A 288,358-nucleotide genomic window follows, 5' to 3' on the forward strand; every position below is an offset into this window, starting at 1 on the left:
CTCAGCGACCTGCCTCATGTGACATTGTTTATCTCGACCGGTCGGAGCCAGAACGACCTGGATGGAAGCCCAGGTACTCACCTGCCATACAAGCATTGCTAAACAACCGTGGGGACTTGTGTATATGCGTGGCATCACACAAGCTCGGCGGAAGTGTGCCGGAATCACAGGAGCAACGCTCGCCAAAGGGCTTTCAATCCACGGTGATAAAGGCAACCCGCAGGCCAGACAGTTACAAAGTACAGCTGGGCAACTTTGTCTATGATAAATGGGCAATTAAAGGTCTAATAACATCTACAAGGTTGCAGATACAGAAGAGCTCTACATCTCCACTGTGATGTATTGGGAGGGCAGGGAGGGAAATGTATAACGGTGCAGGTTATATAGAGTGCAGTGACACAGCAAAACTGCAGACAAACCTGGAACATTAGAAGCAAAACAGACAGCTAATACCTGTAAATATTTACTGGAATGCCAACACACTAGGCCTCATAGCAATATGCTTTATGAAAAATTGTCTAATTTCCTCTACTACTGCACCAGAAACCACCACTGAGCCCCCACCCAAAGGAGACGTCATCAGAACCCTGAATATATGCTTATTACACCTACATCCTTTCTTCATCACCGTGGTAACGAGCCACCGCCTTCCCCCTAACCTTCGGTTGAAGCTGGTTAGTTAGTGTCTCATTGAATGGCATGTAGTACTAAGGTAAATATACATGTAAATATTTAACACGGATTTGGATACACCATTTGTTCCCAACAACATACACATGCTATATAATAGTTTAGTAGTATAATAGTTTGCATTTCGCCCATGATGGTAAGGATTTTGTCAGCTGCCAGGAACATAATGACAGTTAAAATTCACTTTTCCTACGACTTAATCGTGGCACGAGCGCTCAGCTTAACTTTGTCCTGGATAAAAGGAAATACTAATAAGCATGAGGTTATAAGGTGGGCAAGTGCCACAGGATTAAGGTGCAGGACAAAGGGGATGAAACAAGCAGAGGTTTATTAAACAATAATAAAACACAAAATTAAGGGACCCTCTTCAAAGACATACCAAGGCCTTTAAAGTCTTTGAATACAGATTTAACACAGCTGCTGCAATGTTCCTGTCTCCCCTTCATCCACCCTGCTGACCCTCTATAAACCCAACAGTGGTTACCAGGCACCGAATGCCACTTATTTATTGTGGCAACACACGAGGTAATTCTGCCTCCTTTCGGCTCCGACGTGCTGTGCCACTACCATTCTACCATTATTTAATTGTGCAGTTTTCTTATTGGTCATCCATTCATGCAAAATTGCAGTAGACATCCCACAATTATAGCATCAATAAGAATAACCCGTCTGATGACATCAATGCTGAGCACAAGGCAGCTGTGAAAACTGGCACTTGTTCGTTTTGTGGATTATTGCAGGAGTTACACTGCCCTTGCAGGTGAAGCCACACTTCACCTTGTGTCTTGTCATTAGCTCTTTAACCCTCCTTCGCCTCCACCAATAGAAATCTGTCATCCACGTGTTGCATTTGTCCTAGGCTTGTGTGAGCAATGCAGAAAGCTTCACTGGAATTAGCTGGATACTATGCTGTACTTTAAGAGCGTCTGGACTTTCACATCACAACGACTCGTGCCCATTTGTCACTCGCTGATGTGTACATATGCAGGTGCATGTTTGTGATGTATTATCTGTTTAAATTCCATCGCCTTGGATGACAATATCAACTAAATAAATACATGTAAATGTAGATAGCACACACTGCTTTGTTAGCATTAGCATTTGCCTGCCACAACAAAAAATATTATGTAATAGACAAAAAAAAATGATCATCTGTCGACTGTGTACAACCTTTCTAGTCGGCTTTTTCCTGCTCAGGGTTGCCTGAGGACAAAATTCAGCCTGTGTCTGCCTCTGTAGAAGACGTAGGAGCCTGAAACTGGGTCAGGCCCAGGCTAAAGGGCAGGGAGGAGACATCGACTTCGTTAATGTCTTCAGATATCAACACGACCTTCTCGAACAAATTTCTACAGCAGGTATTTACAGTGAAACTACGTACCACTCCGCAGTTTTAAGGATGAAACTGCGGATGTGGCCCCCACGAAATGCCCTGCTACTGATGTCGATCTCCTTTTACCTAAAAATCTGCTGGTCACATCCTGTCATATCTGTCGCATTGTTACATCTGTTGTATTTATTATTTCTACGGTCACCACTGTATCTGTTATATCGTGTGGGTACCCTTAGCTCCCCTAGGTGTGTATATTTTTATTCTTTATTTTTATTTATTAGCTATTATTCTCCTTTCCCCCATGGGTTGCATGTGTCTTGTTTACATTCTCTGTACTTTGTGTATATATACCTCACTGTGGTCCTGGGGAATATTATTATGTGCCACTGCTTTCTGTGGATTGTAAATACATGGAATGACAATAAAGGCACACTTGACTTGACGTGATTCAGAATAATGTCCTCATAGAGGCCATCCTCATAGAATGATCGCAGACCCATTTTTTCTTGGTATTTGTTCCCAAGGCCTGAAAAACAGTTTTAATACCTTCCCTCTGGAATGCGAATTCCCTTAAGCACGTTGCTCACATGAAGCTAAGCTCTCTATCAGGTCAGTAGGAGCAGAGGGTGAACTGGGGAGGGGGGGGTGTTGTCGTTCTGCATGATCAAACAGCCGCACAATGAAATACTGGGGGGGGGGGGGGGCACCAATAATAATCAATACATTGCACGTATCTGTAATTGGATTTGCTGAATGGAGACGTTCTCATAGCAACGCACCAACAGCCACAGCCAACCCTCATACACTGGTACCTCAAAACATTCACTTTTTGACTGTAGTGTCTTAAAGAAAAGTCACAAAAACCAAAGTCCTTTCTAAAAAAAACAAACAAACAAATCGTTTGTTTCTCTTTCAGGGACATTATCCCTGTTGGAGCATGTTTCGCATTGATTTGGGGAAGAGACTGTAATCGACGTAAGACTAAAAATTGCGACAGAATCGCTACTGTAATATAGTCAACTTCCTACAAAATAAAACAAACACAGGAAATCACCCGCCAACAATGCACAATAAAGAAATGCTCTGTATAAACAAGGAAGCGAGGATTTAAAGGAGCAGCACCGGTCCCAGACCTGCTCGCAGGTCGCATCACTGGGAAAAAGCGGCCAAGGATCAGACCAGCAGCGATGGGGCTTTATGACGCTGAAACGACACTGGGGGTTAAAGCAGGATCCGGCTCTGCGAAGGAGGAGTGAAGCACTTCGTTTTCAGTCTGCAGAGGTCCAATTGGGGACCTTCCTCTTCCTCCTCTTCCTCCACCCTGTCATCTTTGGGCAGACCAGCTGATTGCCCACATTGTGTTAATCGTGAGTTCTTAGACACCAGAGCGTGGTGCTGCCTTGCCTATTCCACGATTTCAGTTCATATCAATGTGTGCCAGTGGTGTGTGTGTGTGTAGATTAGGTTTATATTACATTGTGGGGACCAAATGTATTAACCATTTACCAGGTCCCCACAAAGATCTTTTAATGCAATCAAAAAAGTAAAAATTTGATTACTTATGGTTAAGGTTAGGGCTGGGTAAGGGATAAGGTCATCATGATGGGATTAGACTTTAGACTTTTTTCCACAGAAATGAACTGAGAGTCCTCACAAAGATATAATTACAAACTGGTGTGTGTGTGTGTGCGTGCTTGCGTGTGTTCAGCCCCCTCACTTTATTTACTTAATTTTCACAACATCATATCTCATCAAACGTTTCTTGGGATCCGTCAAAATATTTTCTTTATGACCTTATAAACTTGACGGTGCGTACTGAGAATTTCGACTTTCTACTGTCTAGGTGGCTCTTTGCACTACAAAAGCAATGATTATACGGGATTATGGCCCCAATTAAGTTTAAGTGTACAGTTTTCCGCGTGAATCAGTCTGCACTCTGGCCAATGCCTAATATGGGAATCTCAGATTCTGCTAATTTGTTCAGCGAAAAAACTTTCCTGAGAAGCAGCTGCATGACGTTCTCTTGCTCTGACTCAGCCGCACTTGACTACTCATGCTACGTGACAGAGCTGTAGTTACATATGGCCTGTGTGCGCTGGTCCCCCTAGTGGAAGATTTCGGTTATGTGCTTTAATGGAGTAAAAATAATGAAGTCTCACTGGCGTAGCTCTTAGATAGTGCACTTAAATGGAAATTCCGGGGAAAAAAAGCTGATTCCACATAAGTAATAAACAGCATACATTAGTGAACTCTGTCAAGCCTTTTTGTGCTGACAACAATTAAATATTCATATAGGTATATGTCATGGGGTGACATATACAAATGACCTACAGCAGTACACACTGACTTTTGAATGCAGCTGAATGTTTCTACCCTTTACATTTTCAGCCCATAACTGTAAATAACCTTTTGTGAACAGGGACTGGCTCTATAATCGTATGTATATACAGCTTTACCAACAGAAAGGTGCTTAGGAGGATTCCAGTAGCCTGGCAACTCCCACCAACAGTTGCAGAAATGAGTTTCATCCCCGGTTAGCAAATGAATTCTCTCTCATTCTCATTTATTGTGTCGGAGGGTGTTCCACGTCTTCAACTCGGATTCCAGGGTGATGCAGTGAGATTCGGGTAACTTTCAGAACTGGCCGTTGTGGTTCACTGTGTGCGTTAAGACGGTGTCCGATGCCCGTGACGCCCAACTGACTTTCAGAAGCCTGATCACTTGAGCACAGGTCTCAAAGTTACCGGCATGCGGGATCATTTTTTTCAGCCTGCGATGTGTTTTTTAGTCATTATTAAATGTGCCCCTTAATGCCTACTGTTTAGCAGATTCTTTGTGTGTGTGTGTGTGTGTGTGTGTGTGTGTGTGTGTGCATGTATAGATCAATAGATATGATGCAAAAGCTGAACAGACAGGAAACAGGTAGTGTCAAGGGGTGAGATATAAACACCACAGATTCTTCTGTATTATGATATTGTGCAGAAATTCAGAAAGAAAAAAAGATTCCTTCCAACAATCAATTGTAAATGAATCACCTTTACTACCTAGTAAGCAATTAAATACATGTAAATAAATTATATATGTAATATTCTTCAAAAATATCTTAATTTTTTAAATTTATGTATCTATTGCTGTTCTCTTTGAGTGTTTTTAATGCATCTTGCAGGGCGGAACCATAGAAATTTTGAAAATAGTCGATTTCCAATGGTCTTAAAGCACCATTAAAACAGTCCTTCAATTGCATTCGTTTTTGCTGAATCAGCACCTTTTTGGGCGAATCACACTGGTGTCTCATCCTCAGGTGGAAAGTTCAGGTCCAGAAAGTACAAAGCCAGACCAAGGTGGATTTGTACTTTCTGGACCTGAACTTTCCACCTCTGGCCTCACTACGCCTTCCTTGGCTCCCCTCCAATGAAGCTCTATCGTTCCTTCTGTTGTTCACCCCAGCAGTGAGGGCTTCACATCCAAGATGTGGGAAAGTATGTCTGTATGGACGTGTCTATTCTGGTGCACTCAGCCCTTGCAGCTGTGCTCTCTGACTTTTGCCTCTATGGTCCCATACAGAGCAGAATGGGTCAAAACTGAGGATCTAAATTCTTCCCTAAACATTTACATTTGTTTACCCCCAACAGGAGGCTAAAGAGAGTTGAGGATTTTGTGAAGAAGTGACAGTTCAACCCCGGTTTTGCTCAGTCTTGGGGAGTCCAGGTCTAAGTGAAGGTCATCATGTGAGCTACTTTCCTCCAGCAAACATACACTGACAGAATAACATCTCTCCTTTTTGTGTATTCAAAATTTTTTAATCTCCTGGGAACAAAATTCAATAAGCAACTCCCTGAGTGATAAACAAAGAAAGGAGCAGAGAGTAATATATAAAATATACTATGTATACACACAAATGTGAATATATTGAACATATTTGAAGCATAAATAAATTATATTTTTATGTATTATAGTGGTATAACACAATAATAAAGTATAAAGTGACAGTAGCTTTCAGGTATGAAAAACAATATTGGACCGCATCTATGCCATGTCTATAGTAAAACGCTGATGACAATATTACTATAATAATAGTAATAATACAATAATGGCTTGTATAGTAAGTCACAATAATTATAAAAACAGAAAGACGATACTGAGAATGACAGAATGGTTAGAGGAGTGCAGGCATCAATGGTGCATCAGCGTCTTTCCAATGGCAGCCGGGCAAAGAGACGGTGGCAGGGGTGTGATAGGGGTGTGATAGGGGTGTGACGGGCCCCCGGGGGTGTTACGGCCCTCCTCAGCCAGCGGGTGCTGCGTATGTAGCTGGATTCCTATGATTTTCTGGGCGTTGCTGATGCCTTTCTGTAGTACTTATTTTGTCTGGATTAGCTAGCATACCAGAGTACGTCAATACGCTCTCAATAGACCAGTTGCTAGAAGGTCACCAGTAGCTCCAAGTCCTCCAAGCTTCCAAAGTGTCCTCAGGAAGTATATCCATGTCCATGGGTTTCCTCTGAGATGTCAGTTTGACTGTGGAAACCCTCTCCACCAAATCACCATGCATGTAGAGCTCCTTGGTCTTAATGCTGTTGAGTGTCACTCTAAGCATCGTGTCAATAGGTGTGGAGTTTCAATGCTTCTCCATGTGTTTCCTCCAAAGACATGCAGTCAGGCTAACTGAACTGTCCATAGTTTGAAACAGGTTCCCTGGAATGGCATCCCATTCGAGGCAAACCGTTACCTTGTCTGCTATGCTGCCCACAGCACCCCAGACCCGGGTAAGTGATCGGAAGATGAATGGATATTTTGCAAGACACATAATTCCCACAGCAACCCCCCTCTAACACCACCACTACCAGCATCCAATCCGTGCACCACATTTTTGGATAAACTTTAATTCACATGAAATACATCTCTCGCTCGTTAAGTTTCCTACATTAGCAGAACACACACCTGTTTAGACTGCAGGCAAGCTTCGCTTGAGTCATGCTTTTCAACAGAAGAGTCAGCCAACACATTGTGATTGCCTTAACAAACACCCACTATTCAGAGGTCCTTTATGTGAACACACCTCTGATGAAATATACATTTTGAATAAATGTTATTGAACCCTGTTCAATAATCATTTCAAAATCATCTGCGAACCCTTTACAGAAGATAATCCCTTTTGAAATGTTTTTCATATCCCAACGCCCATTATTTTTGAGAGAATTTTAAAATGTGCTTTAGATTGAATATTCAGACAGTCTCTCTAACATAGTTATCCATTAGTAAAGAAAACAACACAGTCAAATGTGCTCCTACAATGAAAACAGCTACGCAGAATGTAGGCCGCAGACAATGAAGCATCATTTTCCAGTTTTTGTTTCCTCACCGCTGATCCAAATACGCCTCTGGTGGAATAGGCACCTATTTAAGTTGAAGTGTAAGACTTGGAACAGCAGCTCCCTGTTCGCAAATGATTTAGTGACACTGCCACGCAAAATCAGTTGTTTCTTCAACCCAGCTGATACACACACATAGTTATTTACTGAATGTTGATACACAAGATGGGCAGTATGGTGGCACCTCACAGCGAGAAGGTCCTGGGTTCGGACCCCGGGGTCCTTTCTGTGTGGAGTTTGAACGCTCTCCGCCTTTTGTTTGCGTGGGTTTTCGCCGGGGGCGAAATTCTCTATTTTCTTCTCTGTGTTAAACAACCCTGTGGTCATTTTCCCTGGATCTCTGGCACCCCCCTGCCCCCCAAACTTCCCCGTTCTACCTTGCCACTTACTCCTGGCTGCTGTTCTATTGCCTGCAACCCTCAACCTCACCAGCAGGGGGAAATGTTGGTGCAGTCCCTGACCTACATTGTGAACCAGGCTACGATCCTCTTATGGCAGAACGCAATCTGACAGCTTCCTGTCGCTAAAGGCCTTTCAGTTTGAATGACATGCATATATATGCTTTTGTTGGGTGTGATGTTTAATTTGTATGAAATAGCTATTACATGCATAAAAAAAAATATTTTCATTAATATGCGAACACAGCAGTTAGTCTTACATTAGTTAGTCTTGCATCCCAGGGCATAACTTTACAATGTAAGCATTTTCATAACTTCCTGATAACATTTCTTCAAAGTGCTTTTCTCCATGATGGTTACGGACTTTTCAAAGGCGCGTGCTCCGTGTGACCAATTCAGGACACATGAGAACATGGGAGGGACATTTCACTCCAACATTTCCCCTCATTCAGCAACTGAAGGCATGAATTCTGCTTCCATTTCCCTGCTGCCAGGTCATGTGACTTTCTCTTTACATTTACCCACATTTCTTGTTCCTCCTCCTATGGCCAGTCTGTGCTTCAAAGGTGCACTTAGAGCCCCAAACCAAATCATGTCCCTCCCATCATTCTGCCCAGTAACAGCCGCATGTCACATCCTGACATAACTCAGTACCATCTCCATCAATTAACTGCAACACAAAGCACGACATCATCATTAAACACAGAGAGCCGTGTGGCGGGGAACGGCGAGACCGTATCAAGCTTGTGCCTGTAATTAAAGCATTCCCTAACCCAGCAGTCTGGAAGGAGTAGCTTACCTCTCTACTCCATCCTAGAGACTACAGGTATCTCTAAAGATGGCAGTGGCAGAGCCCTAGGATCATACAATGAAAAAATTCTGGATTGCTGTCATGTTCGTATAGTTTATCCTGTACGCCGTGCGGACGAAAGCAGTGGGAAGTGTCATTAATATTTCAGAACGACTGCCGTTAATAATGCAAGATCTATTTTCACAAAACTTAGAGGAAGCGCCGATCTGTGGGCTCAGCATTAAGCAGGCGGCAGTGTCTGAGCAGCGCATGCAGCCCCAAAGCAGGTAGCTGAGGCTGGCTGCTGGCCTATCAGAAGGTATCGGTGTGCGCTCATGGAGACACTGAGAGGACGGCAGCTGCTCACTGGGACCCTGGGAGCGTCTAATCACCTGCCAGATTATCCTAGTGATTCAGACGAGCTGCAGATGAATAAGGCACTGCGTGACAGACACTGCACTGGCACCACTGTATATGCACTGGAAGGGGGCGTGGCTGTTCATGCGTATACTTCTGGATTAAATGCTGCAGCCGTGGGCACACAAGCGTGAGACTATTTATTTATTACTTTAAATTAATCGTGTAATAATTTCTGTAAGCACATGGGAAAACCGCAGTCACCTTTTAAAGGAAACATGGCTATGAGACTTGTCTGTTGAGCCTGGACGGCACAGCTAATTACCTGCGTAAGCACCGTGTCTTTGAACCAACAGTGCTCTCTGGCCCAGATCCCCAAGTTCACCTGGGTGCACATCCATCTTTCCATTTCATCTTTCCCCAGGAGTATGATGTTCCTCTTCCTGTCACTGCGCCACTGTTTGAACGCCTCTGGCATGACATGTAGTTTAAGGCGAAATTGCTTCAAACAATGACAAAAACACGATATCCTGGCATTAACACACAAATGCACCGTTACTGTCATGTGATGTTGGTGGACGCCATTTGATATCAAGAGCTGGACAAGAAACTTCCGTTCTTCTCAATGGGTTTCACCTCAGCTTCCCCCAATCTTAAGTCTCCCCCTCCCCCCTCCCCCAAACCCCTGCTGCTTAAGCAAGGCGGTCATTGAAACTACAGAACGCTCATCTTGGCCTGGTGTCTTCTCCAGGTCAAATTGAGTGATGTAATCATGTGCAGGTTTTAAGACCCCAGGTAGCACAGATGAAACAAGTGGGGGGGGGGCTCCTGTGTCCTTAAGGACTGAGCAGGCTGAGTAATGCCGTGGTGGGGGGTCATTTCTGGGCGAGCTGTAACTGCAGGCAGGGGGGTGTGTGCATGTACACATGTGTTTCTGTGTATGTGGGGACAAGGGCTTCCCATTTGTGACATCAGTGATGTTGGTAGCATGGTAACATCATTGCATCATCTACACAGCTTACGCTGATCACAGAGCATCAAAATGGTGGGTGTTTTGCTCAACATCTCATATATTTATCTGATGCCATTATAACAAAGAAAGCCAGCTCTCTCTCCTTCGTGCTCTAATCCATCAACTTGAGTACCAGGGAATCATTAGACGTGTCAGACCTGTTGGTAGCACACCCATACAATGGCACCCCACCCCATTTACCCCAGAATAAGACCTCTCTTGTGTTTCTGCACCGCGTTCACCTTTGGAATGGAACCGGGGGGCTTTAGGACCGTGCTGACCAAAATGATCCAGGCCTCTCTGCTGTTTACGTAGAATTTTTTGGGTAATAGCTTTCCGTTACATTGTATGAGCGAAAAGGCTGTTGCGTATAACCGCTTATGTAAATATCGCCATCAAAATGGAAATGCCAACCGCCATTGTAATTTCCAACAACACAGGGAAGAGGCTACTAGTCATATAAAACATAGCAGTCATGTAAAACCAGCACAGTATTACCGTCTGGAATATCATGCCAGAGTCTCAGAAATTGTCAGTGTTCTGCAAATGTGATGCATTTTATTGTAGCTGTCGTGCTTCTGTTGTGTTTTCTGTAACCTCAGCCCTCGTCTCTGTCTGCATCTATAGTGTTGTACACGTATAGATGTGGTATTAATAGACAAATAGACAAATCGATGACAGTGTTGGAAATGTCTTTGCTTTTTCTGAATTCCTCATTGGTTTGCATAAAAGGCAACCCTAACATCCAATTTAAGCAACCAGTTAAGTGTACTGTCTGATAGTGTCGTAAAACAAGAGTTGTAACCTGTGTTTGAGAATATGTTCAGGCGTTGAAGCACTCCTGAATTGGGACAGCATGCATGTGTGAGTGTCTAATATCGGTTCCATGAGACCTTGAGTGGAGCAGGGCTCAAACAGATACCCAAAGACACGTCACAGTCATGGTGAATCATCTGACGTGGGCAGTCAGGCAGGGTGCATTTTTCTGCTTCTTCAACAGCATTATTTTTTTTTACACAAGGTCCTCTTCAGAGTGCTATGCCCAAAACAGCACAGTGTCTCTGAATCTCCATTCATGACTCCTTATCCAGACAGCCTGTGCTCTCTCTCCAAGGAACGCCGGTACATTTCCATCAGGGATGTGCAGAATTTATGAATTGTGCCCCATTCCATTCACGAACTGGACTTTGAATTGAATTGGCCGCACGGCGCAGGATGTTGAATTGGAATGAATGAATTGGAATGACAAGAAGAGTAATTAATTCATTTCAGTTCAGAGAAATTCAATGCAATCACATAACACATATCATTTAATCTAGCAAAATATAAAGAATTATATATTTACTTTCTCTATGGTAGGCATATATACTGAATATGTATAGTATAGCCTATATACAAGTGGATAAAGTGTACTTTATATTTGCATGATTGTAAGAGAAAAATTATGCATAACTTCTATCAATATACAGTACATTTGGTTTCTGTCAGCCCTCTAAGTCCTTTTCCATAGGCATATATTTATATACTTATATATTTTTTCTTTATATGTAATTGTATATGTGGTAGAGGTAGCTGGGGAGAGGAAGGTCTGGGTGCCTCTCCTGAAGCTGCTGCCCCCGCGACCCGAACCCCGGACAAGCGGCAGATGATGGATGGATGGATGGATGTAATTGTTTAGGTGTATTCGCATTTTCAAAGAATCTGCAGTAGCTTTTTAGTGTCCATGGATAGCATGGTGTACGACTGTAATCAAGAGTCAAATGTCTACCCAAAGTGGTCCAAGGAAGAGCAACCGGTGAACTTGCAATGGGGTCATGGGTGGCCAAGGCTCATTGATACACATAGAGAATGAAGGCTAACCTGTCTGGTCTGATCCCACAGGACAGCTACTGTAGCACAAATTGCTGAAATAGTTAATGCTGGCTATGATAGACGGGATAGAAAAGACAAGCCAGTGGAGGCAGTGTGATTTCTGTTCTGCTGGGAAACCTTGGGTCCTAGCATTCACGTGGACGTTACTTTGGCATGTACCACCTACCTAGACATTGTTGCAGACCAAGTACACCCCTTCATTGCAATGGTATTCCCCGATGGCGGTGGCCTCTTTCAGCTAAATAATGGATCCTGCCACATTACGAAAATTGTTCAGGAATAGATTGTGGAACTTAAAAAAGAGCTCAAGGTGTTAACTTTGGCCTCCAAATTCCTCAGATCTCAATCCAATCAAGCATCTGTGGAATGTCTTAGGCAAACAAGTCTGATCCATGTAGGTCCCACCTTGCAACTTACAGGACTTAAAGAATCTGTTGCTAATGTCTTGGTGCCAGATACCACAGGACACCTTCAGAGGTCTTGTGGAGTCCATGCCTCAGCGGGTCAGAGCTGTTTTGGTGGCACGAGGAGGACCTACATAATATTAGGCAGGTGGTTTTAATGTTATGGCTGATCTGTGACATCATGTGAAGCTTTGGCCACAAGTGAGTTTGACTTTCCATGTTGCAATAGAGTTTGGGATGCTTGGTTGGGCACTTATATCATTATAGCCAGAACTGCGATTTGGCGGGAGACACAGCTGGCCATGGTACACAAAATGACAGTTACTTATTCTACAGGCGCATTCTTTCATTGTGAATAACACACAGTTTTACAAAGATGATACAGTATATGCCATGTATAGAAACATATGTCATTCATATTGAAATATTAAGCTGTAGTGTTAAAAGCTGCATTCATGCTAGGTATGTGACTATATTTGAATTCAATTCCATTTTAATGCTACTTCCTTAAATTCAAATTTGAATTGCAGTTCTGCAATTCAGTTCAAATTCACAAACTGAATTGGAATTCCAGAGCCACTCTCAATTCACTTCTGAATGGTGCACTACCTTGACTTCTATGGGCGGCATTTGACTTTAGTGATCTAAAGCTCTTCACCAGCCCATGTGTGTATTTCACCTCATTGGGCAAAATGGAATTCTGGGTAAGTTGACTTCAGAAGCAGCCACCTGGGAATGGTTTCTCGAGCTTTTCTGGGTCAAGCATCGCTCTTTTCCCCCCAGACTGTGCCACCTGGTAGCCCACTTTCAGCACTTATCTCCTCCTGATATTCAAAACCATGACCAGCCCGTTACCTGAGCTGATTTTAAAAGCCCAGTTTCATCCTACTATGTGGACTGCTTAATCAACTCCTCAATGCTTCAAGTGCTCTCAGACTCATGTCTCCATTTGACTGATGATCAGGATCGATTTGGGCCGCCGTGCTGCTATGAAAGATCACATATAGCAGGTTCCTGTCTGGGCAAGGGCCACTGGCTTGTAGCCGTGATAAGAAACAATATGCAAATTAAATATGCAAATTATGCATAAACCCTGTGCTCAGCATAAACATGCTTTAATGTAATCAATTATTGTTGGGCTGCTTTTAAATACTCTTTTTTTCTTTGTTTATATTCAGGGATACATATATAAATGGTAAAGAAGTACGCGTTCAACTTTAACAGCGTTACACTGTCAATCCACAGTACTTATCTTATTGTGCATTTTAACTTTTATATGTTAATTTGTACTTCATCTGCGGTATAAAGGTAAAAATGCACAGTAATTTCTTGTCATAGCAACGCAAATGCACATAGAATACATACGCATTTGCGCTGTTACAACAATCGATTGCCGTGTATATCATTTGTAAAGGTGAAAGCGTACTTGCGTACCTGTTTACAGTTATACAAGTATAGCGTCCATTTTAATCTGTGCATGAAACGAGCGATAGCCGGCATGGTTTTGCGATCAAAGGGCTAAATGACGCTGAGCAAATGCTTGAGATTCAGGGTTAACCCCAGCCCAGCCTGGTCCAGTCCGGTCCACAGCGGCATGGTCTCCTAATGAATCAGAGAGTAGGCAGGCACCAGGCGCAGAACACCACCGTCCCTGCCTCACATTAATAAGCCTCCATACCACGCAATTTGAATAAATTTGCATATATTTTTAAGTAACCCCCTCCCTTCGCTCTCCATCCCCATCAGGATCAGATATGCAGTCTGGAATGCATTGTTATAATTTGTCTCCCTAATGATGGTCACCTAGCAACTGGGAATGACAGATATTAATAAGCACACATGTTCCTATGGGCGATACATTCAGTTTAATTAGCTGTTGTTCCTGATCATAATAGCAGTTATAGTAACATAGCATGGGTTCTGAGAAAAAGGTCATATTCACATCAGATGAATATATGAGGTGTTGAGCAAAACACTCACCATTTTTATGCTCTGTGATCAGTGTAAGCTGTGTAGATGATGCAATAATAGCACACTATAGTGAACTTAACCCTTTCACGATGGCATGTCCCTCACTTCCATTCCTCCTACTTTGTCTCAAGTGTGGCATCCCGGACACCTTTTAACAAAAGTACAATAACCGACAGATGCAGTCGATCATGTTTAATCCATTTTTTGCACATGGGATGGCCTCCCTCCGGTCGCAGGGCGATTCGGATGAGTGGCAGAGCTCGACTTTCACGCATTGTCTTATATCTCAAGCCCCACGTCGCTCCGCTGAGGCGTAAAGACTCACCTGAAGAGGCACCCAGCATGGGGCCAAGGCGGGATGTGGTGCTGAATTGGCACGCCGCAGCCTGGCACCATCCTTTGTGACTACAATAATAATGGCGGCCCTCCCGAGCTACAGACCCCCCCATCCATGAATAGCGACAAGGCTTCCCCCCTCAGTACAAGTGAAGCTAATGACCCGTGCTTGTGACAATTAAGGTTGTCATTCTGCCATATCTTTCCTTTCCTGTTCTGCAGCAGCCATTTCTGACAAGCATATTTTTTGACCATGAGCGGATCGTTTTTCGCATCTGGGTTTTTAATTATTTTCTCCTATGAATAATTCTGACCCCTGCCGTGTCTTTCCCTGATCTGCTTTTTCCTCTTTTTTTTTGTTCCCATCTCCCTCACTGGAGGGCAACGTTCCAGTTTCAAGGCAGATGTCATAAAATGCCAAGCAAGGGTTAAATCCCTCAGTGTTGCCATGGAGACAACGACAGGCCTTCTGTACTACTGACCTGACAGGAGACTATGAAGGGGGAGGAGAGTTTGGAGGGGGAAGGGGAGTGCCGGAGACGCAATCTCTCTCTCTATTGGCTGGAGAAAGTCACATGTTCCATTTTGGAATGCTAATGCTCTGTTTTTTTCCCTCTCTCTTCCACACCTCCTCTCCGCTTGGTCTATTCTGAGACTGTCGGATATAACGAGCCTCAGAAATGGTGTAGGATAACAGGAAAGGCGCAAGAAACCGAAACCAAGGAGATAGACAAGGCCTAGGCGAAAGGTAGGGAATTGAGAATTGTGTCTTTGTAAAGGGGGCATTAGGTCTCTGGCCTGTGTAGTCTTGTTGCTGCACGTCTGCCTGTGTTTGTATGCGTCTCTGTGTGTGTGTATATGCGAGCGTGTTAGCCTGGATGTGCTCTGGAGCTCTATAAACCTTCAGCATCTGCCTGACCAAATCGAGACCCCCCCCTCCACCCCTGCCCCAGTCATATGGCACACATGAGACACCCCTGAATGACCCCCTGGGAGCACACGGGACATATTTCCAAACTCTCAAAGGGTGGTGGGGAGGCAGCGGGAGGTGAGGAGCCGGAGCGATGGGGGACGGGGGGGTGGGGGGGGGTTGTGTTTGCTTGCCTGGTGCCTTAATTCATTTGCAAGCCAGTGAACTTCAGCCAATGCAGAAATTCTTCTGTTAGCGAGAGTGCATGCCGTTCACTCTGGGGGATGCGTTACCCTAGGAGACCTACAGGGGAAGGACTTTATGGGGGGGGGGGGGTGTCTTCAAGGAGGAAGCTTCAGACTTTACTCCCACAACCAGGAACCTCACTCCCCTAGGTATGAGTGCTGAGCATACTTAATGTGCTCATCAGAGACAGACTTCCCCCCCCCCTCCCCCCCCACAGGCGCCTCCACAAACTCCGATGAGATCAGAGAGCATGAAACAGATATAATGCTCTCCCAAAAATCTTCCCTTCCTGCTTGTCTCTGAGAACAGATCCTGAAACAGGGTGGTTGACCGGTACGAGGCATTGTAGAATGCCAGCAGAGCTATACACCCCCCCACCCCACCCCCCCATCTCGCTAACCCTCGGCCCAAAGGAGTCCGTTTTATGCCTTTTGTAACTTTATACTTCCTGGGGCCTCTTGCTCACGAGAGGCAGAAAGAAAAATGGAGAGACAGATTCATATAGTCATCTGCCAATAGTCCTTAAGTATCAAATTAGCTTAGCTTTCAATTTTCATATCTCTTTTGCTCTGGAAAGAGCATCCAATCTGGGGCTCCAGTACCAATTTCTTTAATAAATTCTTAAAAGAAACTGTCTAAACTGGATGCTACATCATACATTTGTTGATGTTTACCCTGCTGTTAACCCTTACCTGACCACAGTGGGATCCGACCCGGCCGATGGCAAGACAATGGCAAGAGTTTTGTTCTGCTGCACTTGTCTTTCCTGGTGTGAGAGACCCACTAAGAACGGAAGAGGCTCACCCCTGCCCCTGGGGTCACAGAGGGAGTCAATCAAAAATGTGTGTGTGGTCGTGTTAGGGTGGGGGCATCCAGCCCCTAATTCCTTTCTGGGGTGCAAACACGGTCCTGAAGTGTGGGTCTTTTAGGGTCAAAGCGTGCTTTGTCTTTTTTCATGTTTGCACAAGGCGTGCTTTTCCTGTCTAGCCGGGATGCGGCGCTTCACTATCCAGAGCTGAATGAAGCTGACTGAAGCCGTAAAATGTCATTTTTGAAATCAATATTGGGTACTTCAACTGCTGCTTGGTGTTTAGAGAAAAATCAGAGACCCTTTAGCCGTTCGTAATATGGCAAAATTGTCTTGCTGTCAAGTACTCGACTTCGTTATGGCAAGGTTGAAGCATTTTTCCATACTGTAAAAGCAATGGCAAGAAGGTCGAGATCTAGGAGAAGGTGGAGATGTGTTCATAACTAACCCCTGGTGGCCAGTGACTTTCTGTCATGGAGATCCCTAGTCATCTTCATGCAAATTCAGAGGGGCTGCCCAGTTTCTTTGGGTGGGGGGGACTGTTTTAATCTATACCCTCCCACAGAGGGTACCCGTCTTGTCCGTGCCACGCTCCATCCTGTGTTGAGTGGGAGTTGTGACGTTTTCCGGCTGCATGAACTTTCCGCAGATCTAGCTTGGAGTACAGTCATGCCGTTTCGATTCAGGCTTTGGCAGAATTGACATTTCTTGCAAGACAGCGCATCAGACCAGTGTGTGAATCACGCCTATTCATCCATATAGGCACTGGGTTTCCTGAGGAACAACTAAAAATGTCCATAACCATTGCAAGAACCATTACAAATGTATTTTTCTGTGTTTATTTGCTGACAAAGTGCTGTAGTAATGCTAGCTGTGCTGTGACTGTGGTGGCGACTTCCATAGGCTGATTTTAATCTCTGGACTCATGGTCAGGGCTGAATCTTCTGTGCTGTGACGTGAGTATGTTGTGATAATGACGTGTGAAGGTATGTGGCAGAGATTTCATTCTGTGGGGCTGGAGATGGTGGAGATGCTGTGGTAACACTTTCTGAGGCCTTATCAGAGACAATCAGAACTGCATCTCGCAGAAGATTGCATCCTTTGGAACAACATTGTTTTTTCCTCCTGCCATTCGGGCTTATAAGAATTCAGTAACTCCCCACAGGATCAAAATTGAAAAGAATTAAAAAGCTACTGTCGATACAGCGCTAGCAGCTTGAAATCAACAACAGATCTCAGTCTTGATGAACCAAGGGCTTGCGGTTCCATGGGCTAAGATTGAAGAGCTCTCAGCTGGACCTTCAGCCTTTGTACCTTTGTAACACCGTAATTTGGAGGAAAGCAATGTCCATCAGGATGAGGTCAAAGGAGCAGAGGTCAGTTGCTTTGTGGGGAGAAGCGTCAGACAGACATGGGTAACAGGAAAGGAATCATGGAATCAGATCTTGTGTAAGGTTAAACTCTGGGCCTCTTGTGAGTGTGTCGGGGGGGGGGGGGGGCTTGTAATTGTAGCATTTAGAGATTAAATCAAACCCTGTAATCCCACTTTAGTGCTACATCTGCATAATAACTCCCTAGGCTGAGTGCCACTTGAGTTACAAAGAACCGAAAAATGCTGCACATAAGCAGGGATTTCTGGGTTAGTGCTGTGTGTGGAGTAAAAGGTTCCGTGTACAAAAAAACCCCCATTGATTTACTACAAACAGAACCTGACACCGTGTAAGGTGGCCAAGGCTATTTGATTCGACCTGTGAAAAGCAGAAAATGTATGGTGCTGCGGACTGAATTAAGGAACTGTGCTGAGTCGCACCGCTTGGGATTCTGGGCATCGTATTCTGGACCAATAATCCAATCAATCTTTATTTATATAGCACTTTTAGCTATAAGGTTTACAATATGCTTTTCAGACATTTTAAAAGAGGAAAGACACTAGAAGAAAACACAAGAAATCAAAATCAGCACAAAAGAAATAAAATACGTGCGTGAAACAAATGAAATAACTGATTATCATAGCTTATTAAGCGCAATGTGGAAAGATGTGTTTTAGCCTGGTTTTTGAAAATACTAAGGCATTCAGTAGCTCTCAGGTTTCCTGGGAGGGAGTTACAGAGTTTGGGACCGTGGCTAAAAGCTGACCCCTCCCTCCTCAGCTGCGTTTTAGGAATAACCAGTAGATTACTGTCGGATGATCTGAGAGATCTGTCTGCGACATACTTTACAATCATTTCACTGAGGTAAGGCAGAGCAAGACCTTGTAAACATTGAAAAATTAACAAAAGAACTCAAGAAATCAATCCTGAAAGCTACAGGAAACCAGTGAATGGATGATGTTTGTGGCACAAGAGCTATGGAGGATCATGGCTGCAGAGCATTATTCTTGTGGGTTCCATTTCTAACCACCTCCGAAACGTCCTACCCTCTTCTTCCGATTCCCATCTCCTACCCATTGCTGGTCGAGCTGCATCCACTAGATGTAGCTCCAGTTGAGGTGCCTACCCAGGGGTTTAGGGGAACACAGAGGAAGGAGAGGAAGGAGATTAATCTCAGGGCCAATAGTAGTAGTAGTACTTTATTGATCCCGAAGGAAATTCCAAATACCTTCAGGGGTGCTGCTGTCTGACTTACATATATCCTCTCTTTAGTCTTTTCCCTCTTGTCTTCCTAAGACTCCATGTTCCCATTCTTCATGTTGCCTGCTGTTAGGCAGAAAGGGCCCAGAAGCTGGAATGAGAAACCCAGCCCTCTATGCAAGTATTGACATGCAACTTCAAGTGTTGATCCTGGGCAGCCTAATTAGGCAGAAGCCCAGAAAACTGAAATGAAATGCTTTTGGGCCATCACTGTTACCAGCTTATCATGGAGCTGAGACTGCAGCTGAGGCTTTTAGGTATGCCAAAATACCAAGTTAGAAAGAATAATGGTTTACTTAAAGCAGTCATATAAATGCATTATGCATACCTTCATAATGCATTATGAAGCATTCATAAAGTATTATAAACACGATTGTAAATATACTCTCCACTATAGAAACCTTCAGAATGCATTATAATGGTTGGTATAAGAATTAAGAATGCTTTGTACTGCATTATGTAGGTATTTATAGTGCATTGCGGATGAGAGCTTCATAGAGCATTCATAATGCATAATAAACATGGCTACAATGTATTATGCCTTTTATAAATAGTTATAGCCATGCTTATAATACTTTAAGAATGCGTTATTGTGCATTATGAAGGTATGTATAATGCAATATAATGACTGCTTTAAGTAAAGTGTTACCAGAATAACCTACTTTTTATCCATATTTCAATTTAAATCTAGCTGGCCAAGAGTCTATTAGGATATAAGAGCTATGAGGATGAAATGGGATCTAGTGGTTCATGCATGTTAGCTACCTCAAAGCAGGCAGGACCAGACTACAGAGATGGGCTGTTTGGAACTGCTCTGAAGTAACGATGGCAGCATAGCCATGAACACGTGTATCTGCTGGTCGCATGCAGGTCAGAATCCACAGGAAGCCTGTTTTTTGAGCACCCAAAGTTCAGAGTGTACAATGCAATCTGTCCAACATCTGTCTTCCATCCAGCTCACGCTGTTCAGGACTCAATGTGTCTTGGTCTTTGCTTGGCACTTGACCAAAATTTATAATAGGAGAAATGTGTTTGAAATGCAGCCATAGATTTCTGAGACTATGTAGCTGCTTTGAGACTGACTTATGTCCATTTATTTGCATTTCAACAACTGTTTCTGTACTTGGTCATTGCCCTGTTTCTATGCTGGTCCAGATTAGAGGGGCCCATTCTGTGGGTTTTATTCACCCTAATGTGACAGAACTTCAGACCAAACTGGAGAAAAGATGTTCAGGTTATTCTGGCAACTAGAACAGGGGGTCTTCCAGTTGCCAGAAAGGCGACGTCAGTGTAAGAACGTTCAATAAACTGGTAAAAACGGCAAATTCAAATGGGCGGCCCTGTAGCCAGATCTGTGGAAGTTCAGGGAAGTTCAAAACAGCAGGATCCTGTGGAACTAGGGGGGGGGGGGGGGGGTGACCACAGCTATTCCTTATCTGTTTGCTTTTTCATGCTAACTTGGGGTGTCTCCTGTGAGAGGTAGCCGTTTGTGTATGCGAGCATGTGTGGGTGGGGGAAGGGAGGAGAGGGGGCGGGACTGGGGGGGGCATTATTGTGGCAGGCGTGCGTCCCACTCCCACTGGCACTCTCGGGGCGGGGAAACGCCACAGGAGAAGGAATAGTCCTGGATGGTAGCCAGATATCCCCCGAAGCCCTGCATGATCCTCTTTGTGCTGGCCCACTGGACCGCTCCAGACAAGTCTATTAGACCACTGTCAGGCGGCTCAATTACATCCAAAAAGCGGATGGACACCAGATCAGAGGAAAGGTTTTTTTTTTTCCGTCTTGGCACAATGAGACACACACAGTCCCCCTAATGGAACAGATTTACCGGGGATTACTGCTGTAGATCGTTTGCCACCCAACACTGTGGAAGTTCACAGACCAGGTGAGAGCTGAAATTGTTAAAACTGCCAGTATGTGCCATCCATTTCATTAACTGAGGAGTAGCATGACAGCGGCAGAATGTTTTTGGGGGAAATCTACTAAAATGCCATAATATGAAACGGCTCTCATAAAGGTTTTTGGAAAATGTATGTCACCTTTATATTCTTAGGTAGAACCCTGTCAGACTGTTTCAGAATTCAGGAGAGTATTTTCCAGGATGTGATCATTCAGATAGGTTTGTAAGTAAATCTACGGCTAACAAAGATGTCAATCTATATTTTTATATCCCTTTAAACTGAAGTTTTATTGTTACACAACAGGAATGTATCACAATAGGCTGAGTATTCATCCGAGCATCCACAAAGGCTTCCTAACCGCATGTTGCATTGTGGGTAATCTCGCTCACCAGTTATGAACTGAGGATCCTGCCTAACGCAGAGCCCTCAGATACACGTGTTCTTGGACAAGCTGGAATAATTCTCTTGTATGTTCATGCATTTCTTGCAAAACTGATGCTATCTCCTTTTTTGGGGGGGGGGGGGGTCTTGAGACATGAGAGGTCTTGAGAGTTCACCCGCTGTTTTGAAACAGACTTCCCCCCTTGCTCAGACATATCGATTAAAGCCTTTCTGTGTAACTTAAGAAGCCAGCACGAGATAACCTGCCTGTTCTTTCACTTCTGAGCCATTAAGTGAGTGGGATATTTTTGCTTCTCTAAATGACAGAATGTCATTCTAGTGACAGCATCACACATGTAGTGTGACAAGACACCACTGGGGTTAATCCGGAGCCATTTTTGACATCTTTCCTATTTTACACAACTATACTGCCCTGGTGTATGTTACCATTAACAGGAATAAAACATTGCCGGAATATGACGTGAACGTAATCTCTCCAACACTGAATAATTTACCATCATTCTCGTCAACAGTTTACAAAAACCATATCTATTCAAATCTGTTTCGCAAACCCAGTCGTATAATGATTTCTTTTGTTTTAAATGTCCCTATTACACCGTCTTTCTCTAATGAATTGTTTTGCAAATGTCTCAGAACTATATAACATGTGCAGCATCTCACAGGCTGTTTATGTCAAGAGAACGAGACAGTTGTAGATCATCCTCGGAAAATTTCCAAACACGGGCGCTATCGCGTGCTGCGTAACACACACAGACGGACAGCCAGGTCACATGGCCCGGCACAAGCACGGGATTGCAGCTGAAGCTGGGTCCTGTGCTTCCTTGCTCTGCTTTTTGTCTCACCTGTCATAGAAACTCCTCTCTGCTTCCCCTGCGCTAAGAGAATGATGCAGATGCATGCCACAGCTTCACCTGCATCTATTTCCCCGCCTCTACCCTCCCCCCCCCATCCCATCTTGTCTTCCTCTGGAACACGCGACTCTCTTCTCTACCACTGGAAGCACCTCATCTATATGCTAATGTGTAGATTACAATCAATGCGCTTCATGCTCGCCTGACCCAAATCAATACAATATCAAGCCAGGAGACAGGTTGAAAATTATTTATTACACTCAGCTACTCAGAATAGCAATGAGGGCGGCCATTAAAGTCTGAGAGATAAGTGCCTTTGTTCAGAAGCTCTGCCATTTTCCTCTGATTAATTCTCCATTACAGTGGTGAATTCCGATTACCCACGATGCTGTTCGGTCTCTGTTGTTAGTGCAGGCTCCGCCCCCTCCCTTGTCTCCAAGTACACCCTTTCAGTGATGTCGCCGGCTCTATCAGAGAAGATCTGGCTCTTTGATTTTGCAGGCACAAGCTACGGCCACCCCGTGTTTTTCGCAACAAGGCTGATATTCTTCCTCTGAGCCTCCCTGCCTTCCACAGCTGGCAGGTCACATTTAGCCTGTTTCACTGCTGCACACAAATTCAGTTTTTTTTTTCCTGACGTCAATGCAAATGTGACTTAAATTATTTGCTTATTTCACATTCTGCTTAATCCAGTAGAGAGCCTGTGTGGAGGAAGGGGAGGCTGGCTATGATGCAGTAATGTAGTCTGCTCATATTTAGCCTCTTGGGTTTTCCTCCCAAGCTGAAATTATCTGTTTTGATGCAGTTCTGGGCTTGCAGGCATTTCTGTCCTTAATGAACTAAATGTCTCCTTGGACTCTTCTGCTCCAGAACCCATTCAGAGCATCTTATAAATAAACAAATTCTATCGTATTTCTATGGTAGCCTCCCATGACATAGATGATCGCAATCCTTTGCCATAGGACACCTGGCCTCTCTCTATTTCCCTGCCCTGCTCAGATTTTATGCTTTATTTGTAAATGATACAGACTAAACTCTGGAGAAACACATCAGTGTGGAGTGCACAGAAATATTAACAAAAAAAGTTCTTGCTTAAACAAATCAGCAAATGGTAATATACAATAGAAGATGAAATGCCTAATAATATGATGAATAAAAAATATTTTCTGTTGCCACACTGTGTATTTTCCAACAGTTGACAGATTTTTTTGTTGACTTTGCAATTTTTTTGTATCTGCCTCTGCCTCATTTCTTTGATATTTTGATCTTTTTCCCTGGGTCAGTAAGAAAAAGTCAAATTTGCATCTTTGGTTAAAATTACTTTCCATGATACCCAACAGAATGCACAATCATTAATACTTGGCATTGTGTCAGACAAACCAAATTTTTGTTCCTTTTTAATGTTCATAACTTGCCCCTGAAAATGTTTTCCTCAGAATTTACCATGCAGGTCATTCTCTTGGGAGAACGTCGCATTTAATCCCTCCCCACATTCCATTCCTTATAAGAGTAACTGGCTCTAAATTGAATATTTATTCTGTAAAATCTCCTTTTACATGCAAAGAAGGGCCTGATTTCCATTTCTGTCCCTCAAATGCAGAGCAGTCAATAATGAGATAGACATTTAAAAATGCCTGCTCGTAATGAATACAAAAAAATGACAATAACTAAAATAAGTAAAGTCACCTTGGTACAGCATTTCTGTAAAAGGACAGTCCTTGTGGACAGTTTTCTGGTCAGGTGATCTGCATGATGTCCTTCTCCTAAGTTCTGTTTCCGGTAGCTGTACGGTTTTCCTGGATTTCATCTCCTGTTCCTCAGATAATTAATATTTTATTACCATGTATATAGCCACTGGATATCCACCCTTCCAGACATCCCATTTTCAATAATGAAGTATTGAACTGGAACCATGGAGAGGCTCCCTCCTGGAAGCCTGTGGAGCAGACGTGGGAATACTCCGCATGTGGATAAACAGCTTCTGGGCTGCTGCGTAGCAGGCCGAGCATTCTCCGGAAGTCACCTGTACCGAGGGTGAGCGTGGATATCGGCCTTGAGGTCACATGGTCAAAGGGAGCGTGATGCGGGTGGGGGGGGGGGGGGGGGGGTTGTAGTGTGATGCGTTATGTGGTGCAGCATGGGTTTGCGAAATAAGGAATGCATCCTTTTTGTGTCAGGCAGCGAAACCTGACAGCATGTGCAAGTCTGGGCACGGGAATAAAAAAACATCATTTCTTCTGAGGACTTCTTGGGTATCAGTTGACATAACGCATATTTGTTGGGGTGGTTGTGAGAGCCCAATATTCATGACTCATGGAATGGCCGGTGGTCGTACTCTGTGCTTTATGGGCAGATGTGCTTCTGACAAAGAGAACAATGTCCCCAGGGGGAGTCCCTGTCATACAGCCAATCAAGGAGGGGGTGGGGCAATCAAGGGGCTTGACATTGTGTTGCGGCTGTTTGACTATAGATTATACTGTTCCTGTGAAGACCTTCTCCTCCTCGCTTGTTAATCATTTGCTGAAAATGCGTTTCACTTCCTGACCAGCGTTTGAATTATTTTGTAATACGGCATGCTCAAAAACAGAGATTCCTGCTTTTTCGATGCCATGGAAAATACTGGAAAATGTGTGAGTTTTTCCTTCTAAATTAACTCTGAAATACCCGCGTCTGTCTTTTTTTTTCTCTCTCTCAGCACAACATTATTTATTTATTTAATGCCTTGCGCTGAGATCTAGGGCCCCGCAGTACTACAGGGGGAAAAAATGAAGTCATTAAATGAAGTTAATGAAGTCCCCAGATAAAAGTAAAAAAATGCAAAGCGAGACACTATTGTGAAGTCACCCCAATGCCGTGCGAAGGCCAGGAGACCCAGAATTCCATTAATCTTCAAAGAAATTGCCTTTTCGAATGACAATCAAGTGACAGTTACCTTTTCCAGTTAGAAGCTGCAGGAAGCAAACCACCGTGTAGATGTACGAGTGAGAAGAAAATCCAAGTAGAAGAGGAATAACACTGATTGATTTAGGGCCTTTGTTGACACAGTGCTTCTCAGTTTCGCGTTTATACACTCACTCACCTGGAAAGCAATATCGTTTTCATTTCGGATTGTGCAACTGCCCATCTTCCCAATACAACGTGCCCCCGCAGTCAAGAGGAATGCGTGCCAACCATGTGTGGTGGCATCTGTTGGCCTTTTAAGAGGCTGTAATTAAAGTTATGAAGCCTCTTTGCAGGCCAATTTGAGATGCTTCCGGGCAAACACTCAAGTCAAACTCATTACCCCAAAAATGCCATGCTTTGTCACAGATGTAGCAGGGGGTCATTGCCACTATTTAATCCCAATCTCCTTGCAAGTGCACTGTTTCCCGAACCTCAGTGCCATTTCCCGCCGATGCCGTGTATGCCCAGATGACGCTGGTTCACGTTTTTTGAGGAAGCATGTCTCATTTTTTCCGCTCTTCCCCCACTCAGTAGAGTGACGCATGCTAATCCTGTTTTTTTCCCCTGTAGCTCTTGGGCTGCTGTGGTTTTCTGGGTGTGTTACACATTTTTTTGCACGAGAATATAAAGTTAAGATGCGACTGTTTTTAATTATATTGCATTAGTGATATCGCTCTCACCGCACACACATACTTTTGAGAATTTTTCATAAAATAAGCAGATGTTTTCCACTTCTGAGTGGAAGAAAGAACTTTAAAATATAGCAAAGTGAAATATAGATGGAAATTGTCGCATCCTAAGGCAAGTGAAGGTAGGAGGAACTCCAGAACGCAGCGTCAATGGAGGAAACCTCCCCATGAAGGGGACCTTATTTATAATATAAGGAGTTGGGGAGATGACAGGGCACAGTGACACAACTGGGGGAGACAAGTCTGGGAAGCGCGTATATACCAGACTAACGAGGAACTGATATGATTCAGGTGTTAATGTTTATCACATAAGATTGGGGATCACAAACACCAGAAGTGACCCCTGCTGGTCATACCGGGGAATGGACTGGACTGGTCATGACAGAAATAAGATGTTTGGGAGACTTGTATGCTGGGTCATGGCGTCCCTGTGCAGTCACACTACTTTTGTGTTTCCCATAATGCATCACTGCTTAGATCACCTTAAAGACGGATAAGGCCACCATAGGTGTCACGTCTGTCACCAAGGTCAAATCTTATGATTGGATTAAAGGTAAAGGAAATTATCTTTTCTTCTTCTATACTGTACTTAATACAAAAATGTAGCCGATCGAATACAAAAAAAGTATAGTCATGCATTTAAAGGCTTTTTGTCATTTTGAAAATATATAGCATGTTTGTTCCGATGGAGGCCCTCAGGAAATGTCAGTACAGCACGGGGGGTGTGGACAGCCCAGGTCAGGTGATGACCCCTCCATTCAGATGTTCCTCATTACCGATAATATAAAACTGATATTGTTTTGTCTGTCAACCCCAGACCAGACTCCCAGACCCCAATATATTTCGTTGTCCACTGTGTGCTGCCTTGTGCCGTCGCCCAAACAGCTGCTTTTGGTTTCCGCTCTTCCCCGTCGTACCCGTTCCGTCCTTGGATCACGCGGCTCTCTTTGCCTGCTGCAAAGCTTTGCAGGCACCAGATCAATATGTGAACCTTTCACCTGTCTGATGTACGGTATGTTAAAATCACTCTACCTGCATTTTAAAAAGAAAAGCTATAAAAAGCAAGATGGGGAAAGACTTACCTGTGATGGTCTGCATCAAATACTGACACTTTTGTGGGGAAAAATGCAGACAGGACAGTTTTTCTCTATGGAAGTAGCTGTGCCATTGACACCATCGGTAAGCTGGACTGGAAGGAATGCTCTCGTTAATGACTTCCTGTTCGCTCCTTCTCAGCACAGAGACCTACTCCTCTTTAAAGCCTGGTCCTGTCTCTGCTAGTTTTCGTTATTCTTTGCGGGAGCGAGTTGCTATAACTGGAAACAGGTTTTCTTGTCTCCTTTTTGCTGAACACGCATCCATTTTTAAGCATGTAGCCCTTTCTCAGAGGTGGAAATTTCAGATCCAGAAAGTATAAATCCAGACCAAGGTTTTGTTTCAACCAACCGGTTCAGTACTTTGTGACTGTGACTCTTTATACTCACCTGGTTGATTGAATAAAAATTTTGGCCTGGATTTTTACTTTCTGGATCTGAAATTTCCACCTTAGCCCTTTCTAAATACCCTAACCCCGCCTCCCATCCTTCAGCCCCCTCCCACTGGCTTAACTCAGCTTCTGCTCACTGAGGAATGATCCAGGCTTCCGGAGAGACTGCTCATTGGCTGCATCAGACCCTTCTTTTCGGTAATGGGCGGAGCCATTGTATTCCCTGGGGAGATTATTCAGGGGTTATCTGTCATCTGGGATTAAAATATGTCTTTTTAATACAAAATTGTACTTTATAATTTGCATTGTATAAAAAATACATTTCTTTCAGTATTTTTGTGTTTTGAAAATATAAGAAATACTTTGCCCATAATGTATGCGTGATGATGACATGTATGCAAAACATTTCTGCAAAAACAAGGAAGAAATTTAGTTTTTCCATACATTTTGATGAATGGTCATTAGAGCCAATAGTTGATTTGTGTTGAACCAAAAGACTCACAAGTTCCATTCAAGCCTATTTGTGTTTAAAGTTTTTTTCATATTCTTGAGTAAAGCCCTTAAATTTTGTTTGTCATTTTTCATTTATAACTTTGTTGTTTTGAGTTATTTGCATCTGTCGTAAATAAATTACAAAAAAAGCCTCTTTCTGAATCTGTTATTATTACTTTACCATTAGAATGACGTACCATTATCTGAGTGTCACATGAGAAGTTGGGATATATTTAAGACACTTCAGGATATTTGATCTTTTGTTGGTTTCACATTTGTATTGTGTCTCATTAAACAGTAAAAAAAACTCATACTTGGCTATTTAAGTCAGTGTGCTTGTGAAAGCTGGTATAGAACAGACGTATGTGAAATGTATTTTTGTATTTTTAAAATACAAAATACTGTAGTTTATATAGATACAAAATGGGTATTTTGTATTTTGTGTCAAAATGCTTTTTGATGCATTATTAACAAGATACCAGGCCGTTGCCTGCAACATCACCCAAAAAGGTCTTTTTAGTGTTTTTCCAGATTGTCACAAGCACATTTTCAGACATCACAGCATTCAAGCACAGGGACAGACATTAAGCATATCTTAAAAATGTTGCCAAACATGTGAAATGTGTTAAGTGTTTTATCAGTACTCTGTAAGCAGTTGCTGACCAAAATCAGATAAACGTTATGATTTTGGTTAACCTGGTTGTGTGACTCTGTTAGGTGAAATTGCTGCTCTGTGGTGGCCTGCCAGAGCATTGAATGTTTCTCAAAGCACCATTACGTCATGGAAATATTACTATCATTTTATCCCAAAATATTATTCTGCAATTTAGAATTGGGTTAAATACAGGGCAAACAATTTGCTATTGCCTGTTGAATGCAGTACTTTTGTGCATCTCGCAAAATTATTCTCACTAAGCAAAAAGCTGTTTATGTTTGTATGAAGGCCTTAATATTTGAATGTTGAATGTGATCTTTATGATTGGCCTCGTGAGTCTGCTGTCTGGGACACGCTCCAGGCTCACTGGACCTACATTTACGTTTCAAAGATAGGTGGATGGATGATGGATGGAGGAATGTTTTCTTTGGAGAACATCTGTGTAAGATCTGAGACCAAATCGTCTTATAAACACTTGAGATGCAAATCTGTCATAGGCCAGATATTGACTGTATTGATATTTTATGTAAATATATATTAATTTATTCCTGTCTGGAATGAGTTATGCTGCAAGAAATTGAATTTGGTTGCACTGGTTAAGTATCCACAGAAGGCAGGTCGGATTTGTTTAGAAATGGCCCGATCTATTCTGCACAGATCAAAGGGGATGAGATGGAAACATTCTAGTCTTTTTCTTAAGGAACACGTGTGATACTGATTGGATCTGATTGGTCCCTGGAGCCTACTTGTTTTCTAACTACTTACTCCCAAAAATATCAGGAAAGAAGCTGGTTTGATGCACGCTAATAGGAAATCATCTGCCCCAGAGAGAGCTTCAGAATACAAGCCAATTCTGAAAGGCTTCATTAGCAGACTGGCAAAGCTTCATCTCTGGAGCCAACTAAAGTGTGACATCCTGCCTGCTATAAAAATCCAGCTACAGCTTCAGCATTGGTGAGACCAGTAATCCCTAAGGGATTAGTATGAGTCTAAGGTGGAAATTCCAGGTCCAGAAAGTAAAAATCCAGGCCAAGATTTATTTTCAACCAACCAGTTCAGTATAAAGAGTCACAGTCACAAAGTACTCAACTGGTTGGTTGAAACAAAACCTTGGTCAGGATTTTTACTTTCTGGACCTGGAATTTCCACCTCTGGTGTGAGGTCAGTGACCTGCAGTCACTGTGTGTTGGACAGTCAGGTAGCTGGGCTTGTAGCTTAACCTCACGTACCATTAGTGTAACGTGCCATATGACCTTAGGTGACCTTAGCCTCATCAATCAAGGGCCTGTGCTTAGCTTCCAGGCCCAGTGAGAAACCCTCCTCTCTTTATGGGAGACTGGGCAGGTTTGCCATACAAATAAATATAACACAATGATTATAATTTCACAAGGCAGTACAACACATGTTCATGTTACTGCAAGGCAAATTTAGATAAAATTTTTATTATATATCATTATAGAGAGGTATTTTACTAAAAGTTATTCAGCTGCTTTTCTTCTTACTTTCTTCCATGAGCTGATCAAGAGTAATGTAGGTGTTGGGGGGGGGGGGGTGTTACAATTTGCCATGACAGTGATGTCACCCTTTGGCAAAGAGATAGGATCTTGATTGGTTTTTCATGTTCAGAATTATGTTTACCTGAGGGATTTAAACAAATCTCTTCTCCCAGGCTGTGCATGTTGTGATTTTTGAAGAATATGTGTTGAACATAAGTGTCAGGGGAAAAAAAAAAAAGTAGCGTACTCCAGAAGTAATTCGACTAATGTTATTTTTGGACGCCATCTTTTCAAACATAGTTGGCCCCAAGCGTATAACAAAGTCTGAGCATTAACAGCATCTTAAGATAGACAATGCAGCAGTTATAGTCAAATAATAAAAAAAACAACTGATCAAATATAAGGTGGATAAAAGCCAGAAGGAAAGATGGTGGGAGGGGGCAGCTAGGAATAAGAGTGTTAGTGTTGTTTAGTTAGTGTTAGTGTTAATGTTAGTGTTAGTGTTCATGTTAGTGTTAGTGTTAATGTTAGTGTTAGTGTTCATGTTAGTGTTAGGGTTAATGTTAGTGTTAGTGTTAATGTTAGTGTTAGGGTTAGTGTTTGGGTAGGCTTGCCTGTGGACACAGCAGAGTTGTTTTTTTTAGGGCACGGCAATGGCAATCCTACCGGGTGTTCAGTCCATTGCAGGTAATGGAGTCAGGTCACGGTCACAGAACCTGAATACCCATTTGGTCGGGGTGATCCAGGACTTTTTTTTATACCTGTTTGAACGATTGCTTCAGTCTACACATCTTCCAGCTTTGCGCAGCACTCACTCACTCAACAGCTACGGTATGCGCTGGTAGCCTTGGCGAAGTGCGCATGCAGGAACATGACCCAGGGGGTGGGGACACCAGCTGAATTGTGCCATGGGGGACACGGGTGACTCAGATCCTTCCTCTGCCAAAGACTGAGGACGTCTCCGGTGCTAATGAAAGATGAGAGTCACTTGCACATAATGGCCGTCATGTGTAGGGTACAGCGGTGGGTGGGTCCTCTGAACGCAGGTAAACCAGTCTTGGGTTTCCTGACAGCCAGTTTCTTCGTAACCTGAGTTTGGCTTCTTATGATTAGTAGGCAGGCTCGAGAAACAGGATAGTAATTCAGGGAGGGCTGTTTATAAATGTGTGGTGTTCTGTGTAGAGAAAACGCTAACAGCAAGAGCTGTGTTCCGGGAAAACCCAGAGAATTGTGGGATCTATAGTCACCAACATTAGGGTTAAAACTTCTGTAGAAAAATATTACACTACCCAGTTGAGCACATCTGTTGACCATGACCAACTCTTATTTGATGTTGAGTGAATTGCATATTTGGTGTGTTAATGTTAGTGTCAGGTAACAGCATTGTTTTTTGATCATATTATTGGGAGAATAATTGGCATAATATGTTAAAATTCTAAAAAGTCACTGCGTTCCAATTGAATAATCTTCTCATGTTCCAGTTGGTTCTCTCACCTGATACAAAGGTCTTCTCAGGTGACTTGGTGACTCCATATTGCCTCTGCCCTATGACACTATTTGTGTGTGTGTCTGTGTGTGTGTGTGTGTATTATGTATATATATTATGTTGTGGGGACCACCTGTCCACAAAATTTGATAAAAACTTGTTATTTTGACATTGTGTATTGCATTTTTTTGGTCCCTACAACGGGAAACTCAATTTTATAAAAATCTGTCACGACAATCAAAAAACTAAAAACGCCAAAATATACAATAAAATACAATAGGGTCCTTCAAATCCTTGTTGAGTGTGCTATTTTATTAAATTGACCTTTCAGTAAATATTTGTTTCTGAACAATTTACAGTCTTTGCACATTGCAATGTGCAATCTTACGATACTGAACCTGGTGTCCGTGACATACCTATTTTCCAGTTGGCTGAAAGGAAAAACCAGTGTCAGTAAGAAACTGGGAAACAACATTAATTCAGAGTTTTGGAGATGCCTGTCTGTGGACACCTTCAGCGCAAACAGACATTCTCCCAATATAAGCATTTGGTTTAAATGACAATGACTACGTTTCATTTTGGTGTCACAACATTTTCATTAATAGAGCTATTTGTTTGCAAAAATGCTTTGTTTTGATGAAATTGTGTAAGATGGCATTTTGCAAAGTGCTGACTCGCCACTCTTCTCTCTCCGCCAGGTTGAGGAGAGCTTGTCAAGAGGTTGTCTCGTGCCTCCCGAGGAAGGGGGGGGGGCAAACCAGGCCATCATGGAGAATGAACAGGGACCCCCAGCCTCCAGCGCCAGCAGCAGCACAGGAACCACTAGCGCCACCACCAGTACCCCCAGTGCCACCACCAGTACCACCAGTACAAGTGCTGGGAGGCAGGCTGTGCCTCAAATCTCCGTCTACAGCGGCATCCCAGACAGACAGACAGTCCAGGTATGAACACCAAGAAGAGAAAAAAACTCTCAGTCAAAGGTTCCATACTGAACACAGCTTAAGCAAAGGCTCAGGAGTGAAAAACAGCATGTTCAGTACTGTATACTAAACACAGGCTGAGATATACATTCAGCAAAACAATGCATGTTCAGGAGTAAAATCACCAGGCTCAGACAGCACATGTGGATGCAAAACCAGGACCGCTGGCACACAGCCTTGATAAGTAAAACCAACAGAAACTTGAAATTAATTCAGCATTTTTAGTGTGCAGACATTGATAGAAACATCTTAAAGACTTAAAGACAGCACACAACAGCCATGTAGACTGAGATAGCCAGGCTCAAGCACCACATCTTCAGAAGAACCAGGAGTCTTCTGCAAAAAGCCGTGAACTCCAATGCCTGGATCAGTGAATACATCCGGGTCCTGGGCTGGACTGGCTATCCGGGGTACCCAGTATTTTCCCAGTGGGCTCTCTGAGACCCCCCCAGTCAACAACGTTTTGTTGTGGGAACCCCCCTACCTCAGCAAAAGACCAGAGCGGATTTTTAATCACAATCCAACCCGGTCCAAGTTACAGATATATTAATTATCACTGCCATGAAGCTTAAGATGGTTACGCACATGAAGCATGTGCTTCCAGGGAATGATTTTCCTGTACAGCATTTGCTTTCAGTTTTCCGGTTATATAACCTAATGCACCAAAATACTCCTCTGCCCCCCCCCCCCCAGCTCTGGCAATTCAGGTTACCTGAAACTAGCACTTCACTCACACAGAATCACGAGAGCACTCTGACCTCACACAATCATGCCAGACACTTGTCACATACACAAACATACACTGTGTGTGTAATGAAATGCTTTTTCCACCCACTCCATGGATTTGCGCACAAAACAATTTCCTTTGGGAAAATAAAAGTTTTCTGATTCTGACAAATGAAAGGCCTAATAGAAAAATGACATAAAAATAAATCAAATTAAAATAAAAAATAAATAAGATTAAACAATAAAATAAAATATTAAGCCGTAATATAAATTTCTGTATTTATATAAGGCAGTATAAGTCAGAAGGATGTGAAAAGAGAAATAGCTGAAAGAGCATGGTGACTGTATGGAGCTGTTCAGAGTCCTCATTTCGCGTACGGACGACCCGAGTCAAGTCAGGTCACTTCATTGTCATTTGACAAACAGCTGCGCCCTGCGATGGGCTGGCACCCTGTCCTGGGGGGTTCCCGGCCTTGCGCCCGCAGCCTCCATAGGCTCGAGAACCCCCACAACCCAGAATAGGACAAGCAGGTACAGAAAATGGATTAATGGACAAACCGCTACATTCTGCGGAAAATCGGACAGATTCACACAGAATCTGACAAACTGATAGCCGAACAATAAATACTGGATTTAAAAAATGATACAATAATAAAAGAAAACATTTGATGCAGAACAAGGCCTGTAGCAAGTAGACAGTGCAAGATAACATTATAGTGCAAATATGCAGGTGGAGACCGTTTCCATCAGCGTTCGTGAGGTAGGTGAGAGCTGAGAAGGCTGTGGTAGGACCTCCCTGACCACAGCAGAGAGAACAGGCCGTTGTTGGGGTGGATTGGATCTTTCATTATCTTCTTTATTTGCCTCTGCACCATCTTCTGTAGGTGTGCTGCAGGTGGGGAGCACACAGCCAATGGTTCAGCTGAACACAGCACCCTGCACAGGGCAGTGTCGTCCTTCTTCTGCAGCTACTAAACCAGGTGGTTTGGGCAGTGTTTCTCAACAGTGCAGGTGTAGGATGGACTTAAGTATCTCTGAACTGACAGCCCCTTTGATTGTGAGGGGGCTGTACGGCCTCAACTGTCTCCTCCTCAAATCCACAATCAGCTCTTTTGTCTTGCTGATTTTAAGGAGCATATTGTTTTCTTAACTTCAGCTTACCGAGTTCTCAACGTCCTTCTGGTAGGTTCTCCCACCATTGTTGAAGACCACACTTACCACAACAACAAACTTAACAATGTTACTGGTGTTAAATGTGGCCGCACAATCATACATGTATGGGGAATCCAGCAGGGGGGCGGGGGGGGGGGGGTTCCGAACTCAACCTTGGGGAGTTTCTGTCTTAAGACTGAGGCGTTATGAAGTGCAGTCGTCCACTCACACAACCTGGGGTCTGCCCATCAGAAAATGTGGTTACATAGGATGACGTTCGGCTTCAAGTCCTTCAGCTCACCGATGACCTTGATGAGGATCAGGAGCATGACTCAGGGGCCCAACACTGGGCAGGGGGGCTTGAATAAGTAAAATTAGTGTTTAATTTGTTCCTGATCCTGCCGGAACGTGTTCGGGGACCTTTCTGTTTTTGGCTGTCTATGTTCTGGCACCAATTTTCATGCAATTTCAAGTATTATTAATTAATTGTGAATTAATTAGATTACAATTATTCTTAAAATACACAGCATGTTTTCGGCACCACGTCTTCCAGGACCGGCACCCGTCTCGTTACCCCTCCGCTCACATATGCCCTTCCAGGACCTTCTGATTTCCAAATTAAACACTGCATAAAATTATACATGCAATTGGGCAGGGGGGGCTGAAGTGGCATTTTGTCAGTAGGCCTAGAATTTCTAGGTACACCCCTGGCAAGGATTATTGTGTTACTGTTATTGTGTTACTTATTGTGTGACTGATACTAGAACACTATTCTCCCAGTTTTCAAAAATTCTCTCCAGTAATTGTTCAAGGAGATACATAAAAAAAACAGTAACTCCGGTATCAATTGGCTTCATGGACCAACTTTACTTCTTACTTGACCACTTGGGAAATAATCTCCTGCCACCTGGTGGTCAGATTTACAATGACGATAACCTCCAATAACCTAAGGGAATCGGTCACTTGTTTCCACCGTTAACTTACATCCATTTGTTTAACCTTCCCATTTGTTTTTTCAGTATATCTTAATCATTAACATTATTGGCGTGCAGAAACAGTACTCTACGGAATATCGTTATAATAGGAGTCGATTGAACAAGCGGTCAGAAGATGGATAATTATTAAACACTTCGAGCGTTTAAACATTTTGTTAGGATTTTGAAAGTCGGGTATATCTCAGCAGTCTGAAAGCTTGGTATTTCTGCTAGTTGAACCACTTGAACGTAATGTAGTTTATTGAAAAGATGATGGAATTCTCAGTAATACGTGCTATTGCTGCCCTCTACTGGCATGATTCGGTTATTTGATTTATTTTGTTTGGCGCATTGCACGAAGTATTTCAAACTTAAACATACAACCCTGTTTAGACCTATACATTTAACACGTGCATTTAGCAGTTTTGTTACCTAAATTAAAAAATACAAGCAATGCAAAAACGACCCTAAAATGGGTTGATGTAATATAGATCAATAAAAAAATATGAAGTCTGTGGTACAGATCAAGAAGTAATTAATAAAGGTCGGAAGAATGGGCTTGTCTGGGGGTAAAGTGGGTTTTAGCCCCGCTGAGGGCAAACGTAATTCATCACGCTCGTCGTCTTGTAAGTTGTCGTCCAATATTGATGACCAGCGATCGGTAGTCATGGCAGCTGAGCTTTTGCGCTCCGTCTGCAGTTAATGTCTCTTGACCCATATTGACCCCGCCTCCAAAAAAAATCTACGGTAAGGCGATACTTTGCAATGTAGAGTAACTTTGTGAATGCGTGTCGACAAAAAATAACATCTTTTCTATACTGTCGTTTGTTATCATTCAGCTTTTCTGTGTTGGTCTAGCTGTGATTATTTCGTAAAGGTTCGATTGATAGCGAACGCACGCGTCTGTGTGTAAACTGCTGTAAAATCCACTAATTTCTTAAATATTTTGGTAACATTTGTGTCTAATACTTTTTTTGACTAATCGGCCAACGAGTTTCATATTATTTTAATTAGAAACGTCAGCGATGATACCATACAGTCATCCTGTGCAGAGGACGGTACACCTTTGGATATAAGTCGGATGCAGCGTCTCCTAGGCAACTGAACCTCGGACACAGACAGCAGGTCACCTCCCATTTTGCGCCGTTGCCTGGCAACCGCAAAGAGGCTGCCAGTCAGTTTGGACCAAAAAAAAAAAATCCTCAGTCCAATAACAAAAAAAGAAAATGAGGGGGTGGTCCTGGGGATGAATGGAACCGTCACTGGCCGACGGGGAAAAAAGGCTCCGGCGATTCCAAAGTATCATCCCGCATCCAAAAATCAGAAACAGACATTTTTCACTAATCTATAGAGGCACTTTATTTATGCACACTCCAGAGTCTATTTAAAGCCAACCAAGACAACGCCTTCTGGATGCAATGCTTTTTTGCAAATTCCTGGGTACGGAAAACAGTATCGTTATCCGTTCTTCAGGTCTCTGTAGAGCTGAATTTCATATTCAAAAACTTTTTCCTGATACTTCGTACATTCGCGAAGCTGTTCTCAGATTGAAGGACAAGTTCTGGTATGTGACCTATTATATTCTTACGTCTTTCTTTGAGGATCTCTGTACATATAAATTAGTATGACACTGCTGCGTTTTTTTAGATGAAGGGGAAATAAAAGGGGAAATCATCATTTTGTTCGAATAATAATGCATGTTACTAAATGATAATTATACTCTGTTTAAAGCCGTTATAGCTAAATGTGCGTTTTAATACAGATTACATAAGTTAAATCCATCCGTTGTAGGCTATATACCCACTTCGTTGTTAGCAATTAGAACGCTGATACTGTACAAGTTGATATGTTTTCATCTCTGTCATTTTGTTCTTGGGGGGGGGGGGTCTCTTAATCCAGCTCATGCAAGGTCACTCTTTCTGCAGATTTTAAGTATTTAGTTAATGGAATTGATTTACCAATGACCTCCTTGCAACCAGCACTCTGCTAGTTGAGCTGCTGTGGTCTGCCCAGTCTGTTTTTATCATAAGTGTAATCTAGCTCTGGAAATGTGGAAAAACACTGCTCAGTGCATCTGAGAACACACTAAACCCTATTCCTCCTGCTATTTCTGAAGTATCTTTTTTTACACATTAGACACAGGTTCCACCTCTGCTACATGCCAGATAAAGGTATTTACTTTCTATATCCCAGCCAGAGGTGTCATCCCTGCTCAGTTATGAGATCTACATTCATTCAGCAGATGCTTGTACCTAAAGCAATATACAGTCCCTGGAGGATAAGAGAATCACTCGAGGGGCCAGTGGTGAAACGACTCTGCTCTCCAAGGGATTTGAACCAACAGCCATCTTAATCTGCTGAGCCACACACAACCTTAAACAGAAGTGGCCTCCTCTTATATATTATACGGCATCCTGTTCCTACGCAGTACGCTCACAAATTACCTTCGCATGCTAGACACAGGTATTTTCTCTGCAGCATGCTAACCCTGTTAGGATTTCTGTTACATGCCATGTCCACCTGCTCTCTAGCTACATTATAGATGTTCTCTCTGCCAGCAGCATCTCTAACTGTTGACAAGATCAGGCGCTAAGTCAAGTTAACCTGGGGCTTGGCTTATTTTTTTTAAGGAAGGTTAGCATCGGGGCTAAATTCTCGACGCTATGCTTAAAAATACTCGACGCTAAGCTTAAAATACTTGTGGCTAGGCTTAAAATACTCGGGGCTATAGCCTAACGACACCCATGCTCTTCATATCGTTTCAGGTTTCCTCTTCTCTACTTCGCACACGGCGGTGATCTCCCTGATGATGCTCGGCAAATGTATTTCATGTTCTATCCCTCCCAGGTCATCCAGCAGGCCCTGCACCGGCAGCCCAGCACAGCTGCGCAGTACCTGCAGCAGATGTACGCAGCCCAGCAACAGCACCTCATGCTGCAGACCGCCGCCCTGCAGCAGCAGCAGCTGAGCAGTGCGCAGTTGCAGAGCCTGGCAGCTGTGCAGCAGGTATAACAGACGCAGCCACTTTGCATGCAGACACAGCGGGTAATTAGAGGCACCCTTTGGGTGACGGGTTATGACACTAATATGACAGGTGCAAACAAAACATGTTTTCGTGGCAGAAGCATGACTGGGAGAGTTCAGAAACCATTACTTCACATGCAAACTTATTTTCCTTGTATGATTTGCTGTTTAGTAGAAAAGCAAAGAATGCTTTTGAGATATGCAAAAAAAAACACGCCACTTTATTTCACAGCACAGCGCTTCAGGGTAACAAGTTGTAAAGCAGCATGACACGTTCCTTGCATCAAGGTGCATGTAAAACAGAATTGTTACTAATTTGGGCTTTTTAGTACTTGTAAGACTCGTTCAGGGTAACATTTAGCCTGTGCTCATGGGATACAGACATTTCTTTCTCTCTATGAAAAGGGAATGTCTCTCTTATCCATGTTACTCTCACTTTCATACACCCATTTGCATGTCTTGAATTAAAATGAAGTGCGCAGTGGGACGGATCATAAATGTCACTGCTGGGGAGCATCTCAGCCATCATACGATAAAGGAGCTCATTCTGTGCCAGCCTCCAATGAAACGTAGGAGGACACATTTTTGGGAGTTTCTGGGAGCCTCCCATACTTCTCACTTCTTTATAACAAAGCCTTCAGATTGCTGTTCACTCTGCTGATCTATCATTGCCCATTTGAAACATTCCATTAGTGTTTACTTCTACTTTGGGCATCAATGTTGTTAATGTGTCAATAATGTGTGAATATTGTTGGTGAGACCATAAAGCCCCACTTGACTTGATTCGACTCGACTCGACTCGACTCGACTTGATGGGATCTCATCCATTGCAGTATGAGTTGTTTGACTGAGTCAACGTGCCTCAACTTAGCAGAGGGGTAGGCAACACTGTTCCTGGAGTGCAGTATCCTGCAAGTTTCCTATCCTCCCTGATGGGTTACTATCTGCCTGAGATCAGGTGTGGTCCATCAGGTAGGATGGAAAACCTGCTGGATCAGGGTTACTTACCCCTGATTTAGTATGTTCCAGCTTTGAAATGTAATGAGGTAATTTAGAAGAAAATACGACAACAGAGAGATCAATCTCATCAGACAAATCCAGACTGAACTAAGTAAAATTTGACCAAAGAGAACCTGAGAAAACAGCAGGTCTGATATTTCAGTCAGTCTGTAAATCTATATATTTCATATATGTCTTTCAACTATGAATTGATTCTAAAGGTGATGATACGCAGGGCAACTTTTCAAGCAATGTTGCCGGGCAACTGCGAGCCAGGGCAGCTCAGACAAAGGGCAACTCATCTGGATCTGGATGATTGCGAAAAGTTTCCCACAGCTGAGCAAAGTTTCTCTAATTGAATTTTGTTGCCTAATATCAATGGGAAAGTGCCTGAGCGACATTGTTCAAAAAGTTGCCCCGCGTATCATCACCCGTAGTGTGTTTGAATGTGCTTTATGCAATAAAGAATCCAAACAAGAAATAGTCAACATTGAGGTACAGTCCAGTGGTGGGGTTTCCTGAGCCCCTGAAGCAAGTTGAGTGGGTGGGAGGGGGCATGGGGAGTGTGCTTACATGCTGGAGTTCTAAACTGGCCCTGCATTGTCTGTGATTAATGCCTGGTGTCCATGTGCATGTTCCCCCTTCGAACCCGGACCCCCGGATCTTGCCTCCCCTCTGTCTTTCCCCTACAGGCCACCATAGCTGCGGGGAGACAGGGGTCCAACCAGAATGGCACCACATCCCAGCATGCGGGGTCCACTCAGACCACCGTGAGTCTCACACACCCCTCTCTCCATCTACAGGAGAGAGCCAATTCCTAAAATGCCGTGTTTGGACCTCCTGGCTTTCCGTAGGCAGACACAGTACTTCCTGCTCGCTCTCCAAGATGGCAGCCCCACCTTTAATCAGTGGTTATAAATATAAATACAGCAGCAAAGTCGTAAATACAGCAGCAATGTCTGACAGAAACATGCAGACGCCAAATGGCAAATGAGTCACAGTGACACTACACACAGTGGTGAAGCAACTTAGTGTTTTCTTTGAATTCGTGTTTGTGTTCTTTATTTTGTGCGTGCATTCTGCACTTAAATACTCCTTTTCTTTGTCTAAATTCCGGAATGCTTAAATACCATTTTTAGGCTTTCCTTAGAGACAGGAGTTAAACTTCAGAGTGACAGAGGTGTGTGCGTGGACACCCGAGACTATATGAAGTATCTGACGAGTTTTGATCCCTTGACAGCAAAGCTAAGAGGCTTCCTCTTCCTGTCCAGATTAACCTGACCACCTCTCCGGCGGCTGCCCACCTGATAAGCCGGGCCCAAAACGTCAGCTCCGCCCCCTCCGCAATCTCCCAGCAGGCTGTGCTGCTGGGCAATGCATCCAGCCCCGCCCTCACCGCCAGCCAGGCACAGATGTACCTGCGTGCCCAGATGGTAAGTGTGGGCATGAGCGTGTGTGTGCGTGTGAGTGCGTGCGTGTGTGTGCGCATGCGTGCTCTGTGTGCCACGTTTGCCTGCATCTGTATGTCCGTGTGACGGCGGCAGCCACGGCGATGCTGGTTGTCACGGTGTAGTAGTGAGAAATATTCGTAGTGCCTCTGCTTTTCTGCATGAACGCATAGAGAGTAGATTCTGTGGTGTTGGCCTTTGTTTTCCCATTGATGAGAAAAATGCCCGACAGCATTCACACGTTAACGGTGAAATGATTCCAGATTATGATAATGCCATCTGTCTTTTCCCAGAATCATTCCACTCTTATAGCTGGAAGAACAGCAAAAGAGCCCAACTATTTCACATGTTAAACAATTACATCTCTGTCAATACCGGTCTCCATGGAGATCTTCCACCTTCACTGAAAAATACTCATTATGCTTGAAGTACATAGTTTTTATGATGGCAGATATTTTGCAGGCATAGTTTTTGCTTGAGATCATATATATGGTCAAAAATTATTTACAGATCTCGTACAAAGTAGTAAAGGTTGCCAGGTCAAAGAAAAATGCTACATTTATTAATTATAAATTAAAATAATGCAGGGAAATTCATAATTCATTAATAGTAAAACAAAGTTCTGGACAGAGGCTGATTGCAGGTGTTTGTAACTGTTGCTGTCCGCTTCTGCATCTATGATAGTTAGTACTTGTATTTGTTGTGTCTTTTTTTATTTCCTGTCGTCCTCCCACCCTGCCCCCCTGCAGACACCGGGAAGGGAGGGGGGCTCTGTCTGGTACTGTCTGTCCAGTACCAAGTCCACACAGTGGTGCTGAATGTTTCCTCTTTGTGTCATCAGATGAAATGCACATCAGTCCTGGAGCATGCCTCCCCCCCCCACCACCAAACCACCATCACTACCTTTCTCTCAGGCCCTGGCAGCCTGGGCCATTTTGGGACAGTTTGCCTTCCTCCCCCCCAGTACTAGATAGTTTGTGAATCACCCTTACCCTCCCCCACTAACCTCACTTCTCCTGGGGTCATTCTGACCCCCAGTTCCCTCTGTCGCCACCCTGCAAGTTCCACCTGAATCAATCCCTCTCTGAGTGGTTAAAGTTTCTGGAGAGATGGCTACAATTAACGTTCTGCCTTGTGGTGTGACCGGGCATTAGAATGCAGCAAGGGCTGGAATGGAATTAGACAATGAAGTGATCACACCCTAAATACTTCCGGAGCCCCTTACACCAGTGTTTCCCAACCCGGTCCTCTGCCATGCCCAGGCAGTCCACGTTTTCCATCCGTCCCAGCTCCCAGCCAAAACAGGGAGCTGACAGGGAGCTGAGAGGGAGCGAAAACGTGGATTGTCTGGGGGTTCCTGAGGACCGGGTTGGGAAACACTGCCTCACACAGCCAACCTTCTAATGGTGCTTTTCCACTGCCACCAAGAACCAAGCCGCATCCGACCCGCAAAGAGACCGTTTTCCATTGTAAAACATGCGAGCTGTACTCGATCCCTACCTGTGCTGAGATGGGCCTGCTTACCAGCAGGGCCAAAAGTGTGACTAAACCATGCTGGTTGCATCACCACCTTCTGACTGGTAAAATGCACAGAGACAAGAGAGAACCATTGATCTGTGGTGATGTACTATGGTACGGCAGAACAGAATGGATTTGTAATGCAAATTTATGCAAGCTAATGCTAATTCTGCTAGCATTTGATGCTAATATGACACAGCAATTCTCACAGATTTGCTCGTGGAAAATAGCTTATAGTAAGTCATGATTAGACCGTGTTAACGGTAAGTAAGCATCTCTTTGGTCACTGTCGCTCTCCAAACTCTGCAACGCTTTTACCGAGTTGAACCTTCTGCAGTGGAAAACTGAAGCGAACTGGAACCATGCTGTAACTAGTGTCTGTTCGTGGTACGGCTCCGGTATGGGTCGGTTCCTGTATGCCAGTGGAAAAGCACCATAACTCAGTGAACCAGGGTACCAGCCCTGAGACACACACACACACATACATTCACCCCAGCCACATAGACTCCTATGCTTACTGGCCGCACACATACACTACAGCCACTTGATGGCACCTTTTAATCTAAAATGAAACAAAGATGCCCCCTTTAAGGTAACACATACAGGAAATGCTCCATTTAACTGAATGTCTGCAAAACAGGCCTGTACCCTGGATGCTCCTATTGTGACCCAAGCGTTTGGCTTCTGCCAAATGATTTGCAGCCCAAGTTCATGCTTGCTGGGTCTTTGGAAAGCAGCAGACAGGGAAGAGTGATTGTGGGAGCTGTGGGCGTGGGGGTAGAATTAATGAGGGGAAGCCCATCAGACAAAATAGGCAGAGTATGATCATATATGCAAGGCTGACAAAACTGTACAGAAAGATGTTATTTAAATAATTTAAATCTGTATAATATGTGAATGTATACAAGCAATTTTATATGTGTATATACTGAAGGATAAAGCATAAAAAATGGGGAAAATATTATGTATTATATCAATATTCGAGTACTGGTATGTTTTATATTTTAGTATGATATTTGTGTATAGTTGCTGTGCATGTTTCTCTACTAAATATATCACAATGTATCCTGCATTCTCATGTGTCAGAGCTGTTTTTACCTAGATGCAAATTTTCGTTTTACAGGGTGGTTTGGGAAAACGCATTTATATTCATGAGATGAGCGCTATCTGATTGGCCAAGTTATTAATATTCATGAGAGAAGCACTACCTGATTGCCCCATGAACATGCTCCCATCAACATGTGCTACCAGTTTTTTTGCTGTCAAAAGTTTGCCTGATGGTCACTGGCCAATCAGGTAGCACTCCTCTCATGAATATTAATGAGTTTTCCTGAACAACCCCGTAGAACGAAAATTTGCTACCCGGACAGGTGGGATTTGCACCTGTGTTGCTGTTGGATGTGTATCCCTGGCTGGGCCAGTAGGGGGCAGTGATTAAGAGCCGCTGTATTCTGATGTGTGATTTCCAGGCACAGCAAAGTAACCTTGTGCAAGTAGCTAGGAGCCTAGGCCGTGCTGTTCCTTTGTCCCCCCAGCTCATTTTCACGCCGACCGCCACCGTGACCGCGGTCCAGCCAGACGCCACCACACAGTCCGCCGGGCAGCAGTCCGCAACCGCGCAGGTATTGGGGATGTGTGATATAGCCCACACTCACTGCCTCCCTCTTCAAAGACAAATTGGTGTCACTACTGGGCCAAGCCTGAGAGCTACAGGCCTCGTGATGGAGGAGAACCAAAACTGCTGCTTATTTTAAAATACTGCTCTCCCTGTTTCTTAGAAAATGAATATTTTTATTATAAATGAGGTAGAGGAATCAGACTACAGACAAACTTCTTACATAAATTTGACTTAAGTAAATCCGGACATACACATAATTAACAGATAGCAGTCATACAAGGCATCTGAAGTACGTTGAGCACAAGTTGGCCTAGACTGAGAGGCAGAGAGCTGCATCTTCCCAATTATCGTGTGTCGTGTGCCGTGAATATATCTATTCCAATTAGTGTGCTGATTTATACAAAGATGAGAATTAACTTCAGCGCCGGGCCCTAGGGGGGGGGGCATGGTGGTTCAGTGGGGAGCGCTGTTGCCTCCCACCTGTGGGACCAGGGTTTGTGTTTCTGCCATGGCTCCATGTGTGTAGAATTAGCATATCCCCCCCCCCCCCCCCCAGGTTGTCATGGGGTTATTCCCTGCCTTGTGCTCATAGTCTCCAAACCCTCTGCACCCTTGTGTCACAAGGCATGATGTAAAACTGTTTCCAGGGCTGAACAGTCCAAAAACCCCACCCTTTGACTCAGACATATTATTCACTACAGCTTCTGTCTTTCGCAAGGCATCATTAAGGATGAACAGGGAGCGTAACTTCATTTCATTCAAGCTAAAATAAAGGGGAGGGCAAGAAACAGGTGAAAGGGAGTTTAAATTCCTTTCATTCATGGTGAGTGTAGCTGTTCTGCCAGAAGGATTTATAGGTACACAAAATTAAACGAATGAACACTTTTCTTGACAGGTTCAGAACCTAAATTCCAAAAAAAAAGAGTTCATTTTGGCTGTGGGTTTGCTGCAGCTAATCCAAGTCATCATCGGTGGTTTGGGGACGTTTATATTTCCTAATAAATTACACCAACATTGGAGAGAGAGCAGTTGATAAAACCAAGGTTGTCTTCGGATATGTTGCTGGAAAGACACAAGAGGACATCATCTGAGTGTGTGTACAACCAGGACTGGAACACGCCAGTTTCTGCATGTTAGTTTCTCCCTGGCCTTTAAGCAAATTCAGCTACAGATAGGCAACTGTATTCGGTAACAGAGAACCCTGGACTTAGTTCATTGTGATTGTTATGGTATTTTTGATTTAAAAATTTATTTTACACATTTTATACAATGTGCAAATAAGCGTGTCTTGTTATCCCGACACGTCGACAGACAAACTGCCTCTGGTTTACAACTGTCCCTGATTGTTTGTGAGGTTTTAGTAAATAAAATGTCTGTTTTCCCTGCTGTACCGAAATTGCACCAAACTGTGAAGCCAAAATCGGGGTTCGTACTAAATCAGGAAATTTCTGTAACATTACATTGCAATATCAAGCACGAAAAATTGCGAAAATGGCTGGTTAGTTTAAACAGCCACTTCCTCCTCTCTCTCATCACGTGGAATGTGGTAGAAGGAGAATTCTTTTGTTTTTCTTTTTGCTTGAGATCGATTAAAACACTGAGGCACACAACACTGCGGTATATTGGCATGTACTCAGGTTGGCCACGAAACAGTATTGTCAGTATTATCATGATTCAAACATCATGACTTAAGTGGACAGGACAAGTGGTTACAGGAAATGGATGGATGACTAGACAGTATTTAATATGAGTAGGGTCTATTTGCATAAGTCAAGGAGTGTCTGAATTCATTTGTATAATTTAAATCTGATAAAAAAATCCTGTTCATTTGTAAAAATTTGTTGTCACAGGTTTGTGTTTGGTGTGCCCATCTTTTTGCCCCAATAGGTGCAGAACTTGGCTATCCGCAGCCAGCAGGGGGCAGCATCGTCCTCCCCCTCCCAGGCACAACTGCAAGGCCTGAGCCTCAAGCAAAGCCCCCTTTCTGTCCAGCCCACGAGCCAAGCCAAGGGCCCCGCCCAGGCGAGCCAGGGCTCCGGGGCAAAAGGTGGTGCCACTGAGGGCTCGGTGGAGACAGGGAGGAAGGGGGAGGGGCTGGAGACCCACCTGGTGAACATGAGCCGCAACGGTCCCTCTGTGAGCAGCCATCCCCTCATCGCTCCAGGTGGGGAGACGTGCTGACCAACACTCCCATGATGCATTGCTGTGGCTTCTCTTACCAAGGTCGAAATTCCTTTATATCTGCAGCTGGTTACTTATGCTTGTGATTGGTTAATTTAAATAGTTAACAGGCATTTTGTCTTTAGAAGACCTTGTAATGCTATGTTTCGCATTTGCTGGGATAGCTCAGCATACCTAGCACATAACTCCAGTGTACAGCACAAGTTCTCTTACTGGGATTTCCCCCAGCAACATCTTTGTCTCCCAGTTCCTTGGCAATATTGTCCACTATTGTCCTCAGGTTTTCAGTGGCTAGTAGTATCTTGTTATAGGACTGGATTGTCTGGAAGGAATAGTGTTTCTTGGCTTGTTCGGCCTCCATGTGTTGGTATCCATGGTACGGTCACGCCCCCCTTTGGGGAAACCCAGAGAATTGGATATCGTCTTTCATCTCTGAATGCTGATTGGCTAACATGCCACATGATCACAATGAGTCTGACTGATTGTCTGAATTAGAACAACTGTGTGTTTGTGTATTTCATCCATGAAAAACATCGTTATTTACAATTATTAATGAAAAAAATGACCTTTTGGTGCCCTGCAGGGGCAACCATGAGACAACCATGTGTTTCTGTTTCTTATGTTAAAACTTCCCAAAACATATAATTTTGTACCAGATTTTATTTGTTTTTAAATCATGTCATTCGTTTATTGCATTAAAAAGGAGGTATTCCCTGTGGTGTCAGAGTCCAAGCTGCACCCGCGCATGCGTATGGGAAATCCCATTTCTCTGCACTGTGTTGTAATATTGAGCTTACAGTAAAAATCACGGACACGCCTACCAAAGATGATTTGAAGGGGGTGTTATGGTCACCCCCAGAGCACACAAGCACACTCACACACCAGGGATGTCACAATCATACCAGGAAGAAGGAAATCACGCATGCAGATAATGAAACTGATAAAGAATAAAGAAATTGAGGCGTGACGAGTCCTAGAAGGTTCTAAGGGCAAAGAGTCGCCTTTGTGAAGCAGTATTTGGTCACTCTTGTGCAGTAATAATCAAACAAACAATCAAACCGTCAATGATTCAGTCAATCGTTTTGACTTTCTGTACAAGAATGTTTGTTCCAAAGTGCTTCACAGAGAGTAACTGGTAACACTTTACTTGAGGGGACACAAATAATGTAGTATTATGCTATTACTTATGTATTAATTAACCACAAAATAAGTGTTGGTTACAAACTATTCAGTAGTGAGTTGTCTCATTTTATCTCAAGCAAGTACAGACGCTCCTCTACTTACGAACTTTCAACTTACGAACTTTCAGACATACGAACGAAGAGGACTGTAAGTCCAAATTGTATCCCTTGGGCTCCCGTTTCCTGTCTGCAACATCAATTTTTTTTCCTGCGCACCTATTCCGCCTGGTACGACTTCTGGCCCCTACTCCCGCCGCGCAGCAGCGTAGCGTGCGTACTCCCAGCATACTAGTTCCTTGTACTTGTGTATACCCTAAAAAGAATGTTGAATAAGAACTTACGAACATTTCAAGTTACTAATGGCCGTTAGGAATGTAACTCATTCATAAGTAGAGGAGCGTCTGTACTATATTTACTATATCTGTTAATTATGAACTACTGAAGGAACAACTAATTAATAGCACATGTAAAATACTGATCTCATGTTTGTTCATCGTTAATGAGTTGCAATACATCATTTATCCCAAGCAGTTACCATGTTAATTACTATATCTGTTAGCTCTGTAAATCATTGTGAACTACTGAAGGAACAATCATGAATAACACAAGTGAAACACTGATGTCACGTTTGTTCATCCTTAAAGAATCGTGATGTATGTTTTATCTTAAGTAAGCTATACTGTATTTGTTCATGATTTGTAATTCAGTAGTAACTGAGTTACTAACTATTTGTCTCCCTTAAAGTTTTACAGAGTAATTTTATACAGGAAATTAGAAAAACAGATACCGAACACCCACACATTTCCTTTTAATGGCTGTAACCATGCCATCCAAGAACTACTCTTAGCCTTATTAGGCATATGTTGTGAAAAAGAGCCCAGTCTTCGCTCTCAGGAAATCACGCACCAGCCGACCGACAAAATAAATATATATTTATAGAATGTAATTGATTATAATAATGAAGTAAATAAAAAGATCATGCAAAGATTTCTTGTACAAAGAGTAAACGATATAAGTATGCCAGGAGGGTAAAAGCTTGCATACTGGAATTATGACACCCATGTTAAACCCTGTGGGTTTCCCAGTTAACACACTGGAGGCATGACTGAGACTGACTGTGTGGCCAGTGATCAATCTGCCAGAACATGAGCCTGTGCCTGGTCTGGCCCCTTTAAACAGGCACAAAACGGCAGGTGTCTGAGGGGATTACGGAGAGAAACTGCTGCATTGTTCACTGTAGGGTCAGAGCGTGGTAAATGGACCAAGTGCCTTAATGCCCCAGTATGTTTCTTGTATTTCTACCCAGAGCTTGTAAACTAAGAATTGTATTTAGATGCTTTATGACAGTGTTTCCCAGCCCGGTCCCCGGCGACCCACTGGCAGTGCATGTTTTTGCTCCCTTCCAGCTCCCGGAGAGAGCAAAAATGTGCACTGTCTGGAGGTCCCAGAGGACTGGGTTGGGAAACACTCTGTGTGACATCGACGCTCAGCATTCCGTCAGGTTTAGTCAAGGGGGGGCATAATTCAGTGCATGTTGCAGTTGTTATTCCCCACATGAGTGGGAAGCAGAGCGCGGTCCCTGCCCCCATCATTCCCGGCCAGATCATCTGGACACGACCGGATCCCACTGGCTTCTGAGAATGGGGATTTTCCAAAGTTGTGTGTCTGTTCAGCCACAGCCAACCTGGAGCAGTTCATAGGACAGGTCTGACTCATCTGAATTTGGGAAAGAAACCCCCCCAGCCCCAACATCAGAACCACCCCCACCATTTCCTCTACCTCCTCTCCACCCTCCAAGCCCTTCACTGTTTCCCATTAAACCCTTCCGAAAGCCTTTGGCAGAAACTGGGAGTACTCTTTTATCTGGTTCTGAGTCAGAAGGACTGCTTTATACACTTCCCCTCCCAATTCCACATCCCCTAAAACTAAGAATAAGTTTTTCTTGAAAAAGTGAACCATTTCAGGTTCACCATGTCCCTTTGGTGGTCAATGGTTAAAGTAGCACCACTGTCACCCATCACAGGAGCCTTTTGTACTTCTGGTCGTTCCCTGAACGTTCCGGAACTCGGCGAGAACATTTGCAGCTCAAATATGATACCTTATTCATTTAAATGAAGCCTGTGTGCACGCTTCCTAAGATAACATTATTTTGTTTTATAGTTGCTCATCTTCTAGAACTTCAAAAATACTGAGCTGTGAGGCACCAGAGACTACCAAATTAGACTGTGCGCTTTGTGTCGCGTGTCCTACTCTATAGCGATTGCTATCCCAACGCAATGTCACTCCTCAGTACGATAGCTAGCAAAACAGCTATGCCATGAGAGCTAAAGAATGTAAAAAGTAGTGCTGTCAAACGATTAAAATTTTTAATCAGGTTAATCACAGGGTTGCTGTGGATTAATTTAGATTAATCACGATTAAATATCATTCATTTTTAATCTATATTAATCACAATTCATTTTGCATGAGCAAACTCGAGAAAAAAGGCAATATATATGCACTTAACATGTGTATTGAACATCTTGAACATGAGTCGGATGCATTCCATCTGCCACAGATGTGCAATACCATGGACCCATATCAAAAAGCAAGATTTTTTGCTTAGCCGGACAACTTGTCGCATTTAAGGTACCTCAGTTTAAATGGTCTTTATCTTCGTTCACTTACAATTAGCCCGAACTACCGTAAATCCGATATATAATCCGACTAATCATGAAATCCAATTCTAGCCAGGTTAATTGCCATATTGTTAGCAATATCAGTTGATAACACATTACGCGCGGTGCTTTATGTATAAAACTCCATAGCAACACGTCCACAGATAAGTAGGACGGTATAGTGTGTGCGACCGATTTAATGAGCCACAAATGAGAAGTAGTGCTTAAACAGTATAAAACTACAACTTTCTCTTCTGTTGATAAAAGGCGCAGCCATCTTGGATTCTGAACTCGGGATCCTCTGTGCTGCTCCGAGATATTTCTCGGATCTCCGAGAAACGGGAGCGCACATGTTGTTACTTCCGGCTTCAAAACTCGGAATTCCGACTCGGAATACGAGTTCCCAGGGCAAATGGAACGCACCAAAACTGCCCGAAATGGGTTGACAGAGACATTTCAGGGATTTTGAGTCATTCTGCGCTGCAGATGGGTTAATTGCGTTAAAAATTTTAATCCGATTAATCATGATGATGGATTAATCCGCGTTAACCAGTTAATTTTGACAGCCCTAGTAAAAAGACAATCAAACTAAATCTATAGTCAAATTTGGGAGCTAAACCCTCTTTGGGACACTCTCTTGGTTACAAGTCTGCTACTGAAAACAAAGGGTTTATTATTAGGCATAAAACAGGGCCAGGGAGCCTGAACTGTGTTCAGGATAAATATGTGGGACACTCTTGGGGACGGAGGGAGTTTTGGGCCCAGATTCATACCGTTAAGCTTCCAGGAACGTGGGCCTGTGAGATTCCTTTAGCCCACCTTATATACCCTTGATCCCGATGGTGAGGATGGTTCACATTTCCGGAGTCTTCACCGTGGGCTGGTAGGATGCTCTGGATCACATGGTTTCTGAAACAGTTCCTACTTTGTTATGTGTAGCTTCATATAGAAGGTACACTTCCCGTGTTGTATGCAAACAAATAGATGTAGTTCCTGTTTGGAGGATGCCTAGGTCATTATATAAATTTGCTTGCATAGTATGAATGAATGAATGAATGAATGAATGTTACACTTATACAACATTTTTCAAGACATCCAAAGTGCTTCACAGAACCAATGGGGATCCACTTCAACTGCCCCCACTTTGTAGCCCCCACCTGGATGACGAGACGGCAGCCATTCTGCGCCAGTACGCCCCCCACAAAGTAGCTATGGTGTTGAAGGGGCGGGAGAGAATTCACCTGTTAGATATAGGGGATGATATAGGAGGCCAGGTTTGATAGGACCACAGAGGCCTGTTTTTTTAGTATTTCATGGATATCTGGATCACAAGGATTTGTTTATAGTAGTATAGTTGTGGGGTTTTAGACTTGATTGTAAGGAAATTGTGTTTGATGCATATATGGATTTTTATGGATTTGTTTGTGTGTTAGTTTGTTCTTGAGGAATAATTGGATCATTAGGGATTTGTGTGCTTGGTCAGGGATGACTGACAGTCATCTGTATTGTTAGGGATGTGTATGATTGTTTTGGGGTGTGTATGATTGTTTTGGGGTGTGTATGATAGCTTTGGGGTGTGTATGATAGCTTTGGGGTGTGTATGATAGCTTTGGGATGTGTATGATAGCTTTGGGGTGTGTATGATCGCTTTGGGATGTGTATGATTGTTTTGGGGTGTGTATGATAGCTTTGGGGTGTGTATGATCGCTTTGGGATGTGTATGATTGTTTTGGGGTGTGTATGATAGCTTTGGGGTGTGTATGATTGTTTTGGGGTGTGTATGATAGCTTTGGAGTGTGTATGATCGCTTTGGGATGTGTATGATAGCTTTGGGATGTGTATGATCGCTTTGGGGTGTGTATGATCGCTTTGGGGTGTGTATGATCGCTTTGGGGTGTGTATGATCGCTTTGGGATGTGTATGATCGCTTTGGGATGTGTATAATCGCTTTGGGGTGTGTATAATCGCTTTGGGATGTGTATGATAGCTTTGGGATGTGTATGATCGCTTTGGGATGTGTATGATCGCTTTGGGGTATGTATGATCGCTTTGGGATGTGTATGATCGCTTTGAGATGTATATGATAGCTTTGAGATGTATATGATCGCTTTGGGATGTGTATGATCGCTTTGGGATGTGTATGATCGCTTTGGGATGTGTATGATCGCTTTGGGATGTGTATGATGGCTTTGGGGTGTGTATGATCGCTTTGGGGTGTGTATGATAGCTTTGAGATGTATATGATCGCTTTGGGATGTGTATGATCGCTTTGGGATGTGTATGATCGCTTTGGGGTGTGTATGATCGCTTTGGGATGTGTATGATCGCTTTGGGATGTGTATGATCGCTTTGGGATGTGTATGATAGCTTTGGGATGTGTATGATAGCTTTGGGGTGTGTATGATAGCTTTGGGGTGTGTATGATCGCTTTGGGATGTGTATGATAGCTTTGGGATGTGTATGATCGCTTTGGGATGTGTATGATAGCTTTGGGATGTGTATGATCGCTTTGGGATGTGTATGATCGCTTTGGGGTATGTATGATAGCTTTGGGGTGTGTATGATTGTTTTGGGGTGTGTATGATAGCTTTGGGATGTGTATGATCGCTTTGGGATGTGTATGATAGCTTTGGGATGTGTATGATAGCTTTGGGATGTGTATGATCGCTTTGGGGTGTGTATGATCGCTTTGGGATGTGTATGATCGCTTTGGGGTGTGTATGATCGCTTTGGGGTGTGTATAATCGCTTTGGGATGTGTATGATAGCTTTGGGATGTGTATGATTGCTTTGGGATGTGTATGATAGCTTTGAGATGTGTATGATAGCTTGTGCTTGATGTTATCTGACCGGTACGTGTGGCTCTTTTCCAGCATACGCACAGATACAGCCTCACCAGCTGGTGCAGCAGCACAAACAGCAGCAGCACTTTGTGATACAGCAGCAGACTCAGGTGTCCCAGCGGCCGTCGGCCCAGTTGCTGCAGACCGCATCCGTCCAGCCCCACCTCCAGGCCCAGGCCGTTCAGCCTGTCCCCGTCCCGGTGCTGCCCAGGCCCCCAGCGCCGCGCCAGCAGGCCACCATATTTCACTCCACCGTCAGCCCCCAGGCACTGGGGCACCCACCTGCCTCGCCCAGCCAGCCCAAGGCCGCCCCCGTGCAGCTGACGGCGATCAACCTCCAGATCCAGCCAGCGCCCGGCCCAGTAAGAGCCACACAGCAAAACCACTGGTCTGACGATTTTACACAGGATGCATGTAGATGTCAACCTGCCGCTCTTCTCAGGGTGCACAGCTTACCCAGGATGCCAGCAAGGAAAAGCCAACCTCGCTGGTCGTCAGGGAGACAAACCCCGCGCCTGTTTCCCTTCAGCCCACCCCCACCCCCACCCCCACCCAGGAGGCGCCTGGCACAGATCAGTCCAGGTCCGACTCCACCGGGCCCTCCGCCCCAGCTGAAGGTACGCTTCTGTCCGCTGGCCTTTTCAATGCCACAGCCATTAAATTCCAGACACCGCCGCTCGGTGATTCCAGCTGCCCCCCAGCCCTCACAGACCCACAGGCACAGACACAAAAACCACACATGTCGATTTCACACTGAGCAGTATTAACCCTGAATTAGGCCTACAGCCCCCGCCCATGGAAAAGTGGTGTCTGTCTCAGGACCCTGGTCTGTCAAGTGGTCAATGCTACCATCTGTGACCGAGCCACAAAAAGCATCCCCCCCCCCCCCCCCCCATCCCAACCCCTCCCCTAAAGCGGAAATCTGTCATGCCCCGGCGTCCACTCGAAAGCCCCCTCGGCTCATGGGAACGTGGCAGCTTTGCTTTTAATGACCCCTGGGGGGCACGACTTAGTAATTCTCCCCATGAAGACGCTGGAGCCTACATAGGTACACACTGACTCTCTCCCTGGTGTGCTGCTGTCCTGGTGAATGTGGCCATGCCGATTTCCCTGCCGCTTCAGAATATCGACATTTACCTATCTCTTTTTAATATTTTTACTTTAGCTAAGGATCTGAAACACTGTTTTAATTTCCCTGGATACAAAAATATAAAGAATACAGATAAAATACACACTTTTCTTTAACCTGACCTGGCTACCCCCGATTAAATTAACATCCAATACATGAATATTTTTAAGCAAAAGATCTGAATAAGGTTTAAGATTTAAGTCTCAAACACAGCGATGTGGGGGGAGAAAAACAAGGCATGTCCGGACTTCAGGGTTGAAAGATGTAACCCAGGTGCCTTTAAACGAGAACCATTCCTGATCCCTGCACTCGGAACAAGGCCGGCCAGTCTGTCGGCATATGGTTCGTAAAATTAGTATCACCTCTAAATATAACCATTCGTAGTGCTGCCATCTGCCGAGGAACAAAAATAAATAAATAAGCAAACAAACAAATAAATAATAAGAGCGCTCGGGTGGCTCTCTGCGCTTGCCGCTAACACAAAGGAGGCGCATGAAGTGCGTGAAAATGCGATTTTCGGGGCAGCTGTGACACAGCGATATCTCGCTCATTGAGGGGAAGGGATTAGGCGCAGGTCTGTTTCCCAACCTCTGGTCCCTGGGGCAGGGCATGGCAACCAGACTGCTCATACACAGTTACCAGCGCCTTACTCTCGAGAGCCAGCCCGTGATTTAGACACAGTATGCAGTAAAGAACAGAATACATTTACGCCTTATACATGTTAGACCCGTAACTAAACGCAATAACCCGAAGAACAGGTTCAGAGGTTAAGCCTTCCACATTTCAAATACAAATTTTCAAACTTCAATAGGTTTCAATAGGTTTTCCCAACTTTTAATCAAAATGCACATACTCTCGATTCAACTTTGTTATTTTGAGCGTTATAATGCAGCCTACCTCGTTTCATTATGTATACATTATAATGTATGCCTAATAATGTTTAGATCGGCCGACCAGTGACAAAACGTAGGACCAGAATTAAGACGTGCAGAAAATCTGTTGCAGTTCAAATGTTATATACTGTTATATAGCGCAGACTGCTGAGTAAAATCTTATTTTGTTCTAAGGAGTGTTCATATTTAAATGAGCGTGGGCTTCAGTGTGCCTACGCTGCAAGAGAGGGGGGGGAGTGAAAGAGAGAGAAAGAGAGAGAGGGGGGAAGAGAAAAGCACTCTCCGCTTATTCAGAGCTCCAGGGTCGCCTCCTCCGTCCCCGATCCCAGCGGCGGCCGTCAGCAAACCAGCATCAGCGACTGGAACTGCCACAGATCTCCGTATCTCCTTTAAGTTCTTTTTTTAACGCCGTTTGGGACGATTTGGAGATAATTTAAATCAAATAATAAAAAGTTTTGGTAAGGTCACAATTCCCTTTAGCCTTTTATTTAAAACCGATTGCACAACTTGGCTTTTTGGCCGGTGAAGACGGAGTTCGGGGCAAAGAATCGTCGGATAGGAAAGGATTAGGGTTTTTAAAGGGATTTGAAAAGTAAAAGAAACAAAGGCGTCCGCTGTCGGCGCCGTGTATCTATCGACCGCTTCTCGTTCGAGCAAAGCGCTGGAGTTTCAGCTTTCAGAGGTTCGGCTGCATCAGCCGGCTGCCCCCGACGCCGGGACGGGGAGGACCACGTTCGGGCTCCTTGTCTCCGGGACGCGGCAGGAAAATGGCATTGAAATGCGCCCATATAGCGCTGATATCGGGAGCATTTGGTGCCGATGCGGTTCGGCGAATACGTGGTGTCGTTTTGCGGTGAAATCCATGAGCCCACAGCCGGAATGCATGCACCATGTTCGGGCTTTTTCGGCTCGGTCCAGCGGAGTGCGGATGGCTGTGGATCACTAAAGCAAGAACGTAACTTAATGCTTTATGGTACTGAGTTCGCGTGCATGATGTTTGCAGCACGAACACGCGCTCGTCAGGGCGCGGGGTCCCTGCATGCGTGTGTGTGTGTGTCTGCCTGCCTCTCTTACCATGCACCCCAATTTTGTTGGCCTCCAGGTGCTGCCGAGGGGGCCGGCGCCAAACCAGAAGCGTGTCCCCCGCCAGCCATGACCTCGGGGAACGAGGAGGACGCCCCCAGCGTGGCCGGCAGCGCTCCTCAGAACGGCGAGAACAAACCCCCCCAGGCCATCGTGAAGCCGCAGGTCCTCACGCACGTCATCGAGGGCTTCGTCATCCAGGAGGGAGCCGAGCCCTTCCCTGTAAGTAACAACCTCCCCCAGACAGCAAACAGACGCTGGCTGACACGGTGATCAAACGGGCATCCCAAGGGCAGTGCAAATTACCCAAATTAAATATTATAAATCAAACCTTTTTATTTTCACATAAACTATAGTGAAATATGTAACGTATAGAGCCATATTAAAGGAAATGTTATTTACTCTGAAGTTTATTCCTTGGATCATTCTTATCCTGTTGTATGCTGATATTTACTTTCATCCTAAATCTTTTTAGGTAAAAGAGGATGAGTTACACGCACAACTGTGATATGCACAAATACGTCATAAAGCAAAAATGATGTAGTCATATCATTTAATATTTCCAGGTGGCGTGTTTCTTGCTGTTAGGAACCTTTGGAGTAGTCTCCATACTGTTAGGTGCTTATTTTGGTTCACCCGCAAACTGTATTTATAATTAATCAGGCGTAGATTAGACAGCGACTGGTTCTGAAGGTCCTGTTCGCCCTGGAAGGCTTTGCCATTGACATCCAGGTGCTGCTTCACAATCGCGGGTTTTTAACGTCTGTGATTTGTGTTTCACTGTAACAGGGATTGACTTGAACACAAATTTATAGATAAAAGAAAAACCAGAGTATTTTATATATATGCTTTGTGAGTAACAGTAACTATTTTATGTCTGTTGTGAATTTAATAATCCCTTTATAAGGCTGGAGTTGTTTATCACGCTTAACCCCTGCAGCCTCCCACCGGGGCCCCCAGAATGGCCCCCAGGGGTGGATCATGCGGCTTTGCCTTGCTCACTCATCAGTAATAAATCATTAGTATCCAGAGCTGGGGGTGCCCCTGTATTTATGAATAATGTAATTTTGCCCTTTGGGGGGGAAAAAAGACAGACAAAGTAGGACTGAGGACACAGGTATTGACGGAAATTAAATTATGGAGGTGAAACTGGCGGTGGATAGGCTCAGGGGCCGGTCTGATTAGAGCCGGGATCATATAGTCACATGCTGGTCTGGCTGTTATAAAAGGTAAAACATTTGCCATCCTTTTGGTTCGGGCACAGCCTGCTACACATCTCCCAGGCTGGCACCTGTTCTGAAATACTACTGCATAGTGTAAGCCAGTAGCCTTTCAATTACCCAGCTGTGTCTAAAAAAACAGAATAAAATGGATTTAACCATGTTTTGGACACTGCCCCCTGGTGGACATTATGTTTCTCAATCTGCTCACAGTTGAATTAATCCTATCAGACTTTTTGTGATAATTCAAGGGTTCTTTTGTGTGGCTAATTGTTAAATGTAGGTTGCTCCGTATACGTGTACAGTATATACATATGTAAGTTGTGTGTGTGTGTGTGTGCGTGTGTTTACACATACATGCTGGGTGGAAGTGCCCTGCTCACCAAACTGTCCCCCCCGCCCCCCAGGTGGAGCGTGCCTCACATTTGGTGGACAACCTGAAGAAGCCCAGCCAGCCACTCCCTTTGGACTCGGAAAAGACCCACCAGAGCAGCCCCCCCGCCGCCACCGACTCCGAGATGGAGGATCTGACCCAGCAAGGTTGGCCCAGCCTGGCTGGCCGGTCTTCTCCTCTCCAAACGCTACCCCCCCCCCCCCCCGCCTTTCCTAGCTAACCAAGCCAGACTTTCCCTCACTCTCTCTCGGTCTCGTCACCTTCGTGCAGAGCTCGGGGATCAGGAGGATGCAAATGAGCCACGTCTGCAGTGTGAGCTCTGCGGCTGGGTCGACCTGGCGCACAAGTTCAAGGGCTCCAAGCGCTTCTGCTCGGTGGTGTGTGCGAAGAGGTACGCTGTGGGCCGAGCCTGCGCCGCGCTTCCTGACGTCAGAGCCGCGCGCTAACGTTCTCGTTAGCTTGCGGGGAGCTATGTTAAGAGCCGGAATTTAACGGAATTTTGCTACATGAACATTGTGCTTGTGGCCCAGTGGTAGCACTGTGGCCTCATGCCTGCAGGGTCGTGCTTTCAAGTTCCACCTCCGGATCTCGGTTTGTGGCATTTGCATGATATTTTGTGTCAATTCTTTTCTGGGTACTCTGGTTCCCTCCATGGCCAAAATACATGCAGTTAGGTGGACAGGGTTCTCTAAATTGCTCGTAACGTGTGTGTGTCTGTATGCCCTGTGTCGGCCTGTACTTTCTGGAATAGACGTAAAATCATCCCTGCATCCCTCTACTGCTAAAGTAGTTATGATGACATGATTTTTGGCTAAATTATCATGTGCATGTTTAATAAACTATCAGAAGTATTTTTAAAGGTCTTTTAAGGGCTCTGTATCTGGGTTAAACGTCATGCGCGTGTGTTTACAATGAGTGCCCCTCGTAACTGATCACCTTTTCGCACTTCTGTGGACAGGTACAACGTCGGCTGTACGAAACGCATGGGTCTCTTCAACCCAGACCGCAGCAAAACGACGAACCGCTGGCGGCGGAAATCACGCAGCGGCAGCCGCCAGGGCATAGAGGCCAAAAAGCAGGTGAGGAGTCAAGCCCCGTGTCTGCCCACACATCTGCGCACGCATCTGCGCACGCCCTTGCCCCATTTACCTACTGCAAACCCACTGACTGAGCTGTTTGCAAACGGTCACATGAGTGGAACTTTAAAATAAAAGCCTAACAGTGACAAAGAGACACAAACGTTCAGATCTCTTTCTGTAATGAACATGATCAGCACCTTCTGCCCTTGCTTAACCCTCTGCTCTTGTAATTGCGTCTGGTCTGTTAGTCTCTTTTTCTGTCCCCGTTCCCTAACTTTTATCTTTATTCCCGTGTGGCCCCCTTTCCCACCTGTCCGTCTGGTCCCACGTCTCACGTTTTCCTGCGTCGCTCTTCCAGAGGCTCAGCACCCCCCCACAGCAACTAGGTGGCTCCGTCTCCTCCGCCTTGCCCCCCTTGCCCAGCCAGGGCGAGTCCAGCCCGTGCTCAGAGGTATCCAGCTACGAGGGGCCCCCGTCACCCTTGTCAGCGGCCAGTTCGGGTGCCCAGGGGGCCCCGGGAGAGCGAGCCTCGGACCCTGAGGGCGGAGTCAGGGAGCTGCCCCTCCTCACGCAGCACTTCCTGCCCAGTGACCCCACCCAGTGGAATGTGGAGGAAGTGTACGAGTTCATTCGCTCCTTGCCAGGTCAGTGTTGCCGAGAGATTATGGGAAACTACTGTATTTTAATTGATGTTAATGGATTTTTCTGCACACATGACCTTTTTGAATAGTATCTGAATCTCTTTAGATGAGAAACATCACTGTTCTCTCTGCCTCCTTCGTTTTCAAGAGTCTCAGTTCTAAAAGTATCTCACTGAAATGGACCTGCAGCTTCATGACCCCCGAAACACCTTTCTCATGTCGTGGCCCGTGTGCTGCACCCCCCCCCCCCCCCCCCCACAGGCTGTCAGGAGATTGCAGATGAGTTCCGCTCGCAGGAGATCGACGGACAGGCCCTGCTTCTGCTGAAGGAGGACCATCTAATGAGCACCATGAACATCAAGCTGGGCCCCGCACTGAAGATCTACGCTCGGATCAGCATGCTGAAGGACTCGTAGCTCTCCATGTTACCCCCCCTCCCCCATGATCCGCCAAGGCAGAGCCTTGACTAGTTCTGCACTATGACCTCACATCTGTGGGTGTCTCCCCTGCCCCCCGCCCATATACAGGTGCTACATCTGTTCTCTTGTACCCTGCAGACTGAGTGGTGCACTTCCCCGCGCTGGCCCTCCTAGAGGTAACTCTGAAATGACTGTTACTGACCATTAGGGGGCGCTCTCTCTCCATAACCTTATAGGATGAACACCAACACCATGAAGAAGATCTGACCTGAAACAGATCAGACTAATTTATTTTTGTGGGGATCCACTTGTGCGATTTTAAATTACATCCAGACATTTAAAATAAATATATACAATTGTAATATATTTAGGTTTTGAGATACTGTCTATGTTTGATTTATGTTTGTTTTTGTTGCTGGAACAGGTATGTATAAACTGGTGCTAGTTCAACGTCTGGGTTTTAAGATCTTGGTCATCTTGGGCAGTACATCCCTGTGGTACTTTGGACCAAGTTCAGCCTTGGTTTGCAGTCACAATGGCTCGCCTTAAAAACAACAGCGCCTCCCTCAGTCTACGGAGGGAGCCTACAGTGTACGCATTTCATTTTTAATTTCTTTGCAACCCCTCCATCTGCCCCCATTGACAAAGCTTGAGGAAATGCCAGCAAAGAATATCTGTGGGAAATGCAAGAGAAAAAAATGTCCTTTGTCTGCATGTCCAATTCGTTTGCATATTTTCTTTCGTTCGATGAAAATATGAATGTGGTAGTTATGGTCACAGCATGTTGAGAAAGGCCAGACTGTGACTGAAAATGTGTGAGTAGGGGCTCTAAATGCAGGTACCCCCCCAAAGTAATTCTTCCAAAGACGCACAGCTCGACCCCCCCCCGCCGCCCCCCGCCCATTACTATGGCACTTAGACAGATGGTCTGATTCTGTTTTTATGAGGTGTTACTGTGCTGGTGTTCTCTTCTAGCAATTCACTGTTTGGTAGAAATCTGTCGGAGGTGTAAACAGCGTGTTCTCCTAATCTTCCTATTTTTTTACTTTTAATTTTTTTGGAGTTAACTATGTATGTTGGAATGTTATTTATGAGCATTCAATCCAAGCACTCACGCTTAACTCTGTTCCGAAACGCGGACTATTGGTTACATTGTGTGTTACTGTGAAGAGACTGTGTGTGTCTGTCGTTAAATTTGTTAGCCTCATGGAGAATGTTTGTGTCAGAATAATGCTTTGTCGAAATGGTCATATTTATTGAGAAAATGGGTTTGTACATTTTTTTTTATTCTTAAATACATTTTTTTTTATGTATTTAACTGGCCTTTTTGGGGGGAGGGGGAATGAGTGAGTATTGAGATCTGAAAATTCACTGAACCCTACAGATTTAATTAGTTAGTTTCGCACATTCTCATCTTTCCGTAGCTGCTTCATCTGCCCCAGTACGAACCCAGTAAGAGGACTGGCCGTGAAGTTTGTGTGTCATCCCAAATGTGTTGTTTGTCTTTGACATACTATAACAACTTAAAAAGACACGATACATCATGTACCCCGGCTTGGCTGCACTGGGGTGTGGGGATGGTGCTAGATATGAATTCGAACACTACTCAGGTCAAGAATCTCAGGCAAAGTCCCCCCCCCCACAAGATTAGCTTTTTTGCCAGAACCGGTTATTAAGAGTAACAGACTAATATGTGGCTGCCATTTTCATAATAAGTATAACATAAAAATCCAGCCTAGCGCAGCATACAAGCTGGTAACCATAACGATTACTGTAATCAAACGGTGCTACAAAACCGGCTTATTATTTAATAACCGTCTCTGAAACAATTTGAAAACAAGCCAAGGCATTTCCAGATACAGGGAATCGATTAAAAATGTGATATTAAATTGCTAATGTCCTTCGGTTTCTGTTGTTCATTAATATGATTCATTAAGACTCGTTCATGGTGAATTTCATAATGTTTTGTATAGTATATAGCATGTAAACTGGAAGGTGTATAAGTCATAACCAGATTTTTGCATTTTTAATATTAGCCAACTGGGCTGCCATGTTAAATTTTTCTTACTGGCCAGCAGGCTAGTGGTTTTTTTTTTAAATATTCGCCTAAATTCGTCTAATTACTCGCCTCAGTTGAATAGAGGAGCTTATACTTCATGCCAGACAGAACTGGAGAATGATCCCACACTTCCTGGTGCTGGGCTGAACTCCCCGCTGAGGATTATGGGAAGACTTCATCACGGTTTCACTCAGTGGGCGGCATTCGGAGCTTAGCTTCCGTCGCGAGGGACGTGCGTTCGGCTTTTCTTGCGCTTCACCCTGCTGTTGAGCTGTGCGGTGTCCAATCCCAGGGACTCCAGGCGGAAAGGGCGTGATGGCAGAGACTGGGCAGGCTGGGCAGGGACGACGAGGGATGTCCCGTCGCTGAGTGGCGCTGAGTGGGTGGCTGCAGAGATGCTGATGGTCATCACATTGAACAGGAGGGAGAGACGTGCATCCAATTGGTGCGAAAACCAGTGTGAGATTTTTGTGTCCTCACTGGTCTGTGGCTATGTTCCCAGAAACATCACACTGTTAAGCTAAAAACCTACACTGCAAAGTCAGCCACTGGCTGGGTGTTTGCTTTGAATTTGAGTTAAATTTAAAAAAAAAGTATTTAATCCAGTGATCAAGAACACATCTCTCTGTTTTTTTCTCCCCAAACACACACAGCTGTCACACATTCACATATGCTTAGGCATGTGGGAAAATCTAAAAAAAATCTGCAGTGTCCCCAATCTGGATGAATGATCTTCCAACAGTTGTCAGAATTCTGTTTTGCTACAGACAAAATTCTTCTGCCTCTAAGATGCAACTTACAATCCCGTGTCAAAAGCAGTCTGCATTTTACATTTGATTTAGTGATGCCCGATTCGCCTGGATAAAACTGTCAGCTAAACAAACCAAACGGCTGACTGACACACAAAGGGGACCCGGAAAGTGAGTGGAGGGTCTGATTCAGTGCATGCTGCTACACAGCCCCCCCATTCAGAAGCCAGCCAGCTAAGCACCTCTGCAGCGGTTCCCACGGAAACCCCAGAAGCTCATGATCTTACCGACGCTCTTCATGGGGTCTGTGGCGAGCAGCTCACTGGCCCTCCGGCACTTAAAATAGTTGCTGGCGATGTTCTCGCTATTGCTTCGACTCAACAGCTCCTTATAGCGGTCCTCTTCCTGTGCAGACCAGGGACAGCAGCTGAATGCTTAATGGAAATTGCCATCACATGTGACTTTAGCAACGACGGGTCCCCAGTGATACATTTCGGCGACTCACAAACCCATGGAACCACTGGGAAAATGCCGGTATACCAGACAGCCAGTCCAGGACTGCCACCCCACGTCATCCACCCCCTACAGCAGTGTTTCCCAACCTGCTCCTTGGGGACCCCCAGACCGGCCAGCTCCCTGCCAGACAGTCCACATTTTTGCTCCCGGCCAGCTCCCTGCCAGACACTCCACATTTTTGCTTCCCCCCAGCTCCCCACCAGACACTCCACATTTTTGCTTCCTCCCAGCTCCCCCCCAGATAGTCCACATTTTTGCTCCCTCCCAGCTCCCTGCCAGACAGTCCACATTTTTGGGAGCAAAAACATGGACTGTCTGGGGGTTCCCAAGGACTGTGTTGGAAAACACTGCCGCACTATCGGTACCAATATTCTCGCAAGATAATTCTTTTAAGTACATACTGGTGCAAATGGTTCCCCACTGTCTGCAATGGTAGTCCTGAAAGCTGGTAGTCGGCTTTGGCTGCCGGTTGTTTGTGCTGTGGGCACTATGATGAAAAGGAAGGAAGGGGAAGTCAAGCATTTGCAGACACAGGTGGACTCACCTGAAGAGTCACCAGCACAAATGATTCTATCTTTGTGAGATCACTAACTTGACGGGAGGACTGTTTTCTGCACCACCACCTCCGGCAACCTCCAGGTGGCGCTGTCCTCATCCCACACGGCCTCCTTGCGGAGTCGATCGACACAGCTGTAGTTGCAGTCGCGCCGGACCAGGGGGAGCACACGCTCCAGGATTCCCTGCAGCAGCTGGGCCTCGCGCTCCAGCCTGCGGATGTTGGCCAGGTAGTCATCACGCTCCAGCTCAAACTCCCTCTGTAGGTCGCGGATCTCCAGGCGCTCTGCCTTTAGCTGAACGGGTGGCAATGGGAAGCGACACTCAGAGCCAGGAAATGTACACATTTTATTGGGTTAGAATGCAAACTATCCAAAGGAACACACATGGCCCAAGGACAGAAATAATTCAACACTTTATGCTTACATCTGTATCACAATACTGAGTATGATACTGGAAAAGGACACTAATCTTCTTTTTTTATACTGTTAAACTGTCCATACGTTACATCGTACTATACGACATTTTAACGATAGTTTCAATAGTAATGCTATTCTGTTATCTTGGCAGGGGTGTCTCCCACGATAAAATTGGGGGGGGGGTTGCCAATAATACATTTCAGCAAACAAAAACTCCACAGTACACTGTGTTATTGCAATACCAGTTCTACACCTGTCCAATGTGTCTGCAACGTTTGAAAAGATCTGTCAAATACTTATCGAGTTATCATGATAATGAGAAAGAGTCTGCAGTAGCAACGGACTGGTCCCAAAATCATACGTAGTCCATGTCTGGGGAGGGCAATTACTAGCACAGAGGGACATCAGTGTTACCACCTAGTTTTAGCATCATTCTCAGAGTCTGTTGCATAAGAACAACAGATGCTGTAGCCAAAATAGCTGAGAAAAATCAAAATATGCCATGAAGTTCTGTCACGCACCATCAGCGCATATCCAAGCCGGTGCACCTACCTTTCCCTGCGTCTCCTCCAGCAGCCGGCTCTTGGCATGCACCTCCTCCTGGATGGAGTCATAGACGCGGAGCAGCACGCCATCGGTGTCCTCCGTGCCCTCGGCCATCGCCTCAGCCAGCTGCTTCTTCCTCTGGTCAGCCAGACGCTTCCTCTGCCGGTGCCTCAGCTGAAGGTCTTCGTTCCGGGCCTCTTCTCCGCCCACGAACTCCTGCTCCAGCTGTTGGAGCCTGAGATGGAAACACACCAAGGACCGTGGAACCGCTGTGGACTGCCAAACATGCACACGCACTTTTCCAGGTTGTAGTGGGTTTGAGGACACACTACCATGCATTGGCTCAGCATGTTCCTACCTCTTCAGGGCGTGTTTCTGCTCGAGTGCACCAGGGGTGCTGACAGGAGAGGCCCCCCTGTGTGCCTTGCCCTCTGGGTCCTCCCGGAGGCTACTAGCCTGATGAGCCACTTCAGATTGGGACACCTGGAAGCAAGATCGAGATCATGGCAGAGGCACCAGTCAGAGAGAAACATCTCAGCTGTCATTTGTTCTGCATCATTTAATTTCACTACAATAACTGATGTTCTGTGTGCAACAAAGCAGGATAGAGCAGAATTTTTACAGCCCATCTGGCAATTGAAAGGAAATAACTTATCAAGAGCCATTTCTTCCCAGAATCAGTCGCTTTATGTTCTCATTTAGCAGTGACCATAATCCCCTCTGCCCCCAACCCACTAATTTCTTCTGGATGCCTACTTGAGCTAAGGAATGCTCCATAGCCGTGACGGCCTGAGGGACAGCTGTTCCGGGTTGGCGCTCCTCCTCTTCAGTGGACACACTGCTACCAGCCTTCCCTGGCACAACAACAGAAACACAGTCCACTTGTTTTTGGGAAAACAGAGCCTTGTACCATCTGGAAAGCCCCAATAGAGGAACCTAGGTTTTCCAGACAAAATACTTGTCACCCCCCAGCTACGAGCTTTAAAGACCATAGCAAATGACCTTTGCCAATGTTAACGGCTTTCATCATGCCGAGCTTCTCCAGGCCTGACAGCCTGGCCTCATAAGAGGTGCGGAGCGTGACAATGTCCTCCTGAAGTTTGGCGTTGGACTCCTGCTCCGCGTGGTATTCTGCCTGCAGCCTGGCCAGCTTCTCTTCGTAGTCCTGTGTGCAAGTGTGGCTACATCAGCATCCACCCAACACCATCCGCCGGAGGCACGAGATGGCAAGAGATCATCGTCACCTGCTTCATCTTCTCCTTCTCTGCTTCACTCTTGGTGGAAGGAGGGCCTTCAGACTTCGTGTCAGCCAGCGATGCTACCAAGAGGACAAACCAAGGCTGGAAAACGCTAAGCGAAATGGAAATAGGAGAAGAGGGAGTGGATACTCACACGGGATGTTTGTCCCCCCTAGCTGCCCCGAAAGGAGGGTGCGCAGATACTTGATTTCGTCCTGGTATTCTCTAAGCAGGGCATCCTTGGGGTCCTCGTTGACACGTGGCCGGTTCTGGATGCTCTTAGCACGGTGGGCGTAGCGCAGGGTGCTAAGGCTCTCCTCGTAGTTGTTGTCAGCAGGTGACAGACAGGCCACCATGAGGGTGCGAGTGTTGCCACCAAGTGAATCCTGCAGCAGGCGTGTCAGCTTGGAGTCCCGGTAGGGCACGTGACGGGAGCGGCCGTCCACCAGGGCCGAGATGACGTTGCCCAGTGCCGACAGAGACAGGTTGATCTTAGTGGCCTCACGCAGCCGCTCTCCCATGGCGCCGGTCTTGGACAGCCTCTCGCTGCCCGCCAGGTCCACCAGATTGAGCTTCCCAGCTCTCAGCCTGCCTTCACCAGCCGCATCTGTGCATGTGACCACCAGGGGGAGACAAATTACCCTACCAAGGTTGATTGAGTTTCTTAGCTTGACACCTTGAGGCACTTTCAATATTTCTAAATTTAAACTGAAGCAATTATATTTGGGGCTACAGTATGAGGGCAGAACCAACATTCTTGCTTAATGCAACACCAGATATCCGTGATATGCTAATATTTTCAAGTTTAATTCCATTCATTTCTCCCCTGCCTGCCAGTGTGTTGAGAAGGTATAATTTACTTTAGATATGGAAGTCCATATTTGGTAGGAGAACCACATGCTGTGAGATAAAACTATGCAGATACTGCCAGTTCAAAGTAATCACAATTACTCCTCATTTCACCACATTGGAGAAGATCGATAAGATACTCCTGGCTGCTATGAATCAGTAAAGACACACGATCACTTACTGGCAGAGGTGGACGTTTCAGGTCCAGAAAGTAAAAATCCAGACCAAGATTTTGTTTTAACCAACCAATTAAGTATAAAGAGTCACAGTCACAGAGTACCCAAGTGGCTGGTTGAAACAGATCTAGGTCTGAATTTCTACATCCTGGCCCTGATATGCCCATCCCTGCTTACTGGTTATCCACTGACCTCTTAGCAAATAATTGTAATCATGGCAGCTTACATGCCATTCACTTTAATGTTTAATATGTAGGGGTTCAGAGTGCTGATGTCTGGAAGCTCATGAGTTTAAATCCCATGGCTAGTGGAAAAATCATATCGCAGATGGACTGTAAGGTCTTTAAACCCCAAATGCTTCAGGAACACTGGCGGACCCTGATCCTCACTTGTATGTCACTTTCAAATAAGGCATCTACTAAATAAATGAAAATATATCCATTCTCTGTGGCCAAATATATTTTGTTGACATTCCCTAGGCAAACACCATGGCCAGTATTTTAAGATCTATGGTCGACAAAGGGTTATGGCAGAGTGAAAGCGGGGGTTGAGGATCTCCAAGGTCTGACCGGTGCTGCAGATCTCCATGTGGATTGTGAAGATGGAGTGAGAGCGGGAGGAGTCCTTGTTCATCAGGGTGCAGCCCACGGAGCGATTGCGCCAGCCCTGCTCCATCAGCCGCTCGCACTCCGTGACACTGTGCACGGTCCGCATGGACAGGTTCCGGACATAGACGCCATGCTCTGGGTGCTCCTTCAGCTACCAGAGACACAGACACAGACATAGACTGATGCTTTCACTGAAACACTTGCAGACAGTGGCATCCTGTCATGTTTGGTCCAGAATAACAATAATCATAATAATAGGGCCTATTTTTGTCTGAAACGTGGACGTCCAGTCTCACAGGACCTGACAACACATTAAGACTGCTCTGTTTACACTGAAGAGCCATTCAGATAAACTTCCAGGAGGCTAGCAAGTGTTATATTTTCCGCAAGCTAACTCAGGTGGGAAAATGTCTGTACCACAGAGGTCAACAGTCCCTTACCAGCCCAGCCCTCCTCGGAAGAACATATTGGATCAACTATTTATTGGGTCTCTGTTCCGTGTCACCAAGGCAACAGCTATTGTTCCTTCACCCGTGCACTCCCAAATTAACAACAGGCGGTTACTGGGGTAACCAGTCCTATAGGCATCCCATTTAAGAGCCAGGAGAGAACATACAGTGACAAGAGAGCAAATGAATAATTGCTCCCTTTTCCTCCTGAGAACTCACTCGAGTTTCTGCCTCTTACCTCCATGTTCTGTTTGGTGTCATTGCCTAGGAGGTCCCTGATTTCCTCGTTGTATATTTCCAGATAAGAAGTTCTCACGAGGAACTTTGTATTCTCCGCGCACTTTACGAAGAGGAGATAAAACAGACTATGGATTAGATCGGTGCTGGAAAAAAGTTCAAGTAATCGATACTTTGTGCTTTTTTTTCAAAAAATTAAAAATCCCACACATTCTGTAGCCGGGGGGGGGGGGGTCAATGCTAGTTGAAATTCGTTCCCTTTATAGTCAATATTATTATGGCAACAGAATAACGCGCGATAAACTTTATTCTGACGCCTAAATGAACATTACTGATGCATATGTTGACAGTTAAAAGGTACTGTGATACCTGTATAGTCTCGAAGATGTGTTCAAAGGCTCGGGGAATCACGCCCCTGTATGCGGCCAGCTCAGCGACACCCTGCATGGTGAAGGACTTGCCGCTGCCCGTCTGTCCGTAGGCAAATATGGTCCCGTTGTAACCTTCCGTCACCCCCTGATGGAAGGGAACTCTCCAATGAACAAGCCGGATTACAGGAAGGTTTCCCGTAACTTTTCTAGTCCCGACACATTGGGTAGTCATCAACAGAAATTATTTATATAAATAACGCAAAGGAGACATTTTAATAGGCCTATAAAATAAGTCATCCTTATGAATAAGCGAAATACTACAACACAGAATACAGTGTCCCTAAAACGATGAAGTGTACAGAATATCATAGGGAAAGCGTTTTAGTTTAAAGTAAGCACACAAATTATATAGATCAAGGTAACTCATAAGGTTTTTAAGTTTGTCATTTCTATGATATACGCTTGTGCTCTGCATGTACATTTTTAATTTAAAATTGAGTCCATGGTTAACAAGTGGTGTAACTTGTGACCCCTGTGTCACAGGGCCCTGTAATGGGCGAGTTATAAAACATTCATCGTGCCGACAGCATGAATTTGCTCCGCTTTCTGCAGTTACCTCCACCAGCGGGTAGGCGACCTCGTTGTACATCTGCTCGGTGGTGTGCTGGGTGCAGTAGGCTCCGTCGAAGGTGAACTGCTTGGGCGGCTCCTCCGCCGCTCCGGGCTTCTCTATGAAGCACTGGCCCCGGTCGGAATCCAGCGACACCACCGCCTTACAGTTCAGCGCCCTTTCCCTGTCATTCATGGGTCGGCACCTGACCACCACCTTAACCGACTCGGAAGCCATCAGTGTCTTTTGTTGCCGAAGTGCAGATGTAAAATGCAATGTAAAAAGTAATTTAGATGCCTTTCAGTCGTGATAAAAGCATAGTTAACTATCTTTGTGCGTCAATGTTATAATTTAAGTCATCACTGAAGTGATCCCCGTCCTTGCTGGATAATACATTTTTTTACAGGAAACGTCCCCTTCGATACAGAAGTTTTTATTCTTTCGTAACGCACCAATGCCACGCATAGCGAGCGCACAGAGACAAACTTGCCAGCGCGGTCCTACAGCAGCGTCCAAAGCAGTGCGCTTGTCCGCCCCGGCAGACCCTCCCGTTGCCCGCTGTCGTAGCCCGTAAAGCATCACTGGGGGGACACATCGGCAGCGCCATCCAGTGCCATGGAAACACAGCCCAGAGGTACCCGGAGAGTCGCCACCACTGGCGGTCCTACAAAAATAAACGCTGGAATTCTCCTACCGCGGCGTCCCCTGTTGCTGAGTTACCGCAAACTTCCACGGAAACGCGATTGACAGTTTTAGGGACCGTCGTCAAATAAGTGCGTGTAATAAAAAAACTTCACTTCTTGTAAAGGCTAGCCTACAACTGGGTCCTAAATCTCACTTTTTTCATCATCATTTAACAGGAGGTTTTAGAAAATAATGATCTATTTCGGAGTTTGCATGCTGTATAAGTACTGACGATTTCCCCTCATAGCCGAAAGCAAGTGAATGTGATAAAGATAGAGGTGGGAGAGCGTTACGGGAATACATCAAATTATCTAAATAACACGACTTGATCAACATTTTGCATTAGAATCAGTAAGCACTTTATACGAAGCTAAAGTGAAAGGCAGATTTTTCTACCCCAGATTCTCAAAAGCTATGCTCCCAAAACGGATAACAGCGCCCTCCCGTGGCAGTGCGAGAAGCCGCAGTTCCTCCCCTACTTCTACCCAATGCGTGATCAGACACGTTACTACGAGACATTTCAAGACAATAAAAAAATCACAATCTTGAAATAAAAAGATTCAAGAAAACATCGTGCATATTTTAAATGTAATTTATGAGTTGGTGTACACTACCTCAATGTCACAACAATCCAAGTTTATTATGGACTTCACACAACGGACAAAAAAAAGTGAAGGGATATATACAGGTGACCATAAACATAAACGATCATGGTGTCCATCCACTGATTTTTGTCAGTGGTATTCAGGAGAGCTCTAGGTGCAGTCTTACTTTTCCAAAGTGTTAACTATGGTATAAGAAGCATGGAGAGGTGATGGACATGAATGATATTAACGTTGTGCTTTCATACATGCTATTGACATTCACCCGGCCATGGTCAGTACGTAGATTAACCTCCACAACATTCCAGCCCCTCAGGGAATATGTCCACCAGCATAAACTCAGGAGAGTCATCTGCTCTTGATCAGACTTGCCTTCAGGTATCTATTCATCTCAAATGCAAACACATGAGCAAGCATGACAAAGGGAACCAAGAATGTTTTCCCCAGAAGAGCAAGCATACATCACAGGTTGATAATTTGTTCATCTGAAGTACATACGCTTTGGGTACTAGTCCAGAATGTTCCTCAGGTTCTAGGCCACCAGTCAGGCAGGCAAACGAGATGGACGGTGAAAAGAAAAGGGAAGTACAGTGAATTCAACTATTTCCATATGATCTTCCACACATTGGCCTCACTCCCGTCTTCTCTCTTTGGCACAAGCCTAGGCTGAGGTGCGGGACGGCCACCCCCCAGCCTGGTGACCCATGTTAGTGCTGACAGCTGGGCGTCCCTTTACACCATCCCCTCATATGTTCACTGAGGCCTTGCGGATGGTGAAAGCCGGGGCCCCGCCTGGCTTCTCGTCCCACTCATAGCAATGGTTGACGCGGGCACAGCTCAGAGCGTACTCCAGCTCCCCTGCGTCTTCGTGGTAGCGCTCTATTAAGGCAGCAATACTGTCGAACTCCGTCATGCAGTTCTGATTTAAAGGATGAAACACAAACACACACACACACATACACACACACAAACAAACAGAGTCAGTAAATATCAATCATTCTAACAAAAACATAAGAAAATTACTACATTACATTTCATGTAATGTATGAATTACTTTACATTTCAATTTTAGTTACACTGTTAACTGATATCAATTCCTTAAGTTTATGACGGCTTTAAAAATGCACTTACTTACATAATAATGTTCTGAGGGCAGAAGAAAAAAATGATTTTTTCAGGGAGATGAGCAATCAGATTGTAGAGGAGGCAGGACCAAGACATCTGATTGGTTGGTCCCACCTCCTCTAGTTGCTTGAACCCACCTCTACAATCTGATTAAAGTAAAACTCCCAAGCTAAAAATGCAGTATATGGACAACGAAGTCATGCAAAGCAGCAATCCTCCCGTGCGATTTCCGGCCTGCTGTCAGAGAAGACCATGCCAATCTACCTCCAGCATGTACATATTCTCAGGGCTCTTCCTGATGGAGTAGGTGGCCAGACCGGAGGGGCTCCGGACGGTAACGGACCCCCAGTCGGAATCCCCGGCTGAGGCAGATAAGAGGAAGGCACCCAGGACGTCCTCCTCCAGCAGAGATGAGCTGCTAGCTCTGAAAGGTAATGAGCAGAAAGGGTGAGATGGGGACAAACCCCGTCTAGGCTTTGCAGGGCACCCTGCCTTTCACCCCTTGAAGCAGCAATGGTCACATGGCCAGCGTTGCCATGGGCAACAAAGGGAATGCCGGCTCAAAATGAGGCTGGTGTTAGGGCCATAGAATCACAAGTTATAGCAAAGATTAAGGTCCGGCACAATACGGGAATTACACAGACATTTAACATTTTAAACTGACATTTTACAACAACCAAGACATTTCCCATCAGTTAATGTTACACCCAAGATTTCCGCCAGAGTGAAAAAAATGATGGTGGCTTTGAACATGGATAACCATTACTCACACGCACAAACGCACACGCACACAGACACAGACCTTGATATGCCCGCCCAGCTCCACACAGCTTCTGCTAGAGCCTCCTCAGTCTCTGCCAGGCTGGGCGACCGGCCCCTCGAGGCTTCCAGGCCATTCTGTGTCTTTCCTGTTTTACACAGAAGTTCAAGGGGGGGGGGGGGGGGGTTGAGTTTGGGTTTCTCATCAGCTGCATTACATTCTCAAGGACCTCTTGCGAAGCTATTTCAGTATTTACATGCCTGTATTTACACGGGTTCCCCAAGGGAGGGAGGCGGGGCATAGCCAACCCAAACATCCTCTAGTCTGAGAATCGCTGTCAGTAGAAGGTTCTTGTTCAAATACAGGATGGAGTCAGCTGTTCTGGCAGCCCGTGTCCAGAAATGACAGGGCAGGGGGCTTCAAAGTACCAGTACCAGGACAGCAACAGCAGTCCGGGGACACGTCAAAGACAAATGGATCCGCACCTTGCGATGAGGTCAGCTGGTCCTGCAGGTGGCGCTGTCTGTGGGGCGTGCAGGTAAAGGAGCGGTACGCTCCGGAGCGCAGCACTTTGTTGCGGATGGCTTTCTTCCGTACCAGGGTGGGGGAGGAGATCTGGCCCTCCTCCGAGCTGCTTGGCTGCTCTTCACTGGTCAAGGAGGAGGACTGTGACGCGGGGGGTGGGGGGGTAGTAGAGACGGTCACGGTCAATTAACTGGGTCTTGTATCTAGGGCTTGTGTTCTCAGATTTTCCTTTTTATCAAACATCACATAAATTCGTCTTACACTTCATTGAGTAATTGCTACTTATTTTTGGCATAAAAGATTAATAAATAGATTAATAAAGAAAATTAGCATAAAAATAAACTATTGCAGCTATAACAATGATTTACCTCAGTCTAAAGAAATTCAGTTTCACACAACTGAAAAATGTTTACATGTGCTGACATATATTTATGAGTTAAATGACTATATACAAGATTAATATTTAAAAAGTTCAAGGAGTTGCAGAATGAGGTTATGGGTTATTATGGGTTATCACTCTCCCCAGCTCACTGACACACATCTGTGACCTTCGACCTCATCTTCTAAAGGTCAGGGGATCAGCTGACAGGAAGTCTTAAGAGGAAAACTAAGTAACATGGTAACAGGCAAAGAGCTAAGCTCTAAAAACTGTTGAGAAACCAAACATGTAATTTTGCTGTCATGCATAACAAAGCAATAGTGCAAGGATCCAATGTTATGTAAAGAATGTTTTGCTTGTGCACATGACTCTTCATGGCTTTTAAAGGCTTCGCTGCCATTGCAGTAAAGCTGGATTACAGCCACATTTTCCTGTGGTGGGAACCAGTTCCACTTTAAGCTCCTCCCTCACTTTCTTCCTCGAACTTCTTCATCCCACAAGCAGGGACATGGCTGTGCCACCCTCAGCTTGAAGAGCTGCACCACGCTTACGGTGGAGGAAGCTGCTGAACTATAGTCAAGCTGCACGTCTCCGATTATAAAAAACAATTTCACAGCATGACTGATGTTTTCATCTGAAGGGAGCTTTTGTGTTTTTAAAAAGCTCGATATTCTGATGACTAACTGCCGTGCTACTTGCTGTCAAAATGTGGATGCTGTCTAGAGCAGGATTTTCCAACCAAGGAATTCGGAGTCCTTGGTTGCTTATATTTTTGGTTCAAGTGTGCTGGGTGGGAGCAAAAATCTGAACTGCCTGGGGGGGGGGTTCTTGAGACCTGGGTTGGGAAACACTAGTGTAGAGCAGAGTTACCCAGTCTGATCCTTGAGGACCCACAGAAAGTCAAAAATGTGGATTGTCTGGCAGGGAGCAAAAACGTGGACTGACAGTGAGTTCCTGAGGACCAGATTGGGACAAAGCGGTGCTGAGCACAGTGAGTCATGGTCATCCTGGCCCCCCCAGACCCCATGAGGCTGACCTTTTCCCCAGAGAGAAGGCCGAGCATGGGGGCCCGACGGAAGGACACCAGGGCGTTGACACTGAGGGGGAAGCCCTGGTTGAGGAGGTAAGGGGCATGAGTGGGCAGGGGGCTGACCACATCTTCCTCAACCTCCTCTGGGTGCCGCTGGATGTAGGATAACTGGAAGCAGCGGCACATCAGCAGATTCAGAAACTGGGCCTGTGATTGGATGGACATTGAAGGGGAGGAGACAGAAATGAACCCTGTGATTGGATGGGTAATCATCTATTATTGGTGCACACTGAAGATGAAAATCATGACATCATGCATGCATGACTGACATGCCTACATCACACTGGGACCCTTACTGCTCTGGCATGCCTGGCCCTGAACAGGTGACAGTATAGCTGCGCATCTAGGCTGCCTGGGTTGTGCGAGACGAAGGCGAACTGCTCATCGGAGGGCCGGGCCATCGACAGGGACACCCTGCGCAGTGCGTGAGCCATTAACAGTGTCTGTAGGTGCAGTAGAGAGGATGTCAGCATACTCACCCAAAACAGAAGCTCACTGAATGGTCACAGCACTGACCAATGAGGACACAAATGAACGGGTTAAAAAACAAGCCAGGACCTTTAGTCACGCAAACCTCAAGACGCTTTCAATATTACACCGAGTGCTGGAATTTCCTCCACATTATTCTGTGATTTAAAATCCACAGTGAATAGTGAAAAGTGTTTAAAACCCAGGAGGGGGTCAGAGAGATGAGACAGTGGGCGAATCAGCATGAGTCATCCTAGAAGGGCCACACAAAGTATGCAGATGACGTTTCCGCCGTCTCCCGTGCATCTTACCGCTTCATCCTCGTCGTACATCTTGACCCCTTTGATGGAGAATTTCAGCGAGACCAGCCTTTGCCTTCGGGAAGTCTGGAGGGGAAAAAAAAAAGTCAATATGAATCAAGGTTCACCTGTAAGTTACACAACCTTCAGCTTATCGCCAAGCAAACAGACACACACATGTACCGAGCTAGCGGCTGCGTATTCTGACTCACTGGTCGGAGGTAGGCAATGACCGCCCCCTCACCTTTAGAGACTCCAGCTGTCTGTCCAACTGCTGGATCTGGTCGTCTAGGCAACGGTCATCCACATGGAAGGAACCCACATACTACAAATGGGGAAGAGGCAGAATTTTACATCACTTTCTTGCCTAAGTGTCTTTAACGAGAATTTCAAATCCTGTATATTTCTGGAAATTCTACCAATACGTGAAACTGCAAGCATTTATGTCCTTATCTCAGAACTGACCTGTGTTTTCTATTAAGTCACACCAATAATCTTAAAAAAGCAATGGTCAGATTGCCAATATGTACTGATGCTAATTAAAAGCACACATCATATTATTGATGAGATGAGGGTGTTATGTAAGGCACGCACGCCTTTTGTTTCCCCTGTGGAGTAACTTGCAAATCACAGGCACAAGATTTAATTAAGCGCTTGTGGAGAACAAACCGCACCTCTGCGGACCTCGTCACGGCGTCCTCTTCTGCGGCTGGAGCCTCTCTCATCCCCCGGCCGTGGAGATCCACCTCGCATCGACGCCCGGACGCCGCCGGCCGTTTACCTCTCACCTGCTCAGCTCCGGGAGCCTCCGGAGGCGACCCGGCGGTCTGCGCAGGCAGCCCTGCTTCTGACTGCATGAACTGCAAATCTGCAGCGCTTCCGTGATCAGCCCAAGCGCGATCCTCGGCGCGGAACCGAAAGTTAGTCTCGGCAAGGTGTGAATCGTTATACTGTAGGCATGACAGATCTGCCTCTCGTTATTTCCCTTTATTACAGTCTGTATACAAGTCCCTCCGATATCTAAATAACGTTGTGATTATTGTTTTATATACTGTAATACACACGCACCTAATTATACCTTATAAACACATAACGAGCGCCTGGATCAATAAAGTAATCTTATATTATTATTATTATTATTATTATTATTATTATTATTATACATGTGCAACCATGAAATCACACCTGTTAGGTCTACATACGGCGAAAAAGAATAAAGCAAATCCTATTGGTAATTTTCTGTTTTATATCAAGTAGTAAATTGTGTAGCTAGACATTCATCCGTAGAAACTACAAAACCAACTCGTCAAATTAACTGTAATAGCTCATTATTTTACCCTCATTATACAATAGCATTACCTGACTGGATACAGTGTTGCATCATTTAAAAGTATGGTAAAGTAAGGACCTTCCTAACTCTCACACATTTTATTTTCATGCGAATTAGCGCCTCCACGATAAAGGGGCAAATTAAAGACATTAACATGAAATCCATACCATCTCTATACGGTGATAACGACCAGGCTGTTCACGTTAAGAACGAATAGACTTGCACGCTGAACTGTGGTTAAAATATATATTTTGGGGCTGGGCACTACAACCCCAGTAACCAGTAAACAGCAAAAGAAACAGATAAAGCCGTGAACTCACTTCATAGATCAGGTTCTGCACGCCGCTTGGAGCGAGCTGGACTTTCCCCGAGTCTCCCAGCACAGACGATGCCAGTGTCTCTCGTACCGCCTACTCATATAATAAGACTGTATGGGCAAGCAGCTCTACAGTCGGAGACCCGCCTTGAAGCAATTTCTCAACCGCCTACAGTCCTTTTGTTCAATCAAAAAGTCTTTCAAAACGTCGAAGAACACATGCTGCGAATGGTGTGAACGACTCACTGGCTTCGCGATCAAAATGCTACATTTGTAACCATGTTTGAACTCCGCGATTTCAGCCGAATCTGGTTCTGCCCCGCCGACTCGGGGCGAGATCCGCACACGGGAGGCGACACGCCCGCGTAGATGTAACACGGGCGTCTGCAGAGGAAAATAGCAGCTTTAATTTGTATGAACTTGTCCTTTCCAAGGTGAGGTACCTTTGAACTTAGGCAATCCAAGCTGAATATACTACCTCTTTGTAAATACTGGCACTTCGGTTTCCTCTTTGGTGTTAGTGTGTCATATTGAGATTTAAGAAGCCACCGATCACAGTCCATCTGCCCTCTCTAGAGTCAAACCCGAATGACCAACGATTTTTATTTTTTTTGAAAGGCTACAATTACTTTTGCTGAAGTGCGTTTACCGTTCATGCAGTCGGATTTCAGGATTTCATCACCCCAAAAGGTAATCTATACTCCACAGCAGGCTGCACCTTTGGTAATATACTGTTGGTTTTATATTGCATTATTCCTACATCATTCGGCAATGATGCAATTCATAAAAAAACAGGAAAAACATGAGTCAGTCAGCTACAGAAACCCCACCAGCTTCTCACAAGAACAACACGCCCAAATTTACTCTACCATTAGTGAAGTGCCAGGGATTTTACATTATGCAAGGAGGACCTTTTAGATTTAAAAAAGCCTTTTGTGAGAACACGTCTATTTTCGAAAGCCTCTTGCCATGAATTTTGGTAGACATAGGCCTAATATTTTTCTCAGTGCTAAGATCCCATACAATTTGTGGCTCAAAACGCAGACGGAGCATTAATTTACAACGAGCTCATTCAACACTAAGGAGTGTTAAAAAAAATCTATTACTTCTATGGAATTATGTGTTTCTTAAAGACTGCTATTTGCAGTAAGCACACAAATCACATCTGAATAAAATGTTAATTACCAGACTTCGCTTCCTAATAAAACTATTCGAATTTACTTCCATCATACAACTATTAATGTTATGAATGGTGACGGTACTCATCTCTTCAGCAGGTACAGCAGGGCAAAGCCAGAATTACCGTAACTTTTGGAAAAGGGCAACAAAATCAGTGGCAATAAATGAATAAATGTACAAATATAGTCACTTTTATTAATGACTAAATAAATGGGCATCACAACTGAAGAATACGGGCATGCAAAGTATCTACGAGCAAGGCTCTTTCTAAAAACTGGTGGTGATCACAGTCAGTTACTAATACATACAACGTCATCCATCTCCCCCCCGTCTAAAGCGGTTCTGTATTTTACACAAAATTACTAAACTGAATCTTCTGATTTTTTTTCTTTCCCGGTGAGCTTTATTACTAATGCAAATTTTTTTTAAAAAAAAAATCTCCAACCCAGGCTTTCCCTAAACGGCGGTTTCAGGACTTCCACTTAAAGAAAAAAAAGAAAAAAAAAAGACAATTGTGCGCCCCTATTCACAAGAAACTATAACCCAATACTAAACGCCAGTCCATCGCTTCTGTAACACTATTTTGAAACCAGATTTAAGATTACACAGGTAACCGCGCCCATCTTCCATCAACAGATGAAACTTCACAAAACGAACTATATGAGAGTCATCACATTCGTGTGTAAGGGGTAAACGAAATTAAGTTTTATTAATAAAATAATATGACTTAAAAAAAAATCTTCAGCCTTCCCTGTGAACTACTATATTGGAAGAGCAGTCACCTTAACATAATTTATGTCCTTTCACTTTCTAAATATGCTATATTAATAGGGGGAAACCAGTATACATCTCATATTAATATACGAACGGAAGGATTGGGAAAACATAGCTATGTATCGTGAGCTTAGAACTGCCTCAGCACATCTTTATTATTATAATAGATTTTTACATTTATCCTGCTGGGGGGGGGGGGGGGGGCAATGTTGTAATGGGCACTTTGTTTACTGTTTACATATGACTCTAATAAAATAAAATAAAAAATGAAAACGGGTAGGGAAGCGGATACGGATAAGCAGCTGATAGAGACGGCGAACCTCTATCAGCCCACGGAGCTTATTTGCGGGACCGCAGAGATCGGAGAGATTTCCGCGACACCGATTTGGCTTTGACGGCCGATTTCGGGGGGGCCTTTTTGACGGCCGTCTTCCTCGCTGCCGGCTGCGTGCGGGCCTTGCTGGTAAGCTTCTTGGCGACTGGTGTTTTGGGCTTGGCAGACGACCCTGCCCTCTTGCTGGCGGCGTTCCGGGCGGCGGCGGCCTTGGTGGGCGGGGCTTCCTTGGTGGGCGGGGCTTCCTTGGCAGCCACCTTGGCGGCCGCCTTGGGGGCAGGCTTCCGAGCTGGGGGGGTCGGCTTCTTGGAGCGGCCCACCGGCCTCTTTGCTGGGGGAGGCTTCTTACCCTTCGCCTTCACCTGACTGGCCGGCCAGCGCTTCTTAGTGGTGGGGGGCCGCGGCAGCTTGGCCGGACGCCTCTTCTGTTTCCTGGGAACGGCATTGGACACATGAGGGCGCTGCAGCCAGGCAGAATCCTGCAAGCTTTGTGACTGGAAGACCAATCGTTTAGCCCAAGATCAGGTCAATGCTCCAGTGATTCACCAAATGATGAACTCATCCACAAATCTCAGGGATGTCAAACTGCAGTCCTGGGGGGCCGGAGCCCTGCACATTTTTGGGTTTCCCCTCATTTAACACACCTGATTCACCTCCTTGTGCTAATTACCATACAGCCCTTGAAATGAATCATTTGTGGTGGAACAGGGAAAAAGCTGAGCTACACAGGGCTCTGGCCCCCCGGGACTGCAGATTGACACCCCTTTTCTATTTGTTCTGAATCATGTTCACCACACAATATTCAGGTGTGGACCTTCCATTACAGTAATGCTTTGAACTGGAGATCAGCCACTGATAGCTTGAGTTCCAAAATGACATTTTTTGAGCAATGTTCAGAATACTGAGGGTCTAAACTGGCTTTAACACAAGAAAATGCATTTGCCAATTATCCACCCAATAATCGCTGTTAATCAGTGACAGGTGTTTAGCTCTGATCTGAGACTCATGGAGACAATGACCAGGGGTGGGGGCCGGAGCCCTGTGTAGCTTAGTTCTTTCCCTGTTCCCCCACAAATGATTCAGCTCAAGGGCTGTGTGGTAATTAGCACAAGGAGTTAAATTGGGTGTGATAAATGAGGGGAAACCCAAAAATAACCAGGGGTCAGGCGCTCCAGGACTGGAGTTTGACACCCCGGCCTTAAACCTTCAAGAAGTCATACTCTTCACTCAAAACCTAATTACTGCTGAACAGCGCCCCCACCCTCTCATCACCCATATTCCAGCATCACAGATATGATGCCCAGCAATACCGATTTTCAGATCTAGGCTGACCTCTTACTGGACTTTTGTGCCTGCCGTTCTAACGTCCACATCAATGAGTACTTCTCTTCAGGATCAGTTGCCCGTTATGCTAAACACTATCATCAATGCACCTTAAACTCCAGTGATGTTGTACTGGTAGTGAAAAGACTATTTTAGTAGAATGACCACAGCAGTCTGTCTTAAGGAGGAACACAGCTGGCCCAAAGCGAGGCTCTGTTTCCAAGGCTAACAAGCCAGACACGCTATGAGTTCAGATTCAAGAAAACTCATTTGTGATGAGACTCTGCACACCTTAACCAACCCAAGAACCAGGAAGACTCTAAATAACATAACACCTACATCTATAGGGCAGTAGTGCTCTCACCCACAGCGTACACCTAAGCAACTTCAGCATCTTCTATGCGCTTCCTGCTTTAACATACACGCGTGATGAAAACCTGACCAAACCCACCCCCACACTGCAACTAGGTATCACAACTGCATAAGTGGTTTCACTCACAATGGTGCTCACATTTGACACAGATGAGCCTCCTCTTTTTATGCATCTGTTAAAAGCGGCTACCGTATTGCGTACGTACATTACTAATATTTACGATCTTTGTAGTACTGCTGTTACAGTCGTTGCTCTTTATATCTTTATACAGCATTTGTAGCACCATTTTTTGATTGCGATGAAAAATGTGGCATGTGAATTAGATACTTTTTTTTAAATAACCTTCCCTTTGAGACATAGTGCCTTTTGTACCTTCATGACCCATCTGCTTCATGAGTTAAGCACCCCAAGAGTATAAGCCACAAGAACGGCATTTGAGGGAGGGATAATTAATTAGGAGGAAAAGTTCTCGCATCAAAAAAAGTATTGTTATTCAAAGGGGTAAAGAAGTCATTGGCTCTGATCTTAGCCAAAAAAAAACCCCACATCACTAATTATGCACTAATCGCACTCAATCAGCTAATTTCATAAAAATAGCCCAAGGGCTACATAAAGTGCAGCCCAAAGTGTGTAAAGTGTTTTGGGGACTTTTCAGATATTTTTTTCTTTGTCTTCCAAGATATCCAGGTGTACCATTGGTCAGGTGTTTCTGGAAGCTTTTTTGAATTAAAATGGAATGATCCTACTGCTGCCACAACTTAAAGACTCACCTCTTCTTGGGAGGAGGTTCATCCTCCTCATCTTCCTCAGACTCCTCTTCAGACTCGTCTTCCTCAGACTCCTCCTCCTCAGAATCCTCCTTCCTCCCACGCTTCCGCTTTCCCGGCTCTGGAGTGTTCTGTTTCTCTGGGAACAGGACAGCAGGACTGTGGAGGAAAGAGACCTAGAAGGTTAAGGCATCAGCACTTTATTACTGAAACCCAAGACCCAGCAGTACAAACAAGTATAGGTTTGTGGGCCTCAGTCAACAACCGCAAATCAATCAATTCTACCTGCATCATTCTGCGAGAGATTCTATGTTACTTTGGACACAAGGCTACATCAGGACGTAAAATTCAGCCCAGAACTCTGGGATTCCACGTGATAAATTCTGCCCTCTGGGAAAATGATTGCTATAGACAGAAATCTTGGACCAGGGACCCCCCCCCTACTGATGCACACACACTTTTCTTTTAAGGCAAGAAATTTTAATCTATTTATGCTGAAAGACTGTGCGGTCCCATCCCCTCCCTTACACATGCCAAGGAAATAAAAAATGAATATCGGACATGAACAGAAACAAAGGTGTCCCCAGCACAAAAATGTCCTTTTGGGGATAAATAAAGTACTCAGAGTCTGAATACTTCTGACCCCCAGGAATAAACCCACATACCCAAGCCTGTAGGGCCAGGCGATATCATATCGATATTATATCGTACATGCGCAACAATCACCAGGGTTTCATATGACGGGCGAAACATTTGGCCGGAAACCAGCCTTTCGGTACTATATGGATGTTTACGCTCACGATTTGTTAAGCAGGTGAATAGTATGACTAAAATATTAACGAGGCATATTATGATGCCCAAAAGTTCGTAAATTCGGCATATCCTTATTTATAATAAACGTGTTAGACTTTAAACTGCGAAAAGTGCGGCGACGTGTTTTTACTTTGTTTATCCGCAAGATCTCCTCTTTTAAAGGATATCGTGGCTGCTGAGCCGTTCCTTTCTTCACTGACCCTTCAGTGCAAATCGCACTAAAGTATACCACACATAGTATACCACACATAGTATACCAAAACAGCATGATGTGGTTTGCTCTGCTAACCAAATCTAATAAAGATTGCTAAGCTTTGGGTGCCACAAAATGCATTGCGATATTTTAGCAGTATTACTAATCTGCTTACCAAATATTGGGCGTAAATAAATGCCGGTATAGTATTGAAAAGATGCCGTCCGGCCAAATGCTTCGCCTTTCACCTGAAGCCCTGGTGATTATTGCGCATGCGCCATAATATACATATGATATCGCCTGGCCCTACAAGCCTGACACTCTTTCCTTTTGGTATCTAGGCAGCTGGACACTCACAGGCTGGTCCAAATGAACACAAAATGCAGACACCCTACCTTGGGTAGTAGGGGTAGCAAAGCTGGTAGCTTCCATTCAGGCCATTTCCAGTGATTTGCTCCATCCAGCCCATCATCTTGCACCTCTGAAGGGTCCTCTTCAGGTTCCCCACTGTTGAAAGAAACAGGAAGAGAGTAATACTGCAGGCAGTACCTGAGAACCGCACCCAGACATGCTTGCCTTGCTTCAGTACTGAATGGTCCCTACTTACATTAGAGAGAACAGTTAAAAAAAAAAAAAAAAAAACAGGGTAACAAATCGTTGGGTTTGGATTTTCTTTTCCTTAAAGCAAAGCACCAACAACACCAACACCGCAAACAACACCAACACTCTCAGGACATCAGGAAAATTAAACCGCCTTCTAGATGTCTAGAAATTGTACTTTTGCCAGAAACCAACAAATTTGTTGCAGGTTTTCCTGACCTTCATGTCAAGACCAGTCTCTTAGTTGTTCACCTCTATGTGTTCAACCTGTGTGGCACTACTGGACAGGGCCTCGGTGCGAAAACCAAGGAGCTTACCCAAGTTGTAGACCTTGCTGTCCTTGTGAGTCTCCAGGAGGAACTTGCGGAGGGTCACAATGCTGCACGTTTTGGGCTCATTCATGGCTGTGATGGCTGTCACGATGGCATCTTCCAGTGGGCCCCCTTTCAGAAGGGGCTTGTCCCCAACCCTCTTCAACTGAAAGGGAGGGGGGCAATTTCAGAGCTCATGAACTTTCCCCTCTGGTCGGAGCAGAGACCGGTGAGGCATACACACTTCCTATAAGCTGTAAAAGCCACAAAATCATCCAATCATTATCCTCTCTTAAGAGGGAAAAGGTTAGAAAATGTACTTTGCCAGAAACCAACATGCATACAGGAGCTGTCGCCAAGTGCAAATAACTTCTAAGCTCATGTCACGGCTGAAATGGGCCAGGAAAAAGTGGCAGAAGACCTGGAATGTGCCAGAAGCTCCCTTGCCGGTGATCTGCTCCAGGTGACCTCGCTCCACAGCTTTCTGCAGGGCACTCTTCAAGACGTCTGGCCTGGAAAAGAACAGAGGGCTTTGGGAGTCTCCACCAACACCATGATCAACGCACATCGATTCCCGTGACCTCGCACTGGAAGTGAATGGGCCGTATGCTTTCAGAGGCTTGACCACAGCAGTCTGTCTCAAGAGGGAAATTAATCTGACTACTGCGCTTTTTTGAATTCAAGTTAAGACTCTAGTCTAGTAAATTTGACCTCCTAACTATGGCATATAGGTGTAAGCGTTAAACCACAGATTCAATGTCCGATAAACTCCTACCACAATGATGTTAAGAACAACAGTGGATTAAAAATCCTGAAAGTCCAGCCCCCGGATTGACCTGTGAAGCAAAGGTACCTCTGCTCGACGTTGAGCTGCGGGAAGTGCTGCTCTAAGTACTTCTTGATGAGGAAGTAAGAAGCTTCCTTGGGTTCACAGAGGCGGGTGATGATCAGCGGAAGCGAATCGCCGAGCGGCTCAGCTTTCTGCAGACAGATGAAGGCGGAGGGTGGGGGGGGTTTCGTACATTGGCTAACTGCGGGAATGTCTACTGGTCAACCGTATAGGCGTCCCTTCACCAGGCGTGACAAGGAGCAGTTAGCTAGTCTGACGAGGTTATACCTTGGTGGATTTTGACTGCTTGTTAACGCTGAAGCTGCCAGAGAATCCCTTCCCCTTCAGCTGCAGGGGGGACACAGAGAGAGGCATCAGTCAAAACGAGCACTTCTCATGGGCTTCTATGGTTTTTGACCAAGCCACTGCAAAACTGTCCAATCGGCTGGACTTTCACAGAAAGGAGATTAGAGATCAGGCTGAAGTCCATCTCCGCTGCGTACCATGAAAACTCAGAAAAACAAAGAAACACATGGATAAAACCACTATCACTGTGTCAATAAGAAAAACGGGAATGGATGGTGTTACTGGTCACAAGTGTCTGAAAGATGGCTCCAGGCTTATCCACTAGCCTGTCCAAGGTAAGTGACTGCAGTATGGATGGACGGATGGATATTTCTGAAAAACCAAGACTGGAAAGAATGGAAGGAGCTCCCGATTGAGAAAGTGACTGTACCTGCTTCACCACGCCTTTCTGCACCAGGCGTGTCAGGGCCTTCTTCAGGAGAAACTTCCTCTTCTCCAGCTCCAAGGACGCATACTTCTTCATGATGTACTTCGTGACAGCAAAGGAGGAAGCCCCCGACTTCTCCTGACAGGCCTGTGAAGGGAGGCAGGTAAAAACAACAATGAACAAAGCAAACACCAACAGGTCCTCGGCCGACGGAGGGGGGGCTGCTCGCGCCCCTACCTCATCACCGTTTTTACTGAACCCAAGTTCCACAGATGCACCCAGTGGGGGAAAAAAAAACTACTGTTTATAGAAACGCGGCTGAAAAAGCACCCTAACCCTGCACAGTGAAACTAATCTCTCTTAAACCTAGATATGGCGAACACTGGTCAAGTGGGACACATATGTTTGATACACTATATCAGGGGTGTCAAACTCCTGTCCTGGGGGGCCAGAGCCCTGCACATTTTTTGGTTTCCCCTCATTTAACATACCTGATTCTCCTTGTGCTAATTACCACACAGCTCATGAGCTGAATCATTTGTGGTGGAACAACACCTCTGTGGGGTATTAACTTAAGCTCAGATCTTTGGCTTTCAATAATAAATGCTTTAATATTTATAATTAGCATCATATTTTTAAAGTGATAGAGCAAGTAAAATTATCCCAGTTTACCAATATCCACCTTACTCTTAACAGGTCAACTTAACAACAACAGGATTCCTATACACATCCCATGTTAAAATTCCACACTGTATGGGGAGGAGAGTGACAGCAATTTCCCATCTTGTCCTTGCCAGGATCTGCCACTGGCTGCATCTAGACAGTGATGCTTTAGACATAGAGATGTCGAACGGCTTCACTCATACCCTGCATTTTGCTTTCCATTCACATTTGGGATACTAAGCCAACAAATCACAACACAGTGGAAACCGATTATAGTGATCAACCACTTAAATGGATCAAAAAGCTTGGGATGGAATCATTCCTAATGAAGTTGTCGGTTTACAATATTCATTTTGGATCTTTTTATACATGACAACATATGGAAAAAAAACAAACACATAAATATATATATACACATACATATATTATTTTTCACTTTACTTTGATTGCCCTACTTTGCCTTGCGGTGACCCATCTGCTGCTGGCTAGCTACCTGAGGCTAATGCCGCATGCACAAAAAAACATTATGGAAATAGAAAGTCATTTTTTCCCTCCATGACAAATATGGACATCAAAGCCAAAAATGAGCCACCGAGATGCAGCAGTGAAACTACAATAAGCGCTTTGAGACAATGCAACGTTGTGAAAATGTGCTATATAAATTGAACTGAATATTTACGTACAATACTGTATTTTAGCATATTTGAATTACACAGTTCCATAATTTAATTTGCACAGCACTGTAATTTGAAAAGCGTTTCAAACAACGGTACTGTATTATGAAATCGTCGATAAAATTAAATAGCGACATTGTCCGTTTTATTACATTATATTCATGTAATAAATACACAAATGTCAATTAAACTGCCTGAGACAAAGAAAGATAATCTGCTTATAGTGATCAATTTCACCCAGACAGATGTGATCACTATAAGACGTTTCCACTGTATTAGTCAATGCCAATCAGCTGAAAACTTGCATTTCCCTATTGTGAACATGCTACATGGCAAGATAGCCTACATCAATATTTCCTACCCACCATCCTTTATGTGGGACGCTGCTCTTCACTATGTGGACATTCTGGTGCCGACATCTCGCTCACATCGGTGATTTCATCGAAAACATTAATAAGTAAATTCTGATGTTTAGAATAGACAGTGGGCCAGTTTGTTGCAATAGTGTGGAAACATTTCCATACTTCAATCTAATAACAACATGGAACGTCCCTTTGAAGAGACGGGCTGTGCGGGGGATTAGAACATATTCACACCTGGATAGCTTCGATGAGGATGTCATCCACCTTTGGCTGGTTGTACAGGGACACGACAGCCTTCTGGGTGGCGGGACGGCGGCTGGACGACATAGTCGCCCAGGCAGGGATGGTCCTTTTTATCTTCCTGACCTTCTCCTTCTCTTTCCCAGCATCCTTTTCTCTACAACATGGACCAAAAAGAAACATGTTAAGACAGGGGTAGCAAAAATCATACAGATTAAAAATATATATTTCTTTGCACCATCCACCACTGTTAAGGACTTAAAAAACTCCCGTTTCATGCAATCAAAACAGAATTAAACACGCACATTTTTCTTCCTCCAAGTGGCATGCTTGAACAGTACTTCGACATAATCAAATTTATCTGCTTAGCGAAAGCACTTTTTTTATTAAAGGCAACTTCAAACTGACCCATTTATATGTCGAAAGATTTACTGGAGCAGCACAGGTCAAGTATCTGACTCAAAAGTACAACAGCAGGTCTCCTCCTGGGATTTGAAACAGCAACCATCAGCTGCACTGTACTTCACTACCTGCCTCCCATGCACTGACAACGGGTCCAATTAACCAATAAGTGGAACAGACAGGTAGCTATCACATTTACGAGACGAAGGAAGGGCAACGAGTGGCTCACGTTTCTCCCTTCTCCTCCCCATCACCAGCTTCCTCTGCCTCTCCCTCCTCTTTCTTCTCCTCTTCCACTGCCTTTGGGGTCTCGCCGTTGCCCGTCTTGTCGACTGCCTCCTTCACGTCTCCTCCGGCCTCAGAGGCGGCAGAAGGAGCCTCCTGCTCCTCTCCCGTGGAGGCAGATTCCTCTGAGCCAGCATCAGGCTTAGCTAAGTAGATGCATAGACGAAGGGCACGGCACCAGAAATTTCCATTAAAAGCAACCAATTAAATTAAAAGTACTGTGCCAATCTAACCCAGCAGTGGTAGTGGCGATGGGGGCAAATTGGAAGTCCCACTAAAGATGGACTAGGTAACCACAGAAGATGGTCCTCAGTCAGTATTGGAATATCCTAATTCCTACCTCTTTCTGGAACGTTCTTAGGGGCGGTGTCCTGGGGCGCAGTCCCAGCTGCACGTCGAATAGGCATGTCTCAAACCTGTCGACCAAATGGATGAAAAAAGGTGAGGCTCTGTCAAGGTAACGATCCTATTTGCCGAACTGGTTCTCTAGCATGATTGGCCAGCATATTTTACATATGTCACCACAGAAAATCTTTGGCATTACTTATGGTTTTAATTGTAACTTTTTGTTTTGCAATGCATATATACCACAACTTGAAACTTTTGCCAGATAGTGCAATTAAAGCAAAACAATTTTAAGTTATTTAAATGTGACAACCTTGTGTACAAATGAGACGTGCGAATCTTCGGAATGACGTGCATTTTAAATAATAAATGCATGAGCTAACAAGAAAAACAGTGTTCTTTTATCAGCCGTTAAAATAAATATATTTATTTAAACAGTCCAGTGGCGTAAATATGGCCAGATTCGGGGATTTAAGTTACAGATGTGCAACAAGCTAACCCATAACGTGCATAAGAAAAGCATAAAATATTTATCAATTTGTATTTCGGAAACAATGACCACGGGCAATAGTGTCGCTTTCTAAGACTTAACTGGTCGCCAATCTAGTTTGCGAGTTGAACAGCTTTGTAAATTTTAAGCAACGTGCAACAATGCAGATGCCAATTACAGCGCATCTCTCGATGGAATAAGCCGAATATTCTCCATTTTGTCCATTTTCCTGTACCGCACAGTAATGGCGTTGCAATGAGCCGATGTTAAATGCAAGGAGTTGGATAGCAAAGGAAACAAACACTATTATAACATCGCGATTACGCGCCACTTGCGGATTATTTTTCTCCCACATCAACAGATGCACACCTTTATGGAAATCCGCATTTCCTTTCCTTACCTTACCTTTGCAACGTTTTAATCAACGCGTTTGTAATGAAACGGTGCTCTCGCCTTTATTTAGAATCGCATCGGCTCGCGTGCCCCGCCCCCCATCACCGCCCCCCTTGAGGCGTTAACGTCGTGGCGTCACTGCGCAGCGTGCGGAGCGCGCTCTTTGTCTTGGCTTGCGCACGGCGCACAAGTACGTGAATCAGTGCATCTGATTGGCGGCTTGGCCCGTTCGTCCGCGCGCACTTACGGTTATTCAAACAAAAAAAAGAAATAATACCCTTACCGTTTAAAATCTCTGATTTTGTCATGTAGTCCTACATAAAAGCTGTGACCCATGCTTTGACAGCTGTATTCATCAACAGAATTATGTGGTACGCAGGAAGTTCCTTACCTCAACACAGGTAACACCTTTCACAAAATTTAGACTACAGCATTTGCATCTTAATGACAGCCATTTACAACATTACACAAGTCTTAAAAAGACTAACTTATCATTTCATAGCAAAGACCTAGGAAGTGTCTACCGTTTTACTGGAGTTTTTCTTTCCTCTGGGAAACTTGCCCTCCAGGTGGCAGTAAGGCTCTTGCGGACGGGACAACTGCTGTTCGTACCTGCTTTTGATGGGACAGTGGATTTGATCATACACCGCTGAAAACTGCAGAAGAGTAAGGTATTGGTAATTTCTGAATTACGTAGAAAAAACCTTAGTTTCGGAAATGTATGACTTTATGCGTTTTAAATTCTGCAGATGACCCTGCCAACGAATTAACCATATTTTGAAATGTTTTGAAAACATTCCCCCATTACGACGACCAACATGTAACCGATTAAAGCTTTCTTCATAAAACAAATCGGCCGCACACGGGCCAAACGTGTCTGATACAGAAGACATACGGCTCCCTAAACCTTGTAACCCTCTGGAACAGCAGCAAAACTCGGTCCTAACGGCAGCAGTCAATTCAAGTATTTGCACATTCAGTATTACTTCATTCAAAAATACCAATTAAATACTAACTTGTGAATCAGTGACTAATGTAACATCCAACACCCACCTACAGCCTAAAACTAATTTTTCATCAGCTGAAGATTAGATCAGAAACTTTAAAAGGTACTGAATACGGTTTCCTTTGTTGGGCATCTGGGAGGAGACACGTACTGATGCATTATACATCTGCATTATGTAGGATATCGGATGTCCTGCCTTCCTGGACAGGTGGCATTCAAATAACCTGAAACCCTGTGCAAAGAATCCACATGGACTCTACTAAAACTCATTATTTTGCTACTTCCTAATGCCATTGAAGAACTACAGATTTGGCCTAGAGATGGTTGATTAAATAATGAGATGTGTGACACACAGACCGAATTACAGAAAAGTCAGAAGGCTATTTCTGAAAGTTCATGTACTTCAACATACCATCTCGGGATTAAAAAAAAAAGATTTAGGCCTTATTCGATTATGTCCAAGACATTTCAGTTTCTCTCTAAAGATGCATAACTGAAATTAATACATGTTAAAGCATCACAGGTCTGTAATACGTTTTTTTTGTGCTTCAGTTGGCAAAAAAATAATTTCATGGGTGGCAAATTTAGAACCAAGAAAATACCTGCTATAAAATAACACACATGCGAAACACAAACACCAATACGCCCACATTTTTCTTTTTTTAAATAACATTTTGTCTTTAATGTATTTACAAGCTTTAAATTTGCTCTACAAGTCTGTATTATGACAAGCATTCACGTTCAGGAGCCATTGTGTTGTTGAACTTCTATTTCGTTAATTGTTTTTGCGTGTCCTTCCTTGTTCTCTGAACTGTTTTTGTCAACTGCGGCGTCTCCAGAATGCACATATGTGCTTTTTTGAGGAATATATACACATTTCATACAGAGCAAGCGAAAACAGAGGGAGCAGTCCTTGTGGTTATTTAATAACCTTTAATCCCTGACCTTTCTCCCTCAGTCCCTGTCATTTCTCCCTGCTTTCCCCCTTATCCTCCAAAAAAATAAATGTTAATTTTACCCTGTATTTCAATCAAGCACGTGGAATTCAGGGGGGATTTTCGCTTCACAATTGTTAATATTATTTCTGTTATCGCTGATGTTCTCCTGAAGAGCACCTGCAAAAGTTAAATAAACTTTAGTATTTGCAATTCTTAAAAAAATAATAAATTAAACATTTCAAATCCTATGAGAACTCTTGCAAAGTAATTGCATTGTTAAGTCCTTTCTTAAAAAGTAACAAAACAGAGTTAAAATTTAAAACAAAACAAAAAAATCCTAATAATATACATACTCAGCACGTGCCCCGACCACCACCCTGGAACTGAAACTGAATGATCCAGTACCAGAAGTTTAATATTAATATTCATCCAGAGCTATGCTTTCCAGTTTGGTATCGCTTCGTCTCCACGAGGCAAATATTGTTCTGAGCAAAAAAATAAATAATAATAAATGGCCGTGCTGCACGGGATGCTGGGGAGGCTGCTCCCCCGCAACTCCCTCCAACCGGCCCCTCCCCTTTGTCAATTGTCTTCAGACTCCTCCTCGGCCTCTCTCAGCCAGGTGAAGAAAGCCGTGACAGACTTTAGGGCCACCCCCTTGCCCCTCTGCTCTGCGGGGTCCTTGCTCGTCTCCCATTTGTAGAACGCGTCCTCCGAGATCACATCCTCGTCATACAAGCAGTCGAAGAACATGCGCAGCAAGTCTGGGGGTGGAAGGGGAACATGGGGGTATTTTACAAAGCAGTTAATGTGACCAACAAGACTAATACTGGAAAACACAATTAGTTTCCAGAAATTTCTAACTGGCCTCTGAAGTAGCAGATATTTCACTACAGGGATCTTTGCATGTAGGTGCTTTAAGCAGTGTGGCACTCGGAGAAAGGCTACTCACTGGGAGGCTGATCGAGGGAAACCATTAATGCCTGGAGTGCATAAAGTGCTTGCAGCTGTCGCTCAGTGTCTGAGTTAAGGTACTTGAGTAATACAGGCAATCTCCTCTGGATTATGGAAGTATCAACCCTACAGGAAGTGCTCTCGCCTAGGTATGGAGAGAGAGAGAGCTTGTTAGCTAGAATCTGCCCACCTTTACAAACCTTGCGTGAATGTTTGTCATTTCATGCTCAGCTTCACTTGCGCTATACAGTTCTGGAAAAAATTAAGAGACCGTAGCACTATTTTTGTTTCACTCATTTCTCAATTTATTTATATGCAAATGTGTAAAAGATGTTTTTTTTTTTTTTGCAACCTCCAGCCAGGCTCATCCCTGTTTCTCATTAATGAAGGGCTGCTTCCTTGCTTTGTGGGACTTCAGTCCTGCTTCTAGGAGCCTGATACGAGCTGTCCTAGCAGTGCACTTCACACCTGCACTTAATGTTCCCCATTCCCTTTGAAGGTCACTTGATGTCATCCTACGATTCATGAGAAACTGTCGGATAAGTTGACAGTCACCTCTGGCATTAGAATGTCACTTCTGCCCTCTGCCTGGCTGGTTTCTGGTCGTTCCCAGTGCCCCCTGTTTCACCTTGTTCTTGTGTGCTGCTCTCTTACAAATTTTGAGTCTGGAAGCAACCTGCTGCTCAGTGTAGCCTTCTGCCAGCAGAACCAGGATAAAACCAGGATTTAAAAATGCTAATTTTTTTCTAAAAAAAAATAAATATGGAGTGGTCTCAATTTTTTCCTGAGCTGTATCATTAAAAAGCTTTCATACATTAATGTGACCTCATGTAAACACAGACCTGTGCTGAGGCAATATTTCATGGAGGCTGCACCAATCAATCGACCATAATCTTTCCTCACAGTTAAATTACAATAATATGGGATATTAACAGAGTTGATAGGTGTCAGGCCTGATAGCATCCCAAAATGTTCTGGTCTGCATTACTTAAATACTCAACCTAACACACCGGTCCAAACCAGCACCACTCTTACCTCTCACAGCGGCCTTGCACACTGCAGTCATTAATGCTCTCAGGAAAGGAGATGAACTCATCTCAGATTCATCCATATTAGCCTACAATGTCGTAACAAATGCAGGAAGTCAATAATGACTGCATAATAATGAAAAACTGCAGACATATCTGCGTGGCAGCACCCTGAAGTACCTGATAAATGTTTATAAACAGTTATAAATTAAACTAACCACTGTCAACAATTACTCCGTATTTCCTAGCTGCGTGCCATATACGATGCAAGTTGATTTAGAAAATGAAGGCAGTAGAAATTTTTAAGTTTAATGGTTAACAGCAGTGTTTTCCAATCTGGTCCCTGAGGCCGGTCCACATTTTTGTTCTCTCCCAACTCCCGAAAACATAGACTGTCTGTAGGTTCCCAAGAACCGGACTGGGAAACACTGGTTTACAATATTGTCTAGAGCACTGGTTTCCATACCTCAACCCAGTCAAAGATCTGCTCATCACTTGCCCCATCCTCCAAGAGGAGCTTCTCCAGGTGCTCACTGATCTCTTCTGGGGAGAGGGCTGTCTTGGAGAGGGTGGTGGCCAGATTCAAAAAGCCTGGAGTGGTGAATTCCAGTTTCTGTGGGAGCACAAGTTGTTCAAAGGTATGTTGCTGCAACCCTGAGGTGAGGTGAGGTGGGGGTTGGGGGTGGCAGGGCAGCCTCTGGGGCTCTGCCTCACCTGTTTAGAGATAAAGGCCTGCACATCCTCTCCCTCCGGCAGGAAATCACTCCAACTCAACCCAGACTCCCTCCATAAGGCCGCGACTTTTCTATGGCTCTGTGACACAAAAGAGGATTCCCCAAGAGTCCCGCACACCCAAGGTTTGGCTTCAGAACAAACCAGAGCTTGCCACTTTAACCAGTCACAACCAACCAAAAGAGTGGTGAGTACCACTTCCTGGTACTTCACTGCAGTCCTACTCAGCGGCCATAGTTATTTTCAGCCATCATTAATAGTTAAAGATAGACACCAATAATTATGGCCAAAGGATCCCTTATTAGCAGGTGGTTGACATATTTCGGTTTCCTAAACAACTTAAATTAATCATGAAGTGGACACTGTTGATGAATTTATATAATGAAAAAAGCCTTGATTCTTAAAAACTGACAGATAGCAGAAATAACTATGCAACTACTCTAAGCTCATGGGAGTTATACCAACACAAACATGTTATGAGGGCAGAAGGAAAAATGATTGGTTCAGAGAGATAACCAATTAGATTCTAGAGGTGGTGGGTACAAGCAACTAGAGGAGGTAGGACCAAGACATCTGATTGGTTGGTCTCACCTCCTGTAGTTGCTTGGACACACCTCTACAATCTGATTGGTAATCTCTCTGAACCAAAAATTTTTCCTTCTGCCCACAGAACATTTTGGTGTAAGTAAAACTGCCGCAAGCCCAATCTGCCAAAAGACTTTCTGAGAGGAATAACTCACCATTTGTTTGCATAGTAGGTGCAGTATTTCAGAAAATAATATCCCTGCTCTTCCCACAGGAAGAAGAAATTTGCTTAATTCACTGCAGACACAGGGAAAAACAAGAATATACTTAACATTTGATGTGTTAGCCAGCCAGCTGAGTTCTTTTGTACTTTGCATTTTCACCTGAGTGGAATCACTTTTAACAAAAAACTCCAAAGTATCAAAATAAAAAGTGAGATAAACAGAAATTGGCATGAAAAAGAACAGCATCAAGGTATCAAGGTTCACTTTTAAGTTTGTTTGTGCTTTTTGTTGTGAGATTTTGAGTGGTGCACTGCAAGCTGACTTAAGGTATGGCGTCAGAAAAATTCAAGGACAAAAGTATGAAAACCATTTTCTTAACTAGCTGGCAAAAATACTCCAGTTTAGGAGTAAAGTTGTGTCATAGTATTATTATCTTCATGTTATTCTGCAACTCACATTGAAAATCTGTTTCTGTGACAAAACCAATACCAAGAATGTGACTGTAAGAAGGACTCAATGCTGAAACTCTGGGGGGGGGGGGGGGGGATCTCCCTAATCCCCCACTTAAATCATCCCTGCTGCAGGCCCGGCTACCCCTGTTCAGTGGCACTGCAGCCCACTGCAGTTTCTGACCCACTGTGGCAGGTGTGGGGATTGGGGGACACGCCCAGCGGCCCCGGGCCCCCTCATCCCAGCGGGGCACATGAGGCGGAGCTTACCTAAAGAGCTGCCTCATAGAGAGGCCGCCGTCTTGTAGGACGGGACTCAGGAGCTGGGCCAGGTACAGCCAGACGTGGGGAATGTCGATAGCCATGTCGTCAGCCAGCTCCAGCGTCTCGCCGAACCTGAGGGATGGAGGGCAGGAGAGAAGGTGGAGAAGCAAAGAATGTGGAAAGTAGGAAAAGAGTGCAGACGTGATAGGAGAGGGCGTATAGAGAGAGACAGAGAGAGGGGGGGGGACTTAAAAGAGGCATGGCTCTCCGAGTGGGGGTCTCCAAGAGCTGTTTTGGACAGCACATCTCAGTAGCTGATTTATACCAGACACACCATGTACGGGTCCAGCAGATCACTGTCCCACTGGGAAGGACACTGGATGGCACTGGGCCAAAACGTGGCTTCATGCCGCTTTTAAGGGGCGACGCCTCACCAGCACGCTACGCACATGCCATTTCTCTCATCGCCTTCCCCAGTGCCAAAAAAATCAAGTATGATCCTTGAATATACAGCAGAGTATTTAATAAAGGCTAAACTGAACATGTTTTCATGTTTCAATAGTTCTTGCACCTGGACCACATAAATAATTACTTCAGAAAGAGAACAGAAACACACCCATACACACCCCCACACCCCAACAGCCCCACAGTCGTACGGCTCTGATGTAACCCGTGAGTAACACCCTCTACAGGTCCTGCATCACATTTTCCATTCAGCTTCCTGGGGTGGGGGGATGTGTGGGACACAGGGAAGGGAGGGTGTCACACTTTTTTCATTGCTTTTCGTGACACAATTAAATGTTTTTTGATGTCTCCTGCATTGATTTTAGAACGGGAGGTGAAAAGTACAAAAAGTTAATTTGCGGTACTTTTCGGGTGTGGCTGAAATGGAAAGTCTAAAGGTGGCGGGGACACAAAAGGCTCACGCACCCTTTGAAGAGCTGCTCCTTGGGGAGGGTCCCAGACTGCAGCAGCTGGAAGAACAGCAGCCCCAAGTTCTCCCTGGTGGTCTGACTCCGCTCCAGCGTGGACTCCACCCCCAGCCTGACAAAGACGTGCAGCTGGGCCTCCTGCTCGAGCTCCTCCACACACTGTGCTGCCTCCTGTGTGTGTGGGTACACGTCAGACCGGGACGGGCATTGCTGCTGCGTGAATGCATACACGTCAGACCGGGACGGGCATTGCTGCTGCATGTGTGTGGGTACACGTCAGACCGGGACGGGCATTGCTGCTGCATGTGTGTGGGTACACGTCAGACCGGGACGGGCATTGCTGCTGCGTGAATGCGTACACGTCAGACCGGGACGGGCATTGCTGCTGCATGTGTGTGGGTACACGTCAGACCGGGACGGGCATTGCTGCTGCGTGAATGCATATACGTCAGACCGGGACGGGCATTGCTGCTGCGTGTGCATACACGTCAGACCGGGACGGGCATTGCTGCTGCGTGAATGCATACACGTCAGACCGGGACGGGCATTGCTGCTGCGTGAATGCACACACGTCAGACCGGGACGGGCATTGCTGCTGCGTGAATGCATACACGTCAGACCGGGACGGGCATTGCTGCTGCGTGTGCATACACGTCAGACCGGGACGGGCATTGCTGCTGCATGTGTGTGGGTACACGTCAGACCGGGACGGGCATTGCTGCTGCGTGAATGCATACACGTCAGACCGGGACGGGCATTGCTGCTGCGTGAATGCATACACGTCAGACCGGGACGGGCATTGCTGCTGCGTGAATGCATACACGTCAGACCGGGACGGGCATTGCTGCTGCGTGAATGCATACACGTCAGACCGGGACGGGCATTGCTGCTGCGTGAATGCATACACGTCAGACCGGGACGGGCACTGCTGCTGCGTGAATGCATACACGTCAGACCGGGACGGGCACTGCTGCTGCGTGAATGCATACACGTCAGACCGGGATGGGCACTGCTGCTGCGTGAATGCATACACGTCAGACCGGGACGGGCACTGCTGCTGCGTGAATGCATACACGTCAGACCGGGACGGGCATTGCTGCTGCGTGAATGCATACACGTCAGACCGGGACGGGCATTGCTGCTGTGTGAATGCATACACGTCAGACCGGGACGGGCATTGCTGCTGCGTGAATGCATACACGTCAGACCGGGACGGGCATTGCTGCTGCGTGAATGCATACACGTCAGACCGGGACGGGCATTGCTGCTGCGTGAATGCATACACGTCAGACCGGGACGGGCATTGCTGCTGCGTGAATGCATACACGTCAGACCGGGACGGGCATTGCTGCTGCGTGAATGCATACACGTCAGACCGGGACGGGCATTGCTGCTGCGTGAATGCATACACGTCAGACCGGGACGGGCATTGCTGCTGCGTGAATGCATACACGTCAGACCGGGACGGGCATTGCTGCTGCGTGAATGCATACAAGTCAGACCGGGACGGGCATTGCTGCTGCATGTGTGTGGGTACACGTCAGACCGGGACGGGCATTGCTTTTGCATGTGTGTGGGTACACGTCAGACTGGGACGGGCATTAACCTGGAATGCCTCAATAACACATAAGCATGCATACTTTGTAGTCGGTGATGTGCAGGAACTCCTCCATGATGGCTTTGCACCTCCTCTCCATCTCCTCTACCGGTAAAAGGAATTTTTCTGGACCAGGCCCTTCTGCAGCCTCGAGCTCCACTGCAGTAGAAGAGAGTGGCTGGGTCACAAAACGGATGGCCGAACACTGACACGGCTACATCCAAGCTATCAACTCATTCAAAAACATATTTCCCCCATTCCCCAAACTGTCCCACCTAGTTTATTTCTAGTTCAGTTTCAAACTCACCCATCCTTCCCTTTGTTTGTATCCCCATTTTGCAGAGAACTCCCCCCACAGCTTGAGGGGGGACAGAGGTAACAAAGAGAGCCTGTAGGGGGCGCCTGAGAGCACTCACTCTCCTTGGTCAACTTAAACCACAGCCATGATAGAATAATGACAGCTGTCCCACAAAATGACTCCCCCTCCCCCCCCTCCCCGTCATGATCCGGTGTTACCACACAGCACCTCAAGGCCAAACCATCCAAGGAGACGGGCTCTAAAAATTAAATGCGGCCTAAAATAAACAAAAGCACCTTCTCGCGGCGTGTTTCATCTGGCGGGTTGCTAAATTATAAGCCTTTAACAGCATGAAAACAGAAAGGGGGAAAGCAGCGTGGCAGATCAGGCCTGAGCCTGCTGTGATGGCAGATTAGTCTGGAGGTAGGCCGTCTTTCTGCTGCGCCAAGCCAGGCTCCGGAACCGCTCCATCAGTATCGCCTCGGAGCAGAAGAATCGGGCTGAACAAGCCGGCGTGCTTACGTACAGTGCAGCGAAAGCTAGATTCATGCTGCATTAACCGCGCCTGCTTTATTGCAGCGTCGCATCCCTGAATCACAGGCACGGATCAGTAAAACAGTAAATGGCCTACAGTGACTGGAGAGGGGTGTGGTCATGCCTTTTGGGCAAGGCCAGGCTGTGAGATGTACCCCCCCGAGCCTCGGTGTCATTTCCGTGTGGTGCGCCTCACCAAGCTCGTCGGATAGGGTCTGCTCTGGGTTGGCCCTCTCCTCCACGGCGGCAGGGATGTCATATGCTTCCTGGCTCGTCTCCTCAAGGGCGGGGCTGTCCGGCAGCTCCTGGGCACTGCCACCGCGGGGGAGGGGCGCCGTGTGCAAGGGGGAGGATCCTGGCGACTTGTCATTCCTCTCTTGGCCCGTGCTGTTTCGACTGACCAATCAGAACACACACCGCCTATGTTTGATCATGTTAGCATGCATGAAGCAAAGCTTTCTTAGCAACCTTGGGTACCGGGAGATCCAGTTGGTGGTTTCACCCCCTAGTCCTCCATACTATCTTGGGTTGTTTTTTCTCCATGTGTATTTGACAGCTCTGTTCAGCTGGTGTTGGATGCTCTGGATGGATGGAGATGCACGCTTACCTGCCGGGGAGCCTCCGAGAGTCTAAGTCCTGGGTGGCGGCAGCAGAGGCGGGGGTGACTGCCGGCTGCAGGGCACAGAAGCGGTTTAAGCTGCTTCCAGTGGAGCGCAATGGATCTGGGTGGGCGCAGGCACAAAGAGAACATGGAGACCTCAGCATTAAAAACGGCCCGAATGTGTATTTCACTGACACTGCAGCGAAACTGTAAGACTCAGAGTGCCACATGCTGGGGAACACACGGAGTACTGCCTTACTAAAATGGAAGAGCAGCAGACAGCCTGGTAGTCATAGTGTCAAGTTGCTCTTCCCCGCCAGCAGAGGGCGCTCACCTGAATCGTTGGCTTTGACTCCGCCACTGCTCCCCTTTATCCAATTCACCTGAGCCCGTGGTCCCAGTTGGATCTTATCATCGATGGTCGGCTGTGGAAGCAATAATGCAGATAGGTTTATTCAAAGAGCTGAGACTGCAACAGATATCCTGCAGCTAGTTATCCATATGGGTCAGGGGTTAAAGGTCGTTTCAAAGCTCCTAAGTTTGGCAGATGGGCACCCATTATCTGATCTGTAGTGCCAGCTTTCTGCCAGCAGGTGGAGCACAGGGGCAAGCCAGCCTTTGCCAAGACTGTTGCAGCAAGAACCAGCCTAGAGTCTGAAGCCAGCCTGTCACTCTGGAGCGAGCGAGTGCGCGCACACACACACACACACACACACACACACACACTCAGTGTTTAATAACAAGGAACAGCTTAACACCCCAGACAGAATATTCCCGACTAAAGTAACGACATGTTGGAGCAACATGCATTACTGGCACTGGCATAGCCACCCAGAGAGAGGAAAATTCCCAGTGTCACTGACTGGTATGGGTAACCCAATCTGATGGTCACTTACATGTCACATGGGAGAATACGGCTGTTTGCGTAACCTGCTATGGTTAGCGGGTTAGCGACAGCTGGCCAGCCTAGTTAACATGCCTTATTACACGGCTCTCTGGAATGCTTGATTCTGATTGGTCAGTTGAGACATTTGCAGGTTCGTTCTTTTCAAATAATAACCGCTCCAAAGTAATAACGCATAGCCGGTACTACTTGTATGTTTAAAATCCCTCCGCGCCAACAAAGATTACCGTTTAAAAATGTTAATCTAAAACAAATATGCCAATAAAATGTTTCAAATTCATATTCATGTCCAGTTTTTTTCCTTATGTGGCAAGTAGCCGTGTAATAAGCGGGATAATGTACAGGCAGCCGGTAGTTATCGCGAAATAACCCCCTTCAGTGTGATACAAGACCCTCCGCTTCGCGTCGGGTCCTGATCACACTGTCGGGGCTTATTTCTGCGATAACTACCGGCTGCCTGTACATTATCCCTTACGTAACCTAAATCAATCATCCCATAGCTGCCCAGGCACACTCACCTTGGAGATCTTGGGGATCTTGCTGGGGTCGATGGTCCGGCTGTTTTTGGTCACGGGCACCGTGCTCCAGGTGTCGTCGCGGGGCAGCCTCTGCTCCCGCTGGTCTGCAGAATGGAGCGCGGTGGTCATCAGGACCACTGAATACCCAAATGTCGCTTTACTACAAAAAAGCCATACATGCACTTCCCTACATGAAACCCTGCAAAAATCCTGCCCACCGAGGTCTTTACTGTCCGGGGCATAGGAACCGGAGGTGACATGTATCCCCCAATATTTTATTTTGGGTCATTCATTCCCCCCAATAAACAGATAAAACTCTCTCATATGCCCTTGTTCTCTGCTACCATTATGTTCTCTGCTACCATAGTGTGACAGATCTAGCGCCCAAAGCCAACAAAGTGAGTTCCCTATATAGTGAACTAAATTGTATACAAGCATGCATGTGTGTGGGTTATGTGTATATGACACTGAGGGGACCATTTTTTCAGTCCCCACAAGGGGAAATTCAATTATATATATATATATCTGTGATTGCAATTAAAAAACTAAAAATGCCAGAAGTCTTGTATTTTGTTTGGTTACTTATAGTTAAGGTTAGGGTAGGGGTTAAGGTTGTCATAATTAGGTTTTGGGTTATGCCCATAGAAATGAATGGAGAGTCCCCATAATGATAGAAATATACGAACTGTGCCTGCATGCATTTACACACGATACACTTTGGTATAAATGTGCTTTGGTTCAGTTAGAAGACAGTCCTGCTGGCAGGATTTCCCTTTTTTATAACTAAAAGGGTGTGATTAAAATGGGACATACCCATACAAATGATGGGACACTGTAGGGGAAAAGAATGTCGTGAATGATTTTTCCCAAAGAAATTAATGGACGGTCCCCACAAAGATATAAGTACAAACACGTGTGTGTGCGTGTCCGTGTTTGTGTGCGTGCGTGCCCGTGTGTGTGTGTGTGTGTGTGTGTGTGTGTGCATGCTGGAGGTTCAGTAGGGGGCGCCAACTCTTAATTGCTTCATTGCTTCACCACTGGAGTAATAAGTATTTGACTGCACTCCCCGCCCCGCCTTGCCCCACCCGACCTGGTCTTCTCTTGTTGTCCTTCGACATTAGCTGCTGGTGCACCTTGCGCTGCTCCTCCTGCTCCTCGATCCGCGCCTCCTTGTGAATCTGCTCGATGGTCTTGGGGCCCTGGTCCACTCGACGGGAGACCCAGTTGTGCTGTGAGCAGATGGACACTGTGGACATTCTTGGCAGTGGTGAGGCCACACCTCCACATGCAACACGCATGGAAGCTCGTTTCATTACATGACCGGTGGCCTTGAATGTGTGGCTCCCTCAAAGGTACAACTGCAGTGTCCAATCCATTTGTATGGGTATATCCCATTCTAATCACACCCTTTTAATTATAAAGGGAAATCCTGATAGCATGACTGTCGTCTAACTGAACCAAAGCCCATTTATTCCAAAATGTATCGTGTGTAAATGCACACATGCACAGTTCTTATACAGTGATCCCCCACTATATCGTGGTTCAGCCATCGCGCCCTCGTTATATCGCCGATTTTTCCCAGACGCATCACAGTTCTTTGCGTATCGCGTACCATTTCCTTGTGGTCCAATTGTTGTGAGCAAACATTTTGTGAACCGATACTGAGCTTAAACTGTTTTTATTTTTACATATTCCATTACGTATACAGAGAGAGAGAGAGAGATGTGTATATATAAACATATACATTACATATTATTATTACTCATATCCTTAGCCCGATATCCACATCATATGTGTTTACAAAGTGTGTTTTAATAAGTTTACATGTGTTTAAAGCATGTGGGAGGGGTATTTTAAGGCTTATGCTATAAAAAAAAATGTTTATTTATATGGTCTTTCTGTATCGCGTTTTTTCACTATATTGCTGATGGGTCTGGAACGTAACTTCCGCGGTAGGCAGGGGATCACTGTATTCCTATCATTATGGGGACTCTCCATTCATTTCTATGGGCATAAGCTAAAACCTAACTATAACCTTAACCCAGCCCTAACCTTAACCATAAGTAACCAAATAAAATACAAGACTTTTGCCGTTTTTTAGTTTTTTGATTGCAGTCAAAGATTTTTATAAATTTGAGATTTATATTGTGAGGACCTAAAAAGAAACAGGTTTTACCACATTGCGGGGGCACTTGGTGGTAAATTCACACAAACACAGCCACACACACACACACACACACACACACACACACACACAGAAGTCTTTGAGGAGACCTCCTCCAACTTACTTGAATGCAAATAACAACCCAAAAAATCCTAATAAAACTCAAGTGTTTTCACAATATTGGATTAATAATAAGACAAATAGAAAGACATTTGCTGCTTCGGTGTCCTGGGGACAGACACTCACTCACTCACCAGTCGCAGGTCGATGACGTCCTGCAGCATGAAGCGAATCCGTGAGGAGGTCTTCCTCTCCTTCACGATCTTCTCCATCTGGTGGAAGTACTGATCCATGCGGGGCTGCAAGAGCATCGGGTAAGAGACAGGTAGGTACGCATTCTGTGGCATGTGGGTACCATTCTCAAGTGGGTACCAACACCTTAAGTTGCACATAACAGTAAGAGCAAAAAACATGGCTGAGGGGCCAGATATGTGTGTGTGTGTGTGTATGTGTGTGTGTGTGTGTGTGTGTGGGGGGGGGGGGGTCTGGTACAATTGAAACATTACCAGACTCCTTAAAACATAACTGAATGGAAAATAAACAAACATTAAAAACAGAATCGGGGAAAGCTACAATACTATTTGAAATCACAAGTAAGAAATCAGAAGGATAAATTCACAGCCAATCAGACTGATCAGGTCCTATTGAGCCTGAACCTGCAGCACGTCCCCTAAGTGCGAACATGCACCTGGACTGCACACAGGAAAGCCCCGGGTGTGAACACGCACCCGGACTGCACACAGGAAAGCCCCGAGTGTGAACACGCACCCGGACTGCACACAGGAAAGCCCCGAGTGTGAACACGCACCCGGACTGCACACAGGAAAGCCCCGAGTGTGAACACGCACCCCGACTGCACACAGGAAAGCCCCGAGTGTGAACACGCACCCCGACTGCACACAGGAAAGCCCCGAGTGTGAACACGCACCCGGACTGCACACAGGAAAGCCCCGAGTGTGAACACGCACCCGGACTGCACACAGGAAAGCCCCGAGTGTGAACACGCACCCGGACTGCACACAGGAAAGCCCCGAGTGTGAACACGCACCCCGACTGCACACAGGAAAGCCCCGAGTGTGAACACGCACCCGGACTGCACACAGGAAAGCCCCGAGTGTGAACACGCACCCCGACTGCACACAGGAAAGCCCCGAGTGTGAACACGCACCCCGACTGCACACAGGAAAGCCCCGAGTGTGAACACGCACCCCGACTGCACACAGGAAAGCCCCGAGTGTGAACATGCACCCGGACTACACACAGGAAAGCCCCGAGTGTGAACACGCACCCCGACTGCACACAGGACAGCCCTGAGTTTGAACAGGAACCCCAACTGCACACGAGACAGGGAAAATGTCTGATTGGACAAAGCAGGTGCAGAGCAATGATGTGTGCATGGCCACCAATCATCAGCGAGCTTAAGGAAGCCGCACTGTGTACGCTGGGAAGGAGCCCAAGCACCCTCTGTTTGCCTGCTCCATTTACATAGCTTATGTCATCCCACTGCCCTCCCCACTGTGCATGCGGTAAGTCAGTTACCATGGAAAGGTGTGCTGGGGGTGGATATTAAAAGATGTTGGCTTGCAAGCAAGTAAGAGGAACATGTACTTACAAAAAATGATGTTCCTCATCTAACAGCAGGAAAACAAAAAGTGTGACCAAACAGCCCCCACCCCCCCACCCACATTGCGTTGAAGGGAGCCTGGAACTGGGAAGAAAACAGGGACCCGCAGATCTAAGTGCATGAACAGGTCCATCAGGCGCTCAAGAAACAAGATGAGGGGGAGGAGAAAAAATGGAAGCCAACAGCTTGCGGAGGGCAACTAAGTCAGCCGATTACCCTCCTTTCATGCTCTGCCCCCCCGCCCTCCTGCCCTCCCTGCCCCCCAGACACAACCTCCGTCTGTCCGATGCTGTTTTAGATCACCCAGAACACACCCAGCAGCGCTAATCGGTATTCTGAAAAATGAACACAGACTTCTTCTTATCCTCAGCTGTTCCTTTAAACTGCCACCCTTAACAAAAATACAGAAATAACAAACGTATTAAGAACTCTTTCCATTCATTGTTACATCATTGCAAAAACCCCTCAAATTACTAAAATACAGAGTTGATTTTAAAAACCCCCCTTTCGTGCAGATACCTCTTCAGCTTTTGATTACCATCTTGGCCTGCTATGCTGCTGCTGCATTATGCTCAGAAATGCAGCCTATCGCCCATCTGCTGTGTATTAGCAACTTTTTCTCAGTGCTGTTTACCAGACTGAGTTTCTGTGGACTTGCTTTGATGTGTTCTGACCTAAGGGGGCCATGGCATGTTGCCCCCCCCACAGTACATGCTGTCCTCTCTGTGGGTGATACACATACTCTCTCTATAAATTCCAGTCTGGGACAGTTGGACCAGTATGTTGATTACAGGTATAAACAGACTGCTTGGTGTAAGTCTGGGGACGCGAGATCACATCCGAAGGCGTCTTCCCCTTCACCCATTTCCATGGCCTCTCTAGCAAGAACTCACCTTGGCCTTCTCGAAGTCCAGGTCCTTGCCGATGGTGGTGAGCAGTCGGCAGAGACACTCCAGCGACTCCTCGTCGTGGTTCTTCAGCAGCTTGACCACACAGTCGTGCATGATGGCCTCCGTCAGCATCTTCAGCTTGAAGAGCTCCCCGATGAACTTGATGTTCCCTATGGAACGTCGCCGTGCCTTGTCCTTGGCCTCCTCCAGCTCCTCCTGGAGCCGTTCCCGCTCACTGGCCTGTGAGGTGGGGGGGGGGGGGGGCATAAGAGTTTGTTTGTTTGCAACAACTGCTGGGGCCAATGCAGGTACTGTCCCGGAAAGTAGGTTTACATCACCTATGGGTACTTGTTAGTAAGTTTGGACCAGCAGAAAAAGATGCTTGTGGGAGTTTTACTTACACAAAAATGTTCTGAGGGCAGAAGGAAAAATGACTGGTTCAGAGAGTGAACCAATCAGACTATAGAGGAGTTGAGTCAAAGCAACTAGAGGAGACGGGACCAAGGCATCCGATTGGTTGGTCCTACCTCCTCTAGTTGCTGGGACCCACCTCCTCTACAATCTGATCCAGTTCTCCCTGTGAACCAATCATGTTTCCTTCTGCCCTCAGAACATTGTTGTGTAAGTCTGTGCTCCCTGACATCTGTGCTCCCTGACATCACATCATAAATATGGGACAGCCCCAGTTACCGAGGTGGCTGAGTCCAGTTCCTTCTGCTTCCTCTCGAACACAACGTCGTCCACCTTGTCTCTCTCGAACTCTTTCTGGCACCGGTTCAGCAGAAGTTTGCGGAAGTTCACCGTGGCGCTGGGCTTGTCTGCCATCGGCACCTTCAGCTGTCCGTCGGAAACGGGGGATGGGAGGTGTTAGCAGAGATAGGAGATCAAAGAGTGAGGCAGGCAGTTGAAGAACTGCCCCACCCCCCCCACAAGATACGCATGACATACGTGTCAAATGAAACGTTTACATTACATATGTAGATAGCTGGAGTGTTTAGCTGGGATTATTGTACGCTGTCAATCATTGCCTGAGAACCTAAAACCAGTGGAAAGTGGTTTGATTGACAGCCAGAAGGAAATGCTAACTAAGGCTCTCATCACTAGTAAATAATTGTAGAGCAATCCAGACAAAACCCTGGGTGCAAATTATGTTTCTGTTCACCTGTAGTTGATCAAATCTCAAGCCCACTTAGTCACGGTCAATCCTCACAAGCGATGGCACCCAATTATCAAGGTCCGAGGGGCAAATTAATTGCAGTTTCTCGCGAAACTCTACCCATACCGTGGCAAGGCAGCGACACATGTTGCTGTAGGCCACGGAGAAGCTGGGTTCATCGATGGCCTTCTCGAAGACCAGGTCGATGACGCCCTTGAGCCGCTCCTCCGTGTCGATGGTGAGGTCCGTCACCTGCTTCATCAGCTGGTTGAACATCTGGGGCGTCAGCTTGTTCAGGATGCTGCGCACCTTGCGGAAGAGCTCCTGCGGAAAGGGGAGATGGCGGCGGCGCCACCACCGACACGGCCCCGGGTTCAAAAACCGTGTCCCAGAACCATCTGGCGGGGGTTTGCAACAAACAGAAAAGGCGCGGGTCAAGTCGGGCCCATTTCCAATCAAAGCAACTGCAGAAAGTGGCAGGAGTGAGGAATACACAGAAATGACATTGGCCTTGCCTCTGTCAGAGGAACATCTTGCCAACTGGAGGCATATGGATAAAAATGAGGAAACAGAATATGAAAGCCAGCTTTAAACCAAAGGACAAAAGCCTCTCCCTAGGTTAGGATGGGGTTACGTTCCGATAAACCTATCGTAAGGTGAAAATATCGTAAGGCGAAAATGCACTTTAATACAGTACACCTAACCTAACAAGCATCATAGCCTAGCCTAGACTGCCTTAAATATGCTTCAAACTCTCACATTACCCTACAGCTGGGCAAAATCATTAACACAAAGCCTATTTTATAATAATGTGTTGAATATCTCATATAATTAATGAGTAATGCGCTAAAAGTGAAAAAATGTTTACCTGTAGTGCAGTCGAAAAATCATAAAATGGACCATTGTAACCTGGGGAGTGTCTGTATTTATAACAAGCAAAGGTAGGCATGAGGGCAAAACCAAAGGGGTCAAAGGTCACCTGTGTGTGCTGGGCATCTGGGTCATCGGCCAGCCCCTCCTGCTTAATGCCAGGCTTCCAGGCATTCTCCGCCTTCCTCAGCTGCACGTCGTCGTTCACCGACACGTTCATGATGATCTTGCGTGGCTGGGGTCTCCTGGTGCCCACATTTAGCAGCTGGTGGGTGGGGGGGGGGGAAAGCAGTCATAAAGCCCAGTGGCCCCGTGAGCTCTGCTCGCCGTACCGCCTGCACGTGTGGAGACTCACCGGAGATCCGCGGCCACCTGATGCTGGACGCCCGAAGTCGGCAAAGGCGGGCGTGAAGTCAGGGCCCCAGGAGATCGTGCGAGGGTCGACGGTGCGAGCCAGCTGCTTATTTTGGTTAATCTTCCGGGGGGTGAGAGAAATTGAGGGAGAAAAGGAGACACAACAGTCAGCATACAGACAGATTTCTGACAGTAAAAGCCTGATGTTGGACTTCCATCCATTTTCAAATTGTTTACTAAAGGGTCACATTTACCCAGGGGCTGATCGGGGGAAACAGAGCTCAGGAGAGAGGGCACACCCTGGATGGGATGCCAGTGCACTCAATCACACACTATTACCATTGACCGATTCACCTAAACCGTGTGTTTTTGGGCTTCAGAAAGATACCAGAGCACTTGGAGGAGACTCACAGAAACAATAAGTGCCAAAACCAACACGCCTTATGCAACCGGACTCCCCAGCAGGAGACCCAGGCAGAATCCAACCGCCTGCTACACTCTTGTTTATGAAATCGCCAAGGGGAAAGGTCCAAACCCCAGACCAGAACCACATGGACCCGTACGTTTCTGTACGGACGTCTCTGCTGTGTGATCTTACAGCTGAGAACTGGGTTGGATTTGGATTTGGATCTGTAACCCCGTCCCAGGGTTACAGATTTCCCTGGTTGCTCGATGCAGCGAATGGGAGTTTCCCAGAAACAGATTAGCAGCTATTAGGACGACAGGCCCAGGCCGGCCCACATATGAGGACGAGGACCAGGGGAATCCATAATCAGGAGCCTCGGGGCCAATACACAAGCGCTCTTGCAGAGTGTAATGCTGAATTACTGTGAAGACACATCCCAGGTAGCTCACTCCCACCGCCACGCTTCATTTAATGACCAGGCCTCATTTACTCTCCCAGCCAGCCCCGATCAGCCGCTCAGCAGCACCATTCAACCACAGAGCTCCAAAAGTAACCTGAACAGACAGAGTCTGACAGCAGCCACCCCCGGGGAAGGGGGGGTGGGGGCCTACCTTATCTAGCACCACGTCGCTGATCGGGGGAAGACCTTCGGGCTTCTGTATGCAGGCTGGGGTGAACTGGAAACCGAGCAGGAAGTCGCGGTCGTACTGCCTCTTCCCACCCGGTTCCACTGGCTCTGTGGGGTGTGGGGTCACAGTCAGGTTTGGGTCTAACTTATGGCTTTCAGTCAGATATAACGAGCAGGGAATTAAGTGACAGAATCTGCCTCTGAGTGTCTCTGATATCTGCTCATCAGCTAACAAATGTATCCTAAACCACGAGTTACAAATTTGTTTGGCGAATGGTCAGGTGTAAACTGCCTGGCCGAGGTGATTCTATACTCACTGGATAGTATACTACATTCAACTGTTTAGTATTGGCAAATCAGGTGGCTGCAGCTGAAGACAAGGTCAAGAGGTCCAGTTACTGTTTGGCTGAGCATTAGGACAGCTAAGATGCATCATCTAAGTGATGTTAAATATGACGTGAATGTTAGAATGTGGGCACGGTGGTTCCCGCATCTCAGAAAGTCACCTTCCTGGGATTTTCTCACACTACAGACTTCAGAGCTCACAGTCAATGGTGTGAACAAAAAAAAAACATCCATTCAGTGGCATTTCTGTGGCTGAAAACACCTTGTAAATGAGAGAGGTGACAGGGTAATGACGAAACTGGTCAAAGCTAACAGGAAGGCAAAACACGCAATACAACACCTCAGTACAACGGTATCCAGACAGGCACAATTTCTCAACACTTAAAATGGCTCCGGAATCAAAAGTGAGCTGGTGGGAGTTTTACATGCAGAGATATGTTCTGAGGGCAGAACGAAAAAAGCAACTAGAGGAGGCGAGACCAAGACATCTGATTGGCCTCCTCTATTTGCTTGGACACACCTTCTCTACAATCTGAATGGTTCTCTCTCTGGACCAATCATATTTCATTCTACCCTTAGAACATTTTTGTGTAAGTAAAACTCCCAAGAGCCAAAAGCAGGTCCTTCCAGGTAGTATGTAGGGCTACGCAATTGCATTTGGCTGAACCGTATTATATATAAATGAGCAGCTCTGCCTATCACGTTGGTCTGAACGTGGCTTCTGCAAGTGAAGGAAAAGACCCCCACCTCCCTGGAAGATGTAAGGTGGTGGGGGGGCTCTGCATCGTCCCTCCCCTGGCTCGGCCCCTCCATCGCTGACGTCCATCTCAGGGCTAGGGGCTGCCCCGTTCCCTACGGGATCTGCCTCGCCATTCTCCTCCGGAGTGGGAAGCGGCTCTGTGGCGTCTGCTGGCGAGTGGCCCCGGGGCTCCAGGCCCTGGGACTCCAGGCCCTGGGGCGAGGCCTCGTCCAGGCCAGACCAGTCCGTGGAATCTTCCTGGAAAGGATGGCGTTAAACCAGAGGCTAAACGACAACAACGGATTACAGTAACCCCCACGTGCCCTTCTCCCTCGGCCCTACCTCCCTCCCCAGGCTCTCTGGGGACTCTTCATCTTTTGGTTTCTTCCAGGTCTTTGGTGCAGCTGAAGCAGTTTGAGCTGCCAAAGAAAACAAACCACCAGTGAACTGCAGCGAAGCCACATTAACCCTCTGGGGTCGACGGCATCGCCGGTGATGCCGCATATCTTTCTCGTGTATTTCAGTTCATAACTCGCTGAAATCTTATTATAGAAACATGAAAAAAACACTGACTAAATCCGTAATCTGTCTTCTTTTCAAAACGTCCATTATAGGAAGTATTAAAGTTTTTAAAATGAGGTTAAATCGGCAAAAAATTAAACCATGTCACCTTTCTTTGTTTTACCTGCATCAGGGGCGTGTAGTACCGCTCTCACCCGAAGATCGCTATTCACATTATAAATAGCCGCTGTAGCGCGTATTCAAATCGCATTTGTATGGTAATTTGATTAACAGCGCAACGGTGAAACGCGATCCAGATACATCCCCATCAGCGCCATAAAAGGGGGGGGGGGGGGGGATGTGGCCAGGTGTCAATGGCTCATTCATACACATGAAAGTTGCTACATATTCAATGAAAGGAGCCAGAAATAGTTACATGAGTTAGGTTTTTCTTATTTATTTATCCAAATTAATGTTGCATCTACACCATTTAGTCATCTTCATGTAGCCAAGACTTTGGTGATCAGATATCTGGGATCAAAACAAACTGGCACCATTGTTTACTATGTACTTTTATAATGTTTCTGCAATTGTTCCAAACTGCATTTTACAATGTCTATACTTTGATGTCAAATTACAAACTTCACATAAATCTGAGATTTTTACAAAGTACACTAAGATTAAGATGAGTTTAATGCCAAAACAAATATATAAGAAATAATTTATCTGCCATGAATTAAGTTTTATGATATTGAATGAAATGTCTGACCATGCCCCAGTCAGTGAAAGTGTGTTCCCTACCCCTAGACCCCAGAGTGTTAAACCAAATACATCCATTCCCCTCTTACCACTGTAAATCTGTGGCCCAAGAGACAAAAATTAGTTTCTTTGTAGACGTAATTGTTCTTGAAATTAAAATTACATATATATTTTTGCTAATCTGTATGACATTCAACTACAGAAACACCCTACAGTCACCCTTCCACATTGGGCAGATTAGGCCACATTAAATTCTTGGTCCCCTTTGCAAGCGAAGATACAGAAAAGATCCGGGAAATGCAAGATGACTGTGAGATCACTGTGAGATATCACATGAGAGGCTGCTGAAAACTCCAAAACTAGCATTGTACATATATTTTATGCATTTACTGTACTTTTATTATGTCGTCTGTGACTTTTGAAAAACTCCCAAAAAAATTAAATTTCCTGTTCCGATCCCGAGATATTGAAAACTGCGCAGGGGAAAGTCATCATGCAGAAGGGCCCACTGTACTTCCAGAAACTGTACCTGTACTGAGGAGTAACATGAGCGACCCGTAACCTGCACGCCACGACTTACCTGTACTGAGGAGTAACATGAGCGACCCGTAACCTGCACGCGACGGCTTACCTGTACTGAGGAGTAACATGTGCGACCCGTAACCTGCACGCCACGACTTACCTGTACTGAGGAGTAACATGAGCGACCCGTAACCTGCACGCCACGACTTACCTGTACTGAGGAGTAACATGAGCGACCCGTAACCTGCACGCGACGGCTTACCTGTACTGAGGAGTAACATGTGCGACCCGTAACCTGCACGCCACGGCTTACCTGTACTGAGGAGTAACATGAGCGACCCGTAACCTGCACGCCACGACTTACCTGTACTGAGGCGTAACATGAGCGACCCGTAACCTGCACGTGACGGTTTACCTGTACTGAGGAGCAACATGTGTGACCCATAAACTGCACGTGACGGTTTACCTGTACTGAGGAGTAACATGTGTGACCCGTAACCTGCACGTGACGGCTTACCTGTACTGAGAAGCATTCTGGAGTTGGCTTGTTGCTGCAACTCCACCGTTTCCTCAGAGCTCTCTGCTACTTTTCCCCCAGCCTTGTGGGGTTGCTCCTGAGTTTCTGCCCTCAGGGAAGTTTTCCTGATGTCCCCAGCCTCGTCGCCAGCTTGAGTGGGGGATGGCGGGCTGGCAGCAGGTACAGGGCTAGCAGCAACTGTAGAGACAGCAGAAGTGGTAGGAAGGGAGGGGACATTTGGAGTGGGGGAGGTGGGGTCTGGAGCCATCAGGGGGGTTTTGGCCCTCATCTCCAGAGCTGAGAGTCCCTGAGTGTCCATGCTGGCTCCCGTGGAACAGACTGGGGGCGGGGCCTGTGGTGCGGCCAGAGTTGGCTGCTCATCGGGGGGTGTGCTGACCACCTCCTGGTCAGAGTGCCCGTTCATTGCCTTGGAAGGAGGGGCCATAGTGATAGGTGGCTCCTGGGCCCCACCCTGAGATGGGGCAACAGGTGGTGCAGTCATTTGTGTCTCCTCCCTTTGGGGGCTATGGGGCTCCATAGAGCCTGCTACAGGGGCGGGGCCCCCGCCAGGACCCAGGGCAGCAGCAAGTTCCGGTTTCTCCAGTGGAAGGGTTAGTGGCGTAGGGACACCTCTGCCTCTCCTCTCGCTGGGGGAGTCAGAAAGTCGGAGGCCAGGGGACGAAGACTTGGGTGTGAAGGACTCCGACTCCGGCTTCTGATCTGCAAAATAGGAGCAGAGGAGAGAGACCAGCTAGTGAAAAAGATGCATGCAGAATGTCCTACTGGAATACCCCAGTCATTATATCCTGCTTGAAGGGATAAAACTGCAGCAGCTGTTTCACTGAAATCTTCCCTCCTCCCATACTTTTTATTATTATTTATTTTTTTAATTTTCCATCAACAGCCAGATTCTTCGCCTGAAATATTCTGGAGAATACCACAGGAGCAGGGTGGGCGCATGGCAAGAGTAGGTGGCGACGCAGCAGAGGATGCTGGGATACCGGACCTGGCGGAGGCTTGGTGTCGGCGGGCACAGGCGGGTGCGGGGGGCTGGCCTCCCTGCTGTACACCAGGGGGCCGTGCTCGGAGAGTTGGCTGCCCAGCTGCTGGGATTTGAGGTAGAAAATGTGAGGATAATGAGGGTGCGGACACAAGAACTAGCAAAGCGGAAGATGGACAGGGAGCCCACCCACCCACCCACACAGCGGCGAGTGCGTAAACGGGGACACAAAAGGAGGGGCCGGGAGACAGGGAGACACAAAGACGGGCACAGATATCAAGAAAAAAAAAGCAAAACAACAGGAATGGGGACGATAAGAAAAGGAGGGAAGAGCACAAGGCCATGGGAACAACGGAAAAATGGGGAAAAAAGCAGAAGGAAATAAATGAGAAAGGTACGGTAATGACACATGCAAGTGGTCAGGGCACGCAACGAACGATGGATTAAAAAAAACAAGGAGACAAAAAGAAAGGGAAACAAATAGTGTTAACATCAAAGGAGAAGACACTGAGGAAGAGTCAGAGCAGAGGAAGGCCTTTCTGCAGAGCCCAGCAGAGCTGGAAAATCCAGCTCCAGAAAGTACAAATCCAGACCAGGATTTTGTTTCAACCAACCAGTTGAGCATGAAGAGTCACAGAGTACTCAACTGCTTGGATGAATCTTGGTCTGGATTTGTACTTTCTGGAGCTGGATTTTCCCACCTCTGGAGCTGAGGCTGGTGAAGCCAAAGGGCACGGACAGAGAGCATCATCGACGGCCAACCCCACGTTAAGCTGGTAAACTTGGAGCTCAGTCTGCATAAGATTCTGCTAACCAAGAGCAGCACACAAAACAAGTCTACTCTCAGGTGAAAGCTGCAAAGTTCACCTGAGAAGGTTCAACATTTGTTTCTCCCCAACGTGACCCACATAACCCTACTATTATGTCACTGAATGACACCCCAATAAAAACAGGCCAGACACACAAAAGCAAAAGCAACAGAAACAGTGATCATGTTGGTGTTATAATCACCAATAATCCAGTGACACAAGCAGAGTTTTCACGCTCGTCAGAATGACATCATTCTTAATCATCACAGGCACTTAGTACATAGCATAACCCCAAGAGGACTGAAATCAATACTTCCATAGATGGGTACATTCTGCTGGAGGGTGGGGTTTACAATGGCAGGAGTGGTTAAGCCAATAGCAGGTGGACGGGTGGGGCAGAGCTCACCTGGGGCAAGGTTGGGGTGGAGGAGGGTCTTCCAACAGGGGGCGTCGGATTCCGGCTACCGGCTCCTCCGGACAAGATCTCCTCTGTGACGTCCCTGCCCCCTTGGTTGGGATCCCGGATACGGATCTGGGAGAACAATTACACAGAGAGGGGCGGGGGCTCACTAAAGCACTGAAGTCACACATGGGCCGTTCGGCCCCTCCTTGCCTCCAGTGACAATGTCCATCTACAACTAACAGGTGTTAATTTATTCAGGTAGATGTAAACACATCGATGTCGATAGAGGAATCTGAACTGTGCCCAGAAACCAGGGCTGCTGCTACTACAAAAACAACATAATAATACATAACCTCTGACAACCAGAAAATCTCATAGACTCTGGACTGCAGGTCGACTGACACGGCTTATTTGTGCTCCCGCTGCTCCCCAACCCCCCCCCCCCCCCCCCACACACACACACATACACACACACACACACACACACACACACACACACACACACACACACACACACACACACACACACACACACTGCTGACGCTCTCAGATACTCACTGTCTTCTTTTCCCTCTTGGCCGGTGGAGGCTGTTGTGGTGTAGGCACTATGATGGGTGGCGAGGGGGGGTAGACCGTCTGCCCAGAGTAGTATGGAGGACTCGCTATGTCATGTTGGGGGGGGGGGGGGGGTGAGGAATAGCATTGTCAAAGTGGCTTTAGGGACAAATAATTCAGACCAGGAAACTAACCCCAGCGGTTGACCCTATTACATCCAGACCATGTGACCACTGTGTTCTGAAGTCTCTCCAGGTCCCGGGTTCAATGCTGGGCTTAATAGGGGGGGGGATGGAATCTAGTGGTCACATTCACTCAGATCTCTTAACTAACAATTTGCAAAAGCAAGAATGACCCAACAAAGACCTCTAACCCTGCCAACAATGAGCGGATTGACAGGGGGTAATGCAGCACCCCCACTGGTTTTTAATGCCTTGTGCCCCCCCCACCATAAAAAAAGTATGAGGAGAACACAGGACAAAACCATAGAAAATATAAGCATTCCCCCTGTAATAAACCCAAAGTCTTCAGCTCTTTCTGTACACAGTTAAGGACCACACACAAAGGCAAACACAAACACACAGTCTGTGCAAGATGTAACTGAAAGTTGTACCACAATCTACACCGGCCATGGATGATATCGGCAAAAAAATAAATCCGGACATCTGGTCCTTACTATAAGGAGCCGGGAAGTCCCCAGGGCCGGGGCCGGGGTAGAAGGTGCCTGGACCGGGCGGCTGCACCGAGAACTGCTGGGGGGGTCCTATGTAGGGGGCGCTGTGCCGGTACTGTGGAGAGTCAAGGAAGATGAGGTTTAGAATAACAGTTTGAAACCTAGAGGGGGCGGGTGGGAGAGGCCCCCACCTGGTGGATGTAGTACTGGGGAGCTTGTGGCGACGGGAAGGGCATGGGTGCCATGGTCATCATGATGGGCTGGTTAGGCTGGTACACAGCCGCAGCGGGGGGGCGGGGGCCGGAGGCTGGGAACCGGGCTGAAGGGAGGGGCCGCCCCCCGGGATGGGAGCTCGAGCCGTCTGCATCTGGGCACGCTGGAAAAACTGGGGGACAGAGAAATGAAAGACAAATGAGAAAAGATGATAAATGTACACACACACACACACACACAAACACACACAGACACACAAACACAGACAAACAGACACACACACACACACAGACACACAAACACAGACACACACACACAAACACAGACACACACACAAACACAGACACACAGAGACACACATACACACACACAAACACAGACACATACACAAACACACACACAAACAGACAGACACACAAACACAGACACACATAGACACACAAATACACACACACACAGACACACAAACACAGACACACACACACACAGACACACACACAGACACACATACACACAGATCTGGACTTCATGACAAATCATTTTGGGCTTTTGGCAGACGGCACCTCAGATGCTGAGATTAAAGACGATTAATTCTTAAACGTTCATACAGACGTTACCTACACGACCTTATTAACCCAGGACGCAAAAAGAGAATATTAGCAGGTGTTTCTCTACTGCCAAGTGCTCATCACATCTCCGCGAGGCTTTTTAGGGCCGGGCTGCCGCAGCCGGTCCCCCCGCAGGCTGGTTCCTCACAGATGCGGCTGCGTGGGCGTCAGTGCAGAAATGAAAATAACAGACGGTGATGTTTCCTGCGCGGGGCGAGCGGCCGGCAGGACGGCACGGCCAACGTGCTCCCTGTGCACTGGCAAGCCCTGCTGGTGAAAGAGTGTAACGTGCCACGCGCCACTAATGCTGAAAAATATGGCAAGAGGGTGAGAAGCACCAAACGGCTCTCTATGAAAGCAAAATGGCACCGAGGAGGTCAAGGCCCGACGTCAAACAGCCGACCGTGCCACGTGCGACTGAGCTACACCGTCAGACAACAAAAGTACCAGTTTGTACCATACAGGGTACAATTACTTGTCACTGGGGTTGTACCTTCAAGGGTCTGCCAATTGTACCCTTAGCTATAGGTAAATGTACTTCTTAAGGTACAGAAATTAACTATTTTGTACCTTGGGGAACAAAACTGTACCAGGGCTGTGCCCATTTCTCCTGACAGTTCAGTGGCGTGTGAGATCTCGTCTGAACAGCTGAATGGAAGACCTGCATCACTGAGCAGCCGGAGGGTGGGAGAGCATGTGTGGTCTTTGGGCAACGGGCTGCCGCTCACAGGAGCGTCATCACAGGGACAGGGTCAGAGGCGAGACTCGGCTAAACATTCAGGCGGTGACAGCAAGACGGGCAACTTAAAAAGGTGTGTTCAGACGGCTGCCCATTAATCATCCTGCAGCTTTATCTGAGATATTCAGCAGGTGCCGAAGCCCAAAATGTGTTGAACAAAAAAGTAAAAAAGGGTTAAAAAGAGGGGGTGTGTTATTCATACCATGCATTTCCAGTTACCTGAATGGGCCTGAATCCTCCCTTGAATATTGAAGCAGGAAAGAGAGAGGAACCAAAGGGAAACCACAATGATGAACAGCAGTGTTTCCCCTGCCATTATATTAGGGGGGCGCCCCGCCCACCCCCCCCCCCCCCACCAAAGGCACCTCACGCCCCCCCTTGAAGGTCAAGTTAATTTTATTTAATTTTATTTTCTATATAGCTCCAGATCACAACAGAAGTCATTTAAGTTCACCTTTCCTATAGAACAGGTCTATACATTGTCCTTTTATTAAACAAACTAAATAGCCTCATGTTATTTATCTTATTTACACAACAGCTTGTCATTTTTGTCTCTACACGGTCACATGTTTACAATTCTCCTCTGCTCTCTGTATCGCACATGGCGGAGTTCCGCACAGACTCGTGTGCACAGACTCGTGTGCACAGACTCGTGCGCGCACACAGGTGAGCACACTCCCACCAGGGGACAGAGAGCACACGTCGGAAAATATGTCACGTCAACCACCTGAAAAGCAGGCAAAAATATCTGCATATAAACGCTCCCAGGGTGATGAATTGTCATAAATTGTCATAAAAAGAAATGTTCTGATGTTTAGTTCATTTATTCTATCGACTGCTGTGATAAAAAGAAACACATGAACACCATGAATCCTGTCGGTGTTTGTCTGCCCCCCCCCCCCCCAAGCTGTGAACCTAGGGGAAACACTGAACATGGTGACCCAGAAAGCCAATAGGAAAACACACTGGTGAGCAAGGTGACCCAAAAGTCAATGGGAAACCACAGTGATAAGTACGTTAGATATGACAGCCAATGGGAAACCACAGTGATAAGTACGTTAGATATGACAGCCAATGGGAAACCACAGTGATAAGTACGTTAGATATGACAGCCAATGGGAAACCACAGTGATAAGTACGTTAGATATGACAGCCAATGGGAAACCACAGTGATAAGTACGTTAGATATGACAGCCAATGGGAAACCACAGAGATGTGGTGGACATACATGCGGATGTGTGAACCAAAACACAAACACACACACACACACACACACACACACACACTTCACAATGGCTCGCAAATAAACGACAGAGTACTCATTATGAGTCTGCCATCTTCCCAGTCACTTTAGACAGAGAGCTGCTTAATGCTGACACACTAGTCTCCCAAATCAGGACTGCTCTGCCAGGACCAGTGAATCTTCAAAGGACATCAACAGATGAACACTGCATTAAGACCCATAAACAGCCAAACAGTTACAAAGAGTTACAGACTAGGATGTGGGGGGTACCTCAGTACTCAATCACCGACCACTTTGTTTTGGAAACAGCCCCCCGGTCATATTAAACCAAGGAGGACCCCCCTCCCTTGGACCTGCTAGGATGAACCTTGGAACTTGAGTTCTGAAGTAGCCCCCTGTGGGTATGACAGTATTTAAAGCCCACAACAAAAGATATGCGGGAAGCCAATGGGCAGCTACACTGATGCATGTGGTGAAAGCGGGAGCCAGTGTGCAACCATGACAAGTCTGATGAAGCAAGGAGCCGATGAAAAACCACACTGATGAGCACGGTCGAGCAGGAAGCCGATGGAAAACCACAGTGATGAGCACAGTTCCAGCAGGAAGCCAATGGAAATCCGCACTGTTTTCATTGCACAGAGATCGAGTGTTCAGAACTCCACAACTAATAGCTGAGGCAGAAATTTTGCAGGAAGAGAGAGAAGAGCTGTGTACACTTCCTGAACACTTCCTGAACACTGAAACTCACATAATGCTGGCATGTACAGAGCAATTTCACTGTAGACTGTTAAGGGCTTTTAGAGAATTTTATCTGTAATTCAACAACCTCGGGGTACAGCCCCCCCTAGGCCTTTTCAATAGGGAAAAGGGAAACATTACAAACTACAAAAAGGCCTGTTTTCAGCTAGTAGTCCTCACAGACCCCCTCCAGCTTCCTCCCTGAGGCCTATAGACCACTGCTTATCAAAGCGGTCCTTGGTTACGCCCTTGGTTAGGCATGACATCACCAATTGCTTCCAGGCTAGTCGGGCCGGGGTCTGGAAACCAAAGTTGCACAAACTGAAGGATAATGATGTCATTGAAAGCGTGGACGTGAAGGACGTGCAAACGGGCCGCTGCGGAGCCGGGGTAGCACAGTCAGAGCCAAGGCAAATAAAAAAAAAAGGCCTTTGTTTTGGCCCTGCTGTCGATCCCGACTTGCCACCGGAGGCCAAGCTGGAGAACTAGACCGTAGCTTTAGACACACAAAGCAGAGGTAACCGGGGAGCCTTCCAGACCGAGATGAATAACCAAGGAAGTCCAAAGCTATGCAGGACAGTGGGCCAGCTCTCTAACAAGTAGGATCCAGTCACATCAAAGAGCGCGTGTTAACTTAACGAGCTTCATTACGGGACCTCACACACCTCCGCCAAGGCACTGGCATCATCCATAGAGCCGACCCACTGTCAGGAGCTATCAATAAGCCTAATAATAATCAATTTGTTTCTTCTTTAATATCATCAACGATATGAAAGGACACCACAGGAGTGGTGCTCTGTGCAGGGCAGCAGGGGGCATGCTGGGTAATGAGCCCCCACACTTCGCCCCCACACTGAAAGGTCAAGGAAGCTGCTCGCTTCAGAAGGAGCTTCAGACACATTAAACATTCCATTGTGGGTCCCAGTGCCTCCAACCCCCCCCCCACCCACCCCCCAAAACAAACCCCTACCCACTTGTTAAAATCAACAGCATTAGTCTGCTAAGTGAAGACTCTATGTTCCAGAAAACAGAGTTCTACATACATACACGCAAGACAGAGCTTCTTAATGGTCACCACAAGCCAGTGGGAGACTCCGCATAAATCCTATGAGGGCTTAATTACAAAACTGCTCCAGCAAACATAACTGCCATCTTCCCACACCGGCAAATGAACGACACGCATCGCAGAACTTGGGAACGAGCGGAGACTAGCTTTGTGGTATGATTGCATCTCCGCAAGTTCAGGGAGACCGCTTCCTTTGAGTCTAGAAATGGGAATCTATCCCTACACCAAACAGGCAGGTGGTGCCTTGTATCAAATCCCACTTTACCATGAGGTCAGAGGTCACCGATCCTCTCAGCGTATTGCATTGGTGCAGTGTGCCATGCAAAGAACACTTCTACTCCTCCAAACACGCTTGCTGATTATGGGTATGATGCCATGGGCGACACAGACCAGACATGGCCGGCCGTCATCCAGTCAATGACAACCCGGTGGTGGTGATACACACACAGCAGAGAAACCCGGGGGGGTGGCATGTTACCTGATGATGGGTGGGGCGGGGTCCTGGCGCAAACTGGAGCAAGGGGCATCATGGAGACAGGAGGAGAAAGAATAGCGAGGAATCAAGGGAGGAAGGCAAATCACATTCATACACTTCATTTACAGTATCCCTTAACCCCTGATTTGCCAGCTTTCATGAGTCCTGTAAAAGATCTGCACTGTAGTCAGTATTTCTTGGGCTGTGTCTGGTTTAAAATATCAGACAATGAGATGCTCACAACTCTCTATTTTTAGGCCCACTGACCTGGTAACCACGCCCCTGAAACCATGTGACCTCCCCACCAATCCCCTGCCGGAGGCGTGGCACTCACCGGGCGGCTCTGCGGCTGTGCGTTCATTGGCTGGGTCTGAGGCGAGTACACCAGAGGGGCGGAGCCTGCATTCTGTCCATGGGTATATGGAGACTGTGCACAGGTGGGGGGGGGGGTAAGAGTAGAATGGGAGTCACCACAAAGCTCACACATGTACACACACCAACACACCAACACACCAACACACCAACACACACAGGTTTTTTTGTCCATGCTGTCACACACCCGCCCTGATTCACCTTAATAGACCGGTGTGTGTTTCAGAATGGGAGTTTCTTTTTTAAATCATTGCTATTAATAGCATGGTTCACCTCGGGGGGGGGGGGGGGGGGGGGGGTTGGCTGAACAGGCATCACAGCTTCGGCTGGGAAATCTGAGCTCGTTCATCATGTCAGGCCAGCGGAAGAGCAGAGTCATGCTGACAGGCCAGAGTTACTGTGTGCCGGTGCTCTGTGCGTGTCGACATGTGTGCGCGTCTCACACTAACCCTTCCCAGACTCATAGCACTGCATGTTACACTCTTAAAAATCTGAGTCGAAAGCTTTCACATCAACCTGAAGCGTGCACACTTGTAGCTAGACGGCCAATCACAGGGGCACAGAAATAGGCATGAAGCTAAACTGACCACACAGACCAAACCGAAGACACAGAAATGCGTGCGTGACTAGACAAAATCAGAAAAGCTAACCGGGGGCTAAAATGACACGTAAAAATGCAGAAAGAGACATGCTGTGTGACAGTAGAGGCCAGAAGGAAGGAATTCAGCATGCCCTCTAACACGCTGAGGCTGCGTTTGTAACACGTGTCACACGGCTATTAAAGCAAGCTAATTCTTCAAATCCACGATCCGCTTCAGACCTCGATTTCTGAGCCATGGTTCGGCTCATACCTCAGGTTTTTTTTTCTCTTTTTTTGGAGGGGGGGGGGGGAGCAGAGGAAAAAGAAAAAACAAGGAAAAAATTCTCACCAACAATTTGGAACAATAAAAAGAGGAACACTAAAGAACATGTAGATTAACTGCATAAAAAGTAACTAACATAACAAAAATAAAAGATAAAAAACTTCAGATCAGTCAGAAATAAACTGGATAACCATGGGCTATTATCCCTCTTGAGCTAACGAAACTAGCCTAGCTTTTACCGTAGGTGTGGTTACTCAGTCATGATTGGACTAAAGTAGTCATGTGACACACACAGTAGGAAGATAAGAAATGGTTAAATCGATAAAGTTTACAAAACATACAGCTTGCCCTTACTTTAAACAGAATAACAATTTTGTGATTTATATGTGTTATTTTGTAAACTTTCGTAACATTAGTAACATTCAGCAGGCTGCACTTGCAGTGGTGGCAGCGGGTTGGGGGGGGGGGGGGGGGGGGGGATGTTGCGGTTCCGGAAGACAGAACACGAGATCGTGAACGTTTGTATCGTGGTTTCATTACACCATTATTAAAAGCACACACTGCTCAACGGACATATACCCCCGATACCCCCACATGCCCCTGCTCAGGTTCCCCCCCTTCCCAGCATGCACTTCCATCTCTGTGGCCTTTATGCACTTTTTTGGACCTAATAACTTTCAAGCGAAACAGACAAGCAGAGAAAAATAAAACCATGGGAAATGTTTCCAGATTTTCTTTAAGAATCTTCTCAGGACTTTCCCCCTTACTGTGAACTAACCCTACCTCTACTTCTCCTTCACTAGTTCCTACGTGGACACACACAGACACACACACACACACACTTTCCCGACACTGAACCCTTGAGGCGGGACCAATACTTGAGAAAGTCCTGGGGAGGAGGAGGCGTGGCCGTGTGCAGTGCCAGTAAGGTTGTGGTGGCCCTTGGTGATGTCGTGGGGGGCATACGGGCCGTGCCTTGGGACCTGGCAGACAAGGAGAGAAGCCTGTCAGTTCAAAGGAGGACGACGAAGAGGCCACTGACCGACTGACTGACGTGGCGTCTGGACGCGCAGAGGGCTAATAACCGGAGAGATCTGTCTCGATCAGACGCCTCACGTGCAGGACTTTGAGCCAGATGGTCTACCCCTGCCACGCCAGACTGGCCAATCACGTCTCTTTGTCCCTTCGGGTCGGGGAGCGGGACGATGCACAGCGTAACCGAGCCGCAGATGGAGGGGTGACGAGCGGCGCCAGAAGACAAGAGGCATATTTTGGGATTTATCTGAGATGTCGGGCTTTGGACCAACGCAGCACCACGGGTCAACACGCCTCCCCCCCCCCCCACCCCCTTTGCTCTCCACTTTAAGACAAAGACGATGCTGACAACGTCAATGCAGCCAAACTAAACCAGCGCACCTTGCAAACATCCCACATGCTGCTTACTGGCAGCAGACACAGTTATGGGGTGGGGGGGGGGAGGAGCCACAACACAGGGCAGCCGCCCTCTGCCAGTGTACTGGGGGGGGGGGGGGTGCAGTTCCTGAATGCAACATAAGGCCACAAACTTATTCTTTATATCCATGCGTCCACATGATCTGTCCAAGTCCAAAAGTACAAGCTTTCCTTCCTTCGCAGAAGAACCAGAATGAAAGCTTGACCTGAAAGAGGTCAAGGGGGAAAATGAGTCCCCTGATTGACATGGGTGACCCCCCCTCCCCAAACACCGACAGGCTGGGTATGAGTACTCGTATATCCAGTGATTTCACACTCATTTCATAACAAGCCTGCAGGTCGCAGATTTTAGCCCTAACCTCAATGAAGTTACCGCTGAGGGTTTTCACACGGGGGGGGGGGGGTATGGGTATTGTCATTACACTGACACCAAATCGTGAGAAACAAACAAAGAAACCCCCCCCCCCCCCAACAGCTTCCTGTAACAACATAGCAAGCTGCCTGGTTTTGTCCGCAAGCACTTAATGAGCATACATTACCGTCATCTCAATATTTCAGCTTTTATTTTTAACTATAATACTTAAAAACATTTTTCATGCCTGGCTCTTTGGCTGTGGTTTGACGAAATGCAATAATTATAATGCTCTGCTTTATTTTTTTTGGAAACGATGCAGGTATAAATAGCACAAATACGTGATCTGTTTAGTCCAGACGAGAGGATACAGCCGCCAAAAGTCGGCTGACACTCCCCGAACCAGCCAGGGCAAGTCAGACCACACAACATCCCATTCACCACCTGGGCAAGATGGAGATATGCTACACATGGCCAAATCGCGGCTTTCCTCCAGAAACCTCCATGCCTTAATCTCCAACCATGCCGCTCTTCTGCACACAGGGACAGGCTCTGGCTCGCTGCCTAACCAATGCTGTGTTTCTGGACCCTAGGTCACATAATGCGGAAATTCAGGTGTCAATCAGATGCTAATTAAAACGTTTCCTCTAGAAGCTGGGGAATCCCAAGGACCAGGGTTGGCCACCGGTGGGAACAGATGGCAACAGATGGGCTTTCTGGCGTCCGGGCGGCAAGCCGATCCGAACGGCAAGCCGATCCGAACGGCAAACCACGGGTCTTACAGGGATTGCTTACTTTTCCATTCTACCTGCACGGTCTGTTCAATTAACGATTCCAACGATACCATCAGGGATTTGGAGGAAGCATCACAGCCGGGTACCTAACAAGAACTTAACTCTTCTGCTCTGGATGGTCAGCAGAACAATAAGATGCAGGTCAGGGACTCGAATATTTTGCAGTGTTTGTGTTTACAGAGAAATGCCCGCGACCATATTTTTGCTGAGATTCTGGTCGTTTAGAACCTGGCATGAAACAATAGCCTGTCTGGAGAGCAGGGAGGAGAACGGTCAAGCTTGAGGAGGTACATGAGAATGTCTATGCCACCTTTTCATAGATAATCGACATGAAGGTGCTAGGTAGGTAGGCTGACCTCCTCGAGGATCACGCTCATAGGACTCAGAGCTTTAGCCCGCTGCATGCTGATTGGCTGACTCTAAACCAGCATGAACTTGACTCCGTCAGAGTGCCCTACAGACAAGCTCGCCGTACCCCAGCTCCAAACCCTCGTCCATCACTCACGCTGTAGACGGCGGCGACAGCAGGCTGCGATGCGAAAATCCGGTCCTCCAGCGCAGGTGGCAGACGGGCAATCCTGGGACGACAGGCGTTAAGGTGAAGAAGGCGGGGCTTGGGTTTAACATGCAAAAATAGGAACTGACTGAAAGCGAGCAGACTGGGGCGATGACACGCAGATGGAAGGAGGGCGGACGAGGGGCAACTGTAACCAGCAACACGGCGACACTGAATCGATTATCCCGACCGAAATGTGAGGAACCAAACATCCGCTGTTAACACAACAAGGCCGTGTGCCAACACCTACCAGGCGGTTCTCACCAGGCAATGCGGCGAGAGGGTGGGCAGCAGCCGTCCACGCGGAACGTTCCGGAAAAAATTCCAGTGGGAAACGTGACATATGCAAAACCAGCTTTGCAGTGTGAGCTGCAGGCCCCCACATCCTAACACACAACGTGATAGCAGGGTGGGGCACAGGGGCACCCAAGGTCATATGGTTTCAGGGAAGCAGGCCCCCCCCTCCCCATACACTGTAGGATAAAGCCCCACCACCAACTCCCCACACCTGCTCCACCTGGAAATCTGCCAGCCTCCACCCAAATAGACAGGACTGGGACTTCAGAAACTGCAAACCAATCCAAACATTCCTCGTACAGCAATGAGGATTTCTATGCAAAGTAAAAACGCAAATACTCTCTTCTGAAAACACCAGGCAGTATATCTATCAACTGATAAGTGAGGGGGAAGAGTCTGTGTTTGAAGCTCTTTAAAAAAATCTAAATGTTTCCTTAGGTGATTATACACGGACAGAGAGGTACCTCCAGTGCTGTTTTAGGCACGCAGAGACGTGTGAGTCAGACCCAGCCAAGCGGCCAGGCAGGCCTGGCCAGGGGAAATGAAACAGGTGCTTTCAGCAGCACTGGGTGGTCATCAAGCCCTGCAAGCAGCCTGAGGGCTTATGGGTATTCGTGACACATGGACAGCACTAAGTTCAGCTCATTGGTTTAATTCAGAAAGACTTTTCATCCACAAAGCCCACAAACACAATCAGGCACGTGGCCACATTAGCTCATCGACAACAGCAACAGCCTGGTCAGACTCCACCACCACCGGTACTCAATCTCGGGGTCTTGTAGGGCCCCATGTGATTCAGTCACGTGACACAAAGAACACAGCAGAAGCCCCCTATTAATCCAATCACATGACAATAAGCAGGGAACACGACATGTTACTTTAGTCACATGACAGAGATGTCTGAAGTCAACATCTAATAGTCTTCAGAAGCAAGTTGTGTTGTCAGTCCCAGAGCGACAAGGACCAAGAGATCATGTTTCTTCATATCCTCCCACTTCAGATTCATGTCTCACTTTGGTCTAAGCACAGAGAATACCCCACCCATGGTGAAACGAGAGCAGAGATGTCTTTGCCCGGGTCAGGAACAAGCAGTTAAGTAATAATGAAGTAATCAGGCTTTTGATTAGCCAAGGTAAGATGCCTTAGAGCTGACAAATGAAATTTGTCTGCAGAGAGAAGCAGTCATACCTGAGCTGGACAAAACCCGGCAGGGCGAAGGGTCCTGTATGACAACCTTAGTCCTATATCATTACACACACTTATCATTAGACACTTATGGTCTGTGGATGGAGATGATCTGCTTGTCACGATCCTCCTTGCAGGTTTTACATCATAGTGCCCCAAATGAGACAACCATTATGGTATTTGTATGCAGTCTCTCTCAAGACAAAGCGATTTCAGAGCCATCTGAAGCTCAGGCACAGACCCAGCAGCTCCAGCACTGATCTGCCGGGGGGGGGGGCTTTTAAAGTGTGCAATAAAAAGTAGAAGGTTAAGACGACCGGTTTCAGCTCCAGATATACGCGCATGATTGTGCACATTTTTCATTAGACCTAATTTAACTTAAACTTCCACCCAAACAGACTCCAAAGCCAAAGATCATGTGGCATGAATTTTCAGCTGTAAACATACAACTGAAATCTGAAAGTGCCGCAGGGCCCAGGGGCTCGGAAGAGCACAGCTGGCCGATTATTCAAGGAACACTGGAAAATACAAAAACAGTGACTTTGAGTTCCAAACTCACCAGTCACCCCTACGTACAGGTGTAACTGGAACAGTGCCGGTACAAATGTGTGGGAGGGGGGTGGGGGAGTGCCTTAAGCAAAGCTAAGCAAAAAACTACATTAAAATGCTAATAACCCCTATGCTGTGGGGGGGGGGGGGGGTTCACAGAGAAGGAAGGGTACATAAAGGCACTGAGAGTGGAGCAGGTGCTGAGTCCCCTTACCACGAGAAAGAGGGATTCTGCCAACTCCGTGATCAAAGAATTGACTATTGTGGGGAGGAGGGGCTCTGTGGGGGGAGGCGGGGTCTCAAGGTGCTGGCCTTACATGGCCTCATTGTCAACAAATGGTGGGAAGAGCCCCCCAGCCGCCAACGCCACCCCCGCGCATGCCGAGCGGTGCTGCTTTTGTGTGGAGAACGCCACTGGCGGCCATATGGGCTGCCTGTCTCCCTGGCAACCAGGAGCAAAGACTCACACAGAAAAAAGGAACACACCCCCCCCACCCACCACCCCCACCCCAAGAATTCCGTCCGCAGGGAGATGGGCCACGGACTAAGTTGTGGAAGATGCTTTGGGGCGGGGATGGGGAAGGTAAAGCCCTCCTGTTTAACTCTTCGCAAGCCTCTCAACAAGCATTAACCCCTTCAGAGATTGTGCAGGTAAGGACATGAAGATGACCTCAAAAACGGCAACCCAAACAGGGTGAGGAAGCGACCGATGTCCTTCAAGGGGTGGATCCCACCACTGGCATGCAGGGCCTTCCACACTCACAGAACACTCACAGAACTCCTCAGGTAACCTAGCTATCGCATATGAGGTCCATAGAAAAGACCGTCAAACCAAATGGCCATGTGACATCTTGGGTTGTGTCACACCCAGCAGCTGCAGTGACCGCGTACTGAATGATAAACCCTTTACAGCGCCGTTAAAAACACCCATCTTTACATCTGCGATGTCACTTATCCCGCACTGGGATATGGTGACACCAGTGGGACGCCCTGGACAATTAAAGGACACCAGTTCACCTGTATAACAGCTCCACCCACGTAATGAGGTTTGCTCACCATATCTTAAAAAGGACATTGCGGCCTTAGAAAAGGTGCAGCGTAGGGCCACAAGAATGATTCCTGGTCTTAGAGGAATGTCATACGAGGAAAGGTTAGTTGAGCTAAATCTGTTCAGCCTCAAGCAAAGGAGACCGAGGGGGGACATGATCCAGGTCTATAAGATTCTAACAGGTTTGGATGCTGTTCAACCGAATAGTTACTTCAGCATTAGTTCAAATACAAGAACTCGTGGCCATAGGTGGAAATTAGCGGGAGAACATTTCAAACTGGATTTAAGGAAGCACTTCTTTACACAGCGTGTAGTCAGAGTATGGAATAGTCTTCCTGATAACATAGTGCAAGCTGAATCCTTGGGTTCCTTTAAATCAGAGCTAGATAAGATTTTAACAACTCTGAACTATTAGTTAAGTTCTCCCCAAGCGAGCTCGATGGGCCGAATGGCCTCCTCTCGTTTGTTTAGTTCTTATGTTCTTAAATCTGTGGACTGTGAGAAGAAAGTACAGTTTGCAGAGTAACCCAAGGTGAACAAGGGGAGGAGCATCCAAAGTCCACACACACAGAACCTCAGGGTAACAGGCTATAGCCTCGCAGGTCTGGCAGCTGGACACACCCTCTCTGGCCAGGTGCAAAAATACCGCTTTTCTGACAGGTTGTTTTATCAAGAAAAGGGCCTGAGGAGAGTATGCTGAGGACACCCAGGCTGGGGCAGGGGCGGGGCTGGGCAGGGGCGGGGCTGGGCACTCCCCCCCCCCCCCCCCCCATCAAGAGATTAAATAAAAACATGTTGCCACACAAACTCCCACCTACTGACTGCTTTTGTAGGTATCCAAAGCACAATGGTCACCAAAAATCTAATCTAAAACTGGGGCAGGTCCCAGGTTCAATCCAAAGCTCAGAGTAACTTACTTATACGCAAAGCTATGTCTTTGTCTAAGCCACTTAAAGTAGATTCAAAAGTTAATGATTAATATATAGGCCTATTTTATGTAGTTATACATTCACCTAAAGGATTATTAGGAACACCTATTCAATTTCTCATTAATGCAATTATCTAATCAACCAATCACATGGCAGTTGCTTCAATGCATTTAGGGGTGTGGTCCTGGTCAAGACAATCTCCTGAACTCCAAACTGAATGTCAGAATGGGAAAGAAAGGTGATTTAAGCAATTTTGAGCGTGGCATGGTTGTTGGTGCCAGACGGGCCGGTCTGAGTATTTCACAATCTGCTCAGTTACTGGGATTTTCACGCATAACCATTTCTAGGGTTTACAAAGAATGGTGTGCAAAAGGGAAAAACATCCAGTATGCGGCAGTCCTGTGGGCGAAAATGCCTTGTTGATGCTAGAGGTCAGAGGAGAATGGGCCGACTGATTCAAGCTGATAGAAGAGCAACTTTGACTGAAATAACCACTCGTTACAACCGAGGTATGCAGCAAAGCATTTGTGAAGCCACAGCACGCACAACCTTGAGGCGGATGGGCTACAACAGCAGAAGACCCCACCGGGTACCACTCATCTCCACTACAAATAGGAAAAAGAGGCTACAATTTGCACAAGCTCACCAAAATTGTACAGTTGAAGACTGGAAAAATGTTGCCTGGTCTGACGAGTCTCGATTTCTGTTGAGACATTCAAATGGTAGAGTCAGAATTAGGCGTAAACAGAATGAGAACATGGATCCATCATGCCTTGTTACCACTGTGCAGGCTGGTGGTGGTGGTGTAATGGTGTGAGGGATGTTTTCTTGGCACACTTTAGGCCCCTTAGTGCCAATTGGGCATCGTTTAAATGCCACGGCCTACCTGAGCATTGTTTCTGACCATGTCCATCCCTTTATGACCACCATGTACCCATCCTCTGATGGCTACTTCCAGCAGGATAATGCACCATGTCACAAAGCTCGAATCATTTCAAATTGGTTTCTTGAACATGACAATGAGTTCACTGTACTAAAATGGCCCCCACAGTCACCAGATCTCAACCCAATAGAGCATCTTTGGGATGTGGTGGAACGGGAGCTTCGTGCCCTGGATGTGCATCCCACAAATCTCCATCAACTGCAAGATGCTATCCTATCAATATGGGCCAACATTTCTAAAGAATGCTTTCAGCACCTTGTTGAATCAATGCCACGTAGAATTAAGGCAGTTCTGCCATTATCAGCCATTGCATTTAACCAAAATATTGTAAGTCTTATGGCAGTCAGATGCTCTAAGTCAGTATTGCAGACTGAGCCTGTATCCTTGAGGTCTGCATATAAAAATGAGTATTAAAGAACATTCTGACTATAACAGGTCTCCGTTTGCTGAATATACCAATTCCAAACATGACATTTTACCATCTGAAAGCTTAGATTCAACTCATTTCAGCCGTGTTCAAGCTGGGTGTCAGGGTCATGTCTGACTACTTTTTATTTTATTTTTCTTCACCCTCGAGTTGGCAAGTATATGCCTCTGAAAAGGTATGAAATGTTATTCAAGGCAATAAAGTCTAGACCAATCAATCAGTATGTTAAATGTCAGTCAGCTGTTCAGCTACTAAACTTCAAGTTATTCAGTATTAAGTTTCAAACTTTCAGAAGAAACAACAACAGCCAAAGCCTCAGTATTCTCTTGCATATAGAAAATCAACCAACATTCCCACTCACCTTAATTGACTATATCATTGCTGTCCAATGAAAAACACGTACCTCCAAAAATCGATTATTTCAGAAGCGTGAAAAAACTGATTTTCTCAGAAAGTATTTCACAAAATAAACCTAAAACAACATAATGAGACATCCTTAGCACCACAAATAGAAACTTCAGTGTCTCGTCCTCAGTGTCAAGAAGATCGAGGAGATGCTACTCGACTTCAGGAGGCCCCACTTCAACACCATCCTATGCTGATCACTGATGGCAGGTGCAGTGGAGAGGGTCAGCAAAACTAAGTTCTTGGGGGTGTCCTCAGCAGAAGACCTGACCTAAACCATTAACACCAACATCAAGAAGGCCCAGCAACGACTCCCACTCCCTCTGAAGACTAACAAGAGCAAGTCTCTTGGGCTCTCACTATTAGTTATATTAATAATCGAGTAATCAACTGATTACGATTAATCCTGACGATTAATCGAGAAATCACTCATATATAAATATAAACAAATACTAAATATAATATTCATACATTATATTTATATTGCAATTGGTGTAAGGCAGAAACCAAGCCTGGATGGGGAAGCCAACCCATCGCAGGATGCAGTCGTTAATTCACGCATACAGTTAATTTCGGCACCCCGATTCACTTAAGTAACATGGCTTAAGACTGTTGGAGGAAACCAGAGGACTTGGTGTAAACCCATGCACACACAGGGAGGTCATGCAAACTTTATGCATACGATGCCCTATACACTGCGACCATGTCACCTTCGTTACTAGGGCTGCACGACATTACGCACGTGCGTCACATTGGAAGGATAGGCAGCTGAATTAAGATCATCAATAAAGGTGCAGCTGCCCAGGGCACAAACATTTGAGGGGGCCTTGACTTGCCAGCGAATCTCACTTTGCCTCGGACAAGGCGGGGGGGGGATGCGCCAGTACTATCGATCAAGCTATGCTACAACATTTTTACATTATCATGAAACAAAACTTTGCAATAGGACACAATGCTTTGCAATTTTACTGCTGGTTACTTTTCAATTTCCTGTAGTGTATGTTTTTTTTTAATTTATTTTTTTAAATCAGCCTAAATTTATCTCCACTGTATTTGCGAGGCCGCTGCATGGGCTCTCTGAGTCAATACCAATCATTCTCATCCTGGTTGACTCACTCTTAGACAGCGTGGTGTGTTCATAAGAAATTTTGCAAAATGAGTGAGGAGGCGAAAGGCGAACAATAAGTCACCAACAGACATTCATCTTCCGCTCTATGGAAATATTTTGGATTCCAGAGACGTATTGAGGAAAAGCAAATGATTTGTTGGCTCTGCTTTGAGTCTGTTGGCACAATTCACAACATCACCAAGTTAGATGTTAGACTACTGGCAGATAACAAGAAGTTTGATTTGGCTACAGTTAATTTTGGGTAACTCAACTCCTTTTATTTGTTTTATGTTGTAATATTTATCCCAAAACTTTCAAATACATAGTGGTGGCATCGTGGGTAGCACTGCTGCCTCGCCCCTGGGATTAGGGTTGAAGTCTCTACCGAGTTTGCATGTTCTCCCTGTGTCGTCATGGGGTTTCCTCTGGGTACTCTGGTGTCCCCCCCCCCCCCCCCCCCCCAGAACCAAGTTATAGGTGTGTGAGTGTGATCCTCAGTTATTCCCCGCCTTGCACATTTAAAATATCACAATATGAACTTCTACTATCATTCAGCCCAATTCACTACACACGATTAATAAAAAGTGTACGAACATTATATGATTATATGTATTATGCAAGATGATGTAGCGAAGTTACACAGCTAGCCTTCATTTTAGCAGCGCTTATCTTGAGATAGAAAAGAACGTTAATTAAGCAAAATAAACGCAAAGTAATGACAAAGACTGGCTAGTCTACTCCAACAGGCTGAGGGCCACATAGTTCATAGTAAACTTTGGCTATTGCATTAATGAGTATGTCCTTCAAACCTGAAGGTCTTCTGAAGGTCTGCGTTTTCTTTCACTTTTAAAGTGAAGTGCTTCTACACAACGGCAGCTTTATGAGGACCCTCTTCCGTATGATCTGCCTTCCTCCCCCCAAAGGCATAACCATTGGGAACTGGGAGGGGGTTGAGGTCTCCACCTACTTGTATTGGATGTATTGGCTGGTTTTGATTATCGGGGGGGGGGTTATACCCCACCTCCATAATTTATGTCCATGCTTCCACCATATTGCAGAGTAATCAAGGCGGCATATTGTAATCGATGCTTGTTAAAAGTTTAATTGAGTAATGGTGACAGTTGTACAGGTGCCCCCCCCCTCCTCAGCCCTCACCACCTTCCACAGGGCCACCACTGAATGTATACTGACGTACTGCATCACTTCCTGGTTCAGTAACTCTAAAGTGGCTGAACAGCACCATTTAATCAGGATAGTGAAGATCACTGGTGCCCCTCTCCACTCTCTGCTGGAGATTTACCAGCAACGCTGTGCTCACAGCGCCTCCAGCAGCATCAGGGACCACCCCCCCCCCCATCCCTCACACAGGCTGTTTTCTCTCCTGCCATCTGGAAAGAGGTACAGGAGCATCCAAACCAGGACCACAAAGCTGCTAAACAACGTCTTCCCCCAGGCTGTTACACTGCTGACTGCGTAGTGCCACCTCCCAAGCACACACATTCCCCCCACATCCACCTCCCAAGCACACACATTCCCCCCACATCCACCTCCCAAGCACACACATTCCCCCCACATCCACCTCCCAAGCACACACATTCCCCCACATCTACCTCCCAAGCACACACATTCCCCCCACATCCACCTCCCAAGCACACACATTCCCCCCACATCCACCTCCCAAGCACACACATTCCCCCCACATCCACCTCCCAAGCACACACATCCCCCCACATCCCTTCAAGATCCTTTCCCAACACTGGCCACTTTGACGACTATAGGATATAGGATGCTCCTGTTTATTCAGCTATGTATATTTTGTTCATATTTTTTATACCCTTCTTGTTAACATGATACTTGACGGCACTGTTCAGTTTCGAAGGAATGGGATTTTTTAATGTGTGCAAATACCCTAAAAATTACAGTAAAGGAAATCTGATCTTTGCAAAGGAGTTAAAGGGACTTACATGGTTTGTTGCCAGCGAATGCAGACCTATGCAGCTACGCTTTCGCTTGTTATCAAGACCTTCATCAGCTATGCTCTGTCTTCCTTCTGCCATATTACCACGTATCTGATTATGTGCTTTTCTTATCATACTTTCCAGTGGTGCATGGTTGGTTCAAGCCATGTTTCCCTGTTCACTATATTCCAAGAACTTGGTAGATTTTGGACAGCTAGTCTGAATGTTTTGACATAACCAGAACCCTACCATACAGTATATTTACCATCACACAGAGCTCTTCTAATGAGACCGATAGATGATTAATAAAACTTCTTTTCACTGGTCAATTACAAGTCAAATGCTATCCATAGACAGAAGAATATGCGTATTCCATCTAGGACTGGTTGATATCATATCGATATTACACTCAGTGACAAAAAAAGTTAAGCACCCAGATGTAAAGGTCCGATTTGGATGTAATTTGGTACACGTGCAGACCAGCCATGGGTATGTAAATGACTCGATTTGCAAGGACCTGGCATGTCTAGCCACCAGACACGGAGGATGCCTCGTAGACGCATTAGACAGCATTACCAGCACTTGATGGAGTTTGATAGGGGTCGCATTGTGGGTTTGCATGAGGTCAGGTGGTCGTATCATGCAATTGCCTGGCATGTGGGGCATGCAGATGTCACAGTCGCCCTACGTTAGAACCAATGGGCGTATGAAGGCACCCACACCTGTTGTGAAGGTTCTGGTCGCCCAAGACAGACCACACCAAGGGAGGATTGTCGTATTGTGTGCCAAGCATTACAGAACCCCATGACCCCTGTGCCTGCCATCTGGACACAGGTATTGGACTCTTTACAACACCCCTTGTAATCCCGCATTGTGTCTCGACGACTCGCATCAGTAGCCAAGAGGCTACAGGTTCACCATCCCATGCATAGGCTGCCATTAACACCAGCACAGAGACGGCTACGTTTGGAGTGGAGTGGTAACTGGGAGGCATGGACTGATGAGGAGTGGAGTCGTACACGTTCAGTGAAGAACCTCGGTTCTGAATTACCACGGATGACCGTTGTGTGGTGGCGCTGAGAGGAGATGACTAATCCTGCCGATGTTGTGAAGAAACACCAGCGTTACTCCTGGCATCATTCAGGTCATCTCTGGTAGTGATTAGGGGGATGCTGACGGCACAGCGCTACATCAGTGACATCCTGCGTCTGCATGTCTTACCCCTCCTGACACAGCACCCTGGTACAGTCTTCCAACAAGACAACGCCCATCCACACATGGCACATGTGTCTATGGACTGCCTGCGTCATGCTGAGGTCCTCCTGTGACCAGCCAGGTCCCCCAGTCTTTCCCCAATCGAACATGTGTGGGATCGACAAGGACGTCAGACCCAGTGCTAATCTGCAGGATTTCGAGGGCCAGTTACAACAGCTATGGGCGGACTTGCTGTAGGAGAGGATACAAATCGCGGCCATATGATACCGAAAAGCTGGCGGCCAGCCAAATGTTTCACCCCTCATCTGAAGCCCTGGTGATAATTGTGCATGTGTGATACATGATCGAAATGATATCGCCCAGCCCTAATTCCATCTACAGTAAAAAGTCACAATTGTCAAAAAGACATACGTGGTTTTCATCGGAAAGCAATGCACTAAGACTGCAGGGACAGACAGCGGTGAAAGTGGTCACTGATTCAGACAGGCCCCATAGTTGTATTACAAGAGTTTCGGAATTAAATGGGCCTGTATCTGTTCTTAAGTCAGAAGTCCTACCTGGGGCCTTATATATCAAAGCACTAGCCAAAACACACCTGACAAATCCCCCAAAAAAGGGCTAATGCATGAGCAAGTACAATCTATAAGCCTCATGCTCACTTAAATGAAATCTTCTCAACCTCTTCCTTCCCCACCATAAGCCAAGCCCAGTCCACATTTCAGTTCCACACCATCACCACCTGCGCCATGAAATCAAGGGCGTAGACACTAGCCAACACAACTCAACACAAAATTCAGACTTTCTCCAAAAGGGCATCGACTCCAACAGAGAACTTGTGAAGTTATGCATAGTTGCATCAGAGGTAGGACATTTCCACTGTTCTGAACTTGCCAACGTTAATTAAAAAAAAGGACAACATTTGCTGCAGTCAGTTCAAACCTATTAACTTTACAAATGACAAATCCCCTACGCTGGCTTTTACATTAATGTTAAATCTACCATGGACCAACCCTTCAGGAAATGGAAGATAATGTAACAATTACCAACAATGCAAACTTCTAAAGTCACCTGAAAAGATCATCACAGGATCGGATGACAGGAAACCACTTCGTTTCTCGTCAGCTTAGTGGAATAATATAATAGAAAAACATAACAAAAATATGCTTCCACGAACAATAACTAGATAACTACTAATACAGGTTCACTAATAACAGGTTTACTAATACTAATACTAATAACTACTAATACAGGTTCACAAACCGAGACACTACAATACTATGAGTTAGCCCATTACAAATCAAGTTACCCCTGAATATTGGTATCAACAAATCACAGTTCCTCTGTTGTGAACCGTCCCATACTTGTAGACAAAATACAAAGTGAAAGAGGTTGGAAAAAATCTTTCCCAGCGAACCGTCAATATAATCTGAAGAGCTTCGTGAAAGTCGGGGACGGTAATTCCTATAGGCAACACAGGCGAACGCCTAGGGCACCACCTTCTGAGGGGGCGCCGATTTGCCAGCCAATTTTCCTTTGCCTCAAATGGGAGCGCCGGAGGTAATGCTCGCCTAGGGCGCCACACCGGCTAGGACCGGTACTGGAGAAACTGCTTTCAAATAAGAGTAATATTCCTGAACAACAGCACAGTAAAACTGTCAGGTTGAATATCTACAAGTTTGCATACTAGTATTCCCTCCCTCGGGAGCGGGGGGCAGCACGACAAGGCTTTGGATCAGCAGAGGCGCATCGCCGGTGCAAAACGCAGAGAGCGGCTGGAATAGCTGTCCGTCTGCGGGGGCGTCGGCACTGCGCCGGGCGTGCAGCGGCACGCCTGAAGCGGCTTCATGCACAATATTATTCTAATCATTATTCTTATTATTATTATTAATAATGATAATAATATACTCGTCTGGTTCACATTTCTGCACATTGCTCTCTTTAAGCTAACATACTGGCATATAGCGTAACCAGGGCTAACCTGACTTGTGCTTAAATGAACCGATACCTCCCATTTTTAAAACCCATACATTACATTTAGCACATATTCACAAACATGACAAAGGTGGGAATTCGGAAATCAGCATTACACATCAATCAGCAGTAAATTAAACACCCTCCCCCCGAAAAATGGTTATCTGACACAGTGTGAAGACGGAAAATAAGGCTCGGAACTTTTTAATTTGATATATCTCCAGTTTTAGTTTATTGGTATCTTAATTAGTGAACACCGGTTTTTAATCATTGATTAATACTGCATGCAGGCTATTTTACCGCTGCATACTGTAAGTTCCCTGCGCTAAATATCGGAGGATCCCTTAATAAGGTGGCGACGATGGGAAGAGAAACTTAAGTCACACTCACCGAAACCCAAAGCCCCCGCATATACCAGCCCTGCGCCTCCTTTTAAATGCCCCCCTCGGCACCGACAGGGAGAGTTGTCAAGTTTGGCTAAAATGAAGCAGCCACCCCCAATCGTTCCATCTCCCGGTTAGCGCACAACGAGCAACTTATCCGCTTACACACGCAAATGCGGCGCCTCACTCAGGGCTCCATTACCAACCAGCATCAAACTAACGCATCCACCTCCAACCCACGTGTGTGCGTATTTTCCACCCCCCCCAAAGGCATCCTCTATCCCCGTGGACCAGACCGGCATGGGTGCAAAATCATCAGTATTGAAAGGATACTGGTGCGGCGGTGCGGCGGGTGGCGGAGCGGCCGGGGCTCCGGGCGGCAGAGACACGGAGGTCAGGGAGGCTCGCAGCTGCCCCGCCGGAGACGGGCCGGCTCCCGGTCCACTTACTGCGGCGGCGGATTTCGGTGCCGCTTTCTGCGGCGGCAAACTCATTGCAAAAAAATTAACAAAAGGGGGCAAAAGTCTAATAAATACCAATCTATCTAGAGTTGTATCTACAGATTGCAGTTTGCCGGAATTTATGCATAAAAGCACAGTGGCGGTTTGCTCCCGGAGGCGGCCTTTAATCCCTGCAATGAAAGCCTTTTTTAATGGAAAGTCGCTTAATATCGGTGTTGCATCTGCATGGGGACGGTGGCGGGGGGGTCGTCTTCCCCCTCTCTGTCCGGATCTCCGCGGACCCGGATCGGTGCTGCTCCTAGAGGGTCTGTTGCTGGCGTCTCCTTCTTGAGCTGCGTAACACTTATTCTCGGCCAGCGGTAGAATTTAAAGTCATTTTGCGCCGAGGTCGGACGCTCCGCTTAACATGGCGCTGCGACCGCCTCCAGCAGTCCGGCAGGACGGACGGTTCGGAAAACGTCGGCCTTTTCCGGAAGTATTCGACAGACCTCCGACGAAAGGCTGTGACGTCGACTCGGGCATGTCCGGCCTTAATCGTCAACACGGATTACCAACTCCTTTTTTTCTATAACGATAGTGTTGCATCCCAGCTTTACCCTGTGCTGTCTGCTACAGGCTCCAGACTCCACCGACGCTGACCACCCTGGGGTGCGTTTCCCAAAAGCATAGTTGCTAACGGGAGCTTTTGGGAAACGCAGCCCTGGTTGTTATATTTATTGGGTGGATAGAATGGGTGGTATGGTGTATCACACTTCCAAGACTGAGTGTTCAAATCCCACCTCCATTCTGTGTCTCTATGACTAATCGGTGTTTCTAAATTGTGCGTGTGCTCTGCAGTGGACTGGCATCTTGTCAAAGTGAAAGACATTGACCAGGCTACGCGGTTAAAAGACGGATGCATTGCGTTCAGGTGTACGACCAGGCAGCTGTTTGTAACGCAGCAGCGACATCTAGCGGCAACATTTCAAACTGGGCGATATCTTTTACACGTGAACAACATTTTAACCCAAATAAACGTTTAAATCTTTGCGCAAGAGACGACATAAAACTCCGAAACTGGGAAAGCGCTACTTTAATTCGGGCAAAAATTTTGTCAAGTGTCAACATTTAACCATCAAATAAACCCGCTAACAAAAATCACCACTTGCCAAAAAGATGCATAATTCTTAAAAAAAAAAAAAAAAATGTAGGCCCTATATATAAAGATTCCTGAGCATTATATTGCAGTTTCGAGTTTCACGAACAATAAAGCGCTTACACAACACTTAAAAAGTAGTAATAGTTGTAATGCCTGTAGCAGGGTTGCCAAGTCTGATCAGCTTGCTGGAGTAGGATTTTCAGTTCGAGACAAGTCTGCACACACATTTACATGTATGTAACAATTTTATTATCTTGTAAATAGTCTGTAGGGTTTGTACACCATCCCAATGCTTTTGATGTGGCTAATTTTAGGTTTATAATGGAGTAACAGATTTTTTGCGTGAGCGTGAGGGTCTGGAAATGTGAGTTTCACGCCAGATGTGTGAGATCTGGCAACCCTGCTGTAGACTCTACTTAACAGTCAGATTTCCATCAGGCCAGTCTCATTCTGGGACATGCATAATGCATAATCTTCTTCCAAACTTTCTTCACAGAACGAAACGGATTTTACTACAGTGAGCATCGAACAATATATATTTTCGGGACTGGAGGATATTCATATAGTTTTTAGACAAATATATACAAACACAAATATATTTTGAGTGATCACAACCCGTAGCTGTGGTGACAAATAGCCACTCGTCATTTTAATGAGAAATAAAAATAACTATATACACACAGAACTCCACCCTGGACCATTTTCCCTTCATTGTAAAAATTGCATTGCGTGTTTCGCGAATGAAATCTGACGTTACATTTGAGAGAAATAATTTATGATAACCAATTAAATCATACAGGACTAAAGCCATACCTGGTATTTCCGTACGTTAAAAAATTTTTCAAAATTGCACCCATGACCTTTTCTCAAGAGGCAAGATCAACATCACCATTTTCAGTGACTGGCATTTAAGGTAAATCAACTTTTGTTTTTAAAATGGGCAAATCAAAAATTGAGTCTACTTAATTAAGGCAGTCATACATTTTAATTCGTGAGAGCAAACTACTCGTAAAAACCTTTATGTAAAAAGAGTCCATACGCAAAAGACTATAAAACGTGAGATGTAAGAAAATAAATATGACCTCCTATCAAGAAAAGGGATAAAAAAAGAAACTAACATTTATTCACGAAACTAAAGAGGCAAAGATTTGCATATCTTTTTCCATCTTCTGGCAGTTTTCCAGTGTTTAGTCCGTCTCTCTTCCTAAGAGAAACCTATTCACAGACCCCCATTAGGGAAAAACAGTTTTGGGAAAAAATAAAATTGAGATTAAGAGAGGAATGGGAACTCCGAGGTGCAAGGCAAGGTGCACTGTGAGGATCTTTGGGTGGGATTGGGGGTGTCGGGCTGAGGCTCTGGCATGCGGACTTTGCCGTCACAGGTCCATGTCCGGGGGGGGTGGGGGTGGGGGGGGCGTGGTAGGCAGGGTAGTAGGACAGGTCATCCACGTTGTCACCACAGCTCGCACTTGCTCCTGGGGTTCATCGGGGAGTCAACCGGGCAACCGAAGTGCTTGGAGAACTCGAGTGAGTTGGATACGGTGCCGATGACACGGAAGCGGGATGGGCTGTGTGGGTCGGTGATGACCCCTTCATGGGAGCTTTCTGGGGTGCGTACTAAACACCACACCTTCAAAGAAAACACACAGAAGACAGTGGGATCCTACTGTAACCATCTAACAAGCAAGTTAATTGAAAAAAAAAACAAACAAACATTAGCATGTATCCTAGCCACTCCATTATTCAGCAATTCTCCATGTGTAACTATAAACCACGCCCCCCCCCCCCCCCCCCCACCAAACAGAAGTACGACTCTTCCCTGACATTTCAAGTTTATGGTGTTTTACGGACAAAATCCAATAGAGGCAGTCTTCAGTCAAGTGTTTTAACCTAAAATTTCAAATTGTCCCTACAATGTCCCATGCATATTTTCACCATTTATGCAACACACCAATTGTACTCTGGTGGATTTATTTTTTTTTGGGGGGGGGGGGGGGGGGGTTAGAGTGTTTGGCCTCTGTGCCCATGACCAGAATGCCATCAGTTCGAGCCCAGGCCTTTCCAGAACAGTGACAGAATAAAGCAAGGCAGATAAATAGCCTGATCCTGCATTCAGACCCAGCCTCACCTCCTACTGTATATATATAAGAACATAAGAACATAAGAACTATACAAACGAGAGGAGGCCATTCGGCCCATCGAGCTCGCTTGGGGAGAACTTAACTAATAGCTCAGAGTTGTTAAAATCTTATCTAGCTCTGATTTAAAGGAACCCAAGGATTCAGCTTGCACTACGTTATCAGGAAGACTATTCCATACTCTGACTACACGCTGTGTAAAGAAGTGCTTCCTTAAATCCAGTTTGAAATGTTCTCCCGCTAATTTCCACCTATGGCCACGAGTTCTTGTATTTGAACTAATGCTGAAGTAACTATTCGGTTGAACAGCATCCAAACCTGTTAGAATCTTATAGACCTGGATCATGTCCCCCCTCAGTCTCCTTTGCTTGAGGCTGAACAGATTTAGCTCAAATAACCTTTCCTCGTATGACATTCCTCTAAGACCAGGAATCATTCTTGTGGCCCTACGCTGCACCTTTTCTAAGGCCGCTATGTCCTTTTTAAGATATGGTGACCAAACCTGTACACAATATTCTAGGTGAGGTCTCACCAAGGAATTGTATAATCTTAGCATTACCTCCCTTGACTTAAACTCCACACACCTGGAGATGTACCCCAACATCCTATTGGCCTTTTTTATTGCTTCCCCACACTGGCGAGAATGAGACATGGAAGCATCAACATACACACCAAGGTCTTTCTCATAATCAGCTACCTTTATTTCAGTAGGTCCCATAAAATACCTGTACTTTATATTTCTGCTCCCTACATGGAGTACCTTACATTTGTCTATGTTAAATTTCATCTGCCAGGTGTCAGCCCAGTCACTAATTAGTAATATATGTGTGTGTGTATAATGTGTCTCATAGGATGGGATGTGCAAAGAGAAGAATTCCAATATACCTGTACTTGTGCAAATGGCAAATAAAGTACTTCATTCATGCATTAACATTTAAAAATGTACTGAAGAAAATACACAATGTACATATATGTCACAGAGTCATTTAACAAATAAAATGTTAATGGTTTTGTTATTTTCAATTGCTGTGTTGAGTTAGTCTGCTGGCAATTACTTCAAATATGTTGAAAAGGAAAAGATAGATGGCTTGGAGTATTGTGAAATGCATTTATGTTGACCTGCCCTCTTTTTAGCCTGTTAAATCACTCTGTTCCATACCAGAGACTTAGAGGAACAGCAGAAACCTAGCAGCCTTCTGCTCTCAGGCACCCAGCTGGTCAAAGGGGCAATATCTGCATCGTCGGCGTGGCTTAGAGGCAGGCTGGTGTGGAGCGGGACAGGGGGACACAAACCTGTGCAAATCCGACAAAAAAGAGCTGGCGGTTTGTAAGCTTCAGGGCAGGAAGTCCTTTCTCCTCCCCATTCTTCTTCACCCACTTCTCATAAGCCTGCAAAACATCAGGATACCAGTTATGTCCTTCGCATGGAAGCCCCAGGCACCTATGGGACACCTCGTCACTGTCGAGGTGTCCCAAATTCACCCCCCCCCCCCCGACAAAACACACACGTCGCTCACTTGGACCACACGCCTGGCTGGCCAACTCCGTGACCTACGACCTTTCCTCCAACGGAAAGAATGTCAGAGTATGACAGTTTCCAGAGGCCGACTTGTATCACCCTGCTCCACCTGTTGTTGGCCGATGGGGCTGTGTGGCAAGGAGACGCTCAGGGTGCTGCGGTAAGACCAGAATAACCCAAAGCAGCAGGGAAAGCAAGAGCCCCACACTACTCAGTAACAAAAAGTGCACGAGCCCCACACTACTCAGTAACAAAAAGTGCACGAGCCCCACACTACTCAGTAACAAAAAGTGCACGAGCCCCACACTACTCAGTAACAAAAAGTGCACGAGCCCCACACTTCTCAGTAACAAAAAGTGCACGAGCCCCAGACTACTCAGTAAGAGAAAGAACACAAGCCCCACACTACTCGGTAACAAAAAGTGCACCAACACCACACTACTCAGTAAGAGAATGAACACAAGTCCCACACTACTCACAACAACCCCACAACACCAACACCACAACTCGGTAACAAGAAGAGGAACATACTCACATACTCAGTAATATAAAGAAGAACACGCTCTCACTACTCAGTAATATAAAGAGGAACATGCCCTCACTACTCAGTAATATAAAGAAGAACACGCTCTCACTACTCAGTAATATAAAGAGGAACATGCCCTCACTACTCGGTAATATAAAGAAGAACACGTTCTCACTACTCAGTAATATAAAGAGGAACACGCCCATACTACTCAGTAATATGAAGAGGAACACGCCCTCACTACTCAGTAATATGAAGAGGAACACGCCCTCACTACTCGGTAATATGAAGAGGAACACGCCGTCACTACTCGGTAATATGAAGAGGAACACGCCCTCACTACTCGGTAATATGAAGAGGAACACGCCCTCACTACTCGGTAATATGAAGAGGAACACGCCCTCACTACTCGGTAATATGAAGAGGAACACGCCCTCACTACTCGGTAATATGAAGAGGAACACGCCCTCACTACTCGGTAATATGAAGAGGAACACGCCCTCACTACTCGGTACCCAGGCCTTTAAACAGGTTCAGACTCCTCCTGCTTATTCCGGGCTGATTTACATCCTCTATATTTATATAATCCCATTAGTTAGAAGCACAAACCCAGGTGAAGGTTCTTGCGGAGATCTTGCTAAGGTGAGCTTCTCCCAGAACTAACACATAAAACGAGGTCTGTGCTGGAAAGAGGGTCGAGCTTGTGAGAAGGTAAGCGGGGCTAAGCGAAGGTAAGCAGTACCAAGCGGTGCCACACGATGCTACACAGTACCAAGCGGTGCCACGCGGTGGTACGCGGGACTAAGCGGTGCCAAGCGGTGCTACATGGTACCAAGCGGTGCCACGCGGTGGTATGCGGGACTAAGCGGTGCCAAGCGGTGCTACACGGTACCAAGCGGTGCCACGCGGTGGTATGCGGGACTAAACGGTGCCAAGCGGTGCTATGTGATGCCAAGCGGTGGTACGCAGGGCTAAGCGGTGCCAAGCGGTGCTACACGGTACGAAGCGGTGCCAAGCGGTGGTATGTGGGACTAAGCGGTGCCAAGCGGTGGTATGCGGGACTAAGCGGTGCCAAGCGGTGCGCCCCCTTCAGTACCCCGAAAACCACATCCCCCACCTTGTAGGCGGCTTTCAGGCCCCCATTATCGGCTATGTTCTCTCCCAGTGTATGGCGGCCGTTCAGGGGCTCCTGGTTTACGCTGTAGTTGCTGTACTGCTCCACCATGCATTGTGTTTGCCTCTTGAAGGCCTCCACTGATGAATTTTTCCACCAGGAGCGCAGGTTACCATCTTTGTCATACTCCCTCCCTGCCATGACACAAAAACACACTGAAGTCAGCCCAGGGGTCGCTTGCCTCTGCAACTTGGGATTTACATCATAAAGCCAGACTTCTTGCTCAGCTGGATAACGTGTTGGATATAAGGTAGTCTGGGGTCAATGGACTTCTTCACTTACCTTTAGCCCAGACTACCTTAAATCTGACAAATTATCCGGCTTAGCAGGAAATCCTGCCTTGTGATACAGGTCTCTGTTCAAACATTAATACGCTCATTTTCAAGGCCTTCAGGACACAGCCCATTACACCCCACTAGTGTGGAATGTTCTTTGTGTTACATATTTCCCCTTTGCGTACAGTGCATGAAGCATGCAGAGAAAGCATTTCTTTTAGGGTGATGACACAAACCAAAAAAAAGTCTGAAATGTCTGGGATCTCACTTTGTTTCAGTTTAACATTTGCTTTCTACATTCCGAACACTTTCTGTGTGCATGTCTGCGTCGCTTTGACGCCTCTCTTTGCGTCCCGCTCCTCATGTCTTCTTTTTTGCAAAGCAAAATATGGTCGCCTTAATTTCACTACACACACGTACAGTGCACGTTTGTGTATGCAACAAATAAAACTTGAAACTTGAATGTGCTCAACTTCCTCATGCATTAATCATCTGCTCATCGTCCAACAACAACTTCGTCACCTATTTGTCATGGAAACAAAGAGCCAAAGATCATTTGTTAATGTTGATCTGCTGGACTGATTCCGGAAGGCTTACCTTGGTCATCAAAGGCATGCGTCAGCTCATGGCCCATGACGACGCCAATCCCACCGAAATTCAAAGCCCTGAACAGACATTAAATCTTATAATCATCTGCATCAGCCACCATTTTATATTAGGACCACTGCTGTTAGCCATTTTACTTACATTTCATTTTCTTTTTCTACTAAACAGACTTCCTGGGAACTAAATAAGCAACCATTCCATTTGCTGTTCTAAGTCCTTTCCAGGACCTTTCCAGAAATGGACTTACTTGGGCCAGGCCTTGTTGTAGAACGGAGCCTGGAGTATCCCAGCCGGAAGGACCATCTCATTCTTGGTGGGGTTATAATATGCGTTTACTGTGGGTGGGGTCATGCTCCACCTATGAGGTCAGGCGTAGCAGAAGGAAGATTCTTGGCACACATGCAGCAAATGGTAAATACTATTCCTGCACATACTAAACTGGGGAGCTGGGGGGGGGCAGTTACACCATTAAAATTTCTCATTTCTCAGCAATATCAAGTTTATTGCATTTTAGGCTTTTACCCAAAGTAAAAAGGGTTAAAAATTTCTCTCCCTGAAGCACTACACCACCTGCAGTCCATTTTAGCCTTCAGCAGACAAATGAAAGCAAGGTTCGATGTCTCTTTTGGCCAAACCCTACATTATCAATGCCCAAAATAAAGACTAAAATGCATTAACATTCACAGCTCTCTGATCTCGGTTTACAAATCCCTACACACCATCGCCGAACAGAATCAACCAACAGCTTTATTCAAAATAAAATCCAGCTCTTGGGAGATGGACCTGGTTTTGGGAACTCAACCAGTAGCGGAATCTCTTTTGTGCACTGGTGGACTGTGCAAACTCACTGGTCCTTATTGGGCGCCTTCCTCAGCTGGTCTGCGGTCACCCTGGCAGAGAAGTTGTAGTACTGCATGACGTTCTGGAAGTACAGGTCTGGCACCACCTCCAACTGCAGAGGAAAACCAGTTAGAGACTTTACCACCCTACTGCTCTCTCACAATGGGCTACTTTCTCTATAGTTTGCCATTTACATGTTACCTTGTACCTTGTTTAAATGGCCTTTTACAAAGACAATTAATCCCCACAAAACAAGTTGTCCTGAATATGATTTTCAAAAGCAATAATCAATTTCTTACCTACTCTATAAGCATAAGACAAAAAAAAATTAATATTCAATTAAATATTCCACTCTGAAAACATGTACCTACATCACTGAATACTTTGTCAAGCTCAGTGGGATTCATGATGAACTTTGGATATCCTATCATGTTGTAAATAGCATCTGCCTAGAAAAAAAAAAGAAATAATTATATATAATCAGTTGCATGATAGTAACACCAGGAGGCGCCAACAGGTTACATCAGCAAGCTACACCTTTTTTTCCCATAAGGAAATTACTCATAAGGCATCACTTCCTATAAAGTAAATGTCAAGATATAAGAGAAATACTCAGTTTCACTCTTTATTATTAGGAACATCAGAACTTGTTTCCAGTTTAAAGGGAAACGAAAAAAAGGACATAAAAAGTGGAAAGAGAAGCTTCTCTCCTACCTTTTCCTTTGCTGCCTTCTTGGTTTCAGCATCCATCCAGCCTACATACTGGAGACTGTCTTCAAAGGCCTGCTTGATCTCTGAAACCATGCTTTCTGCCTGAGACATGGGGAAAGAGCAATCAGCGCTGTCTACTGCCAGTTAGCCTTTAGCGGCTAAGTCACGGAGGAGCGGCGGGTCAGAGCCGGGGGTCGGGCTGATGCTCACGATGGCCTTGCTGTCATGGGCAAAGGTGGCTTTGACGAACAGGGCTCCGAGGGCGAAGCCTAGGGCGCTGTCGGTGTCGCTGACGCACACCTTCCAGCGAGGCGAGCAGCTCTGAAAGGCGACACGCCACAGATTAGCACCAACGCAGTATCCACGGTATCCACAGTATCCACAGTATCCACTCATTCCCACCCCATAGATCAGGCTCGGCATCAACTCCTATACTATATGGCTGAAAGTATGTGGACACACCTATTCACTGGGGATATGTGTAACCCCCCAGGTTACAAACAAGACCCATTCCCAAATTCTGTCCAAGTTCAATTTGTAGGTAAATCAGAAAAAAAACAACATATGAATAATAATAATAATAATAATAATAATAAAAAACAGCACATTAATAATAATTGATACTTTATTCATTAGAAATTGTCTTTACGCCTCCCTCAACTTGCTCTTTGTAGAGCAAGCTGTCCGTGAAGGGCAGCCACCTGTAGCGGCGCCCAGGGAGCTGGGGGTTGAGGGTCTTGCTCAAGGACCAGCAGACGTGCTGAGGCTGGGTTTGAACCGGCGACCTTGTGATTACAGGCACATGCTGCCCCCATTACTATTATTAATTCATTATTATACCAGTAATAACAAAAGTAACTACATACATACTCTACTGTACCCTAAGCTGCCAAAACACTGAAGCCATGCAAAGTTTTCACGAGCATCGAAAAGTAGTGTCTGCATTTGTTATTACAGACTATTGTATTTAGGAAAGAATAAAGCCAAAGTATGAGTTGTCCTTCAGTCAGACATTCTCCACCCCGGGGGCTTCCAGTACAATTAAAAGCACACAGCCATTCAATGTCCAACAACAAAATACTGGCAGCAAAATGCTTCGTTATAGAGAAGGCCAGTTTGCCAAATTTCTGCCTTGGCCCAGCTGCGTGTGAATGGGAGGGTCTGGGAGCGAGTTCAGTCATTAAGTGGGAGGCCACAAACTCAAAGAAAAGGGACGGGGGGGGGGGGGGGGGTTCCATGAAGCAGGTTTTCTCCGCTTAAGCTAAAAGTCATGATTGACCACTAAGAGTTTAGGTTAAGGAGCATTCCTATTGGACAGTCATGGCATCTAGCTTAAGTTCACTTAGGTAACGGGAATCATGCTACGTGGAACATCTGCCTGATCACCCAGCACCAATACCCAACCTGAACGGCAGCAACTCCTACCGGGAATGGTCCATCTAATTCACAAAATTGTACAGGCTAATACAGCAACCGGAGGTGGACCGACTTCATATTACTACCCTTGTTTCAAAACGATATGTTGGGCAAACTGGTGTCCACATGCTTTTGTCCATATGGTGTATGCACAGTCCTGGCACTGTAACCAGCCACATGAGACTAGCAGCGATGCTCTTGCAGAATATCATACACGCTGATTTAACACTGAGGACACATATTAACCTCGCTACCTTTGCCATCGCAAAATCCCCATCAGCTGATACACCACACTCCCACCCAGCGCACAAACACCAACATATATTTTAGATTTTCATTGTGCTGTGACCTTTCCCCTGAATGAGGCCTTAATCTTTAGGATAAGTCACCTGCAATGTTTAGCATGGATTATTATTGCCTGCAGTTGTGTTGCGGACATGCATGCCATTAATATATAAAGGGTCACACAGCAGGAGCCTAGATCATCTACACATGGCTGGTGTGCTGCCTTTAAAATTACAATCTGTCAAACACGGTGTCCTGGTCTATTTCTGATTTGGTTTTGTGTAGAAGTTGTAAAGCAGCTGCGTGAAGAGCACCAGTAATGTGGCCTGAAAACTAAAGCCCTCTGTGATACGAGCCCCCCCCCCCACCCCCACCCTAAACTGGAACACAGCCAAACAATTTCAAAGTTGACCAAACCAGCATAGTGGGAATCCTGGTTCCAGGAGACTACAGCTAACCAAAAGTAGAATCTGTTTAATTACAGAGACAAATTAACTTTTGGCAGAATAAAATGCACTCAGTCTAGAGACTCCAGGTTAAGCTTTGGGACAAAGCCATACAGACAACAATCCAAGAGTCACTTGAAAGCACGTTCTGTCACAAGAGTCCTTCCTCTATTAAATCAGCAGGACTCTCCAATCTGGGCTCTCAACTTCCTCTCACAGAATCTCATATGTGTGGAGTCAAAACTGAGTACAGGAACTAGGATAAGCAAATCGAGGGTGGGTCATCACTGCATTCCTTGGTGTCTGCTCTCCATCCCCAGAAGCTCCCTGATCACCCATTGCTCACCTTCTTGGTTCCGTACATAACTTCAAAGAAACGCTGCTCAGCATCTTGGAACCTCTGGTCCAGGATGGAGACCATCTTTCTCACCACCTTCATTATCATGTAGTTGTTGAGGAGGCTGCGGAGAGGACCGATACCGAGTTGTAGAGCAGCCAACATCACCATGCTAGTCACTATATTCCACGAGATTTGTCTACATGCAAAGCAGGTGCTCTTAGACAGTATAACATGAACAGCAATAACCAGCTTTGCTACAGGAGCTATTCAGTAGATGTGCCTGTGTTTCAAGAATCAGGAATGGAGATCATGACTAGACGTTGTGCACCAGGTTGGCCTGAATCACATGGTTCATGAAGCACACATTACTCTTAATGCATGGGTGGGACACACTCTTTCTGTACATGAACGGGTTTGGATGCTTGGACAGAGTTGCGTGCATGTTAGGCAGGACTTGGTAAGATTCCTGCAACAAACTGCTTGTGTAGGATGATGTAATTCACAGTGGGATCCACTTGACTGAAGGACATCAGAGGGCGAAGCCACATTACTCCTCATGTTGCCTGACATAAGGAAGCGAGTCCAGCTTCACTGGCAGAGCCAGACGTAACAGGAGCAAAGCTCATGAGCGCATCCTGCGTCCGCCACCAAGGTCAGAGGGGAACTCTCCGGGACGGAAGTCGCATTTCATTCATTGAGCGAACATATGGCCACGAAAGGGGCCAGGATACGAGTCTGGCTGGGTGGGGGGGGTCTGGCTTGGGGGGGGGGGGGTATTCTCACGCAGTCATACTCTGGGGCAATTCAGAGGCACCGGTTTTCCTGAACTGCGTGTCTTTGGATGCCAGGAGGAAATCCGAGATCCCACAGGAAACCCACCAGGGAAACGTGGGAAAGGAGCAGGTACTGAGCCAGGGCTGGAGTCTCAGAGTTCAAAGACCGCCTCTGTGTCAGTGCTGAGTAGTCAATGGAGTTAAACATTATGTGGCTAAAACTAAAATTATGGAATACTCTGCCAAACAGCAAATTTTAGGAATATTATTCATGTAATATTCCTAAGATTAAGAGAGATGATGAGTAGGGAACTATAATCATGCATTAGACCTTGCACATCCACAGCAAACCCATCAGATTTACAAGCTTGATGTCACCGGTGAAATAATTCAAATTAAAGCATCTTTAAGACTGAGGCCCATTTAGGATAATACAAAAAAAGGTGTGGAGTTCATGTATTTTACCGATGCACTATTCTTTTGGGTAGTACAGCCCGATCAGGTGACCATTGGACTCCCTTCAGAGATATTGCGGTGGTATTATTTTGGTACCAGTATTATATCCAATGCTACACTGCAGTAGTGCCCACGTGCTGCCAGTTAGAGAAGTTAACCATAGAGGGGGCTAAATATAATGTGCTGTGGAACAGGGGGTTCCTTGTGCTACCTCTTGTTGGTGTGGTTGATGAGGTTGGAGACTTTCTCCAGGTATTCCTTAGCATACACCACCACAGGCTCAGAGTCGTTTAACTCCACTGGCGCAAATACTTCTTTGAGAAAAGGCATCCATTCAATCGCGGGGGCCAGCGTCTGTAGAGAAGACAGAGTTATTAAAGCAGTCCCAAAAAATTTCACACCACCAGAACTTTTCTGGAACCAGAACCTTTTTCCAGAACCAGGGACATTTGTCGTGTTCAGACTGCAGGAACTCAGGAGGCCGTTCCAGAACCCTTTTTTAGTACCTGCTCCAGACTAGGAGCTTTTTGTTCAAACACAGACTACTGGAGAAGAGTTTACAGGGATAGCTAACTGACAACAAGCACCAACGCTAACTCAAGTCAAGCAGAAATAGATGCAACGGGGCATAAATTGAGCATATGGAGTTATTTTTGTACTCTAATTACATTTAATGCATCAATTAATACATTTTTTGCTTGAGTCTAGGGCTGCAGATATCGATCATTTTAGTAATCAAGTATTCTATCGATTATTCCATCGATTAGTCGAGTAATCGGATAAGAAATACTTTTTGTCTTATTAAAGAGCAATAGTAACTATTTCAAACAGAAAAAACAGACAGATCTCTTAAAATGAACAACTTTTTGTTCCTTTTTAGGAACATTAAAGCTCCTGGTTCCTGTTGTGCAGTGTGAAAGCGACACACAAAACTGACCCGGAGCTACGAAAGTTCCAGGTCCAGACAGCCCAGGGACTTGTAAACCGGGACCAGGTTCTGGAACTCAGGCGTTAATGTAATGAAACCGCTTCTGTGCCTTGCAGTATACCATGGGAAAACGGCACGGTTTGAGGACCAAAGTTTAATCTGCAAGGTTTCTCCTTCATTACAAGTCTGAACTAAACATCAGCTGCCTTTTTGCAGCAGCTCTCAGCTTCCTCCCAGGCCTGCGGGCGGTCATGTGAAGCCAGCCGCACTCAGAATTACACACGACTCACCGCCAGCTCTTTCGCTCGGATCTTGTGGTAGATTAACTCCTCATCACGTCGCTCTTCCTGTGGCACAGTGATGTTGGCCAAAGTTGTCTCGAAGTCCACTATCTCTTGCATCAGCGCCCTCGAGGTTTCCTCAGACCCACCGAGCAAAATCCCCAGCTCCACCAAGAAGTCCAGGTAGGCTTTCAGATACTATGGGCAAATAACAGGAAGGAGCAGATGGTCACGGAGGATAAGGCAGGTTTATTTATCTCCAGTAAGGTTAGACAGTTGCTCTCCCATGTGGCTTCATTTAGACAGTTATGAGATTTGCGGTTAACAAAGCATCCAGATTCATGTTAGAAAATGCAATTAAGCGGGACGATTATAAAGGGAAAAAAAAAAGAGAATCCTTAAAGCATCTAGGTCCCTTGGGAAGACCGCTTTGCAAAAAATGTCCAAACTGACCATAAATATGCCTAAAATGACATCCAAGTTTCTGAAAGCTTTAACCCCAATGAACATCTAAAATTCTCCACAGACCTTCTCGTTGGCCGTCTTGTTGAGGTAGTAATCCCGTGAAGGAAGCCCCAGTCCCGATTGGTCAACCTGTCAGAGAGGGTTGGGGGAGGGGGGTATTCATCACGTGCTGACCCTCAAAGAACTACGGCAGACAATTGTGAAAATTCTTGCAGACTGTAACAACTGGCTTGGATCAATAAACACTGCCAGAGGTGCTATGACTAGTGAATGACACTCGCCAGGTTGCCATGGGAACATATCTTGAATGCCTTTCAATTGATCTGAGAAGGTGGTGATTCTGCCTGTACGCCACGGCTGAGCTCCGTACCTGGATGATGTTACTGTTGGAGCTTTTGGAGTCGGTGCTGACAAACACGGTGAAGAAAGGCGAGGTGCGGTAGCGAGAAGAAACTGTGCGCAAAACCTCCTGGAAGTTGTCCTTATCCCAGGAGCCTGTCAACGCCCAGCCGCCAGTCTAAAACCCGCAACGTCTGCCATCAGAGATACCGACAGCTGTGATGAGAACCGGCTTCTCCACAGACTGGACCGACATCTCACCTGATTTATGAGATCCTGTAATGGCTGAGCACCCAGCGCCTCGATCTTGGCCTCGCTCATGCAAGCCTGGTAATACCTCTGGGCCTTAAGTTCTGCTTTGCTGAGCCCTTCCATGCTGGTGTTCTCTGGAGAGCACAAAAGAACCTTCAGAAGTGGTCACCTTCAACACCCCCTGACTGATAGCAGACTAAATAAAAGACGATAACAGGGGGAGGGGGAAGAGGATTCCGGATGGGCCTTGAGGGTGATCAGTAAGGGGTATGAATAACATGAGGATAGCAGTCATTGAAGGGAGGGGTTTCCGATGGAGATTTAAGCCAATTAGAATGAGACATTCAAGGAAATCTGAAGGGTGTAGAGCAGGGGTCACCAACTCCGGTCCTGGAGGGCTACTATCCAGTAGGTTTTCTATCCTACCTGGCTTCTGATGAGCCACACCTGCTCCTGGTATTTACCTGAGAACTAATATTCTAGAACACCCGCATTCTAGAGTTACCGGCAAGAGCAATAAGAGATATCCATCGGAGAGGCCACAAGCCATGACGGAAGGTACGCTGAACGTACCCAGCAGGTTCTTCATGGCGGCCATGTTGCGCTCCCAAAGGCTGCTGAAAGGGCCCCAACGAGATTTTCCATCAGGGAGGGGGTTGTTCTTCATCCATCCCCCACAGGCATAGCTGTAGAAGTCTTGACAGGGGTCCACCGAGGTGTCCAGGGCACCCAGCACCGTGCTGGCCACAGTCACACAGGCCTCGGACAGGCAGAGATTGGGGTGACCTGGTCATGAAAGGGAACAGGTTGCATAGAGGAGAGTAAAGCATGCGGCTAATGCTGGTTTCTGGCTCAGCGGGGTAGACCTCTGTGTCTGTGATCAGAAGGTCGCCGGTTCGAGCCCAGCCTTGGCAGAGTGGTCACATGTCTGTGGGCCCTTGAGCAAGGCTCTTAACCCCCAGCTCCATGGGTGCCGCATGCAGGCTGACCCTGTGCTGTGACCCCCCCAAGCATCCTCTCACCTGCATGTTTGTCTCATGGGGAGCAAGATGGAGTAGGAATAACCCCATGGGGATTAATGAAGCATCAATTCATTAAAAGAAAGACAACCTGACGGTAAAAGTAAGTTATGCAGGTGACTGGTTGTGTCCCCGCCGCCAGGTGACCGCGTCATGTCATCCTGCGTTCTTTCATTCTATGATTTTAAAGCTGCTGCATGTTGGCTGACATTATGTTATGAAAGAAAATGTTTTTCAATGTCGCACTGATTAAATTAATACTTCATATATATATAAACTGGAGATGTCTCTACCCAGAGGCAATTTCTCAGAAAATTCTTGTAAAGTGGCACGAAAATTCTAAATACCAAAAGCAGCAGTGCTGTGTCATATGACCGAAAGAGCATTACGACTGCGACAGAAGCGGTTTTCATCACGTCGAATTCCGCCACCCCGTGTGGACAATTATACGCCACTGAAACACGGTCACAGCTGGAGGCAAAGTTTCCAGTTGCCAGGGGATGGAAAGTGGAATATGCTCTATCCATATTTCTAAAAAAAATCACAGAGCAGCCCTGCTGTGGACTTTGGCCACCTTTTCAGAAAGTCCTCAGAGCCAAAATACGAGCCCAGTGTGACCTTTCAGCTGGGGGACGGAGGGGGGCAATGTATTAAAAATCAGTGCACATTTCAACTCTTCCGACAGGGAGCTGCTTCTCAGATGATACTCGAGTGGGTTCACCTGAGAACCGGCCTGCATTTCCATTCGTTTTAAAACATCTATTAAAGCCATTTCATCTCTACACATTTATGCCTGCGCACCTATACAACACAAGGCAAGACCTCAGGTATAGTTTGTGGCTGGGAAGCAACTATGTCTGAGCATAAAGTGGGAATGAACTCTACAAGTATTTAACTCATGGAAACCAACCTCTTAACATTGGTGTTAACAGTGTTCACATGGCTTAGCAACACAAACCACAAGCGCGTCAAGAACTATACTAAAAAATGTGAGAGGTGATTGTGGTTTGAAAGAAACTGAGGACTATGTCATATGAACTATACTTTGACCACAAAAGAAGCCACACAAGGTTCAAACTGAGACACTGCAGTGCCAGAGTGTGGCTTATTCTGGGCCTGTCATGCAGGCACGCTGGGCTATTCATGTTAAATAGCAGGAAGTCGTCTGAGTTTCCGTCTAGAAACAAGGAAATAAAAGACGCACGAAAGGTGACCACCTCACATTTTGTTTTTGGCCCAGCACTGCGGCGTTATGACATCTCCGTGGAAGTAGAGACCCTTGAACATTTAGCAGCATAAATCATGCGTGGGAGGGCACTTTTGCTCTTAGTCCATTTTTTTTGGACTAAAATGGCACTGTTAGTAGAATCGGGTAGTTGGGCTCACCCCTCTGGTAGTAGAAGCTGAGGGTGATGATGCACACGAAAAGGGCGAGTGTCAGCACACAGATTAGGCCCAGGAGCCTCCTCTCCGCGATGGTCCTGTCGCCCCAGCACCGGGGGCCACCGCTGCGGCGCATTATCACCTGGGGGGACAAGCATTGGGGCGGATGGGACAAAAAAAAAGGGATGAATCATTAATGCTGCATTTTTCTACACATAAATGGAGACACTGAGTATGTGTGTGTGTGTGTGTGTGGGGGGGGGGGATGTATATGATGATGAGGTCCTTGTCAGTGGACTGGAATGTCTGGTACAACACATTCTAGGTTTTACAACTTAAATATCTGACTCCACATCCCTTAAATGTTTGTCAAGTTTTATCATTTTTTTCAGCACCTCATGCTCTCACACTTTTTCACACTCGTCGCAGTTACCATGAGAAGGCGGCTTCCAGCTAAAGCACTGGAATGAATAAACAACATTAGACAAGTTCTGACATTCAACGCTTCAGCTAAAAGCCATCACACATCCGGACCGCAAGAGATACAGTGAATGAACGCCGGACGGCAGGGCACTTTGCTCAGTCATAACAAATATTTGACAAGACAAATTTTGGCTGATATCCAGTAGCAACTGTACTAGGAAGTATCTGTTATGGGTCTCTTTAATATCTTGGTTTATATGTTTCATAGACACACACACAAACATTTTATATTTTACACACAAATAACAGACATGTTGCAGGGTCAAGTAGATTTCCATGTACAAGGCCAATGTGCGAGTGCATTTAGCACTTTAGCCAAACTCCGTCATGCAGCAAACGCATTCCTCAAGTGCTTCCGTTTAGAACCGTTTGCCAACACCAGGGATCTTGGACTCGGCGGGAAACTGTATTATACTCGACAATCTTGGACGGCGACCACAGCGCTAAGCTCCGTGTCACCCGCACCACTTCTGTGGCCAGATGTTATTAGTGTTAAATTAATAAGCACACAAGCCGGCTAATGCGCATTAAAATTAGCTCCGTGTGGCACAAGAGTCCAGAAGCCATGGTTCTTAACCCAGTTAACACAGTCAAAGACCCATGGGTGGATGGCTGGTGGGGGCTGCACAGTGGGCTGGAACCTGCTTAAGGGTGCTTCCAGCTCAGAACCGTGGCTAATCTCTGTGTGAAACCACAGTGTGAGGAACTGGGGGAGGGGGAGGGGGAGGGGGGTTCATAAATTCAAAAATACATAATTTGCAGCGGCTTCTTCGAAATTCCTCCTCGTAATTGACAGAAGCCAAAGGGAAATATTTTCGCAATAAACGAAGGATCAGTCAAACATTCCATAGTCTGAATGCAAGAAAATGGGCAAACAGACCAATTCATTACAGCCATACAAAGGAAAAAGGGAATAATAAAAAAAACAAAGGATTCATTCAATTAAAGCAATACACACTGAGGGATGTTAAGACACATACAGAGGTGGGGGGGGGGGGGGGGGAATCAGAATTATCCACACAGACAATAAGACAGTGATACATAAGACTAATATTCAACACAGTACTTCATTAAAGCTTGAGACGCAAGACAAGGACAAATGTACTGGATTTTAACAGAGTGGTTATGATGTCCTCAGGGGGCATAACCATGTGATTAGGGGCGTAACGGAAAGCATCCTGAAGTGTCACAGGCAAGGCCACGAGCGACGTGACACACCACACCTGTGCATACCTTTAACGCCAGAGATGTGGCTGTAGATTCACGGAGCCGTTTGCTACCTTGATAACTCATGTGCGTGTGTGTGCGTGTGTCTGTGTCCCCACAAGGGGTTACTCGTATTTTACAGAAATCTGTGACTACAATCAAAAAACTAAAAATGCCAAATGTCTTGTATTTTATTTGATTGCTTATGGTTAATGTTAGGGCTGGGTTAAGGTTGTCATTTTTGGGTTAGGGTTAGGCCCATAGAAATGAATGGAGAGTCCCCATAAAGATATGAATGCAAACATGCATGTGTGTGTGCGTGTGTGTGTGTATATTTGCACATGCGCGTATGTATGTGTGGCAATGAGAACACACATCTTTTAGGGGGGTAACATCATACCCCACAGAGGCTGCTGCACGAGAATTTCTAATCGGCTGGCAAAACGCACCAAGACAGCGCCTTACAAACAGTATAAAGCTACAAGACAGATTAGCACTAAGCATGTTTAATGACACCAGCAACACCCTCGGCGCATTTCTTCTCGTATGACGGCCCAGAAAGCTCCCCGCTTCCCTGAACCCGTCCTTCGAATCCAATGAACAAAGGCCCCCTTTACATTATGGCACTGAAGTAAGTATCTCCTGGACTGTCTCTTCAGCACTTACTCAACGACAGAGACTCTGGCTTATGTCAGCCGACACAGAGTGTGGCATGATGCAATGGCCACGTCCTTCCAAGAGCTGTAACACTCAGCAGATGGCTGAGAACGTTTACACTGCTTCAATAAAACACGTGTTGCCCCCCCACCCCCCCTCCCCCAGCGCCATCTCTAAGAACGACAGGAAGTCAGCTGGAGTAGGTCAGTGGCTTTGAATGTGCTGTGACTGCTGGCCCGAGCTGCATTTACCTGCATGCTGCTCGAGGGGTAGACCTCGTCCACCGTCGAGTCGGTCAGGTCCTCCTCATCCAGCGTGGCTCTCTTGTAGGTGGACATCTGAAAGGCCAAGTGTAGAAAAGACTCTCTGAGCGTCTCCATCGCTTTTTGAGGCCTGTGCCGGCAAATGCTGAGAAAAGGGGGGGGGGGGGCCCTTAGGGTATTCTGGGAAGGGCTTCCCCCCTCTCATCCATCAGGAAGAGGGTCTTCCTACACTCCCCAACAGCTCCTCGCTCAGCCTGCAGTCTCAGGTTTCTTCACCGTTCCACCTTCTTGACCCGGATGTACACAGTCCCCACCCCCACCTCCTCCTTGTCTCCCCCACACCACAGTTAGCCCCCTGGGGCTAATCTCGCAGGCGCCGCAAGCTCCAACAACATGGGGGATGAACCAAAACAGAAAGAGCCGGCTTGTTGCGGGACTCCCTGCGTCATCTGCTCGGCAGACAGAAGCGTGAAGTCCTCTCCCCGGAGCCCAGAGAGACTTCCAGCTCGAGCTCCAGCCCCGGCTCGGGGAGGAGGGAAAAGTTCTGAAAAACAGGAAGGACCGTCGACGCCATTGACTTGCGTGTGTGTGCGTGTCGGTGTTTGCGCGTGTGCACGCATTCCACAGAACGGGTTTTTTAACGTCTGGGAGGAGAATTCTGGGAGTTTGGTTCCACCCACGATCTCACTCATTAGAAATTCTTGAGAGAAAGGCGGGGCCTAGAAGATAAGCCACACCCCTCAAAGCTCCCAGCAGTGCCAGAGCTTAGCGGCAGCAGTCAAGCTTCCTTCACACTCCGATTCCTCACTTGGACCAATAGAAAATACCCGGCCCAACAGCAATGAAAATATTCGGCCTATGACACACTACATTAATTTATTGTTCACAATGTCTGAGACCTGGGGCGATAGAATAGCACCATTTTGTAGTTGGGGTTACAGCAGGAAAATAATACGCATTGTTATCACACGTTGGCAATGAAATTTGACGTTTCTTAATAGCTCATGTGGTGTCATGCCAAATGGCAAAGAAAACAAACAAAAAAACAAATGATACCATGGTAATAACTATGCAAATACAAAGATGATGGCAAAACAGATGATATCTGAACAGAAATCAATCTGTTAAAATTACAGTATACATGGAAATTTGTTTTGAAATGATGAACAGCCAAAGCTGACCGTGAGCCTCATACAGCAAAGTGCAGATGAACCTGAGCATCGCAGGTGTGATTTATGATGAACTGTCTTTTCATGAAAACTTTAATTAAGAGAAATCTGCCTGTACGTCTCCCACACAATCCCAGACGGCTTCGTAAACAAGGACGCATCACGTGGGCAATGACTCTTGAGAGAATGTTTTAAAATGTTTAATTAAAATGGAATGATACTGGTGTGCCCCCCCCACACCCCCATCCCCTATCCTAACAGCAGCTTTGTCATTCCCACTGCCAAGTATCACAAACGGGAAAAATTAAAGACAAAAGGCATTCTCCCAGTCTGCCGGCAGAGAAGCTTGTTACATTCATAACTGGATTTGTTTTTTATATATATAATTGTTAAACTCCCCGCAGGAGGCTGCGCAGGGTCTTCCAACTGCGTCACTGGGCTGCGCAGGGGTACAGCTTCCTGTGCCGATTGTTCCTGGGGACACAGCTGAGTGTGAAATTCAAAGCATGTTGCAACCTTATGATCTCTGAGATGTTTTTATTTATTCAAAGTTGCTTTTTTCCCCAATGAAATATAGCTCTGGGCAGAATTCTCCATCCCCACCCCCCCCCAGACAGCCTTGGCCTTCTCTCTCGAACCCCTGTCCAGTACCCCGCAGCAGGATGCTTCCCCATGGAGCAGAATGTAAATAAACATTAAACCCAGCACTGCCTGTTGCAAGGGCAGCCAAACCAACAACCGCCTGCCAAGCCCAAGGGGGTGTTGGTCTGGACATTCAGAGCCAGCAGCTCCACACCCCCCCCCCTGCCCCCCCCCCCCCAAACCCAAAATCCCTGTGTTGTTATCTTACACACAATGACACTTCATCAACAAAAAGGATGCCCAGGCTGTCCCTAATCACTTGTTTGCTTAACGATTAAAACTCCCCTTCCTGTGGGAAATACCAACCCCCATTAAAAAACACCCCAGAATCAGACAAACATCTAACTACGTACAGCCAATGTTATACACCTCGGTCAAAAACAGCAACATGCACAAACGTAACATTTCCAAGCAGTCAGTACAATAAACTATTTCCTGTGCTTTCATATTCCTAATATTCCACACTTTCGCCTCAGTGGGGCCACTTTGGTTCAGTCCAAAACGGGGGGGGAGGGGTGGATTTATTACAGGCAAAATATCTCGATTAGACAGAAACCTTGTTAACGTTAATGAAGAACATCGAGTAAAGGAGCTAGGAAAAGGGAGAGATGGAAAGAAAAACGGCTTTCAGGGAGTTGGGCTCCTTCATCTCCCAGTTTTTTCTCTTCAAAATCAAGAAGCCACCAAAAAAAAAAGACCCCAAGACTGTACCTAGCTGCCGTCCTGTTAAGGTGGATTAACATAATTCGGCGTGGAGCCTGCGCTGAGGTTACACCGCAGCCTACGCAAGTGGCCTACGCTGTAGCAAGCATTGATACTCGTGTGTTGGTGTTAGGGATGTGTGTCTCCCTCACTGAGGTCGATTAGACATACATCTTGATGGGGTTCAATGCGATATGACGTGATGTAGAAGAATATGACACCACGCAATTCAATACGGCACGGATAGTTTGATTTTCTTTGGTTCTTCTTAAGCAGACAGCAAATCAGAAATAAACTAAAAAAGAGCCATTGTTACTTCACAAATTTGTGCCTCTAATACTGCAACTCGGCAAGTATCTCATTTACATAATTGTATGATGTGAATAAGTGATAGCTGGTGTGTCTGTCACTCTGCAATTGCACTGCCAAAACCAAGCGGACCAATTGCAGTTGTTGCAGTGTCTGTTGCAGTGCATTTCAGGGGAGGTGGGCATCGGGCTACGGTATGGAGTATGTGGGTCCGCCGTGCCTACGGCGACCATTCGACACAGAAGTATACATTAGCCGTTAGGCTGCTCGCTGCACGTCAGTCATTAAATCCATCTAACTGAAGGCACCACTGACCTGGCTGCCGATTTGGTTTGAGGCACTTTAGCAAATTGTACGTGTAACAGAGTATGGACACAGCGTCGCATGAACCTGTGGTGCTTAACGCACCTCTGTGCTAGCATGACATTGCATGTAACCTCTCAGCTGCCTTCTGAAGTCTGTCACCCAAGAATTAGACCAAAAACCGGAACGGGAAGAGAATCATCAGAAAAGGTATTTCACTTGCCTGTAACAAACCTGTTTTGTTGCTCAGTCGGGTATTGGCTGGTTTCTATTTGTTGAGCTGTGTGGCACGAACAATCTCCTTTACTGTGATGCGTGGAAAAGTAAGCAAAACCGAGAGTGTTATCGACTTCCTGGAAAGTGAGTTGCCACTGCGGATGGGCGAGTCAGAGAACGGGGTAAGACGGCGGCGAGACAGGAGTGTGATCGAGACGCTTGCGCACAGCTCGAACAAACAGACTCAGACAAAACCCCCCCAAAGTGTCAAACATGGCACAGGTTCTCCATCTCACCCCACAGCATCCTGTTTTGCCTACAGCACTGCAGCAGAGATTAGAATGAAACACTTATAAGCTCTGAAACCTTCAGTTTGAGGGAAAAAAAAACTCAGATAATTATGAAAATTATTACTCTAAGACTCCTATTATTATTATTTTTTTTAATCTCAAACATCTGTTTTATATCCTTTTAATTATGGATTTTAGCATGATAATGCAAACATCTAGAAGCACCTCGGGGGGAGAGCTCAGAAAGCGGAGGGGAACAAGAAAAAAACATTATAATCTGAAACTGCAGACATGTTGTCTGTGAGAGGAGAAATACTCTTCTTTTGTTAAACCTCAGGGGTCTCGATGACGTCAGCGGCGTGGAAGCTTGCCGTTACCCCTCCTGAACGAAGATGCGTATAGGGGCGGGGGCCGCGGCCGGTGTAGGTTTCAAGGGCAGGCTGCCGGCAGGAAGCACCTTCCTTATTTCCTGTGACATCCCCAGTGTCCTTCCACAATCCGGCGCGCGTCCAACATCTGCGCGAGAGACTTCAGAACCCCCCCCCCCCCATCCCCTCCCCCACCCCTTCTCACGCAGCAGGACACTGGGGGGAGCTGGACAGCCCGAGTTTCTCACAAAGTGTACAGATCCGCACTTTCCTGGCCGCACACATGCGGCGGAGAACGGTCCAGCTCCCACAGCCAGGCATGAGGTAAAACTGTAGGTGAAAGATAAGCATGTTGAGCAGCTGCGGAGAAGCAGATCAGTGCAATCAGATTATAGGTAACTCCACCCGCTGTTGTTTCTATGGGTAAAAACCAGGAGGCGTGACTTTACCGCGACTGAAAAGAATACAGACTGAAAAGATAAAGATCCATTTACAAGAGCATAATAAGACTGAGAAGTACTACCATGATGAATGTTTGAAATCTGTGACTTAACAGGTCAGTTGCTTATGGGGGGGGGGGGTGCATTTGGCAGTAAAGGAAAAGTTTGAGGGTTGGAAACTTTCTGCTGGACTTTCCTTCACTGCACTGATTGAAAGCGCTAATCGCAGACCGAATGGGACAGTGCCCCTCCGACCCGGTCCTGCCAGGAAGCCAACCATCCTGTTGGAGCAGAACATGCTTCCAGGAGAATGAGAAGGGAAAGGGAGGGAGGGAGAGAAGACGAGGGGGGAGCAAAACAAAACAGCCCGCAGCTGCACTTATCTGCTGGGCAGACAGAAAATTTACGGCCAGCAGACGACAGACCTTTAACTTCTAGAAAGTTACACACCCTGGTGGGGGGGGGCTCAGCCCTCGACCCCCACAGCACCCTGCTGACATTCAGGCTGATAAAGCAGAAAGAAGAAAATTAGCACATCGCATCCAGCGGATTAAAAGCAATCCACATTACACTGCAATCCACATTACACTGCAATCCACATTACACTGGCTCTGTAAAGCACAGACTACAACAATAGCATGAAACAAAGGGGGTAGGATGTGATATCCATGGGTGAACCAGGGAAGGTAACTCTTCAATGAGGCTTGGTGAGCATGCAGAGGTCCCCCCTCATGTCTGTACATTGTGGGAGTGGCAGTATAGAACCATACTGGGGAGGCAGGTGAGTTGAGGAAATGTACCAAATACCCACGACAGGCATAAGAAACCTGAACACACGCTCACGATGGGTGGAGCATGTCAGCCTCTACTCCAGCCAAGTTCTCAAGCTGTTGGCCAGCTGAGCCCGCAAACTTCCCAGCTGCTCAGAGACGGACCGGTCTGCTGGAATGGGGGGGGGGGGAGGGCTTAGCAGGGAGCAGTATTTAAGTGGATTTCTGAGAAGGCCATAGCTTGGGGTCCATCTTCCCATGCTGCCCCAAAGACGGCCGTCACACGGAGCTGTGGAAACGGCAGCTCTCTCTGCGCGGCTATCTGGTCCAGGCCTTGGCGACAGCTCATTATGGCCAGCTTGACCCTCGTTGACCTGTGATGTCACTCGGGGCTGAGCCCTACCTTTTCCTCTCCCCGCTTCCCTGAGTAAGAACGCCCTGATGAACGGGAGCTGGCTAAAGAATGCGGCCTTGATGGTTTTCTCAGCGTACGGGTTAATGGGTTTCGGGCTTGAAACCGCAAAGCCCGGCTCCCAAAGGCCACCGCATCAAAATAATCTTTTCGGTCCCACGCTGTGGTTCTCCAATAAGAGGTGGAGCCTATTGGACTCTCGTGAAGTTACGGTTTGGCTCATACTCTTACACTGCAGCCCCTTTAACCTACGTTTCTTCACAAACCCTGATGTTAAAATCCAGAGCTGTCGACCCAATTTAACAAAAGATGCCCCCAAATCTCCACTCTGGATTGAGTTAAATGGTTAAAGAAACTACCATGTTTGTGGATGTAATTACTAAAGGTTTCCCTCATCCGTCACAAAAGAAGTACCACAGAATACAACACGGGTTATTTACCTTATTTAATTGTATATAATTATTTTATTTACCATTCGTTTTGTTTAAAACTGTATATAAGCAAGTCAACTTGCGTGCAAATATAGTGAGACTGAGCTTCCCACCAGTGACAAGAAAACAAACCTTCCCTGGGTGAAAATCAGGCCATAGGGTGAGTATTGTTAAAATGGGACAGTTAAGCTTTGCGGTAATATATGCATTTATTAATACTTGATTTTCTCTTATATATAGTGTTCAAGGGTCATTAATGTATTTAGAATGGTATCAAGTTGGGATTCAAGAGACTGACATGGATCTGTAATTATTTTCCAGAAAAGGTCCCATTTTAACAATACTCACGCTACCTTTGGGTTAAGAGGCGAAAACACTGACTGTGCCGCAATTAAAGAGCTTGATCACGGAGTCACAGCTGCGGAACTTCAGAGAAGGCAATGCGGTTACTGCTGACGAGAAGCTCACAACCGCAGATTTCCTCTTTATATGAGTTACATTCATCGACAAGGCCAAGCAAAAACACTTCATTCATTTTACATAATGCCACACTGTAGCAGGACATGGTTTAAACGTATCACTATATATATCATTGTGTAGCGTTACGGTTAATACACGCGGTTTTATCTCATCTAAAAGTAAGAGACGACAATGAGTCACAGGCAGAGCAAATAACCGGTTTTGAGACGCGAAAATACGGAATTACGCCACAACTAATACTATTGTTTTGTTTGTTTTTTGTCGTTTTGTTTTGTGCTGTTTGTTTATTATTTCCTGTGTTCTGGTTTATTCTACTCGTTTTGCTTTGTTCTCAATTGAAAGGGACCAGAGGGATGTAACTTGAGTTTATTTACACGTCCATCTTAAAAGGCGTGGCGCTCGGAAAAACGACGAGACGAGCGGGCATTAAACAGCCGGAGCGCTTAACGGCGGTCGCCTATGATCGGGCTGCTACCTTCGGACTGACGCCCGCCTTCCTTTCCCGGCCCCCGCTGACGCACCGAGACACATGTATGCAATCGCAGTTGTCATAACAAAAGAGGAAACACATTAAATATTTTTTTCTTAAAAAAAAAAAAGAGGTCGCCTCAGGCTTAAGTGCAAGTAAAATGCACGCAATTTTAACTCATGCTACTTACAGCACGATAAAAATGACTTTCCAATAACTTTTAAAAATTCGATGAATTATTGAGTAAGTAAATCACTAGTTGGTAGATTCCGATCAGAGAAAATGCAGTGACACATTATCGCCCACGAGCATGGAGAATGATAACGAATTAAACATTAACCAAAAATAAAAAAACTTCCCAGTCACAGTCCGAAACAACTGTTTCTTTAATTTCACATCATAATTCAGTTCTTTCATATGCATAAGGATGTTGTACATAGACTTAAGTGTCACCATCTACTTCGAGGATTAAATATTTAGTTTTAAATATAAAAAAAAACACCAACATCACTGAAAATGACGTGTTTCCAACGACTCCAAAGTCGCGCTCACTATCAAGTACGAAAACTGCAATCAGTACCAACGCCGCGGTCTCCCCGGTTACTCCCAACACCATCCAGCCACAACGTGACAGGGAACCTTGATCTTACTCATGACTGCAACAAAATGCCGAATGGAAAACGACCCAGTGCTCAAAACTGCACTGGCAAAAACTAAAGTGCACAACAAACGTTTTTTCCATTGCACGCTGACAGCAATGCACAGAAAGCAAACTCACCATCGTTCACACGTAGATCGCGAAGTAACTTTTTGACAGCCCACGTTAAACTCAGCTTCGGGTAACGCACCCCAACCTTTTAAAGGGCCAGTACGGCCTTCGCAGCGCGCACACGCGAAAGGGCGCTGGGTCTTCGAGGAAATCATTACAGCGGGAGTGAAGCCGCACCAATGGCGTCAAGAAGCAGTTCAGGCGTGTGGCGGCTACGGCCAATTGCTTACGAGATATGGGTGGACCTTGCGTACTATGGCATTAAAAGATTAAATACTGTTTGTCTGCATAAAAGCAGGAGACGCGGACTGCTTCGATAACTCGCTAGTAAAGCAGAGCAGTGTAAAACGCGAATAGGTAAAAACATTAAATAGTTTTAATATCAGTTATTATAATATGCCTGGCTATATATGGTATATTTGTAACGGAGTAGTTATATAAGAGTTTAATGACTTATCTAATTTTAATCAAATATGTTTGTGTATACCCTTACGGGCTGTATTTGGAGTAGTTCGTTTTTGTTGTATTTCTTTAAACTCTAAAATAACATGTGTTATAAATATAATGTAAATAAAAGTACTGATGTGAAATTAACCATGTATGCCAGTTGCAGTGTTATAACCACATGGGAAAAAAGAAATTGCCACAGATATAAAAATAAACCTGGATTTGGAGTTGGGAAATTGTACGGGTCCTGAAATGGCCTGTATAAGGTATGGATTATAGAACTTTGAAACAGGGTATTTGTTGCCTACCTTCAAACGCGGCAGCGCGTTCGCCTCTTCCTATTTCCCCGTTGTTTACCTTAGGTCTGTCTTAAGTACCCTTGGAAAAGCGAGCAACGAGAGATCATATCTCCAGCACATGTCCACTTAAGGTCAGCTCTTCAGAATATCCTCCGACAGCATGTCGTACAATCTTACAAAGCCACTGAGTTTGCAAAGGCTCGGACGACGGAACTGTTATGAAAACACAACTATAAAGAACAACAATATTGCTAAGATACACTGATACAGATTAAAACCGCGCAGTACCCACGAGTTACAAAGATCTCCTAAAAACCCAAAATAAATGCACGCATAAAACCAAAATGTAGGCATCGTGCTTTGTTTTTCTGTCACACTTTTCGATAAATAACTAAACTCAAAGAGATTCAGCAACTAGGTCATCCACGTTAATGTACTCGATCGACACATGAAAACAAAGTGAACAAACAGTAATCAACTGAAGTCAAACTCTACCACAACTACTACTGTCCCTAGAAATTATAGTAACAGTAATACTATCTTTTTTAGCGTCCCTAAAATCCTGCACTGGAGAAGTATAGTGATGAATGAATATTAACGGTATTTGGTTCATAAAACCAAAGAAACAGTTAAATCAACATGATGAACTTGACTGTCGAGTATTTATCTTTTTTAATCCTTTTGCAAATTCTTCAAAATAAGCACAACAGGAAGCCCGTGAAATACAATTAAAATGCTATAAACAATTTTCTCCTACTCCAAAAATCCAATTGTTGAAAAACGTTTGTTCAATTGTTTCAATCCTTTTGACGACATCTGGTGGATTACAAAATAACTACAACGTGGCTTTATTTTCAGGCGCTTCACATGCTAATTGTGATAGGCCTATTCAAAAGCATATCCATCCATCCATCCATGATGGATCTATTTTCAAATCATGGCTCTTTGCATGTAAAAAGTTGCATGTTTTGGGGCAGTCTGATTTCCTCTCATAGTCTAAAGCCTGATTTATGGTTTCGTGCAGAATCGACGCCGTGGGTACAGTGTTGCTGAGTCCCCCCCACACACACCGTAGCCTACGCTGTAATCTGACGCGCACATCCCGAGAAATGTAACTACGTGTTGCGTCAACGCAGACCGCACACAACAAACGCTCGCAACAGCGTAGGACACGACTTAACAGTGCAGAACCCACAAACAAACATACATCAGGTTTTTTCCACAGTAAACACCCGGACACACACACATCACTAATATTACAATTGAGTTTAATTCTATTATTTATGGTTTTATAGCCGTAAAAGTTATTTTATAAATGTACGAACACTTGCACTGTCGCCTCACACCTCCGTGGCTGGGTTTCAGTCCTGCTTCCGCTATGTGTGTGTGGAGTTCTCATGTTCACCCCGTGTCGTACAGGATTCCTCCCACAGCTGAAAGACATGCAGTTAGGCTAAGTGGTATGTCTGAATTGTCCATAATGTATGTTTGCGTATGCTGTCTGGTGTCCTGTGGTAACGGGTTTTAAGATGGATGGAAGCAGTGCCAGTCAACCCATTAGGGGACATAAACGCCCCCCCAGTACGCCAACTTCTGCCGACTTTGCAAGCCAATTTTGCTTTATCTCGGACAGAGCCCCCGCTCCTTGCGCCCCATGTGGTGCTGGCTCAGAATAACATACTTAATAATAGTCACTGCATCATATTTATCGCTTTCTATATTTATATAGTCACAGTTTTTTATTTTTCATTCCATCTACCAATAAACTGTGAAAGGGATTTTATTGTTGCTACTTTTCTTGCGTTTCAAACTGCCTTTCCAAAGTGATGGGTGTGGGGTGCAGTGACATTCCAGACTGATGGGCCATTGACAGTATGCAAACTACTACAGGTGTGAGGACACCTATCTCATCAATATTCATTGTGAAGACCACTGACTTTGAGAAAAAGAGTGTCACTCTAAAGTGCTAACACTTTAGTAATCAAACCATATAAAATTTCTGAATGTCACTTTCACCTATGTGTAGCCAACCCCTGTGTCTATAAGCTTCAGAGCTCAAAAGACTTACCTAGAAATGTCTATAATGTGATTTTTTACAATTTCTCAGCATGTCTGAAAATAGGTTTTTGAAAAGTATATGTTTAAAGTTGATTTTAGCAAAAATAGAATAATAACATTCTAAGAGTTTGTGCTGAATAAAAGCAAATGTAACACTTCGGGATAAATGTTTTTTAGATAGGTGAAATATTTTGAAATGTCAAGGCATGTCAGACTACCTCGAAAGTGGAAACGAAGCCTCAGACCCCAGGGGGTTAAGGCTACACTTTAGCTCCGACTGGCTCTGGATGGAACTGTACAAACATGGGATATGTTTTTCTTTTAAGATTTATAATGATATTAATTCAGATTAATTTACGATGATAGTGTCTGTGTCCTAATTCAGCGGCTGCAGCCTTCGTACGCTGCATTCCAGCACCGAATGTGTCGCGGCGGCACAACAAGGCTGTTCCATTCCGAAGGCTCATTCAAAAGCAGCATAGAAATGCGCCTTTTTTTCCCGGGCTGTGAAGGACCCACCTGATGGACGCAGCCTGTTAAATTGAACTCCTGCACTGGGGTGCAGCTAGCTAGTATAGGTAAAAAAATAATAAACCCCTTAACCAAATTATGTGAGAATACTCACACACATATGGACAATTACATAGCAAGGGGGAATTAGAGACACCATACTCATTTTAATGTTAGGAACCAAAACAAAAATCTACCACGAGGGGTCGCCCGCGATGCGGACAACTGCCTTATTACAATAAATAGCGTTTCAGGCATTCATCAGAATCCGGTGGCTGTGCCTCCCAGCTGGACGCTAGACGATGTATGAAGGCTTGTCCAAAAAGTGGCCGCATGATACCAAAACTGGGTGTCTTTGTCTATCAGAGCTTTTTTAATTTATTTTTTGGGACTTATTGAAAAAAAAGGTGCAACAAGAGAAAAGCGACATCACGGTAAGGTTTTCCTCTTTTGTCCATGTTTAATGCATAGATAGAAAATTCATTAACTTTAGCATATAGCCGGCAAATTTTCGCTCCCTCAGCACACTTCTACAGAAGAGGAGCATAGGGCTCGTGGCCTCGTTATTGTTTAATAACACTAAAACAGGGGGCACGTGACGTAGGTTTCCGTTACAGTAATTTTTGTTCTTATTTTAGAGAACTGGCAGTGGTGGTCTATACATTTTTTCGTTTTTTTTTTTTTATGAATGAAATGAATGAAAACTCTTACTCACTACTACATCCGTTCACAATTTCTTAGATATGAAGCAACACTTGCTTGTGAAATAATATGGAGATGTTATATTGCATGTCGTGCAGTCGAAAGTTTAATATGAGGTGAATATTAATCCTATTAAATTAAGTAAATTTGTCAGCTGGAAACTACATAGAAAACTGCGTACAGATGCGGTTCAGCCTCAGTATCGTCGTTCAGTAAAACCCCTGCTTGCCAGTTTGGTCGTCCAGTTTCTGATTAATAACATTTTCATTTTATCCAGAAGTACTTACCGATCTCTTTCGCTAAGAGGATATTACTATACTTTACATGCTGGACAGGATGCATTCCAACATAGGATGTCAGTGATGATGATGATAATATTTTTATAATGATTTTAAATAAGAATAATAATAATAATAATAATAATAATTATTATTATTATTATTATTATTATTATTATTATTATTATAGCCACTCTATGTGTTTTATTACATCAGTAGGTAGTGGTGGCTTGATGGTTAAGGAATCACACTTGTAATTGAAAGATTGCAGGTTCGAATCCCCGACCAGCAAGGCACCACTGAGGTACCCTGAGCAAGGTACCGCCCCCAGGCACTGCTCCCCAGGAGCTGAATTAGCTGCCCCATGCTATGTCACATTGTCACATATGGGTTAAATGCAGAGGACACATTTCATTGTTGCACACTGTGTGCTGTGGTGTGTTAACAATGACCACTGATCACCTAATTCTAAATTCTATGCACTGCAAATAAAACATGAAATAAGGAGGTATGGCGAGGGAACTGAGATTAAGTAACATAACTCATATCCTTTAGGGAAAAATATACATCTAATCATTGTTTTGTAAGGTCACAGTTAAGTACAAATGTTCAGATTTAAGGCTAATTCAAAATGACACAAAATAGTGATTATGCTAATGTTCAGTTCAGGTACTGAGGCAAATAACTATGGTATGAACTACAGCCTACACTTGAAAAATTAAATGCTGTTCATACGTTTGTATGATTTGTAAGAAATGCTACAAAGCTATACCCAGGTATGCTGACCGAACGTTTGAAATGAATGTCAGTGACTTGCACTGTAAAACAAGAAATCAATAATGAATAAATAAATAACACCAGAATTTATTGAAATTTTGTAATTTATGATCTTTTTTTAGTGGATGTATAAATGCTTGTGTCCGTGTGTGTGCATAGTTAATCCTGTAATTGTACAGTTGCTGCTGCTTATTATGAAGTCCCTAGAGAGCCATAGTTTGGAAACGGGAGAACCATATCAATCATTTAACATTATACAGACATGATGCATGGAGGAAATTACACATACTCCTGGAAATACCACAGCAAAAGCAGCTCCACAATGAGTCATTATATGTAAGGAAAAATAGGACCACTCCTTTATCTTTAAGTGACTGTCAGGATTCCTCCTGGCCACTAGATGGCAGTGCGTTTATAAAGTGGTGGATTTTCAGTCCACCTAGTTTTGCTGATTAGCAGAGCTTGTGCTTCAGCGTTTTGTTTTGCTTTGATTAAACTTTGCAAAGTCTGTTGTTGACAGTCCCTGAAATTTGTGCGTTTTAGTGTTTTGCTCATGGTTTCTACTTACATTGGTTGTTTCATCTTCACCAACACTTTTCACATGTCTGTGCCACACACGTGATCTTTAAGGACGTAAAGTGGAGCTCCGGTTAGGGTTAGGGTTAGGGTTAAGGTTAAGGTTAGGGTTTATTCGCTGTGACACAGAGTTGAGGCCACGTATTTCTGGTGGAGCTCCACTCTACAGGCGTCTGCAGCTGGACCCTTCTCCTGTTTTTCGGAACCTGAATTTCTCAACCTCGATTTTCTCAACCTAGATCCAAGTTTGAATTAGTATTATCAAAAAGTAATGTAAATTCAACTTCATGAAATAAATTCAATGTCTTTAATTCAAGTTCAGGTAAATTTATTCAAGTTAGGGTGTTTATTTAGTTCAAGATCAGGTAAAAATTAAAAATCAGGTTCTGATATCCAGGTAATGTAATTCAAGTTCAGGTTAACATTAAAATTTGGGTAAATAAATTCAAATTCAGGTTTTGTGAGTCTGTTTTGCTGCCATGCAAAACTGTCTGCTGTTCTGTGGTGTTGGCGGTATAAAGAGATCAAGGATTGGGGGAGAACTCATAGTAATGAATGTTTACAATTAATTGCTATTAAATTTCTATAAAATTAACAAATTACACTGTTTAATTTACTGGGCCAATTCATGTTAAGTACCTGTCACCTTCCTAACAAATGACAATGGACTTTTGTTACTTATTCAACATACAAGACTCTAAAACATGACATTATCCAGATTAGACTGCTTTTATGTTTGGGAAGTGTTTGGGGGGGGGGGGGGGGGCACACAGAAAGCTTTGTGTGGCTTAATGGGAATGAATGACTGAATGAATGAATGGACATTTGTTTGGGTCCAGCCTGGAGGGAGGGAGAAGATCCTTGAGATTCCAGAGATATAAGCAGCAGCACAGAGGACAGAATGACTTTTTAAATTGGGGGGAAATGGTTCACCTTTGGATTCCAAATCCTGTTACTGTTTTATCAAAATATATCATTGTACTGTCATTAGTCAATCATTTTTAAACAATAAAAAAATAAAAATTTAAAAATATTAAATATAAAAATATTATAAATAAAATTTAAAAATAATTTTTAAACAATAAAATTGTACTGCTTACTATACCATTTTGTTCTTAAAAAATATTAAATATGATTTTTAATATTAAAAGTATATGGCTTTCCCAGACACTTCATCAAAACATTTAAATAATTATGGGTGTTGTTTTATACATTAAACACAATTATACAATCAGCAGAATTTCTTAAGCTGCGTATTGTTATATTTAAGGCAGTTTGGATGACTGTGTTTGATGCTGAGAACTTATTCAGTTATAGTACTCTGACACTTCTCATTTTCTGTCTTTTTTAATTATTGAGAGACTATATTTAACTGTAAACTAAAATGATATCATTCATTATCATTATGGGATGCCTTAGGGAAACAGACCAGGCACATACTGTAGATACCCAGTGGGGGAAAACGTAGAGGTGCACCTATCCGATATTCGAGATTAGTATTGGCGCTGATCCACACCTAATCAGACGGATTTGGTATCTGCCATATGCGACGTCCGATACTTACTTATTTAGTTTTCACCAGTCTGTAAAAAGATAGCTCTTTTTTCTTGTTAAATTGATTTATACAATCAATCACACGACAGCTCTTTCCCATTTTGGATGTACTCTAGTGGCATTCATGCCGAACGTTAACGCTGCCACTCAGATTTTTTGCCTCTCACTTGGGTGCGAGCACAGTGACTTCCGCTTGCTGTGACGTCATGTGCATACCTTTTCCAGCAGGAAGAGTGTAAGGATATCAGATAATAAGGTGACAATAGCAAATTCAGCTTAAAAACTAAAAAAAATGTGTGCAATCTGGAAGTATTTTACACTGAAAACAACAACTTTTGATTTGATTTGCAATCTAGGTAAAAACAAGGTTTAGCATTTAGCGTAAAATCCCACTAAACAAAGTGCACGCAATTGTGTGAGACAACACAAGTAATGCAAAAGATGCAATGCATGATTTTGGAGTCGCTATCTTGGGCTGTTTTGAGCACTTGCTACAGCTCATGATATATACGAGGGGCTGCTATCACAACATATACGAGGGGCTGCTATCACAACATATACGAGGGGCTGCTATCACAACATATACGAGGGGCTGCTATCACAGCAATGTGCACATGACGCGGTTGCCGGTGGGAGAAAAACTGTGCGGCATTTTAAGCACTTGCCACTTGTATATCCTTTCTTGAAAGGATTTGAACTGCAAATGCCTCAAAAAAAGTTTAAAACAAGATATACAAACGAGGTTTCTAGTAGCGTAACTAACAAATCTTTTTTTGGCATACATTTTTTTTTTCATTTGTATTTACTAGTTTAAAAACTACTCATATTTGGCCGATACCCTCTGTTCAGGTATCGGGATCGTATCAGCACTGAAAAGATGGGATGTACCTATAGAAAAAGCAATCCAGCAAGACAGGCTGGGGACCACACAGAAAAGGAGTAGTGAGAGAAGGAATTTTGGGTAGACAAAAGTGAGGGGGTGGTATTGCCGGACTGTATATGAACATATTACCATGAAATACATTGCATAAAGCTGGTCACCTTTAAATTAATTCTTGTAATGTGTCTTCCTCTTTCCTGCCAGTATCTGCAAAGCCATACCCTTTACAGCAAACCTTTAATGAGAGTAGCACTCTTGGCATCCTAGCAACACTATGTTCAGAAATTCAGTAGGCCTACATGTCAAAATGCCTAAGTGTCTGGCTCTCGACAGCCTTCTGTTGAATAAATGACAGGACACCTTTGAGCACATTTCAAAGGGACTGCTTCTCTCTGCCGGCCTTGCGTACCTGACCTGGTAACAGTCGTCTCGTTTAAGGGGTTTGTTAGAGTGTGGCCTCTTTTTCTGTATGCTTGTTCACAGGAAACTGCCGGGAAACTCTTATCTTACTTTGTCCCTGTAAGAGAAAGGGAAGACAGAACAAATGCAAGAGGAAAATGTGGAGAATATTTTAACAGTAGGGTCTGAGGAGAATTCCTTGGTCCTCTAGGGTCCAGACAGCGTGAAATCAGCAGTTAACTGGGTTGACTTGAACACTGGTGGAGCTGGATCCAAAGAGGACACATGTAAGGTCACATGACATTTGATTGAGTTAAATTAATTTAGCTTAAAATTGCTTAGGAAAATATCGCGTTTCCCTTTAAATAGGCCATTTATCTTTAGATGTGACATATCCTGGATTACTGAATGCCATACATTTCAGTGTTTGGTCCATTATCAGTTATAACGGTAAACCGGCCACTCAATTTACAGCAGAATATCAGTTGTATAGAGTATGACTGGCCAAACGGCACATTGCTGAATGTCCACCAAACAACCAAACAAAAGGGCTTTAAGATGAAGTGATGATGAGGCCCTCTCAGTAAAGGCAAACTGAGGAACAAAAGCCATTTAACATAGGAACAGAACATAGCTAACAGACACCCACACAAACAGGTGCTGGTTTTTGAATACCATCATTCACCCAAAACCAGTTTCATGTCCGTGAGCTACATCTCTCCAGTTCACAGTGGTATTCATTAGAAGAGAGTGTTTTTTAGTAAGTGCCAAATGACAGCCGCGCTGACGGTTGTCCCTGAATGGAGGATGCCCCGTGACACTTTCAATTAATGTACTTCAGGAAGCAGCGAAGAATCAGCTGCAATTCTAAAACTTTCCAGATGCTGGTATTACATTTCTCACCTGTTCTGAAGTATGAATTAGTTAAAATTGATATGATGTAATATAGCTACAATATAAAATGTGCTTTCTTACATCAAAAGATAAAATGAAGCTAATATTTTTCTGTTTATGCGCTTTACCAATAATATTTCAAATGGGTTTAGATGTCACTGTACCTGTATTTTAGGTTTTCACTTTGTTACTGATAGAAAGAAACTTTTTCCACATATATTTGGGGAGAATGCATTGCTGTATCAAATCCAATTCACTGCTAATTGATCTCTGGTTTACAAATATTCGACAGACACTTGTTTACATGGAAACAAACAATACTGAGAGTTGGGTCAGTCAGGGTCCCTGGAGCATTTGCTGGTTAAGAATCCAGCGGTGAAATCACTCTATCAAGCACAGTACTAGGACCTTCTAGCCATAGGTGCTGAATCTTAAACCTCAGAGGCCCTGTAGTATCCACCAGGAATGGGCTTTGAACCCACAGAGACAGATGTCTCTTAAATACTCATCCATCCTGTTTACAGGTCATGGTTGTTGATTAAGCCAAATGAATGGATAGAATGAAAACTGGCAGACACTGGATTTCTTACCCTCTGTTATGGTGGGGCATGGCAAAGGGAAGTATGATCCCTGGATTGGCTCCAACAAAAGGGGTTTATTTGTAAACAGAACAGAACTCAAAGGGGAAAACATAAAATAAAGGGACCACAAGGGGTGAATAACAAAACAGGGAAAAACAAGAATTAACTAAAAGTAACCATAAAGTAAACCAATACAGATAACAAGGGATAACAAGGGGTAGGTGTAGACCATAACAAAATCAACCAATCAGTACAGGCATGGGACAACAAGGAACAGGTAGAAAAAATTACAATTAACAAGCACAGGAACTAGGAAGCCTTACCTAACACAGGCTAACGACACTAGGAAAAGAACAGGAAAATAAGTACAGGCAGAACAAAATAAACACAAAAGGAACACAAAGATAAACAATAACAGACACTAAGGAAAAACCAGTTATAAATTACACAACATGACTCGTGACTGGAGGGGTACAAACTCTGAGCCAGATGCTCAACCCATTGAGCTACATCGCGGCCCATGGAGCAGGGAAACACACCAGGGCTGAAGGACTAAAAGACGGAGAGGGGGAAAGCAGGAGGACCAGCGATGCCTGCTGGCCAAAAGGGGACAAGGGACATATGACAAGGTTGGATGGGCACCGACCCTGACAGCCTCCTTCTACAGTGTGTGTATCTCTAAACCTGCCATATGCAATGGAATCGAGAATAACATTTTATAACTGAATAGCATTCAAGTTTGTCCATTCTAAGCTGCACTCACTGGATACATTTGTACCTCATTGCTTATCCAGTGTAGGGATGCAGAAGTGTAAATAATAATAATGATAATAATAATAATACAGCAGTCCCCCCATATTTGCGGATGGTACCTTCCAAAACCTACACCAAACGGCCGAAGCTGCAGATAATAATGAACCATCAGTGGATCCCATATGTAGCGGATACTGATGTTTTAGCCTCTCAAGAGATGATAGAGCAATGAAACAATATCATGTATCAAGGGATGATGGAGGCACAGGTATTGCGATAAAATGGCAACGAATGTGATCAGCAGGAACGCTAGAGGCAGCCTGGAGGTCAGTTCTGCTGGGAAAGTGTGGGTATGGGGACAAAGGGAGAAGAGTCACGTACTGGGTGTGACTGGGCTGGCGGATTTCACTGAGTTACAGCTTGATTGGCACTCGGTCTGAAACTTCAATCCATCCATCCATCCATCCATTTTCTGTAATCGCTTGTCCTATTGAGGGTCACGAAGGCCTGGAGTCGATCCCAGATGCTACGGGCACAAGGCAGGGAACAATCCAGGATGGGGCTCCAGCCCATTGCAGGGCAGACTCACACAGCTTTGAAACTTATGAACCATTTATTTCTGGAATTTTCCTTTTTTTTTTTTCAGACCATGTTAAACTGCAGATAACTGAAACCGCAGTTGGGGGGGGGGTCCCACTGTAATGCAATGGATTGGCTTCTCATCCTGGGTGTCCCCCTGCCTCCATCATACCCTGTGCTGCTGGTGATTAACAACTTTTCCAGTCTACTGTCAAGCCCAGAGGGGCAGGCGGATGAGGTGTCAGGACTCACGCTAGTTTGGAGATACTATTTCACCTGCGTGGGGAGAACGCACACCTGGAGGGACCTGAGCTTTAGGAGCTTTAATCCGACACGTTTCATCACACAATCCTGCTGAGCAAGACAGGGGAGGAGAGAAAGAGAGAGGGAGAGAGGAAGAGTGGGAGAGGAAGTGTGTGGTACCTGTAGTAGTGCAGGAAAGGTGTCTTCTGGATGTAGGGTATCTGGGAACGGAAGCAGTCCTCCAGGTTTCCACCGCTGTGACCTCATGAGCTCCGAGGTCGTCTGGGTAGCTCTGACCGCCGTCTTTTCCTCCGTCCTCTTCCTGGCCGTCCTGGCGCTTCTCTGCTTCTCCACATGCCGCCTGGCGCCCAAAGTCAAGCCGCTGGGAACTCCTATGCGCTTCTGAAAAAGGGGGGCCTTCCCGTACCACCGGGGAACACGGGCCCAGTGCCGCGGACTTCACAGGGTACGCCGTGCAGTGCAGCTCCCGCTACAGCACGCACTCTAACACATACTCTACAATTTCTACAGATTTGCAATTTTTTTTAGTTTATTTAAAAATAATGGATACCTGCCAAGGCTAGAACTAAATTATTAAGCTAATAGTAAGTGTTTATACACTTCGATAATAATCTTCTGACTGCATGTCTCGCTCAGGATCTTGGGGGCCCTGGAACCTATTACATCATAATAACATAATTTTTTTATTTTAATGTGTAATTTGTGTACATAAACAGGCATTTTAAAATGTTTACAACAGGTATTACATTTTAACATGTATATGTTTATTTTATAGGAACAGCTTATTGGCTGGGTAGATCTCAGTATTAGACTGAAACTTAGTGTTTAATGCAAAATTAAGGCCATGTTTTTAGTAATTTAGAAATACATTCATTCATTATAATGCATTCATAAAGCATTGTAAATATCCTCTAACTATTTTTAAAAAGGTGTAATACATTATAGACATGTTTATTGTGAATTATGACTGCTAGTGTTCTTCAGAGAGGCTATTGATGATTCAGCGTCACACACAGGAGACCTTTGTAACCATATGCTGGTCTAAATAAACTGTTGACGCATTTACTGCACCCAGCTGAGTGGATTAGCTATAATCGCTTTTGTCTTGCCTTTTAAATCGCTCAGCAGTGTAGTGGTGTTCAATCTCCTTACAGCAACCTTGACTGATGGATTGGAACTGGGAATGGTGATTGGTCCAGAGACACCCAAGATATTTTACAATGACTTGTCCTGTCGTTTCCCAGAATTCCATCCTCCACCCCTAGATTAGAATCTCCCAGCGCTGGCTGCAGACAGCCCAGATTGTAATGGAGTTAAATGCTAATCTTCATTACTAATTCACTGAGAATTGGGTACTGATTTACGCAAGTGGAATTGGCAAGGAAGGACTTTTGAATCGTATGGTGGCAGAATGGGAGAGAATAGTATGGCGGTCTGAGGAGCAAACCTTAGGGTTACAATGCTTTTGTTTCCTCTGTGTACTTCTGTGCTCTGCTTTTGAGTCCCATCACAGTCACTCTGGCTGTTTATCGAGGTCTGGACCTCTGCGGTTCTGCCTAGCACAAGTGGGTAGAGAAAATGGATGGATGGATGGATGGATCCTTTCTCCTTTCATAATGACTGACGCTGAGGCACAGACCTACCACACAGCCCTTATCATTTTTACACTTTGAACAATAAGTGCCTTAACCACTATACCAGCTGTTGTGCCTTATATTTCAAAAGCATGAAAAAACAAAGCATTTTTGAATAAATAATATATAAATAAACATGCTGTTAAGATTAAATATTTGTTTCACAGATGTATATGTAAGCTGTTGAAAGAAAAACCCAAAACAACTGTCAGTTATGCAATTTTCTTTCGCTACCCCATGTGACCAGATGTGCACTGATTAAACCAGTCTCTTCAAGAGCTTCTGGAGACCTCCTCAACATACGTCGCTCAGTTCCGCTCTTGGGAGAGCTCTGCACCACGGGACTCGACAGGACGTGGAGAGGAAAGACAGCATGAAGGTGACAGCCCTCATCTTTTGGTGCTGCCTGGTCTGGTGGGGGCAGGCAAAGCCTCTCTTTCCAGGTAAGCCTATCAGGAACTGCGGCCATTGAAGCCACATGTCCTTCACCTTCTGAAGCAGGACTAGCCTGCAGCAGCTAGACTTCCAGGGCTGAATTGACACAACTTCAGTGTAACACATAATCAGTCACTGCTTGGTTTAATCCAAGGGGAACCCCTGGGAAAGTGGGTCATATTGAGATCGCAAAGCAGGATAATCCCACCATCTGTGGGCTTTCTGCTGTTACTAGGACCAGAGGAGGCTGGTCCAATCAGGATTTAGGTAGTATTTCCCCTATTTTTGAGATTAAATTATGGAACAAGTAACTTTTAAATAATTCATTACTAAAATGTTGTCCCACTCTTTCTCACTTCTTGGGAATAACTCACTATTGTAATATTGTAAAATGTATCATCTTCTTAAATCCTTAATTTAAAATGTTTAGTTGTGAAATTGTATCCGAAACAGTGTTAGTGTTATTTTAAATGATAAAATCTCAGTTATTTTAAAATAAGAATTGCCCATTGCAATGTTGCGATATACATCAGCACCCCCCCCCCCCCTAGAGTGGGATCAGTGGATATCACTCTAACTCCCTGCCTCCAGAGCTGGGGGGTTGTGGCCTGTCTTGAATGTGGGGCTTGCATGTTCTCCCTGTGTTTGCTAAACATCAAACACATTTCTGCCCCGCAAACAGAAGAGGAGAAGGACCCATCATTTTGGAAGGACTGGGCACAGCGCACACTGGCCCAAGCTCTGAAGCGGCAGGAGCTCAACAAAAACATTGCCAAGAACCTCATTCTCTTCCTTGGCGATGGTGAGTGAGCCAGTTGGATCACTCCAAGTGTTAATTTCAAACCATCCACCCACCCATTCATCCATTCATCAATCCATTTCTGTAAGCACTTATCCTACTCAAGGTCGCTGGAGCCTATCCCGAAGGTCACAGGTGCAAGACAGCATTTCATTTCATCTCAATTCAACTCAATTCAATTCAATTCAATTCAATTCAATTCAATTCAAGAGTTTATTAGTACAGTGCATTTTTACAACATTATATTCTCTCAGAGCTCTTTGCATTATCCCTGCCCAAAGTCCTGCAAAGCAGATGAGATATATTTCCATATGTAGTTGCAGCTAAACAGTTTCTTACTGCAGAGTTCCATAACCCAGAACAACCACAACAGGAAATGATTGATTGAGTGTAGTTATATAAGGAGGGATATTTGTAAATCTACATGGAAAGACCCTGACAGGACTGAGTAGCTGTAAGCCTGTGCTGTTAAACTGCACCAAGCTGTTATTTATTTTACTCATCCCCTTCCATGCGTCGTTTTATCGAGAACCACAGAAAAATGCTGCATAGGGGAATGCATCAGGCAGGTGACCCTCTTTGACATCAATTATTTTTCCAAAATCAGGTCAAATTTGATCATACAGAGCAGTAACCTGTCGACACTCCATGTGTTTGGTAGTGACCCTGGGTGTTTCGAAGTGATGTTTTAGTGTTATCTGTGTGTGAAAATGCAGAAGAACCTTTTCCATAGAACTACTGTCTCATCTACTGCTTTTTAAAAAATAAGATTTTGATACTTACTTGCTTCTTAATAGTAATACTAATACCTGAAGATGCCTGCATGCTGTAACAGCAGATGATGGGAGGGTCTCTCATACTCTGCACTGCTTTGTTCCTCCTCAGAAAATTAGTCTTTCTAATCATTTGTCCCAGATTTTCATATACATTTCGTACCCCCAGCTCACGGTATGAAATGTGGGGGGGTGGGGGGGACCGCATCCTGTATTTATACAGGGAACTAGCCCTTTATAAGGATCAAACTGTAGAATTGCCCCTGGGTGAATGACCCATAAAACTGAATATAAATTCACATCAACCTGTCAAACTAGTTGGCAAATCTTACCACATCTTGTATCTTGTGCTTGGCAGGTATGGGTGTTGCCACGGTGACAGCAGCCCGCATCCTGAAGGGCCAAATGAATGGAGGCCATGGGGAGGAGAGTCTTCTCGAGATGGACAAGTTCCCCTATGTGGCTCTTTCCAAGGTGCTCCTACACGGCTGAGCTTGGGAGGCCTTGGCTTTAGGAAATGGGGCTCGTCCCTCCAGCACACTCTGCTTCTTTTAACGCATTACAGCAGATTAGTGTTCTCTCGCCCCCACTCAAACACACACAAAGGCAGGGAACACCCAAGGACGGGGCCAGCAACACATGCATGGTGCGGTCATTTGGTCCCCACAATGTAATATATACATAACCGCAGACACACGCACACGCACACACACACACACACACACACACACACACACACAGTTTGTAATTATATCTTTGTGGGAACTTTGTGTTGCCATTCATTTCTATGGGGAAAACTGTAATCTCAACATGACGACCTTAACCCCTACCCAGACCTAACCTTAACCATGAGTAACCAAACTAAATACGAGACTTTTGGCATTTTTAGTTTTTTGATTGCATTTACAGTTCTTTGTGGGGACCTGAAAAATGGTCTCCACAATGACAAAATAACAGCTTTTTATCACAATGTGGGGGACCCCCCCCCCCCCACCCCACCCTATATGGCGGTGAATGGGACTAGCAGTAACAAGAGAATAGGATGAATGATACAGGTTAAGCATCTGTCTCCATGGTTCAACTGAAAGGCTCTTTCCTGGACTTGAACCAGCTGCCTTTTGGGGCCCATTGTTGTCTATTAACTAACAGCATTGTTTCAGCTGGTGGCCTCAAGTCACGTTAATCATTTATAAGCTGGTTTGAGCACCCAGAGTCCCAAGGCCACCAGCGTTCTGCCTGATCTTCATCTGCCTCTCCATCTTTTCTCCCCTATGTGAGAGACTCTTGTCTTTTCCAGCTGACATCTTGCAATGTTCCCACTTCCCCAGACATACAACACCGATGCTCAGGTACCTGACAGTGCCGGCACGGCTACGGCCTACCTCTGCGGCGTGAAGGCCAACGAGGGCACGGTAGGAGTGAGTGCTGCAGCCGTGCGAGGCCAGTGCGACACTACGAGTGGGAATGAAGTCACTTCCATCCTCAAATGGGCCAAGGATGCAGGTATGTGACAGTGTATAGACAGGACGGAAGAATTCATACTTATTAATACTATATGTGTATTAGTAATAATAAGTCTCCATGGTAACTTACCTGAATATTGAAGGTAGAGTATCCATGCTTGTATGAGCTTTTTACAAACCTGCCTGGGTTCCATACAACTCATCCATCTCGTAATAATTTGTCCTAGGTAGGATCAGGGCTAGGTTGAAATTCAAAACTGGCCCTGGAATTTTTCTGTCTTGGTGGGGTGTCCCTACAATAAATTTTGCCAGCCCACATACCCATCAGCCCAACAGGCCACTCGTGGTTAGGGAGCCTGGAGCCTGTCCCAGGGAACATAGGGCACAAAGCTGGGGAGTACCCTGGTCAGGGTATTACAGGGGACATAGGGCACAAAGCTGGGGAGTACCCTGGTCAGGGTATTACAGGGGACATAGGGCACAGAGCTGGGGAGTACCCTGGTCAGGGTATTACAGGGGACATAGGGCACAAAGCTGGGGAGTACCCTGGTCAGGGTATTACAGGGGACATAGGGCACAAAGCTGGGGAGTACCCTGGTCAGGGTATTACAGGGGACATAGGGCACAGAGCTGGGGAGTACCCTGGTCAGGGTATTACAGGGGACACCCTCAGACACACACACACACACACACTCATAAACACATTCTATGGGATTTATCCACTGAGAAGTTCTTTCAGTTCACACTCCTGATTTTAACACCTGTAGGACTTATTCAGCCTAAAACGTGACACAGGCTGCGTCTTCGGAAAACCAGTGACCCCTTCATCCTCTGTCCCACCTTCCACGGGAAACTGTGTACACACTTAGCATTTGACACTGCCACGGAAATTAAAGAGATCTTCAGACATTTAAATCATTGACTTTTCTGCGGTAGCCAAACTGCAGGGACTTGTTAATGTATAAAGCATTAAAGTTGTAAAAATCTTTACTTTACACAAAAAACTACAAGTCAGGAACAGGGATATTCAAACTGAATGGGCAAAGACCATTTTTGGGACCCTACACTGTCAGAAAAAAGGGTACAGCCCTGGTAGAGTGTAATGTAACCCCTGTGGTCCATTTCGGTACCTTAAAAGGTACATTTACCTACAGCTAAGGTACAATTGGTAGACCCTTGAGGGAACAACCCCAGTAATTGTACCCCAAAGGTACAAATTGGTACTTTTTTTCTGACAGTGTAGTGTTTAAAACCAGTCCTCATAGTCAGAGTCATTATTTCTAATACAGGTAAGCTTTCTTTCGAATATCTGCTAGATATCTGTGGCACACAAAGAGTCACAGGAGTCAGAGGTGCAAAGAAAACCCCAGAAGGGCCAGTGTTTGTGTCAAGGGTGGTAAACTAGCAGGAAGGCTGGCGTCAGCTCCTTAGTGAATGTCCAGAGAAATAGGAGGTAGCCGTCCCTCCTGGGTGGCCGTCCCTCCTGGGTGGCCGTCCCTCCTGGGTGGCCGTCCACTGATCTGAGTGGTAGAGAGAGAGACAGACAGAGAGAGAGAGACAGAGAGAGAGAAGGAAGCTCAAGCAGATTTCTTGTCAGTGACTCTCTGCCTCCTTTGACTTGTACCAAGGGGTGCAGCTGAATCTAGTTCCTTTATTACACAGGGCGTGATCATAAATATCCAGATGCACCTACTGCCATGAGATGCCACCTATGGTGGATGGTTTTCCTGAGCTCTGTAGGTATTTTACTTTGGCTACAGTTTACAAATGGCTGATGTTTACATTTATATGCAGAAAAAGGCTTTGACCGCCATCCAGAATATGGACTCTTCATCAGTGTCATAAGCAGCCATTTCACGTATTTCAATGGCACTAGTCAGCTAGGGTTTAATATTGTCTTTTGGGTACCTACAATTACATTACATTGTTTATTGGAAAATTCTCGGCTGATATTCTGACAAATTCACATGAGATGGTCCTTACGTTATAGTCCTTACGATGTGAGGACTTCACTACTGAAGCTGCTCTCTGATCTTCCTTCCACCATTTCTGGCACCATTTCCGTGAGACGTAATGCTCTGTCTAGTTCCCTGGCACTTTGTCGGCCTGCCGTTGACTGATCCTGTCTTTCTTGTGAATTGTCTCCGTTGGTGAGGGTTGCGATATGAGAAAGTCTCCATGGGTGATAAAGAGTTAACAGTCATATATATCTTTGACTAAATAATCTACTATTATTGTTAGTTTCATATAATGTTGACAAAACAAACTGGCTGAAAATTAAACTGAAGCTCATTATTTGCTTTGGCTGAAAGGAAAACCTACCATGTAGAAGAAAGTTCTCACAGTGTTTGTAATATTTACAGGGCAGAGCTCTACATGCCACCCCCCCAAAAAAAAAACAAAAACAAAACAGCAGGCTGCAAGCTGACCCATCCACAAAACACACAGGTTGTTTTATTTAAAGAACAAAGAACTTTCCAGAAAGTCACGCAGCTGGTGCTGATAAACTCAGGCATTCTCTTCCCGCAGGCAAGTCAGTTGGTATCGTCACCACAACACGGGTAAATCACGCCACGCCAAGCGCGGCGTATGCCCACTGTGTGGACCGTGACTGGTACTCCGATGCGGAGATGCCGGAAGCGGCCTTACAGGGCGGCTGCAAGGACATCGCCAGGCAGCTGTTTGAGAACATCCCAGATATCGACGTGAGTAAGCACATGAAGCTGTGGATGTCAATGAGTTGTAGCCAGTTGTATCGGTTACTTCATTGCCACACCATTGGTATTAAGTTTCAGTCAAAGCAGCTTCAGTGCAATGAGACAAACCTGATAATCCATGTCAGGACACTGTATGAGCTTCTTCAGGTTTTATAAACTACTGAAATGCTCCTCTGCTTGGCCAAATAGTTCATATCTTCTTGTGCTTTGACTGGCTTATTTCCTTGATTGAACAACTCATCCAGCTGTTTCACATTAATATTAGTGACACGTGCATGATTATAGGTTGATATGACCAATCAACACAAAACAAGATCTCAGTGCAGTGAAGTCCAGGTCCTTTTGATTGAAATGGTAGTTTACAAATCCTGTCCTAGCTGAGAGTGTCCTCCCTGACATGGATTATCTGGTCACCCTAATCTAGGCCTAGTGTCTAAATAAATATTAATCTTTCATATGGGTATGAAAAACTAGGTACCAACCAGGGTTCAGGAAGTTTTAGGGTTGGATTCCACAAACAACCAACCTAAATATAAGGTTTGGATATTTAAGCCATGAACTGAACATCACTGAGTGGTATTAAACAGTTTTTGTTTAGTTAAACATCTCAGGAGTTTTTGAGGGATTTTCAGGATTCTTTCAATCTTATTAGCCAATAAGAAGCTAGTTTCCCGTCTTTGGCGGAAGACCACATTTGACCAGTGTTTGCTGTGACTTCCTTGACTAACTATGAATCCAGGTGATTATGGGCGGTGGCCGAAAGTACATGTACCCACAAAACACCACGGATGTGGAGTACCCTAACGTGCCAAAAGACCGGGGGGTCCGCAAGGACGGTCGGAACCTGGTGGAGGACTGGCGGCAGAGGAGGAGTAACAAGGTATCCTTCTGGCACTCTTTCCATTCCACCCTTCATCTGTGTCATTCTTCCGTTCCACCCTTCATCTGTGTCATTCTTCCATTCCATCCTTCATCACTGTTATTCTTCCATTCCATCCTTCATCTGTGTCATTCTTCCGTTCCACCCTTCATCTGTGTCATTCTTCCATTCCATCCTTCATCACTGTTATTCTTCCATTCCATCCTTCATCTGCGTCATTCTTCCATTCCACCCTTCATCTGTGTCATTCTTCATTCCACCCTTCATCTGTGTCATTCTTCCATTCCACCCTTCATCTGTGTCATTCTTCCATTCCATCCTTCATCTCTGTTATTCTTCCATTCCACCCTTCATCTCTGTCATTCTTCCACCCACCCTTCATCTGTGTCATTCTTCCACCCACCCTTCATCTCTGTCATTCTTCCACCCACCCTTCATCTCTGTCATTCTTCCATTCCATCCTTCATCTCTGTTATTCTTCCATTCCACCCTTCATCTCTGTCATTCTTCCACCCACCCTTCATCTGTGTCATTCTTCCACCCACCCTTCATCTCTGTCATTCTTCCACGCGCCTCCTGAGCAGTTCACATCTACCCTCCTTCATGGGTCGCATGACACTGAGCAGCAGATTTTCAAATGAGACGATGGCTGTGTCTGAATTTAGGGGCTGCATCTTTCTAGGGCTCCTTTCAAAGACTGAATGTGTCACAGTGACATGACAAGGCTGTCCCATTTTGAAGGCTCCTTCAAATGCAGTCCAGGAATGCGTCCTTCTTCTGGCAAGTCGCAAAGGGTCCTGCTATTGGATCCTTTGCAGCCCATCATATCCCAAGATTCACTGTGTGGATCTTCGAAGGACGAAGCCCACAAAGCCTAAGTATACCACGTTTAGAAGGTTGCACCCTCTCAATTCAGACATTTCTAATGAAGTTTGCTTGTCTGGAGGGCAGTAGGTAGCCTACGCATTGAACTTGCAAGGATATTGCGCTTTGAGTACTTGTAGGAGTAGGAGTAGAAAAGCGCTATATAAATGCAGTCCATTTACTATTTATTTCTGTAGAACCATTGAGCAAAAACAAATTGTCAATAGAAAATATCTAGAGAATGTGAATTTCAGTATGTAGCTTCAAAATAAAGCATGAGAATACAAACCTAAGTTGTTAGATAACTGGAAAATGAAAAGAGCTAAACAGCATCTGGTGAATGATCGTTGCACGAAGAACCCATTATAACAATTTTGGAAGAATGAAAAGGCACTGAAAGAAATATTGGTTTTAGTTGAATACCCACTGAATGAGTGGAAACTTACTTTCTGACATGAAGAAATGTACAGATTGCCTTGTTCTGCAATCACTCAAATACCTACCAAGAAAAATCGTGGCAGCTACAAGTAAGTTATTGAAACTCCGTTTGATTACTTCAGTGTAGACCTGCTGACAGCAGCCGTAGTAGCATTGTTCTGAAGTGTTGTTCTGAGGATGGTTTTCCTGGGAGAAATTACCTGTGCTTTAGCAGAGCATTAAGTGCCATTTGTGGAAGGTAGCTAGCAGGCACACAGATTGCCACAGCGTGATACCCGTGCGGCAGAATGGACCCAGTCATAAACAATAAGTACGTAATTACTGAAGGGAAGAGAAGATTTTGCAGCATGCTTTGAAGTGAAAAAGTACACTGGAGACCATGCTGGTAGGCCGTCTCTGCTGATCATTCGAATAGCCTTAGGTGGGCTGTTGGGTGAAAGGCCAAACAAAATTTTCATGTTTATTTAAATTTTAATTAAATGGATGAGGAAGAATAAATGTCTTTGTATAAAGAAAAATAAACATAAAAAAGTAGACTTAATGACACCCTTTGTGAACAATAAATGTTATTTTTTAATGCATTTTCATAAACTCCCCAGTGGGCATAATTTTGTACTGAAAAGCACGAAGATCAAACTCCTCAACTAATACGTTTGGTTTAAGGTAGATTATGCAAATTCACTCAGAGAAGAGTTAATTGGGACTTATCAACAGCTCAGAAGGCATGAAAACCATGGCACCCTCTGGTCCAGAAGACCTGGAATTTCTGCCTTAAAGAACATCTCACAGCTGGGCACTCAGGCAGCCACGGGGGGGCACATTCAACATCTGCAGTCTATACGTTCCCATGGTCTTATTCCCATGACTCCACCCCCCCATGAAGTGGTCCACTGGATTGGGGACATAATGTTGCTTTTGGGGCAGGGCGGGGGCGAGGAGTGGTGTCCATTGTAGCAGAAAGGAGGGATGGTCTTGGTATCACCAGACCTTGGCGGCTCCTTACCGGCTTCCATTCAAAAAACAAAGGTCGCACTCATAAAAACTCTTCTGAAAGAGTTTGATTGAGTTCGAGGTGTTGGGAACATTTGAAGAGGAGGAGGAGGCATGCTGAGTTACTGTCTCCGGGCTTTGCATGCAAGCCACTCAGAGGTGCAAGTGGCTAAAGACCTTCATGAAAGATTAACGAAGTCTGGAGAGGGTACAAAGGACAGTTTGTACTTTGAAGTCACGGTCAGAAGTGTAGATGGTGGATTTGTACCATACCTGTTGTTTTGGTTTGTCTTTTGTTGCCAGGCTTAATGGTTAGAGGCTTAAAATAGCCATTCGCTCGACTGATCCTGCTCCAATTTTGATCAGTGTTGCACAATAGTAAATATGGAGTAGGGGAAGGATGAATCCAACTAAGATGGGACATAATTACTGTAATTGTGGGGTGGGATTGTGTCATAAATGTGCGACTGGACAATAGTTTTACACAAAATACAGAATAAGTCTCCAATCAAACCCTAAACCACAAATTCTATCATGTCTTCCAAATACTCACAGCCAACCTTCTTAATCTTAAGCGAGCTTGTTAGTCCAATAGCCCAACTGGGTTTAATTGCCTGCTAGCATGCAACAGGTGATCAGTCACCAGAAAAAGGCAGATTGCCAAACAGATGTGTCAGCTTAGCTTTGTGCTTCAAGCTGAACAAATGTCATTGAAGATGACTTGTCTTATTTTGATTTGGTTGGATGAGAAGTATTTCTATTTTGGTCATCATTAAAGTACATATTCTTCCTTATGTGTTATTTCCCAATATGGGCCAATTCTCGATCTTAGTTTCAATCCAGCAAGGCAAAAGATGTTGCCTTTCACTGAGCATTTTCATAGGCGAGTTTGACGTTGAGTTTGATGATGCTAACATGGAACATACGCAATGCTGCCGCCTGAGCCCCATACCCCCCCCCCCCCCCCCAGTCTCCACCCACGAGCTTTTTGTCTGTAAGATTTCCTTGCACACCAAACATTATCACTCTGAACAATGACTGAAATGCCCTGGGAACAGACTTACAATGTTTGCATGACAATGATGCAGGATGCCGATTGTTCTGTTTTTCTCAGAGGCGTGCTTATGTGTGGAACCGGAATGATCTGTTATCACTAAATCCAGCCAATATGGACTACTTACTGGGTAAGTGTATCACCGAGCCGTGTGCGGTTTCTGTCTCCTCGGCATGCCTGCTTCCTGGCAGACGCCACATTGCGCTTCTTGTCCCCACAGGCCTCTTCGAGCCAGGAGATCTGCCATATGACTTGGACCGGAATAGGACATCGGATCCCTCTCTGACTGAAATGGTGAATGTGGCCATTCGAATCCTGAAAAATAATCCCAAAGGTTTCTACCTCCTGGTGGAAGGTGAGAGATTATCTCCAGTTCTAGACAGGGGTCATACGGAGTTTTCTAAATTTTATACAGATGGGGCGGAATGGTCCCAGGTTTATGTTTCGGCTCGAGAATCCCTTTGTTCTACCTGCCTGTCCTGGAGGTACCAATAAAGATTCCCTGTTCCACCCTCCAGTCATCAGTTTTAGCCATCATATGGAACAGGATTTTTCACAGTCATGTTTTATATGCGTGTGTCTTTTTCAAACAATAATTTTGGAGGTTTGCCACTGTGTTCTTTCCAGTGACTGTCCAGGTCTGGTCCCTCCTGCAGACATTTTGTCTTCTGTGTAAATGAAACGATGATACTTCAAATTCATCTTTTTGCCTACCTCTCCATGACACAAACACATGTGAGAGCAAGCTTGGCAGTGATGGGCAGCCACCTCTGGTGTCACACACAGAGCTGAGGGTTAAGGGCCTTGCTCAAGGGCCCACAGACGTGACTATTCTTCTGAGGACCAAAACACGTAATTACAGGTGTCCTTAAATGTACTTAATCACAGCATGACATCTTGTCTAGTGACCAGTCTTGTTGTTATGATGGTGTCTCATTGGTGGTAGAACAGATGAATAATTTCAGGGTTGGCACTGAGTGCTTTATCTGCTTTAAGGCCATTGTCACTGGTGGGCATGACTGGAACGTGATCCATGACCCAAACCTGCTTTCAAGTACATTGTCGCACAGATAGCAGTTGTGTGTTGACTATTGTAACTGCAGTTCAACAGGAAAGCTCAGAAGTACAGAGACACTGCATACATTTCTTTTTTAAATGAGGCATTGTCGGAGCGTGGCTATTTTAAGGCAGCGCAATGTCATTGCGCTTTTCACCAACAAAAAATACACGTCTAAAATCAGTGGCGCATGGTTAAATGGTATTTAATCTGCATGTTTTAGAAATATGTGGGTGCATGACACTCGTTATTGACACAGATATGTGGTAAAAGTGCCCTAATAGTAAAGTGGTACAGTAAAACCTCGGATTGCGAGCATAATTCATTCCGGAATCGTGCTCGTAATCCAATGACTGAGACCGAGCATGGGAGATGATTACCCACAATCCCGCAGTGAGAGAGAGAAGAACCATTGGCTCAGTTGTGATCACGTGACACTAGGCAAAGCGTATACATAATACTTGTATTGCAAGACCTTGCTTGTTTATCAAGTTAAAATTTAAGAATTTTGCTCGTCTTACAAAACACTCGCAAACCAAGTTACTTGCAATCCGAGGTTTGACTGTATTTTAATTTCATTTATATACATTTTAAATACATCTGGAATCTAAATTGTGAGAGTAGAAAAAAACAGCCCTATTGCCTTTTATTTGGACATTTTTAAGCTCCTTAAAAACTGTAGGTTGTGTTTTATTTGAACAAATATATATTTATATTTTGCAAACTGCAGACCCACAATTAAAATAAAAATACACACAAGCATAATTAGGTCCCCGTTCCCAGCTGCTTCCCCATCTTCTGTCATCATTATGGCAGTTTTGGCACTGTGAGGATGATCTGGTGATGCCAGAAAACCAGGACACACTCGCTGCTGCCTCATCCCACGTCTGCTTCACCCCAAAAGGCTTAGGCCAGTGGTCCTCAAACTTTCTCTGTTGTGCCCCCTTTCGGAAACAGTTAACCTTTCTCCCCCCACCCTGCCATGGGATACACAAGTACGCATTCGCCGTCTGTTTCCTTGGACGAAAAGAAATCGGTTTGCCGGGCGAACACGCTGTTAAAATAGCAATCCGCAGTAGATCATGCGCCGCTGCCTGAGGTGATGCGGCATTCTGATTGGTTCATTGCATGTTATGGCCAAAACACGCCTCTGGACATGCCCATAACTGTTAGTTCCGTTTTGCGCTTTACGCTTTGCGTTAGATCATCATAATAGAGCCCTTGCTGTCATGGTGACAGATGCACCAGCAAGACTCGCACCAACAATTTGTCCTCTTTTGAACTATGATATGTCTCACATACGTTGTGTGGATTGCAATATTTTATGTACAGCTGTGCTGTTGCTCTGCTAATTCAACCTTCACACTCTGCTCTTACTAATGTAATGTGAAATCAGTGAAGACTGACCACCAGGCCACGCATATATAAGCATGAAACTTCAAACACCATTGGCCAACGTTTCAGTGTACAGCCCCAGTGTCTCTTATAGAGCAAATGGCAGCAAAAATGAGCCACCTGAAGTGAAGCAATGTGACCAGAGAATGACCACATCCATTTGCACAGGGGGACGCATCGATTACGGGCATCATGAGGGCAGAGCCAAGCAGGCTCTGCACGAGGCGGTGGAGATGGACCACGCCATCGGGCAGGCGGGCAGCTTGACCAGCGAGGATGACACCCTCACCGTGGTGACGGCAGACCACTCCCACGTCTTCAGTTTCGGGGGCTACACCCTGCGGGGGAACTCCATCTTCGGTGTGTCACCAGGACAATCAAAAACACGTAACTGGTAATGACTAGTCAAGAAAGGCTCCTAAAATAATATCCCCCTCCCCCCCAAAAAAATAGGTCTTGCACCCAAGGTGAGTGATATGGACCACAAACCCTACACCTCCATCCTGTATGCGAATGGTCCAGGGTACAAAGTCATTGATGGCACGCGTGAGAACATCACCACCGTCAACTACAGTAAGTAGCTAATGTCGCCATTGTTGTTTTTCCAAGTGTCTGATTGACTTAGAGTTGCGTGGTGCCAACAGCCGTCGTCTAAGGAATACTCCAGAAAGGCTATGATAACATATATCCAGAGCAGCTCTTATCACCAACAAACATGGATTTTCACTGAGACCACAGGCATACATAATATTTCAAGCATAATATTGCAGCATCGTTGTGTTTAGTGTTACAGGCTAGGATGTGTTTATATGTCCCTGCTGAAAAAACCAGCTTGACCAGTTAAAGCTTATTAATTTGGTTGACCAATATATGATAGTTGTCCAGCTTAAGGCATCTAGGGTATGTTTTTGCATGATGATGGGATGATTTAGCTGGTTATATAATGGTCATTCTTGCTGGTTTAGCTGCTCATACCAGCATGACCAGCTTGGTAGACTGGCCACACCAGCATGACCAACCAGTGACCCACCTAGTTAAACCATCTAAGAGCAGCATGAGCTGGAACATGACCATCTAAGACCAAGATAAAACCAGCCACCAGCATAAGCTGGTTTTTAACAGTTTTTTTCTGCAGGGGTAAGTCTTCTTAACCATGGTACATGTTTAGGAAACTACAGTATAAGGTTTTGCCACCAAACTTCTCTCCTCCTGCAGCTGAGAACAACTACCAGGCACAAGCGGCCGTACCTCTGAACATGGAGACCCACGGTGGGGAAGACGTGGCTATTTTCTCCAAGGGTCCAATGGCCCACCTGCTTCACGGTGTCCAGGAGCAGAACTACATTCCTCATGCCATGGCCTACGCTGCCTGCATCGGAGAGAACCCCGAGCACTGCCGGTCCTCTGGGAGCAGCACCCCAGCCTTCCGCTCCGCCTGGCCGGCCCTGCTGACCTCACTGGCCCTAAGCCGACTGCTTTGCTGAGCCCTATGTCACACCATGCCCTTTCTACTCTGTACCCCACAACAGCCCCTCCCAAAAGGTGGAGTTCTCATCTTTATATTTCACTCTGTTATTTACTTTTTTAACAGCTGTAGGTAAAATCTGAGAAGGTGGAATTAAAGTAGCGGAAGCCTATCGAAGAAAAATGTTTGAACGTGGGGCAAGTCAGATATGATGGAGTGATGTTTTCCTCTGGATTAACGCTGAACAAAAGAAAGGGAAACAGCCAGCATCTGAATACAAAGGATCAATTGTAAAACAGGAGACTTTTAAGACTTATCAATAAAGGAATTTTTACCAAATCATGAGTTCACTAGAGTGTATCAGTTTTTCATTTCATATATATTCATATAATGAATTGTGATGTGGACTTTTGTAAGGGCAGAAATGTTTAGTTTGAAAAATTCTCCTGTTGACTATCATTTGACATATAAACAATGAATGAAATGATGGATAAAAAACAAAACATACTTTTAAGAGGGAACGAGAGGGAACGAGAGGGACAAGGAACGGTATGGAAAGCAAGACCACACAGGAGTAGGGAAACGGACCACAGCAGGGTAAGGGAGCACTAGGACCGGGACGAAAACACAACGGAACACCATAGAGACGCACTGAGTACACACCAGCGCAAACATGACACTCAGACAGGGGCACCGCACTATCGGGAACCGAGCAAGGGCAAGAATCAAGATAGGGAACGCAGGACACAACTGACACACAGAACAACAGGTGAAGGGTCACCAGGGCCAGACAGACAAGGGAGAACCATGGGCCTGGAAGGAGAAAGGGCAGGATACGGCACTGGGGCAGGAACTGGGGCATGGCTGATGGGGAAGGGGTTCGACTGGGAACTTCTCTGGGCCCTGGGAAGCCGGGTGTTACTCTGGGGACACAGACCCTCCGAGGTCCTAGGGGGCCCCTGGAACCCAGTGATGTCACAGGGCGAGTGGGACAGCTAAGAGGGGGCTGAAGGGACAGCCAGGGTAGGTGACCTCCAGGGGCCAATCTCTTTGGGAGACAGAGACCAGACCGAGTCTCCTCCTGGGGCCCCCCTGGTGTGGAGGACTTCTCTGTACCCTTGAGCATGGGGGGGGGCTCATGTCTGGGACCAGGCAGGGGCCTGAGGAGCAGGACCCTTGGCCAGGCCCAGAAAGTCCCAATCTAAGTCTGCGGGGGGGGGGGGGTCTTCCCCAGGATCCATTCTGTCTGTGACGCTGGGGCCGACCAGAGCGATGTTTGGGCTCCTGGAAATGAGCAAGATCAGTGAGGCTGGGCCCATAGTAATTAGGGAAAGCACTGGAGCACACGCTGGGGCTGTAACAAGAGGGACACTTAATGCAGTGGCAATGAGGTATGGATCTATTCAAAAGAAAAAAGCCCTTTTGCTCCTGCTCAGTGTCTCCCGATGCCCTCCTTGCAGAAGCAAACCAGGAATGTCACCTAACAGCTGCCATTTGTGAAATTCGGCCCATGTGGATGAGGCTTGAAAATGAGCTTGACGGTTTACACGATTCAGAAGACTGTAAAACCCATGTAAGCAAACGTCACTCTCAGAAAAAGAAGCATTAAACACCTTATGAGAAAACCAAGCCCCCCACAAATGACATGCTGTGCCCCCCAAAACAATGCAAAGATGCTAATGATATTAGCATATTAGCATATGCATTATGATGGAGGATGCGACACTAGAAATGAAGGACTAACCCATTTTTTGAGTTTACTGCAAAGAAAGTGAACTATGTCTGTTTTATTTAACACATTCCCTAATAGCTTCCATATGTTATGTATGCGATTAACTTTTTTTTGCAACCAACAAAGCTTGTAAAAACTACATCAGCTTTACATATTTTTTGTAAGGCTGCTATTAAATGCCTTTTTTAAATGAGATTTTTAATGAGACTGTACATCCATATAAACGCAAAAGAGTACAATTACACTGAGTGAAAACTGCATTGCAAAACATTTCAGTACATAACGTTTATTTCTAATTCAGCAACAACAAACTTAGTAAAACCATCTGTGCAAATACCAACAGAAATTAGACATGAGAACTTTATACAGACATAAAAGTGAAATTGTCTGATGAGCTCATGTACAGACTCCAGACTCCATATTAAATTAAATAATGCTTACATTCCTTATTTGCTGTATGTAGGAAACTAAAATAAATTCTAGAATGCATTCCCAAATGTTCTCAAACTTCCCTTGGATTTCCCAAATCATTCCATACATTTATTGTCTTCCATCGCTAACAATATGGGATAATGTGGGGTCTCTAATATAGAATTTGAGCCCCTCAAACTTTTGCCCTGATTAACATGACTGTGTGACTTCTAACAAACAAACAGCTAACATTCGATTCCAGATAAACAATCCAATGTTTGGAGACAGAAAGTCTGTCAGTTGTTGCATAGTTTGCAAATATGTGTGTACCAGAAAACAGACAAGATCCCAAGGCAAAAATTCTGAGAATCTCACACCAAAGCAGTAATTCTAGAGATCCATCTGATTCTTTATGTGAATTCACGACCTAAGGAAACTCTCAGACCAAAAGCTTCTAATGCAAGCTCCAGGTATCTTCCAGACAGTGCTGTATACCTGAACGGCTGACAGCCATCACCCAGGGAAGGCCATCACCCAGGGAAGTCTCTATGTCGATGTGCAACATCTTCTCATTTGCGGCTTCAAGAAGCAACTCCTATAAAACACAGCCCAGCGATCTATATTGAATTCATATGAACTGAGCCTGGTTTAGTGCATTTGATCTCCTGATTTGATCTCCACATGGCAGGATTCCATCATTCCATCATCTTTTTAGTCATCAGTCATAGTTTTCAGTCTTTGCAATAAGCACAAAAAAAAATGTGTTGGTCCTTCATTTCTCGCGTTGCATCCTTCATCAGAACACTGGTGTGCCCCGAAGATATCCAGAGGAAATTGAAATCTAAGCCGACACCACCCTGTCTGGGGAGTTTGGGTTATTCTTAGCCATGTTTAAGGGGTTTAATAAATTGGCGCTAACAGCATGTAATTGGAGCTGAACAGGACCCACAATTTCCACAGATAATGAGCATTAATTTGCTTGGCACAGTCTGTGTCCTATCAGTCGTAATTCCTTCATGTAGGTCCCACAGGCCGACGTCTCCCTCAAGCTGCCTTTTTCCCCCTAAATTATTTCTGTAATACTGGGCTACATCAAAGGTCTGAGCGTTTGCGGTCTTTACGATACTGACATCCATCTATAAGCTACTCTGGGCAAGGGTCAGAGTTAGAATCGCGGCAGGTCCTTTTCTCGCTATCGAGGGGAACTGAGAGATCAAACAGCCTTCTTCAAAAACACAAAAGTGGACGAACACTATGCATGAGGACACATGTTAGCATGTAGGGATTCCAAGAATGGAAGAGGGGAAAAGGGAAAGAGGGAAAAAAAATCACTTCCTGCTTCTCCTTGTCTCATGTTTAAAATGATATAAAGCTTAAAGTTCTCGATTTCCTCTTAATGGCTTTTATGTCACATCTGGGTGATGTCTACTGCATTGTCATCACCCCGTCCATAGTATTTTCCATTTTATTTTTGCAACATCACCAGCATTTAGCTATAACAATATTTTCATATTATTGACTGTACTTATAAAACGAAAGAGGACTTTGGTATCAGTCTCTAGTTATTCCTGCAGCTCCATCTCTGAAAGGAAACATTGACTCTACTTTAGAATTGTTCTTATTAGATATTAAAGTAAATATATATACTGTATATCTTAAACTTAAGAGGATTCATAAGAAATTCACTTGAGAAACACATTAATTCATGATTCTTGATTCTGAATTACTTACCAGTTCATTGTGAAATGTGTTTCATACATCCGGATTGTTCAGTACTAATGTCATTTCCTTCTGAGATTCCACTTTTTTTAAGCATATCTCCATAACATCTGGTGATGTCTCTTCTCTTTAAACCTTAGCTCTGGTCCTGTTGTTTCCAGTCGGGAAGTTAGTCATTAAGAACGCCCAAGAGATGAAAGTACTTTAGCAGTGAAAGAGCGTTGGATATGTTACAGATAGGCCGGATTTCACATGCTCTGAAATCAGACAGCATGCAGTAAGTTCCCCTCACATAAGAATGAAATATTTTCATTACGCAGGCCAATTTTTTGTCGACTTGCACGGGTGTTTGCCATTAGATCTTATTGTCATCCGGCTCTGACAATTGCTGAAGAACTGACTAAACAGAAACCAGTGCTGATGAAACATCCTTCCTCAGAGATACTGGCAGGACACAGGGTCCTCTGGGGAGAATCAACATTACAGCATCTACAGACTCCTGTGCAAGGAGCCTATTACTACCAGTCACACTTACTACTACAAGTATAGTTCATTCTTTATATTGATTTTTCTCAACAAAGTTGTGAGAGAAGTTCGGATGGGGTTGCTGGTTACTGGGGGCTTCCTTGTTTGGTGTAGGGGGTGTGTATTACATGGGGTCCAAATTTGGAGCCAAGTGTGATCGTAGTCTTTAGTATTATGTGGGTAGTGGTGGCTTGATGGTTAGGGAAGCGCACTTGTAATTGAAAGATTGCAGGTTTGAATCGCTGACCAGCAAGGCACCACTGAGGTACCCTGAGCAAGGTACCGCCCCCAAGCACTGCTCCCCAGGCGCTGAATTAGCTGCCCTCTGCTATGTCACGAAAGTCACATATGGGTTAAATGCAGAGGACACATTTTGTTGTTGTTCACTGTGTGCTGTGGTGTGTTGACAATGACCACTGATCACCTAATTCTAATTATTGCTCAGTAGTCCACATCACTAAGGAAGATTGGGCATCCAAGATAAACTGCATACCTCCCTGAATAGACACGATCTTCAGAATCTTTAGAATCTCAGAATCTAAGCAGAGCTAAGCAGAGCTTGGGGGAGATGTGAGCTTCAGAGGGTTAGGATGCTATACCTGGGATTGAAAGGTTGCTGGTCTGAATCCGGTGACTAGCAGACTGAAGACCCATTATGATGCAAACTATCAATGGATGCAGAACTTATAAAAGTCAGGCAAAGTTTCAAATTTAATTACCAGCACTTTTACATGTATAATTTTTTAGGTTATTTTGTAAGTTTTCTACTGATATTATTAATCTACTGTGTTATTAATACAATGCACTTTATTGTTCATTGCTGAAAATGCTAATGTAAAAATTACTTTATGTCCAGTGATTGAAAAAGAAAAAGACAACATTGTCATTACTATACACAACAATGCCGAATTATTTCTATCCAACTTTGTGCTGGTTTTTACTGTAACAACTGCTGGTTTTTTCCATCTTTTTCAGAAGTAATACAAGTTTGTCTTTGGCGAACTGGCCGTTACATTCCATGAGAATCCCTGCTCATAACAGCAATGTGCACCTGATGGATTAAAGCTACTCAAGAAGATCAATTTACCTCTGTTCTTCTGGCTATGCTGTTAGCGTGGATAGTGGTTGAATAGTTTTTCACAGAAGGCACAGTGAAGCTTTTGATCTCAGATTGCAGTGAATGAACTTTATATTTCCTTGGTGTCAATCATTTATTTCATCTGGCACTCAATGTGTCACTGAGGGTACTTCAGTGCATCTTCTCTGTGTTTACAATGTTTCCACAGCAGAGAAGCCTTGTTTATTAACTTTGATCCCAGGTTGATCTCTCCTTCCTGTTTTGGGGTACAATAGTTTGCAGAGAATGAGACTTGGGGCAGTGTCAGTCTCTGTTTACTTTGGACTGACACGATTTTAGGTTAACATTTTCCAGAAGTGAAAGAGGGTTTGGTGAGTGCAGGGGGCATAACAGATTACAGAATTCTACCACCTGCACTGGTTCTCATGGAGCTTCTTGCCCTTCCTGACCGATGACCTTGTTAGAACATGAGACTTAGTTCTGAGGGAATTCTAATGCTCCAGTGGCATGCAACCTTCAACCTATTACTCTCCAATCCCTTTGGTGACGCTTGGCATGGCCCCGCTTCTTGGAGATGTGTTACTTTGCAATGCCAGCAATAAATCAGCTGCTAAAAACAAATTGAAGATGCAGAGTCATTAATTCCACAAAGACTAATGCCTGCGTTACCTTTCAGACCAGATTGATTATAAGGCTTGTAAACTATGTTGGACATTTCAGGTCCAGAGACTACAAATCCTGACCAAGATTTTGTTTCTACCAACCAGTTGAGCATAAATAGTCACAGGCACAGAGAACTCAGCTGGTTGGCAGAAACAAAATCTTGGCCTGGATTTGTAATTTCTGCACCTGAAATGCCCAACACTGCATTTAATTGCTCAAATGTTTGCAACATAAACTGGAATGAACCACAACAAACACTCATCTGTTCCCCCAAACAGTATGAAGCTCTCCCAAGGTTCTCCTAGGTTGGATTGAGAAGAATGATTCACAGAACAAGGGGTTTGTAGCCTCTTTTATGAGGACTGCTGACACATCCATGATTAAAGAGAATCTGCACGGTGGGGCAACCTCTCTGACATCTATTTTTATAAGACAACTGTGACCATTTTCTCACACTGTTGCTGCTTTTTGTTTTCTGGTCTGTACAAGAAAGGCCAGAGCAGGCTGAGTAAGTGAAGGACTTTTGGTGTGAGCAGTAGGCTGCTGAAGATGTTCTATCAGTCTGGCCAAGATACTCATCTATGCCATGGTCTGCTGGGATATCAACGCACCCTCAGGCTAACGATTTTTTTCGCTGCTTTTCCGTTGTGTTTCTGACTCTGTCTGTGTCTCCGTTTCTCTTTGCTCCAAAACTAAAAAAAAAAAACAATTTATTACCAGACTTCAGGGAACTAAACTGGATTTCAAATGAAAATTGAAAACTAAATTTATAAAAATCAAAATATAACTGGCCAGGACTGAAAAAAATCGTTTTATTTATTGCGTGTTGCTGTTCATTCAATTCCATGCCCAACTGGACAGTCTTTCCCACCAAATTAGGTGTTAAACTGTATTTCTTTTGTGTTCTGTATGTCTGCCTATGTTTATGTGCCCACATTTTGTGTGTGTGTGTGTATGTGCGTGCGTTTGTGTGTGTGTGCGTGCGTGTGTGTATGTGCGTGCATGTGTGTTTGTGCGTGCGTGTGTGAGCGTGCATGTCTGTATGTGCATGTGTGTGTGTGTTTGTGCATGCATGCGTGCATGTCTCTCTTTGGCTGTAGCTTCCCAACTAGATAAAAAAAGAAACAGCACCAATTAACTTTGTCTAATGTATCTTAAGAGCATTCTGGGTCTCCCAACAGGCCTGTCCAAATTGTCTTTCATCTTCTGCAAAGGGAAACGAACGAGAATTTTCTATGACTTAGATAAAACAGTCAGACGCACTTCTGCTTTAATAGGCATTTTTTAAAACCATTCTGGGTCTCCCAACAGGCCTGTCCAAATTGTCTTTCATCTTCTGCAAAGGGAAACGAATGAGAATTTTCTATGACTCAGATAAAACAGACAGACGCACTTCTGCTTTAATAGGCATTTTTTTAAACTATAGCATTGAATCCTCTTCATCAAAACCCCAATCATTTTGTTTCACCACAGATTTGCTCCTTTTCTCATTTTATTTACAAAGCTTGGTTTAGTGTAACTGGAATCGCTAGTGACTTGTGAATTATCTTTGTGGTTGCAGTTTGTTCCTGCTCTCACCTTTAACCTTCTGATGCAAATCAGCATTTTGATTATTAGATCATTTGCAAGGGAGACAAAAGGGTTTGTGTCATAAACAATAGGCTCCTGGACACCAATGCATATTTTCTGCATTCCAATCATGGAGCAAGTGAAGAATGACAATCAGGATTCATATCAATGGCCGGGTACACAGTAGGGATGTGCGGTATACCGGTACTGTGAAAATACTGGTATTTATTATTTTTCAAACGGTACAATATCAAAAGTTTGCTCAGTTCGGTATTTCATCCGCTGTTCCGATTTTCACCACTATGCGGCAGTGTTGCGCAAACTGGCGTAAAACCGGCAAGCGTGATAACAGACAAACGGCGATGGATCACGCAGATGAAACGCGCTCTACACGTCCGAAATTAATAAATAACGAGAGTGGTAGAAGTGAAATATGGCATTACTTTGCCTACAAAAGTGATGAAAAGGGTGAACCCACAGACCTCAATGCACCAGTCTGCAAGCACTGCTATAAATCATGTGCTGCCAAGGGAGGCAACACATCAAACCTTAGCAAGCATTTGTCACTTGCCCATCCTGATTTGTTCAAGAAGTTAAGAGAACAACAGGTGAGTTTCAACTGATTTAATTTAGACTTTTATTTTAAAGAAATCAGTATTATTATTTTTAGTAACCCTACTCTGTAGGGTTTTTTGTTGTTGTTGCATTCTGGTTGCATTCACATTTTCTTTGTGATAAAGACTGAAAATATATTAAGAGATTACTTTATTTTAATTAGATCTCTTCAGTTTTGTTTCTTCTAAAATCAAAATTGTAGTTTTTATTATTTTTTTGTAACAATTTCTTTGCACAGTTGTTCATAGAGTTTCAAGCACTGTGTTTAATAAAACTGTTTTCAATTCACCTATATTTGCCTGTTTCCTTTTTTTTACCTATGGTATCGATTTAGTATTGATACCAAGGTATTAGATCCTAGTATCGTACCGAAGTCAAAATTGTGGTATCGAGCCATCCCTAGTACACAGACTTGTACTATCAATGTTTTGCCTGTATTGGTGCATACATTCACCGAATAAAGAAGAATAATATAGATAGAATTAAATAAAACAGATCTGAGTCCAAAAAACGTTTAAAGCAATTAAAAACTTTCCAATCCCTTTGAAGTAAATGCAGCTCTGGATTATTTTAAGGGTGTGGTTTGATACATTATTGATTGCTCTTTTGAATGATTTCATCATCTAATCTAAGTACACTGAGTATATGGTGTAAAAGTCTGTCATTTGGCCATTTTGTGCATTTTCCTGATGGGTTTCACCCATTTTGCAGCCAATTCTTTTTCTGACAAGTGACAGCTGAGGAACCATCTTCGTTTTTATTGTAAATTCACCCCTCCGAGTTAATCATAGTTCCTTCAAGTATAGTGTCCTTATTCATTATAAGAGACAGAATTGTAAAACTGTAAGAAGCTGTTCTGAAGGAAAGCGCCCTTGGATGAAGATATGAGTGGTGTGTGGTTCTGTGCTTGTGAAGGTCACCGGATCAAATCCCGAGGTTGGCAGAGTGATGTCAACGTTGGGCCACTTTGTTGTTCCATGTTTTTTGCTTCCTCCTGGGTGGGTGTCCCAAGGACCAGATTGGGAAACACTGAGCTGACTGACACAATGTTGCATCCTGTTTTAGTGAATCCTTCCTCGAAAGCCGGCGGGAGAACACACAGAGAATGGCAGGGAAAAGGACAGTCGTAGGCAAAGCCAACAAAGCACACATGCCCTAAATCAAGCAGGATGTATTTTTTTAAAAACAAAGAGAATGAAATAAGGGCAATAGTGAGTACGGGGTGGAATTCTTAATTGTTTGCATGCAGATTTTGCAGATGAAGGGAAGTCTGGGGCGGTCAGGTGATCCTGTGCAGGTGGCAGTGATTTCTGCTTGTGTTGTGGTTTTTTCTTCCCCGTCAATCAGGAGTCAGGAGCCGCTTGTGTAGATGTTCAGATTCAGCCTTTACTGCATCATATGACGTTACAACCAAGGCCGGACACTTACAAGTGTGTCCAGTACTGTTTTACACCAACTTTTATACATTTTCTCATTGTGTAACTATACCTCGTCACTTAAGCATCATCATTCCCTCAACCATTCACCATCATTGTTTTCTCCTTTGATCCACACCCCTATATGATAAGTTTGTCAATCATCTCTTTTACTGTTTGGAGCCTCGGCTGAACATAAGGGTGAAGTGACCATCTCTACTCAGTTTTTTAAATGCCCAGCTGTGAACTTTTGGTGAACTCAGGTGAATCCCTTCCTTCAGTAGCAAACCTTGGCAGCTTCTGCTTGTTGCAGATTGTCTGGCTAGGGGTTTAATAAGATATTTGTCCTTCAACATAGTAATAAGCTGCAGCACTAATGAAGTACATATTCATACACTAAAGGCTAACAAAATAGCTAACAGATACAGAAACTTCTAAGCCAACACAAGGTGCTCATTCATACTTCTTTGTCGTTACATTGTGCACAGCAGTAATTGGTCTGCATTCTCTAAAGATTACAAGGTCAGTCTCTACACAGTTTACATCAGCTTCTTAAAAGAGTCCTAATGATTACATTCTCTATGCGTTATGAAGTGCTAAATAATATTCCATATATTTCCCCCCTTTGAGATTCACACGAGTCCCACACACAATCCTGTCCATTCAGCCTAGAAAGAAGGGGAAAAACCCTGAGCTTCAGGGAAATTCCACCCCCAACCTGCCAAATGGCGCGGCCCCCCTTCGGGGTCCATAGCTGGCATGGCTCACAAACTACCAACGCTCAGATCCAGACACCCGCAGTATAGTGGCTTCTCCAGTAAATAGTGGAGAGAACTGTCATGTAATAAACTCTCCAAGAAATACTGCATACACTATCCACATAACTTACCAAGACTACATCATCTATTACAATCTCAATATGAAATATATGTGTCACACAAGGATAACTGAGAGGTCATCTGATAATGCTCCAGTCCAGTGTCCATATCATACACTTCATTACGCTAATTGTTCCAGCTGTCAAAGTAGGCAGCTGCACCCCAGCAGGTCCTTCATGATCTACACATGGCAGGAACGGCTTAACTTCAACGTGCGCAGGACCTTGTCAACGACGTCTGTGTCACCAGGTGGTTCCATGTTGGTCCAGGAACTTGCTGCTCTGAAAGGTGTTGACCTGCATCTCTTGCACAATGGTCAAGACCATGCACTTTCATTATCAAGGTGTCAGACACTGACAGAGACACAACCAAAAATCCATCACACTACATCGGTACGCAGACTGTCCGCTTTGTTCGTCCCATCATTCCTCCCAAATCCAGCATGGGCTGATTAAAAGCCACAGCTATGTGGAGCTCCTCGTCTGGTATGTTGTACCGTCCTCCCACTATTCCCCTCCTCCGTATCTGAATGGCTACTCCCCCAGGGCCTAATATTATCCCATCTGTCGTCATGCGCATCTATCAGCCGACCCCACTCTTCCTGCGCTCCAGGATCACTGAAATCTCTCCATCGCAACAAACAAGTATGTTTGTCCTATGTCCAATTCAGCCTACTGCTATATTGTTCCTGTATAAATGGGCCCCACTGGTATAGAATTTCCCAAACCTTTCCAATAACATCTTCTACACCGTATTAGCTATACTTTCCCTGCTGGACAACAAACTTTGTCGCAGAAGGTTGTACTGTCCACTGAGCACCTCTACTCCGCCTCTGTACATTTAATGTCTATCTGCAGCTGACACAAAGCATCTCTGCCTAACAAATTCACTGGGATGTGCTCTGATATTAGTATGGGCATATTTACATTTTTGTCCCCTATCTGAACTAGATCTTGGAACATACAGGTGTGTCCAGGCTGATCATAGCTCCAGCACACCAGCTGAAACAGCCTGTTCCCCAGTCTCTCCAGAGTCTGGGATCATCAAATTTCTGGGTAAATGGGTGCCCTCTGAAGAAATCCATTGTATCTACTCACTCTGTTCCAATTAGGGACCAGAGGCCAATCAGTGTCCTGGGGAGCTCCAGTGACAGGAGACGGTTGGCTGTCCACTGGCTCCCAGGGCCTTGGGTCCGAAGAGACCACTGGTGCCTGGACTTTTTTTCTTTTTGGTGGTGACTCAATTTCTTCATCATGCAGTTCCCTCTCACGCTCTTTAGCAGAGTCCTCCTCCTCTCTGTACAAGTCAATAGCGTGGATCAGCTGCTCCTCAGGCATAGTAATGAGCCCCCCACTTGCCTTAGCCTGCTCTTCACTGGCTTAGGAAGCGTGTCCTGCAGTGCCCTCCAGTACAGACCTCTGAACGCCGGATTCTGCAGGTCCTGCTCTGTCTCAGTGCTCCACCACTTTTCTTGGGCTTGCAGACAGGCAGCTGGGCTCTTCCCCTCCTTTGCGGGCTCCACCTTCATTTCACACTCAGTCACGGAGGTTCGCACGGTAACCGCCAGAGTGACATGCATCATCCACAGGCGTCCCTGTCGCCCCTGCCAGGCCACTGCTTCACAGCAGTCTCTCCATTCCGTCTGCCCCCAGGACACGAGCCAGAACCGCCTTTATGTCCCCTATCGCCAGGAGCTGCCCCATAGTTTCCTCCTCAAATACTCTCATCCATTTTCCAGCCCCATCTGCCAGAACTGGGAGTATGAGAAACAGACCCTCCAGATCCTGCCCTGCCTGGCATATACTATGTCTGTGCTCCATTCACCACCAGGGGGAGCATCGGCGTCTCCCTATCAGGGGCCTCACAGCCCTCCTGCTTTCTATGATCTGCATCCTCCTCTACTCCTTCCTCACTCTCCGTTTCTGTCTCCGTCTCCTGAAACTGACTCCATCCTCTACATGGAGGGTTAGGGGTGTCCAGCAGATGCCTCAGCCCTTCTGCATTAGTACCACTTGCTCCGCACCCCACCTTTATCTCACTCCCTCACAGTCCTTCCTCCACAGCCTGCCGCCGCAAGACGCTCACTTCCCTGTATCCATCTAAACAACTTTCCATTTCTTTCTGTTCCCTACTTGCTTCATCCTTCTGTTTCTTCCCCTCTGAACTTTACCTTGCCCACTATTACTGGAAAGTGGCCCTAATATAACAGAGGTGGCCCTTCCACTAACAGATACTGCCCCTGATACGTCGTAACTCCTCCTGCTCTGTTTCACCTTTGACTCCTGCTTGATTCTCACTCATCACCTATCTCACTGCTTTCTGCTCCCTTCTCCAGGCCTCTCCCTTTGCCTTAACCTCAGACCCTCCAGTTAAGGCCTTCTCTTTTTATACCTTTCTGTCTTCTTATTAGCCTTATGATACTTTATCAGAGTCTCCATCTCCTCACACGCCACCACATCCCATGTGCCCCCTTAGGCCACCCAGTTCCCAGCGCCTTTGTTGAATTCTCCCACGTTTTGGATGCCCTCTCCATCTTTTCTCGGAGCGGGGGATTCTCCCTCCCACTCTGTCTCGATGCTTCTCACCGGGGGAGTTACCTTTAACATTCCATGCACCATGAGTCCTAATGATTACATTCTCTATGCGTTATGAAGTGCTAAATAATATTCCATACTTGTGCCACAGCTGTGAAGTATATAGTTTCCAGTGCTCCAGAGTCCAGTGGCAGTGTGCTTTACACCACTCCATCCGATGTTTGACATTGTGCTTGGTGATGTGAGGCTTGCATGCAGCTGCTTGGCCATGGGACCCCATTCCATGATTCTTCTGGTGCAGTTTTTGTGCCTCTGGTATTAACTCCAGCAGTTTGAAACTCTGCAGTCATTGAGTCAACAGAGTGGTGACTTCTACAGCACTCTGTGACCCTGCTGTGTTACTTAACACGGTCTGCCACTTCGTAGCTGAGTTTCTGCTGTTCCTAAATGCTCCCACTTTGCAATAATACCACTTACAGTTCACTGTGGAATATCGAACATGGAAGAAATTCCGTGAACTGACGTATTGCAAAGATGGCATCTTATGGCATGCTTGACTTTATACACTGTCAATGGTTTTGAATGAAATACCTGAATTCAACCATTAATTAAGAGGTGTGTCCCAATGCTTTTGTATATATTATCTGTGTACCTCTCGTATATAAAACAGTGGTAACTTATAATTGTCACGGCTATTGGGGCGGGGCTCACAAATAACACCGCAATCAGCTGTTGCATCTTCCTAAATAACCTCGGTTAACTTTGCACTAGGTGCGACGTATCGTTGCCATTTCCAGGAGCCTCACTGAGCATTACGAACCGCCCCCCGTCTCCTATATACTGCGCCAGCCCTGAGATCACTCTGTGGAAATTCTCTTTCCAGGTTATTTCATCAGAAAATGATTAAACTTTGTAAATTTTGAGGGTATAATCTGAAGAATGTTTTAATATGATTTAATATTTTAATATCTAAATGCGCATATGCTACACACCTCTAAATTATACAACATTTTTTATTAAAGAGTTTTTATCAATCGTTGAATAAACTATATTTTGATGTCAGACAGTTAAGTTACAGCTCGTACTACAACAGCATCTCTAAGATAGAAAAAAAATATTAGGTTTGCTTTGCACTGGCACAATAGTGTTTAATAGAATGATTTGTGAGAAATATTGGCAAATAATCCAATAGCGGTTTGATATATTTAGGTGAAGTGTTTGACAAAGCAAGGGCTTTGTTTCCTGGTTAGTGGGGCTTATTTGTCACATGTTACCACGCGCCGGTTTGTTTGAGAAGGGGGTACGTCCAATAATTTATAGTAATCTACTCACAGTCAGACGCAGAACTAAAACATCAAACACACAGTGAAAACATTATATTTTACTCACCCGACCAGCAGTAGATGCAGATTTTTTTAATGAGAAAACGTCTCCCTCTTCTGGGAGCAAAGTGAAACTGCAGCATATTCTCCGCAAATAGATTTTAATACTGTAATATGGGCAATATTCTGGATGCTCATCAAAACACGTGACGGCTAATTGGCAGATGTATGCTGATGCGGTGAACTGCTTTGCACATGAGAGGTCATGTCGACAGGGTTGCCAAGTTCGGTCAGCTGACTGGAGTGGGATTTTCAGTTCGGGTCAAATCTGCACACGTATTTACATGTATGTAAGAGTTTTATTACCTTGTGAATAGCCTGTATGGTTTGCAAACTACACCAGCGCGTTTGATGTAGCCAATTCTGGGTTTATAATGGAATAATATAGATGTACCATCAGATTTCTTGCGTGAGCGTCACGTCAGATGTGTGAGAGCTGGCAACCCTGCCGCGGACTGTGGCCCAATCCCAAGCTATCCTACCCTGGACCCTCCGCCGTCACTCACGTCAGTCAGACTCACCCTTGTCCGCCTTGTTCAGTCTTTTGTACAGGAAATGAAATTAGTTATGTTGTGACGTGACGAAATGGCTCCCAGAAGAAGCTGTATTGTCGTTTAATAATATACGATTTACGAAAATCAACAAAAGTATGATAAGACTATAGTTACGTGGTCTTATCATACTGATTAAGCAAAGTGTGTACACGTTTTGAATGCTCATATATACACTTTAAGCAGTGTGATGTACTGTATCCTCTTCTGATTAATAGGCCTACTGTATGATTGAATAAAAACTGACAAGTATTGTCATGTTATTCAGCTCGTGAAAATGAACAGTCTTTAAAAACGTAACGTTAAGGAGCAATCGTGTGTTTAAACATTCAGTCTTATTAACTTAATAGTTTTTTTATGTAGCAATACATTGTCCTAATTTTGCGCTGTTCTGTTTCCTTTGCGAAAACATTGTGGGATATGAAAGTTGTAGTGGAGATGTATGAGTTTGCATCGCTGCTGGTTTCATGATTCATAATCGCCACTTCCCCTTAGTCCGTACTGCTTTGAGACGCACTTCAACATGGCGGCGGGTCTCGGGAACAGGCGCGAAAGCGGAGTGTGTAGGAACCGGTTTGGGAGTGGGGCAGTGTGAGAGGTTGGCAACGTGTTTGCATGGTGGGTGATGATCATGCAACCCGGTTTGTTTCTATCACAGATTTCCTGTTATAAGCGGGGTGACCACCTAATCCGTGTCAGGTGGGACACTATGAGCTACCACGGGGTTTGTAAACTACCATTTAAATGAAAAGGACCTGGGTTTCACTTAAGCACCGAGTTCTTGCTGTGTGCTTATCAGTCAGTCTCCTATAATCGTGCATGTGTCACTAATGTTATCGTGAAACAGCTGGATCAATCAAGCAAACAAATCAGTCAAAGCACGAGAAGAACTGACCTATTTAAACAAGCACAGGAGCATTTCAGTTCTAAAGTAGTTTGCAAAACCTGAAGAAACTCATACAGTGTCTCGCTTGCCTTAGATTAGGTGGTCATCCTAATGATAAATTAGTGCTGTTTTTAGACTTAAAGTTCGCGTACACAGCAGAATATAAGTACACGCATAGTATAACGTTTTGGGAAAAAAACATTCATCACCGTCATGTCTACTTTAGAACATCTGAACTGGTTTAAAAAGACACATGCTTGGCGTTTTTTTCAACGAGCAGAACTGTCACTCATATATTTACCGTTGATGGCACTAAAGTCTGTGATGCCGCTGGTAATGACCGGAGACTCAATGATGTTTTTGCTTCTCCGTCAGAACTGGATCACCGTTTCCGTTTGTTTCTTTGGACTGATTTTCTTCCCGCCGGGTGTAGTCGGGAGTCTTAACTTACAGGAGATCAGGCAGCTCGACGTTATCAGCACATTTAATTAGTGGCTCTTTAGTTTGCTGGATTGTGAAATCAAGTTGCAACAGAACAAATTTCCTTGGGGCTTAAGGACAGGGTCTGTCGTTGTGTATTTAAGCAAAGAGGGTTATGATCGCATGTTCGACTGCAGGGCACATCAATCTGTATCTGATAAACTAAGGCTGCCTATGTCGCCTATAGGATTGACTGGCTCTGCCAAAAACCATTGGAAAGTTTGTGCGCTGACCAATTAAACCACGTAAATTTAATTAACAGAACATTCTTATAGTTGATCAAACGAAGTTCACAGAAGTGTATAATAGCAACTTCCTCCCAGAAAATATTTTACTTTGAAATAACTTACAATGGCTACATTTCTATACTGCATATTTCCTCATTCTGCAATCAGAGCCTACAGAGTCTGTTGTTAAAATATTTTATATCAGACTTGGGCTCATTGTCACATCATGACTTTATTTTGTATTTCTTGTGCTAAGGGTAACCCTTTAACAGGTGGCAATAGGAGAGATTGGAGTTGCCTTTCTGCAAGTGTCAGAGTAGGATAGCTAGCTAATGTCCATGATATAAACAAAGAATTGCGAAGAGAAAGCTTTTGACCCACCCTTTTTGGGAAAGCGAAGGGGAATTTCACTCTAAAATGCTTTTATTTATTTAATTTTATTTATACTTGGCAAAGATTTGGATTTTGATTCAACCTCTGAAGTTTTTTTCTTTTCTCTCATCTTAAAACGGGGTTAGCACATCCTGATTTAATAACGCTGACAATAGCTTATTTTCGCTATGCCTGTAGGCCTGTCAGTCATGAGGAGGGACAAGATGCCGGTTGCCTGGTTATGCTTTTTAAACATTGCTTTTGTGTGTAAGACAGGACGGTTGTGTGTTTATTATGTCTGTTTATGTATGTTTTATCCTTAAAGGTGGCATCAGATAAACAGATGGAAAAAATTGAGACCACAGCCCTTTCACTCGTTTCAATTAATGGGTTTGTGTCTGTGAATAATATACATTGTTTTTTTTTTTTTTTCAAGATGCAGCCTGGTTCTTCCCTGTTTGTCATTATTGAAGGGCTTCTTCCTTGCTTTATGGGACTTCAGTCCTGCTTCTAGGACCTGATATGAACTGTCCTAGCAGTGCACTTCACACCTGCACTTAATGTTTCCCATTCCTTTTGAAGGTTACTTGATGTCATCCTATGATTCATGAGAAAACGTTGGATAAGTTAATGGTCATCTCTGGTACTACAATGTTGCTTCCGCCCTTTACCTGGCTGGTTTCTGGTTGTTCCCAGTGTCTCCTGCTTCACATTGTTCTTGTGAACTGTCGTCTAAAATTTTGAGTCTGGAAGCAACCTGCTGCTCAGTATAGCCTTCTGCCTACAGAACCAGGATTAAACCAGGATTTAAAAATGCAGATGTTTAAAATATAGAGTGGTCTCTTTATTTTTCCACAGTTGAAAGTTGGGCTTGGGCTCAGGCAAAATTTCAGGTCCATGCGTAGCTCTACCCTGGATATGATGTCATCAAAAGGCAGATTTACCCACGGTATGGGCAACTTATGAACACCAGTTTTCCTAACTACATATCTCTTGCATGTGGGAGGAAACTGGAATGTGTGGAAGTAACCAATGCCAAACGAGCACATACAGACTCCACAGACACGCAGAGGGGGGACCGGCAGAGGTGGGAATAGGCAGAGGCGGAAATAGGCAGAGGCGGGACAGGGCTACCTCTCCATGTGTCAAGCCAATTAGTTCAGAAATCTCATGAATTGCACAAGATTTTATCAGGGTCTAATCATTTCATAATTATCATTATTTTTTTTTTAATTACGTTGAATTTTATAAGTCTTAAGATAATGTCACTGGCATTGAATGGGAACCACAAGAGGGCACTGTCCTGACTGTACTCTTCAGTAAACTTTGGATATTATAACAATGAGTTCATTGTTATAATACCCAAAGTTTACTGAAGAGTACAGTTAAAGTCACATAAAAAACAGTTTATGAATATATCAATCAACATTTTTATTTAATGAAAAAAGGCATTTATTATGCTTTTGATTGTAAATACATACAGTTCTTTGAAAATCAAACTTTAAGATCAAATCAGAATGATTTGAATGATCAGTGTTCAAAATCCTGAATTTGCACCCACCATATTTCAAGTGAAGACAGATGTGAGACCTCTTAGATACATGTTTTTGCTTAACACAATCTCCTAACGCTCCCTGGCCGAGCTTATTAAGACCTTACAGCCAAGTGGGTATGCAGTGGAAAGGTTACAGGCATCCAGTGCATGCGACATTGACGCATATTTCACACAGGTCGGGGTCTCTCAGCACATTCACTGTAGGGAAAAAAGTACAGATGAAAAAGTGTTAAAAACCTTTTGGCAGACAGTGGACCTTTCTTATCCTCTGAAACACTGCATTAACAACAGCAGGTCATCACCAGCGGTTTGTGTTTGTGGTGCCTCTAACGGCTGCTACATGGTATTTACAGTCCATGAGGTGACGGTTTATTTATAGTGTGGTTTATTGGGGCTACTACAGCACTGTAAGATGGGGGAGGGGTGCAAAACACAGACAGTAACTGCCACACAAGCAAGGTCCATGTCCCTGTGTTTTGACGATTGTAGCTGAGGGCAATTTTGTTCCTAATGCAAGATGTCCATCATCTGGTTGGCTGGGGTGTTTGGATGGTCACCTATTCAAATGATCACGCACGCTGTATCTCACAGTTTAATTGTTCAGCGGTGGTAAGCCCAGAAAGCTTGCAACAGGGCTAACTTATAGACTGACCTCCCCCACTTCCCCAGCCTGGTATAGACTACCTAACCCCACTCACCCAGCCTGGTATATACTCCCCCACTTCCAAAACCCGGTATATACTGACCTCCCCAACTTCCTAAGCCTGATATAGACTACCCACCCCCACTCACCCAGCATGTTATAGACTGACCTCCCCACTCCTCCAGCATGGTATATACTGACCTCCCACACCCCCCCGACCTGATATAGACTGACCTTCCCCACTCACCCAGCTTAGTATAGACTTACCTTCTCCCACTCACCTGGCCTGGTATATACTACCCACCCCCACTCACTCACTTAGTATAGACTGATCTCCCCCACTCACCCAGCCTGGTATAGACTACCTAACCCCACTCACCCAGCCTGGTATATACTCCCCCACTTCCAAAACCCGGTATATACTGACCTCCCCAACTTCCTAAGCCTGATATAGACTACCCACCCCCACTCACCCAGCATGTTATAGACTGACCTCCCCACTCCTCCAGCATGGTATATACTGACCTCCCACACCCCCCCGACCTGATATAGACTGACCTTCCCCACTCACCCAGCTTAGTATAGACTTACCTTCTCCCACTCACCTGGCCTGGTATATACTACCCACCCCCACTCACTCACTTAGTATAGACTGATCTCCCCCACTCACCCAGCCTGCTATAGACTGACCTCCCTCACTCACCCAGCCTGATATAGACCGACCTTCCCCACTCACCTGGCCTAGTATAGACTATCCACCCCCACTCACCCAGCTTAGTATAGACTGACCTCCCCCACTCACCCAGCCTGGTAAAGACTGCCCCTGGGCTCTTGTCCAGACACACGGACTGAAACTCCACAGGCAGCCTTGGGTCGGCACAGGCAGTGGCTGGGTCACTCTTCAGTAGTCGTGGACTTGCAGCATCGCCACCATCCGTTAGTTCTTTCAAGAGCTTGACAGATTCCAGGGTGAAGCTGAGCTCTCCATCCTGCCAGTCAAAGCAAGTAAAAGGGAATTATACAGGAGCAAATCCACAGCGGTCGTTTGCCTCTGAGTTAAACATTTCAGGTTAAGCTTCACACTGTGCATATTTAAATTCAGCTCTGAAAATTCTGATTTGTCTGCTTCAGTTGACATTTCCATCCATCCATCCATCCATCCATTCTTAGATCATGCTAAGTACAATTTGGAGTGGAAACTGGAGTACCTAGAAAAACCTGCTTGGGTTTAGGGAGAACATGCAAACTCTCCCTAACAGCACAGGGGAGTGGAAGTGAAATCCTCAGCCCTGTAATTGTGAGGCTACAATGCTAACCATGCAGTGACATTTCAAAGAAGGTATTTTATCTGAATGGTTTATACAGTATATTGGAAAACCCAAGGACAAGTGAAGTGAATGACACTGATTATTTTGTTACAATGGAAACTGTCAAGGGTGCCATTATATATTAGGCAAGTGAGAAAGTAATACTTTGTAAATGTGCTATACAAAAATTGAATTGGATTGAACTGTCAGTTTGTGAAGTTGCTGTGTTGGGAGCAGGAAAAATGGGTACGTGTAAGGATCTGAACGACTATGACAAGGACCAAAGTGTGATGGATAGATCTCCAAAACAGCAGGTCTTTTGGGGTGTTCCCTGTATGCAGTGGTCAGCACCTACCAAACGTGGTACAAGAAAGGTCAACTAGTGAATCAGCGATGGGGTCATGGGCGCCCAAGACTCAGTGATGCGTGTGGGGAGTAAAGGCCAACCCATCTTGTCCGATTCCACAGGAGAGTTAATGTAGCACAAACTGCTGAAAAAGATAATGCTGACTATGATAGAAAGGTGTCAGAACACACAGTGCATCACAGCTTGCTGCATATGTGGCTGCATAGCTGAAGCCCAGCCAGAGAGCCCATGCGGACCACTGTTCACTGGCGAAAGTGCCTACAATGGGCACGTGTCAGAAATGGACCGTGGAGCAGTGGAAGAAGGTGGCCTTGTCTGAGGAGTCACAGTTTCTGTTACATGGTGTGGACGGCCATCTTTGTGTACGTCCTTTACCTGAGGGAGAGATGGCACCAGAATGCACTATGGGAAGAAGGCAAGCTAGTGGAGGCAGTGTGGTGCTCTTGGCGATGTTCTGCTGGGTATCCTTGGCTCCTGGCCTTCATTTGGATGTTACTTTGAGATGTACCACCTACCTAAACATTGTTGCAGACCAAGTGCACCCCTTCATGGCAATGGTATCCCCTGATGGTAGTAGCCTTTTTCAGCAGGATAATGTGCCCTGTCACACTCCAAATGTTCAGGAATGGTTTGAGGAACATGATTAAGGGGTTGACTTGGCCTCCAAATTCCCCAAATTTCAATCCAATTGAGCATTTATCAGACGTGCTGAGCAAACAAGTCTGATCCATGGAGGCTCCACCTCACAGCTTACAGGACTTAAAGGATCTGCTGCTAATGTCTTGGTGCCAGATACCTCAGGACACCTTCAGAGGTCTTGTGGAGTCCATGCCTCAGCGGGTCAGAGCTGTTTTGGTGGCACAAGAAGAACCTACATAATATTAGGCAGGTGGTTTTAATGTTATGGCTGAACGATAACTTTTTTATGTACGAATTTTTCCAGTCAAAATTAGTTCAACACATTAAAATGCTTAATGCTCATTTGGTTCAAAACAGATCGGGAACAACACTAACTGAAACTAGTTCAAGGTTTCATACCACAGCATTATTACTTGATAGCACATAACATTAAATGCTAATTGTTATGATTAATAATTATCTTAAAACTGGATTAAGTAGAATAACAGTTGTGTCTAGGCACTACTGATGATGCATCTCAAATTTTTCAACCTATACCAAGCCTCTCCAAGTCTATTATTTGCCATCCACCAACAAGCTTAACAGTGAACCTGTTGTACATGCTTGCACAAAGAATAGTAACATCTTTGCACAAAGGATAGTAATAGCTTATCCTGTGTTTCGAAATCTGTAAGCATTGATTTTTTTTAGCTGTTCACTGTTATTCCAACTTTCAGGAACCATATGCAACGTTTTTTTCATCACTATATCAAAACAGCCAAGTCACTACTGTATATTCAAGAGAAACAAAGCCTTTTTCAATGTAGTGTAGGATAAATTGTGAGGTCATTCATTAATTTGCTTTCTTTAAAGCACGATTTCTACCTGAGGTCTTTAGGTGTGCAGGGCTGCATTCAGAATCCTCTCCACTGAACCTTCAATGGAAATTAGCCATAAAACTGGAAAACCTGGATTCACTATATGCTCGAGTAACCAGATAATCCATGTCAGGGAGGAAACTTTGAGCTGCTTTAAAATTGCTCCTGTGCTTGGATAACACGTCCAGTTCTTTTTGTGCTTTGACTGCTTTGTTTCCTTGAATGAAAGACTCATCTGGCTATGTCACATTAGCATTAGCGACACATGCATGATTATTGGAGACTGACCAATCAGCACACAGCAGGAAGTGTTCAAGTGAGATACAGGTCCTTTTAATTGAAATGGTAGTTTGCGAATCCTGCTCTAGCTCAGAGTTTCCTCCCTGACATGGATGATCTGGTCAGCCAGCTAAAAGCAGGAGATTATGCAAGGCCTGGTCAGAAAGAAAAGCAGCTTGCTGGCATTATTTTGCTCCTGAATTTTACTCACCTTGAGTCCAAAGGTTATAAGCAAAGACTCTATATCACTGTACAAACCATGGCCAGAACCACAGAATGCTGTTTGTCTGGCCCACCCTAGTGGTAAGAACAAGCCTTTATTTATAGTATAATAAAACATTTTATGCAGGGTGTTTAAACAGGTGGCTACTGTTTGGAAACCAGAGAACATCTCAGGGGAACCTGATTACCTGAGCTGTACTGCTGGTACCACTGTTAGATGTACTTTCTGCATCTGTGGGATGGACTTGTTGTTGTCTGCCCATCCATCCATCATCATCCAAGGTTGCATTGAGGTGAGCACATCATTTTCCTAATGTCGGCAGACACTGTAGATCACGGTTCCTCACTGCTGGGAAACCTGATTGCACGTCCGTGAGAATCGCCACTGCCGATTCCAGCTGACATTGAACTCAAGGTTTCTCTGGCAGGTGGTTAACACACTAGACCATGAACTGGAGCTCAAACAGATCTGCTGTGTGTTTACAACACATAAATTTACTGGTAGCTGACTGGGGATATTGATTAGGTTTAGGGTACAATTAAGCACGGGGCATTTTTAAGTGACTTTACAGTTTATTCGTTTAATAAACTGACTGCTTTAGTTAGTTTATTGCAGTGGTGCTGTGTGTGTGTCTGTGTGTGTGTGTTCATCATGATTGGCTGTTTTACAATGAATAAATGTCTACCATCACAGGGAATCCGCACGCGCTAAGCACCTACTAAATTCACCTAAAATGTCTTTGGAGTAAACCCACCCAAACATGGTGAGAACAAACACACAGAAATTGTACCCACAATCCCGGAAGTGCACAACCATGATGCCACCTACTGGCTGAATTCTTTTACCCCAGGTGGAAAATCATGGACAACAAACTAAGGTCCCAGCTCCTTGCTGTTTGTTAAATAAACACAACCTGGATCCGATTCAATAAAGGAAAAAATTTAAGTGTTTGGTAAGACTGAGATGTCCTTTATCTGGCTGAAAATGTACAGGTTCATGAATCTGCAGCTACCCCCCCCCCCTTCACCACCCAAACAGAGAAGAAAAACAACTGAGCATGGAGGAACGCATGACAAGAATTTCAGTGCTCCTCTGCCCCCTTTCCAGCTTTGCGAAGTCGAACTCACCCGAACCCTGATGCCCATTGTGCTCCAGATAAGGCAGGAGGTGAGGATCACAGACACAACAGCCGATCTCATCCTGAGGAACAAGCTCACAGCACCAGACTGGACTCAGGAGAACAAAATATACCAGAGGTTTGTCGGGACCCTAAGCAATATATAAAGCTTACTAAGTAACCTATTAAAGATGTAAGAATGAATCAATGAAGGAATATTTAGCTTTGTGATAACTAAAGAGGATGGGAAATACTAATAAACTAGATCCTCTTTTCATTTTTATAGACCCCGCCCCCCAAATTATCTTTGAGCAGCGTTGTTGAATGACGTTTGCTATAAATCTGTGTTTGTTGAGGAGTTCAGCCTGGAGACGGATTCTGGTGGGAAAGTGTCGCGCACTGTGATTGGCTAGTGTTTGCGTCCAGAATTCTCACCTGTCCCTGACAAGGTGTAAATATGACTGGTTTCAGACGCAAGCGATGAGGTAGATACCTTTGGAGCTCGACTACAGCTGTTTACTGATGGGAGGGTTAGCACAGTAAGTTCGCACCTCTAGGGTTATGGGTTCGATTCTTTCCCATAGTGCTATGTATGTGTGTGTGTCTCTCTCTGTCTGTGTCTGTGAGTTGTTTGGTTACCCACAATGTAATACATACAAATAATGTAATACAAACATTTTTCCAGTCCCCACAAGGGAAAACTCAATTTTGTAAAAAATAACTGTATATAATCAAAACAGTAAAAAATGCTAGAAGTCTTGTATTTTGTTTGACTACTTATGGTTAATGTTAGGGCTGGGTACGGGTTAAGGGTGTCATGATTGAGATTAGGGTTATGCACATAGAAATGAATGGAGAGTCTCCACAAAGATATAGATACCTAATCTATATGTGTGTGTGTGTGTGTGTGTGTGTGTCTGTCTGTCCATCTGTAGAATTTGCTTGAATGTTTTCGGGAATGTATTATGAAAGAAATATACACTCTATAGTCAATACTAACAGTTTAATAAACATGCGATATTAATGGACTCCATGTACTGTATCTTGTGAGTATTTAACAGCCAATCACTTTACAGTTGCTCAGCATAATTTAGTAAAAAAAAGGCAAAGCAATACTTATCATATGCAAACAGTTGTAACTGCTCAGAAGACCCAGGAAACTTCTTGTGTACATGAAAAACAAAAAATATACCTTGTGGCAGGACAAGGAGTCTCCGGAGACAAAGGTACAGACCGGCAGACCAGTGCTGCTTGAGGTGGCCAGGTTTATAGGTTTATTGAGGACACAAGGGAACATTGTAGAACAGGGGGTCTGTTCTGAGGTGACAGTCATCCTCTGGTTTTCCTTCCCTCACAGTTGGAGGTGCAGCCATCCTCCAAAATCCTTCTAAAAAAGAACACATGCACAAGCCTTCCCTTTTACTTTTCTTCCAGCTTTAAGCCAGGAAGGGAAAACTATCTTGTCCTCTGATTGGAGCACAGCAAAGGAAGACTGCTTTCTGATTGGAGCACAGCAAAGGAAGACTGCTTTCTGATTGGAGCACAGCAAGGGAAGACTGTCCTGCCCTCTGACCGGAGCACAGCAAGGGAAGACTGTCCTGCCCTCTGACCGGAGCACAGCATGGGAAGACTGTCCTGCCCTCTGACCGGAGTAGGGTAACCCAAGGGTAACCCTAACCCTAACCCTAAACCTAACCCTCTGACTGAAGCAATCATTGGTTGCTAGCCATGCCCCAATGGCTGATGGTGAGCAAACCACGGTTATCGGGGGTCTGCGTGGTGCTGATCACATTCTCCTAGTATATGACGACTTCCCAATAGGCTGTTGCATCACAGCATCTACATTACATTGCTGACCAGTAGTTGTTTCCCTCCAGAGAACTGTATGACCATAACAGGATATTTGGCAGAATAGTCACATTTCCATTCTTGAGGGAGACCCTTAACCCCCAGCTCCAAGGGCGCTGCACGCTGCTTGACCCTGTGCTGTGACCCCCGCGCTTGCTCTCACCTCTGTATGTGTCCCTCTGGGGTAGGCAAAGAGAAGCTTTCCCATGTACCTGAACTTGTACTTGTGCAAATGGCAAGTAAAAGATCATTTCATTTCATAAAAACAAACTGTTTGACAAAATGCTTTTGAGCCACTACACCTAGGTAAAGCATTACCCTATATCCATCTAACCAGCAGTAAATGTGCAGAGGAAACTCAAACTTTTCTCAACTAAAGTGACCCATCATACCCTACATCCTACTGCACTTAGCCTGGTCATATACATCGATGAGCCAAAACATTATGATCACCCACACATAAAGTGATCATATAGACTTTCTCATAAAAATGGTGCGTATCAAGGTACTGGATACATTAGATTGTAAGCAAATAATCAGTACTCATATTTGACATTCTGATTGCAGAATAAATGGGCAGGAGTAAAGTCCTGAGTGACTCTGACAAGGGCAAAATCGTTATAGTCAGATAACTGGGTCAGAACATCTCTCAAATGGTGCTCACGGTCAGCCATAGTACCTACTGACAGTGATCCAAGGAGGGAAAATCTTGTGGGACTTACACAAAACTGTTCTGAGAGCGGGATGAAAAATGGTTGGTTATCTCTCTGAACCAATCGGATTGTAGAAGTGATGGGACCAAGACATCTGATTGGTTGGTCCTGCCTCCTCTAGCTGCTTGGACCCATCTCCTCTACAGTTTGATTGGTTATCTCTCTGAAATCATTTTTCAGTCTGCCCTCAGAACATTTTTGTGTAATTAAAACTCCCATGAGTGAGAGAAAAACCACAAATTGCTGGCAGGGTGTAGCCAAGACTCATAGATGTGGGATGTGAATGAAGGGTAACCCATCTGGTACAAACCAACAGTAGGGCTACTGTGGCACAAATGGCACATAATTTTGATGTTGATCATGGGAGTAACGTATCATGACATGAGGTGCATCAAGCACTGCTATGTTTTTATGAGATCATTACTTCACGTGAGGGTGATTATAATGTTTTGGCTCATAGGTCTATCCATTAGCTTAGTCAGCTATAACACTGTTTGAGGAGCATGGCATGTGCAAGAGGTCAGGAAGAATCATAATCAGAATCTTTATTGCCACCAAGACCGGTGTAAATTTCTGTTGGCAAAGCTCACTGCTGTTGGAGACAAGACATACTGTATAGACAATGAACAGTTAGGGTATAAACAGACAGAGAATGCATACAAGACACAAGATACAGAACAGTGAGGGGAAATGCAAGATGTTTGCAAATTCATGTAGTGCAATGAAAGGTCACACAGGCACAACACAGACAAAATACATCCTTACATATACTACATGATGTACATCACATGTAATGTTCTATTATGATGTACAAATTGACAGTCAGGGGTCTAAACAGTCAAATGATGAAAATGTTACATTTTTGTTTGAATACTAGCAGGGGATACTGTTGAGAAGTTTGATGGCACTGGGGAAGAAATCATACTTGTGTGTTGTTGTGTGGTGAGTGATCTGAGTAATCTTCCTGCGGGAAGCAGGAGAAACAGATGATTCGCTGATGTGAGGGGCCCTCGTTATCCTTCCGCCATGATTAGTGGTGCGTTGAATGTAGAGGCGTTCAATTGACAGCAGGGCAGAGCTACAGATCTTTGAGGCCTTGATGGCAATTCTCTGAAGTCTCTTTGTAGTGATACACTCTGTTCCAGCATACCGAACTGTGAGGAAACATGTCAGGGTGCTCTCTATGACGGAGGTGTGAAACTGTACAAGAAGGTGACGACTGACACAGGACTTCTTCAGTTGCTTGAGGAAAATACAGGATGGGGTGTCAACACACCATTCAGTCACACCTATGGGCAATTCAGTAACTCCAATCAGCTTCCGCATGATTTCGGTCTGTGGGGGGAAACTCCACAACCACATGGGGGGGGGACATCCAAACATCACACATACCTGTATAGAACCCAGGTCCCAGGGGTGTGAATCAGCAGTGCTAACCACTGCACCACCATAGATGGTGCCAAGTAGCATGGTCAGTATGGTCATGAAGGGCCGGGGATGACTTACGGTTCATAGAAACTCAATAGTGTTAATAACCCTAAAATTAGATATACGTCTATTTTATTTCCACAAAGATCGTACTGGGCCCAAACCCAATGGCTTGCTGGTGACACTCCAGATAAGCAGCTGTTACACCATCATTCCCAGTTTCATGGCGCCAAGCAGAATATCACAGATAGGAGCAGCATGAATTTACCAGGTTTATGTGGGTGGAGAAGGACAACCTGCTGAGTATAGACGTCCTGTAATTTCAACGGCTCCGTTTCAAGTTCGGTTAATAAGTGTGTATAAAACATGGCATGGAAAATCAAACAGAAGATAAAAGCCTTACTCACAAACAGTTGTATAGTTTTAGATTTAATAACTGTATGAATAAGTCTACCACTATTAAAGCCTGAAAAAATGCTTATTTGTATATCTGTACCCAGCAGTCTGAAGATAATCAGCAATGAAAATCGTCAAATTTGGACCAACTCCCATTTCGAGTAGCAAATGTAACATTTTCCATAAATTCATATTGAGTAGTTCTCACATTAAAAGGAGTTTGTGAACTGGAGGATGAAACTCTACTGTCCTCAACAACGGCATTTTATTTAACCTGAGCCGGGTTATGATTAACAACCATCTGGTTTAAAGTGCTAAAACAATAAAGACATCACTGAATTCACACGGCCGTCAGCCACGTCTCAAGCGAAGATCTCCGTGGGGGACGTGCAGCCTCACCTGCACAAATGGGCGTGACTCCTCCCCTTCAGCTACCTGGCCAATAGGATGGCTGGAAAAGTATCACTCCTTCAACTCACACGATGGCCACAAAACAGACAGTAAAACAGTAGGTGTTTGCCTGTACGTTACCGACCAAAACTGTCGCCCTGCCAATCATAACAAACCTTGTAAACTATTATCCACAAACTGTAATCTGTAATCCCAACAGTACACACAGAATTTTCACAAGATCCAGAATATCCTTAAATCTTATCTTTGCAACAAATAGGTTACCAGTTAAATTATACACTTCATACTGGATTTATGTTCTTTTGGTTAATTATTTCCTGTGGAATAAAGTATCATAAAATTTTCTTTTGGATAATTAGAAGAACATCAACAGGTAATTAAAGTGGGACCTACTTTGTAGTTGTCAACATTAGCCTATATGCCTTGGTTTTCCCTTAATTTTTAAAAAATCCATCCATCCATCCATCCATCCATCCATCCATATTCTTGTGGAGCTCTATTTGATTATGCAGTACCATCATAGTTTTTTGTTTTGTTTTCCAATGCTTGCAATAAAGGGAACAATCTTTTAAAAAGAGTTTTAAGTCTTTTATTAAATGCTTGAAATATGAATAAACAATGTCAACTTACAGATACAAACCACTAGTAGCTATAAAAATAGTCTCTACTCTATTTTAAATATGTAATAACAGACAACTTACAACCTATGAAACAGAAAAAAACAGAGCAGTTCTTAAAAAAAACAGGGAAAATAAGTTTTATAATAGTAACAAAGTCAGTAAAAAGTTGTTTCAATCATCGCACTGTTGTACAAATAATATATATTATCAAGGTGAAATAAAAAGCTTCTCGCAATTTGTTTTATTGATTTGCACAAAATTCCCCCAAGAAACCACCAAACAGCACCCCCTCCCATTTTATGGTTGCTAACAAGCTTTCAGTGATGAGGTCATCAATGACAGCATGCTTTAAGGTCTGCCGGGGGTCACTGGTCTCCACGCAGTGCGGCTTTTTTCCACCAGCTTCCAACCGGGGACGGGCATCTCAGCAGCCGGTGCAGGCGGCGAATGCGCAGATCTCGCATATGTCCGAATTTTGTGCCACGACACCTGTGGATGGAAAAGTTGAGTAGATGGGATGAGTGTGCGCTGAAGGCAGTGCGTCTGCGGCTCCTGAACACGCACCCGGGTAGCAAAAAGATCAAAGCCACACACTCCCTCACCAAGACGTCTTATCGCTATCAGTGATTTCGCTTAAGATTAACGTCGCCTGCTGAAATTAGTTCTGTGATACTGCTGTTCTTTCAGCATTGATAACATGGATTATGAAATTTCCTGTGCCCCCCCGCCCCCTCCCCCCCAACCAGACCTTCCACTTAAACTCTTACCAAGTCGGTATATTGACATGCTCGCCTTCTTGCTCCTACACAGGGGTTTGAATTCATCAGGCAAGGCAGGGTGGACGCAGACGGCTCTGGTCATGGTGTCCGCCAGCCGTGGGCTGGGGTTTCTGGTGACGATGGCGTCTATCAGCTCTTTCAGCATTTTCACGGACTCCAGTGAGAAGGTGAAGTCTTCCTCCTGGGAAAGAGAATAGATTGAGTCATATACATGGTAGCTGGTGGAACGGAGGAAGGACACATGCAGAGAGATGCCGGTCATCAGAACCATGCTTGATTTTTTTGAACACTGAAGGTTCAGACCTGTATCTCAACACGTTAAGGAAGACTCACACCCATCATTTCAGACTTTATTATCAGTAGTGCTGTTTCAGCCTGTTTTAGACCAGTCCATCCACATCAGACCACATCAGCACCAGTAAAAACATCAAACAAAAGAACTACAAAAGCATCATTTGAAATAAGTCTTTAAAGGGTTGAAAAACTCACCTTAACCTGGACAGCCTGAGAGACTATGCAAAAAACTGCGAGTAGAACAGCGAGTGTAAGCTTTGTATTCATTTTCTCCGGCAGTCCTCTCTGTTTTGTTCTTGTCTTTGTAAAGGCTTCTAGATTGTTCTGCAAAGCGATTTTCCTGAATGTCTGTCATACCCTCTGCATCTCTCAGTATTTAACGGATACCGCTTACAGTCTGGCAGGCTTGCCATTGGCTGAGCTGTGTCGGACCAAAGTCTCATGGTTAATGAGTTAATGATGGGACAGAGTTGTTTATTAATGTCATAAAGAGCAACTCCTAAAATAATAAATCCTCTCAGCTCTTCTGTGGTCACAAAAGAACAATGCCAGAAAGTGTGAACGTACTGCAGACGTTTGTCGCATTGCTTGTAAAATCTGTCACACCTCACACATTGAGAACACTTGGGAAAGCAAAATTGATACAATATGTAAAGTGCGAACATGTCTTTACGCAAAGGCACAAATATGAAGTCAATTGTCTTGTTTTTTTGAATAAATTCTGTGTTGTGTGTCTGAGAATTTCCCATGGGGATTAATGAAGTATCACTATTCTATTCTATTCTATTCTATTCTATTCTATTCTATTCCATTTGGGTTGCAAGGTGACACAGGGGGTACAGTTGCCCCACACCTCCTGGGTTGGGGCTTTGAATACCGTCTTCGGTCTGCGTGTTTGTCTGGAGGTTGTATTGTCTGCTCGTGTCTTGAAGGTTTCCTCTCAGCACTTTGCTTTCCCCTCAAAGTTCGAAAATTTGCAAATAGGCCAAACGACAGTGTGTGCATGAATGTGCCCCGTAATGGGGTGGCATCCTATCCAGGGTGTACGCCTGCCCTGTGCCCCGAAATGGGCTGGCATTCTATCCAGGGTGTACACCTGCCCTGTGCCCCGTAATGGGGTGGCATCCTATCCAGGGTGTACACCTGCCCTGTGCCCCGTGCCCCGTAATGGCCTGGCATCCTATCCAGGGTGTACACCTGCCTTGTGCCCTGTATGCCTGGAATAAGCTGTAGACCCCCTGAGACCCTGATCAGGATAAGCGGTCAGATGACGGATGGAGTAACACACAATATTATCAGTGTGGTGATGTAAACACATATTATGCAAGGGCGCAGATTTAGGTATGGACAGTAGGGACACTGTCCTACCAATATTACAGGAGTAATGTGAGTGATTAGGGGTTGGGTGGTTTGGGGCAGACTTGGTTCCTACCAATACTGAAACCAAACCTACGCCCTGGATATTAAGGATGGTATTGCCACGATTAATAACTATATTGCAGGATGTAAATGATGAGTAATACATACAGACATCGACCAGTAGTAAGTAATAGGGCAGAGGGTAACACTGAGACGATGAACTTGGGACCTGAAGGGTGTTGGGCCTCTTGTGTGTCAGTGGGTGAAGGACAAGAAGTGATCTGGCGTAGAAACATTAGCTGGATACAGACACCTGACTGGAAGGTTTCCGCCTTCGGTCAGAAACCTGATTGGCTACAGGGAGATGGAGAAAAATGGAGGAGGCCAGCTGTCTGTGGCAGGGCTGGGAAAACGTACTCAGCGTGTATGGCAATAAAGGATCGCAGGTAGTGTTTCTACATTTCCGTGGTGCAGTATCATTTTGAGAAGTATTTAAATGTTCCCCAAAATTGAATAAATTAGTGCGTGGAACATCACAGAAAAAGTAGTAGAATATAAATGTAATCTGTATTATTACATTTTCCATACATCCATTCTGTACCCGCTTGTCTTATACAGGGTCACATGGGTCTGGAGTCTATGCCAGGAGCTATGGGTACAAGGCAGTGAATAACCCAGGATGGAGCGCCAACCCACTGTAGGGGTCTAGAGTCTATGCCAGGAGTTATGGGTACAAGGCAGTGAATAGCCCAGTATGGAACGCCAACCCACTGTAGGGGTCTAGAGTCTACGCCAGGAGCTATGGGTACAAGGCAGTGAATAACCCAGGATGGAACGCCAACCCACTGTAGGGGTTTGGAGTCTATGCCAGGAGTTATGGGTACAAGGCAGTGAATAGCCCAGTATGGAACGCCAACCCACTGTAGGGGTCTAGAGTCTATGCCAGGAGCTATGGGTACAAGGCAGTGAATAACCCTGGATGGAGCGCCAACCCATTGTAGGGGTCTGGAGTTTATCCCAGGAGCTATGGGTACAAGGCAGTGAATAACCCTGGATGGAACGCCAACCCACTGTAGGGGTCTGGAGTTTATCCCAGGAGCTATGGGTACAAGGCAGTGAATAACCCTGGATGGAGCACCAACCCATTGTAGGGGTCTGGAGTCTACGCTGGGAATTACAGGGAATAAGCACACATTCACACCTATGGGCAATTTGGCAACTCCAGTTCAGCTCAGCATGCCCAGCTTCAGCTCATCTGCAGGTCCTTGAGTGAGACCTTTAACCCTCAGCTGTTAGCTTACTCTCACCTCCAAGGAGCAAGTCTGAGGAGATGGGGATGAACAAAGTACCTATTAAAATCGGATTTTTGTGCCTTGAGGTGAAACTTGTCATATAATAAACAGTTAACTGCATTTACTACAGTGGTTTCATAGCACTGTTGAGACTTTTACATATACAGGTTCTTCTTAATTTGTATTGTTTCAATGCCTGGGCTACTTTTAATTTCACAGGCGTTTGATCTCCAGGTTCGCCTCCGTTTTCTGGAAATGCTTCACAGTGCGTCGAGCATCCTTCGAGCTTTGATATTATCCATTGTTCTGGCAAAGTCGGCCCCGGCATTCATGTCTCTCCATATTTGTGTCAAAATTCCTCCAAAGTACACATTCACATGTGACAGCTAAATATTTGTTAATCTCCTTTATGACATTCACCACAACAGAAGTTTGACAAGGAAGCTTTAAACTGGCTGTCCAAGTTATGGCTGTAAATGTGTGCGTCATATGTTTGCAGTACGTAGAATCCTTCAACCCCCCTTAATTCATACCTGTAGTGTGGTTTGCAGTCATCTTGCTGGAAAAAGGACACTCTTCCATGAAATATATAGTACATGTGTCACATGGGTTTGCTTAAGATAAAATGCACAAACTACATAAAAAATGCCTAATTATTGAAATAAGGTTGGTAAAATTGCACAAAAACCTGGATTTTTCAAGGAAAGTGCATTGAACTTCACTACATCTACACAGATACTCACTGGTTGAAGAATGCCATTTTGAGGGATGGCATGTCATTCTGTCCTTAGTGGGATTTTCAGGGGCACATTCTGATGGATGCTCCATTTCTGCAAATAGTCATCCATTAGTCAGGATTGTAAAATGCCTCCACAAGCCATTTTGGGTTTATGTTCTCTGGTTGCATGATCGACACCCTCACGTTCCCAGGCTGTGACGTCCTACTGGGAGACCATCTCATCCAGATGTTCAGCTGTGATTATCTTTTGTAGGCCACCAGCAAGCCAAAGACTGCTGTTTGCCAACACAAGGGATATAGAACAAGTTCAAATCGGGTGTTTTGTATCACATCTATCAAAGAAGGCCACTCACAAACATTTCCAGTTCTACTGGGTCAGAGTTTCTCTAAACCCCAAGAAGACCTGATGCAAATGAATCTGTGACTGAGAGTCACTTAAGTAATGGTTGACTCCTCAACATACAAGAGGGGTAAATTATCAGCCTGAAGTTGTGCAGTTTTGCCCGTATTTTCATGCTAGGCACGGAAACTAAGCTCAACTCCTGCTAAGCTATGCCCACATTCTGCAAGTCAAGCCAATGGCACCTGGCCAGTATGGAAAGACCCCAGACTGCAATCATTATTTACAAGTTGCGTCAACAGAGCAGAGGAGTAGCATGCAATCAATGATTTACAGACCATTTGCCAAACTCTCTGCGCAACCCGTGGACCCAGTGACATCACACACACAAAGTGGCTAGCCTCCCACGCACGTGGGTGTGTCCATGCACTTCACAGTGACCTCCTTCATGACTGGCCACTCTGTGATAACCTCAGCCCTTCTCCTTTAGACCTTCTGTGGGCTTGTGATTCCACAAAACGTACTTGTTGGAGCAATTTCAGTTTATGTCCAAAATAAAGTTTTAGCTTGACTTTCACATATGTGAAGTTGTGTCACGATTATTTTTTTAGCCTCTGAAGCAGTTATCATATGCAGGAAGCGTAACTGGCTCTGTCTTGTGGACTTGGACAAAGGCTCATGCATACTGTGGTCCTTAAAAGCCACAGAGGGTGGTAGTGGTCTGTTTAAGTCATATACCTCCACTCTGAGGTTTCAACAGATCTCTGCTGAGAGAAGCTGTTTTATCTGACACTGTGAGTCGGGGGGCTTCATATTTGTATTTTATGGGATCAATACAATGAAGCCTTAGGAGGAGCCCTACTCTGGACCCCATGTGAGCATAACAAAGATAACATTAGTTAGGTAATAGTAGTTATGGTTAGACTGGTTGTTAGATAGCCTTCATGAAAATATTTTGTATACAAATGAAATCTTTACTTTTTCAGTAAATTAAATGAAATTTGTTCTTTTTTTGGATGCTGTGTTTGTACTCACCTGTAAAGCAGGCCTCACAGCGGCTGAAAACACACTACTGTTATTTCTTCCCACAGTCCGAAGTCATGCAGTTAGGACAGAGGTTCCCAATCCTGTTCCTACCCCCTGCCTAGAATGTTTTCATTCCAACCCACACTGCTTTCAACCTGCCGATTTCAGTATTAGCCTATTAAGGACCATGTGAGCCTGATTATGCTAGGGTTGGAATGAAAACATTCTGGTGGTGGTGGGGGGGGGATGGGTGCCAGGGACAGGACGGAGAACCACTGAGTCAGGTGAGTACGTGTGTGTGCCCCATGATGGCCTGGCATCCAAGTGGCATCCCTGCCTTGTGTCCTCTGCTGCCCAGTATAGGTTAAATGCTTAGTTCCTACTGTGACCATTAAGTCTCCCTGACGGAACATCCATAAACCTCATCAGGGCAGTTCCTTTAAACAATGGGGTGTACAGGCACATATGGAGGATCTATCTAAAACTGTGCAGACCTGAAATCGTGATTTTGTTTGCAAAACAGCCTGAGCCAATTCACTGGCCATTTTCACAACCAGCACTCAGCCGATTTCATCATTAATATGCCATAAAATTTACATCCCACACCTGTTTTACACCCCCATTCATTGCATGTGTTGTAACAGACCATAAGCAAGACATCCAGCTACCTTTATAAGGTGTGCTTTGAAATTTACTATTTGATGAAATTAGATCTGGATTTGCTAAAACTTGGACAGAACCCAGGTCCATACCTTGAGCAAATAGCAGAACAATCCTAAAACTATGACTGTTTTATCCTATAAATGTCATGATCGGAAACCAATTATTTACAGGTAAAAGTCGACAAAAGCCGACAGCTAACAAGCGTCAATGAGTATCTGTGAAGGTTTAACAGCGCAATTTGTCACAGAATGGAGAAATGACGGCTGCTCTGCCACCTGAATGGACAATGTGCTGTTTGCCCAAAGCGACATTATGTACTTCTGCAGCAAACGGTAGACGTGGGTGAAGGACTAGAAGTGGTCTGGCGTAGATATCGAACTTCTTATGTGTCACTAGAGACGCTACGGCAGGATGGATATGAGTCAAACGCTGCAACAAACCGCTGATATTATTATTATTAAATGACATATCTGTTTTTACACCTCCATGCCGTGCATGTGTTGTTACAGACCATAAATAAGAGATCCAGCTACCTTCATAAGCTGTGCTTTTAAATTTACCATTTGATGAAAATAAGAACTGAAATAGCTAAAAACTGGGACAGAACCCAGGTCCATACCCAGGTTAATAATAATAATAATAATAATAATAATAGTTGTAGTTGTAGCAGGGTTGCCAACTCTCATGCATCTAGCGTGATATGTTTTCAGACTCTCATGCTCACACAAGACATATTACGGTAAATCGATATTATTCCATTATAAACCTAAAATTAGCTACATCGAAAGCGTCGAGGTAGTTTGCAAACACTAAAGACTATTTACAATGTTATAAAATTCTTACATACATGTATATGCGTATGCATGTGTGTGCAGACTTGTCTCAACCCTGTTGTAGCAAATGGGCTCCATGTTCTCAGTTAATCTGAATTATTGTTATATATCTGTAGACTGGCAAACAGACCTTCGTTAGACAAGCAGTTGTTGCATTAATTTATGTACAGCTTTAAAATCTGTCTTTCATGTTTTGACATTAGAAGCAAAGCAGTATTGAGGGTGTTAATAATTGTAATAAATGTAAATAAATTTTATTTATCGTTTGTGTTGTAGTGAACCTAAGGAAGATCCCACACTGAGCTCAATGGCTCTGCTGGGGTTCCGCGGAGCTGCCTATCTATAGATATCTAATCATTCAATGGCCGATTGTGTCATGAACCGCATTGCACCGCTAAGTTATAGCCGCTGATATCGGGACACGTGAAGCAACTCATTGTCAAGGCAACTGCTCTTCCTCGGTTCAGCCTTTTTCCGGTGGCTACCGCAGGGTGTGGTTTGCATGCACGGGGCGATTGTTAAACATAAGCAACGTGCGGCAGTAACCATGATCAGGTACGCATTCATATGGAGATCTGGCGGGCTTTAGTGGCCGGGATTATTATTGACAGTGTGCTTATTGTTTGCTGAGATCTGGTGTTCGGTGACATGCTGAATCCTCTCCTTTAAATTACATGTTAAACGGGCTCAGCATCAGGGACTACTGCACCAGTGTCGGGTCACGTTCAAAGAGAACAGCTTAGTAAATCAGTGGATATTGGTGTTACTGGTACTGGTGGCCTCTGCAATAAACAAATGCGGAATTTTCAGCGCATTTGCAGCTGCTTTCATTTGCTCTGAGTCAACCAGCTGGAGTGGATAAGGGGCGTGCAGAAGTGGATGTTCTAAAGTAGGATATGATTGGGCCGATTTCAGATAAAAGACAAGCCAGTGGCCCAGTCTGGTGAACTCTCTCTCTCCCTCTCCATCTGTCTGTTTGTTATAAAAAACAAAAAAACACAAAAAAGCATGGAGCTTTCTGGCCCACAAACCCAGCAGGAAAATGCCTTGGTTTGCCTAATTGCTAGTCCAGACCAGGTTTGGACCTGGGTGCTATGGTAATTCACACTGTGACCACCTACCTCCAAATCCTGCTTCTTCATAGTGTGGAATTTACATTGTCTCTTTGTGTTTTGGGTTTTTTTCCAGTCACTTTTAAGCCCTGCAGTGCCAAAATATGACTGCAACATTGCACTGGGTTAGTGGTTATGGAAGATGAATGGCTGGATGCTTTGTTACTATCGTTTGACTCAGGGGCCCCTTAACCTTTTCATGGGGCCCAGGCAAAGTTTTACTTCCAAGAAAACAGCTGATCATTTCACTTCCTCCACAATGGAGGTAATTCAGGGCCCCAGCAGTCTGCCTATTCTGCCTATAACTAGACCAGTTCTGGTTTGGTTCATCAGGTTATGTCCTAACATCTGAGTTGAGTTTAAGTTAGCCTGACTTGTTACTAGCAGTGCTCATTACTAAGTTGCTGTTATTTGATACGCACCAGTCATTAGGACTTCCTCCAAGCATGCAGATAAAGATCAGATACTGGGGATTGCTGTAAAATAACCGCGAGCCGCATCACAGATCTTATGCGATCAATACTTTGTTTTGAGTGGCTTATCAAGCTCAAAGAAGAGTGGAGCTCTGTACTTGCCATAGTAGGACAGACACACACAAAGACCAACACTCTGGGAAATGTAGCGAAATCTGCGTAACTGTACAGTATGTCTTTGCACTGTGGGGTGTAAAGTAAAACACTTGGAGGAAAAGCAAGCAAAGGAGGGAGAACGTGCAAGATCCACACACAGACCAGAGGCGAGACTAAACCCCCAGCCTTGATGGTACGAGACAACAGTGCTAACCATTGAGTCTCCATGCTGTCATTATTATTACCATCATTGTTATAGTTAATACTGTGTGGTGGTGTTTGTGTGCCTTCTGAGTACCTATTAAGGCCTTTCCCCCTCAAAAAGGTCTGTGGGGATAAGCCAGAAAAAGTATGATCCCAAAAGACCTTCAGTGAAAGATATCAAAAAGAGCAAGGGCGCCCTCCCCAGAGTAAGGTCACTGTGAAGGACCCAGACACACTAGACCTTGGCAGTGAATAATGGGTGGAGTCTCTCCTGCACTGGAGTTCCCCATAGTAAGTCCAATCTAATACGACTGGTAGTTAGGTACAGGTAAAGTAAACAAGTAACGGTACTCAACACCTCATTTTATCCTTCTGTCTTTGTAACACGGGATGTAAGTATGCAAGCTGTGCACACAATCTCGTACCCACAACCCTGGAGCTGTGACACTGCAGCGTTATCCTGAGCTACCACTCTGCTGTCTCATTTTCCTTTTGTATTATTCACTGTATTAAACAATCTATTTCATCATAAAATACAATTAAAATGTAACAGCACAACAACGGTGATACTTTTCATTGTGATGCTGCAATAACTAAATAAAATCTGAACTTCTAAAATATTATCAAAGTAACCTATCTGTGATGAGTAAATCTTTAACTAAATCCAAACCATTGACCTATAAAACAAAATACTGTATAATAATTGAATAGATATAAGGACAAATGAGGCCACTAATTCATTCAATGCTAATCTGAGATGTTGGCTTGAAAACAGACGTCCGTGTTGCCCTAGTAACCTGTACAATACCCGCACTACTAAAAGTGTTTCCTCCGGTTTTGCAGATAACTCATAACCCTCCACTAATTTTCACCTTGAATTAAGTGCTTTTGCTAGAAGCTGAGAAGATTAATAGCCACGCTACATTTGAAACTACAAAAACATGGTCATGCAATTATGTTCTGCAATTTATCATGACTCATTCCTTGGCAACATTTGATATTTAATACAAGCAGAAATTGCAGTAAATTGTTCCTGTTACAACAGCAGCATTTGGCTTTCCATACTTTTATTCATTTGTCAATGATAATGGTTTTTATTAAAATATGGGAAAATTATAAACAAAGTTTTAAAATAATATTTTCAATTGATGCCAGTTGACTTCCATGCAGAGTTTTGTATGATCGTGCAATCATCTGAATTGTCTGATTATCATCCGTCTTACTGCGCTGTCACCTGTTTTTATGGTAGATCTTCCCTATCATAAAGATAAACACAACCGTCTACGATCTCAGCCTATGAATCTGCTCATCTGGCCTGCAGAATCACCTGCACTTTGACATAATATACCCCACTAAAGTTGTTTCATTCTTCTTTGTGAACACTCGTGGTTTATCCAGAGATGACAGTGGCTTACATCAACTCTCCTGCATCCATCCTCTGGGGGGAGCAGCTACTGCTCACTGGAGCAGTCAACTGAACCAAAGTCCCTCAGGTGCCATCTGTCACCATGTGCTGCTAAAGTGGGTGACAACTCTGCAGATGGAGAGGTGTCTGAAAGGCAAAAGCACTGCAGGATGTCTGTATTACAGTCTGAATGATGAGAAAAATTGTTCATAATATCCACCCCAGCCAAATTTTTGACATGACCAGACAGTAACTTTAAGAGCTAATTCACTTTCAGTCATGAGCAGTCCTAATGAATTACTATATAAGCAATGACTACTGCAGTCTTCTTCTGAACCATCGTAGTTAATACAAAAACATTGTGAGACAAAAACAAACCACCAAGTCAGTGATGGATTAATTTGCAACCACACACTTCTAGTTTATGTTTTTATCATTCGGGGCAGTGTGTGACTCAGTGGGTTAGGCCTCTGGCCCGTGTGACTCAGCGGGTTAGGCCTCTGCGCCCGTGTGACTCAGCGGGTTAGGCCTCTGTGCCCGTGTGACTCAGCGAGTTAGGCCTCTGTGCCTGTGTGACTCAGCGGGTTAGGCCTCTGCGCCCGTGTGACTCAGCGAGTTAGGCCTCTGCGCCTGTGTCACTCAGCGGGTTAGGCCTCTGTGCCCGTGTGACTCAGAGGGATAGGTCTCTGCGCCCGTGTGACTCAGCGAGTTAGGCCTCTGTGCCTGTGTGACTCAGTGGGTTAGGCCTCTGTGCCTGTGTGTCTCAGCGGGTTAGGCCTCGGCGCCTGTGTGACTCAGCGGGTTAGGCTTCTGCGCCTGTGTGACTCAGGGGGCTAGGACTCTGTACCTGTGTGACTCAGTGGGTTAGGCCTCTGCACCAGTGTGGCTCAGCGGGTTAGGCCTCTGCACCAGTGTGGCTCAGCGGGTTAGGCCTCTGTGCCTGTGTGACTCAGCGGGTTAGGCTTCTGCGCCTGTGTGACTCAGGGGGCTAGGACTCTGCGCCTGTGTGACTCAGCAAGTTGACTTGGGGTGAGTCACACTCGCCCTGCTCCTCTACTTGCATGGACCCACCTCCTGAATGTTCTGCCCTCAGAACATTTTCGTGTCAGTAAAACTCCCATGAGCTATATCTGCAGATCCCAAAATAAATTCTGATGAATTAAACCTGCAGATTGGTACATATGAAGATTATTTTGTTGTTACAAAAGTTTGCTCATTTAGTCCATGAGAGTTTATTTGATGTCTTGACCGGTAAAAGTATAGACAGAAAAATACAGTGGCATACATTAGATAAATTAGCTCCAGCTTTCTGCCTTAATCCCTCTGTTTTCAAGAAGCAGCTTCATATTGTGAGGGTCTCAATTGGATAAGAAGTGATGGGAAACAGACAGGAGGATCCAGCAATCAGTCAATAAAATGAACTGTGACATACCGTCAGAACCAACTTGTCACAACGTGCCTACCCAGTGCGAATTTTAAAAAGAGAAAAACTCAATTCTCAGTGTAGGTAAAACTGAAAATGATTTCCTGACCCCATCAAAGAAGGGGATCGAGAAATGAAGCTGGGAAATAGTGTTTATAAAGCCCAAATTGCAAGGAACGTGTGAGGTTCATGATTGTGGCTTAAGAGTCTGTTTGTAACTAAATGCTATGAAGTTTAAAAATTATTAAAGTATAACACACTGCATGGGGCAAGGATGCCTTCATGGATAAACGTCCAAGTATCTCCAGCCTCACAATAATCACATAAGCTTAAACTGAATGAGCTCTATTCAGACATGGACCCTCTTTCATGATAGACAGCAGGGCTGTGCAGAGACTTTGAGGGCCAGGTGTTCAACCAGTCAAATTTGCCAACCCGGGTGGGGGGGGGGGGGGGGGTTGCCTCAGTAATATTAAAAAGGGGGCATTCAGGACTCAGAAGGGAGGCAGTGTTGGTTACATCTCCACAATGCAGAATCTCCAATTACGTTCTTTCAGGCACCACGTGAGGTCTGGTGAGGGCCTGCGGACGTGCCTTAGTCACTATGACGGCTGCGTCACCGTGCGGACGTGCCTTAGTCACTATGACGGCTGCGTCACCGTGCGGACGTGCCTTAATCACTATGACGGCTGCGTCACCGTGCGGACGTGCCTTTGTCACTATGACGGCTGCGTCACCGTGCGGACGTGCCTTAGTCACTATGACGGCTGCGTCACCGTGCGGACGTGCCTTAGTCACTATGACGGCTGCGTCACCGTGCGGACGTGCCTTAGTCACTATGACGGCTGCGTCACCGTGCGGACGTGCCTTTGTCACTATGACGGCTGCGTCACCGTGCGGACGTGCCTTAGTCACTATGACGGCTGCGTCACCGTACGGACGTGCCTTAGTCACTATGACGGCTGCGTCACCGTGCGGACGTGCCTTTGTCACTATGATTTTACAGCATGCTCTTCACACGACAGGAGTCATGTCTACGTTCGTTGCAGCTAGAATGATCTGACAGATTTATACGTGTAATATTACTTTTCTAACCAGTCAGATAAAATTATTTAATTTGATTATCTAAAGATTTTGATTTAATATTAATGAGGGATTCTAGCCTTCTGGGATCCGCTGCAGGACTTGTCACAGCATGTACCCAGCAGTACTGTGTGAGTGCTTGATGTCTTGTTTTCATTATCCTTTTTACTTGTTTATCCCAAAAGAGTCCCCCCCACACGCACAGTTCATTTTGTTTTTCTAACCCCTTCATCTCCCATGCCCCCATAATTAAAGCTTGGGTCCTTATTTCCTGTCTCACATTGTTCTGTCTCTAAAGCAACTTAAAGTAACTAAAGTAACTTCCCGATGAGTATTTTTGTTGGTATTTATCAACCATATCTTAACGAAAAGCATTACCTTATTCATCAAATCGGCACTGCACCAAGAATACCATGAGAACATTTTAATAAAGCTCTGGTATAACGTCCTCTGTTAATGAGTTTCGTGCGATTAATTTGAAAGCATTCTATATATTGAAATATGAACCAGGAATTTGGTTTCATTACATTTAAAATAGGCTCAGTTTATGGAATACACAAGTGATATCAGACCTGATGCAATAATAAAGCTTTGTAAAAACAGGGACACATCTGAAGTAAATACATGGGTTGTAGCCTCCGGGAACGTTGAAGGAATCACTGTTTTGGGCCAGACATAGAGGTTTAAAGTATAGTTCTGAGGGTTAGTTCTAGACAGGCTCACTGAAATGCCTGTCATCTGTTTGTGTGTTGAAAAGGACGCACACACAAAAGTGAACTCACTGAAAGCAGTGCAGTGAGTCGGCCACTCACCGGAAACCTGGAGCACCTAGGGGCCACCGGTGTGACGAGAGGGCGGGTGATCTCCACGGGGACGTCAACCATCACGCAAACCGTTGCCATGTGCTCCACGGCTCACGGTCCGAACTCCAAGCACGAGTTCCACGTGCAAATACGTGACTGAGCCTGGTCACGTAGCTCAATAAAACAAAAAAGCGGCAATAATTGTTTACTCAGCTAGGATTTAGGATCTGTCTAAGTGGAACATTCCGTTTCATTATTAAATGAAAGAAAACAAGTCTATCAGATCTACAGTACTTCCAGGATGTTCTGAGAATGGCAGAGAGATTCAAACCACCCATTTGTCTTGAATAACTATCGATCCGATACAATGTAACAATCTTGAGGTCATCCCAAGAAGCACAGGGCAGTGGACACTGAATGGGATGTCAGTACAGGCTCCCGTACTCAGTGGGCTGGGGCTCTGAGGCCACAATGCCTTGATTTGCACAAACCTGTTTAAAACTGGAACGGTGTGAGTCAGGTTTGGGGGGAAATGGAGTCTGACCTGAGTCACACAGGGTGTAAATCAGGGTACATGCTGCCAATCCTCCATAACAGGAAGCAATCTAACATTAAAAGGAAAACTCATTTAACCTTGTTACACTTCATTCACCAAACCTTAAAAGAATAATATTATGCTGTAGGATAACTTAATTCATGGTTGATTTGCAGGCAACAATAATGCCTAAATGCGTCATCGGGCCCCCCTGCCAATGTTGAACCAATTGACGTGTAGTTTGATGTTCAGTAGCGTGCCCCTGTTCAGTGGCTTATCGATTTTAGCTTTTTCCAATATCACAGCAAAAGCAGCAGTTGTTTCTGTACACAGTGGTCAGACGACACACAGGAGACTGATGATTGCACTGTTTTTGTTGCATTTTGTTCCACCTGTTAATTATATTAACACATTTCAAGCATTTTATCTCTGGGATACTCTTGTCCTGCAATAATAATCATAGATTAAAAAACTGCCCAGCTGAACTGGAGACTCACAGTGTGAGTATTTTAGACGGCCGTGGCTAACATGCGGCTGCTAGTCTGTGTTAGCGGCCACAGCTACATGTCACCTTGCTTAGCAGGCCGTCCGCCTGTTAAAAGGTTTGTTTTCGTGCTCGGGGAACAGCAGGCCGGCTGATGGGTCAGTGATACGCTTCGAAATGTTTTACTCACAATGAAAGGTAAATTTAGTTAGAAAACAAATGGGGATTCAAATCAGGAAATGGGTTATTGGGTCAAATAGCAGATTAGCTTATAGAGTTCCAGGCAATATGCTGTATGTATTTAGGTGTAACAGGAAATTATTGTTTAAGACTTAATGGAGGATTCTGTATGGATTATGGGTCTTGTCCCAATTTTGAGAATTTTTATGTAAGTACATATTTTATTTATTATATATTTGCTTTTTATTGTTTAAAGCTACAAATGTTTCTTAGTTCTGTCCTTGCCACCACTGGGCATGGAAAGTGATCACAATCCAAAATAAATTGCTTGCCTTTCATTTCTGACTATTCTCACTGTTGCCATGGCGCAGATGCTCAGTCAAAGAGGCAGGTTATTGGTCACTATTGGGGTCCTTGAATGTCAGAAACTGTGGTTGGAATTGCAATGGGAGGGGCAGTGGCGGGGGGGGGGGGGGGGATTCTGGGGCTTTGGTATGGGAAGCAAGGTGCATTCTATGGCAAGGTGTGTTCTTCATTCACCACCCACCTTAGGACTGGCTTATGCTCCGCTTGACCTCCTGATTCTCATCTTCATAAAATCTCTTCACTGCTGTGACTCGTTCATTGGTGAATCCAGAATCCCACCTGCGATGAATTCCTTTGAGAGTCAGCACATTCCGTAACTTTGATGTGACAAGTCAACACACAGGACAGACCCTTCCAGTCACATTCTATTCACATCTATTCATTGCTCCAGTACGGAGTACATATAACCCAAGACAAAAATAGTAATCGATAACAAGAAAATGTTAAAGTATTGCACATGGAAAATGACCAACAAGTACATTACACTTAGTGAAGTAGAAAAATAACAGCCCGAAGACTTGTTTTACAAGCAAGTCTGTTTCAGTTCATACAGGCCTGATAGCATTTAAGGTTACAGTGTATTCTTCTGAAAAGATAATTGCACTTGTTTGCATTGCATTGCCAAGACATTTTTTTTAAGGTGTGTAATGTTTTAAATTCACCGATGAGACTATGCGGCAACCTGCGACTTCTCCAGTTTGTCTAATTCATTTCGTAAAAATGTGCTGCAGTGTCGATTCCCTGGAGTATAGACGCACTACTCTTTATTAGGCAAAATTCTGTACGTTGTTAATTAGCTTGTCATTGTGTCTTCATTATGTCGTTTTCAATAAAATGGCGTTACACTGAGGTCGTCGACGGCTGCATGGTGCACCAGCACGTCCAAAGCCACAGCTCCTAATCTACACAACAGATTATCCCCAGATTAATGAATTCATATTAATTATTCATATTCTTGTTCTTTATAGAAGATCTACCTTTACCGATGACTGACGTTCAATCGGGTATCGAAAGCAGGCTGCATTATAGTATCTAAGACAATTCCAGACATAGTACGCAATTCAGATAAAATATGTTAAATAAAAATATTTATCTATTGAACAATATGACTTTGAAAATGCACCCGAAAGTATTATAAAGCAGAACACCATCCCGAGAGTATCTGTTAACGCTCACTTAATTATTTTCAGTATTATTTTCCTGCGTAGCCTGATTAAAGTATGATATTCGTATGCTTATGAAATTCAGCTCAAAACCTACTGTCGCCTTAACGCGGGCGGGTATGTAGATAACACCGCTGTGATGGGCTCTTTGTAGCCTTGCTATCATTCAGGACAGTCAGGTAGTTCTTTAATTACATGTATTTCATGCAGATGTCTGAGCGGAGGGGAGGTGTGGGAAGAGCGAACACATCTGGTGGCTTTAGGATGATGCCGCGATGGATGCAGTGCCTGGAATTAGGCGCACAGACTCAAGTTTGTAGGGCTTTACAGCTGCACCGCAGATCGACTCCCGCACCCGCTCCTCCAACGCCGTGATTTCTAAGATATGATCACAAGTCTGCTTACACAAATATTTTGAGAAGATGCTAAGGTACGTGTAAGAGAAAATGATGAGAAAAACAGCTTCATCTGGGACGGAAACATTTTAATACGAGGTATGTGTTAATGAAAGACTAATAGAATCCATGGATGGACTGGAAGCATTTAAGGTCAGTTGTTCTTTACTTGTATTCAGCAGTTTGCTGAACGATACATTCGTATCCATTGAGTTTACAAACATTAACAGTAAATTATTTTAGCGTAGTTAAATCATTGAATGTGTTCGACAGTAAAAATTAACTTTACACCCTTTAAACCATGGTAAATCGTTTAAAGAAAGGAATGACCATATGATTAATTGCTGCTATGCTTCTGTTATGAGATGCATAAAGACTTGGCGAATAATTTCCATTCGGGATTTTGGCTGGGATCAGTTGCACAAATTTAATTATAGCGTTTAATTTAATTGCAGCATGCAAATTATAATTATAAAAACCAAGATATCTGTATACGAAAAAAATGTTTATATAGTATGCAAATGTTTTTTTTACGTTGACCAACCTTATAAGTGGAAACGCAAATTGTTCCTATTTTTACTTGTTTGGAAATATCCACTTAATTGTGTATACGCTTGGTGATTTAACTGTTTACTTATTGGTGCGGGGAATCAGATTATACAGCTGAGTTCATATCCACACACCAGGCTACTCTGTACCATTCCTGCATACATTCTGTCATGTTGCCAGTTTTGAAACTTATTCAAAACCAAAGACGTGTTGACTAGTGAATGGGTTACGTCCGATGTTATAATTCATGGCCTTTTTCAGGGGGTAGGGTTAACTTTTTTTACAGGCAATGATTTCCAGCGAATGTTCTCCGTAGTCAGTAGCATTTTCAATTATTTGTATTTAGTATAATATAGTATAATGCAGACAGCTTGTTCTACAAAGAGCAAGTTCATGGAGGCGTAAAAAGAATTTCCCCATGAGGGACAATAAAGGTTAAATTAAATGAATTAACGTAGGCTATGAGAATCCACTTGATTTTTAAAGTTATTGTTTTCTTTCATGGAAAACTGAATCAGAATTATGCATTTGCATGACAAAGAAATTACTTTGCCCTTGCAGAGTTAGATATAAATATTTTGTCAAACATATTGGCTGTTTTTCTTCTTGTTTCACAGTTTGTATATTTTATTTTTTAGGTTTCTTCCGCTCAGTTAAAATTAGGATAAGGTCATTCCCCTGTCTTGCATGGCAATAAACTGACCTCCATGGATGGGAACAAGTAATTCCTTGGCGAGTCTGAGTCAAGTCCAAGCATTGGAGTCCAAGTCAAGTCTCGAGTCCTTGCATATATAAATTCATAATTACCTCTTAATATCTCAGTTTAATTAGCTCAAGCCAGATGAGCCTTCACTGGTTGTACCCTCCATGTTCATGTGTTGTGATATGATGTCACAGAGTAGTTCTGCGGTTTGAGGATGTCTGACAGCTAAAATTACTGTCTTAGATTAATAAAGGAATGCAATCAGGGTGTCTCACTTAATGTGACATATTCAGCTGATCCTGAAACGCAGTTCACAACCCCCCCCGTAATTTTAACAGCAGGAGAATGATTTATTTACTTGTCTGTGTCATGGCGGTCCCACCATCTCTTGTTAGACGTCCTTTGAGAGAATCTGTTAAGTGATCCTGCTCCTTCAGGGCTACACCTTCTCTGACAGCATAGCTAACATCTGACAGAGAATCCTCAAGGAGTCTGATTTGTTTTGGAAGTTTTTTGAGAAAGTCCAAAATGAAAAATTTTGCACCACACCTCTCTGGGGAACCACCGCCTTCCACATATGGCTACACAATTCTCAAGGGGTGCATCTAATGTCCGGGAGCAAAAATTGATAAGACAACAGTGTGGAACACACACCCACAATGACAAATCGATTACAGATAATTAGCTCTGCTGGATGACAAGTTATAGTCCTGGTAATAAATGGCCTATTAAATGTCATTAATTAAGATATTTTATCCATCTGACAAAACAGTAATTATTTACCCATCAAAGCCACACCGATGTGCAACTTACTGCAGATAGTGAAGAACTGAGTGCCAGTCCAACGAATGGCAGTCAGTCAAAGAGTCACACACACACACACACACAATGGTTTGTAATTATATCTTTCTGAGGACTAACCACTCATTTTTATGGGGAAAACTTTAATCCCAGCATGACCACCTTAACCCCTACTCAGCCCTAACCTTAACCATAATAAACCAAACAACATAGAAGACTTCTGGTATTTTTAGTTTTGTATTGCAGTTACAGATTTTTATAAGATTGAGTTTACTGATAAAACGGTGACTACAACATCCAAATAACAGGTTTTTATCACATTGTGGGGAATATTTGGTCCCCACTATATAATATATACATGCCTACACTCTCACCCACCCATGCTCACACACATACAAGACTTAAATAACATTTTCAATTATCTGCTCATATTCATTCAGGGTTAATGTGTTTTCTGCCCTATCTGTACTCCATCAACTGAACTAAAGGCTAGAGTGAAACGGCTGAAAAAGTCACCATTGATCTGCTTTAATTACCAGCCGTCAGTAACAATGGCACAAATATCTTTCCCAAGGTGAACTACGATGTTTAAGCAGGGCTGTTATGGATGTCCCCAGAATATGCCAACGGAGAGTATTAGAACCGTGCGGGCAGACTGTCAGATCCCAGCCAATTTTACACAACTTGAAACTTGCAAAGCTATCGAACAGATGATTTCATCAAAAAAATGAAGGAAAAACTTTTCTAAAAATACAACTTTTTAAAAAAAAAAAAAAAAACAAGCCTGAATCAATTCCCGTTTTTCTGCAGCCGACATTTGTAAGTCCATCAAAATGCTCCATGATTGTGTTCTTTATATTACGCCAATGATCAAAATCTCAGGCATTTTCTGTCGGCTGCAGCACACAGATTTCATTTCTGCTGGTTTAAGGTTTTAGAACCTCAGACTGGCTTAACCTCACAGCCACAGCCATTCATTGGCTCCATTCGGAAGTCTCACAAAATACAGTAAATGAATGTGGTGACATTTAAAATAAACATGTAAATTTTTGTTCCCCACATACCTAGAAGCAAACACATGCACAGGTAGGGGCGGTGGGCCAATGGGGGTGGGGGCTTAGGGTGCCTGAGCACCTGCCCCTTTTGGCTCAACGGGTGAAAGTACCCCTCCTTCCTGTGAGAGACAGTGTAGCTTTGGTTGCGCCACCAACATGAGACGAACACAATTCAGGCATGTAAGGAAAACCTTCCCATTAGCAAAGAGCAGTTCAGAAATAGCACTTCCAATAATGACATTTCAAAATATGAGATAAACAATACCTGCAGTAAATGCAAAACGGTGAGAGCCTTATTATTTACTGTCATTTAGCCTTGATACTCTTCAAGCATCATTGACTTCTATTACTGAACAATGTAAACAGAACTCAGATAAATAAGAAAAGTCAATAACTGAAGTTAGTCTTGAAACACAATGATAGACATTAGCTTTTCCACAAGGACTTCACCAAAGAGACATTTGTTCTCTACTAGAGCCATTTGTAGACCTTGGGTGCATTTCTCGTACATGCATGTGTTTAACTATCATCTGAAGTACGACTGTTTCCCAAAACAGTCCAACTTTGTTAGTACCACAGTAGTTTGAGGAATGTTGGGTGGTAGTACGACACCCCACAAACCAAATCATGGATTTATAACTCAGTGCACTCTTGTTACGGACACAGGGCATGGTGCAGGCAGAAAAAGGAGACAGGCCACACAGCTCCAAGAGAAAAGGGGGTTATTAAACAAAAACAGAAAACACTGGGAAAACTACAAAATCAAGGAATCACAAAGGGTCAGAATTAAACATGAGAAAAATCAACTTAAAAGAAAACCAATACGCTAATGTACAAAGGGAAACAGGCAACACCAGAACTAGGCCAAACAACAGCATAATACGCACAGCAATATTAGCACACCGACTCACTAAAGAGTAAAACAAAGGCAAGCACTTAAATACACAGAAAACTGGACCAACGAGGACAGGCAGGTGCGGAACATAAGACAATCAGCCAATCACGGAGGGCGCAGGACAACGATCAACAGATGGAACAATTAAACATTGGCACTGGGAAACAGGCAAGAGGTGGAGTAACTGAATAATAACAAACACAGGACTAGGGAACGCTAACAAAGCACAAACTGGGGATACCACACTAGGAATAGTAACAAGGAAGAAAAATACAAAAAGGGCAAGAAATGACATGTGGATAAAAGGTATACAGCTGGACACAAAGTATCGAAACCTTCAGTGTACAAAACTTGACTTCCTATTAAATTATACTATTTTTCCCAGTCAATGAGTTACTGCTTGCTGATTTACAGATATTTTTAAAGCGAGGTGTCATATTTTACACCCCTCCAGCCTGGATGCAGCTATCTTGCCCCCCTTGCCAATTTATGACACTGTCACCTGCTCTATTCACATGACAAAGCTAGCGAAAAGGTGTGATTAGTCATGATACCAAATCTCACAGTGCCGCTGTCCCGTGATCATCACGATGTAACCTGCCACCCCAAGTCAATGATTACAGCCATCCCTTTGATGTACACACACAAAGTAAAATGAACACATTATAACAAACTGAGCACAATAAGAAAATGTGACTCGTGCTGTACTGACTTCATGAAGCAACTGTAATTACACTGCAACGGTGCTTTACTGAACTGTTACCTGTAAGATCTGTTGTTCATGTCAACAGTACAATTTTAGACATCTAAGAGGCTGTTATTAATGAGCATGACCCATCATAAAGCGACGCGGCAGTAAATTAGCAGCAGCACTACGCTCTGCCTTGAGCTTTAACGATCCCCCTTACCCAATGCACCATTTCCTGGGCCGTAACGAGGTTAGGTGTTTCCGTAGCCCGGCTCTGAGCAGCCATCCCCGTAATGTGATTATGAATAAAGTTTTTCAAAACCAAACTCACAGTGTTTATCTGCCATTACGGCTGTCCTTGCTAGCTTGGCCACAGTTGTCCATCAGTTATGACTTGGACATGAAATCTACACTTTCTTTCAATTTGAAATTCGGTAGGTTCCGCCGAGCGAAGAATCGGGCAGATGGACCCCATGACATAGTTTTTCAAAAGCGTACAGAAAACAATAAAACATACATACTTCAGACAGAGCTCATCTTTTAATTATCAAACATGTATCGTGACAAGGATATATGCATGAGTAATTTTAGTACAAAAGCCATTTAATTTGTAGTCGTCTTTGCGAAGATATCTTGAACCATGTTAAACGCAGTGTTCTGTGGCATATTCACCTGAAGCTTGCGTTCTGTTTATCTGTTTAAGGATTTTGTGGGAGTGTCTTTTTCACACCTTTGAGAGAGATGAGGCCAACCCTGTGTGGGCAGCATTGTGAAGAAGCGGCTACGCTGCCCAGTGTTAGGGACACTGTGTCCAGTGATCCAGTGACCCAGTGAACCCACGACCTGTCTGTATTAGCTTTGGATCTGCACAGTGACATTTCTCTGCCCCTTAATGGCACAAAGCAGCCAGTGGGACGTTTCTCAGAACTGCTCAGATCTCCACCACCTCCTCTGCAACGGCACCATGAACAACAGCCTGGGCTCACACTCACAGAGCCTGGAGGACATTCTCCTGAGCGTCCTTGGGCCTAGAAGGTCATCCTTCTTCCTCCCGGTTTCCCTCACCTACTTGCTCATCTTCACAGTCGGAGTGACCGGTAACCTGCTAACCTGCACAGTGATCGCCAAGCACCAGAAGATGCGCACACCCACCAACCTGTACCTCTTCAGCCTGGCCGTGTCGGACCTCCTCGTTCTCATTTTCGGGATGCCCCTGGAGATCTATGACATGTGGCAGAACTACCCCTTCCCCTTTGGTGAGGGCGGATGCTACTTCAAGATCTTCCTCTTTGAGACAGTCTGTTTTGCCTCTATCCTTAACGTGACGGCACTGAGCATGGAAAGGTACATTGCTGTCATGCACCCTCTGAAGTCCAGGTACGTCATGACCAACCAGCATGCCCGGCGGGTGATCACAGGTGTATGGGTGATCTCCTTCATCTGCGCCATCCCCAACACGTCCCTTCATGGAATCTATTACCTCTACCTGCCAGAGAAGGTAGCCGAGTCGGCCATATGCAGTCTGCTGAAGCCCTTGTGGATGTATAACTTGGTCATCCAGATCACCACGGTCCTCTTCTACTTCGTCCCCATGACCATCATCAGCGTTCTGTACCTGGTCATTGGCCGACGGCTGAACAGAGAGAACCGGGTGCCGAAGGAGAAACTGGGGGGAAAACGCACGTCTGGGGCAACCTGGAAAATCCACCTGGAATGTGACCGGAGGAGACAGGTCAACAAGATGCTCAGTGAGATCCTTACCGTCTTGCCATCACAGTTGCGGTTCACAGTTTCAACATAACAGGCATACTTACAATATCGATAAACACAGATACAGGCAGTGCCTGGGTTAAGAACATCAAACTTACAGACAATTTGTACTTATAAATATACTGCCATAAAGCCTATTGCATTAGAAATTCAGGTGAAATACGATGGTTCATAATAACGAACGCATGGACTACTTTGTTACGGTCGTGAAAACATTGCATGGTTTCAGCAGTTTGTTGGCTTGAGGTACAGTAAAGTACCATATGTAGTTAGTTTTATTATTACTGTCGTCTACATATGTGATTATGTGCAGAAAGATACTTTCAATAAAGTGCTATAACAATTGTTAGTATAATTCCGACTTACCCACAAATTCGACTTAAAGACAGGCTTAGGGAATGAATCTTGTTGATAACCTGCGGAATCTCTGGAAGTGAAATAACTGAGGTCAATTAACCTGTAACATTTTCGAAGGTCATCTTATAAAGTCATATTCATTATTATAAAAAAAAAGAAACATATCAAATCTGACAGGCCAGAAATATAAACGCATAAACATTTGTGAAAATGCCCACTTCGGTGCTTAATTACAGCATGCAGGCAAGCTGAAACACAGCGAACCACTTTAACACGACTGATCAGTAATTTTGTTGTGCCAAAGTGACAAAGTTTTCCATTGGTCAGGGATAATAGGTAGTTAGAGTGAAACAGATGACAGAATAAGTGTTCTAAGGCTTTTAGTGTTTCTGCACATTCTACACTTGAGCTTGATTGCACTTATTAATAATTTTTGGCCCATGTGCCGCACTTTTGTGCTGGACGTGCAAATTGAAAGCGAATCATGCTGCATTCCTGACATTGATCAAGACTTTCAAATTGTTTTTTTTTTTTTTTTATCTCAGGTGGAACATGCAGGATTAATTTGGTTCGTTCAATGAATATGCATTGGTTATGGGCTTTTGAATATTATTGAATATTAGTCACATGTTTAGCTGGCTTGTTCTGTTTGCAGTTGGCTATTTTGCTGGTTATTTTCTGATTAAGCAGATTCTCCCGACACTAAAGGCCATCATTATTAAAATAGGTTGTGGATAAAGAGCTCTACATTCTTTGCGATATTGATCGATCCTTATTGAAAGGAAACAGGATGGTATTGTAAGGTATGTAGATACACTGGTGAAACTTTGTCGAAAGGGAACATACTGATAACTGTGGGTTTATTTTTGTATGAAGCTAATGACAGATGTACACAAGTAAAGCCCATTTTGTAAAGCTGCACAGAATTACATATTTGTGGATAACAGATTAAGGCAATACTGCCACTGACAGCCACAGCCAGTTCAGACTGATTAATATGAGAAGGTGGAATTGGCATCGCCGGACACAGCTGCACGGGGGAATATTGAATATGCTCACCTGTCCCATTCAGACATCCAGTTTAGCAGTGCAGTGCACAGACATTTTGGGGGGGGGGGGGGAGATGCTTGAAAGGAGGGCAGGGACGTAACTCAGTGTAAATTTTGCCAACTGGGAGTGGGGGGAGGGGTAGTGAGGCCCTCAGTAAATTGTTTGTGATCATCAGTTATGAAAAATGGGCATTTGGAGCTTCAAAAGGGGGACAATTGTTTGAGCCAAAAGGCACAGGTGCCTCTGTACTTATAAAACACCTGTCTTCTGTCTTCCCTGGGGTGCGTGTCCCTACTGTGTGTGAGGTGTGCTGTCCTCTTCCTGCCTCTGTCCCCATAAGCTTTCAGGCTGATGGTGCCCAGTTTGGATTTACCATCCCACTCCAGTCTCTGCAGAATTCAGAAAGTAGGTGGAGTTAATGAAAAGAGGTGCCCAAGCATATAACCTGATATCTTACAGGAGTGATACATGGTAGTATCTCAGAATAATGAAAGGAAGGTCACTCTAAGGGAATTTAACTGGAAATCTTCAGTTTAATGGTGCCCAGTTCTGGAAAGTCCAGCTTCAGAAAGTACAAATCAAGACAAAATTTTTGTTTCAAGCAGTTGAGTATAAAGAGTCACATTCAGAGACTCGACTGGTTGGTTGAAACAAAATCCTGGTCTGGATTTGTACCTTCTGAACCCTTTGCCAGTGTCCATGTGCCCAAATGCTGTCTGCTGCCCCCTTGGTAATAACCCAAAAAACTGACTAGCCTGCGTAAATGAGAGCTCATTAACTGGGGTAACCTCTCCCTGCATAGCTGTATGGCAATGGCAACTTTATTTATAACGCACTTTCACATAACGAAGTTGACCAAAGTGCTACAAGTGTATCAGAATAAGAATAAATGCCAAAAATAAACTTAAAATCACATCTAAAGTACATTAAAATTAAAAATAAATAAAATAGACTAAAAATAATAAAATAAGAATAAAAGTTAAAAAATATAATAAAAAACACATTAAAAATGTCAACATGTCATGCTGTATCAAAGGCCAAAGTGAACAAATGTGTTTTGAGAAGTGATTTAAAAACAGATGTAGAGGATGCTTGTCTGACATATAAAGGCAGCTCATTCCACAATTTAGGTGCTACCACCGCAAAAGCCCGATCCCCTCTGAGCTTCCGACTAGTCCTAGGCACACTCAGAAGGAGCTGGTCAGCCGACCTGAGAGACCGAGGAGGTGTATATGGCTGGAGGAGCTCAGAGAGGTACAGAGGGGCAACACCAGGCAGACACTTATAAACAAATAAAAGCAATTTAAATTGGATCCTAAAATGCACTGGCAGCCAGTGAAGAGAGCTTAGAACCGGGGTGACATGCTCATATTTGCAAGTGCCAGTTAAAAGACGTGCAGCACCATTTTGAACAAGCTGCAGTCAAGAAATAGAGGACTGACTCACCCCAGAATAAAGTGCATTGCAGTGATCCAGCCGAGTGGTTACAAAGGTGGATACTTTCTCAAAGTGCTGTCGTGCAAGAAAGTGCTTAATTTTGGCCAGCTGCCTCAGGTGAAAGAAGCTAGATCTAACCACTGACCGAATCTGGCTTTCAAGCTTTAATTCAGTATCCATTTTAAAACCCAAATTTACAATCTCAGGTTTGCAGAATGATTTCAGAGTTTTCAAATCGACAGAGAGATTGCCAGCAGAACCAGGTCCAAACACCATCACCTCAGTCTTCGAATCATTAAAACAAAGAAAATTTAACGCCATCCAAGATTTGATGTCCTCCAAACATGTTAGCAGAGAGTTCACAGACAGCCCGTCCTTCCTTTTAAGGGGAACATAGATCTGGCAGTCATCTGCGTAACAGTGAAAGGAGACACCATGTCTCCTGAGGATTGAGCCCAAGGGGAGCAGATAAAGAGAGAACAAAATTGGGCCCAAGATGGAACCCTGCGGGACTCCATGAGACAGTGGAGCGCAGGAGGACTCACAATTACCTAGACGAACTGAAAAGGTTCGATCTTTTAAGTAAGACCTAAACCATTTCAAAGCCACACCTGTTATGCCAACACAATGTTCCAAACGCGAGATTAAAATCTCATGGTCGACAGTCGAGTAAATCGAGTAAAATAAGAACCACACTGTCACCGGAGTCACATGATAAAAGAATATCATTAAAAACTCTTAAAAGTGCTGATTCAGTGCTGTGCTTTGCTTTAGCTGTAGTGGTGGTGGTGTTTGCCATCTGCTGGGCCCCCTTCCATGTGGACCGTCTGCTGTGGAGCTCCGTCTCGCAGTGGACAGACGCCATGCACGCCACCTTCCAGTACGTCCACATCCTCTCGGGGGTCCTCTTCTACTTCAGCTCGGCCGTCAACCCACTCATCTACAGCCTGCTGTCCACACGCTTTCGGGAGTGCTTTCGTGGCCTGGTTTGTATCCAGGCAGCCAGAACCAGCCCACCGCCCGCTCCCAAGACCCTCAAGAGCTCCTACACCCTGGGGTCCCACGACAGCAACCGGGCCGGTCCTGGAGCCCAGCCCCCCTCCAGCGTCTCCAATGGCTGCTGGGATCATGACGACGAGAAGATGTACGTATGAGAACATTGAGCTCCTCTTTCGGTCAATGCTACAGTCAAAAAAATGTGGATGACAAGTTTAGTTATGTCTCTGGTATATTATGGTGTTGTGAAGTAAACTACTTATATCAGAAAAAAAATTATGAGAAATAATTTCTTTAATTAACTGGCTCTTTATTTGATGACAGACAGTGAGCCTTCAAAACTCCATAAATGGGATCATCTTGTGCTGTCAATAACAGCTTAATTTTACTGTCTTCCCACTGATTGCTTTCTAAGTTCCCATTGGGTTAAACCAGGTGGTGACTGACAGCCCATAATAATCCCACCCACTGTGAGTTTGTGGTTCTTCCATCACTACCATACAGCTATTTCAAAAAAACATCATCTCTTTGCAAAATGAAATTTACTGTGCGTACACCTGTGTGCTTTAGAGAATGCATGAAGTAGAGAAATAATATAATTATCATTTTAATGATAAAATATACCTGAAGCAGTATTTTTGTGTTTGAATTGACATGCACTGTGGCATAAACCGATGAATTTACTTTAGATGTTTGTGCAATAAAAGAACTGATGTCAGTTTAGCCTGTTTATTTCTGAACATGGTTTGCAAAATTGGCTGGCAAAATCTGTTATTTAAATTATATTAAATGCACAAATCCTCTGGTGAGCTGTTTTGTTTCTTTGTGTCTAGTAAGTTTGTTTTTCGCCCATTCAAATTATGTACCAGTTCCTTCATTTTGTTAGTGAGTTGCTTGGTAACGGTTCCTTGGAAGGAGAAAACATTTCATTCCTTATTTCTACAGAGCCAAGGACATTGCAAGCCATTCTGGCAGCTGATAACAGTGCTTTCTAAATGCAGGCACACTGCAACCACATACATTTCAGTGGAAAAAGACACTGCTGGATGAAGCTGTCGGATGTCCTTCCAAGCGGCCCCCTTGTCTTGTTTTAGGATCCACTGAGAGAATTGTTCATCATGTGATTTATGGAACCAAATATCTTTTTTAAAGAGCATTTTGCAATGGTTTCACTTATTGCCAAGTTTAAAAATGCCAGATTTTATTCCCGGGATTTAATATCCTTCAGTAAAGATGACACCTGCACCCGTGTTCACCTTGCTCAACCAGCAATGAAGGCAATAACTCTTTCTTCTTTTTGAAAACAGAAGGTGTAGTTGGAACTCTGTGTTTTGCATGGTGATGACCGGCATGATCTGAGCTGTCGTCCTCAGTTTTAGGTGTGACTTTAGAGCGCTGGGATACACTAATTAATGCCTGCATTTTTTGGCTTACTTAGAGGTGGTTTTCCAAAATCATTTTGACAAAGGAGCAAAGGAGCATAAGGGGGAAGATGATCCAGGTATATAAGATTCTAATACGATGCTAATGAACGAATTAGTTACTTCAATATTAGTTCAAATATAAGAACTTGTGGCCATTGGTGGAAATTAGCGGGAGAACATTTTAAACTGGATTTTAGAAAGCACTTCTTTACTCAGCGTGTAGTTAGAGTATGGAATAGTCTTCCTGCTAGTGTAGCGGAAGCTAAAACCCTGGGTTCCTTTAAATCAGAGCTAGATAAGATTTACAACTCTGAGCTATTAGTTAAGTTCTCCCCAAATGAGCTTGATGAGCCGAATGGCCCCTCTCATTTCTAAATTTCTTATGGTCTTATTAAATGAGTTTCTTTCTTAAATAATTCATCACAAATATTACATTCAAGCAGACTTTTAATATTTCTTCAGTGTAGAAATGTCTCTTTTGCAATATTAGTGTAAGAAGCACCTATCAAGCCTTATAACTCTTCTACAGACTTCACAGAGAAATCACCAAAGTCAGAATCATAATATAAGATTTGATGTAATTTTTAGACATTTATATACTGTGAAAGTTTAGTGCAGGGGTACTCAAAAAGTGGATTCCAGTCTGCATCTGGACGAAATGCACAATCAATCCACCCGTGGCTAGGAAAATTTTATCAGGGGTAGTGAACCTTTGTGTTGATGATGGAATTTGGCCCTTGGGGAAAAATAGTTGGGTACGTGTGGTTTACAGCATTGAAACTCGGGATTAGATCTACCAGGGTCATAGTGGCAGATCCTGGTAGGGGCAACATGGGCAACTGCCCAGGGCAACATCTTCTGAGGGGTCAATGACTGTTACCTGCTTTCGACAACTTTATCCCCTAAAACTTTTCCAACCACCCATCAGGGATGAGGTAACCTGGGTGGTATACAGAGAAGCTTGGGCTTAGGTTGATGTTCCAGAGTCTAAGAGTCACAGTTCTCTGCTTCCTTCAACTGTCTTCCTGAAAAACACATTCATCTGCCACAATAGCAGGAAACCATCCATTCATTCATTCATTGTCCAACCCGCTTATCATACTGGGTCACGGGGGGTCTGGAGCCTATCCCGGAAGCAACGGGCACGAGGCAGGGAACAACCCTGGATGGGGGGCCAGCCCATTGCAGGGCACACTCGCACACCATCCACACCTAAGGGCAATTTAGCAACGCCAATTAGCCTCAGCATGTCTTTGGACTGTAGGGGGAAACCCCACAACGACATGGAGAGAACATGCAAACTCCACACACGTGACCCAGGCGGAGACTCGAACCCAGGTCCCAGGCAACAGTGCTCCACCGCACCACCATGCTGCCCATAATAGCAGGACCCCCTCCATCACAATTAAAATTTTTAAAAGAAGTTCCAACATATTCAGAGACAACTATTTTAAATATACCATCAGTCTTAAATATATCCATCCATCCATCCAACTTTCTGAAGTATATGCACTGCTGGCAGGGAGCCTGGAGCCTAGTTTAAGAATAAATCTCACAAAGGGATATTCTGTTTCTGCTTGTTCTGGAAGCAAGTGCAGTGCAAAATTAATGTTGGGTAAGTCATCAGTCTTTTTCTCATCAATGTCCACACGTAAAAAGCCTATATTATATTAGCTAGTTTTCGTTAAATTGAGTCCTAAATGAGGACAAATTTCTGCATGAAACTATAGTTAAAACTTTTATAAATGACTGACTATGGTATTTTAACATGCTAGGATATGGCTCATATTTTTTTTTTTGCAGGGTTCACATATTAAGACACCTTTAAGTGGCACTTCCTGCTGAGGATGAGAATGTGACTGAAAATGCTGCCTGACGACCCATGAGTCTCCTGGTCTTCCCAGCATCCGCAGTAACTATAGCATCATGTGAATGCGCCGTGGTGGCTAACCTACTGTGGCTAAGTCCGCAGTGCTGATTTACCCGCCGTAACTAACGTAATGGGTGATATTGGGGCTACTAACACCATAAGATCGAAACTCACTCCTTGGCCTTCCCCAAAACTGCCACAAAATCTTGGTTTGGAATTGAAAAAAGAAGGAAAATTTGCATTTAGCATGCATGCTAATGCTAAGTGAATCGCAAGAATGCTACAAGGATTACAGGCCCCCAGAAATGGGCCTTGATTTCAGCGTTTCATAAACGTGTCGCGGCGACACATTTGTGAGGCGGGTCTTCAAGCTCTAGAGAACAAGGGGAAGAGAGAACAAACTCGCACCTAGCCTTGTGCTATGCACTTCGGCTGGCTGTGAAGGAGACGGATGAGGCCTGTGCTAAAACACAACAGCTGTGAAGGAGCTCGATCAGCCACTAGTTTAATGTAAACGAGCCTTCTGTGAAGCCGCCCCTCCCATTTTGCTTCTGTAACTCCCCATCAAACAAATGGCAGGTGTGAGAAAAACCCCTAAAAACACCTTGCAGTCATATGACAGAAAAGTGGAAAGTGATGTCAGAATTAGAAGATCGTATATTTTTATACATAGTTTATAACTAGAACTGTGTAGCAAAAAGGAACAATTCAGGCAAATGAAAATCACACTACATTAGACTTTTAAAATTCCTTCTGTTAGCTTTTCTAATTTTAGCTTTAGGAGTTAAATGCTAAAGATAAAATAGCAGACAGGCATTTTCAATGGAAGAGTCACTATTTGGTCACACTGTTAAGATGCAGTTGGTTCGGATCAGATGACATTAATAATGCAGGGGTGGCCACCACTGAAAAGACTGAAGACAAAATCCTGTAAAGCAAGTTGAGTCAAACATTTTTATCTGTCTAAGAATGTGTAAGTGTTGCAGTAACTACCACAAAGACGCAGTCACTTGGCTGCAAGCAACAGATTTCGGAAAAGCTTTTCTAAAATCATTATTGGTACAGGATTTGGGGACAAGTAGGGAACCAAACCAGCTTCAGAGTAAAGCAGAACAGAATCTTCAGATTTATACAAATAACTGAAAACATGGGATAAGTGAAACTAATCTGTAATTCCATTCTTCAAAATCATTACCCCAGACAGAAATGGCTAAAGAGCTGTCAAAAAAAACATCACTCTATTACTATTTCGACCTTTTCCCCCAAAGACACTTTGGAGATAAGCTGCCTCTTTCTTCAAACTATACAGGTAATTTCACAACGAACCGATTGAAGCGAAGTTCTCCCTGGCAGAGCCGTCCCAGATTCCACTCACGTCTCCCTTACGAGTGCAGTGATCCTGCGTATGTCATGCATTTTGAGTCCCGTTCGGTTACAATACAATACCAAAGAAAGGGCATGACATTTTATATAGACTTTTTTCTTGAAAATCTTTCAGACCATATCCTATTGTCTAAGTATCCTGGAATCCACTGTTGTCATATCTCTCTTCACAGAATCTCTAAATTATGCAGCTCTGTTGCTATAGCATAACTCTGCTTTCTCACACACATTTCCGGACCCAGTTATTTGGAGGGACTGTTCGATTAGCCAGTCGTGAACACATCCACGTTGATGGTACAATGTCCCTCGCTTGTTTGTTCACCATTTCCATCCTTGAGACATTAATTAGCGAACGCTGGCCTGTGGGAAATGCGGAGCACGTTGTAGGTGTTCAGGCCTGGGGCGTCGAAACCCAGAGAGATGCCCTTCTTGTCAAAGACGTGGAAATTGATAAGCTGCCCATCCTGAGCCTCTAAGGAAACGGCGGCAGAGCTGACCCTTAAGACACAGGGGTATTCTTTCTCAAATGCCACCTTAAAGACTCTGTCCATCAGGTAGTCCAGCCTTATCGTCCTGTACCTTTCCGGGATGAGCTCCTCGATTTGAGGGCCGAACTGCTGCATGACGAGGACCCCGTCCGAACCGGCTCTGATCTCGTAGAAGGTGATGTTTCTGTAGGTGAAGAATCCTACGTAAGGCGATGGGTTGGGAGGTGGGGTCAGGACATGTTTGGCATCTCTGAACGCCCCCTCCATGGCAGGGATGATGTGGCTGTAGGCTTTGGCCACCATGTCGTCATTCTTGGGCCGGGACCCAGCCATGAGGACCACCAGGCCCAGCTTCAGTCGGGGCACCAGGGAGAATGTGGCAGAGTAGCCATCCAGGTCACCGTCCTTACGTAAGACCTCATACCCGAGCTGCTCGTTCACCTCCCAGGGAGTGCCTGTGTGGTTGGCGAAGTAATCCTTCTCACAGCGGAATAGGGGCGTCAGCATGACCTTCAGGGTATCGGGGTCAAGAAGCTTCTGATGGTAGGCCCCAAGCAGCACCATGGCCAGCCTGGCCATATCTGCAGTCGTGGAGAACATCTGCCCCGATGGCCGGTACCAGCCCAGGTCATACAAGGGTGCTGGTTGCCCACTGGTATACACACCCACAGCCATCTGGATCTGGACACCAGGTGTGATGTCAAAGCCTGTGTTCTCCATACCTAGGCGATCCAGGATGTTGTGGGACACCCAGTGCTGGTAGTCAAGCCCAGCCACCTTCTCTGCCAACACGTGAGCCAGCAAAGAAAATGCTAAATTACTATAGTGGCACCTAAAAACAACAAAAGGTCACCACTGTGAAACTGGAATGATCGTCATTAAATAAATGCGCAGTGATATGGTGCTTTCAGAAAACCTTACTTTGTCCCTGGATCTGCAATGAGAACATCATCTTGCAACAGATTGACAGCTGCCTGCGTCTTTCCCTTCCACAACAGGTTGGTAGCCCTGAGTCTTCTGGGCAATCCTGCATTAAAACAAGGGCCCCAGATTACAATACATAGCCGCTAGCACCTACTGAGATGTAAATGGTCTCGGAAAGATTATACAGCCCACAGAATCTCCCAAAATTGGCCTGACTCCATTTAAATTGAAATTCTCAGTGGAAGCTCGTTACATGATCACAGAGTTGTAAAGTAACAAAGTACAAAAACCATGTTACTGTACTTAATTAGGTTTTTTTTCAGGATTTGTACTTTAATAGGCTACTTTAATTTTAACTCTAAATCATTCTGCAGAATCATCCTTCTGCACCTTAAAAAATACAATTGTATACAGCACACTTGACAACTGTGGGTTAAATATGAATCACAATTTCTTCACTCAGAATTGAGATTTTCCTGAGCAATTTATTATTATTATTATTAATAATAATAATAATAGTAATAATAACAATAATAATAATAATTTGCATTACATATTGTATATTCTTTATGAAGATGGAAGAAACAATACTGAAATTGCTGTCTGACATTTAAACTTTATCAATATTCAAAGCAGCACTGAAAGAATACTGAGTATGCATTTGATGATCAGTTGTCTTCCGTGGTGGAGAAGGGTTTTAATCCGCTAATTCAACCACACACAAGAGGTCTAAAGGTATATACATGTTTATAATTAATTATTAAATCTGGCCCATAGATCGATCTTGTTTTCCACAGAATAAAAGTGTCATTCTGCTAATTTGCTCCAGAAAATATGTGACTCAATTTTCCTTAAAGTGCTGCACTGTAACTTCAGCCTGTCATGAGTGAATTTAATAGGATAGGTTGTTTTTTTGTAAAATCAATAAATTTGAATGTAGCACTTCTTAAGGTATTTTTTTGCTTTTACTTGAGTTGTTTTTTACGATAGCCTATGTTTACTTCAGTAACATTCTGGTGCATTGTCTATACTTTAACCTAAGTATGAAATTTGAGTACTTTTTCCACCACTCCATGATTATGTGTTACAGATGTAAATCAGGTAGGAATGGAATACAGCCAGTCCTGCTGAATTAGCCACATACTTTGATGAACCTCAGTCAAGTTCCTCTAGACATTTCCCAGTGTCTTGCTGCGGTTGTCTTGTGATGAGCCTGTTAAGCCACTTAAAATAAGCAATTTATTAATCAATTTAAGTGTCCACCTGTGAATATTTTGATTATGGGACGTTTGTTTGAACATGTGTTTACTGCCAGTCAGGGACAATACTCTTACAAGGCTGTTTGTTTCTGTTTACACACAGATCAGCTCACAACAGTCCATTCAATTCATTTTCCTTGTTTTCCTCACTGTCTAAACTTGGGGTGAGACATCTCAGAGACAGGCACTACCAGAGCATATACTCTAATACACAGACCGATATTTTCTGCTTTTTAACATGTCAGTCTTGCTTTCTGGTCCTCACGGGGAAAGTAGAAACGTCAATGGCAAATTCCCGGTTGTGAAGCATTGCTTCAGGACTTTGTGCCTTGAAATCATCACAAAAAAGAGGACGGCAAGAAAAGTTAAGGGGAACATAAGGGACATAAGACTGTCCACCGAACAAATCTCTAAAGCCTGCTACTTTTTGAATGCAGAACTACAATACAACATAGTTTGACAAAATTCACCTCAGCAATAGAAAGCGTATAGATTGCTGGAGTGCCATTTATATTCTTGTGCTTCCTTGCGACCTCATCAGAAGGCAGACTTGCTTTCTCACCAACTATACTGACGTCAGAATCAGTCAGCACACAGCTATTTTAAATTCATCGTATGATGAGGTGTTAGTCTCAACACCCCAATGCTGGTGATATGGTGAGAGTTCAAATCCAAAGATAAAACACTATTTAATCCTAAAGGGTGTGTGTGCTTCTCATTGTTGGCCTAGAAAAACTAAATTCTGTCGCTAAGATTAAACTTGAATATGAACTTTTACTAAGGAACTTACAATATACACATGTTTTTTTCTGTTCTATTGAAGTGTCTTTGGATGTAAGACCTTAATCATAAAGACACAGATGACTTCCTCCCCACGTTGCAGATCTACAAAACCTCTGTTGAGCGTGATGCTGTATCCACAGCTTCACTGTTGTCCCCTTACCAGAAAGTTGACTGGCCATCCTGCGGAGGGTGACGGGGGAGGACCGGACATGTGCCTCTCCACTGTCCAGGAAGATCAGGCCATCTGTCACATACTTGTGCTCTGTATCCTGGGTCTTCCCCAAGGGGTTCTTTATGGTGAAGTTCTCCACATACTTCTCCAGGGGGTCGTCTAGGGACCCAACCTTTCCCTCTTCCCACAACTTGTAGAGCATCAGCGTTGGGAAAATCTTAGACAGGCTGGCTATCCTACAGGGAAGCAGACTAAATGCTAACTCATTAACTGCACAAGAACATCCTCTCCCATTTTATTCAAAGTCAAGTATTTTAAAATACAGATCAGACTTCTCAAACCACTTAGAAAGGAATCTCGAGTCAACATGATCCGGTATTAGTTTACCGAGGTCAGATTTGCATTCTTTTCAGCTCTGAATTGCAGACTGAAGTGCAAGATTATGTTTCTCATTATACGGCTTTTAGAAAACTGTCTTTTCTGCTTCTATCAATTTTGACTCGGTTTTTAAGTTCTGAAAGATCACAGAGCCTCTCCTGTGTCTGATGTTCAGACAGTGCTGGTCTGAATTAATTTATCCTTTATTTGAGAGCATACTAAACCGTCTTATGTGCTCTAGCATCTGTCTGCATACCAAAACTAGTTTTCTGGTGTAGTCAGGAGCTAATTAAAACACACACTGATAGACCTGTAAAGTTGCTTTGGATTTTTTGGCCTCGTCATATTCTGGTATTCCCTGATTGTGAATTGACACTGGATGCTCCTGTGATTCAACTGCATAAAGACTCATTAAAGAGCTGTCCTGTGATGGACTGGCGTACCATTCTGGGTGCCCCCCCTCTGCCTTGTGCTTCCTGGGCCAGCCTGCAGGCCCACTGTCACCCCGTACTTCACACATGCTAATACGAAAAACGAGGCCAGAAAATATAGCATATTGCTGTGCTTGGGTGGCAGGCAATTGTGGCATTCTTCTTTAATATCAAGGTAACACTAAAGTCCTGTCCTTGGAGATGTGGAAATGACAGCACTTCTGATATAGATGAACCCAAAGGGATCAATTATATACAACTTTCAGGTTAAAAATCCATGGACATTATTCAGTACTATAATTAATCATTCTTCGCTATGTAACTAAATAAACAAAACGATGCTAGCTATGATTGCAATAAAGTCATTTTGATTAAAAACAAAACACAGATACAACGGAAAAATAGTTGCTCTACTGAAGCAAACGAGACAATATTTTCAAACGAAAACAAAACATTGGCACTGCATTGGCTGTCATGCAGAAACCTGTAGCTTTCAAACCCCGGTGAACACCAATGTGAGGATTGAAGGGAATATTTTGCAAAAAAGGAAATTCCTCACGTCTGAAATAATGTAGCAGCCAGAAGATGGTCATGGTCCGTGGTCAGGCAGAATGTTCATGAAAGCCATGTGATGAAAAGGCTGCAATTTCATCACTGATCTAGCATGCATATATGTTGTAAATGAACAGGCTATGGTACAGAATGCATGGTGTGCTGTGATCATTAGCAATTAGGCTCTGTTTCACGGCCAGGTGGCTGAATTATTTGCGACCATAAAAAGTGGAGCCATATTTCAGGATTCATTTTTGCCATCTCTGTGCTAATCTACAGCATCATCTGCTTCTACCTCCCTAATCTTTCCACTTCCCAAATGGTGCAACGACTAACAGAGAAGGTCAGGAGCGTCTTTGTCTCTCACCTGTATATCGTATACTCATTCGGTTGAGTGGACAGAGGGTCACTTCCATTCATCTTGCCAAAATTTCCTATCCAGAGCACCGTGTCGTTGAAGATGACAATGGCTGACAGAGCCGGAAGACTCAAAGGGTCGACGATATGCCTAAAGACAGAGTCCACCTGGGTGGATCACAGAATTCTGTGTTTAACCCTTTTTACACTTTTTTCCCGACGTTCACAAATATTGCAACTTTATGCTGCAAGGGTCCTGTGGGGCTCTTTAGGTCACATTCGAGGCAGCTGTCTATGTCTCAATCGCTTCACCGAAGTTCACCACCAGTCACTGATTTGCTCCGTCACCAACTTACTTTTTCTTGGGTGAGGATGACAAGATGGTTACAGGAATGCTGCCTACCTTCTCCAGCGCCACCTTCAGGCTTGGGATGGGATGCTGCAGAGGCATGGGCTCTGGGAAGCGTGGGCACATCCTCTCTGCCTTGGTACTGCTTCCTGTGCTTCCATCTAGAAGAAAGAGGGGAGGTGAGCCTGCTGAATTATCTGCTGCACGGAAGGCCTGTCAACGGCAAATAAATAATTAAAAAATGTGGGTACTTGGTTGGGTTTGGTTTGCATTTTTACTGTTCATTTGGGGCTATTTCTATAACAAATGCTTTCATTTGATGGCAAAATACCAACTAATTGTTTCTTATGAAATTGAATTGTTCCTAAAATTCACCAAACAAGCCTACATCCCAGCCCACAAGTTTCCATAGTCTTATCTGAGAAGGAACAGGAGGAACTCAATAAGTTACAACTGAATGTAGACTACTATGGAGCTCATGGGGAAAAAAATAATAATTTACTTGTAACTTTTGTCTACTGACCCTTTAAGAAAACAGAACGCTTCACATAGCACCAGGAGCACGTAAAAAAGCACACAGAACAGCAATAGGAATATGTTTTACCAAACACTAACTCTCTAGATTATTTTAAACTATTACCAAGAATACCGTCAGCAAAATAGTTACAGGACCAAGCAAGAACAGGCCAAAAATGTACTCTGATGCTAAAAATGCTGGTAAACAGCATGTAATATTGACTTAGAACCAAGTTAAAACTGTAGCGTAGTCTAAAAATAACTTCAGTTGGCTGTCTTAATCATGTTAATCCACCACTAGGCTGGATTTAAGCTCGGAGCCAAAGGTGATTGCTTCAGAACCACAAACAGAAGCATCCAGACTCCTTTTGCTTCTCTGACATATTGACCAACTGCTATCTAGCGCAAGGTCCTCTAAGACACGTTCTTATCGTTATGTTCAAAATGAATTGTGGGGCTGATTCCACAACAGTCCATAAAAGCTCGTATTTTCATCTTAAGATTCATTACCTATAAACATTTAATTAAGTGTGTCAAGCTCAAAGACTGTGAGAGTGTGAAGTTCACACAGTCAGCCGGAACTAATTCATGAATATCCCTTTTAATTATAATATCCCATCCAATTCCTATATCTGAGCCGATGCTTCCACGGTCATTTTGACAACCGCCTTTGGCAGATGAGTTGCCTTTCCCTGCTCACAGACACAGCAGCAAAGACATTTCTGTCGGTTTAATCATTCCGCTCTGTGGACTTTCATGGTTCTTGAACAATTGGCTTTGGGAGCAGATAACAGGGAAACCAACAGCAGTAGATTATGGAGGTGAATTCTGGAACTGGGTCTAAATGCCGGGTTATGGGGACAGGAGGAAGGCATGTGAGATGTTAGGTTCACCTGGCTCCAATTTCGGTAGCTGGTATTGCCAGAAGAAGCAGCCAGTCATGATGAGGGAAAGCAGCAGAAAGAATATGAGCCCCAGCTGTGTCCACTTCACCTTCATCCTCCCAGCGATGGTCAAGTGTCTCACTGGTCCAGCTGGGCCTTGCTAGGTAACACAGGCGGCTAACAGGTTAGACTTCAAAGACCCATAGAGTCACAATGTCTCTTCATCTGGAGATTAATTAATCAAAATTTCTCACACATCAAGCCACATATGACAAAAGAATTGTAAATGCCTAATAATTATTTTAATATGAAAAATACAGCAGACACAGGAAATGTTAAAATTCTTGAAATTTGAAAAGAAAAATTACTTCTAACTTTTTAATATATTTGTTTTAATTAACTAACGCTAACAGTAGGCTTAGTATCGAGTATATAAAATGAGTTTTTATAGCAAAGAATTATGGCATGACTGTAGATCACAGTGAATGGGACATGAATTTCTAGAACATACTTTCACAAGTTTATGGTGTGCAGTCCGCTATACTATAATGCTGATTTTATTATTTTTTAATTTTTTAACCCCTGTCGTGTCCAGCAGTTTAGAAAGCAGGATGTTAGTCTGGGTGCTTTATTGTGCCAACACTTTTATTTTGACAAGTGGAGCTTCGGATTAAGCTCCTCTTGTTACTTGAGATATACTCTTTATTCACCATTTTAGATTATTGCACCATTAAGCCGGAGCTGACAGGGGAAGTTAACTGAAATAGGAGAGATAAAGAGAGGAAGAGAGGAGGGAGAGAAAGAGGAGAGAGAGAAGAAGAAGAAAAATAAATAAATAAATAAATAAATAAATACACAAAAAATTAATTAAAAAAAGGGGGGGTCAGACAGAGAGAGACAGGGAAAGAAAAATAATACATGACAATTAAAGAAAAATTAGAGCAAAAAGGAAAAAAAAACAAAAGGACAGCTTCTGCATCTTACTGCTGGACATTAAGTCATCACACCATCACAAGATCCAGGTGCACACACAAACAGTATACATACAAAGAAACCAATGGTACCATTATGATAGGGAATACACTTGTGCCAGTATCTGCTTCTGGAACTAAATATGCTGATTTTAAACAATGAGTTTCCCAGGACTTGGCTGTAAATTGTGACCAAAAAAAATCAACAGTTTTAACATTCACTGTACCTGAAATGCAACATGAAAAGTGACACACTGTTAAACTGAGCTCAATGACGTTAATTTATGCTCCAGTCAACGTCACTTACCAAAATGCTGATTATGCCTTGTAAGGAAAAACCAAAACTGGAAGTACAAAAGAGTTTTTTTTTAATCCACAGAGACCACTCCACAGCAGCTCTACCAGAAACACTTTTCAGACCAGAAGTTCTACATCCAGAAGGCCACTTGCAGTTTGTTGGTTAGGAGGTGAATCTGATCCGCCCGAAGCAGTAGGTCTCAGACTCGACCCAACCCACTCAAGGGCACTTGAATCCTAGCCTTCAATGCTTGCCAGGCAATTCATTTTCCTCCCCACCAGATACAGACCTTGATGCCATAATCCATCACTCAGATTAAGAGCTCAAACAGGCTGGCGAGAGCGAAGGACTCATAATCTCTAATCTCTGCAGATCAGTCTGCGACAGTCACAGCTACGCAGCCGGGCCACGTGATTTCAGCACGACCTCCTCTGTCCACGTCAGCTTGGGATCACGCCGGTCCCCGGTTAAAATAAGAGATGACACAGTACTGTCAAGCCACGTTATCTAGGGCCACCAAGATGAGCTCTTACGTGTCTCTGGCGCTGAACGCAGCCGCTGGATGATCCGACGTGGCATTACTGCTGCCTGGGAGAGAACATTGCCAATACTAATCTAAGTGTTTTCTTCTGAGTGTTGAAGAACATTGACTTAGTTGGTGGACTGTTAGTGTGTCTTTGGTTATAACAACGGTGATGCGGCAAAGGGAATTTTTTTTGGTGGAAGCAAGGCTTAAATGTCCTGTCTCTCGAAAAAAAAGTTGCCTATTTTCAGGAAGTCAGACCCAGGGACTAAGAAAGGCAGGTGATAACCTCTGTAAATATCCACCAAGATATGACTGGGAGACATAGGCATCGGCCTGGCAGGAAAGCATTAAGGGTTAGAGGAGTTACTTTCTATACAAGACCTTTTACAATTGCACTATTCTAATAATGTCATCTAACATGCAGTGTCAGCAGCCCTTAAATGTAATGCCAGGCTTGCTCGGTGCTGATGGGTCAGTCTTTTATAGTCACGCATGTGTCACTAATGTTAATATGAAACAGTTGGATGAGTCTTTCAATCAAGGAAACAAACGAGTCAACGTGCAAGCACTGAACTATTCAGTCAAGCGCAAGAGCCTTTCAGTTTTAAAGAAGTTCGTAAAACCCTAAGCAGCTCAAAGAGTCCTCCCTAACATGGAAGATATGGTAAGACTATTTTACAGCAATGCGTTTTTAAACTTACATGTGAAGTATACGGTAACTATTCCTTAGGTAAAAGTAGGCTTGGTAAAATTATCCGACCAATGGGAGTGAAGCAGGAGACGGTATGGATTTATCCCGGTTGCATAACATCCCGATGCACGTGCGCAGCGCAGCGCGGACGGAATGGACAGGACAGCACGCGTGCATAGACGTGCGGTCGCATGGATACGTGCTTAGGACATTTCACCAAACAGCCGAACCGTGACAAGGAATGCTGAAAAAGACCAGTTCTTTAACATGTATCACACGTATCATTCTCCTTGCATCAGGAAAGATACGAAAACTGTTGTTGACAAATGGCTGGTTGTGGGACGCAGCCAATTACCTGCGACTGCAGTCCGTCCGCGCAGATCTCCCGCAGCACTTTGCTTCCCACTTTACCCATGACTACAAACGGCGAGAACTGTCTGAGTCGTCCCTTAAAAACGCCAAAACCTACAAAACATGCATATAAAACAACGGTTATACACATCGGCTCAGTCTATTACATAATTAAAATGATACGGATAGTTTACAAGCAATACGCGCTAAATATGAATGAGATGCGCAATCACCGATGCTGGTCGTTTTGTGCTGTTTTTGTCTCCTTATGCATTATTGTTGTTTCATAAAAGGATAGGCTGATTATTACAAATTCCCTAGACATCGACACCGAACACAACAAATCGGACTGACTAAGCACTTCGGTAATGGGCCTAGGGACTGCTGTTGTTCAATTTCACATAAAATATGCCTACCTACTTTGTCACTCTTTGTCAACCTTGTAAAATAGATGTTTTGGCAAAACCCTGTATTACACGTACGCCTGGAAGAGGCAGCCACAGCGGTGATCACAGCCCAGGGTGCGGGCGACGGACCTGTCATCAACCTGTGATGAAGACTCAATCAGAAACCCTTAAACTGTACACTATGATTTTAGCTAATTGTCTGTCACTGATCGAGTTAAGTCTATTACATTGATAACGGAGTGATTTTTCCATCAGTTATAAACGGGGAAATATCACTATAAGTCGTAATTATTTATTAAATAAATACAAGAATTAAATACACTTATCCGTCGATTTGCGTCCGTATTTGGGACCATCGGACGCAAGTGAGCTTGATAGTTATTTGGGAGAGGCCAAAAGTTAAGTGCAGTACTGTAATATACACACAGCAGGCCTACTCTACAGCAAATAATAATAAAAGTATAAAATCACTAAATTTGCCCAATAAACTTTAACAAAACTTCATAATAAAAAATACATTACTCTTAAAATTAACCAAAATACTGCACAGAATTTCACTATCAAATAAACTGCGGGGAAATATTTTATTGTATAACAACTTTGTTGTCTCGAGATCACTAGAAATATTTGTTGTGATATAACGGTAATAAAAAAAATGATGGCGCGTGTCCTCTCTGGACTTCCTTACTTTTGCATCATCGACGATTCCCCCCTCCCCCCCCCCCCGCACATATAATCAGTCTTTAAATTATAGTACTCCAACTTTATGACATGAGAATCTAAACGGCGGCGGTGGTGGGGGGTTTAATACATACTGCGACGTTCCTTCTGTCAATTACTCTCCAAGGGACAATTTGTGCAGTCGTTATCTTTGATTAACGAGTGTTAGTCTGAAGTCTTACACTCCCGTTTGTTTCCATTTAATCAGAGTGCAATTTTTCCGGGCTTGTAGTGTAATATCTCGTCAGCAGTCTAGTTCAGAAGAACGTCAGTATTTCTATTAATTAAATGACATGCAATTTGGTGCTTTTTAGATTTTCTTCCTATGAATACTTTCACTTTCCTGGCTTTAAATGAGCCTTTGTACGTAAACATCCGTTACACAATGTTTAGGCTCCGCAATCAGCTCATTGCCCGGCTGCAGGGATGTAATTCAGTTGTTCCAGTTCATCCGATTCGGCGATGATTGAAGCTAAAGCCCTAAATGTAAAACGGACCTGAGCTGCATTTTTACTTTACTATTGTCATTTACGCCCACATTTTGCCGCCGTTAAAGTCACGAATCATTTGGTGTCATTATGTTATTGGTAAAATACGAGAGTGACGATTTAACAAGCGCGCTCATGTATAATGTTTGGATTTCAGAGCTACGTTCGTGAAAAGTTTTCATTACTTATATTAAATCCAGGCGGTCGACCATCGATTACTGTGACGTTTACATTTACGGGTTTAAACGTATCTTTTACTATTAAACTAACAGATAATCACGTCTTTTCAATAATGCCCAAAAGTCTATTCAACTCTCTCTCATATGAAAAGGTTTTTGAATGCATGTTCACCTGTCATTTTCTGGAATATTTGTATTCCCCCAAAATATATCACCTCAATTTTCTTGATCAGGCCAAAACATCTTCCAGTAAGAGGGTATCATTCTGACTATATTAAACTAAAATAGTTCCAACAATACTGACGCTGAGCAGAATGTAACATGGTTTCCCTGATGCACCTTAATTGTCCTTTCCTGTTCACAATGTCAGCGACTTACCAAATACCTCGATCACCCTTTTCGAATGAACCACACGCCTCACTCCGTCTCCCCCTCGCCACTGGACTGCGGTGGCTGGACAGACACTGACTGTGGCTGAAAGTTAAATCTCATGTCCGACTGTCCCTGCTGGATCTGGGATTTACAGGGCCTGCTCCGCGGTGACATCTGGCAAAGCTGGTGAAGAGGGTGTTTTGTGCTTGGCTGGGTCACATGCAGGGCTGTCCTGTGTGTCTGTGTTTGGCTGCATCATAAAGAAGACTGTCTGTTCTGCTACATCACAGCTGGAGGGATGTGTATTGCTTATTTAGTGCTTGGGAAATTTTTTTTTATGAATCACTAAAGTTTTTGTCTGATTATTTCCTGGAAAAATATTATTAATGATCACCTCTTTTAGCTGATAAAATAGCTTTGTTGCTTGTCATTTTTAATAGGGTAAAATTCTGAATTTGTCCATCAGAGCTCTTCCTGACTCATATAAGGGGCTGCGGGCAACTTCAGTGAATCTAATTACTAGTCCATCCATCCATCCATTTTCCAAACGGCTTATCCTTCTGGGTCACAGGTGGTCTGGAGCCTATCCTGGAAGCTACGGGCACGAGGTGGGGAACAACCCAGGATGGGGGGGCCAGCCCATCACATGCACATTCACACCTATGGGAAACTCCAATTAGCCTCAGCATGTCTTTGGACTGTGGGGGGGAAACCCCACGGAGGAAACCCCACGACGACATGGGAAGAACATGCAAACTCCACACACATGGAACCCAGGCAGAGACTCAAACTCTAGTTCCAGAGGTGTCAGGAAACAGTGCTAGCCACTGCGCCACCATGCCACCCCCCTAATTACTAGTTGATTGCTTAATTAGTGGATTGCCAGAGCACCTCCCCTTTTGCCCAAATGATCGAAAGTGCTTCACGTAAATTTTACAGAAGGGCACTGCCCAAGCACCTGCTCCTTGAAAAGTCTCTGCATACGCCTAACCCTAACCTATCCCTAACCCTAACCCTAACCTATCCCTAACCCTAACCTATCCCTAACCGTAACTTTGGAGTGCCTACATCTTTGCCTGGTGTACTTGTTGCTCAATCTTGGGGTTATCTGTCTTTGAAGCCGCATTTCTGTTGCATGTTTGGTTTGTCCTGGTGATTTTTGGTTTGATTTGGGTTTGTCATCTTTTGAGGATGTTATTTTTGGGTTCAATTTTCTGTGCAGAACTTTTGATAAAAACATAGTAATCTTAAGTTTGACCTCCACCTCTTTCAGTTCTTTGGAAAGTGGGCTACTAATTTGCAACTGGGTTTGCAACTGCACTGGGAGAAGTTCCAGAACGTCTTGTGATACGGCTGCCATGCATGCTCCATGTATACCGACAGTATGCAGTATACTACCTGTACAATCTACCACACATCACCATGCATACTGCTACTTTATTGCAAAACATGCCACCAGTATACTATCACGTAAGACACTGTGAAACACACTACCTGCCTCTTCATACCCCACCCCCAGGAAACTTCACCAGCCAACTTCACTGGCTCTGATTATAATGGAGATTACATGCATATTATTACTACCAAGGACACCACTTGTCAAAAAGTTGCAAATTTTCTTTCATGCAATATTCATATTGCCTGCATGCTACCTTGGAGACCAGATGTATATTAACAGTAGTACTGTCATGCATCTCACCTGACCTATAAACACGGAAGATTGAGGTAGTTTTGAGGCCTCCTTGTGCCACTGTTCACCGTTCTATAATTACCCTGGAATCAGAAAGCTTTCACAAGCAGCTATTGGTTTGTGTCGTAACAAACTGTGTCAAAGCGCCGTTCCGATTACCTGACATCATCATTATTCTTTGCCTATTAAAAACATTCATGGTTACTGTCTGCTATAAGCAGAGGGGTCTATAGGCCTACCTATTCAGCATGCAATTTATATGAAACATGCAGTATCCATTCATTCACATGTGCTAATCTGTTCCACTGGTTTCTCTGTTTAATAAATTCCGGAATATGAGCAGCCAGCGTCATGGCATCTGTGTTGTAAGAGGGCCTGGCTAACAGATGGCACATTCATTGTCCTGAGTTTTTCACTCTTTGGCATTTGTCACCATCATGCTGACAAATCAGCTCGATTTCGAGTGCAGCGTCATTGCACATCCGCGCTTCAACGGGATGGAGAAACCATAAAGTATTTTTTTCCCATTTAAAATTCCACAGATACACCTCTTTTATCTGAAATTCTCATCAATCAGAACAAATTTTGACCAGTGTATAATGAAGCACTTTTTGTGTGAAGGTGCAACAGGATTAATTTCTTTTAATTGTATTTGAATAGAGAGGATTGGACTCACTTAATATTCAGAAAGTGACTGTAGTCACATTCACAGTGAAGACAGACAGAGTGAAAGAAGTTAGACCGAGCAGCTGTGGAGCGTATTGAGAGTATTGTGTCACCTGGTGTACCTCCTCAATGGAGCGTATTGAGAGTATTGTGTCACCTGGTGTACCTCCTCAATGGAGCGTATTGAGAGTATTGTGTCACCTGGTGTACCTCCTCAATGGAGCGTATTGAGAGCATTGTGTCACCTGGTGTACCTCCTCAGTGACTGCAAGACACGCCGGCTTGATTCTTGCAAATTTCATTCATAAGAAGGAAGCATGCGATGGAAGCCTGTTACGTACTGTACTTTTACGTAAAGAACAAAAATGGACTTCAAAGACACAGAACCAGGTACAGTCCAGGAATAAAGAAATTTGTGGTGGAAGGAGGACTGAAAAATGGAGGATAGTTCTCAAATTCATGCCCACTAATACACAAATCTCCTCATTCAATTTGTGTGCTTTGATGTTATTTAACCTGCTGAAATTACCACAGTTCTCACGAAAATAAAAACAGTTAACATTTATGGTGCTCTGAATTTGAATGAATAAAGAAATTTTATAAAATATAAAAACCAAACAACAAAAATGTATAAAAATATAGATATTTCACTTATTACAAGATTTACACCTCTGAAGTGAAAATGGAATGGTACTTTAAAGAATTTTGAGAGTGTTAAAAGGTCAAAATGAGGATGTTGTTGCTATGACAACAACAGTGCAAAATGCAGTGCTGCTGGGTAGATCTGTTTAGATCGATTATAAAATAAACAGTTACAGTAATGACATCACAATGCAATGAAGCCTGTGTGTTTGTGTGCTTTCACATTCGAAAGGCACATCACTAGCAAAAGATAACCCAGGGATGCACTTTGCATATTTTATTGAAATGTCCATATTAACCTTTCATATCTTATCCTATCCTAGTGCCGCATATGAATATCTTACATAAAATGGACAATTATGAAATTCAATAAAGCTGAATGAATGTATAATGTTTAGAAACAACACAGATTTTTACATTTAGATGCGTGTCTTGTGCAGTGATCCACACTTTTTGGCGTCCCCTTCTGTCTGCCATTCCTGTTTGTACTTGTTTTGATCCCTTTTCTCTGTTCTGCCCTGCTGTTTTTTATTCTCCCTTTTCCATTTACATCCTTTTTCTGTCTTATGTTGTGCCATTTTTAACCCCCCTTTTGCCCTTTTTGACCCATCTATCCTGATTAGCTGTCTGCAATAGGGTCAGCAGGTTATCACTGCACCTCAGCACTCAGTCAGAGAATTACAGTGATCACCCGGGAAAAAAGCGACGCTTGTCTTTTGGAGGTGCCAGTGAGTTACTGATTGTTTGATTTTAAAGGTCGGTAGCTGATATTTTAGTTGCAGAGGTGCTTCTTCCCTTTAAATTAGCACAGAAACAGAATGAAAACTGAAAGACATTCTGGCCTGCATTTAAGTATTGTGATCACTTGGTTATGATCTCCTGCTCCCTTTGCTCTGTTTAGTGCGACAGGCCTGGTCTTCCGGGACTGTTTGAGTTTCAGAATTACGCACCAGGCCTCCCAGACAGTCAGTCAACCGTGCTAATAAAGCGATACATCAGTTTAATGAAGGATTTTATCCATCTGACTGACATCATAACAACATCATGCTCAAAGAAATATCCTCTAGGCTATAAAAAGGATAAGGATTGTTTATAGCGATAACTTTTAAGTGGTTGGCGTTTCCTGTGTAGAATTGATTATCCTTTTCTGTTGCCTAGTCATGCTCTCAGATGAGGAAACATGCAAGAACAGGTGAACTTTCTGCCCTCAGCTAATCTTGCAAAGGAGACTTGCAGCATCCACAGTGAGAACATCTAGCATATTTCAAAGCTTATAGCTCACAGTTGGTGACAAAAAGAGGATTCCAGAGATTACTAAAAAGGGACTCCTGTGACACATATAGGAGGTAGAAAATAATAACAAATAAACCTATAGCAATATATTAATACTGCGGATTTAATAAGGAATAGGGCCTTCAGAACAGCTTCAGTCCTTCTTGGAATGCTGTCATATGAGTCCTAAACTGTGTTCGGTGGGACATTGGACCATTCTTCAAGCAGGAAAGCCTCCAGTTCATTGAGTGATAAATAAGGTATTAATCTACATCAAAGTCTGTGGTCCAGTATTTTCTATAAAAGTTCAATGATGTTTAGATCTGGTTGTTGGGGAGGCAATGGAAGGCATTTGACTTCATCTTGGTGTGTTTGTCAGTAAAACTCAGTATGTATTGGGGCATTATCTTCACTGAATGTGGAAATATCATGAAAATCAGGAATAGTGTTTTGCCACTGGCTGTGTCTGGGCCTATAAAATGGCCTCATATACCTTAACTGTTATGCAACCACACATAGAAAAACGTCCCTGCTGCAGGGCTGCGGAAAAATCAGAATTTATCAATTGTGCCTCATCTCACATGATGTTGAACTGGAATTTGAATTGGAAGGACAAGAAGAAGAATTTAATTCATTTCAATTCAAAGAATACAATGACATAGCGGTAGGTATTCCTTTTATTTGCATGATTGTAAGAGGTAAAGTATGTATGACTTTTAGTATATTCTATCAATATTCATTTGGATTGTCTTGACCCTCTAAGTCCTTTTCCATAGGCACATATTGTTTTTTTGCCTATTTAACTTGTGAGCAGTCTGCAGTAGCTTTTCTTGTCAGTGTCTTTGGGTTTTCAAATGGACTGGGTGGTGACAGAGTTATTTGTTTGACTGTAAACTCACATACTGTAGTGTTTGAGTCAAGTGTCAAATGTATTTTCTTTTTGTTATTGTTTGCTGAATAACTTTTTTATTTTCTGATGTGGACAATAAGTTTAGCTTTTCAGTTCAACCTTTAGGACTATAACAAAAATCAAAATGTCTTGGCAAATGCAGTTACAGTATGCTGTATTTTAATAAATGAGACTTACCCTTCAATATTGTTACTTTTAATCAGCAAATGATCTTCAATTCAATTCAATTCAATTTTATTTGTATAGTACGTTTTCGCAACATTACATTGTCTCAAAGTGCTTTACATCATCCCCGTCCAAAGCCTCCAAAGGTTTCATTATTTAGATTGCAACAATCTGGCCTGAGAATTTTTCCTGCTACAATGACGATTCTCCTCACCTAGTGCAGAGTAAGCTGCTATAGCAAGATATTTGCAGGCCAGTTGTTCTAACTCAGGAATACTGGTTTAGTTTTATTTCCAGCAGGCTAAATGGGTGGTGTCCTTTGCTAACCATGGTTAACTCCGGTGTCATGCCCTGCTCGTCCGAACCTCCGGTGCCACGTCCCCTCGTTACCTCGTGTGGAATCCCGATGTCACCAGCTGTTTCCAGTCATGTTGATTAGTCCTGTGTATTTAAGTCCGCGTTTGAGTATGTTTCCCTAGTCTTGTCATAGACGTTACTGCCTGCCTTTCATCGTGTTTAGTGTTGCTTTCCTAATAAATCCCGCATTCCCTGATTCTCTGTCTCCCAGCTCCTGCTTACCCGGTCCATGCCGTGACATCCGGTAAGCAGTGACATTCTGTGAAGCTCTGGTGACAGGTGAAAGACTAGTTTGATTTTCCAAATAGGGAAGTAAGAGTTTGAGACATTTAGTAATCATTTGGGACATTTCATAGTTTGGGCACTGCAGTCATTAATGCGACCACTGAGTTTTTTTTTCTTGGGGGGGGGGGGGGGGGGGGCGGGGGGGAGACACTTTACCTATGAAAAGATTTGCAACGGTAACAAACTGACAGTTAAATAATTTATTTTACAGGTAATGCTTCAAACGTGAATTCTGAATAACATGATGCCATATATGTCAACATATTAATGTGTAGTTTATATTGAAATATTAAGCTGTATTGTTAAAAGCTGCAATTACACTATGTATGTAAATTTATTAAATTGAATTTCATTTTAATTCTCCTTCCTTAAATTCAAAATCGAATTGCAATTCTGCATCCTGTTTTCAACTGCAATTCAAATTCCGACATTTCAGGGCCAATCTCAGTTCAGTTTGAATGGTGCCTAAAAACTGGCAGCAGACATTATGGGTTGATGGCATTCTTTGACGGGTGGCACAGTGACGCAGAGGTTAGCGCTGCTGCATCAAGCAAGAAGGACCTTCCCGTGTGCAGTTTGCACGCTCTCCCTGTGATCACGTGGGTTTCCGCCTTGGGCTCCGGTTTCCTCCCACAGTCCAAAAGTGTGCACGATAGGTTAATTGGCCCTGTAATTGTGTAAGCGTGTGCACCCTGCGGTGTGTTTGTGACGGCCCAGGGTTGGTTCCTGCCTGCGGCCATTGTTCCTGGGATAGGCTCCGGTCCCCCTCGCGACCCCAGTTCAGATTAAGCGGTTATGGTGATGGATGGATGGATGGATGGCATTCTTTGACTTTCTCCAGGCATAAACCAATCCAGATTTCAGAAGAATGGTGAAAGACAGAACATTAAGCCATGTTACTTTTTCCGCTGCTCAGGAGTGCTGGATTTCTACTCCATCCTTCAGATTGTGCATCTTTCTCAGCTGGTCCTGTCAGTTTGCCCCCATTTATCATAAGCTGGGGATTTTTCAGGCTGCTCCTCATTAAATAACTTTGTATTTTTTGTGACTGATACACCTGCAATCCAGGCACTCACTCTGTTAGTTGGCCTGTGTTGATTTGAACACTCAAAGCGCTGATTACCAGACCCCCTTTGTTACTGACACATACTGCTAGTCAGCATTTGACCTAATTTGACTCACCTTTGCAGCTGCATTTGTGATTCACTTCGAAGTCAATGTCCCACCGGTTTCTGTAGTTGTGTCTGCCCCCCCCCCCTTTTGAGTCAGCCTGGTTCTCCAGGGCCCTCAAAAGGCAGCCAAAATATCACAGCTTCCAATAGACCGTTTTCTGGGGGGCTGACTGTCCCTCAATCCTCCCTAATCACCCACCCATCACACCCAACCACATCAAACCCAACCACCCTGCCGGATGATAGAAGTGTAATTAACTATGCAATGCACAAAAAGATCAGTTAAAGCATGAAACTAAACTGCCTTTGTTGTTGGCACACAGAGGCAGTAATATGAGAATATCTTTTAAATAGATGTTTGAAATTCAATACTACAGTTTCAATTAAAGCGCAAATCTCTAGGGAGTATGATAGATTTGTTTTTATTTTTTTCCAATTACAGCAGCTACTCTATAGTATTCAATACAAACTTAATTTATGACTTTATGAAATTTCAGATAATAGTTGGGTTAAAATCTCAACAATCACGTAACCACTCATTCATATTATTTGATATGTATTCCCAATTTTCCTGTGACACCTTATTTACTTCTACACTTGTATTTTGTTATATTTTGTCGCTTGTTAACTTGCTGGTCCTTGCATCACCTGTCTAGGGACAGCAGGTAAAATTTATTTTGAGATATATGAAACCTTTTTCACTGTCCTGTCAAATAAATACAAAAACTTCTAAAAAAAGGTTTATTGATAGAAATTTAAATACACCGATGAGCCAAAACATTACAGACTCCCCAACGTGAAGCAAATAAAGTTGATTATCTCGTAGAAACAGAGCATCTCAAGGTCTTTGAGACGGTAAGCTAATAGTCAGTACTCGTATTTGAAGTGTTGAATGCAGAAGAAATGGGGATAGAGCTGAGTGACTTTGATAGAGGCCAGATCATTATGGTCTGATGACCTCCGAAATGGCAAGGCTTGTGGGCTGCACACAGTCAGCCATGATGAGTAGCTACCGGCTGTGGTTCGAGGAGGGGAAAACCACAATCCACCAACAAGGTGTTGGCCGGCCAAGACTCCTTGATGCGAGTAAACAAAGGTTATCCTATCTGGTGCAAAACAAACAGAAGGGCTACTGTGACACAAATAGCAGATCATTTTAGTGATGGTTACAGGAGTAACGTATCAGGACACAAAGGGGATCAAGCTCTGCTGCATAAGGGGCTATGTACTGCTGCATAAGGGGCTATGTACTGCTGCATAAGGGGCTATGTACTGCAGTCACGGGCCAGTCAGAGTGCCCATGGTCACCTGTTTTATGCTGTAATGAGGATTTAAGGAATTAGAACAAGGCCTTTGGGAACCTATACTGTATTAATGCACTGGACAGTAGCATTAGGAAGCACATTACAACACAACGTTATAAAACACATACAGAAGAATAGGCTTCCGAAACAAGCAGTTCTGACACTTAATGCAGTCAGTTCGTACAATTACGCCTATCTTGGCGAATCCTTGAAGAACATGGAGTAATGAAATTTTATTCCCAACAGGATGAAATGCTAATTTACTTCCTGTATATAAAAATGTCAATTTAGTTTTTTTGCACGTATCCCTCATGAGTTGGAATATATTTGTACTGTGTGGGAGAGTATTTAGAAGCTAGTATTCTATGGTGCTGTCTGTGAAAAAACAATGTTTCAAGATATCACACCATACTTGCTGACCAGCCTGACATAAAAGCCCAGGTAAATGTCCTTGAAATGTCCTTCAGAAGGTCCATTATGAATGTTATGGTCAAAGATTGTATGTACCGGTTACTAGCATGAATCTCTATATCGTCTGAAAAACAAATGGCAAGTATATTGTCTTGTCCTATATTACTGTGCATAGTCGTCTCCAGTGTTGAACTGCTGTTTCCCCAATCCAACCACATCTGTGGCACACAATTTTCACAGTGATCCCTGAATACATGTAACAATAGAAGTTGAGTAGCTTTGGGATTATGTGCAAGATTCTGGTGACTATGCTAAGAACATGCAATCTACGTACTACATAGATACTACATGCTACATGATCTCCAAAAACCGTGACAGGGAAGCAGTGAAGACTGCAGTCAATTAATTAATGACTGACTCCACCTGGTGATGGTCTAGTTACGTCCTGCGTCTCTCTTCATCAACTCCTAAGTCTTGAGCAGCTTTTTGCCTAGAGAAAGCTGGTTAGGTCAATCTGTGCTTCAGAGGTCATTGTTGGCAAAATGTACTTACATCTACACTACATTTACGTTGTTTAGCTGATGCTTTTGCCCGAAGCATCTTATAAGAAATATAAATTACACCAAGATAATAGCACATTACATAAAACAATTTACCGTACATGTCTTCCGGCTCTTTCTGTCACATAATGCTGTCTGAATGTTTCGTCATGAAGCATTAAGGACCTGAAAACACTCAACATTGAGGAAAACTATGCTGGAATAAAGTATAGTGATCAACTGGCAACTTGCTTTTTAAAATGAGTTGAGAGAACACTAAGTGAAGGATTTGGAGCAAGTTACAGCAGTCGTAGAACACAGGGCACGCCTTGCAGTCGCAAGGTGCCACCTAGTGGCATTTAGTTATATTACAGCTAAACTCAAGTTAATTGTATTCCCTGTACTGGGAAACAGAGTAAGGTTTAATACAATTAATGATCCTAATCAGTAACACACAAACAAATTAAACTGCATAAAGGAAACCCACTGAGTTCTACTGTGTGATTAAACCTTACCCCCCCACACACACGCACACGCAAAATAACCATTTACATATGCTCCATTGCTATAAGCACCAAAGAGACAATAAAATTACAACAAAGAGAACACTTGTTCAAAACAATACATTAATTGTTCTGCTCCCAGCATGCTTTTCACTACCGGGAAGTTATGGCCAGGGATGCTTTAATGCACGGGCTTAGCCGCACTGAAGCTCACAGGCCTCCGCTAGAAAGGAGCTTCAATGAAGCTTGTTTATTTATTTATTTATGGGATCTTCCTGCATTGAAAGATGAAATGCCGTGTCTCGTGTTGAACCAGTATGGCAGGGTTCCCCAGTTCCGGTCCTGGAGGGTCACTCTGCAGCACAGTTTGCAGAGTTTGCGTGATTTTTTTCCATCCGATCAAACCTTCTTGCTTGGGCTCTCCTCTTGATCCAAGCAGACCACTCACCTGAACTTAACAAGTTTGCCAAATTTGAACATATTACAATTTCAAAGATTTCAAATCTGCTCTGTGATTTGTGAAGTTAAATATATCCTCAGAGCACAATATTCTGATTCCAATGGATCAGAGAGCAATTTTGCTTTTTAACAATTTGAAAATGGTTTAACAAAAAATTTGACTGATTTGAGAAGGATGCACTTTCCCCTTGTGATCTACAAATGGTTTTAGGGCAGTGTTTCCCAATCCAGTCCGTGGGAACCTGCAGACACTCCATGTTTTTGCTACCTGTCAGACAGTCCAACTGGGAGGTGGGAGGGAGCAAAAACGTGGACCATCTGTGGTTCCCTGAGGACTGGAATGGGAAACACTGGTTTAGGGCACAGCCTGAAGTTACAGTTTCATTATAACCTCATTATAGCTTGTAACCTCATTATCAGTCAAATAATTCATCTGATCAAGGGTTGTTTGGTAAGGGCACAATGAACATAAGTCCCATAATAAAATAATGAACAGCTGCTTTCATGTATAATACAGGACTCCATGTTAATGCAGTGATTAACTGCATATATTATCGTTTCAGTTATAAACCGATTTAGAATTTTTGAAAGATGGTCTTAAAGATTAACTTAGTCAGTGTCTCACAGCCTTTGGAATTGCTGGAAATTTACTTGGTGTTTTGCACTTGTTTTTCTTACATCCCTTATTGTTTAAAATGTACGTACTCAAAAACAGGACATTTCTGTGTTTCTCTGTGTGGTTGATGGTAACAGCAGTGAGATGTCTCTCCTGTTAATCTTATCCATTGTTAGGGAGTGGCATTATGGATAAATTGTTGTAAGGAAATGTGAATATGTGGATATATTGGAACAGTCAAAGAGGTTCGGTCAGGAATCGGAAACTTCCATCATAAGCATCAGTCTGACGAATCAGAAAACTGGCCTGAAAAATACAGAGTGGAGAGACCAGAGCAACGGTTGTGCAAGACTGGACCAGCGCCCCCTTGTAGTAGCAAAGAAGTACTGCAAGACGAGATTCATTTTTTCAGCTCTGCCTTCAACCAAATAAATAGCATGCAGTAGAGAATCAGACACATAGTTACGGAACATTAATTGGCCGATTGGCCCCTCTGCATGACTTCGTTGTCAAGTCCTGTGAATTGACCATCTCAACATTTGTGAACCAAACCTGCATGTCGCCTGTTTTTACATGGTAGGAAAAAACTATTAACATATTTCTCCGTCCAGTCAAGCAGTTCAAATATTAACGTATTTCATGCTTTGCATCCATCTTTTACATTCGGCCACTATGATCAGTCGCAACAATGACGAGCCACTAGATGGCACTCTAGTCCTTCAGCTGCACGTCCCGCTTAAAAAGACCTTTCAGAAAGCACTTCAGGGTTTTATGCAGTGAGGTTAGTTTGGAGGCTGCTTGCGTGTAGCGGGGTGTAACCTCCCTCCTTGTGACTTGCCCTGTACGGAATGCGAGGCGTGTCCCGCCATCACACCAAGGCCGCTGCCTGCGGTTGGTATGGAAACCGCCAAACCGGTCAGCACATCGTATCGCCGACATTGTTCTGCCCCCGTCTCTCTCTGGGCTTGCAGTGACTCCGCCGCGTAATTCACCAAAATCCACACGACGCTCCTGCCAGCCGTTCTCTTATTTTTTTCTCTTATTTTCTGTCTCCGGCAAAATATTTACAATCAAACCATAATCGGTCAGCCAATTTGCAGCCGCATTTTGTGTTAGAGCTTCGGGGGCTTGGTGTGTCCCTGCCGGCTCCCCTGTGCCGGACCCCAAAATTCACACTCATATCAACACTGTCACTCTCACACCAATCACTCAAAGCACCAGTGATGTAGAAAAAAGAAAACAGTATGTTAATCTCCCATTACACTGCGTTTATTTTCAATGAACATGTATGATTGTGGATCACCGCAACTGAAGTATTACACAGCGTAACGTGTAATTTTCGTTGATTGCCGCACATAAATCTCTGGGTTTAGATGTTGATTCTCGTAGACTTCCTTTGTCCTCTTCGAATCAGCTACACCAGGCCGTTGGGCAACCCAGTTCACTCTGCATTCTTGTTAGCGTCTTTCATCCATAACAAGATCCGATTGAACCTGAACAAACTCGGGGACAGGCGCGCGCAGTTTGCAGTGATTTTTGCCTGCTGTGTCTGGTAATAATCTGCGCTCGGATCTGCAATTTCGTTCACACACACGTGTATGTTTTTGCAGATGCTACGTTTCGACCCGATCCCTGCGCCCACTGGACAGGCGTGGGTTATTATCGATGGGTAGGCATGCGTTACTACCCTGGGTGGGTGCCTTCAGCCCCACTTCATTTGTTACTCTTGTTGACCCCTGACTCCTTTTTCACCCGGTATTGCTTGGGGGGCGGGTGCAGTATTCAGCCTGCGCAGTGGTTTTGTTTAGATGATCGTGGCCCGATCTGGGTCAGATTCCCACCGCCGGCCTCTCCGCTGTCCGCACTGGGTCGACACGCCGCTCCGCTGCCCCATCTGCTGACTCGCCGGCTTTTAGGCGTCCATTAATTTAGCCTGTTTTTAACCATGTTGGTCGCGGCCTGAATAGCTGGCTACCATACAAAACAAAATATTTTGGAAGTACTTCTTTGGATTTTTTAGAGGTTTTATTTGAATTTTTTTAACTTTCTGCTTAGTCTGGAGAATTTACTTAGGATGGAATCAATTTATTTAGCAAAATAAAAACTCCAGATATGACACAATGATATTACCAATCCCTAACTAAATTCCCTAAAAATTAGCTTTAAACGTAAATATTTATATATATGTAAACGGAATCTATCATTTTAAAAATGTGCCAAGTAAAGGCTTTGTGACCTTGACCAGGATGAGTAATTAGAAGAGTGGTAACGAAGTAAAGTTTCAAGATGTGGATCACTTCAGTAAGTCTCTGCATTGCTGATTCAGGAACAGGGTTAACTTGTGTGGCTTCATGCCTGTCATGTGACCAGAGAGCTCCGTAACTCGTAATTACATGCGTGTGTTTGCAGTTTGTAATGACAGGTTTGAGATGGAGCAGAGATACGTCTCGCTGGTCCAGAAGGAGTGCCTCTGGGTCCAAACGGGCCCGCTTTATCTTATTAATGCGGGAACCTTATTTCAGAGCCAATTCGGCACGAAAGAAAGGCTTCTTAAAGAGGCTTGAGCAAAGAGTAGGATTTTTAAACTATGGGGCTGCATTTATATACATTGTATTTATTTTAACTGCTCTCTGAGGTTTGTTGCAAAAGGCTGAATCCAATTTATGCATACAACTTTGACACACAATACGGGAAACAAACGAATCTTGATTCAATAGATTTTTTTATTATATATGTAAACCGTTTTGTAGTGTGTTAAGTTTGTGTTGCAGTAATATAAGCTATGTGAGATCCTAGCATATGCATCACTTACTCTCTTACTGGTACCGATATGAATGACCCCTCAACCTCTGCCTGGTTCAGCTATGATCTTGGAGTGAAACACCATCTAGTGGACATGAGGATGTGTTGGAGTCTGGTCCCGTGTCGCGGTGGACAGGAACCAGTCAGTCAGTGATGATGTGAGGATGTCTTCATTAACGTCCCTGTGGAACGTTGACTCTGCAGTCTGAATAAACTTTTCAGCTGCCACAGAAAGTACATCCTCTGCGGTGCTTCCCTGGGGATGTGGTCAGTGTTATTCTCCAGCTTAAGGTCTTGGCAGATGATTGTTCCCAGGAATTTGAAGGACATGAGCTGTGGCTGGTAAGGGGGGCGTGGTGGGGGTGGGGGGGGCTTCTCCTAAAGTCTAAATCATCCCTACTGTCTTCAGAGCTTTAAGCTACAGATTATTGTGACTGCACCAGGACTCCAGCCGATATGTTTCCCATCTCTATGCAGGCTTGTTGCCATTTGGTATAAGTTCAGATGTGTCGCCTGCACATTTCAGGAGTTTAACGGTGGGGTCACTGGAGGTGCAGGAGACAGTAGAGCAGAAGAGAGAGCACACCGGTCATATAGGGCTGCAGTGGCCAGGGGACAGTGTGACCCAAGTGCGTTTGCCTATGCTGTTTCCTGTGAGTGTGCCACCAACAGGTGGAGTCAGGTACAGCAAGCTGAGAGAGCTTCATTTGAAGGAGTTCTGGAAGTATTGTATTGAGATACAGAGCTGAAGTCCATGAACAGTAGGTCTTTGTAGGTCCTGGATGGTCTACGTGCTGCAGAATGTAGTAGATGTATGTAACCCGAACCCTAACCCTAAATTAACCTTATCAGAAGCGTTGTGTTTATGGTAGCTTCTTCAGTAACACATGTAAAGGTTACACAAAGCACATAAACTAGGGTGAATATACACGGCACTCAATTCTGGAACATTCCTGTTGAATTCATTCACAGCATGAGTTTTTTTTGTTATTTTACAGGATTTGAATCTATTTCATAACTCTGTTTTTACCTGGAAATGGGTCAGATAGTTCAGTGCTAGAATATTTTTCTTTTTTACCTTGTGATATGGAGGGAAAACACAAGTGTCTTTCTGTTTTTCTGTGGTTCTTGGTGAAATCGGGAATTCCGTCAGAGCACTTTGAACAGGTCTGAAATTTCCTTGCAGTGGAAACAAAATATTTTTTTTGCATTAAATCCTCTTTTCGTCATCAGTTTATTTTATGGGGAAAATCTCATTTCCCTGAGTTTCAGAAGATGCTAGTTTAACACTGAGGGCTGCAGCAGTTCCGAATGTTACTAAAATCCAGTGCAAAGTGCAGTGTGAGGAACGAACCCCTGAGGATGCCGTTTGGAGTGCTGCTGGCGTGTGCCAGAGGAAGGAGATTGTGTAGCGTCTGGCGGAATGGGTCAGAAACCTGATCCTCATGTTTTCTTTTTCAAGTTTATTTTATACTGTTGGATCTCCCACATTCTGACATAAACATAATTCTTCCTAAACTCTAAGTACTTTAAAGTTCTCACAGACGGCTTTTCGTAAATCTGCTCATTCGGCTCTCACATGTGTTCTTCTCGTGTACACAAACAGCGGTTTCCTGGGAGTTTACCGAATCTGTTTTAAATGGTCGTTGTCTTTCCTGTTCATTTTTCTCATGTTTCTGTTTTGACACAATAAAGACGAACGTAAAATGCTTTACGAAGCAGTGAGCAGCACAGTGGCGCGGTGGGTAAGACAGTGGGCACACTCTGCCTGGGTTAAGGGTTAGGCTCCTCCCCCTGGCTCTGTGTGAGTGGAGTTTGCATGTTTTGCCCATTTTTATGTGGGTTTTCTTTGGGTTCTCTGGGTTTGTTCTGCAGTCCAAAGACATGCGGTTAAGTGAATCGGTGCCTCTAAATGGCCCATATCGTCTGAGAGTGTCCCCTGAGATGGTTGCCATCCATCCATTTTCCCTTCCTCATGCTCTATGCTGTTACCAGGGAAACTGGATGGATGGATGGATGGATGGATGGATGGAGAATCAATAACAGCAGGCAGGAGACTGAAGTTGTTGTCTCTGCTCTTGTGTCGGCCAATAGATAAATCAACACCCCAAATCAACACCCCAAATCAACACCCCAAATCAACACCCCTTCTTTACCTGGACAAACAAGCAGCCTGCCGCACCAACACGCTAGTCCACTCCTGCTTCATGAAGGAGGTTCTGCATCTGCTGGAAGCCTGCCTGAAACCGCTGCCCTCTCAGTGCCTGGACAATTCACGTTAAAGTGGAGAAAGGGATTACTCTGTGAAGCAAGAGAAGAGAAGAGAAGAGAAGAGAATTGTGGTGCTTAGCTAGACTAACAAAATGAGGGAAAGAGGTTTTTTGAGAAAATACTTGCTATGTTTAAGTGAATTACTGCCAAAGGAACAATTATGAAAGAACATTGTTAGCCATGCACACGTTTATATCCAAAGAAAAGATTAAGATTTTAAAACAATTATTTTAGTTTAGCTTTGGAGGAAAAACGTCAAGGCCAAAATAAGTAGCTGTGTTAGTCGTGTTTTTAAAAATAACAAAATCTCCATTACATGAACTGAGTTATAAGCTTAAATCAAGCTAGACTGGGTCAATTTTATCTATAAAGGAGCTGTATTTAACTAATTGATTAATTTATTTATTTACCTGTACTTAGCTTAGCGACCGAAGACACTAGTATATCTAAAAGTGCACTTGTAATTGGGTAATGCGAGCTGGCGATTTGGGCTGCCCCCTCCCATCATGACAATGCAATATTGACACTAGTCTGTAATTCCAGTATTTACCTTCTTATTGCCCCCCCCCCCCGCCCCCCAATCATTCACTCTCTAGGGGTGGGGGTGGCAAACACTAAGTGCCTTTAGTTTCCGGGTCTTTCTCTCCGGACATTGTTGAACCCCCCCCCCCCCTCCCCAAATAATAGGGGACACTATGCAAACCACTACTCTAAGTGCATTTTTGGCTCGGAGCGGCTGGGTAACTTAACATGTCCGAATGTTTCCAAACAAAACGGTGGGTGTGCTGGCCCCCACTGTAGGGACAAAAAACTGTGCTCACCTCCAGAAGAAGAGCCTGGGACCCAAAGCCTGGCGTGTGCCTTGGCGCCATCTGTCTGGGAGATGAATAACAGCTAAGAAGATCATGAGAATGATAGACATGCATTCTTGTATTGATTACCACTCTAAAACTTTTGACTTCTTTAAAGCAAAGCCTATTGTTTTAAACCTCAAGTTCAGGGTGATGTAAAATACACAATAGGTATGTCCATTCTATAAACTCCACGTTTATTCATCTTGCACAGTACGTCCACAACGTTCTTGCTGATGACTTTATGATGCACCAAACTGACCCAATCCTAGGGGGACACTTAGAAATAGCATTCAGCCTCTTCGGTCATAGTAACCCGATCAAATTCTTTTATTTACTGTAGTGCATTTCCACGAAGTGATTGTCACAGAGTACTTTATAGTAGAAATAAAAACAAGTGAAGGAAAAAATCAATTTGCCAGTAGGAGAAGAATTGAAAATGATTGCCTGACCCGTACTATGGACTCCTGCAGGGTGATGTGATCGGAATCAGAATCATGCTTAAGCCGCCAGCAGGTCAACATACGACCTATAGGAGCCTGATTTAACGCGGTTAAGGACCTCAGCTGGTCCGGGGGTGTGATACAAATGTTTGTCGTCTCCCGGCCATTTGGTTACATGATTCCTGTACTCTTCAGTGCATTCTCATCATCCTTATAGGAGGAGACCAGTACTACAGATTTGCTTACTGGGAATTTAGCACTTTCTGTTACTGGGTTTTTTGGGAATGCTCAGCAAAATATGACCTATACTCAAAGACATATGTTTTCTAATATGGTGACATAGCTGCTTGTTCAGAACGGCATTGCGCTATGCATGGGACAGCATAAGGCACAGAGTACAAGCTGGGGACGCCCTGGATGGGATGCTAGTTCGGTTTAGGCTTGATACACATACTCAAATGATCATTCGCAATTTAGAGGCACCAGTTCTGCCAACAGCATATCTTCTGCAGGAGGACACCGGCACAAACACAGCAGGAACAAACAAACGACACAGAGTCAGAGCTGCGGGCAGAGCTGAGCCGTAATCATGGAGGTAGGAGGCTATTATCCTGCCCATTGTGTCACCACCCGTGTCTGAGAAGTTTTCCTTTCTAATAATTGTGACTGACACTGACATCTAAGGCTGCACGTCCTATGATTAGTATTTTATTTTTTAAAAAAGAACAAATGTGTTCTCTTTCAGTAAACACAAAATGTGGGATTGAAAGAATAGCACAGACAGGTTTTCTACCCTTTTCTCTTGCTATTCTCTGCCAGGTCAAAAAAATAAAGTCGCCATTTGACTTTATATCAGCAAATATTTAAGAGTCAATGACTGGATCATTATTAGAGCTCAGCAACGTTATGCAGCAATGAAGTAAAGTCAGCTGAGTACCTGAATCGACTGAATGGCCAGGTTACACCTCCATCCATCATCAATGGATTTTTTTCCTTCCCTGTTGGCATGGGCATATTCCAGGACAAGAATGCCAAGATTCAATAGGATCAAATTGTCGAAGAGTGGTTCAGGGAGCATGAGGAATCATTTTCACGCATGACTTGGTCACCACAGAGTTGTGACCTTAACCTAACTGAAGGACTTTGGGATGTGATGAAGGAGGCTTTATGGAGTGGTTCAACTCGCTCGTCAAAACAGGATCTCGGTGAGAATTGAATGCAAGTCTGGATGAAAATAAAGGGTGAGATGTTACATAAGCCTGTGGAGACAATGTCATGACAAATGTGCACCATAATCAAAGCTAAAGGCGGTCCGACGAAAAATTCAAATGGCGACATTGTTTTCGGCCGGACGGCATGTGACATTGGGGTTTTTCCACACAGCATAGACTTTTTGATATTTTCACTGTAAAAACCTGAAAAGGTCTCTAGCAAAGGGAAGAACCATAAAAATCACAATTTAAAAGAATGACCATAATCTCTTTATTTTCATTCTTTAAAAACATATTATACATATAAAAAAAACATTTTAAGAACATGCCATACATTGGCACATTTTACACAAATGTATTTTTATCAATATAAAACCCACTCAGAAAAATCCTCATGTCAGAACCTCCGACACATGATGAGGCAAACTCGTTTTTATCGATTAATTTGCTCTCGTTTATTTAATGTTCGACGTCTTGTGATGAAAACCTGTCCTTAGCCAATTGCCAGTGTTTTGATCCAGTTACTTCACCAGAGTAATGGGACTGAAAGCCATGGCAATTTCAGGGACATGTCACTTACGTTAAAAGCTTTCTAAGAGAATAGTTTGATTTATTTTAGATGCAAACCAAAGGGGTCTGCAGTTGAACGTGACACATTTGGCTGTGAGAGAGGTTTTCCTATTTAATAATGTTAATTGTTGTACATATATGCTGAATTATTGCTGTGGTTTTCCCTGACAGTGAAGTAATAGTGAAGTACCATTTGCGATAGATATGATGGTCTCTGCCTTTTATGCTCAAGTTCTGTATTTAAGGTATAACAGCGAAGCCTTTGCTGCCAACTGAACGTGCAGCCTTTAGGAAAAACCTTTGTAGTCCGTCTGAAATGTGCTGCTGAGAGTCGATGGAAAAAGACCCCAAGCAGCAAAGTGGAAGATGGGTCTTGGGGAAGAGCTTTGAAAGATCATCTTCTCCCACCCCCAGCAAATGGTAGCAGTCTCCCCCAGACAATCGTGCCGGCTCAGGTAAGCTAGCCGGTCGCGTCAGACTCCCTGGGCCGTACCAGAGGGGACAGCATGCTGACAGTCATCGATTTCCTGTCAGAGTCCTCACTGCATCTGTCCTCACTGGAGCTCAGGGAGTGGAGATGGCCCTCCAGCCAAGGGGGGGAGGGGGGTATTTATATAAGCCCAACTGGTTTCTGTTGATCTATATTTAGCTTGCGGTTGGGTCAGAGCTAGCAGGCGTTACACAGCATTATGCGTCCATGTCCTGTCAGAAGGTGTCAGGTGCAGGGCGCCCCCATCTGGCCATTAGTATATTCTTTCTTTAAACTACCACCCAAATATCAAAATTCCAGCAGTCATTATGGCCCTGATGGACACGAAAGGTTTATGAGACGAATTGTGAGACCTATGGATTTCCACATCGAATCTACATTTAATGTGCTTTTATTAAGATGGGAAGCATTGTTAGAAGGAGGGTAATGTCTGGCCTTTGTCTAATCACCGTCTTTCAAGAAGCCCCGCCCAGCAGGACCAGCCAATCCAGGAGCTTCTGAAAGATAGATGAGAGCATGCATTTACGGCGTGACTGCAGATCTCCAGGATGTTTGTCAGTGAGGTTTCACTGCTGTCACCAGGAAGCTTTAACGCCGGCCTGACCAGACAGTGACATCACTGAGCACTGATTGGCGAGGTAAATTCAGGATTGGACACCCCTCCCCCACACGTCACAAATTCATCTACAACACAGAACAAAATTTTATTGAACGATTTATATTAAGACTCTTAGATATCCAGTCTGTCAACCAATGAATGAGAATTGGTGCCGGTATGTCAGCATTTACCCCTGGATGACAGGCATGTGCAGTATGTTCAGAGACCTGTGCATCGGCACATGTTTGCGTGGATCGGTGCAATTTCTGAAGCGCGTCACAAGGGCGGCGCTGTCGGCTTTGCTTCTCCTGTCTGTGTCCCAGTCTTTGAGATTTCACGTCTTTGATAAATCACAGTTGGCATTGGAAATCAGACGACCACGGTGGAGTGCAGCTGAGCAGGCTGTGTGAAGTGTTGGGGGAGGGGGGGGGGTGTTAGTGGGGGGGCTCTGCCTCTAAAGCCTGCTTTTCCCTGAACCCTCCCAGCAGGAGCACTGGAACATGACAGCAGGAAAAAATGTCCTCAGCTTCTTACCCCCCCATCAGCCCATCACCCTGAGGATCATCGTGTGTGTGTGTGGGGGGGGGAGGGTTCCCTGCCCCTGTCGTCCATGATCATGATCAAGCTCCGTTACTGTACATCTGGGCTGGTCCTCTAGAGAGAGACCTTGTTCGCGTTCCAGATATTAAATTACTCATGAAATATCTGCCCCCTCTCCCCCCCTGCCCCCAGGCCTCGCGGGTGCTCCATTTAGCCCCGACTAACGTCTCCAAGTGCAGGGCCCATCGTCACCTTGCCGCTCAAGGTCAATTTTTTCAATTTAGAACGGCGGCATTAGAGGGCCAGACGCATTTCATCCTGCATCAGCGTCAAGGCCACTTCCTCTGCCACCAGGGGGGACTTTCCCCTCCCCCATCACCCCCCTCCACCCCCCAATGCCCTGTATTTAACCCCGACAAGTCTTCAGAGGCGAGTCTCTCAATATTAGAGGACACGTCTGACTGGGCGGCCAGCAAGGCCTGATATTCTGCTTCAGACACCAGAAGTGGAACCCAAGGGAGGTTCTCAGGATGGGAGAAAGTGGTGCGGAACATTTTTCCCAGTTCATAATGGGAATTACTGGAAGCGGGCTGCTGCTCTCACTGCTGCGTGTTTGGTGTTTGGAGTTTTTACTACTTCCAGTGTTTACATCGGTCTCGGTTTCTTCTCGCAGTCCAAAAAACATTGAATTGGTGACTCTAAATAGGTCTGTGTGTGTGTGAGAGAGAGAGAGAGAGACAGAGAGAGAGAGAGATAGAGAGACTGACATCCCATCCGTAGCATCACTTACCTTGTGCTACCAGGGATACGTACTAGATTAGCAGTTATGGCGAATGGATTGATGGGTTATTGGGGTATGTTGCCTCTTTCCTGTATTATCAATTAGTAAATGATGTATTCTGCGTAGATTTACCTGTTATTAATCTGTGTACATTTCTAAGGCCTTCTCATATGTGTGTGTATATACTAACAGCGGCTACCTACGGTTGCTGCACAAGAGATTGATCCTAAATTGTGGTCTACTCTTCTTTCAGTCAAAGACGCTCATTGTTTCCCTGGAAATGCCCCCCCCCCCCCCCCCCCCACGCCCCCCCAATCCTGCTGAGTCCTGCTAAGTGTGGTTTCATCACATTGTTTCCGTAACTCCTGGTGTTATTCCGAGCTTTCAAATCCGGGCAGCCCCCCCTGCTGGGACAGCCGATCAAAGACAGGTACTATCCATGGGAATCCATTCAAACGCCTGTATCTCCAACACACACATGGGCC

General features: G+C 44.5%; 11 protein-coding genes and 1 long non-coding RNA gene across 18 annotated transcripts; 4 read left to right on the forward strand and 8 right to left on the reverse strand.

The window, feature by feature from the left end:
* The first annotated feature begins 15,128 nt into the window (after positions 1-15,128).
* On the forward strand, positions 15,129-61,001 carry phc2b (polyhomeotic homolog 2b (Drosophila)). Of its 3 annotated transcripts, none has more exons than XM_023827518.2 (15): positions 15,129-15,280; positions 32,229-32,471; positions 38,210-38,368; positions 40,078-40,155; positions 40,657-40,818; positions 43,821-43,973; positions 45,857-46,133; positions 52,861-53,192; positions 53,273-53,447; positions 55,955-56,157; positions 57,563-57,695; positions 57,820-57,940; positions 58,508-58,628; positions 58,987-59,272; positions 59,531-61,001. In XM_023827518.2, exons 2-15 carry the CDS (start codon positions 32,298-32,300, stop codon positions 59,683-59,685), a joined length of 2,529 nt encoding a protein of 842 aa, XP_023683286.2. In that variant the 5' UTR covers positions 15,129-15,280; positions 32,229-32,297; the 3' UTR covers positions 59,686-61,001. The 3 variants fall into 3 exon arrangements, with proteins under 3 accessions (XP_023683286.2, XP_023683287.2, XP_023683288.2); XM_023827519.2 differs by having other exon boundaries at positions 43,887-43,973; XM_023827520.2 differs by lacking the exons at positions 15,129-15,280; positions 32,229-32,471 and adding an exon at positions 36,585-36,926.
* Positions 61,002-61,086: 85 nt separating this feature from the next.
* Positions 61,087-69,728, reverse strand: kif17 (kinesin family member 17). 2 transcript variants are annotated; one of them, XM_023827521.2, is made up of 14 exons: positions 69,077-69,728; positions 68,459-68,605; positions 68,091-68,192; positions 67,365-67,554; positions 65,925-66,377; positions 65,777-65,850; positions 65,535-65,697; positions 65,289-65,386; positions 64,891-65,015; positions 64,539-64,767; positions 63,605-63,863; positions 63,414-63,499; positions 62,784-62,901; positions 61,087-62,134 (listed from the first exon to the last, which is right to left on the reverse strand). In XM_023827521.2, exons 1-14 carry the CDS (start codon positions 69,305-69,307, stop codon positions 61,959-61,961), a joined length of 2,451 nt encoding a protein of 816 aa, XP_023683289.2. In that variant the 5' UTR covers positions 69,308-69,728; the 3' UTR covers positions 61,087-61,958. The 2 variants fall into 2 exon arrangements, with proteins under 2 accessions (XP_023683289.2, XP_072571233.1); XM_072715132.1 differs by having other exon boundaries at positions 61,087-62,145.
* Positions 69,729-70,330: 602 nt separating this feature from the next.
* Positions 70,331-77,880, reverse strand: sh2d5 (SH2 domain containing 5). The gene is made up of 10 exons (XM_023827505.2): positions 76,653-77,880; positions 75,677-75,904; positions 75,247-75,327; positions 75,015-75,089; positions 74,532-74,678; positions 74,182-74,382; positions 72,727-72,907; positions 72,284-72,389; positions 71,746-71,905; positions 70,331-71,275 (listed from the first exon to the last, which is right to left on the reverse strand). The coding sequence occupies exons 2-10, from the start codon at positions 75,857-75,859 to the stop codon at positions 71,102-71,104; spliced, it is 1,308 nt and encodes a 435-aa protein (XP_023683273.2). The 5' UTR covers positions 75,860-75,904; positions 76,653-77,880; the 3' UTR covers positions 70,331-71,101.
* Positions 77,881-77,996: 116 nt separating this feature from the next.
* Positions 77,997-88,887, reverse strand: hp1bp3 (heterochromatin protein 1, binding protein 3). Its single transcript, XM_023827503.2, has 12 exons — positions 88,744-88,887; positions 87,844-87,919; positions 87,448-87,649; positions 86,811-86,973; positions 84,881-85,024; positions 84,433-84,492; positions 84,169-84,296; positions 83,737-83,827; positions 83,322-83,481; positions 82,800-82,911; positions 81,402-81,557; positions 77,997-79,367 (listed from the first exon to the last, which is right to left on the reverse strand). Exons 2-12 carry the CDS (start codon positions 87,908-87,910, stop codon positions 78,941-78,943), a joined length of 1,710 nt encoding a protein of 569 aa, XP_023683271.1. The 5' UTR covers positions 87,911-87,919; positions 88,744-88,887; the 3' UTR covers positions 77,997-78,940.
* Positions 88,888-88,965: 78 nt separating this feature from the next.
* On the forward strand, positions 88,966-94,362 carry LOC111852035 (uncharacterized). Its single transcript, XR_002840152.2, has 5 exons — positions 88,966-89,132; positions 89,301-89,402; positions 93,049-93,295; positions 93,414-93,576; positions 94,189-94,362. It is a non-coding gene; the product is annotated as an uncharacterized lncRNA (long non-coding RNA).
* Positions 90,389-138,005, reverse strand: eif4g3a (eukaryotic translation initiation factor 4 gamma, 3a). Its single transcript, XM_023827502.2, is given in 36 exon segments — positions 90,389-91,439; positions 91,628-91,774; positions 92,665-92,746; positions 93,124-93,270; positions 93,372-93,470; positions 94,130-94,211; positions 94,858-94,983; positions 95,782-95,954; positions 97,424-97,539; positions 98,409-98,608; positions 98,820-98,934; positions 99,148-99,238; positions 100,236-100,339; positions 101,326-101,464; positions 102,654-102,758; positions 104,977-105,213; positions 105,664-105,810; positions 106,256-106,453; positions 107,109-107,264; positions 107,355-107,474; positions 108,371-108,495; positions 109,480-109,729; positions 109,814-109,890; positions 111,771-112,490; positions 112,777-112,876; positions 113,986-114,111; positions 114,541-114,644; positions 115,214-115,325; positions 115,402-115,494; positions 115,497-115,595; positions 116,990-117,010; positions 120,296-120,328; positions 120,627-120,719; positions 122,406-122,510; positions 124,631-124,709; positions 137,433-138,005. Coding segments are annotated over 36 exon segments (5,064 nt in total). The 5' UTR covers positions 137,594-138,005; the 3' UTR covers positions 90,389-91,257.
* A 609-nt stretch (positions 138,006-138,614) lies between these two features.
* On the reverse strand, positions 138,615-157,970 carry ece1 (endothelin converting enzyme 1). The gene is made up of 18 exons (XM_023827527.2): positions 157,468-157,970; positions 154,874-155,012; positions 153,042-153,254; positions 152,478-152,602; positions 152,248-152,394; positions 151,941-152,006; positions 151,422-151,610; positions 150,415-150,557; positions 148,981-149,095; positions 146,698-146,808; positions 146,491-146,589; positions 146,148-146,225; positions 145,785-145,888; positions 145,184-145,294; positions 144,928-144,995; positions 143,999-144,189; positions 142,130-142,225; positions 138,615-140,328 (listed from the first exon to the last, which is right to left on the reverse strand). The coding sequence occupies exons 1-18, from the start codon at positions 157,594-157,596 to the stop codon at positions 140,152-140,154; spliced, it is 2,301 nt and encodes a 766-aa protein (XP_023683295.1). The 5' UTR covers positions 157,597-157,970; the 3' UTR covers positions 138,615-140,151.
* Positions 157,971-168,826: 10,856 nt separating this feature from the next.
* On the forward strand, positions 168,827-193,103 carry alpl (alkaline phosphatase, biomineralization associated). 3 transcript variants are annotated; one of them, XM_023827567.2, is made up of 12 exons: positions 168,827-168,997; positions 178,682-178,877; positions 179,552-179,671; positions 180,800-180,915; positions 181,770-181,944; positions 184,434-184,609; positions 185,361-185,501; positions 188,908-188,977; positions 189,068-189,202; positions 191,468-191,659; positions 191,753-191,872; positions 192,515-193,103. In XM_023827567.2, the coding sequence occupies exons 2-12, from the start codon at positions 178,808-178,810 to the stop codon at positions 192,781-192,783; spliced, it is 1,584 nt and encodes a 527-aa protein (XP_023683335.2). In that variant the 5' UTR covers positions 168,827-168,997; positions 178,682-178,807; the 3' UTR covers positions 192,784-193,103. The 3 variants fall into 3 exon arrangements, with proteins under 3 accessions (XP_023683335.2, XP_023683336.2, XP_023683337.2); XM_023827568.2 differs by having other exon boundaries at positions 178,702-178,877; XM_023827569.2 differs by having other exon boundaries at positions 178,712-178,877.
* Positions 193,104-211,264: 18,161 nt separating this feature from the next.
* Positions 211,265-217,012, reverse strand: LOC111852056 (guanylin-like). Its single transcript, XM_023827565.2, has 3 exons — positions 216,799-217,012; positions 212,802-212,988; positions 211,265-211,554 (listed from the first exon to the last, which is right to left on the reverse strand). Exons 1-3 carry the CDS (start codon positions 216,868-216,870, stop codon positions 211,487-211,489), a joined length of 327 nt encoding a protein of 108 aa, XP_023683333.1. The 5' UTR covers positions 216,871-217,012; the 3' UTR covers positions 211,265-211,486.
* Positions 217,013-222,150: 5,138 nt separating this feature from the next.
* LOC111852049 (guanylin-like) lies at positions 222,151-223,634 on the reverse strand. Its single transcript, XM_023827554.2, has 3 exons — positions 223,473-223,634; positions 222,972-223,164; positions 222,151-222,693 (listed from the first exon to the last, which is right to left on the reverse strand). The coding sequence occupies exons 1-3, from the start codon at positions 223,542-223,544 to the stop codon at positions 222,629-222,631; spliced, it is 330 nt and encodes a 109-aa protein (XP_023683322.1). The 5' UTR covers positions 223,545-223,634; the 3' UTR covers positions 222,151-222,628.
* Positions 223,635-239,084: 15,450 nt separating this feature from the next.
* Positions 239,085-250,358, forward strand: nmur3 (neuromedin U receptor 3). Its single transcript, XM_023827512.2, has 3 exons — positions 239,085-239,404; positions 244,646-245,690; positions 249,331-250,358. The coding sequence occupies exons 2-3, from the start codon at positions 244,835-244,837 to the stop codon at positions 249,708-249,710; spliced, it is 1,236 nt and encodes a 411-aa protein (XP_023683280.2). The 5' UTR covers positions 239,085-239,404; positions 244,646-244,834; the 3' UTR covers positions 249,711-250,358.
* Positions 250,359-253,777: 3,419 nt separating this feature from the next.
* Positions 253,778-266,401, reverse strand: lactbl1b (lactamase, beta-like 1b). Of its 2 annotated transcripts, XM_023827506.2 has the most exons (8): positions 266,332-266,401; positions 264,164-264,273; positions 261,332-261,482; positions 259,977-260,083; positions 259,584-259,741; positions 257,844-258,091; positions 255,639-255,744; positions 253,778-255,549 (listed from the first exon to the last, which is right to left on the reverse strand). In XM_023827506.2, the coding sequence occupies exons 2-8, from the start codon at positions 264,221-264,223 to the stop codon at positions 254,571-254,573; spliced, it is 1,809 nt and encodes a 602-aa protein (XP_023683274.2). In that variant the 5' UTR covers positions 264,224-264,273; positions 266,332-266,401; the 3' UTR covers positions 253,778-254,570. The 2 variants fall into 2 exon arrangements, with proteins under 2 accessions (XP_023683274.2, XP_072571234.1); XM_072715133.1 differs by lacking the exons at positions 264,164-264,273; positions 266,332-266,401 and adding an exon at positions 262,601-263,123 and having other exon boundaries at positions 257,844-258,106.
* Between the last annotated feature and the right edge of the window lie 21,957 nt (positions 266,402-288,358).

Source organism: Paramormyrops kingsleyae, chromosome 8 (genome assembly GCF_048594095.1).
Source record: "Paramormyrops kingsleyae isolate MSU_618 chromosome 8, PKINGS_0.4, whole genome shotgun sequence".
NCBI lineage: Eukaryota > Metazoa > Chordata > Actinopteri > Osteoglossiformes > Mormyridae > Paramormyrops > Paramormyrops kingsleyae.

Coding starts and splice junctions, on each gene's coding strand:
- phc2b (XM_023827518.2), top strand. CDS start 32,298: ATGGAGAATGAACAGGGACCCCCAGCCTCCAGCGCCAGCAGCAGCACA. Junction 38,369..40,077: donor GCCTGGCAGCTGTGCAGCAG/GTATAACAGACG, acceptor TTTCCCCTACAG/GCCACCATAGCTGCGGGGAG. Junction 57,696..57,819: donor GGAGGATCTGACCCAGCAAG/GTTGGCCCAGCC, acceptor ACCTTCGTGCAG/AGCTCGGGGATCAGGAGGAT.
- kif17 (XM_023827521.2), bottom strand. CDS start 69,307: ATGGCTTCCGAGTCGGTTAAGGTGGTGGTCAGGTGCCGACCCATGAAT. Junction 68,193..68,458: donor ACATCTTCGAGACTATACAG/GTATCACAGTAC, acceptor CTCTTCGTAAAG/TGCGCGGAGAATACAAAGTT. Junction 62,135..62,783: donor AGACCCCATGAAGAGCGTCG/GTAAGATCATGA, acceptor GCATCTCTGCAG/CCACCCACTCAGCGCCACTC.
- sh2d5 (XM_023827505.2), bottom strand. CDS start 75,859: ATGCAGTCAGAAGCAGGGCTGCCTGCGCAGACCGCCGGGTCGCCTCCG. Junction 74,383..74,531: donor GGGCCAGGCATGCCAGAGCA/GTAAGGGTCCCA, acceptor ATCCAATCACAG/GCCCAGTTTCTGAATCTGCT. Junction 72,908..74,181: donor GCCTTCTCTCTGGGGAAAAG/GTCAGCCTCATG, acceptor CCCGCGTCACAG/TCCTCCTCCTTGACCAGTGA.
- hp1bp3 (XM_023827503.2), bottom strand. CDS start 87,910: ATGCCTATTCGACGTGCAGCTGGGACTGCGCCCCAGGACACCGCCCCT. Junction 87,650..87,843: donor TAAGAACGTTCCAGAAAGAG/GTAGGAATTAGG, acceptor GCATCTACTTAG/CTAAGCCTGATGCTGGCTCA. Junction 84,297..84,432: donor AGCAGTCAAAATCCACCAAG/GTATAACCTCGT, acceptor ATCTGTCTGCAG/AAAGCTGAGCCGCTCGGCGA.
- ece1 (XM_023827527.2), bottom strand. CDS start 157,596: ATGGAGACGCTCAGAGAGTCTTTTCTACACTTGGCCTTTCAGATGTCC. Junction 150,558..151,421: donor TCCGAGCGAAAGAGCTGGCG/GTGAGTCGTGTG, acceptor TCTTCTCTACAG/ACGCTGGCCCCCGCGATTGA. Junction 145,295..145,784: donor AAGGCGCCCAATAAGGACCA/GTGAGTTTGCAC, acceptor CTGACCTCATAG/GTGGAGCATGACCCCACCCA.
- alpl (XM_023827567.2), top strand. CDS start 178,808: ATGAAGGTGACAGCCCTCATCTTTTGGTGCTGCCTGGTCTGGTGGGGG. Junction 188,978..189,067: donor CAATATGGACTACTTACTGG/GTAAGTGTATCA, acceptor TTGTCCCCACAG/GCCTCTTCGAGCCAGGAGAT. Junction 189,203..191,467: donor TTTCTACCTCCTGGTGGAAG/GTGAGAGATTAT, acceptor CCATTTGCACAG/GGGGACGCATCGATTACGGG.
- LOC111852056 (XM_023827565.2), bottom strand. CDS start 216,870: ATGAGATCGGCTGTTGTGTCTGTGATCCTCACCTCCTGCCTTATCTGG. Junction 212,989..216,798: donor CAATGGGCATCAGGGTTCGG/GTGAGTTCGACT, acceptor TTTGACTGGCAG/GATGGAGAGCTCAGCTTCAC. Junction 211,555..212,801: donor GGCAGTCTTTACCAGGCTGG/GTGAGTGGGGGA, acceptor TTTTCCCTACAG/TGAATGTGCTGAGAGACCCC.
- LOC111852049 (XM_023827554.2), bottom strand. CDS start 223,544: ATGAATACAAAGCTTACACTCGCTGTTCTACTCGCAGTTTTTTGCATA. Junction 223,165..223,472: donor CTCAGGCTGTCCAGGTTAAG/GTGAGTTTTTCA, acceptor TCTCTTTCCCAG/GAGGAAGACTTCACCTTCTC. Junction 222,694..222,971: donor CATGTCAATATACCGACTTG/GTAAGAGTTTAA, acceptor TTCCATCCACAG/GTGTCGTGGCACAAAATTCG.
- nmur3 (XM_023827512.2), top strand. CDS start 244,835: ATGGCACAAAGCAGCCAGTGGGACGTTTCTCAGAACTGCTCAGATCTC. Junction 245,691..249,330: donor ACAGGTCAACAAGATGCTCA/GTGAGATCCTTA, acceptor GCTTTGCTTTAG/CTGTAGTGGTGGTGGTGTTT.
- lactbl1b (XM_023827506.2), bottom strand. CDS start 264,223: ATGGGTAAAGTGGGAAGCAAAGTGCTGCGGGAGATCTGCGCGGACGGA. Junction 259,742..259,976: donor TGAAGGTGGCGCTGGAGAAG/GTAGGCAGCATT, acceptor TGATCCACCCAG/GTGGACTCTGTCTTTAGGCA. Junction 258,092..259,583: donor AATGAGTATACGATATACAG/GTGAGAGACAAA, acceptor GCTTCCCTGTAG/GATAGCCAGCCTGTCTAAGA.